Source organism: Letharia columbiana, assembly GCF_014066305.1.
Source record: "Letharia columbiana isolate WasteWater2 chromosome Unknown Sc0000001_s0, whole genome shotgun sequence".
In the NCBI taxonomy this organism is placed as follows: domain Eukaryota; kingdom Fungi; phylum Ascomycota; class Lecanoromycetes; order Lecanorales; family Parmeliaceae; genus Letharia; species Letharia columbiana.
In genome coordinates, this window is record NW_023501037.1 from 114,944 (window position 1) to 398,966 (window position 284,023).

Consider the following 284,023-nt stretch of genomic DNA (forward strand, 5'->3'; position numbering starts at 1 on the left):
TAAAATTATATTCGATATACTTAATAAGATTATCGTAGAATTTAAGAAATAATTAACTTTCTTAACTTATTTTATTATAAATATATTAATAGATTAATACTATTACTTTATAACTACTATATAATCTATACTTAATAATTTAGATTTATTCTATAGACTCTATTTAATTCTTTCTATTATGAAATCGTTCTATATAGTTTTCTTTACGATATAAAGAGACTTTATATATAGCGTATTATCCCCTCTAATCTTTAATACCTCTCTTACTATTATTACTACTAATTTCTCTATTAAAAAATCTCTTCTAAATATCGAATAATTTAGAAATAATATATAAGATACTATCGAATAGTATTTAAATCTTATTAGTTATAATTATCTTATAATAGTTTTAATAGAGTAATAATTAAGGTGGGAGGCGGCCGAGATCGAATATCTTCTCTACCTTCTTTAATTAATTCTATTACTATTAGCTCGAGAAACTTCTAATACTTTTAACGAAACGTTTCTATTAATTTATAGAGCTTAAAGGTATTCGAAAGACTTTTATTTAAATATTAATAAAGTAGAGGTATCTAATTTTATTTATAAGCTCGCTAAAAAGAATATATAGTTACTAGAGTATTAAATCGATTAATCTTCTCTATATACTTATTATAGTAGTAGAAAAGCTTAAAAACTTAAAACTTCTTCTTTTATATATTCTAATTATTCTCTTTAAAAGTAGATAGAATTATATAACTATTTATACTAGTCTTATTAAGATATTTTCTCTTTTTAAAGATAGAGTTATTAATCTCTCTTATATTATATATAGTAATTAGAGCTAGAATAAGATTATTATCTTATTAGATTACTATTAATATATTATTCTAAATTACTATAGCGAGAACTTCGTATAGAATATTCCTTATAAAGACTTATTTTATCTCTATAAGTAATTTTAAAAGATCTAATCGATTTAGCTTTATAATTTTATATATTATAATTTCTCTATCTTTTAAAATTATAGCTAGCTTAGATTCGATAAAATAGTTATTTATAAAGAGAATAGAGTTATAGAATAGTATATTAATAACTAATTTAAATATTATAACTAATATATCTTTAAGACTTTTAACTTTTAATCTATTCTTAAAACTCTATATAGAAGAATATTAGATATAATTATAGAGATAGTTCTTATCGTTAATTACGAATAGCTTATATCCCTTCTTAATTAACTTATCTAAAGCTATTATAAAATAATATATATATCCCATCTTCTTAATTATATATTTATTAATTACAATAAAAGAACTCGGGGTATAAAGCTTCTTTTAATTACTTCGTATCTTACTTATAAATAACTAAAGCTTTTTATATTATATAGACTATTTATATCTATCTATTTTAATAATTCTAAAGTTCTCTTCGATAGAGTCTAAGTAATAAATAAATTTTCGAAGAAGAATATAGCGATTTCGAGTTATATTTCTAGTAATTAATAAAGCTATTAAAGTAATTTTATTAGTCTTTTAATAATTATAAATAGTAGAAAAATAAAAGATTCTTATATAGATTATAATAGCGACGAAGATTTTTAGCTTCGAAATATCGATAGGCTTTTAGATAGAATCTAAAGTACTCTATAGAGAGATATATAAATTAATATTTTTATAAAGTATATTCTAGATAGTAGTAATCTATATAAGACTAAATATCGTATATAAAGTAATTTTTATATCGCTTAAAAGGTAATTAATAGCTATATAATACTTAATTTTTATTAACTAATACTCTAATAGTAAAGATATACTCTAAAAAAGAATATTACGCTATTTAAATCTCTTCTTTCTTATATTAATCTAGACGTCTCTTTTCTAATATTTTATAATTCGATCTAATTCTTTCTTATTAGAAGTAGATAGAGTAGTAATTTTAGTTATATTAAACTTAATATAATAAAGTTTTTATATGAGTATTATAAAGATATATACGAGTTAAGAAAAATAATAAATCTTTATATTAAAAGTTAAAGTTTAACTATAACGCTCGAGAGGTTTTATTATACTTATTTCTTAATCGATTAAGTCGTCGTAAAGACTATAAGTACTTTAAATAGTATTTTTTCGAGTGATAGAAAGTTCGCCGGAGGTGTATTAGCTAATAATAGACTTTTTTACGAGAAATAGAGCGAAGAAGGATTTTTTATATTCGATATAGAGGACTCGTTTTTTAATAAATTAGACTATCGTTAATAATAAAGACTATCTAATATAAATTCTTTCGAATAATATAGATATTTAATAATTTAAATATATAGTAGAGCTTCTATATAATAGAAATACCTAGCGTTTTCTTTATTAGACTCGATCGCTTACTTCGAGTAGAAAGTAAAAAACCCGTTAATTTTCTTCGCCGAGGGGTATATAAAGAAGCTTTATTATAATGTTAGAATTAGTATAAATACGATATTAGTATAAGTGAGGTAGATTAAGAATAATAAGGCTATCGAATTATATAGATGAAAAGAAGGCATGATATGATAGGGGATGTCTCGGCCAAGGCCCGCTAGCTATAGGGCTGAGTGGTGTGTTAAGGATACGCTCGTAATAGGACTCTACATCCACTATATATCGTGTTGCTATACAATTGGGGGTTCCTAATACTTTAGCCAGAGGCTTTAAGACAGACTTAAAGATATTCAAGCCTTAATAGCGACAGGCGAAGGCCTTAATAACTCTGGGGCAATAGCAGCAACAGCAAATGTAGTTTAGTCTTCAAAATCTCTCTGAATATCGCACTCATTAAGAGCCCTATTTAACTCTTGTTAGCAGCAGCCCCCACGGGGGCCCTGCGACGTCCCTACGAGGGCCCTACGGGGCCCTATTTAGGTCCAAATAGGGGTGTCTGGCTGTAAAGCGCAGACACCCCCGGCTTTTTTTAGCTGAGTTGCTAACAACTCCCTCATATCCGCCTCAAAGATATAGACTCCCATAGCACTATGCTTAATCGTTGCGAGGGGCATTTCGAAATAATAGAAATTGGCTAAGCGAGATATATAGAAGCTTTAAATATAATAAGGAAGGTGGTAGAATACGATATGGGAGAAGATTTATCTATTCAGTACTACTTTTGATGGTGTGTGTGTGATAATCTCAGTGCCAATTATGAATTGCAAATTAAATAAGAATGCTTGGCAAAACTGATTCAGCTCCGCCTCCGACTTTTTGTTAGTTAGCGCCATTCATAGAAAATTGTAGAGAACGTACTTGCCACTCTTGTAAAGATCATAGAGAAGGTGAAGGATTTTGATTAATATTACGTAGTATTTCATTGTAACTCTCTATTATCTCCACAGTCAAATGCTCCAAATCTCGTTCAAATATATCAACTTGGCCGTTAAATATGTAGCCTGCAGTGCTCTACTTGAAACGCTCCACCGTAAATCTATCATAGCCATCGATTGTATACTTTAGAAATCCTTCAAAATCGTTCTGAAAGACCGTCAATTCGTCTTGATACAGCCACGGCTTTTAACGCTGATAGTCAAGAAGAGCGTTTAAAGCAGCAGGTGAGAGGCTGCGGCATCGCCCTTGTGAATATATCTATTACGAGGGATCACGGTGTCACCATAGATAGCAAGGTTCCGCTTTCATCGATACGCCGTCGATACACTGGAACAGGTATCCGCAGCTACGGCTTTAGGTCGCTAATAAAATTTAAGTAAGAGTTGGGCACGCTGGCGTATAGGGGGATTTTTTTTAAAAAAAAATATCCCGCCAAAAGAAGGGGGGAAAAAAAAAAAAAAAAAACAAAAAAAAAAAAAAAAAAAAAAAAAAAAAAAAAAAAAAAAAAAACAAAAAAAAAAAAAAAAAAAAAAAAAAAAAAAAAAAAAAAAAAAAAAAAAAAAAAAAAAAAAAAAAAAAAAAATTTAAAAAAAAAAAAAAAAAAAAAAAAAAAAAAAAAAAGAGAAAAAAAAAAAAAAAAAAAAAAAAAAAAAAAAATTAAAAAAAAAAAAAAAAAAAAAAAAAAATTATAAAAAAAAAAAAAAAAAAAAAAAAAAGAAGAAAGGAGGTTTTTTTGATCTTGTCACTTCGCCCTCAATTCTCCAAGCCCTTTCACTCCGCATTTCTCCCCTTTTTCCTCACTGTTCCTGTAGCTGGACATTGATATTCACCAAATCTAGCTACTATACTTATGTCATGACCGCAAATCGAAACGGCCTATCGAATGATTGATGCATGGGCGCTGTTTGAGCAAGTTTCGCTGACAGCGTGCCGCTTGTTTTGGCGTAAGGAACAGACCGGCGAATTTTCAAGCAAACATAGATTTGCACGAGATGAAAGGTGTATCCCTGAGTTTGGCTTGTAGGATTCGCCCTCGATCCTCGTGGCTTGTCGTTGGACCACTGTCGTCCAATCGAATATGGTTGCCTAGTATCACAATCTGGAATTTTGAACTTCTCCTTTGACATTTGATGCAAAATGCTCACTATCAACAATCTTGTGGCTTCTGTCTTATCCATTCTTGGGAAACTCTCATCTCGTCCAGTGGAATCGTGCTCCCTAAACATCAATCGAAACAATCTCACACCGTCTTTGTTGACATGGGTATGCGAAAAGGAAGGTGCTAACGTCGAGAATCTCTTCCTCTGCAATTACAATCTATCGTCCAGAAAGTGCTGCCTGATTGCCATGGCAGTTCGTTCCGCAGTTCGGGCTTTTCAGACACCGACGCGAGACAGTTGGAATGCTATAAAAACCTTCATCTCCTTCAAGATCCCAAACACCATCGAGTGAGTACCTTCAAACCAACTCATCCCACAACTGTCAGGCTCAGCAATGGCTTCCAAACCCACAATTCGCATCGGTGTTCTCCTCATCGACACCGTCGAACTCCTCGACCTTTCCCCTATCGATCTCTTCGGCATGCTCTCTGAACCCTACGTCTCCACCCTCTCCTTCCTGCCCCCGCCTCTCAAAGCCGGCGCCGTCCCCATGGAAATCCTCTACATCAACCAAGCCGGCCCCAATACACTCCAAGAATGTACTGCAAATGTAGGATTGCGCGTCGATGCCTCTATCTCTGACAAGATTTGTGCTCCTGCAAAGAAAGGTGGAGAGAAGACGCTTGATATCCTATTGATTCCTGGACCTGACCCTTCCGCGTATAAGCCGACAGATGCGCTGAACGGCTTCATCGAGGGGCATTTTGACAACGGGACGGATGTACTGAGTGTTTGCACGGGGATATACCCGACTGGCTGCGCCGGAGTTTTGAAGGGGAGGAGGGTTACCGGTCCGAAGCCGTTGGTGTCGGAGCTGCAGAAGAAGTTTCCGGAGGCGATTTGGGAGACTAAGAGGTGGGTCAGTGATGGCAATCTTTGGAGTAGTGGTAAGTCTCCTGTCTTCATGCAACATGATGCTCAAGAAGCTTCAGCTGACATGAGACTTGCATGTCAAAGGCGCCTTCACCAATGGACAGGATATGGTTGCGGCGTATATCCGTGAAAAGTGGCCCGGCCCTACCGCCGAGGCCATGATGGCTCTGGCTGATGTTGGTGAGAGACCGCATGAGTATGGAGTAGCAACGTGAGTAGCAATGTCCAACGACTTTGGACAGTGGTGAGGGCGCGGGCTTGGCCTTACAAGCAGTAACGGTGGAGATGAGGCTCATGTTGATGTCTACTGCCACACATTCATTAAATCTGGAAATTATATAGACAAGTATTCAAAGGTCAAGACTCTCTTCTACAAATAATTTTTCTGTTCCAGCATGATTTCCAGAAAACCTATGATCAATTCGAGATTATGAGATGATCCGCTGAGCTGATCCACTCCCTACGTCATTCACTCTTGAAAGCTTCGACTTCCTTCTCCATTCCCGCATTCACTGCCTGTCAACGCGGCTTTCTCTCTCTCTCTCTCTCCCTCTCTCTCTCTCTCTTCACCCTCCATCAACACGATCATGAGCCCTGGTCTCCCCCAACGTGACAGCCCACTGCTATCTTGATTCGTGATTCTACATCCTACCCCTCGGTCGGCAGAGTGGCGCGGTAAACAAACTCTACTCCTCTCCAAGATCCTCTTCGTTTTCATTGCGTTGATGCCATTGCACTCCTCGCTACCTACTATTGTACCTGTGGTGTACTACGTTCATCGAACATCAAGGACTTCGCTTCTACTTGTCTCCTACTGCCGCCAGGTAAGTGAAGAGTTTTGGGGCTGCACCAAGATTTGTCTCACTGTAATCGGTCATTGGTATAGGCCAAGAAGTGATTCACACGCTCCTTGACTGTGAGAATACGAAGTGGTCGCGAATGTCCACAGAGCTGACGGTTGAAGATCTGATGTCGGCGAATCTCTGCCCATCAATACCAATTCACTACGTTCGCCAATGGTCTCCTCAACTTCGACTGCGCGAGTCAATGAAATGAACGTATACCTACATACACACATATACCAACTTTGCCCTCGCCGGCCATAGAGACTTACCATTTCGTCTACTATGGTGCTTGAGCAACACCATCTTCCGGGTTTATTTAGTGGCATCTCACCGTGAGTGAGTATCTGATCCGTGCGATGGCTAATTCATCATCCTTAATACCCACACCAAACATACCTAATGCCCCCTTTCTCGAGCTTTGAACATATCAATGTCAGGCTTCAAGTTTCTTTTGGCCAAGGGGCTCGTCCCTCAACGTCTCAACCTTTTGGGTTTGTTTTACGCAGGAAAACAGGCAGCATTGAAGTTAGCATCGAACGAGAATTCAACCCCTCATCAAATTCTCATCAGGTTCACCCTTTCTATTTCCATTTAGGAAGGCGCATTAACATTTGATAGAGTCGATGCTCACCCGTGGACTTATCGGACAAACCAGAGCGGTGTCGTTCGGGATAAGCTGCATCTCACCATGGAGCTCCAGATGGCTACCTTAGGAATTTTGCCCAATCTGAACTCTCCCACCGCTCCATCGACGTTTTCTCAAGTCAATGGCGGTGGTGTATTTATCACTGCAGCACCGCAAGGATGCTTCTTCGACACTCTATACCACGCAGTTTCGTTCGCTTCTCTTAGCTGTTTTGACGGTGTACTTGGAAAGGATGTTTTTCTTACTTTCGGTCAAATCCACGAAGACATCATTGAAGCGGTGCTTGGACTCGGACCACCCACTCGTGTGCTCTTGATGCAGTTGCAAAAAAGGGAAGGAACTCTGATCGCTAAGCGATCATTCCTGCATCAGATACGGCGTATTGCCTTCTCAGGAATAGGAGAGCTGTTGGCTCACCTTGGTTCATCCAAAGGTCTCCGATGAAGTCTCATAATGATCATCCGATTACGAAAAGAATGAGTCACACGGACTCAGTGGTCAATGCTGGAAGTACACTGCAGCGCGTCAATTCTCGCATCCAGACATCTCATGCTACTCCTGACCGCACCTACTCTTTCCCCTAAATTTCAAGGTGTTTCAAACGAGCTGAAGAGAAAGTCTTCATCGTGATGAAAGTGAGAAAAAGGTGTTATACATGAATACACTTATCATCCATCCGAACGCCCTGAGATAGGTCAAAAATGGCGACTAACGAAAGTGACTGAAGAGCTTGGTGTCATCAAAGGTATCTGACCAAAGCTCTTATCGATTGTATGTCTATCTCACTTCTTCTTTCTTCCCCAAAGACTTTACGTAAGACGACTTCCTTTTCTTCTCGAATTCTAGATCAAGACGATATCAGCATTACATCCTCACGCAAGGTGAGTTACTATGCATACGTTTAGGACATATGGTTGCAAAGCTGACTCTTGTCTATAGAAACAAAAAATACAACCCTCACATCACGATGAGTGCATCAACGCCTCATTGAAAGCATTGCAATAATCCACAGCTAGCCTAGCTCAATACGACCGTCGATTCTTTGTTGCTCTGGCTCATTTGCAGCCGGGCTCATCAGTTCCGCTGTCGTGGCCACGGCTGCAAAGGAAATCCTGGGCTCCGACCATGGATTGATTGTGGCGATTACAATTCCCTTGGGTCCTTACAGGAACCTCAGCTCGGATTGGGATCTCTTAGCCTGGAAGACGAGATCAGGTTTTTTCTATACCGATGTCACCCACTTCGAAGAAATTAACCCCTATTGATCGTCTGAGCAAATTTCTTACTATCTGCCACGATTGATATATCATCGTCAACAGCATCATTTTATAAGGTCTTATACATATATAAACCAACCTTGAAGATCACAAATACATTGTATCCCCGCCCTTCATATCTTTACCTTAGTTTATATACGATTCTTCAACCTCTATATCGGCACTGCTTGAGACCCTCAATATCGGACATTAGTTCGACGAATATCTCATTATCGTGCGGAGAATTTGGAACCCATCTTATAGCATCGTCGAACTTTACAACGCGCCTCACAAGAAGCCAAAAGTGAATAGAGCCCGTGCTTTGGCCAACGAGCTCACCAATCTTGCCGAGCTCACCATCTATCCATAAAGCTTCCCAGCATCTCATTACTTCTCTTAACTCGTCAACAGAATTTCTCCTTCTAATATCGATCCACCACCAGCGTCAATCGCGCTTGGGGAAGACTTAGTCTTCAAGATAAAAAAGAAGACGTATAAGGCATCTTTGCGGAGCTTAACAACTTTTGCCCATTGGGGTCATTATTTCCTAATGAAATACCGCTGATGTAGAAGCATTCTTCAATGAAGAAGCGTCTCTGATCGGTTGTGCGGTTCGAACACCGCTGACTCGAGATATTTTTCAGACCCTCATGGTTATGATGAGCCGGATATTCGAAAGGCAGCTCTCGCTCCGGTACAAAGCCGTCGAAACTGCCGTGCGGCTCCGCCGCACCTGCGATCATTTTAACACGGCCCTAACGGCCATCCAACGTGTGGAGAACCGCCTGGGGACGAAGAAGAAGCCAGACGGGGAAGCGGTGGAGCTTGATAAGGCGAAGACTCTTCGCAAGATTCTGGGTGTCCTCACGGGCATCTATGATGTCATGCGCTTTACCGTACATACCCATACTTTTTCAATAAGGCTACGATGACATTTCGAGTATCGACGAGTTTAACCGCTCTGCTTTCGTACACAGGCACCTTCCTCCTAGCAACCTACGCGGAGACGCCATTCTAAAATATCCATCTGCGAACAATCTAGATATCGCATACCCTGTTACATCCTTTGGTTGCTACCTGTATTTGCTTGCTTCCATTCTTTGCCACAGCCTTCTATGATACTCTTTGATGCATAGCGAGCTCGCTATGAGCTTTTCCTGTTGACGGGATGTTGTCACGGCAAGCTGTCGTGGTTGCCTAGGTATTTGCTCTTACCTATCTTTTATGTCTGCCAAGGAAGTCTACATCTGAGCAGAGAATAATCATCTTTATTACACACCACAATACCACCTACCCAGGTTGCCGCTACAACATGGTAGCAACATTTTAACATGTCTTGACTCATAAAGGGATAACAGGGATGTGGACCGTATCAGCAACAGCACATGCCTACTCTCTTCAGGCATAGACGTTGTTCTTCGAACCCTCGGGTAGGAATCTCCTCAGAATTAACAAATCCCTTTCTTCATTCCATCAGAGTTCTCCATAGGTATTCTTCAATCCTTCTACTCAGTGAGAACCGATCTTTTTGTTCCATGATTCTCATGGTGACCATGCCATGGGCTCAATGTGGCGTGGAAGTGATCGGTCTAGTCCTGAATATCCTTTTCTTTTCCAGCCGTGCTTCCCTGAAGCCTTTTGCAACGGAGACATCTCTGTCACTGGCTCCTAGGAATCTGAGTATCTCACCGAGATCTCTCCACAAAAGCCTTCCACAACTCCTCCCTCCTTCCGGATACCGAAACAGCTGTCTGCTTTCTACTCCAAAAGCCGTCTTCACAAGCCGTCCTTCGACTTCTCTTGAAGCTTTCCATCCTGTCACTGCAGTGACCGCCCCACTTGTGGAGCCTTTTCTACCACTCGATTCGAGAACCTTACTGCAGCTGGGGATCTCGACTACAGAAGCACCCACCACAGTGCCTTCCTGCCACCATGAGCCTTCCGCGTACCGTCTTTCTACTACGCCTGAAGCTTCTTTCCAACAAGCTCCTCCGATGAACTTGAGGTAGATTCAACTCTCCCTCAGACAAGACTTTACCACGCTTGATCAAGTGCAGAAAGAAGGCATCACTTGAAGAAGTCCTGCCAATCTGTACCGAAAACCGATTTTAGCCTTGGGCGACCAAGATACAGCCGAAGCTAGTTACGCTGGTCTTTGCAACAACGTTACGAAACGAGGGAAGATCAACGCTTCTCGGTTCGTTGGCGACCGCCAATTCGACTGTTGGCCGCTCCAAGGCGTGTCAGAGGGATCGTCTGAGCTGCCATGTCAGATGATAAGTTTCCAACCGAAGACAAGGGGCACTTTAGTTAGCTTCCCGACAGACAAAACATCTGCTAGGCTCTTTTGAGAGATGTGTTGACTTCCTCGTGTAAGTAGCAATTAGCGGCATCTCTACGTTGCGAATGACGCTTCAGCAGTCAAGGGTTTCGGGTCTCAATCACCGAAAATGATAACTATGAAGTACGAAAGTTGTGAATGAAGCATAGAATTCATACAGTAAACCGCAATCGATGCCGCAAGTCATTACGGACTAACATGATGTAACGCAATTAAAGGCCGCTAGCTGTTCTCATTGAGAGATTTCCTACCGGCAATCTCAATGCAGAGCTGAGGACAACACTTCGCCTCTGACTAAAGCAAAAAGAGGAATGTAGAAGCTACAAATCCTGCTCCTGAAACCTCGGGTTGAACAACGACAACAAAGACTTGCTCTCCAAAGGTGAAAGGCCCCAAGGACCCAGCTATCGCAGACAACATAGGAGAGCAGGTCGAAGTGCGGTACTGCGAGCACGAGGAACGAGGATGGAAGATTATATTTCCCATCCAAGATACCCGGCAAGAAATGTTCCCGTCGCATGTTCTCGATGTGCGGCATTTCGTCTTGGGGTAAAGCGTGTCACCGAGAATAAAGAGTTCGGATCTAGGGACCGCATCCACAACCACCGTCCGTGTTCCCCGCAAGAAGTGGAACGTTGCCATCGTGAACCCAGAAGCTGTAGCATTCATATACAGAATAGTATAACAATCCGCTATGCCAACCCTGTACTAAACCAAAAAAAAAGGCCTTCCGCAGTCCATCTTTTCCATAAAAACCAATCAAACCCCCATATGTACTAGTACGTTCCCTCCCTAACTACAAACTCAACCGATCCAAGCTCAAGCGATCCCCACTCCTCTCCTTCCTCACCGCCCCCAGCCTCAGATACCTCTCCTCCCCACCCGCCGTCTTCCCACCCACATACCACTTCTCGCCCAAATCCCTGAAGCCGCCCTCGCTGCTGGTGTCGCTGCCCCTCCTCGCGCGGCGGAAGCCGCCGCCCGGCGGGGACATGGCCTGCGGGCTCCTCGGCGGCGGGGACATGGACGCGGACGGGGAGGTCGAGGCCGGACGGGCGTGGGCGTGGGAGAGGGAGGGGTTGGCGGCGTGGACGGCGGCGGTCGTGGCGCCCGGGGAAGGGGATTTGGTCGCGATGGCGCGGGAGAGGGTCGGGGGGGCGTAGGCGGATGGGGCTGTGGGGGTGGAGGTGGAGGTGGTGGAGGAGGAGGAGGGGTTCGAGGAGGATTTCGAGATGGCGGATTGGGCGCGGAAGGCGGCGAGGAAGTTGAAGAAGAAGGGGCGGTTGGTCGGCATTGTTGTTGGTGGTGGAGGTGGTGATGGGTTGGGTGCTGGGTGTTGGGATGAGGGTGTTGGGGTGTGATTGGGAAGAGTAGAGGAGACTTCAGACGTGGTGCATTCTATTCACGTCAGCTTGGTGCTTAGATGCGAGAAAAGGGTCTCCGTACGGAGGATTTCTAGCAATGAGGCATTTGAATGACTGGCGTCAGATCTCCGGGACTGGGCTGTTTGATTGTCGTCGAAGCAGGAATCAAGAGCAATTCACACTGCTCGCGTCTTCAAAGACTCGGCAGACATTCATGATTGTGAGAAGAGTTAAGAGGGTGAAGTGTGGGGTAATTCATTCGGTCCTTCTTGTTTGCTTTTGCTACGGGCTTGTGAATTTCGTCGCTTTTTGACCGTCGGCAAATGCCGGAACCAGCTCCGACTCGCACCGGAAGATTTGGACGTGGCATTTGCCGGAAATGACGTTGCAACCCGCAACACTTTTCTTATCCTCTTCTTCTCTACCTTACATGTACGAATGTCGCGTGAAACCTCTGGCCCGTCGAGCTTCATGAGACGGCATTGTCTGTAATGGAGAGTTGGTCGGCTACCAAGCGACTAACAGGGTCGAATGAGCGACTTTCTATTCTAGCTACCTGTATCTAAAGTAGTGTCAGGACCTCCTGCTCCTTCCTGCAACCATCCACCTATCGACTCTGGAGCTGCCTTGTTCCGGTCAGAGGGGAGGCAAATATTTGCCAGGCGGTGGACATTCAGCACTCTCCCAGATATCCTCGAGTGAGCGAGGAGTCGAAGATGTATCTGAGTGCACTATACTGGCAGAGTGGAGGTTCTAGCACCTAATAGGTCAGTCTCAATCCGGCCAAAAGAAAGACAGTTGCATCCATGCAGGGACTTTGGGGAAGGAAAGGGTCGATGGCGCTCTTGCAACAATAGGATTGTGCGCTTTGGGTCAGGCTTATATGCTATCAATAGCAGAAGCTGAAGTGACGAATCTGGCTTCTACTAGTACATATGCAAGGAGAAGAGGCCCTTCCGCAATACGCGATCAACGTCCCCCAGTACTTCCATTGTCCAATATGCAGCGCTTCGGAGCGCACCCAACCCAGTCATGTGTATATCAGCTCAATGCAGACTGACGACATGCATGGCCCTTTTCAAGGTAAAAGGGTGGGTATATGGTTCAAAAGGAGAAGGTACTCCCGAACCACGTGTAGTATGCGCCAAGTCTCTTAGACTTGCACAAGCGAGAAATTGAAAGCGCTTCGAGCCCTTCTGATTCGTTGAGTTTCTTTTTCCAGAATAACTCCATACTCCATGCATATGCCATGCAGACACAGCCCCCCTTTTTCAGTCCACAAGCAGTCCACTTGATGCAAGTTGACGCCTGTCCATCCATTGCTCCATTCCATCTTTTACTGCTGCACCCAAGTCAGTCTGCTTATTTTTCTCAACTTTCCCACATGACCTGGCGATGCCAAGTCTTGCCCTTTTCCTTCAGGAGTGTTTTGAGTAGTCTCATATCTATTAATAGACATACCTCTTGGCTCGAAAACAATCTTCTACCCTCTCCTCTTCTGTAAAGGTACAGTGAGACGGACTCGACGTCTGCCCAATCCGCTTTCTGCTTTCTAATGTCCGTCTACAAGTTTCCTGCTTCTACGCAACGTTCAAGTAAGCCACAGCACAGATCACCCTTGATACTTCACCCCCACGTTCTTTCGTCCAATACATCACCTTTCCTTTCTTTGTCGCTCCAAGCTTCGAAATGCTCTACCGCGGTGGACACTTCTGCAAGTTCTATAATAAATATCATATGCTCCGTAAGCCACAGACTTCAGGTCTGCATAGCGCCCAATGACTTGATACAAGACCCTGGACGGCCTCTCTACACAATGCCCATCACCAGATTCGTAAGAGCAGAAACCCACTTTTCTCCAAAAGTACAAATCATGCCTCACCACTACAGTTCCAGTTCCAGTTCTGAAGACCTCGACGTCTATCGAGCTGTCTCCTTCACAACTTCTTCAACTCCTCAGCACCTCCATCCCCAGACCTCTCCCACTGCCCACAAGTCCAAAGTCCTCCTCGAATCATGCAAAGATCGCTTGTCAAAATGTTTCCAACGGCCCTGCTGCCCTTGTTCGCTCTGCTCGTCGAAAACCCGCCTCTTCAAAACCAGCAAGATGGCCTGAGCTTTTGCGCTTTATCAGTCGACCCTGGCCAACTGGAAACCGCTAAGACGTTCCTTCCGGCCAAATTTCCTTTGACTCGGGCCGATCGCCGCCCGAATCAACGAAGCCGAGTACGAATGATGCAGCAGGAGCGTAACCATCACCGGAGCTATGTGACATACATCGACACCAACGGGAGCGCAGGCACGCAACTTCCACAAGTGCAGTCCCGACTATCTTCGAAAGGCCGACGTACAAGTGCAACAACCATACCCAATCGTCCACGCCAACCCCTATGAGCACAATCCAGACTCGGACCAAAACGCCCACTCCGCCATTTTGCGCATCCAGCATCAAACCCGTCGCTTCCACCCTCTTCCCTAAAGATGTACCAAACCCAACATCAACACCCCTCCCCCGCCCACAACCACCCCCGAAACCAACCCACCCTCCTCGCAGCACCCCATCTCCCGCGGCTCCACCACCACCACCACCACCCTCCCAGCCCACCAGCTATATCCCAACACTATCGGCGTCTATACAGCATTTCTCCTCGGACAGTGTTCATTTATTCCATCATGGAGCCTCCGTATCACAGACGAGTTTGACTTGATCGGCAACCCCCGTGCCAAAACCCACACCGTGTGCGATCCAAAAGTCGACAATCAAATCCTCGGCGGACGAGTCCCGCCTACAAGGTTTTTCTCGTGGTCCCCCCGACCGGAACCCTGTCGATTGGAGCCTGGTGGAGTGGCGGATGACCTACGATCCAGATGGGATGTTTTGCATTGATCCGGCCTGCTTGTACTAGTACCAACGGAGACCATTTTGTCCCCGGGACCCCCCGTCTCCGGCGATTCGATCGGCGACACAAATTTGTTTCTAGGCAGTACTGTGCGCTGCATAAGATATTCCGGTGAAATAACGAGACGATTATGCATCTATGTCGAATTAGTTCGTGTGTGTCAAGGGGGGAATCCGTAGTTGCATCGCTTGCAGGTTTGTGACACGGGGGACGATACCTGTTCGAGGTCGACTACGAGAGAAATCGGCATGTGTAACGATCGGGTGTGAAGACACCAATATCAGCGCATCTTCTGCTTCAACACACTCGGTATTCCGCAGAGTCCTGAACAGCGCTAGCAGTGACCTTAACCCTCCACTGAAGTACCTTCGGAAGGCGATCGTATATATTGGTGTGAGAAAGCTCACGGCGCCCACTCCGTCGCCGCAGGCGGAAGTGGTTGCCAGCGATGGAGCTTTGGCAGGCGGGGGGGGGGGGTACTCAACGCCGGACGAGGAGGATTTTTATTATCCAGTGCGGTTTTTACGACATCGCTGCTGCTACCGCCCTGTGTCGCGAGAGTCCTGAGGCGTGTGGTGCGGAGTCTGATCCAGAGACATGGATGCGTGATGTTGAGAAAAGCGTTTGTCACGGTCGAGGGAAAGAGGATGGTGAGCTCGGTGGGACCTTGTAGGAAGAAGGTTCACTGGTGGCAATTTGCTATTTAGGTTATTTGGGCACGAATGAATGACATGATTGGGTTACAGACGGAAAGTGGCCGTTTCATCAATCCTTCGCCGTTCGTTTTTGTACGCACGCGGGCAACTTTCCGGAAACGAACGAGAGCGAAAAGGTAAAAATGCCTCACACGGTGCGGCTCAAGGGAGACAATGCCCCTTCTAATTGCTTAGGAATTGCCCACTTCCTTCGCGCGAGGACGATGTGAAGACAAAGGGAAAACCCGTCGCTTCCTCACCCCGCCCTCTCCATCCCGATCCTGCCCGTCTCCTCCTCCGCCTCCGCCGCAAGCCTCCTGACCACCCCCTCCGCCCCCTCCAACCCGCCAACCTCTCCGAACCTCTTCTTCCCAAACGCCCACCTCTCGACACCGAACCCCTCCTCGCCGCCCCACACCCACTCACCGCCATCATCACCACCGATCCCCCTCTGTACGACCCTCTCGCCGTCATTGTTCGCCCTCTGCGCGCAGAACCTCGACACGGTGGCGCCCGCCTTCAGAATCCACTGACTGGCAGCGGGGACGTACATTTCCGTCCGGTGCACCTGCTCGGCGTGATCGGTGGGGACTTCGAGGGCTTCGCAGAGGGTCCATTGCGCGTGGTTGCGCATCGCGGCGAAATCCCGGTGGGGGGTTTGGAGGTTAGAGTCGAGGGCGCGAAGGTAGAGGGCCGCGAACGTGTTGGCGTGGGTTTAAGGAACGGAACGATAGGATTCTTTTCCCCTTCTCTTGACTTACCCACAGCAACCTCGCGGAAGTAAAATGCGAAACCCGGTAGCTCTCGCCAGCAAACCTGTGAATTCATCGACGACTTGACCACTTTGCCATTCACATCGACTACATCCGGAAGCTTCGAGATGCAGATCATCATCTGCACCAGCTGTTCCAGATTGCTCGTAGAATCACCTAAGTGATTGATAGCATCATAGACGATGTTCTACAGGTCCCACATCCTCGCGTCCCCCATACCCTCCCTGATGCATTCTCCGTAGATCGAGGCGATATTCTCCGCCGCCTGTTGAGAAGAAATAAGGTTTTGAATAAGACGCTGGTCGCTTACTGTGAATACTGCACCTTCTAGTACGTGTGCTTGTAGGACCCAAGAACCACAAAAATAAAAGAGTATATACTTCGATACTGTCCCTCGAATTTTGAGTACATGGTGAATGACATGTATGAACAGTTGCTGGATAATGCCTAAAATTCAAGAAAGTATTGTCGCCACTCTTGCATGATATATTGGTCCCCTTCGACAAAAATCAAATCTACAAGTGGCAGCAATCAGACAGAGTACAGTACCAGATCGTAGACGCACACTGGCACATTTGCACTGATGAGTATAATGTACCCACTTGGTTGTTGCAGGGCATGGGAAGCCGAGGTAGAGGTGAAAGGGTACATTGACCTTGATCACCGCTCGATAGTAGCCACGGATACTGTGGTCGAAAGATTGCACGGTCCTTTGTCCAGCCAGATGTTTAAGCAACAGATCTGTAGCTCGGGGAGAAGTCTCGGTGAGCTCCTCCTTCATCCTTTCCCTAAGATCCTATCCGTAAGAAGCCAAGACGCCAAGAACTTCCTTCTTTGTGCCATCGCATCACCATCCATCCAATTCCCCATCACCTCCTTCATCATCAACCCTCCCCCCCCCCCCATAACACACGAAGCCGTCATCATGGTACCTACATCCCGCCTTCCCATCCTCCCCAGAATCCACTGACCTTTCCCCCCCCCAGGTCCAAGGCCACCACGGCATCCCCTTCGCAACCTCAAAGCCCGCCTACGGCACCTACAAATCGCCTTATGGGCCCAAGTACGCCTTCCCTCTACTCCCACGCCCTCGATACCACCGTCCACAACGGTCAAACCTTGTACTACCAATAGTCAAAACCGACATGCTAATGACACAACGACGCAGCTACAAAATCCAACCCAACCTCCGGGGCATAGGGCCAGGGCGAGCCTTGAAATTGTACGCGCGGACCGACCTTCCAATTCCCCTCTCCTCATCCCCTGCGCCTCGCCTCCCCGCGAGCGGGCCACTGAATGGTCGGGAATGGACCTGCTGATGAAAGGGAACAGTGGCATCACCTTGGGCAGCTTCGGCGTCGTGGGCGCGATATTCGCGCTGCAGTTCTTCGCCGAGGTGCCGAAGGTCAGGAAGGATATACTGCAGGTGGGTCTCTGGTCCTCGCGTTCTGTCCTGCTTTGAGAAAGGTGAAGGGGGGGGGGAAGTCGACGGCAGATGGGATTAGATGGAGGAAGGAGTGGGGAGATGTGGGGAACGATGAGAGGGCCAGGGAGCCGGCAGTGGAGGAGAGCACGAGGAGAGGGTGGACGGCAGCGCTGACGGGTTTGGCCGAGCAGAAATTCCCGGTTATCGGAGACTACTTTGTGAGGGAGATACCGCCCAGTGATAATGTGAGTCCTCCCCTCGGCGCTGACCGGAAATGGGGCTAATGTTCCCGGCTACAGCCGTTCTGAGGTCGTTTCTGCTGGAAGCGATACATGGATGGTATGAACGCTACGGGCGGAGAGCGAAGTCTTTGGGGGTGTACATAAAGTCATAGACTGTGCTTGTTGCGCCATCATTATTTGAGACCATACGTGCAATTATTCGACATATGACCTCGAGTGCTCTTAACGAGAAGGGCTGATAATCACAAAACCAACAGCGCAGACATTGCAGATGGTCAATTGTAATTGATATTGCTCTAATGTCGAAAAGTCCTACCTCTTCCAATCCTGAACGCCACACCCAAATATATGACAAGCATACCTTAGATTACAAATGACAGGCCTAGGCAATGCCCTCAGCCCTGCACAACAATGCTTTCTTTGGGTCTATTTCATACTCAGTCAGCCTTCCCATACCCACCGCCATTCAAAAATCCCTCCTTTCCATCGAGCTGGAAGAAACCCCCTGAATTCCTCTTCTTCCCGCTCTTCATCCTTCCCCTTCCCCATATAAAAGTGCCAATGACAATACCAATCAACATCCCCAGCGATACCCACGGATGGCCCGTCGCAGCTCCACGCAGGCCGAAGAAAATGCGTTGAATGACACCTGTAGAAGATTTGGCGGATATTTTGGGAGGGCTGGCGACAACTTTCGGGAGGGTTTCGAGGATGGAGGTACGAGAGGGCATGATAGGCGCGCCGGATATGGTTGTGTCCCAATATCGTCGGTTCTGAGACAAGGTTGTTAGCACCAAGTATTGAGGTAAGGTCAGGATTGTGGCTCACATCCTCGTCGTTGATGATCACCCTCTCCCCATCGTTGACATTGATACCGTAAGTCGTCCTTATCCACCGTTCCCAGAAAACACCATCCACCCACGCAAAGCCGACTTGCTTCTTGTCGTCTTCTCTGATATCGATATGGATGCTTTTAGCCGACCGTAACGCTCGTTGGTCGTTTCGGTCTTCAGCCTCCTCAAGACGTAATTGCTTCGCATCCCGAAGCTCCTGGCGCTCTAGTTGGAAAGCATGTGTCTGCTTCTCCATCCAGTCCAGCGCCGCATTCTTGATTTCGCGCTTATCGAGCACGAACTCATCTGCCCGCTCACGAGATAATATACCGAGAACGACATACTTGCCACGCATAATCTCTCGAGAATTCGATGCGGTAAGCTCGGGCACGATAGGCAGCCACACCGATTGCATCCAGCCGAGCACTTGTCGAAAGTCTCGCATGTCTTTCGGTGCCAGCACATTGTAATAACTAGGCCTTCCGTCTCTTGATACCAGCAACCGCGGCCACGTCGAAATCTTGAATCGATCGGCAAGCTCTTTGTTGTCCGTCTTGACAAGCTTTGCGTGCCCAATCAAACTCAAGGTCAATCGCTCCAAGGCTTCGAAATCCTCGACTGTCGTAGCGTGGTCGAAAAAGTACAAGAAAATGACCTCCTCGGTCTCTTCCATCTTCTTGAAAGCATCTGCATCCACGTCCGTCACTCCGCCACCAACATCCAAGGCTTTCTTTGCGTAGCTCACGAGATCTCCAAGACCTCGAAGCCCATCATACTCGACTCTTTCACCGCCCTTGAAGAAGTGAACCGTTGGGTAAGCTCTGACATGGACGTCTTTGCAAAGACGAACTTCGACATCACAGTTGACTTCTCCAACATTGAGCTTTCCTTGAAGTTCCTTGGCCATTTGCTGCCAGGTTGGTGCGAGGTCTTGGCAGTGATGACACCACGGCACGTAGAATTTAACGAACCAAGGATCCTGCGTGTTTGTGACCAGTTTTTGGAAGCTTTCTTGCGTCAAAGAGACAGAGTTGCCAAGAGGGTTTGGGGCAGCTGATGGCTTCTTGGGCTTTTTTGGAACCCCTGGAATCTTGCTCATAGCTTTAACGATCCCTGTCTCCGCAGCCGGTAGGGGTGAGTCCTCCACTACCTTATCTTTATATTTCTCCGCGGCTGCCTTTCCTGCCGCCGGGTCCTTGTCCTTCTCTGCAGGCTTCTCAGCTGGAGCGGCGGTATCGACGGACGTTGCTTCAGGCTCTGGGAGCTTCATGCCATCTTTCGGTCTCGAACCCGGGCGTGTGGATTCCAAGGTGTCCTCAATGAACGCACTGAGGCCGGCCATATCTTTTGTGCCCTCGAACTTCTTGACGAACTTGCCGTCTTTGTAGAGAGAGAATGTTGGGAAAGCACCGACTTTATGCTTTGTGCAGGCGTCGCCGTAAGCTACACAATCCAATGATCCAAAGTGAAAGTCGTAGTAGCGGGTAAAGGTATTCAGTGAATCAGACTCCGAAGGTTTCTTGCCGGCAGGGACCGGTTTGGAGGTATAGTAAAACTCGTAAAGCGTTTGCCACGTTGGTGCTATGGCTTTGCAATGGTGGCAGTAGGGCGAGTAGTGCTTCACAAACCAGTAGCCGTTCTTAATGTCTTCATCATATCCCTCCCCTGTCAGCTCCTTCATTGGCGGCACTTCCATGTCGTTGAACTTTGTCGCTGTACCCGATAGTGCTTCACTGTTGGTAGCTCCTGCTTTTGGCCCATCTTCAACTAGCTTTGCCTCTTCTATCTTTTCTTTTGGCAGATTTACCTCTGCTTGTGGCAGATCTAAAATTTTGGTTGTTGGATCTTCTGCCAGTGCCTTCGAGTCTTCCGACTGTGCCTTTGTCTCTGATAATGCATCTTCCACTGTATTGAGTTGATGTTGGGCGTCGATCACAGCAGGTTTGGCAAACACTGGAGATAGCAAGACGAGAGTAATCAAGGCCCTCGATATGAATGAGCGCATGATGTGGGGAGGCTCTTAGGAGCGGTAGGTCGCGCACGGGTTGTAGAGGTGGTATCGGGAACCTGCTGCAGAGAGAATCTGATGAGTGTCTGATGCTAGGAAGAAACGGAGTATCGCAGCGCTACTGAAAGAGCGACTTCCTCTCTCATGCGGGGGGCATCCAACTGTTCATCAGAACTTGAATACCGATGCTCAAGGGTAGTCGCAATTGTAGATGTGTGAGGAGATTAGTTCGTGTGCTGGACAGGAGACAGAGTGGTCGGGGTCAAAGATATGCGAGAGGCGTGGACCCCTGTCCCGCCGCGTCTTGGCACGCGCAACAGGACTTCTAGGCCTAGATATTCCTTCTTTGATCAACGTGCTACAGGCGTACACTCTCACTCCTCACTCTCACGCATGTACTCAAGTCTTTGTTGTCGGGTAGGGGAGGATGGTACTTGTGTGTACAGGTTTACCGTATGCACTAAGAATGCTTGAATAGGTGCAGAAAGGGCCTAAACGCAGAAATCAGCTAATCTTCTGTATGGAGACGAAGGCTGGTCTATTTGTATCTAATAAGTATTTGATTGTCAGAACATGAAAAAACCTCTCTCCTGCATCTTGCTTTTCTCCTTTTACAACACATCCCCCACAACTCCGCTAGGCGATAGGACTTCCTGGCAGCTCGATCTTTCTGGAGATCTCATGCCGAAAGTCTTTAATGCTCGACGATATAACACATTGATGCGCTAGCTACGCACGCCTCCTCGTTGTCCTACAAGACATCTTAATGCTCCATTTTCAAGCTTTGCTTCGCATATTATCGCTTTCAAAACCTCTGTGGCGACTGATGCACAAGCCCTGCTGGTAGATATGGCGGTCAGCCATAACGCAGTTCGACATAAGGTTAAGGCCTTTTCAGGAGAGAAGGCGCCCCCCACTCGGGGAATCAGGCATCGGAGGACAGCAAATCTTTTCGGGCAACACTACCTCACGTCGAGGCTCACAGCTGAAAGCAGAAGAGGCCTGCCAACAAAGATCTTGCACAATCGAAGATTGCTATCAGGCGCTGCTAAGGTATCGCTCTTCAAGAATAGACGACGACAGAACGGAGAGTCATCTAACAGAAATGGGTGGTGGTCATGCTGCAGCTACGCTGGAAGCCACTCTCGGCGACAATGACCAAGAAGTTGACACGACGCACGCAGCTAGTGACTTTGAGCACCTAGATACTAACCTTCATAGGCGAGAAAGAAAGGCCAGATCATGGACTGGATCTATCAGGACAAAGGGTAGCTCATCTCTCCGCAGAAAAGGCTAAGCAAACCTTGCATACGACCGACTTCGAAAAGGTTACAGGACTTCCTCGGCGCACCTCCGGAGACATACGATCTCGAAGACCTCCCTAGACAAGTTCTTGAGAAACTTCGAACATTCTACGCTGCCGAAATCCTGGCATCTGGTGAGCCTTTGAACAGATTGGCGGCTCTTTCCGGACCTAAAAACGCTCAGCCGGATCTTGTTATGCACTGCCAGTCGAAAGAGGGCGAAATACGCGAATCCTGGGATATCGAAAGTCGTAGCATCCAGACATTAGCTGCAAAAGGTCTTAGCATAGATTTCATGTTCGGCTTTGATTGGATGGCGAGGGGAGACTTCTGCGCGTGGAAGGGGCCCCTGCTCAGCTACGAAATAGACTAAGACTCTACAGGACCTTCATAATGCGTTGTCTTGCAATATGTTAGAAGTTCTGCCTCTTCGATTAATTATAATTGCTGGATCTTATCCGAAGGAGCAATCCCGCAAAAATATATCGAACAGGGCCAAAAAAATGAGCTTGATCTCACACCAAAATTAATCATCGAGTCCGACCTCGACTTCAGGTCAGATAGTCTGCGACGTATCACCGCATACATGGATCATCCATCAGCAAGCTTTTTCCGTCCGAACTCATCTGTACAAAGATCATTTTGCCAAGAGGCCACCCTGAATTTCTTTCTGTGGCTCACAGGCAAGACGTGCTCGCTTTTGACACCCACGACGATCCAGCGCGAGCATCGAAGGGGTGTACCTGGGTCGGCTCCTTTGAAAGAGCTATGGCGATACGTGCAAATGGAAATAGATATGAATCGAAGACTAGAGTAGCAGGAATATGAGCAAGGTTTTTTGACCTGGGCGCGCGAATTCTTGAAGACCCAGCTGAGGTCCTCAAAAGAAGGTATCCTATCGTTGGAACCATTCGTGACGACATACGCAGCCGCATCGAAGTCACCAACTCTGGGCCAGAACAATTGGCAAGACGTGCCAATCTCAACCGACAGCTCAACGAATGGCGGTATTGATACTCAGTTCGCGAATACTGGCATGGCGAAACCGTACGCATTCAAGGAACGGCGATCTTCGGATTCTGGTCTCTACCAGTCGACCAGCGCTATTAGCGAGGCTAGGCAAAATGGTCTATGGCAAGATTCAAGGATACGGAAGCTCTCCTGTCATCATATTTTCGAAGACGGGTATCGCACTGAAGTTTGGAGAGAGTATTGTGTATGAGGATTATGGGAAGATGCTGTTAGGTCTCAAGCACGGGCTAAAATGGGTTGAACAGCTGGATCGGGAGGTTACCCATCTTGGACAGCAGTGATCCACGGCTAGTTCATGACTCAATTCACGGTTCTTCGGCGATTTGAGACGGATGCGTGTATATGAGAACCGATAACGCTATGACTTTGGTCAGAGAATCACAATTTGTTGGTCGTGACTTCACTTACTTCTTTTACCATGCTGCCAACGACCAGCCAATGTCGGAGGCCTGGGGGAAGAGTAATGCGTGTAGCTTAGATGCGACAAAGATGGCAGTATCACAAAATAGCCCTGCGGTACTTTCAATCAATGGTGTTCGAGAATGGCAGCCCGAGATGTTGTTGACGTTGCATTCGTGATGGGGGAGCAGGGAATTGAAATCGTGAAGTCACGACTATGACACGTAACTAAAGATCAAGAACACAACTTTACGAAAAACTTGGCACGGTTCTTGATTCTCTTCGCTGTCTTCGGACAACAGTTTAGTCCAACTGTCCAATTGAAAGGGATCCAAAAAATGCAAACAATTGTGACAAGCAGCGATACTCTCCCAACTAATGGGACATCAACAAGGTTTCGCAAGTCACTGGACAGACTACCCAGCGAAGGTAAAGTCGCTGATCTATTAAGAAATGGGTGTTTATTTTAATTGATGTTCTGTTGTAATCTTTATCATTTTTGCCAGGCTCGCACGAGCGTAAAGCGGCGGTCACCCTAGGCCTGATAAAGGGTGAGATCGGGGTACATCTCGTATGTCTTGGCACTTTCTTCCGCCGTTCGGTGCCTTGGGTGTGGTGGGTGACAATATCGATTTCACGTCACCACCTCAGTTTCAATTTCGTCTACTCAATTGAGCGCTTGGGTGTGGTTTCGGTTGAATGGGATGATAAGACCAAACTTAACATGAGGAATACAATACGATTGCTTGCCTCCGTCAAGCCAGGCCGCTACCTCGAAGCTGGCAATCCGACAGGCCTTACAGGTCTCTTCACCCACCCGGCTCCACGATCCACCCTCCTCTACCTCTATGGCGCTACCCTCGACAAGCTCAAGGCTTTCCCAGACCACTCGGTCTACCGTCAATCCGTAGAAGCATTGACGAGACACCGCATGCAGATCATCGAGTCCATCAAACCAGAAGGCTACGATGAATGGGCAAAGAAAGCCGCTGAAAAGATCGAGAAATTTCCTGAAGCCTTCCAGCCTGGGGCAAATTATAATTACAAATCCGCTGGTGGTCAACACTTTGTGACGGTGGAAGACAAGGGATCTGAGGATCAAGAATGGACATCATTGGAGGGCACACGGACTAGTGAGGAGAAGGCAGCGGAGGTCGCGTTGTTGAGAAAGGGACGCCGACAAGACTATTCGAAAGTTGTCAACTGGGAGCCCGAGCCGCCACTGGAGGCGTCACAGTACGTCAGACATCTCGACTTCTTGAATATGATCTGCCTTTCGTAATGTGCTGATGTGCTCGTCCACAGGATAAGCGAAGCGGAAAACCAGATCGGAGGAGGACTGATTGAGGAGGTTATACAGGTGGCAGAGGGAGAGCTGAAGCTGGTGGACACCATGGCCGAGTCCAAGGTGTACGTATCCCGTCTCATGGCATTTCGATCGACAGAGGGCGTCTATCTCTTACGTAGATCAATGCTGACATCTAACATAGATGGGAGGATATCGAAGAGAAGCCGCCGCAAGGTCAATGGGATTATTTTGCTAGAGATCAACACACTTCGGGCACTCAGGAGCCCCCAAATAAGTAGATACCTACTCAACCAAGGATTCCGCAGAATATTCATGAACCCCAGACCAACGCTAATCAATGCGACTCTAAGTTGAAGCTGATTTTCCAACAGAGTGGCTCCTTTGTTTGCCGTTCTTATTCCTCTTTCCACGTCGGTACCTGCTAAATTGAAAAAAATCTTACTCCATACGAGCATAAGAATTCTGCGACAAAAGGGCATGTCATCCACAGATTTCACTCAGCATGAATGCCATCAAATCCTTCTCCGTCCTGCCTATCTTTCCTCATTCGTATCCTTGAATAAGATATCCGATGCGGTTAGTTTGGATCAGATAGAGAACCGCCATATGACCTTAGACGCGGACGAAAGCAGACCCCCGGCTTTCTGTAGCCCGACGACCATGGTTGACTGTCGGACATGGAGATCGATCAGTCAAGTATCCTCTCAGACATAGCGATTGAGATTGTTGGGTGAGGCTTTGCCCGACGACCATGGTTGACTGTCGGACATGGAGATCGATCAGTCAAGTATCCTCTCAGACATAGCGATTGAGATTGTTGGGTGAGGCTTTGCTATCTGTTTCCGTGGATCTTTTGTATCGTAGTCAGAGGTTCGAATTCGTACGCTTTTCCGCTGATACCCATTCTCACCGCAATGCGCCATCGCCTCGACTTATTGACCAGGGTGAGTTTGGAGGTGAACGCGTCTTTCTGCTCATGGAGCTCGATCTAGATACCACCGTAACTCACGAGAGGCATTCTAGCAACCAGAATCAATGATCCATAGCATATCTCAAATTGGCATCATCCATCCTGAACCACCAGCTCTCAGAGCCAGCGGGGCTCTAATCATACAACTTCCATGTATATCAACTCAGCATCCGATCCTGAATTGAGACTCCCAATCAGAGCCTCAAACTCATCTGCGAGCCTAGGCTCTCAATCGCCATTTGGGACATATCTTGTGCTACCATCTCAAAGACGCCCCTCCCGCACTCCTTCTGCACCCTCAACACCACTTTCAACTCCCGCCCTTTCCGACACCCTTCCACAGCACCAACATGGTTTTCGGCCACGCCGACGAAGGATCGGCCGGCCAGTCGACCAAAGACAACAAACCCGTATCCGCCACCGGACCGATGCTGCAAGGATCCAAATACTGGATGCCCACTCAATACGCATACCCGAAAGAGACCAAAGCGGTCATAATCCGCTGCGACAGCGAAGCCTACCCCTCAGAAGGCCGCCGCGTCTACCAAACCACCACCATCTCCTCCTTCGAGACCCAATTCCACCTCAACGACGAGCCCCTCGACATACCCACCCTGGTCGGCCTCCCGCTCTGGATGCGCCAACACCCCTGGACCGGCGCCCGCGGGGACGAGCTCAAGCCCGGCCGCGAGAGCGAGATCGAGAACCCACTCGCCCGCCCCCTCTGCCGGAACGGACGGCCCGAATCCTCACGGTTCGGCGCGCCGCCCTCGCTGAAAGGCGACAAGCTGGTCGCGCGCCTGGACGGCAAAGACCTGCTGGTGCAGCATCTGGTCTGTCTCGGCGCGTTCTGCAATTTGGTCGTGGCACGGTTTTCGAAGACGGAGGTCGGGAGGGGAACGGGAGAGGGCGGGGTGAGGAGATCGGAGAGGGGTGCGACGGGGGAGGCGGAGGAGTGCGCGAGGGAGAGGGGGGTGCGGTTTCGGGGGATGGCGAACAGGGAGAGTTTTCGGTCGTATTGGGTGTGGTGGCGCCGGCAGAAGTTCGACGAGTCGGGGTTGGAGGAATGGTTGAGGATGAGAGGGCCTTATGAGATGTGAGGGGTATGAGATGTTGTTTTAGAACTGTAGACCGGCCTCGACGGTGGTTTATAGCGAGACACTCATCTTATTATGCGATTGGAAGATCAGGTCTCAGAGGAAGAGGCAGAGAGGAGAGATGTCTGTATCAAACCAGGTTGCCGAGTTCGCACAACTCACGCTGTCCATGATAAGTGGTGATTCTGCCAAACTCTCGGCCACCACAATGTCGTAGTATTACAAGTAACCATAAAACCATTCACACCGAGAAAACACCCTCCTTATTAGGACCTGCAAGCAAACGATCCGGCCCAGTCCAGTCAAGCGACGGATCGACATGCAAACAGACCCGGTCCCGCGCGCACGAGATGTAGTGCCTATCTATCACCTCCAACCGTCCCAAATGCCAACGTCTCTGGCCGAACACGGGTGTACGCAAAGTGTCTCATGAAGGGGGCCTTAACCAGTATACATACTCTAGCTTTCATCCTCCTCGAGAAACTCCGCCGAAGCACAGCTTTTGAGTGCAATTCCTCTCGAGCGCTGCCCATGCGATAAAGACCGGATGGTGTTCGGATGCGGGAGAAGAGCCATTGAACCTCCACCTCGCGTTCCTGTTCGCGGTCTCGTTGTCGGTTTTTGATGACTCGGCCGTTGAGATGGCTTCCTGGGTGGCCTAGCACCAGGTACTCGTGCGGGCAGGCCTTGGTTCACTTTACAATGGATTGCTTCTGGCTTTCCGTAAGTGTTTGGCGAGGTTTATATTGTGATTTGAGATTTGCTATCGTATGGAGACAGTCATGTATGTAAATCAATGATACATGTGGTGTAGGGGACGGTGGGGAAATCCTACCCTACGAATATACAAATCCCGCGGTCAATACGGTGTGTGCACCAAATTTCCAGACCCACGTATTTTTGGCTGACTCGCTAAGATTAAGGCAGCTAATGTCTCGAATATCGCATCATTCGATCCCAGTAAACCCACCTCCTCTACCATAAAGACTCTCGACAACCACCTCCCTCAACAATGCTGCCAGATCACCCTCTGGTCCTCCACGGCGGCTGCAACTGTCGCGCCATCCGGTACAAAGTCCAAGTGCCCGCCCGCGCCGAACGTCCCCTGAACCCCTTCTCCGACGGCCAAGTCCCCTTCCCCATGGTCGCCACCGACCACTGCAACGACTGCCGTCGAGCCACGGGCTCCATCCTGCCGACCTGGATCTGCGTGCCCACGAGCATGATGTCGTGTCAGCTGCAGCCCGTCTCCCCCACCAACCACGAAACAGCCGTCCCCCCCGCCCCGTCCCCATGGATCCCGGCCGTCGAACTGTTCAAACCGGGCCCGAACGAGGACTCCTACCACCTGAAATTCTACCAGTCGTCCCCGGCCATCACGCGGACGTTTTGCGGGCGCTGTGGCACCAACCTGACTTATTTCATCCGCCACGGCATGGGTGAGGGATTTCCCGAGATCTTCGATGTGGTTTTGGGGACGCTCGATCGGGAGGATCTGGAGCACGAGTGGATGGCGCCGGACAGGCACTGTTGGTGGAGCTGCGGGATCAATTGGGTGCAGGAGCTGTCGAACGGGGGGAAGGTTTTGCCGGTGCATCCGAGCTTCAAGGTCAATGAACTTGTGGGGTAGGGTTAGGACAGGGTTCAATGTTGGAATTCAGCACCTCAGCCCTATGTATTGTGCTTGGCATGTACTACAAGTAGCACCCGTCCGGTCCGTAGAAAAACAACAAGCCGTCATCAATTTCAATATTCAGGGTGCCCAATGGTCCGAACCTCATATTGATTTGGGACGCCAATAAGATTACCTAGTCTGTGAGACTGAGTAAGAATGACGAAGCGTTATCATCGAAATCAAGCCGGATCATTGGGCGCCTTGGCCCTTGAGTGTCATTCGTTCGGGAGAAGAAAGTGATGGCCGTTCTTTTAGCTTGCGACTTTTAGCGTGATTCAAGCGGCCACCAGGAGAGGCTTTAATGTAAGCTTACCTTGAAGAAATGTCGGCGTTCGAAAGCCTAATTGAAGAGAGTTTGTGAAGCCGATGTCAGAGCCGACGTCAGGCCTGGACTTCGTGCATCATTGCTCCGACGAACATCATATGTACCATCATACACAAGTAGCATTGCACGCAACGACATCAAAGTGCGACTTCTGAAGCTGCGACTGGCAGGCAGTGAGCTTTAGCTGATTTCTACTTCTTGCGTGCCGGCAGCAACCACCGCTGTCATTGGTCCACCCAACCAGATGCAGTGTGATTGCTCTTGGAGCACGCGCCACCCGTCTCGGAGAATCCCCCTCTTAGGGACACGTCAAAGCGCATGGACTTGAGTCAAACCGTCAAGATGATCCATTGGTACATCCACGGAGCCGAATAGAATTCGCACGCGCAAATCTACGGTAGGCCATCGCTGATCTCACTAACGGGAAGGCGGTTGACGATGGACAGATATGGTCCGTTGTGCATTGGCAAGTGCCACGGTAGCGTAGGTGCTTGACGTCCTACTGCACGATTCAGACCACCAATCACCAATATCCCCAACGAATCAGGTTGTGTGAAGCGGGGATGGAAGATAAGGATTGTAGCTTCTCTTTCGCTTGTACCTTTCCTTGCCATCCTGTCCTACACTGGTGGCCCCCGCTCCATTGTAGGGTCAGCATTCTGTCTTCCAGTCTCGTAATTTCTAAACTGTCCATGATATCGCAAGAATAGGTCATATACAGATTTATTTTGTTTCAATTTGGCCATGAAGACGAGCTCTGAAGATTACCATCTATTGAGTGATGATGAGCTTCTTGAGGATGAACCAACCTTTCCTCTTCATCGCCGTACCTTGCAAGGTCGGCCCCGATACGTCGTACCGCTAATCCTCACATTGATCGGTTCTCTATGTTTGAACGTCTTTTTTGGTACCCGGAATCTGCAAATTCCTGATTTTACACATCTGAGCAACAGTGGCAGGAGTTATTTCGGTATTGATCACGGTATATCTATACCAACGAGAGATCCGCTAACATAGATGTCAGCTGGGCTTTCCCGTGATGTTCCAACCACTTTCGAGCGCGGGGGTGTTTATTTTGACGACAACGAGACGATCAGCAACGCAGCATGGGATGCGATTGAATACTATCACGGCACTGTAGCCCTCGACCACGATTATGCAGCGTCGAAGGGTCTACCGCGATCGCAAAACTTTCCATGGGACGACACCAAAGGCATCTACTTCCTGAACGGGTTCCACGATCTCCACTGCGTGGTCAGTACACCCACAACCCCCAGCCTTGATCAATATCATGGTTACAAATCTCCCGATCAGTCCTAATCTTCCCTATCTGCAGAAGCGCATTCGACGAACGATGCTGCAGCTCCGTGATGGCGTCCCCCTCACCTCCCCGGTCTCCCACTCCCTCCATTGCCTCAACTCGCTGCGCCAAGACATCCTCTGCGCCGCCGACGACACCCCTCTCTACACCAGTTACGACCACCCCGGCGCCGTCGGTTTCGACCAACCGCGGAAATGCCGAAGCTGGGAAGCGCTCGAGGATTGGGCCAATGAGCGCACGGCGTGCTGGCGCGATATAAATTCTGGTCAGCATATCGATACGCTGTTTAGGTACCGGTACTGTCCCGAAGGGTCACCGTATAATGAACACATCCGTGCTATCTTTGGGGAGTTTGAGAAGGGGGAGAATGCAAGTGCTTTTACCTGAGAAGATGGCAAAGGTGGAGTCTAAGGGCTGGCCTGTTCTTTCAGGACGAGAAAGTTGTGGGCTTGAGTAGGGTTCTTGCAACAACTTCTTTTTAAAGACCTTACATCGAGAAAGTTATATCTTAGGACGATGCACTCTTGAGTAAAGAAGCAGAGCAGCAACACCTGTTGCAATTGACTAGCAACGGCAAGGTGACGGTGAATCCGCACACGACTGCTGTCGCTATTTCCGTGACATATCTAACACGATAAAACAAGACCTGATCAGAGGAAAGATCCAAGATGCTTGCTCAACACACTTCCAGCTCGACCCGCAACCGAAATGTCCACCATCATCATTGACGAAAAGCCCAAACGCATCTACTTCCACAGCACCCTCTATACCGACCTCTCCTCCCAGAACCCCCCCCCAGCCATACCACCAACTCATCCTCTCACCACCCCTTCCCATCTACCTACACCACCGATCTCCCCATCCACCCGCCAATCCCCGTCAACGAAGCCCCATCCATCCATCCCCCGATCCAGCCTTTTCCAAAACCAGACCTCAACCGCGAACCCCCCCCCCCTGTCGGACTAGAACAGATCCGCCGATTTCGATAGATTGCCCGCCTGCAAGCCAAGCACGCTAAGCCGCCGGTGCGATACATACAATAACATACTCGTAGCATCGACCCAATACTGTAGTGCCCGCCCACATTCTACCGCTGCTACGTAGAGTATGTATGTATGTATGTACTCTACCGACCGACCTCACACTCGGTACATACCGTACTCAACAGGCGCGATGACGCAACGAGATAAGGTAAGGCGAGCGAGGCGGTAGCGGAATGTCGAGTCCGGCCTAGGCATGCATGCACGTACGTATGTATGTATACCGGCGAATCAAGTCCAACGCCCAGCACACGCACCCGATCGATCGATCGAGAAAGACAGACAGACAGGCCATCGATCCTGTTTTTGCATATGTAATCGGCCTCCATCCCCGCCCTTTTTTCCAACGACAGAATAAGTCATATAAACCAAACCGTCCTCCACAGCGCCTGGTCTGGACTCGGCTTGTTCGTTGAATCGTCCACCCTACATACACACAAACACCCATACATACATACACAACCCCCCACATCCACCCATCCCACATCCACCCATCCACAACCTCCCCAAACCCACCATGCATCCCCACCCAATAACCCATCTCCTCTACGCCCTCCTCGCCATGACCACCGCCCTCGCCGCCCCCACACCCGCGCCCGGTGCGTAACCCCCCCCCCTTACGCTCCACATCCACATCTCCATATCCATCCATCGAGTAACTCCATCCAACTAACACCCCCCCTCACACAGACGCCCACGCCCACGCAATCGCAGAGGTAAGCCTTACCCCCCACCCCCCCTCCCCCCCCTCCCCTCCCCCCTCCCCCCCTCCCCCTCCCCCCCTCCCCCCTCCCCCCCCCTCCCTCCCCTCCCTCCCCTCCCCTCCCCTCCCCTCCCCCCTCCCTCCTCCCTCCCCCTCCCTCCCCCTCCCCCCCCCCTCCCCCTCCCCCCCCTCCCCCCCCCCCTCCCCCTCCTCCCCCCCCTCCCCATCCCCTCCATCCATCCATCCCCCCCTCCATCCCATCCCCCCCTCTCCGCCTCCAATACAACACAACCACGTCCACAACCACGTCCACAGCTGAGAAAAACCCTCGTGCGCAGTTCGATTACGGCGCCCACGCGCCCGTGGCGAGGGACGGGTACGCGGTCCCGGCGCCGCCGGCGGACAGTATTACGTGAGTGTGGTGGTGGGGCGGGGGGGGGGGAAGGGGGAGGGAAGGGGGAGGGTTGAGGGCTTGGGTTTGGGTTGGTGTTTTTGGGTGAGGGATGGAAGGTGGAGGAGGAGGAGAGGAGAGGAGAGAGGAGGAGGAGAGGGGAAAAGATGCGGGATGCGGGGAGAGGTATATCGCTCGCTGGAAGATTGATGTCGATGCTTTTAGGAATGGAATTCGTCGCTTCACTCGCTCTGCGAAAGGGGGAGGCTGCGGACGTTTGATTTGCGTGCCAACTTTTTTTTCTTCCGAATGTATGCGCACAAGGGGTGTTGATGTGGCGAACGAACGTTGGGGAACGGGATCCTGGACAAACTTGGAATGGACGTACTCTCTCCGTATTCCATAGCGGGTAGTGCCAGACCGTACACAAACCACAACAGCAGAGCAAAACAGCACAGAAATCACCGCGGTGAACAATGACAATTATAATACAAAAGCCGCAACCCCACGCACCCACCCACCCGATCCCTCACCGAACCACCCTCAATACGTGACCAAAAGCCTCGACCGCAACCTCACGCGCTCCCCAAACCACATCAACAGAAGCGGCACGGGGACGAAAACGAGCGCGACGACCGCCAGCACCGAAGTGCCCCAGCCGACGCCGAGCCGATCATACAGGCACGGGGCGACCAAGGGGAACGCGGCGCCGGCGACGCAGCGGAGGCTGATGGTAACGGCGAGGGCGGAGGCGGAGTGGAGGCCGAAGGCGTCGACGAGGTAGCTGAAGGCCGGGAGGAGGGTGGCGGCGACGGCGAAGCCGAGGGTGGCGGTCGCGACGACGGGGGCGGGCCAGGGGGCGCGGGTCTGGACCGTCCAGCCGTACCAGAGCAGGGCGGCGGGGATGACGAGGCCGCCGGCGATCATGGGGGGGAGGCGCTGTTCGGGCTTCATGGCGCCGCCGCGGGTTTGGACGCGGGAGACGTAGCGGTCGAGGGTCGCTTGGCAGAGGAGCAGGCCTGCGGTGAGGCCGATGCCTGTGGGGTCCGTCAGCCGGGGGGTTGGGGAAGAGGATGGATGGATGGATGGACGTGCCTAATCCTAGGAAGGTGAGACTGGCCGAGCCGGTCGAGAAGCCGTATCTCTGCTCGAAGACTTCGGTCATTGTGGTCAAGAGCACGTACGTGTAGGCATAGACGAGGGCGACGTAGAGCCCCAAGAGGAAGATGACTGGGGACAGAAGAAGCATCCGCGCCGGCCGCATGACGGAGACGGTCAAAAAGCCCATGATTGTGTGCGTGACGTGGTGGACGGATTTGTAAGAATCGTCACCTGTTACTTTCCTCAGTCGGGCAGCTTTCCGCTCCAAAATCCGCACCTTGTAGGTCTCACGGAAGAAGGCGAGGAACCCGATCTCGGTGATGCCGGCGAATATAGCTGCCAACCAGAACAACCAGCGCCAACCGATCGCTTGGGATACGTAGCCTCCGATTACAGGGCCCAGGACTGGCCCGATCAGTGGAGCTATGCCCTCAATAGCCATGGCATTGCCTCGTCTCTCGGTCACGAAAAGGTCTCCAACAATGCTGGGATTGAGAACGATGGCCCCCACGGTGATGCCGTTCAAAAATCGAAATGCAATAAACATGTGCATATTAGTACTGACGGCCCCAGCGATTGAGAAGATGCAGAAAAGGATGTTGACGGCATTGTATACCGGTGCTCTGCCATAGATTTCAGATAAGGGCGCGATGAACAGGGGTCCGAATGCTTCGCCGAGCTCCCAGATGGACACGAGGAGTGTCTGATAGAGTTGATTGTTGGAAGAGAATTCCCGCAATATTAGTGGGGCCGCGGGTGCGCACATGAGAGTTGCAAGGTTCCTGGCTTTGGTGAGTTAGGGACAATGTGACGGATGGCAATGATGGCGCGTACGTGACCAGGGTCATTGCGGATATCAGGCCCACAAGGCACCATTTGCGCGTATTTGACCAATTGAGAGGGTTCTCTGGATCATCGGGGCCGTCAAAGTCGACGACATGTCTATCGACTCGGTCTTGAGTCGCGCTTTCCGCTTCCAAGGATCTAAATCCAGAATCCTTTTCAAGCTTTGCAGGATCCGATGCGATCTCAGGTGCTTCAGTTGCGTAGCTTTCCATCTCGATGGACCCGTCGAATTTGCCAGCACCTCAACACGGATGCAATTGCATGTTAATCAGCTTTTTCATGTCGGAACCATCTGTGTTCCGTGTGTTGCCAACAGAATATTACGAAAGTGGCAAAGACCGGGTAAATCAGAGAGTGTCATGATCTAGGAGATGTTGCAGACACGCTTAAGGGTAAAGGAGAAATGAAAATGTAGGAAAGGTGTCTGCGATGTATACAGCAAATGCAACTTGAACGATGGCATTTGAGAGCAGACGAGCGATCGAATAGGCGGATTAAGCAAAGAGTGGATCCGTGTGACTGGATGATGATGCGCGAAACAAGAGACATTGGCCAGCCAAAGGCCATTCGTGCGGCAATGTAGCCGCGTGCTTGCTTCCTTCGAGGCAGGAAGGTACACTTCTGTTCTGCTAGGAGACATATCGCACAGTCCTGCATTATTCTTTTTCATTGGGCGTCTGGAAAGGTCAGTGCTTCGATGGACAATTGTAATGTTTTCGGGTGGCAGCATTAGGAGGCACACGGCATAAGAATGAGCATGATGGAGCCTGGTCGAAGGATTTCATGACGCAGGAAACATTGTTAAATAGGCAGTCGAAAGCTTCAGGGGAGCTGGTAGTGCAAAGTGCGTAAGCGAATGTTGTTCACTGTCCTCTCAGTACCGGATGATCTGTCAAGCAGGGGGCTGGTTGAAGGACTGAGCACCTTCCTCCTTGGGAGTCACTCCGTCCAAGCTACTTTATTATCCGAGTTATTATCCTTAGCTATCCTACATGTAGCTACCTTATCACCTTATCCCTTGGCCGCTGTTCAAGGACGACTTAAGATAGGCGTTAGACATTCAGTTGGTATCTAGCAACTAGCTTCCCCCACCATCAAGATTAGGTAGGTAGCTAGCTTACACTAACAGTGCGAGCCAGCCGATGACGCCTTTGGTGATGAGAATTGATGATAGATCTAATATGTTGTATGATATGGGGCAGCTGGAAGGTCAAAGCAGTCAACCCTTAATACCAATGGATGGAACATGCGGGGTAGAATGGTTGTTCCGGGCCACAGGTTGTACAGCCACAACGATAAAGTACCTTAGCTCCGGATTCTGTTAACGCCGCGCCGTCGCGGACACTAAAGTAAGGTATTCTGGATGAAGTTCGGCACCGATTTAAGGCATTGGCGCGGTCCGACTACCCTACAACCGTTGGTGCAACGCGCCGGTGTGCTAGAAATGAAAGCTACTGGATGATGGCGTGCCCTTGCAAATGAACAGCAGTCCCATTCGACTGACTTGATTTGTTGTTCTTGATTCCTTATCACGCCTATGACGCAGGTGCGGGTACTCATAGTTCGGTTCACTCAATGAGTGGCCTGCGTGTATAGAGCCTTAGTGTCACCTTGTTATGTACCTTCGTGTATAGCTCCGTCTAGGGACTAGGTCCCTTCGAATCCCCCACACCACCACCCGTTCCCCGTCTTGCGATGACTAAATGATCCTGCTGTTGATTCCCGGGTTCCTGAGGCTGGGACGTGATCAGCCCCGCCAGTCACTACGCAAGCCGCTTCCTACCTAGCTATCTCATACGACAACCTACGGGTACGAGTATTCTATCGACCCCTGGTTGATGCAACCATGTGTTTGCGGCACAGGGCGAACCCTCACGACCCCGTGGGACCTCATCTCCCGCATCAAAAGGACTGGGGAACGCTTCCTTTTTGCTCTATCATGTCGCTTTTTTTTACTTTGTAGTGCTGTCTTCCCTTGATTCGATTCGCGCAACACCAAGCCCGGGCTTCTGTTGGGCATTGTTTGTCCCTCAGAATTCATTTATCGCCTTGCAGCTTCCTCAAATTCCAGGATGGCCGCTCAGAACGGGAAAGATCAGGTCTACACATTCTCTAATGCCACCCCAGGCGAAGTTTGGGCGATAGGCACCGCGCTGCCAGCGGCGTGCGGCCTTGTTGTCGCTCTACGTTTCACAACTCGAAATCTGCAAAAGGCTCGGATCGGAATCGACGATTGGCTCATTCTAGGTGGTCTTGTACGTTCAAGGCTTTGTTTCGTGCCGTCACTTTCGTCTGACAACACCATCATCTTTAGATTACCTTTGTTGGGATAGGGATATGTTTCATTATAGGTAGGCGGTCCTTTTCAATGGATCGAGAGCGCGCAATAATTTCAGGATTCAGGAGCGGCTACGCACGCCTTTGGCTATCCGACTCCTCCGTTTCCAGCAGATCTCACGACGCCAGATGAGATACTCAATTACGTTCTTCCGATCTCATCACTGGTGGGGAAGGTGCGCAGAAGAGAGATCATCATATGGACGAGTGGCTGAGATACTTGCAGCTTGAATTCGCCATCCAACTCCTGACGATGGTTTGCTATGGCTTCGTGAAGCTCAGCATCATCGCATTCTATCGTCGAATATTTGTCGTGAACAAGCGCACTCCTTTTGACGTAATAACAAGAGTCACCGGCGTAGTGATCTTCTTGTGGGTAATCACCTTCATACTTATCATCATCTTTCCCTGCGGATACCACATCTCAGACAATTGGGGTTCGGCCGCAAGTCAAGAGGCGCATTGTTTAGTCATAGGCTATACCAGCTTGGAAGGACTTGCGGCCTCAGACTTTATCCTCGATGTGGTCATCCTCGCTCTTCCAATTCCGATGGTAGGTTTGGCCCTGTCCTGTCCGAATTCATGATTTGACAAGCCATTAGATATGGAGCCTCCGCATGACACCCGTGAAGAAGGTTGCCGTTACAGGAATCATGATGCTGGGTGCTGCGTCAGTTACGACCACGGAAATTGAGGTTACACGACGCTGAATTGATATAGATCGCTTGCCGCATCCATCGCACGACTTGTCCTTTACCTCCAGACGCAGAAGGCGGCAATTGAAGAGATTCCTGTAGACTTTGACGGTCAGCGCATCCGAAACACTACTCGATAAGCCCTCAGCTCACCTCGCGTAACAGAAAGCATAACCTTGATCATGTACTGGAGCACGATAGAGTCCGGTCTCGCCCTCATTGCAGCCTGCCTGCCTACTCTCAGCTATCTCTTCAACGGCGTCTCTGTGCAATCGGCCGTAAACAGCGTGCGCAGTGCGTTCTCTCTGGGTTCCGTGCGCTCCACCCGGAAATCAGAACCGAGCCGCGCGGACGTGACCAACCCGTATATCGACATCGAAGCCAACAACTCCTCATCATCTTACGCGAAGATGTACACGCGGCCGGAGACGGCAGACACAAGCACGAACTACCCGATGCAACCCATTGCAGACTACGAAGATAAGACGATGCACGAACAGCCAACAAGCACGGTACGGAATGGCTTGGAGGCATGACTACACAAGGAGTTTAGGGATCAGAAGGACTGACTTGGAGGCATGATCGTAAAGATATTCGGGCAACCTGGCATGAGAAAATGATCGATCGAAGATGTATAGGTATATCTGGTATCTGCATCCTGTAGACCACGACTGTAAATGAAGAGTAGTATATAAGGGCGGAACCAAACCGTATGTCACCTCCTCGCGTCTTCGTAGGGCGAATGACTGGGATTAATGGTAGGATCACTCATTTACCAAACCCACCTGCTCATTTTGTAGACGCGAAAAATGAGCAGCACCCAACATGTACAACTTCATTGGAAAGCTTGCTTGCAATGAATAGGTAGATGACCACTTCCGACCCCTAACGGAGCTACGACTCCGACTCAGAGACGAAAAGAAGATTCCCGCAGAGTAGAGTGAGAGACTCCCCGTAGGTAACGCGGCACCGCGACGCCAATGACCACCGCAGCGTAGGGAAAGAAGAACGCAAATAAAATCAGAATCAAGATAAGATCCGAAATCAAGAGAACAATCAGTCACTCATCTATCCATCCATCGCATCGCATCGCCACTACACACCCGCCCCCCTCCACAACCAAGCCTCCACGACAGTACAGCCAGAGATCACGCCAATACCCTCATCATCTCATGCATATTAAAGTACACAATCCAATCCAATCCAATCCAATTCAATCCAACATCCAATCCAATCCAGTCCCCAATCTCCCACCCAGTCCACAACCCATTCAACACCAGCCCAGTCCCCAATCTCCCACCTACCCACGAGCACGAGATCAACCACCCTACCCTACCCTACCCATATCGAACGGTCGACCCAGAAGATCCCCACCCCCTCTCCACTCCAAACCCCCTCCACCACTCACTCCCACTCCCCACCACCTACCAACCCACCTCCATCTCCATCTCCTCCACACCCAAACTCCGCCCCCCTCAATACCCTCGTCCTTCTTCACGCCAATTCCGCACGGCAAGCATGCCACAACCTCGTCCTCCATCCATCCATCCATCGATGGATCGGTGCAACTTACATACTTACTTACTCACACAGCTACTACGGTTACCGAGATGCCACTCACTCATCCCCTGCCAGTGGTAGTGGTAGTGGTAGTGTGGCACTGCGCTCCATCGGTGCAACTTGCTTACTCTACTTACACAGCCACCACGTACGGTACAGTCACCTACCTTAGTAGCCCTTAGATGCCATCATCCCCCTGCCAAGACCACCCGATTAACCTTACCGAACCCGGGCACTGAGTCCGCAAAGTCTTGGCGTCCGTCGCACGATCCCCGGTTAGAGTTTGTACCCAGATCTGCGGTTTTTACTCTCTACGCCGCTCTACTCTACTTGCTGACAGGCTTATTTATATATAGCGTTCAGCCAGGTAAGTACTATGTAACCGTGATTTCCAGCCTTTTCAGGTGCTAATGAGGTTTGGCTGGGCTGCGGCCCCCTGTAAATATATAGAGCGTCTGGTCCGTTTACGATTTCAAATTTTCATCAAATTATCAACGAAGCCTGTATGACCCGAATGTATCTTTCCTTTTCCTTCACGACGGTGTTCTTGTTGTTAGCCTCCTCGATAGGCATCACTGGACTCACGAGTGACCTAGTCGGCGCGGACTCTCGCTCATCTGGTCGAAATGCAGCAGCGATAGATGCTCGTTCTATTGATGGACATCGACTGGGAAGCAAAAGAAGTCATGATGTCTCCTCAAGATCCAGCAACCATATCGCAGCCTTGATACCCCGGGAACCCCAAGAAGGTGTACCAGCACCACTACCACCAGTGGTCAAAGCACCAAAGCCCGCCACGGCGCCCGAGTCACCGACTGAACCCACCGCGCCTGAAGCGCCTCAAGCACCCAAGTCACCGACTGAACCCACCGCGCCTGAAGCGCCTCAAGCACCCGCCCAGAAGCAAGAGCCAGAGCACAAAGACGACGACGACGACGACGACGATGACGACGACGACGACCACGATGGACCCGAGAAACCCAAGGAGGGGAGCGAAAGTGGTGAGGGCGGGGACGGCGGCGGTGATACAGATACTGGTGATAGCCCGGAAGATGGAGGCAACAGTAGCACCAGCAAATGCGCAAATCCCCGTGGCACAGCTAGCGCCAGTTGTGTTTCGACCGCTACGCCGCTGCTGGGGACGATGGCATCGGCCGTCCCTACGCCCGCAATGATCTCTTCTACATCCTCTTCTCCCACCGCTACCATGACTACCTCGACGACACAAGAGATCGCGCCAGCTTCAACTGCTCCAGCGCCAACTGCAACCTCGCTCACCGCCGCAGCGGGTGGCATAGATGGTCGGAACCCGTTCGCATGGGTGAGAGGGAAGTCAAGAGGAGGCGGCGGCATCGCTATGACAGTCGGTGTTTACACTGTGGCCTATGTTGCCTGTCTGGTCTTCTTTTGGGTTTGACGACAAGGCCAGGTTGAATACTGCGGCGGTGTTGGTTGCGGCTACGGTCTGGATTTATGCTGGGACCTTTGTTGTGGGATGCAAAGCATTTGTTGTGACGTTGGTGCATCGGGTTTTAAAAGTGATGCTGCCCGGAGGCCCAAGGTGGGAATATGAGGGGAGATGAGGAAGCGGGCAAGAGGGAGGAGAAGCAGGCAACGACTCAATAGCTGGATGATCAGTAAGCTGAGGATATCCCGTTGATAGTCAGAGAAGACTTCAGATGAAAAAACATACGCTTCAGACGATGAGATGGTGGTCCGCAAGCAACGTGCATCGAAAGCTGGCGCTAGTACCGCAGACGGTTATACGAGATGCTTCGAGGGGGCGGATGGTGTGTACCAGCCGTTGGATATTCCATGGCCTGGCACTAATAAGTCTTCGCAGCTGCGGCTGCTTGATGTTGCCATGTGAACATAGAAGACGTGGCAGGAGGCCCAGTACCTTGCCTGGCCATGCTATGGGCCATGCTACGCTCAATTGATGAACCGAGAAGACATGGTCGAAAGAAGTCAGCTTTGGCGGACATGATCGGCTCGACCGGAAGAGAGTGAGGATGATGCTAGACACACGGTTGTTCGTGATGGACAGAAGAATTGAATGCCTTTGGCAGCCTATGGGAGAAGGGTTGCAAAGAGATACGATAGGTGAACAGGTGGAAATTGAAGTGTAGGAATGCCATGATGCAAGTGTAAAGAGCAAGATGCAATTGCTGGCTTACCTACTCACTAACTCTTAGCGGGCAGCGCTCCGAGGAACGGCGCGGGTGACGCTAAGGGAATTATCTCAAAGTGATGGTAGATCGAGGTACTTGATGCGTATCTTTGATCATCGGTGAAAATTCTCTCCCTCAATCGGATCATGTAAGCGGTCAACCGTGTTCACCCGCTATGGCCACCGAATGTCTCTCAATCTTTCTCCTTCCCCTCGTTCATCTTTCCTTCATCTCCAAATCTTCAAGTCACCAAGTACATGAGATTGACTTGAGGTCTATATGATTATATCTTTTGGTGCGACAAGCGGTCTACGGAGGATATAAAGCGACCCTCCGTAAGCGTGGGTTTGCAAGCACAACGGCTCGCTTTTTGACCCCACCCCACCCATCTTTCGTTTCGTTTCAACCATTTTTACTCGTCCCAAGGCCATCCCCCCGTGATCCACCTCGCGGTTATTTAGTGGGACCCGTCGATAAGATCCTTACCCAAGGCGCCCGCATCCTACGGCACACTGCAGCAAGGTCTTTAGGAATACTGTCTACCTACTCTTTTTCTTTGATTCAAGTCCTGACGTTGGAAAAAAAGAAAAGGGACGACGGTCGAAGTTCTCTCTAGGTCGCGCGGCGGTTCCATTGATCGGCAGGGGTGTCCGCAGAATTGCCACTGTCCATCGGCTTTCTGTGCCTGTCACCCTACCTAAAAAAAAAAAATCTACCCAGCTTCTTCCAGCATCTTATCTTTGGGGGGGGCACGCGTTACCACTATCAGCCATCTTTGTCTCAATCAGCAGCATCCGCACTTGGTCTGCTGTCGATTGAGGTGCCCGGAGCCCATTGGACTCCCAAACGGCCCCTCCACTCTCAACCTTGCCTTCTGCCACGCTTGCCAATGAGGGAGACGACTATTTCTGATAGACTCAGGTTCAATCCACATTCGCTTTCCTACCATGAACCAACAGTTCTCCAATGCACCAATCTACGCTCCAATCTATCCACCCACTCAACAGCAGTCAACTCCGTCATCAAGACCTCAATCCCACGGCGCTCCTCAACAAAACCTACCAGCTGCTCACACCTTACCACCTTTGACTTCCGGGAACCATGCCGCATCCGCCTTTGGCAACGATACCTACCCTACCCGAACTCAACCCCTACAGCCCTCGTTGATGACCGCTCCCCATGGACAAGATAGTCAGCCAGGATCATACCCAGTCTACGCGCCGACAGCAAATACCTTCTACAATGGACAGAGCGCAAGTTTTTCGCAGGCCTCGCAGAATCAGCATTTGCACCAGCAGTCGAGACCATCTCCAGTCACAGGGTTACACCAACCGGTATATACCTCTGCCCCGACGCAAGGTCGTTTGCCAGACCTGCGGCGTATACAACCAAGGGAAAATGGAAAACCATCGTTATCTCTTGCAAACCACATAAACCAACTAGACGCAGTGGAAGAGCCTCAGCCTACGCACGTTGTGGGCTCACAGGGTCGAAGAGGGATACTTCCAAGTGCAGCAGGGCGCCCGGCGGCTGTTGCTGGCGCGAACACAAGCGGTCAAAAGGCAGCGCCCACACCACCAAAAGACGCCGAGGGAAAATATCCTTGTCCACACTGTAACAAGAATTACCTACATGCAAAGCATCTGAAACGTCATCTTCTCCGGCGTAAGTACCCTACGTCCGGTTCACCTGCGCTCACCCTAACGGGGATCTAGACACTGGCGTGCGACCATATACTTGTGGTCTTTGTAAAGATACTTTTTCCCGTAGTGATATCTTGAAAAGACACTTCCAGAAGTGTTCCGTTAGAAGAGGCAACCCAAGCGGAGAGAGTCATCTGTCTCATTCTCGAGCAAACAAGAAGTCCAGGCAGGAGGACGCAGCGCGGATGGAAAGCAGCACACCAACTGGCGTCAGTCAAGCACAACAGATGGAAGTCTTCACCCCCACGAGTCTGGATGGATCCTTCGATATCAATACCCTAAACCTAGGCCAGTCGCAGTATGTGGAAAGCCCTGACCAGGCTTCGCGGTCCAATAGTATTAAGAAATCGAAGCGAAGCACTGGCAGTCATTCAAACCGGGCAAGTCTAGGACTGGTGAATACCTCCGGATATGATCCAACGAGCTACGGATATGTGAGCGGTCACGTTACACCTGACTCGGCGACTACAAGTGGAGCGGCAACGCCCTACACCTATCTGCACGAGTCAAGATCCAACCAAATATCTCCGAGCGGGGCCTACAGTACAGCTAACGGCAGCGACATGGTGTTCGGTGGAGTGAGCAGGGCTCCCACGTCTTCGAACTATAACAATGGTTCTCTGCCCCATATAGCCGGGCAGAGAAGTGGACACGACATCGACTGGCCTTCTTTTTCCAATTACAACTCGAACGATGATTACGGCAACACGCAATACCACTCTGGCACCAATACTCCTCTTCACCCCATCAAATCCGAGGCCGACCTCCATAACATACAGCTCGGAGATTACCCGTACCTTCAATCAAAAGCATAGACATCAAATTCTGTTTCGGAGCTATAACGAGGCTCATTGGCCGTAGACCTTTGAGTACATTGCATTATTACATTCGGTTTTCTCCAACGGTGGATTTCGTGCTCGAGCTTCTTGCAACGACACTAATGATATATGAGAAAAACAATATAGAGGCAAGAGGAGCATATACAATTACACGGATACGGGGGCAATGAGGCGACGACTCTGGGAGGTGCATATCTGCGGCGGCGCTGTCAATGGAGGTCAAATGCAAGCCGTTGGCGGGTGGTGAATTAGAGAGGATATAGACGGTTACAGCAGACATGCGAGCAAGCTAATACAGTAATTTCGAGACATCCAATAAATACCGAAGACATGGATGCGATTGTCATCAAGCACAATGGACTATTTAGACTCAATGGCGAAGGTGGAGTGAATAGTAACAAATATTGGAACATTCATTGCCAGGAACAGGTCTAGCGCGGGACTGCCGACATTAGCCGCAATGTGAGGTTTTGTTCACCTTCAACGTTGTCCCAAATCTCCACTCCACCACTGAATTTGTTAGCCTCATAACGATAATGATTAGACCTCCGCCCCTGACCTTTCTTCGCTGCCACCCACATGTCCTTTCCCGACTTCCTCCGTCCCCATACCTCGCCCGCCTTCCCCACCTCCACCACCCATCATGCCCCATCGTCAGCACGCCATTGCCACACGCCGCTCACGTCCGCCATGCCTCCACCAGTCCGCCCATCGCAGCAGACGCTTCATCCCTCGTTACCCGCTTAAAAAATCTCTTCCTCGGCACCACCATCTCCCTCGCCCTCGTCTTCGGCTACCTCTACGTAACAGACGTCCGAGCAGGCATACACCAATGGGCCGTCGTACCCTCTCTGCGCTGGATCTACGACGATGCGGAGGAGGCACATGAAGTCGGTACGGCGAGTCTAAAGGGGTTGTATAAGTGGGGGTTGCATCCGAGGGAGCGGGGGGATGTGCCTCGGAATCTGGAGGTTGAGGTGTTTGGACACACGCTGTCGAATCCAATCGGCACGAGTGCGGGCATTGATAAACACGCCGAGATCCCCGACCCTCTTTTCGCCCTCGGCCCTTCGATAATCGAGATTGGAGGAGCGACACCCTACCCTCAAGACGGCAACCCCAAACCCCGCGTCTTCCGCCTGCCTTCCCAAAAAGGGCTCATAAATCGCTACGGTCTCAACTCGGAAGGTGCAGATAACGTAGCTATGCGCCTACGGCAGCGAGTCCGGGAGTACGCCTACGCTAATGGTTTTGGGATCGACGAAGAAGCGGAGCAAAGTGTCTTAGACGGCAAGGCCGGGGTTCCGGGTGGAAGTTTGACGAGCGGGCGTTTAATGGCGGTACAGGTTGCCAAGAACAAGTTTACGCCCGATGAGGATATCGAGGCTGTGAAAGCGGATTACGTCTACTGTGTCGAGGCATTGGCGCGGTATGCGGACATCATTGTTGTGAATGTCAGCAGTCCGAATACGCCGGGGTTGAGGGGCTTGCAGAGGGTGGAGCCTCTCACGAATATCCTGACCGGCGTCGTGGAAGCTGCGAAGAAGGCTAAGAAAAGGGTCAAGCCAGCGGTCATGGTAAAGGTGTCCCCGGATGAAGACAGTGACGAGCAGGTGCGCGGGATCTGTGATGCAGTGTGGGAGAGTGGAGTTGATGGGGTTATCGTGGGCAATACCACGAAGCGAAGACATGATCTCTTGCCGGCGGATTACAATCTGCCAGCTAGGGAAGCGGCGACATTGTTGGAGCAGGGAGGGTATTCGGGGCCGCAATTGTTTGAAGGGACGGTAGCGCTCACGAAGAGATATAGGAGGCTATTAGATGAGGGGATGGACCAGACGCCGAAGGAGCCTGCATCAACGAAAGCGATTGACGACGCACCACAACAAGATCCGAACAAAGACGTCTCCTCTCGCATCAAAGAGACGGTCGAGCGTGACGCCAAGAACCTCAAACCGGACACACCAGAAGCCCACGCCGAATCGAAATCCCAACCTCTAATCCAAATCCCACCTCGCAACAACCCCTTCTCCTCCGACCGACCGTCCACCAGTGCCTCCACTTCCGCATTCTCAGCCGACACGCACATCAATCAATTACCTCCCATCACCCAATCCGAACCCTCAAAGGAGCCTCCTAAACGAAAGGTCATCTTCGCAACCGGCGGCATCCAAAACGGCAAGCAAGCGCTCGAAGTGTTGGAAGCTGGCGCTAGTGTCGCGCAGGTATATACAGCGTTGGTGTATGGGGGTGTGGGCTGCATTGCTCGAATGAAGGATGAGATGAGGGAGGAGATGAAGAGGAGGAGAAAGGAGCCCGGGATTCCGTGAGGAGGGATGGCCCCTGTTTTTCATGAATCGTGCATAATGGTTGATAAATAGTCATTCCTGTACTAGTACATACCCTCGTCCTTATCCTTAACCCTCTCACGCCGAGAAAACAATTACGGAAAGAAAAAGAATAAGCATTGCTTCACCTTCAACAGCGCCGTCCATCCCCCCTTTACCGTTTCCCACAATAAGTAGTATAAAGAGTACTCTACTCTCCCCTACCTACTCCGTCTCGTCTCGTCTCGTCTCGTCTCGTCTGAACTTTCAGAAGAAAGAAAGCGCACAAGATACCTCACAACCGCTAAACCATCCTGCAAGCAAGACCCAATACCCCATGAACCCAGCATCTAATGAAGCCACACACACCAACGACACCATCACGTAATGTACGCATCTTATCCCCCCCCCCCCCCCCGCCCCCCCTCCCCCGCCCCTTCCTCTACCGAAAAAAAAGCCCCAGCGTATACCTCCTTTCCAACCCTCCCTCCTCAATTTGCCAGCCAGATGGCCAACAACACCGCGTGCGTATCTATCCCAATACACCCTACTCACATCCACACAGACAGATAGATAGATAGGAGGAATCGATACTCGTATCCATTCATCTATACATAGCCAAATACCAACATGAATAAAAACATTACATTCCGCGTGCTGTCGATGAACGAAAGCATCACAGAATAACACAAACAAAACAAAAAACCCAACCCAACCCAACCCAATGCTAGCAACCCCAAACCCAACCCACCCAAATGCCAGCAACGAGAAACAAACCAAACCAACCAAACCCCATCCCAAACCCAAACCACCAAACCAAACCCAAACCCAAACCAACACCAACACCAGCAACGAGAAACAACCAACCACCAAAACCCCACCCCCGCAGCCAACGAATAAACCCAAACAGTACATCACCCGAACACATATCCATAACCCATCCGAACACATATCGCATCCATATCCCATCCATACCCCATCCAAACCCACCGGTGCGCTTCCGCCAACCGCGCGATCCGAACGCGACCGCTTAGAGTACACTCGAACCGTGACGGCTGTCGGGAATCCGATCCAACCCGATCCAATCCCATCCAATCCCATCCGATCCCATCCAATCCCATCCAATCCCAGAGAAGGTGGCGCATGCGAGCGCCGAAGTCTGTGGGACCATCTAGTTTTGATTTTTTTTTTGATTCTGAAGATAGATACGTACACATGTACATGTACATACTCGGAGGGAAGTGAGAAGGGAAGGTTTTCTACGAGAATCGATATTCTGCGTATGATTTCACAGTATCGATCGGATGTATGTATGCATGTCGAGTACCGCACCAGCATCTCTGCATCTCTCCATCCATCCATCATCACTGCGACTGGCTACAAACGGCCGATTTTTCATCTCAACAGTGAGAGTGAAGAAGTGAGAGAGAGACACACAGCATGCATCCACCTCTCAACCTCTCCATCCTCTCCATCCTCACCATCCTCCTCCTCTCCCGACACATCCACGCCCTAACCCTCACCCATCCACTCACACTCACACCACCACTCGCCCACCAAAACACCTGTATCCCCAAACGCACCCCTTTCACCTCCTGCCCCGACTATTACGACTGCCTGCGCGCCATCTTCGCCCTGCCGGACCTGCAAGGCGAGGGCGCCTTCCACAACGGCGCGCCCGACGACGTGTTCAGGCTGCCGGTGGAGGAGACGCGTGGGAGTTGCAGGGTGAGGGTGGAGTTGAGGCACGAGGGAAGTGCGAGGCAGGGGGGGAGTTGGCACGTGATTGTTGCCCGGGCGCTGAGGTTGGGTGAGGAGTGAGTACTTCGAATGCGTTTTTTTGGGGGATTTACGGAGTTTTTCTGAATAAGCTGCCTTATTGGTTTGGTACTTTTGGGAGACGGGATGCTGACGTAGACGCTGAGTAGCTGCATCAAGACGTCGATGCGAGAACCGCAGTATGCCGGGGGTTGGACGGAGCTGGGGAAGCAGAAGAGGCTGGTAATTGTTTTGGAGTATGGTGGGGGTAGATATGGGGTTGGAGGAGACAATGTGACAGTGTTATGAAATGAGATTGGGAAAAGTTGACCATGATACTTCCATGTCAATGTTTTGCCAGACTCGAAGGACATGAAATTGGGAGACCAGCTTGAGTGTCTTATTAGACGAGGGAAACGAGACCAACAGGCAGAGAAAGGTGATAGATGCTATAAGTGACTGACCGGGAGAAGGTCCCGCACGACCAACATCCGGAGTTGGCTGCTAGCATTTCCGCATCGCTGGTTTGCAAAGTCCGCCTCTTCGGTCAACGCCAACGTCGAATTTGCGTTACCTATATCAAAACATTATCGGTACAGCACGACCTAGTAACAGCAGAAATGGCACTTAATCCACAATAAATACACTCTCACTTACTCGCAGTTTGTAATGGCAACATTAGTCTGACGGGTTTGCAAGAGGTGGATCGGCCATGCGCTCAGCTTCGGCTTGAATCCTTGGTCTCGACATGGAGGCTTTGATCATCGCGGCATATTCTCGTTGCTTCCGGCATTCCTCTTTCCACTTCAGCTGGTCATCCGCATAGATCTCTGCCCCCTTTGGATTGAGAAGTATTTTTCGTAAACCCTCGGCAAAATCCTCTCTGTCCACCTTCGTCCATAGATCGTCTTCCGATATGAATTGTGGGTTCTTCACAACGACCTCGACTTCAGTCAAGGGCAAGTTCGAGACCTTCTGGAGACCTTCACAACAAGTCGTAGTGTAAAGAAGGTTGTTGCTTTTGATGAAATCGTACCGCGTAGCGTCTAGCTTGTGGTCAATACGCAAACGCAGCCGTCTTAATCCAGTGACGGATTTGACAAGTGCCATGTTGAGAGCTTGGTTCCACTCTTTACCATCAGAAGTGTCCCACTCCATCTGTAAGCGAAGACTCTTGATTGAGCGCTTCTGGTTGATATTCCGGGTCACTATGAAGCGTTTGAACGTCGTGGGGTCGGCAAATGAGAAAGTATTCGTCGTCCACAGTATTTTGTTGGCTTCAACGTAAATCTGTCGACATGATCGAAGAACACTAAGCCGCATCTTCTCATGACCGCAACAGTACCATTCCTTATAGATCGTGTTTGGTTCAATAGGCTCATAGTCGAGGTCTACCTCGCAAGCGAAGTGTGGCCGAATCGAAAGGAATCCATAGGAAGTTGTCCAATTTCTATCTTCCTGATTCTCTGGGCAGTCTTCCTCGCAGACCAAGTTTCTCCAGACGCTTCCATATGTCGTTCCAAGCGTACTAGACCACCTTGAACTCGCATAGAATGAATCGCTGGTCGCGAAGTCCACTGTGTGATCGTAGAGGTATCGGAGATGGATAAGACGGTCGCCAAGCACGTCACTCCATATCTTGTTGCGGATCTCGAGGGGCAATCGCAGCAGCGGGGAGGTCAGTGCATTTCCTTTGATACTACAATAGCTTGTTAGTGGGCTCAGTGCTTGTGATGTGGCTGGATTTCATACATCGCCTTGGTAGCTGCGTCCTTGGGAGCAGAGAAGGCAACCCGCTTCCTACTTTGGAAGGCCTTCTCTTCCGGGCTCTTTCGCTTGGTCATGATTCAGCCTGATAGACGATCGGTCTTGGCCGAATGATATGGAACAGACGCTCCAAGCAATCGGCGTTGCGAAACCCGTTGTGGGTAGTTGGAAGAGTAGGTCGTAGGTAGGCAATAAGAACGCGTAAGAAGAGCGCGAGTACCATGTCAGAGCGCCAAGACCAAGACTTGGCAGCTTCGCTTTCACCTTCCATCTTAAAGCCCCTGCACGGGGTTACAGCTCGGCAGGTGCTGCGGTACTCGGCAGCGGAAGAACGTATAACCGATAGGGCTAGGCTATGAAGAACATTGACGCCCATAAGAAAGCATGAAGTTGGCCATGCTCCAATTTATAAACACAAAGTTTCTCAAAGAACATTCCTAGATAGAACCAAGAAGGGCAATCAACTCATTCCCGACAGGAGGCCACTGCCAACCTTGACAAATCCCCTGAGTAGTCTTCGATAGTCTTTTCATTTCTTTTCCCACTGCGTTCTATTCCCGTAAATAAACACAAAAAGTCACACGTTTCTCCTAACTACTCTTGAAATACAATTTGCCGTCCAACTAAGTTTCGAAAATAGCGACGTCGTAATGAACCTCCGTAAAGCCCGAATTGCTGCCGTGGATCTCCCTCACGGCTTGCCCCAACCTGAAACACCGTAGTCAGACCTTCGAGAGCATACATGCATGCAGAAACCCGCGCCTCATTCCTAAAGATCCATCACATCGTCTCGAAAGCGTGCTGGCAGAGGAGCCTGCTGACGTCTTTGTCTCGTCGCTGTCGAGGCAGGCACACCTCTCCCTGCTCGGCCCCTCCCCCGAACTCGCTGTCGCTCTTCTCCCCGTGATATAGCTCTCCCACGCCCGCGCCGAGTAGATACTCCTCCTTCTATAGGCACAATTCCCCCCTCTCCGTCTGCCTCGGAGTAAGTCTCTGCTCGCTGCTCTTCCTCTTGCTCCTCTACCTCGCGAGCGGTGACCGCTGGCTGACATGGCTGACGTGCTCTCGGGGTAGCTCGTTGATTAGCTCGCTGACGGCGTTGCCGAGGGGGATGTGAATCCGCTTCGGCGTGTTCAATACCAGAGGGATCTTGTCGAGTAGAGTCTTCCTCAGCTTGCTGACGGCGATTTCCCTTCTTGTTCGTTGAGCCAGCAGATTGGCTGTTGGACTTGGAAACAGCAGGATCCGATATGCGAAGAATCTCTTGGTCTGTATTATCACCGCTAGCCTTAGGCTCATTGGATTGAGAAAGAGATGTCTCCTGTCCACGAAAAGCGCCCCACTCCTCGAACAAGGACTGAAGTCGGAGTTTTTGTTTGTCACTCTGGTTTGACATTACCGCATCCTTGACCTTTGTAGTAATCTGGGGATGGGGTTCCCGAGAAGCAGACCGCTTGCCTGGAGTTGTGTCACGAATATCTGCAGCCATATTCAAATTGGTTATCTTTCCCCTCTCGTGCAGGAGAGCGAAAATAGTGCTTCCGTCCCCCTCATTCATTGCTGCTGATATCAACCACTCTTCTCGCATCCGAATATTTGGATCATGCGCAAGCATGAGCGAAATGAACGCCGCGCCCCTACTGGCTTTGACAGCCGATTGCATCATGGAATCTGTGATTCGTGCGCCAGGATTCTGTTGGAGAATGATGTGGAGAGCATCAGGTCCTCGGTCATAATTGCTGGCTGCGGCTTCCACAATCTCCTCAGTCAGCAGGATAGGCTTGCCCTGCTGGAGGAGAAGATCCAATATGTCTACTGCATGCCAATCGGCGACTGCTACCTTGATCACTTCTCCTGACACATCGAAGGCGGGATCATTCTCTAAAAGAAGTGCGACTTTCTCATCCGGCATTAGAGAAGACCGAACCGCTGCCATGAGAAGACCTTCAGTAAGGGCAAAACTCTCACATCTCTCAAGCACGGACTTGACAACATGCGGCAATCGACGAGGTATCGCGGCAGCTAGGGCTTCCAATGGGAAAATCAAACGTCCGAAACGGTCCTCGAGGACTTTGAGGGAAGATCCATAGTGGAAACTACCGGCGACAGTGATCATTACGTCGTCCTCAACGTGATCAATATTTCGCCAGCTCAACAGAAGTCGCATCACCTCCCCATCTTCATCGTTATGCTTTGTTGCTGCTAGCAGCATTCCATCGGAGCTCCCAGCATCATCTATACGTTGAATAATGAAGGCCACGGAGTCAGCTGAGCCATTTTCCAGGGCACACAAGAGATGACGACGAGTGAATGGTGGCAAGTCGATTCTTGCCACTTCAAGTTGGCGAAATATCCGAGACGAATTCCTGATCAGGCATATAGAGTCAATCAAACTCTCATCTACCTCGATCTCGGGACGCTCAAAAAGTAAAGAAATGGCTTCATCGTCACGGTCCAATGTCTTTCTCAGGGCAGAGAGAAGTGCAGGCGTGATATTGACCCTCCCCCCACGACCAAGCAATATCTTTATCATCCTTCCTCTCGAGAAGGGGTTTTCACCGCAAGCGTGCCATAACCATTCCTTGTTCAGTACTGATCGGTCGCACCTGTCTAGAACGAAGGATAAAACTTCCGGGTCGCCCCGTTCAGCTATCCCACTGACTGCATCCATCGCTGTTTCAGGGATCCTGGTCTCTGGTAAAACTAACTCCAGACACCCGTAGAAAAGTGATGTGCTTTGATATGCCCTTTCTAAAATACGGAGTCTTACTACGATGCTCATGAGTGATAGGTTGTCTTTGAGGAGCTGTCTAAGCATAAACACGTCTCCGCGTTGTACTGCCCATTGAAATGCGGTCATGTCTTGCCCCGTGGCGTATAACTTTGGATCTGCTCCACTTTCCAGGAGAAATTGCACTGCAGCTTGGTGTCCCTCAGCAACAGCTGCAAGTAGTGCGTAGCCATATAGACCTCCAGGTACATTCTTATCACCTTCCTTCATTGCCAATTCTTGTGTTAAGAGGCCATATTGAGATAAAACATGTATTGGTTGTGCATCGAGCCCTTGTCTTCTTGGCACCCAGCGGTAGTTCATCCCCCCAACAATGGAACGATCGTCCCTCTTCATGGAAACCAAATCGAAAAGGTATCTCCAGCGCTCGAAACATCCTTGAATATTACCAGATATACATGCTCGTAGATGATCCTGCCCTAGGCCATTTTTCTCTGCGTGTGCTGAATGTATAAACAGGAAATCGACCATGTATTCAACGAACGGATAATCTTCGAAGAGAGTTGGCATCGAACGTTGGACGGCAAATTCCGTGTTCAATCTGGAATCAATTATTGGCATCACCACAAGCTCCCTGCTGTTGAGATAGTTCAAACAGATCGCTTTCATAAACTCGTGTCCCTGGGCGGTGTGATTGTGTCGTCTATCCTGAATCAAGATGTCAAAGCCACGGGCCTGGAGATAATCCTTTACGGACTCATGAATGAATTGAACGACACTCTTTGGTCTCAACAACCTTTGTAGAGGATGCCAGTTCCAAGGCCGGTATAACGGATCGTCTGGCGGTAAAGTCTTGACCTCAATTAGCCCCCTCGATCGTTCGCGGAGTCTTTTCTCCATCTGTTCATCACCATCGACGTATTCGCTCGACTGGGACCAATCCGCATACGATGTGAAGGTGCCGCAACCAAACGCTAAGGCGTATCGAAGCTCCGTCAGAGAAAGAGGTCTCTGCGAAAAGAAGACGCATTGCAGGAGTGACAGCAATTCCGCCTGGTCATCAGGCTCTATGTTTTGCAGTTGGTGTCGATAGAAGTCACCTAGATCCGAGGGTATTCTTCGAATCACCTTCTGAAGGTCGGCCAGTGTCGCACCAGCGGCGGCTTTATGTAAGAGGTCTTCAACCACCAACACAACCCATAAGAAGATTCCAGAAGCTCTATCCATGATTTGCCTAGCAGATGCCGTCAGATAGTCCGATCTGCCGCCTCGATCCTTGGCGAACACCATGTTTTGACCTATATATTCTGCAATGTCGTTCTGGTTCTGGGTTTCTACTCTAGCGTGAAAACAAATTCGGATCCTCAACTGAGGCCAGTAGCGACTGGACAAACAGATATTGAACTTAGTGCCTTCCTTTACCGCAGAATTCGCAAGATGTTCGAAGTATTGAATGACTGCCCTTGCACCGGCTAGGTCGCATTCGTCGAGCGCGTCAACGAAGAGAATAAGATTGCGGTTTCCAAGGATTGGCGCCGTCACGACGGACTTCAGGAGAGCCTTTAACTCCCCAAGGTGCCATTCCCAGCCAGAACGTAACACTCTGGTTTTCTCGGAGTAGTTTCTGACCACTAGAGTACGAAACGCAGACATTTGTGGACATAAGGTATGCAGCAGGGTACGAAAGAGCCCAACCGAGGACTTTTCGTCCTCACTACCACGAGCATTGAAGAAGAACCCCGCGATTATTGATGAGGGATCAGTCATTTCTCTCTTCATATGGGAATAAGTCTTCTTCATCAATGTCGATTTGCCTGATCCTGGGTTTCCTTTGAGCCAAAAGAAACCGTGATGCTCGTCTAGTCTTTCACGTTGGGCCCAGCTCTGGAAGTCGGCGCTCTCTAGTAGCCAATTACCAGTGTCTTCCGCCGCTGGCTCAATGTTGCTCTCGCGAGCGTGCATATGTGTAAACGATAGTGACCTAAGACAAGCTTCCTCTTCCGGATTCAATGCATTGGGCGATTCTGCCAGGCATAAATGTCAGTCATCGGTTTCTTTAAAGGCTGGACAACAGGTTGAATATGCAGCTAGTAAGAAGAGTAGGGTGCAACTAGTTCAAAGACAAAGATATGGGGTATAGTGCCATTGATATAACGCACAGACTGTGGGGCTCATACCTTGATCGTGGAATCTCGATGTCAGGAGTGTGGTGGCCTTTGACCTGATCTCGCGCAATTTGAATAGGACACGCTGGTAGTCGATATCTCCAACAGAGAATTTGACAAGATTACTGTGAGTGCGGTCAAATGGCTCATGGAACGAGTCAGAGTCCCACGGACGTGGGTATGTTGCCGAAAAGCGATCCACGAGAAGTTTCCGTGGGCCTGCCATCTTCCAAAATCCGTCGACCTTTTGAAATTAGTCGGAAAAATGATATACATTTTCCAAAGACTTACTTCCAAGGCCGTCGGCGAGCTCTGGGTCTCAAAGAAGGAGAAGATGGGACTGTCTCTGAAGGGAAAGGCAAGTGGAAAATTGACGTTCTGTTCGAGCAAAAAATCCGAGCTCTTGCCGATAGACTCCAGGAGATACCGATTGGGTCTATCGCCGACAACGGCGCGTAGCGAGTCTATATCCATACCTCGATTGGGTACGCCGAAGAACAGCATTCCGACAATCGACCGGATTTGTTCTTTTTCTGAATCTGTTCCGCGACTCAACTTGATGATGGCCTGGGAATGCGACGGTCAGTAAGGCGGGTTTGCGGGCCAAGCAAAATACTTGCAAGGTATTACCTGTTTTGTAATTAGGCCACCTAGGCTCTGGGCAATTATAATAAGTGGTTTCGAGATTGTCTTTCAAAATCAGTAAAGCGGTAATTTTGGTGGTGTCTTACTTACATTTGACTGACGACACAAAATGCTGAAATGACCGGCCAGGTTATCTGCTATTATTGACACGTTCTGATTGGAACAGCTATCTCGAAGTTCCGATTTGTAGCCGTAAAGGAGGACTCGCATGTTAGGAAGATCGCTTGGTAGGGAGTCGCGCAACCACATGTATGAGCCGCCTTTCTCTTTGAAAGTACCGAAGGCATTGGTTCCTAAACCACAGACGACGATGCAGTCTGTGGAGTCTGCCGTTGTCCCTACTGTGTTAAGTGGAGTCAAGCCGCAAAAGTGGGTATCGAAGATCAGGGCCTCAGTGCTCCCAGATTGCGAGTCGTTATCTGTGCCTGAAAGCTTTATGGGCCATTGATTTTCGTCGTTAAGGCGGAGGAGTGACTCCGGCGTCTCGGAAAAAGTCAGGGTGGCTACCTGTCTATTTGACTGGTAGCAGTCTTCCGCCAAAGAGGTGATCTGCAATCCCGATTTCTCTGACGACGTGTCAAGTGAGCGCTCCAAGAGACCAGCAACATCTTCGATGCTGCAGGCAGGTGGAAGACCGGAGACTCTATACACTGAGAATGAAAGCGCTTCTGGTCTGTTCTAGAAGAGAAGTCAGCAGACGAACGCAACACAAACATGTTTTATCGACTCACTACTCCTCGCGGTTCACGAAAAAGCCCGCCATTCAAGATGTTGTTCATCCTGTTCCAATTCCGACCAATTACACTACACCACCTTCAGCCACAAAAACAAAGAGATTGTTCAGCTCGATAGTCTGCCTGACGGAACTCCCGTAACAAAAATAGTAGTCGACATTTCATCCTACCGCGCAGGACTGAATCTGTTGCCGGAATCCGACAGACACGCTGTATGCCTGTACAGTCTCGTCGTGGATACATATTGAGTCGAAGGAAGGATCAGCAGGCAGCCTCGAAAGGCCCCACGGCCGGCATGCGACAATGATATCATCCCGCGTGTTTTGCGTATGGGAGCTTTGCCAACTTTTGTACCGTTGGAACCAAGTTGCCAATTCATCCAACTCGCCACAAATTTGGACTTACTCATATACGACGCAGACGGTTGCAGAACCTTCTAGGCGCAATTACCATGGCGCTTTACGAAGGCACGTAGCGAATGCAAGTTTAATCGACCCTCACTTGCGTCCAGGCCTGCAATGAGTACGGTGATGGCTGCAGTGTAGGACGCTATGTTTACAACAAGCTAGTGTGTGGGCCGGCTAAACAAATCGACTGTGTGTGTGGGGGAAGGTGAAGGTCCTGATGGAACGTATGAATAAGGACCCATTCATGCTTTCTCCAATTAATGCACGTGACAGGAGGTTTCCCCTCAAAGTGGAAAACCACGGTCATATGTTACTGTTAAGAGGCTGTAACAGTGCTGGTGTGCACAGTCTGTCGATAACGACAATGGTGCACCCGAGTAGGGGGATAGCCCCAGTGAGGGCCACTCCGTTAGCACGGGGCTACGCCCAACCGGAGCCATCCTTTGGCCCTGATTATGAAGACTTGTTTATAATTTGAAGGGCTGGTGGTAGGCCAATGATACATCTCGAGATCGCTTCCTTAGTCTCCTGACATCGGTCGCCAGAGATGATGCGTCTGGTGACCCTTTTAGCCCCAAACCACTTTTCTCGAAACATGAGGCGTATCGACTTTTGAGACTACACAGCGATGATTTTCTTCAAAGAAAAAATAATCTGTAGATCCATTGATTTGTTCTATACATACTCTCATCGGCCGCAGACCCTTCTGGGCCTCATCTTCTTGGTGCGCTTTCTCTCACGGGAGTGTTCTCGTGGGAGAGGTCTTCTCCCTGGGGAAACGTTTCTGTTGAAATGATGTCCAGAGAGATCAGTGCTCAGTCGCGAGAGGGGCTCCTATAAACCCTCTGGTTCTTGGAGAGGTGGGCTCCGGGAAACAAAGGCCTAGGAGGTTTCCCGCTCCTGGGCATAATGTCTTGAGGCCCACCTCTGAAAGGATCCTAGCTCTTGAGGGAAGTATATGGTTGGAAAGTAAGACTTCTCGACTGTACCAGACCACATGGAACACCCTCTGGTCTCTGAATGTGAAGCGTTCATATATACGTAGGCTTGTGGGAGGCCTTCACTTCCGGCCTCTTTCGCTTCGGCATGATGCAGCCGGATGGATCATCGACCTTGGCCTGGGGATATGGGAATATGCTCAAGGCAAATGGCGTTGAGAAACCCGTTTAGTTTAGTCGGAAGACTAGATCGTAATTAGGCAATGAGTAAATGGGGCCAGCTATTTGTCGAGCATCTTGCAAGGCCGAGAAAAACTCTTCAAGAGTGTGAGTAGGCCTAAGCGTGAGAGATGAAGTGCATTTGCAGGTAGTCAAACATTCAGATAAGAACAGCAACTCATGCTTGAAAAGGTGATCTACACAAGATGCATGCCGCCGTGGTCGCAAGAGCTGACCGGGGATCTGGGTATAGTACAAACGCCAACCCATGCTTTCGTATTTCGTAGACTCATGAGCTCTGACATGGTACCGCCTCAGAGTCATGACCTCACAGACAGGCGAAGGTGTCATGCGTAGCGCTAAACGGAAGATCGTAAGGATCTGGGCTCCGTAAATGTCGGGATCCTCCTTTTTCAAGGCTCAAGTCCTCTCGCGAATTATAATCGACAACTTGCAAGGCCCCGATATCAATATTCTCAGTTGTAACACTAGGTGTCCTCTGATCATCACTCATGCCCCTTGTTTGTAATGCCCATCCCATATGTCCACTGGAACTTGCCGCATCTGGGGCGGTGTTGCATAGCGGCTTCGTGGAATCAACGTCGTCCATTTCGAAATCTGTACCCTCTGGAACGACGGCCGCCTCCCTCGCTTTTCCTACTCTTCCATGTTGCGCCTTGAACGTTGCTGTGTGTAGTACTTTATGAAGCAGAGGCTTGTTGACACGCTGACGTTGGCCATGTACTCTGGTATGAGAATGCGATACTGCAATGATGTTGTTAGAAGCGCAACACATCAAGGGTCAAGCGTACCGACCTTTCTGCTTCGACTTTGCAGCTTCAATTCTGTTGCCGTAATCCCAGATCCACAAGATCATTGCTGGCCAATTTCGACGACATCCGATAATTTGAAACGACTGAACGCGTTTTCCGAAAGCAAAGATGTCAATGACACCGCCGCGACTCGGTCTGAGGCGAAGGCTACCGAGAAACGAGTCCTAGATGGATGATCAGCAGTCGAGCTTACTGCGCGGTGGAATTGGGGATGTACGTGGAAGTCGATCCACCAATTATTGGGTCCCCCCTTGTCGTACAAAGGATGGCATGTGCTCATAGGCTTCTTGCGATAGAATCGTGGATCGATTCTTGGCCATAATCCCAGCAATCTCAGCACGCCGTCTGACCAGTTCCGGTCCTCTGTGATTAACTCCTTGATGATGCTTATGTGACCACGAGGATCGCATTCGAGCTCCTCGTCATCGTCTTCGTCGCGTAAGAGGGCCCTCAATTTGCGCGTGTCAAGCGGTGGAAGCATGGTGGGTTGTTAATTGAGCAGATCAAGCAGATCAAGTATGATTGAGTGGGAGATGTTGTTGTCGCGGAATTATTCCGCGCTAGCGTGATGACCCGGCAACCAGGAACACTAAATGCCTGTGAGGGCAACCCTTTTGAGTGTCACGTTCACACACATATTTCAACAACACCGGGTCAAAAACTCACAGAAGGTCCTCTAGCTCTGCTTCTCGAAAGGTTTGAGCGAGAATATATTAATCGAAGTCGGCCTTGAAGCTATTCCACATCGTGTTTTCAGGCCGTAAAGTCGAAGCGTCGGAGGCGAATCTTGTTTATTCTCCATACATCTCATTGATAAGGTATTCTTCTACAGTCTTATTCGAAGTGCTCACTACGGTGATATCCTGCAGTGGAGTATTATCTTATCTTCTGCCCAGATCGCTGGCAAGTCTTCCGAAATTTAAAAAGATCTCTTAGCTCACTTCCTATTTGATGTGCCAAGCTATCTTAGCCCTTTTGAGCGTTGTCAACAGGGTGAACACTTACGCTCGTAAAACACCTCCTTGTTCCTTGTGCATGAACAGAGTTCATCCTTTTTTTACCGAATATATACATAAATCAACACGCGCTATCGGTCACAACGTTATTTCATCTTTCTTCAATCATCACCATGTCGCATCTAGGCCAGAGACAGTTCGAAGTCCTTGCAGGTGCTAAGTCCCCCTTCCTTCCGCGTGAGGATCCTAGTAAGAAGAATCTCCCGAAAGGTATTAAGAATGGTGCTAAGAAGGGCTCTGAGAAGAAAAAGAAGGTGTGTACATTTCGAGGCGATTGCTTTCTGATCGGTGTTGCGATTTCATTTGTGTGACATGCTTCGTAAACAAGAGGAATTTCTAGCACATAAATCGCTCCTGGACTTAAACCTTTAACTTGCATCCCTCTTCAAGATGAGGCATGCTAACTTTGAATACTCCAACAAGGGTCCGTCTGGCTCGACCTGGAACGAGTTGCATCTCAAATGGTTACATGTTCTCTGCGAATCTGGTTACGACCTGAAGGACATTTTTTCCCGAGAAAGCGAGCTTTCGCAATCTGGCAAGATCGCTACAAGCCTTCGAGAAAGTCTCGACGGAGAGTGGGGTTGGATTTGCGCAAATGATCACGAGTTATCAAACTCGATCTTTGCCCGTCTTCAAGCCTTAGTACTCCGAAGGGAAGAAGCCGACGCCTTCAACACGCATTCCAACACGCAGTCAAGTACTCAGCACTTTACGCCACCCTCCGCGAAAAGCCAGTCAGTAACTCCTCAGCAACACCCCCGGGGCACACAGGACTTTCTACGAGAACGTGGTTCACCAAGCCTCTTCCCGCCACACAAATGGGGTTTAGATCCCCAGCTACACATGCCTCAGTCCCAGAGTCGGAAGCGACAACGAGATGAAATAATGAGCCCTCGGCGAGAACGCGATGGGCCCATGATTCCCCCGAGACAACTCGAAAGCGCACCAACTTCTCACAATATGGGAGGGTCACCAGCTCCCCGACAACAGACAACAAGTCATCAGCAACAAATTTCACCAACAACAAGTCGCCACTTGCCCCCTCTCAGTAGCCCGTTGACTCATCGGCCACAAGATCCAAAAACACCTAGTCATGAGATACAGAGTCAAACGACACCAGGTCGCCACATGCCCCCTCTCAGTAGCCCGATAATTTATCGGCCACAAGATCCAAAAACACCTAGTCATGAGATACAGAGTCAAACGACACCAGGTCGCCACATGCCCCCTCTCAGTAGCCCGTTAACTCATCGGCAACAAGATCCAAAAACACCCAGTCGTGAGATACAGAGTCAAACGACGCCTAGTCTTTACAAGACCCCTCTGAAGCAGTCGTCAATTACTTGGCAACAAGATCCAAATACACCCTGCCGTAAGGTAGAGATTCAAACGACACGTGGTGGTCAAAAGGACCCTCCAAAAAACTGGTCTGAAACTCAAGGTCTCGGCGCATCTTCCACTATAGCGTCGCAACATCGAGGATCGCAGTCTGCGACCTATGATGAAGAAGGGGATGGCGATGAAGAGAAGGATGATGAACAGGATAGGGAAGAAGAGGGAAATGATGAAGAGGGAAATGATGAAGAGGAAAATGATGAAGAGGAAAATGATGAAGAGGATGAAGAGGATGAAGAGGATGAAGAAGATGACTTGGAGGAAGGAGAAGATGCTGGCGGAGCCTCGGAAGCGGCTTCATATGACAAGTCAGAGAAAGATGTTGAGGCTGCCGGACTGACCTTTCTGTCTCTTGTACACGACGCTATCAACAAAACCAAGAAAGGCGTGGAAGCCAAAAGAGTAGCGGAGCAGAACTTGAAGGTGACGGTGATGTCAGTTGCCTGGACGACCTTCTCAGACATCAACATTGCTGAATGAAGATACGTAGGGATCCGCGTCCGCATCGCATAAAGATTGATGGAATAGATATGTCGACACACCCTGACTTAGTTTTAGAACTTGTGTTTGGCAAAAAGAAGCAAAGAAAAAAAATCGGAGTGGTCTTAGAGGTGTGTACTATTCTAGAATTCCCAAGACTCTTCATAAACACGGTTGCTAACACTATGCTCAGTTCAAAAAGAGGGATCACAAATTGAACGACGAAGAGATATTGGCACAAGAGGTCTCGGAGTTGCTCGGCACGGTCCTGGAAAAAAAGGCAGCAAGGAAACAGAAATCATACAAGGTGGGTTCCCTACCCTGTTCTGGTGAAGTTGACTCAACAATTGCTGTAGTCATATCTTATCTCCTGGCACGGCCTGAAGGGCTATATCAGCCGTTTCTACGCAACCAGAGAGTACCTGAACCAGCTTCAAGAAAACTCACGAGGTCTTCAAGACCTAGATCCCCCTCAAGTAAGACGTTCAGAAGAATTCGATCTCACCAAGTCCGAAGAACGAATCAACTTTGCAATTGGATGTGCACGCATAGCGGTAGAGGAGCTGCTGAAGTTTGAACGCAATCAGACGTCTGGTTTATTGGAGCGCGTCCGCGCGTAGCGAAGGGCAGTTTACCACTTTTAAACTCTTTGCGTCTTTCTTCTCTACCATCGCCAACAGCAGAGCTACGTCCACCGCAGCAAGCGCGAGTACCATGGCAAACACATCATGCGATCAAAGACGGCGCCTCCTAGCAATGGGCTCAGCAGTGACGCGGCCATCATCACCCATCCGATCCATCTGATCGCCTGCCCGATTTTCTGTTGTCCAAATGTGTCCATCAGAATTGGTTGGCTGACAGTTGGGGTTTGACTGTCGTGGGGTTTGCAGCCGGGCTGCCCTAAACTCAATTCTGGGGTTTAGGAGTGAAAATAGGTCTAGGAGTCAAAAGCACTGTCGGTTGAGCTATATTCGCGCCTTCCATTAAGAAAGACGCCTTGGCAAAAGGGGGGCGCCGCCATCATTGGCCGGATATCACCCAAAGAAATCAAAATAACACATGGGGCTCCCTTGATTACATGTTATCCCATTACCACCTTTTCTCCAGCCTCGGAGTGCCCGTAATCGACCGGATCAATGTGCATATAAATCCGTCAGTTGAACATGAGATCCATTATACAAAAACAGCGCCTCCAAACTAGACGAGGCAGTGAATTCGTACGAGGTCACGTCATACACGTTCGGTGCGTCGCCCCTGACCCTGGCCCCGAATCTGTATTTGTTGCCGTCCATGGGACTGGACTTATTCTTGTGGTCCGTCCAAAATGACTCATCTGCTCGAACATATAAGCTTCGTGTATGAAAAAAATCCAGATCGAGACTTACAAGAGCCAAGAGTAGCCTTCCCTCCCACGCTACCGTTTCTCCACTCTCATCTAATACCGAGCGGATAATGTTGGCCTTCGCCTCACATTGGAGTCTGAAATAAGGGAACGATTTGACTGAGAGCGGGTCGATTGGGTCACGAGCGATGAGGTATTTCATGTTTTCGCCTTGAAAATGTCTTTCGACCTCAACGTTGGAAGAGAAAGCCGTAAGGATGGGGGATGCAAGCAGGAGGGCATGAATCGTGTAATGCATTCTTGGAGTCAGCGATGGAGTTGGCGAGATTACTTCATGACGGGAGTGCATGCGGTGCGATGAATTCGAGACAAGAGTGTGATTTGTAAAATGAATCTAGGAGGAGAGCGTGTTTGAATATCCAGGTTGGATGATCTACTCTACTCCTCAGCTCTCTCTGGGACGGTATTAGCTACAGTAGAACAGCAGGCGGCTGGTAAAAACATGTGGCCGGAATGGCCAAATATCCCAAAAAGAGAACAGCACCGCATCAGCATTACACCACAACGTGTTTCTAAAACCACACAGTCTCTCTGACGTCAAACCATCTCGTTAAAGCACCCGTCTTGGGTAACGACCTTCCTGATCGATCGTGGCGTGACAACCCTTCCTGGGCCTCGCACCGAGACATTTCGGATTTCATAGTCTGTCTCTCGATTCACGCACCCCCCTTTAATGTTTTCATTGTCCTCGCTGATCTCAATGGACCCCGGAGACGAAAGAGCGTCAGCTGATCAGCTCAGTCAGTGGTCTTGACCCTAACGCGGTCGTAGTAACCTATTTCTCTGTATCTGTATCAGTCTTCGTGATGATTTAGCCTGTATGCTTTGCAAGCTGGACTCAAACCTATTCTATTATTCAGGTTGAATGGGATCTTTACGCTTGGCCCCAAGAAGAGGGTATAATTGTCAGTGTGCCCGCCAACAAGCTCCTTACAAAAACCCCCACCCACCCTAAATGCCCCTTGCTGTGCGTCCCGGCCTGCGATAACTGCGATGGTTGTGGCATTGCAGGACACTGTGTTGACAAATAGGTGGTATGTGACCCGAGCACACAACGCGACTGTGGGCATTGGGGAAGAGGAAGGTCTTGATGGATGCTTGATATTTGAATTCAAGTGCTACTTCATCGGTCTCTGTGCGGACATATAAGAACAAATCACCTGCGCAGGATGCCATGGGCGGAGAGAAGGAAGCCATATTGTTCATAGGAGGGCATCTCAGGAAAGGAGTTATATGGGAACCAGGTATCGTTTTTCCTTCAGAGTTCCAGATCTGCTCCAATGATTGAACTATTTCTGACAGACCTCCAACGAGCATTTTCCGATCTATAATAAGGTGGTTCCCAAACTGAGTAGGCAAATCCGAGGCTTGTCAAGTAGAGCAACGGACTAGTGACTCACAGACGCCACAACTGACCTTTTCACCGCACGGTGTACCAATAATTCTGAGAAGATGGAACTGGAGAGCGAGCACTGCGTAGGTAGTTTGCATCACACGGACGCCATTTACCCTCCTAGACAAACAGCCCTTATACACCTAGTCAAAACCTTTCAACAGCCTCGCCAAGCTTTATGCAACCTCGCCGGCCACACTACACTCCCCTTCCTAGGATCGAGGGCTAACATCAAAAGGGTTATTTTCTTTCCCAATGAATAATTCCAGGCACTATGAAGACAGAGCCCAGCCTATGTTTCTGTTTGTAGCGTGTCCCCCAGATCCATCTCCTTTGAGCATTCGCTCCGACCTCCCAAGCCCTCACGATCCCTTTCCCCAGCTTCCGCATGGTTTCGGCTCCAACGTCGCCAAATTACTAATTCATACCCCAAAAGTATGGATCCTTACCGAATCATACCCCTAATTACTGAATCATACCCCTACACCAAATTTCACCCAAATATGGGGTATGATTCGGTAATTGGGCTAATTACTAATTCATACCCCGAAACTATGAATCCTTACCGAATCATACCCCTAATTACTGAATCATACCCCTAGGGGTATGATTCAGTAATTTGCCATTACTTGGGGTATGATTCGGTAATTTGCCATTCATGATAAAAATCGCAAAGGAGAAAATTCGCGACCTGGGCCATCCGACCATAGAAAAGAGGAACGTATTCAATGGGTGACCTACCAGCTTAAATACATCAGACGAAAGCCGAGTGGGTGTTAGCAGCAGCCCCCACGGGGGCCCTATTTAGGTTCAAATAGGGGTGTCTGGCTGTCAAGCGCAGACACCCCCGGGACCAGGCTTTTTTTGCGCTTGACAGCCAGACACCCCTATTTGGACCTAAATAGGGCCCCCGTGGGGGCTGCTGCTAACAGTGGGCTAAATTTGGCCCCCCAGCCTATTTACACCCAGTCTGTGACTCTCACACACTCCTAATAGTCTACACAGAGAAAATAAAAAGCACCGCAACACCATTATACCAGCGCCATTAGGAATCGAACCCAATACGAACTAAATACCTCTAACAACACACAGCAAGTTTGGTAAATTACCGAATCATACCCCAAATTTTGGTGTAGGGGTATGATTCAGTAATTAGGGGTATGATTCGGTAAGGATTTATAGTTTCGGGGTATGATTCGGTAATTAGCCCTTCGGTAATTTGCTATTGCTTGGGGTATGATTTGATAAGGATCTTAAATAAAAGCTTTTTTATATAAGGGGGTTTAAAAAAATTAAAGAGAGGGGGGGGGGGAGGGGGTGAAAAATAATAGTAAAAAATTTTTTTTTAAAAAGGGGTTTTTTTTAGGGAAGGGGGGGGGGGGGGGGGGGGGGGGGGGGGGACCAAAAAAAAAAAAAAAAAAAAAAAAATGTGGGGGGGGGGGGGGGGGGGGGGGGGAAAAGGAAAAAAAAGGAAGAGGGGGGAGGGAAGGAAGGAAAAGACACCCCCCAAAAAAAAAAAAACCCCCCCCCGGGGTGGGGTATAAAAAAAAAAAAAAAAAAAAAAAAAAAAAAAAAAAAAAAAAAAAAAAATTTAAAAAAAAAAAAAAAAAAAAAAAAATGATTATCTCCTTCGTAGTTTGAGGCCACTTTGACAACTTACCAAATAAATCATACCCCAAGCAATGGCAAATTACCGAATCATACCCCATATTTGGGTGTGATTTGGTGTAGGGGTATGATTCGGTAATTAGGGGTATGATTCGGTAAGGATTCGTACTTTCGGGGTATGATTCGGTAATTTGCCCCAACGAAGACTCTGGTGAATGCAACATCTTCGCGTCTCGCCAACCAGCGACCGCGCTGCAATTGTCAGGACCAGCATAGGTGCGATACCAGTATGGGTGAGGTAGAACGAGGATAATAAGGCTACCGAACTATGTAGGTGGGAAGGAGGCATAATATGATAGGGGATGCCTCCGCCAAGGCCCGCTAGCCATAGGGCTGAGTGGTGTGTCAAGGGTACGCTCGTAACACTACCCCCCCCTCTCAAATAGCCATGGCCCCCATGGCTGGTAGACCGGAGATGCAGGCCCATTGCTTGCCTTGTATCTCCAAACATCCATAGTCGGTGTAGGCCTTGGCTGGAGATGATTAAGATCCCGGAGATATAGCCACATCTTACCTACGTATCGGCAAGATTCTCCAAGTTCTTCTCCCGTCCAGCCTGCCTGCCGTAGGCCTTCGAAAGAAGTGAATAATTCCATCGCATGCATATGTTTTGTGCTCGCTGAAAATCCATAAAAACAAAGAACTTTTGGTGTTAGTATGCCAGGCCAAATTAGTACCTTTTCTCCGGCGGCGACTGCGACAGCAATATCGCGTCCCGGAGATTCCGCTAGTGTATCGCCGATAGCACTCCATTGTAGCGTCAAGGGGCGACCAATTTGACGAAGATTCATGAAGAATTGAATGAATAGGGATTAAAAAACGTAGTCTGGTGCCGGATAGCCACTTGATACTCATTTTGTGATCGTGAGGAAATCCATGGGGTGCTCCGATCTGATTGGCCAGTTGCCTCCCGAGCCGAGCCGAGCCGTAGGCGCTAAAACTTTAAATCAATATCAAATGAGTTTCTCCATGGGATATTATATAGCTAGTATCGATCGAGGCTACCGACGGCGACAGTGAGGTCCATAGGTGACGCACCATGGCTTCGGAAGATGCTTGGGTATCTTTCAACAAGGGGAGCCTGCTTGGTGGGCCTGACATGAGGTTATTATTGAGCAACATGGGCCTGAGGAATCGATTTTGCGAATGTGAAAAATGAGGCCATTCTGAAGACATCGGATGGTTTCAATTCGTTCAAAAACACGATGTCCGAGGATTTGCCGGTGCCCATACTACGTTTTACGATGTTCCGTGCTATTGCCGGGCCGCATGCTGATTTCGACTGCATTTGCGTGCTTGGTGGGCCTGATCCCGTGCTGATTTCGACTGCATTTGTCTGCTGCGTCCTTGGTCATAGATAGCCCTGGCAACTAAGCTCGTATGCTTCATCGAAATCCATGGGTTCGGAGTATTTGCCATGCTTTTGTGCATAAGCCCAGTTCTCATCTGCAAGGTCCTCTGCCTCAGCAAGACTTAAACCCTGTGTATTGAAAGTAGGGCGAGTCATGATCGAGTATCCCTTCTTTGCGTCAGCCTCGGCCTTTGCTTTTGCGTATTGCTCCGCGAATCTTTTGGCCTTCTTTTCGGCGAATCCCTCAGCAGATTGTTGATATTGAAGCTGCATTCTCATAACGCGTTCCTTTAATTCAGGCACAGTCCAATCCCTTGCCAATAGACCAATTGAGTCACATAAACGGAGTTCCGATTTCTTCCGTATGTCGTTTATCAGACTGTCATTCCTGAGACTATCATTCTTGAAATTATGTTCGGCATATTTGATGAGATCACCGTAGAATTTGAGAAATGGTTGACTTCCTTGGCTTATTTTGTCGTAAGCATGTTGATAGGTTTCCTTAAGAACGGATAAGGGTACCTCATACACGTTGCATAAATGATCTAGAAGATCATCGACTGTAGAGTACGAGCGATATCGTCGTCTGGTAGACACGTGCTGACTGGCTTCCCCTCCAAGTCTCGCTACAACGTAGGCAATTTTGAAAGCATCGGTGGGGAAATGATCACCATTGTGGGTAAGCTTGTCTCGGATTCTCATTTTCCAGTCATCAAATGTTATTGAATTAGTGCCTGTGAAGACAGGTGGATCTGGTAGCCTTGGGCTGAGTGGCTGTCTGATTTGCGGTTGTCGATTTGCTCTAAGTGCCTCGAAATCTCGTGGAGTGGGTGGTGGTGGGGACGGGGGCGGAACAGAGATCCCAGGCGAGTTTTGGCCCTGCGTCTCCTGTTGTTGTCCTGGTATCTCCTCTTGATTGGTGTGAAATCGCTGATAAAGATCCTCAGCAGATAGAGAGCGCTGCACACGTGGCATATGGAGTCGTGGCGAATTTGGAGGTGAGTATCTTCTATGTAGGTCGTCGTATGTGAGGTAGGGCTGGCCGCGGTATGTAGGTGATCGGCGATGTGGAGGTATGTATTTTGGTGTTGATGTAGGTGGATTTGGTACAGGCTGGAGTAAACCATGTTCCCGATCGCGAGGTGCCTTAGTCCTCTGACAGGTGTAGCAATTCTGAATGTAGGTGGCTACTGTCGTCCTCATTCCTCGCCAGTAGTATTCCCTTTTGAGTAGTTCATAGGTACGTGCTACCCCGGGATGGCCGCAGGACGGTTGATCATGCACCTCTCGGATAACATCGGTGTACATGTCATCGGATACCCACAAACTGTCCTTGTGGTAAAGCACCCCGTCTTGTACGGAGCACTTGTTGAGAGTGATCCCTCGAAACTTGTCCTTGCCTTCGGCGATAGCGTCACGGATTTCCGTACAATATTCGTCTTCCTTGTTGGCCCCTACTACTTTGTGGTAGATAGGGTCGTCGTATGTAAGGTAGGGCTGGCCGCGGTGTGTAGGTGATCGGCGATGCGGAGGGAGGTATCTTGATGTAGGTGGATTTGAGTGAGAATTTGAGGAACTCATGATGTGTTGAATGTAGGTGAAAACAGAGCGGAGAAGATAGGCGTAAAAATGGCGATTTTGACTGGGCTTCCCCGTCGCGGGATTGTAAATATCGAATAGTGTCTTTGTCGAGTGGAATGGAGAGATCTCTGGAACTCCGGTACTGTGAAGGCGTGCGCGAGTCGAGAAAGGTGGTAGATCTCTGTGTCGAGTGTTGAATTTTTGTTTCTTCGCGGGGGTCTGCAACACTCGTTTCTTGACCGATCAAGTCGCCGTAAAGACTATGAGTACTCTGAATAGTGTCTTTTCGAATGGTAGGAAGTCCGCCGGTGGTTTGTTATTCGGTTATAGACTTCTTGCGGGGAACGGAGCGGAGAAGGATTTCTTGTATTCGATGTAGGGAACTCGTTTTTTGATGGATTGGGCTACCGTTGATAATGTAGGTTGTCTGATGTAGGTTCTTTCGAATGATGTAGGTGGTTTGTGATTTGCATGTGTGGTGGGGCTTCTGTATGGTAGAAATACCCAGCGTTTTCTTTATCAGGCTCGGTCGCTTGCTCCGAGCAGAAAGTGAAAAACCCGTCAATTCTCTTCGCCGGGGGGTGTACGAAGGAGCCTTATTATAATGTCAGGACCAGCATAGGTGCGATACCAGTATGGGTGAGGTAGATCAAGGATAATAAGGCTACCGAACTATGTAGGTGGGAAGGAGGCATGTAGATAGGGGATCCTCCCCAAGGCATGCCATAGGGCTGAGTGGTGTGTCAAGGGTACGCTCGTAACAGCAATCAGCCCCAATGTCATCAGCAAGCAGTTCATGAATATAGGAGGTCTGGGCGGGACTTACGTGGTTGTATTCGATGCAATCATCGGATAAATAATTGGTTCCTTGCACGAAACGCCCGGGGAATTCAAAAAGGGCGCCCCCCAAGGTTTGGGAGACATTTCGGCGGGCGAAGACGAGGAGGGTTTTTTTTTTCTCAAAGGGGGCCCCCCTTTTTTTTTAAAAAAAGGGGAATACAAATAAGATAAAATTGAAAAAAGAAAAAAAAATTAAAAAAAAAAAAAAAATGGAGGAAAGACCGCCCCGTCCCCTGGGGGGGTTGAAAATAAAATAAAATAAAAAAAAAAAAAAAAAAAAAAAGAAAAAAAAAACGGGTGCCTTTTTCAATTTTAAAAAAAAAAAAAAAAAACAATTTTTTATGGTAGGGTATTTTAAAAAAAAAAAAAAAAAAAAACTTAATGGGAAAAATTTAAATAAAACAAAAAAAAAAAAAAAAAATAAAAAAAAAAAAAAAAACACCTAAAAAAAAAAAAAAAAAAAACCCCCACTTCCTCCCTAAAAAATAAAAAAAAAAAAAATTTACTTTCTAAAACCCCACTCTCATAAAAAAAAAAAAAAAAAAAAAAAAAAAAAAAATATTTAAAAAAAAAAAAAAAAAAAAAAAAAAAAAAAACACAAAAAAAAAAAAAAAAACCATCCATGCGGGGGGCCAAGAACCAACCCAAAAAAAAAAAAAAAAAACAACCCCCCACACTCCCTTTTTTTTTTTTAGCAAAACACTGCGATTACTGAACCATTGTCAGAAAAGGAGAAAATTTAGGGATTACGATCCCCAGACTCAACAACTAAGGCACGATTACGAAACGAAAGCACAGTCGTCAGGTTCAAAAGGTCAAGAAATTGACGTGAGCCGGGATGGGTGTGGCATGCAATGCACTATGAGCCAGCTCGATCGAGTATCACAAAAGCTTACTTTCCTTTCCACTGCAAAACTCCAGGCGCAATGGAGACAGAGCCGAGCTCATAATATGTGCTGGGGCGCGGGCTTCCCAGTAGTGAAAAGCTTGCCAAGTACTGGTTTTTGACTATTTTTGATTCTCAGGGAGATCCCCTAAAACCCCTCGGACCCTTCGGGGGGCTCTTTAAGGGCTCTCCGAGAGCTTCTGTCGAGGGGCTGTCAAAGCAAGCTCGAAATTTGATTATTTTAGTGATATTTGATTGATTTCGAGCTTGCTTTGACAGCCCCTCGACAGAAGCTCTCGGAGAGCCCTTAAAGAGCTCCGAAGGGTTTAAGGGATTTTAAGGGATCTAACCCTGAGAATCGAGAGAGACGTACCTCGGGAGGAATGGGAACGAGTCACACTTGACGAGATCCGGGCTAGAATAGCTGAAATGCCTTGGGGATGTCGAATGCTACGTGAGCTTAATCACGTCAAGCTCATTAAGTCACAGCTGTGGTAGAATTGTATATATATAGCTTCATATTTGATGGGATGCCAGCAGTAGCCGGGGAAACCTCGGTGGACCCTGACTTTTGGCCACCCCGAGTACGTTGTGATTTATTTGATATACTTAGGGGGAGACCCCCTAAAACCCCCCTGACCCTCCGGGGGCTCTCCGAGGGCTCTCCGAGGGCTCCTGCCGGAGAGGCTCTTCTCGCAAGCTGGATAGACGAATACTTTATCAAATTTCGTCTACGCTACGTTATCTGAAAGCGTATAAGTAATTCTATAACTCTACGTACTTAGTTTATTATCATATTTTTGATAAAAGAAAAGAAATCAAAAAAGGTAGATTTGAGGATTTTGAAGTTCTTTTCCAGCTTCCTCTTTTGGACGTACCCGTGTGCACCCGCTTTTAGCTTAGAAATGAAGAAATAAAGTGAGTTTTAGCTTCAAAATCACAAAATCTGAAGATCTAATTGGTCAACTTTAAATTTATGATTGTCGAACATTTCGTGATTTCAGTCTTAAGTAATGAGAAAGCAAGCTTTTCAATAATGACGGGTACTTTCTCTCTCTTCAATCTAGTTAACCGAGCTGCCTCCTATAGCCAACCCTACTCGAGTAGCCGAGAAAGAAATGAAAGTACAAAAAATCCACTACACCATTGTATCAGCGCTATTAGAAATCGACTTATTTATATAATTAATAATTAAACTATTTCATTAATATTTATCTCTACTCTTTTATTATAAATTACTTACTCTCGCTAGCTAATAATCTTCTTTACCTTTCTATTTATCTATTTATTATTATTAATATTAATATATATTAAAATTTAATATAATTCTATTACTATTTCGAGATATCTTAGCGAATTAATAATCTATACTATTTATATTATATAGATCTACTTTAAATACTTACTTAAGTCTTTAATAGTCTAAATCGATATTTAATTATTCATATTTACTATAATTCTATTAAGTTATAATCTTATTTAATATATAACTATTATAATTAAAGCTTAAAGAATATTATATAATTTTATTAAATATATTATATATTAATCGCTTAAGCTTAAATAGATATTAAAAGTAAAATTAATATCTAATAATATAGCTAATACTCTTATCTTTTTATTAATCTTACTATTATCTATATATATTATTATATATTTCTTATTAATTAATCTTTTAATTAATTTTTTTACAATTTTTTTAATCTTATAAATTATTATTTTAAGAGGCTTCTAATTAAAAGCGACGTTAAAAGAGTATAATTTCTTAATCTTATTAATATCGTTATATTATTCTTTAAATCTATTAATATATTACTTTAATAGACTTAGTTTCCTATTCTTTTTAGATTTTCTTTTAAACTTTTATCGCTCGAATCGTAACTTAATAATCTCGCTATATATTAAATTAATAGCGATTTATAAGATAGCTTTCGAGGTAATCTTATCTAGCTATTATTTAATTAATAAGAAATATACTTTTATATTAAGTATTAAAATAGATATAATCTTAAATACTTTAATTATCTTTCTTTCTATCTAAGATTAAATTCTTTATAATAATAAGAGATAAGTTTTATTATAATCGATAATATCTTTAGACTAATATTATATTAAGTAATAATATATTATTTATAAAATAATTATCATCTAATAGAGCTATCTTATACTCTTATAATTATTATCTTATATCGATTTAATAATTCTCGCTAATATATCGATACTTTTAATAGTCTTAGATTAAATCTTCTTATTATAATAACTTTATAAAAGTTTAAAGTCGATTTCGACTTCTAGATAGCGAATAAATCGTCTTATCTTAATATATCATCTATAAATCTAAAAGTGAATTTTCGTACGATTTCCGCCGGGTCCGCATTATAAGTACGATTTAGCACGATTTAGTTTATTTAGTAGACTTTATCTATATCTAAATCCTTTCCGCTAATTCTATTAGTTTAATAACTTTAAAAATTTTGCGTAATATACTTTTAATATACTTTTAAGTACTATTCTATATACATATAATATTAATATATATTATTATTAACATGCGTATTATTATACGCTATATTAGAGTATTATCTACGCGACTAATTTTATTAAATTATTTAATTCCATAGCCAAATTTGAGTTGGCGTTGATACTCGTTATTATAGAACCTTATCGTCGCAACGTCGATTATTAGAACTTTCTTTTTTATATATATTACTACTAAATTGATAGAACTAGTAAAAAAGATTAAGATAGTTACTAAATCGGCGGAATTTGAGTAGATTCTAATTAGATTTACTAATCCAGCGGATTTTGTGATTTCCGCGATAAACGCGCGATCAGCAATTTCAAATTTTGTAGAAACTTTTAGATTTGCAGATGATTACTTCTTATTAAGTTATAAAAAATAATTTAAGCTAAATCTCTATTTTCTATTAAGATATAATAGTTAATATTTACTAGAATTAAACTTTAATTTATATTATATTATTTACTTTATATAAATTTTATTATAGATTTTATAAAGAGTAATATAGTTTTTCTCGATAGAGTCTTCTACTATTAAAAGATCTATATCGTTTATAAAATCGATAACTATTATTTCTAAATCGACGCGATTATTATATTTATTAATAAGATCTAAATTATAAAAGAGATAAAGTATAGACGATAGCGATAATTCTTAAGAAATTTTAATTGCTATAAAAATCTTTAATATAAAATATTCGCTTATTTTTAGTACTGTTATTTTATTAAATAAGAACGATTCTATTTAATTAACTATTCTTATATTAATTTTTTACTTTCGAAGATTATAGAGTAATCGAGAATAAGAGACTTTATTATATACGTTTAAAACGTCTAGTAATAATATTATAATTACTTTATTAGAGTTTTAAGTCTAATATATTCTTTCTAGAAGATAATAAATATTATATTTATATAATTATAATTTACGGCCTTCTATATATATAGTTAATAAAAGTTTATATATCTTTATAAGATACGCTATTCTTTTAATAAGAATAAATTTTATTATCTTTTCTATAGTATTAAGTAGAGCTATTAATTAATATCCTTTAAAAATCGAGTAATTCTTATTTAACTTCGAAAGAATAATTATTATCGATATTCTAAAGTACTCTAAGTAGTAGCTATTCGTTATATATATATTAAATATTTTATATAAATAAGAAAGTAATAATTTTAAAATCTTTTTAAGAATTAGATTAAAGATTATATCTCTTTTTAAGACTCTTTTTAATAATACTTACGTTATAGCCTTTTTTATTTTATTTATAATAATTATATCTATTAGATAAGTTTATAAATATATTATATTAACGCTAATATTATCTAACTTCGTCTATATTAATAATAAAAAGAATATTTTTATAAAAAAAATCTACCTTTAAGTCTAATTTGTTATATTCTTATTTATCTTTATTAAATAAAAAAGAGAGATATATTAATATTATAAGTTATTTTTTAACTTACTTAATCTTTTTCTATATTATTTATAATAACTCGTATATCTCTATTATAAACTCGCTAAATATCTTTCTAATAATTCTCTTAATTAGATTATTTTTAAAGTTCTTAATAACTTTATATTTATCTTATACTTTCTTTAAGAGCGTTATTCTCTAACTTCTTTTTAGCGATTTATAATATTTTTTTATTTTTTTATATTTTAATATAAAGCTTAATCTAGATTATAGCGATAATCTAATAATTAAAGTAAACTTCTTTATAATCGCTTAGATAGAGTTAATAATAATTACTACTTAATAATTAATATCGTTATTAATAAGATTTTTACTATTTCTTAGAGAATTAGCTAGATACTCTTTCGATATTATAACTCTAGCGAGTATCTCTCTTAGAATCTTAGTATCTAGTTTATTAAAGTTTTAGCGTATTATTAATATTAACTCTATTACGGCTAGCTTAAACTTTATAAAAATTAAAAGATAATTAAATTCGCTTTCGAAATCGTTTTTAATATTATAATTAATAATATTTATTATTAGTACTAAAGTAGCGAATAATAGATCTATTATAATTTAATAGTTTTCTTTATATATTATTATTTCTACTAATAATACTTATTCTATAATAAATTCTTTCGCTATAAATATTAATTCTTCTACTCTCTTATTAATATAAGTATTTAATCTTCTCTATATTATATAATAAAGATTAAAATCGCCTAATATAATCTATTCGTTATTTTTAAACTTTATAAGTATCTTATATAATTCGTTAAATTCGTCTATTTATTAATTATCGAGATTATAGATATTATATATATATATAATTCTATTATTTTCGAATTTAATATTAAGAGTATAGAGATTTAATAAGTAATATAATAAATATTATTACTTTAATAATATTCTCTTATTAATATAAAAGTATATTTATATATTATTATAATAGAGATAAATTAAGTTAAATCTATTCTTTAAAAAATAAAATAATATATTTATATTAATATTTCTCTAGAGCTTCTAAATTACTACTATATTAATATTATAAATCTTTTTATTATTAAAAAGTTCTATTATAACTATTTTAAATTTCTTTATATTATATTATAATATTAATAGCTAATTAAGATATATTACTATTTCTTAATATTATTATTAATATTACTTACTCGCTTCGCTTAATCTATAAAATTCGTATTTTCTTTCTAAGTATTCTTCTTTTCTTAATTATCGATAAATTAAATATATCTCTTTTTATTTCTATTAACGAAGATCGTAATTCTCTTATTATTACTCTTTTAATTTAGAGACTATCTATCGTTCTCGAGATTATTAATTTCCTCTATCGCTATATTATTCTTATATTATTTAATTTTATTTATTACTTTAAAGAGTAATCTATTTCTAGATAAAGTTCTTATTAATAATATAGAAGTATATCTTCTTTTACTTAATTAAAGATTTAATATAATAGTTCTTTCAAGATTTAACGCTCTAAGTTCTTCTCTATTAATTATTCTATCTTTATCTACTAGCTTACCGCGCGTAAATATTAATCTTAAAAAAAATTTCTTATTTCGCCCTCGATTAGATATATTTTAAAAGTAGTTATTTAATTAATCGCTTATTTAATAGCTAGTCGATATCTTCTTTATTATTATAAATTATAAAGAAATCTATTATCTCACTATTCTTATTCTCGCTATCTCCCTCTTTTTTATTATATATATCTTATTCTAAGCCTTATATAATCTCTCGTAAATTAAGTATTTACGAGTATTAGCTATATATTCTTTATAATAATACTTTTCTAAGTATTTCTCGTATACTAAATAATTCTTTTTAAGATATATAATCGATAAATAACTATATTTTTAATATACGAAGTATTACTTCGATTTATACTATTTATTATAAATATAATAACTATATAATTTTAAATCGATAACTAGACCTTCTTTTAGTACTCTATTTTCTTTCTCTAAAAATACTAATTTAATAATTAATAAACTCTTATTATAATTCTTTTTATTTACGTTAAATTAGTTTAGTTATATTATATCGAGACTTAATATATTAATATTCTTATTTTAAATCCTTTTAATTATCGTAGTTATATCTTTAATATTAAATATATTAATTCTTACTTTATAGAGTAGAAGACTATATATTTTAATAATTACTCTTATACTATTACTTATCTTTAAAGTTTAATTCTTATTTTCTCTTAATTTATTCGTCTTCTTCTTATTTATAACTATAATATATATATCGCTACTCGCTAGCCTTTTAATTATTCTAATAAATTTTCTTATAATATTTATACTTTTTATATATTTATTAATTATTATAATTATCTCGCTTAATATCTTTCTCTTTAATATCTTACTTACTATTTTATCTTATAGCTTTATAATAATCTTATTTAGCTTATTATATAATACTTAATTCTATTTTAATATTACTAATAATATAATAAAGATTTCTTCGATAATAGAGAAGAATATTAAGAATCGATCTAGTACGCTAATATAGTTAATTATCGATATATTACTTCTTAAACTAGCTATCTAATACTTAATTATTAGATCTAATACGTTATAGGCCTTAACGCTACTTACGTTAAGGCGCCGACATCGCATATTCTATATTAGAGTCTCTTTTAGAGTTTAATTTTAATGACGTGTCTTATATGCTTAGAAGCTTGACGGATATAGATCTACTTCGTATACCTCGGAGTTTTAATATTTTTTAGAGATTAGTTCTACTATTAAATATACTATTAAACTCTATAACGATACTACGTCTTTTATAGTCTATATTCGCTAGCTAACTATCAATAGACTACGTTCTTATAGTTTTAATCTCTTTATCTTTTAAAGAAAAAGGCCTATTATTGTTATAATATCGAGTTTATCTCTAGATCGTATAGTGGAAAATAAAGGTAATATCGAAAGCCGCTATAGCGTCGATAATAAGTTCGAGAATTTCTTATTAGTGAAAGATTTTACTATAAAAGAATATCTTATAGTTATTAAGATCGAAAATTATTGTTTAAAATAAGAATATAAATTAGCTACGTTAAAGGCCCGTAATCGCGAGCTTTATAATATTAGCTTATTATCTATAATTAACGAAAGCTTATCTACGTTGATTACTATCGCGTCTCTAGCGGATATATTAATTAAGGTGAAAACACTTCGTTTTAAAAGAATATATTCTTATAAGGATATTAGTAAGAGAGAGTACTTACGCTAGTTTCGCGAAGTCGAAATTAAGTTTCTTATAAGTTCTAAGTATTTTATTATTAACTAATTAAGAATTATTTATTATATATAATTCTTAGAAGATAATTCTAATATCTAATAATATGAATACTATTAAACCTATAACCTAAAGAGTATAACTTTCAAATTCTTTAAATAGTTTCTACTTGATTTAGTAGCGGATTTAATAAACCGCCGTCTCTTCGTATACGAAAAGTAAGAGAAGATTAAATAACGCTTCGATTAGAAGATATCTATTTTTAAGATTTATTTAAAGGAGCTAGAGACCTATATAATTCTATTTTCTAAGAAGTATCGAGTTAATTTCTTTTTAGCTAAACTTAGATTAGAGCTTAAGAATAAGATCTTAAGTATTAATAATATATCGAAATAATAAGAAGAAATTCTTACTTAGGCTATTATATAGAAAAAGATTTTAAAACGTATACGCTTCGACGGCGATTTCTATTTAAAATCTTTAAGGAGGTTCGCTAAGAATAAGCCTCTAAAGAATTAAATTTCGAAGTCTAAATTAGTTTTAAACGACGACGCTTATATAGCGCGTACTTAAGACGATAGCGTAAAGTGTAAAGTCGAATCCTTTAATTCTAATTATAAGAAGAATAGTTATTTTTATTATAGAAAATAGGGTTATTAGATATCTAAATATCTAGATCTTAATAAATTGTCTATAGTCTATGTCGACGTAGTATTAATAAAAAAAGATTTAGCCTCGTAACCGTCTTAGAAGCGAGATAAGAATAATGATTAATAGAGATAATTTCTTTTATTCTTATAAAGGGGTAAATAAAGCTTTAGAGTAAATAGAGATAACTCGTTACTCTACTTAACACTAAAGCGTATATTAATTTAATTTCGTAAAAGTTTATAATTTAATAAAATTTGAAATCTTACGATATTATTTTATTGTAATCGAAAGCGCTAAGTAATTAAAGTATATATTACTATAGCGTATATTAGTTAAACTATTAGTTAGTAAATAACTAAGGTTAAAATAAAAAGTATAATATACTCTTTTATATCGTTAATTAAAAAAGTCTTAATATCGTATTAAATATATTCGAGTTAAATTAATTATAAGTATTATTAAATCTAGCGACGAAGTAATAGCGATTTAAGATTAACGCTAATAAATTATAGATTAAAAAACTAGCTAAATTTATTCGAATTATCGAATAGAAGTTAAATATATTTATAATCGTATACGCTATAATAATATATAGCGAATTAGAAAATAAGCGTAGTTTAAAGCTCTTTTAGAAGTTATTAGAGTTTAATAACGTTTTTTTTAATAAAAAAGTAGAAATCTTATTTACGCTTAAGTAGAGAGATTATATTATTAAGATCGAGAGCGATAAGAAGTTATTATATAGTCTTTTATATAATCTATTTTAAACGAAGTTAACGAAGCTATAACGCTATCTAAAGGATTTCCTTTAGAAAGATTAAATTTATTATTCGACTTTCTTAATCGAAGTATTAATTCTTTTTATTCTTAAAAAGAATAGAGAGCTTTATCTTTATATTAATTATCGAAGTCTAAACGCGATAACTGTTAAAAATCGATACTCGCTACCTCTAATTATTAAGACTCTAAATCGCTTATATAAGATTAAAGTCTTTATGAAGCTGAATCTTAAGAATATCTATTATTAAATTCGAATTAAAGAAGATAATGAGTGGAAAATAGTATTCCGTAGTCGCTATGGCTACTTCGAATATTTGATTATATCTTTTAGACTCGCTAATACGTTAATAACTTTTTAAGCGTATATTAATACAGCTTTTACGAATTTAATAAATATAACGTATTAATATATTTAGATGATATTCTAATTTATAATACTAACTTAGTAGAGTATTAGCGATACGTTAAGTAAGTATTTAAGCGTTTATACTAGTTTTAACTATATATTAATCTAAAGAAGTATTAATTCTATATTAAGCGAGTTAAGTTTCTAGAGTTTATTATATTTATTAAAGATATCGCGATAAATTAGAAACGTATTGCTATTATTAAGAAGTGGTTAAAACTAAAAAGTTATCGGGATATATAAGTCTTTTTAAGCTTTATTAATTTCTATTAATAATTTATCTATAGCTATTTTAGTATAATAGCGCTATTTATTAACTTACTTAAAGAAAGTAAAAATAGTAAGAAATTTAAACTACTAGAGTGAATAGATAACGCTAAGCTAGCGTTTTAGTAGCTTTAAAATACTTTTATAACCGCGCTATTTCTACGCTATTACGATCTAAATTTAAAACTATATCTTAAAACCGACGCTTTTAACTTTAATATAAAAATTATACTTTCGTAATTAAATAAGAATAGCTATTAGCGATTAATAATATTCTAATCTAGGAAAATAATTTCTATAAAGTAAAACTATAAGATTTATAATTAAGAGCTACTCGCTATTATAGCGTCTATAAAGTAATAATATTACTATCTAAAAGATAGTACGTTTTATATTAAAATTCTAACGAATTATAATAATCTTAAAGACTTTATAAAGTAGAAGAAATTAAATTTTAGATAGACCCGTTAGGCGCTAAAGTTAGCTACTTATAACTTTAAGATTTTTTATCGAATAGATAAATTAAACTCTATTAACTCGTTATCGCGACGCCTTAATTATAAGAGGATTTTATCGTTAAATATTAAACTTTTATTAATACTATAGAATAAGCTTATACTTTAAACTAGCGACGAGTAGTTATAAAGAGATAAGAAGGTTATAGCGACGATAGCGCTTATATTTCGTATTGTCGATATTTAAATAGTTATTTCTAGAAGAGAGCTTAAGATCGTATAAGAGATTACTTATAACATATTCTAAAGGCTAATAAAAATATTAATTCGAGACCTATAAGTCTATAATAATTAAATAAACTCTTTTCGAATTAATGTTAATAAGCTCGCGGTTAAGCGTTACGCACGTAGCTAAGTATAAATCTTAAACTTCGAGGGACTATTAAGATATAATAGTCGCCTTTATATCTTTAAAAATAAGATTTTAAGAGAAGAGCTTATTAGTAAATGCTATAATAATTTATTATTAAGATATTTTAACGCTATAAAAATATATAAGCTATTTATTTATAAATATTATTAAGATAAAAGTTTAAAGTAAGTTATCGATTATATTAAGATATATAACGTTTATTAGCGAATTAAAGCTTTACGATATCGCCTATATAGCGAATTAAGCTCGCTTTCTATCGCTATTAAGTTATAAAAGAAAATTTCTATAAACTTTATTATTAGCTTACTAGCGAGTAAGTATAAGAGTATTATTTATAATACTATTCTAGTTATAGTAAATCGATTTATAAAAATAATAAGATATATTTCTATATTTATTACGATTAATATTACTTAACTAGCGAAAGTATTTTATTTTAAAATAGTATATCGCTATAATATATTAAATGATATTATTAATAATAAAGGCTCTATATTTATTAATAGCTTCTAGTTCGCTATTTACTTCTATTTTAAAATTAAGCGACGTCTAAATATCGCCTTTTATTTATAAATCGACGAGTAAATTAAGCGATAAAACTAGATATTAAAATACTTTTTACGCGTATTCGCTAATAATAAGTAAAATATTTAGATGAAATAATTATTAATAGTAGAGTTCGCTTATATAAATAGTTAATATTCCTCTATCGAAACGATATCGTTCTTTCTAATATATAAATATTATTCTAAAATTCGTTAGAAGATTAAGAACGACTTCGTTAAGAGAGAGATACTCGCTATAAATAATAGAGTAAAGAAGTTATAAGTATTAAGAGATAAGATAGTAGAGCGCTTTCACAGCGCTATTACGGCTTAATCTAAATATTATAATAAAATATATTAATCTTAAAGCTATAAAATAGGCGATTTAGTAATATTAGCGATTAAGAACTTAAAGTAAAAACGTCTAAATAAGAAGTTATCTTATAAATTTATAAGATTATTTCGAATTATAGATAAGATAAGAGCGTAGATATATTATCTACTTCTATCCCCGACGTATAGAATTTATAATATCTTTTATATATTGTTATTTAAGTCTTATTATCTTCGTAATTATAATAATATAGCGAAAGCCTTTATATAGACTCTCAATCTTATCGATAATAATAAGCTTTAGAAGATTAAAGAAATTATTAATAAGGTTAAGTATAAGAAAGGCGTTTAATATAAAGTTAAATAGATTAATTAGAGCGAAGAGTATAATTAATAATTATTAGATAACGAACTTATTAATACTAGCGAGCTAATTTAAATCTATAAATAAGCGAGTAATAAGCGTAAGTATTAAATAATAAACGATAAGTCTCTTATTATTAAAGAGTTTAATTAATTATATAAATTAACGGCGAGTAAGTAAAGATAATAAAATAAGATATAATTATCGATTAGATTAGATATATTTCTAGATAATATTTATATTACACGCGTATTTCTCTATACTTACTACTATTAAGATATAAGTTAATAAAATAATTATATTATTTAGCTATCTACTAAACTCTACTATAGAGAGAGTTTATTATATTAAGATATATATTATTAATATAGATATATTTTTATCTAAGATAGCTATTAAAGAACTATTTAGAGATCTTATATTAGCGTTATTACTAAAAAAAGATTATTATTTAAGTATCCTCTATTATCTTAATATTAGATTTTAAGTTAAGTTTATTAACTTAATTCTTTAATGAGGAGATAGTTAAAGTATAGTCTTCGAGTTAATACTCGTTAACATTCGTCATATATCGACGAAGGCTCTTAAGCTTCTTCTTTAGTAACTTATTTATTCTCTTTAATTTCTCTATATATTTATATATTATTACGAGCTAATCTTAAAGATTTATAATTATAATAAGGACGGTTAAAGCTATCGCTATTATATATTTCTATAATTTATATTATTAGATAATCTTTTTATTAAGCTTAGCTTATTAATAAGATAGCTTTTAAGATTATCTAGCGCGGCGATAGCGCTATATTAATTTTCTTATCTATATCTAAAGATATAAAGAGATTTTAATATAGCGGCTAATATCGCGCTTTTCGATCTTATAGTTATTATAAAGAGAAGACTTATCTTAAATATATAAATTATTATCTCGATAAAAGTAAGTTCTATATAATAAACTAGATACTAAAATTTATTAATAGTTATATATATAAAGCGATAATAATAAAAATAGTTAAGGGTTAGTAATCGCGCCTATAAAGCGACTATATACTTACTATTAAAGTTATTATTATTATTAAAAAAGAGTATTATAAAATTATTAGTCTATATATCGACGTAATTAATAATAATAAGATATTTATAATAAAGAGAAGTAGATTACTAGTATAATAAGATATACTATACTTATATTAGTATTAATATTAATATTATAATATTAAAGTAAGTATTTATAAGAGAGGCGTTAGAAGTTATAAAGAATAAAAATAAATAATTTAAAAGAGGTTTTTATATTCTCTATTATAGCGCTATTATTAGCGGATAGTATCTAATAATATAGATAGTAGTAACGCGATAATGTTTCGCTGTTATTTATAGAATTGTATCGTCTAGCTATTATTATTATTTCTACTATTATTATTAATTAACAATTAAGAACGTTATCGCGGACGCGTCGCTCTATTAATTATTTCCTTTAAATCTCTATAATAAAAGTTATTATTACGTTACTTCGCTATAGACGTAATATACTATAAAAACGACGTTACTTATAGAGAAACTCTTCTTTCTTACTAGATTTTCGAGATTTTATTATAAGTTTCTAAATCTAATATTATTCGCTATAGAGGCTATTAACTAGCGCTACGAGAATACTAATACTAAGCGCGTTAGCTTATTATAGGTTATTATTAATTAGTATTATAGTAGTAATATTATTCTCGAAGATAGTATTAATATTATTATATAATATATTAATAATGCGCTTACAGCGTATAAGGATTAGTTCTATTACGTTATTAAAACGATATTATAATCTTAATAAATCGACTCTTTTTCCTTATTTCTCTATTAGGGTTTAAAGATTTTTTAATAAGTATTCTATTTTTACTTAGGTGTCTAAAAATTAGAGTCTAGAAGGGGAAGTAATTATTAGGCCTAATGCGTTATAGGCCTTAGCGCTACTTACGCTAAGATATCGATATTATATATTCTATATTAGAGTTTCTTTTAGAGTCTAGTTTTAATAATATATCTTATATACTTAGAGGCTTAACGGATATAGATCTACTTCGTATATCTCGAAGTTTTAATATTTCTTAGAGATTAGTTCTACTATCAAATATACTATTAAATTCTATAATAATACTACGTCTTTTATAGTCTATACCCGCTAGTTAATCGTTAGTAAACTACGCCCTTATATTAATATATATAATCTTTTTCTTTATAATACTATCTCGATTACTTAAATTAATAACTAATTTATATACTTTATTTAAGACTATTTAAATTTTAAATTTATTATTTACTCTTTTTATAAATATTACTATTACTTTAAAAATAGTAACTACTTTATTTATTAATAATTTCTAATCTTCGTCTATTATTTTTAATATAATATTCATTAATAACTTTAATATAAATACGTGTTTCTTAAAATTATAGCTATTATAATCTCATTAAGATTAGCTAATCTTATTTAATATAGTTATAAAAATATAAATATCCTCTAAAGTTAATTAAAGAGATACTAGTCTTACTAAATACTTTAAATATATATATCTACTTTCTATAGCTTAATAATATAGTATAAGCGTTATATAAAAGTTTTTATATTACTATTAAAGAAGTTATAAATAAGAGAAGCTATTAAATATACTAACCCGATCGAGTAGATTCGAGATTCTATCGTTCTAGAGCTAGTATTCTATAAGGCGAGAAAGTGTTAGAAGTAACTCTATAGAGTAGAAGTATTAGATCTAATACGTTATAGGCCTTAACGCTACTTACGCTAAAGCGTTAATATTATATATTCTATATTAAAGTCCCTTTTAGAGTCTAGTTTTAATAATATATCTTATATACTTAGAGACTTAGCGAATATAGATCTACTTCGTATATCTCGAAGTTTTAATATTTTTTAGAGATTAATTCTACTATTAAATATACTATTAAATTCTATAACGATATTATATCTTTTATAATCTATATCTACTAATTAACTATTAGTAAACTATATTCTTATAATTCTAATCTCTCTATCTTTTAAAAAGAAAAGACTTATTATTATTACGATATCGGGTTTACCTCTAAATTATATAGTAGAAAATAAAGATAATATCGAAAGCCGCTATAGCGTTAATAATAAGTTCGAGAATTTCTTATTAATAAAAGATTTTATTATAAAAAAATATCTTATAGTCGTTAAGATCGAAAATCGTTATCTAGAATAAGAATAAGAATTAGCTATATTAAAGATTTATAATCGCGAGCTTTATAACGCTAGCTTATCGTTTATAATTAATAAAAACTTATCTATATTAATTACTATCGCGTTTTTAGCGAATATATTAATTAAGATAAAAATACTTCGCTTTAAAAGAATATATTCTTATAAGAGTATTAGTAAAAGAGAGTATCTACGCTAGTTCCGCGAAGTCGAAATTAAGTTTCTTATAAGTTCTAAATATTTTATTATTAATTAATTAAGAATTATTTATTATATATAATTCTTAAAAGATAATCTTAATATTTAATAATATAGATACTATTAAATCTATAACTTAAGAAATATAACTTTTAAATTCTTTAAGTAATTTCTACTTAATTTAGTAGCGAATCTAGTAAACTATTATCTCCTTATCTATAAAAAATAAAAGAAGATTAAATAACGCTTCGATTAGAAGGTATCTATTTTTAAAATCTATTTAAAAAAGCTAAAGGCTTATATAACTTTATTTTTTAAGAAGTATTAAATTAATTTCTTCTTAGCTAAATTTAAATTAGAGTTTAAAAATAAGATTCTAAATATTAGTAATATATTAAAATAATAAAAAGAAATTCTTATTTAGGCTATTATATAGAAAAAGATTTTAAAACGCGTATACTTTAATAACGATTTCTATTTAAAGTTTTTAGAGAGGTTCGCTAAGGATAAATCTTTAAAGAATTAAATTTCGAAGTCTAAATTAGCTTTAAACGGCGGCGCTTATATAATATATACTTAAGATAATAATATAAAGTATAAAGTTAAATTCTTTAACTCTAATTATAAGAAGAATAGTTATTTTTATTATAAAAAATAGAGTTATTAGATATCTAAGTATTTAGATCTTAATAAATTATCTATAACTTATATCGACGTAATATTAATAAAAAAAGATTCGATCTTATAATTATTTTAAAAGTGAGATAAGAATAATAATTAATAAAGATAATTTCTTCTATTTTTACGAAGAAGTAAATAAAGCTTTAAAGTAAATAAAGATAACTCGTTACTCTACTTAATACTAAGACATATATTAATTTAATTTTATAAAAATTTATAATTTAATAGAACTTAAAATTTTATAACGCTATCTTATCGTAATTAAAAGCGCTAAGTAATTAAAATATATATTATTATAGCGCGTATTAGTTAAATTATTAATTAGTAGATAATTAAAATTAAGATAGAAAGTATAATATACTCTTTTATATCGTTAATTAAAAAGATCTTAATATCGTATTAAGTATATTTAAATTAAGTTAATTATAAGTATTATTAAATCTAATAATAAAGTAATAATAATTTAAGATTAACGCTAATAAATTATAGATTAAAAAATTAGCTAAGTTTATTCGAATTATTAAATAAAAGTTAAATATATTTATAATCGTATATACGCTATAATAGCGTATAGCGAATCGAAAAATAAACGTAATTTAGAGTTTTCTTAGAAGTTATTAGAGTTTAATAACGTTTTTTTTAATAAAAAAGTAGAAATCTTATTTACGCTTAAATAGAGAAATTATATTATTAAGATTAAAAGCGATAAGAAGTCGCTATATAATTTTTTATATAATTTATTTTAAACGAAGTTAACGAAGCTATAGCGCTATTTAAAGAATTTTCTCTATAAAAATTAAATTCGTTATTTAACTTTCTTAGCTAAAATATTAATTCTTTTTATTCTTAAAAAAAATAGAGAGCTTTATTTTTATATTAATTATCGAGGCTTAAACGCGATAATTATTAAAAATCGATATTTACTATCTTTAATTATTAAGACTTTAAATTACTTATATAGCGTTAAAGTCTTTATAAAGCTAAATCTTAAGAATATCTATTATTAAATTTAAATTAAAGAAGATAATAAATAGAAAATAGCGTTTCGTAGTTATTACGACTACTTTAAATATTTAATTATATCTTTTAAACTCGCTAATATACTAATAACTTTTTAAGTATATATTAATAAAGCTTTTATAAGTTTAATAAATATAATATATATAATATATTTAAATAATATTCTAATTTATAGTATTAATCTAGCGAAGTATTAATAATATATTAAATAAGTACTTAAGCGTTTATATTAGTTTTAACTATACGCTAGTCTAAAAAAATATTAATTTTATATTAAATAAATTAAGTTTCTAAAGTTTATCGTATTTATCGAAGATATTATAATAAATTAAAAATATATCGTTATTATTAAAGAGTAATTAAAACTAAAAAGTTATTAGAATATATAAGTCTTTTTAGATTTTACTAATTTCTATTAATAATTTATTTATAGCTATTTTAATATAATAACACTACTTACTAATTTACTTAAAAAGAATAAAAATAGTAAGAAATTTAAATTATTAGAGTAGATAGATAGCGCTAAGCTAATATTTTAATAGCTTTAAAACATTTTCGTAATTACGCTATTTCTACGCTACTATAATTTAAATTTAAAGTTATATTTTAAGATTAATACTTTTAACTTTAATATAAAAGTTATACTTTTATAATCGAATAAAAATAGCTATTAATAACTAGTAATATTCTAATTTAGAAAAATAATATTTATAAAGTAAAACTATAAGATCTATAATTAAAAGCTATTTATTATTATAGCGTTTATAAAGTAATAATATTACTATCTAGAAGATAGTACGTTTTATATTAAAGTTCTAATAGATTATAATAATCTTAAAGACTTTATAAAGTAGAAGAAATTAAATTCTAGATAAGCCCGTTAGGCGCTAAAGTTAGCTGCTTATAACTTTAAGATTTTTTATTAAATAAATAAACTAAATTCTATTAACCCGCCATCGCGACGTCTTAATTACGAAAGAACTTCACTATTAAATATTAAATTACTATTAATATTATAGAATAAGCTTATATTTTAAATTAGCGATAAGTAATTATAAAGAGATAAAAAGCTTATAGCGGTTATAGCGCTTATATTTCGTATTATTAATATCTAGATAATTATTTTTAAAAGAAAGTCTAAGATCGTATAAGAGACTATTTATAACGTATTTTAAAGATTAATAAAAATATTAATTCGAGATTTATAAGCTTATAATAATTAGATAAGCTCTTTTTAAACTAATATTAATAAGTTGATAATTAAATATCGCGTACGTAGTTAAGTATAAATCTTAGACTTCGAGAAACTATTAAGATATAATAATCGCCTTTATATTTTTAAAAATAAAGTCTTAAGAAAAGAGCTTATTAATAAATATTATAATAATTTATTATTAGAATATTTTAACGCTATAAAGACGTATAAGCTACTTATTTATAAATATTATTAAAATAAAAGTCTAAAGTAAATTATTAATTATATTAAGATATATAATATTTATTAGCGAATTAAAGCTTCGTAATATCGCTTATATAGTAAATTAAGCTCGCTTCTTATTATTACTAAATTATAAAAAGAAATTTCTATAAATTTTATTATTAATTTATTAGCGAGTAAGTATAAAGATATTATTTACGATATTATTCTAATTATAGTAGATTAATTTATAAAAATAATAAGATATATTTCTATATCTACTATAATCGATATTATTTAACTAGCGAAAGTATTTTATTTCGAAATAGTATATCGCTATAGTATATTAAACGGTATTATTAATAATAGAGGTTCTATATTTATTAGTAGCTTCTAGTTTATCGTTTACTTTTATTCTAAAATTAAGCGATATCTAAGTATTATCTTTTATTCGTAAATCGACGAATAGATTAAGCGATAAAGTTAGATATTAAAATACTTCTTATATATATTCGCTAACGATAAGTAAAATATTTAGATAAAATAACTATTAATAATAGAGTTCGCTTATATAAATAATTAGTATTTCTTTATTAAAACGATATCGTTTTTTCTAATATATAAATATTATCTTAAAATCCGTTAGAAAATTAAGAATAACTTCGTCAAGAGAAAAATATCCGCTATAAATAATAGAGTAAAGAAATTATAAGTATTAAGAAATAAGATAATAGAGTATTTTTATAGCGCGATTATAGCTTAATTTAAATATTATAATAAAATATATTAGTCTTAAAGTTATAAGATAGATAATTTAATAATATTAGCGATTAAGAATCTAAAGTAGAAACGCTTAAATAAGAAGTTATCTTATAAATTTATAAAATTATTTTAAATTATAGATAAGATAGAGGCGTAGATATATTATTTACTTCTATTCTCGATATATAAAATCTATAATATTTTTTATATATTATTATTTAAGTTTTATTATCTTCGCGATTATAATAACGTAGCGAAAGTCTTTATATAAATTCTCGATTTTATTAATAACAATAAGCTTTAAAAGATTAAAGAAATTATTAATAAGGTTAAATATAAGAAAGGCGTTTAATATAAAATTAAATAAATTAATTAAGATAAAGAGTATAATTAATAGTTATTAGATAATAAACTTATTAATATTAGCGAGTTAATTTAAATTTATAAATAGATAAATAGTAAGCGAAAGTATTAAATAATAAATAATAAGTCTCTTATTATTAAAGAGCTTAATTAATTATATATATCGATTGAGATTTCTATATTTATAGAATAATCCGACTAAGATATATAGAATATATTTATTTTTCTTTATTAAGAGAGAGGGAATATAAAGAGTAATCTAATATAGCTATTTATCTTCTTATTAATAGTAATAATTAGAATAATAATTAGAACTATAAGCGTCTCTATTCTTCTTCTTAAAATTATAATATAAAAGAATATTCTAAATTTTAAATCTTTAAATATTATAAGAATAAAATTCTATAATTATCTTTATTTATATATTTATCTTAACGCGTTAGATAAGCTTAATAAACTTTATATTTATTCTTCTCTTAAACTCTTCATTACTCTTCTATTCTACTCTATTATAATTCTTTTAAATACTCTAAATTTATCTTTATCTAATTAAACTTATTAACTATTTATAAATAAATTCGCTTTTTAAGTTATTTTAAATCTCTTCGTCGAGATTAAATCTATTATTATTAACTCTCTCTAACTATAAATCTATTAATTATCTCTCTATATATTATAGAGTATTAGCGATATATCTTAATAAACTTATAAATATTAAACTTATCGAAGTACTTTTTATAAGCTTATTATCTTTATTAATATAATTATTACGATTATTAACTAAATTTTTATATAAAGTACTATTAGCTCTTTTAATCTAATCTAATATATTAAGATCTTCTTTAAGATTAAGTTTAATCTATTTAAGCTTATTTTCTCGATATTTTATATAAAGAATTATTATTAGAGTATAAAATATCGCTAATAAATAATACTTCTAAGTATTATAATATCTTTTAGTTATTAAAAAATATCGCTTATATATAATAGTTCTTATAAGAGAATAAAGAATATTATAAGTTATTTAAGTAACTATAGCGTATTTAAACTTTAATTTCTTTTATTATTTTAGAATTAAAAGATTCGCTAGATTATTAAAAGAAGCTTTATAAAGATTAGAGATAAGATTATAATTAGAATAATAATTAGAAGACTTATTATTTCGTTTATATTACTAAAGCTAATTATATTTATTCTTATTATCTAAATTCTTAATTTTAAATTTTATCGCTTAATTAAGCGTATTTTTATTTAATTAATTTATTCGCTTAGCTCTTTATAATTAACTACTTATATTAATATTTTAATAATTTTAAAATATTCTTTTAAGCGCTTTTTAGTAGATCTTTATCTATAACTTCTTTTTAATATTAATCTTTTAATTTAATTTCTTTAATTTTATATTATTATAATTTAAATATAAAAGCGTAACTTATTTATATAGATAGTTTAAATCTAATTAAGTTCGATTATAATAGATAGTTAATTTCTTATAAGCCGTCTTAAAAGCTTTAAAAAGTTCTTTTTTTTAAGAAACTCTCTTTCTTCTTAATTTTCTAAGCTTTTTATCTATATAATTAAATAGATAATTATAAATATTAAAGACGTAGTAAATTATAATCTTCTTTTCTCTATTTATTAATTTTATAAATTTATAAAAAGATCTAATAAGCTAAATTAAATATTAAATCTATTAGAAATTAATTAAAAATTATTTAGATATTTAGACTATAATTTCTATTTATAATTATTTTTTATTACTTAATCTTAAATAGATAGTTAATCTATTTTTTAAAAAGTATATAATATTAATATAAAGAAGTAGAGCGCGGATTAATATCTAATAAGTTAAATTTTAGCGAGTCTTAATATTCTAAAAGAGCTTAAAAGAGCGTTTCTAATAATATTACTTTTTTTTAGAAGATTAATATTTATCTAATATTAAAATATTTTTATCTTAAAGTCGTTTAGCTTATAATATAAAAAAGATCTCTTTACGCTAGCCGCTAATATTAATATATATAATAATTTTTTAAATTTTAATATAATTAATAATATAATAATTAGAATAATAATAAGAAATATTATATTCTTTATTAGAGTTATCGATAGATTAATTATACTTATTTAAACTTAATTCTTATCTTCTTTATTATCTTAGCTTCTCTAAAATTTCTTATTTATTAAAATAACTCTAATATTATCTAGAAGTTCTTTTAAGATTAATTAAATAATATACGCTATATAGAGAATATATTATAAATAATTTAAGAACTTAAATTCTTTAATATTAAGCGAGTTCTTTATTACGAAAATAAAAAGATAAATAATTAAATCTTCGAAGAGTATATTATTATTACTAGCGTTATTAGTTATAAATTTAAATATATAAATTTAAATCTTATATTTTATAAGAATTAAATTAATAATACTTATAAGTTTCTAGCTAATATATTTATCTTCGATATATTTAAAATCTATAAGAATCTTATATTATTACTAATTAATATTAATAAAAAAGATTAGAATTATTATAAATAATTAATAATTATAAGATAATTAATAATTTAGAGCTAGAGAGACTTTAATATTATCGACTAATAAATTCTTTAATAATCTTATCTCTAGCTCTATAGCTTTTCTTATTAATTAATTCTTTATAATAAATATTAATTTTAATTATATATTAAAGTTAAGATAGCGTAAGAGTTATAATATCTTAGAATTATTAGTAATTATAAATAAAATATTAATATTTATAATTTAGCGATAAAATTATTTTAAGAAGTCTTCGCGTATAAGCTTTCGATCTTCTAGTATTATAAGAGAATTTTAATATTATTTTTTCTAGAGTAAATAGTAAGCTAGATATTCTATTTATCGTTTTATTTATTAATAATTTATATTATCTAGCTTAGAAATATATCTAATTTTTATAATTATTAATTAAATTCGTTTATTATAAACTACTTAAATTAGATTTCTTAATATATTTCTTAAACTTAATATATACTATTATATCGCTTATTTTATAATCTATAAATAAATAAATTAGAATCTTATTATAGTAATAATAAATAATATATAGCTTCTCGAAATCGACGAGCGTATATTCGTTAAATTATATTTACTTCTAGAATTTTCTAATTTCTAAGTCTTAATAAATAGATTAATAATCGCTATTAGATTTAAACTAATTCTATATAATCTATACTATCTTTATTTATTACTATATTTATTATTTTTTATTATTAATATTAAAAAGAAAGTAAGATTTATTACTATCTTTATATCGAAATATATTTATTAATATCTTATACTAAGTATCGTTAATTAAGAAAGTTAAAAGTTTACGCTAAATAAAGGTTTAATTAATATCTTAAGATTAAGATATTTAAAGAGAAATTAAAAGAGATATATAAATAAATAAAATATTAGAAATAAAATGAGATTAATATTTAATATATAAATTCTATCTTCTTATTATAATAGAAACTTATATCGCTTTAATAACTTATATCGCTTTAATAATATATTATTATATTATTTTTAATATTTTAAATTAAAGATTAATTCTTTCTAATTAGCGTTATAATTAATAGTTATATATTTAAAAGTATATAATAACGCTAATATAGAATTAATATTTAATTTAATTAATTTAAAACTCTAATTAGTTTAGCTATTAACGCTTTTCTACTTAATATAATATATACTTAATTCGCTTTAATACTAATACTTATTTATTACTATATTATTTTAAATATTAGAATTAGAAATTATATTTTTTTAATTAATATTCTAATTACTAGTTATATTAATAAAAGCGTATATTAATATCTTAAAACTATTAAATAAATTTTATTAGATATTAATATAGAATTAAAATCTAATTTAAACGCTTTAATAATTTAATTAGCTAAATTAATTATTATCTAAATCTTCTATATATAAAAATTAAATCTTTCGCTACGCTAAGATTATTTTTAAGTTTTAAAATCTTTCTTATTAATATAACTCTCTCTTATTTAAGTAATATTATAATATCTTTTACTTAAGCGTTAAAATATTAAAGTATTATATTCTTCGCTTTTAATTAAACGATCTCGTCTTTAAGTTAATATCTTTAGTTTTATAAAAATAATAACTAGTTCGTTATAGGCGAAGGCGAAAAAGAAATAGTATCTTTTTTTATCTTTAGAGTAGAAGAAGAGAAGAAAGTAAGTGAATTAATTGTAAGCTATAAACGACTCGATATTTAAGAATAGCGAATTAATAAAGTTATAATATTAAAATAAAGAGCTCTTCTTATAATTAATAAATATAAGATTAAATAGAAATTAATTAAATTAATAAGATTATCTTTAATAAGATATATCGCGTATATAAAGAATATCGAAATATACGAAATATAAGAGGGGGCGTATATATATAGCTATAGATATCTAAAGTATATTTGAAATATAGAAAGAAGCGCTTATATATAGCTCTACGATATATATTAATAAAAAAGAAATTAACCTCTTTTTCTAATTAGCTTTCTAATTAATATTTAAACTTAATCTATCTTTAAATAATATTTTATTCTAATAAGATTTTAGTTATATAATATTAATTAGCTCGATAATAAATATTTAATATTATTCTTTTCTAATTTACTCTCTTCTTTTTTAAAAATTCTTTTTATTATTATAGTAATTATATTATAATATACTCGTTTATTATAATATTATCTATATCTAAAGAAAATAAAATTATTTTCTCTATATTCTATAGTTAAATTAAATTAATAATATTATTTTTATAAAGTAAGTATATATCTAATAGCGCTATATCTCTTAATATAATAATTAATTATAATACTAAATATAATTTATTAATATATAATATTATTATTTATTAAAGTTATTAACTCGATAATCGCGAAAGCTTAGAAAATTCTTAATAATTTATTAACTACTAATTTAGACTTATTTAAATTATCGAAGTAAAGTAAAGATAAGACTTCGCGAAGGTAAAAATTAGAAGATTATACGCGAAGTTTAAGAAGTATAACTATAAATAAGAAAAGTGCGTAGTTATATTAATTATATATATCTAAATTAAATAATAAATTAATTATATATACTAATTATATTATTACTAATTAGACTTTAAAGTTTATATATTAAAGAAAATTCGCGAATTATAAAAATTAATAAATTTAATTATTTTTTAAATTATATTCGCTTAAGTAATAAAGAAGATCTTAATTTATATAACTTTAAATTCGATTAATTCGCTTCGAATTTAATTCTTTATATTAGGCGTACTTTAAGAAGCTATAAAGATAAAATTAGCGAGTAATTTTAATAATATAACTTACTCTTTAATAATTATAAATAAAGAAAATTACTAACTAATATCTAGCGGCTTAATTATATATATTTTATATAAAAAGAATTACTTTATAATTAAAAGATATATAGCTTTTTAGATAATTATAATAAGATATAAGCTTATAAATAATAATATAATATTATTAAAGTCTAGACGTAGTTTTTATAAAAAGAAAATATATAATAAATAAAAGAAAAACTATTCTAAGTTAAGAATAAGATATTTTAATTATTATTCTATTTATTACGCTTAATTAATAATATTTAGCTATTATACTTAATCTAATAACTTTATATATTTTATATTTATAAAATAAAACTTCTTAAATCGATTTAAATATAGATATATATTTATAAAAATATTACTACTTTAATAAAAGAGGCTTCTTATTCTAAAATCTATATTAAATTAAAGATTATATTCTCTATATTCGATAGCTTTAATTTCTATAGTTACTATTAATATCGCGATTAAATTTATATATTATTTATAATATATTCTTTCTTATTAGCGGTATTTCTATATTTAATAGCTTTAATTTCTATAGTTATTATTAATATCGCGATTAAATTCATATAATAATAGTACGTCTTTCTTATTAGCGAGTATTTCTATATTCGATAGCTTTAGTTTTTATAATTATTATTAATATCGTAACTAAATTCATATAGTAATAGTATATCTTTCTTATTAGCGGGTATTCTTTTTTTTTTTTTTTTTTTTATTATATCGCGATTAAATTCTATATAATTTCTTTCTTATTATATTTCTATATTTAATAACTTTAATTCTTATAATTATTATTAATATCGCGATTAAATTTATATAGTAATAGTATATCTTTTTTATTAGCGAGTATTTCTATATTCGATAGCTTTAATTTCTATAGTTATTATTAATATCGCGATTAAATTTATATAATAATAATACGTCTTTCTTATTAGCGAGTATTTCTATATTTAATAGCTTTAGTTTTAATAGTTATTATTAATATCGCGACTAAATTCATATAGTAATAGTATATCTTTCTTATTAGCGAGTATATTAATAATCGTAAATAGCTAAAATATAATAGAAAATAGTAGATAACTCTTAGTAATATTCGATTTTAAATCTATAGCTTCTTTATCTTATCTAGAAGTAAAGATATTTATATCTAAGAATTTAAAGTAAGTAAATTCTAATATATAGTTAATAAATATCTAGATATAAATCTTCTAGTACTTCTCGCTAAGCGTTTAACGCTTAAAAGAAGAATATTAATCTTTAATTACGCTTATATAAATCTTTTAAAAAAAGCTATATATTAATAGAAAGTCTTAATTTATATTAATTTTAATTATAAAGATAATTATAATTATAATCTTAAATATAATTAGATATATAAGTTATAAGACTTATTACTAGCTAGTAAATAAAAAATTAAATTCTATTAATTATTCTATTTAATATCTTATTTATTATAAGAATATAGAGTTATCTTTTAAAAGCGAAACTTTAAAGATAATAGTTAAATAATATAATATATATATAATATAAAATCTTACGAACTACGCGCTAAAAGGGAAGCTTTAAAATTATAAGATTAATTAAAATTTAATAGCGATAAATCTCGCGTAAAGCTTAAGCTATAGCTCGCGTTAATAATATATAATAAGAATAATAATAGCTAGAAGAATATATTATCTAGTTTTTATTAATACTTTAATATTATTAAAGTAAAGGCGATATCTATTAAAGCGACGACGATATCTATTATTAAAGTAATAGCGATATCTATTAAAGTAGCGGCGATATCTAATAAACGCTTTATTATAACGCTTTTAAATAGATTATTATCTCGCGTAATCTAAAATAATATTAGCTTTTTCGAGAAGCTATTAATAATAAATTAAATATATATAAATTAAGCTCTTTTACGCGATCTATCTATATATTAACTTAAAGTTATTAATAAATAAAAAATAAATATATAACTTAACGTCTATATTATACTTTAAATATTATTATAATAATATTAGATTATTTAAATAGAAGTCTAAGATATAAAGAAGATAGTCTTATAAGAAGAAGAGTTAATATAAAAAAGAAAGTCTTAGAGAGAAGAGAAAGCTTATATATCTATCGCGTATATTAAATATTTAGATTATTTTATATTATCTAGTTTATTTTAAATATTAATAGATAATACGCTTTCTCTTTAATTTTAAAGATTTAAGTTTAAGCGAATTATATTTATTAAGCGCTATTATCTAATATAATCTTATCTATTTTTATAATATTTATAATTATTATTATAGCTTATATAGATTAAAAGATAAGATATCTAAAAGAGCGAGTTAATAAATAATTATTCTTATCTAACTTAATTAAAATAAAACTATTATAACTTATTAAAATTTTCGCGTATTTCATTTTTATTTTCTTTTCTTTATATAAATAATTATTCTTTTAATTTAAACTTTATAATTAAAATAGTATATAATATATATACTCTTTATTTCTAACTTCGATACTTACTAGAATTAATACACTTTTTAATAAAATAAGTATTAATTAAAATTAAGTATAGCTTAATATTTATAGATATTTATATAAGCCCTTTAATTTCTTTATATATATCTATTAATTTATCTTTTTATAGCGATTAAAGTAGAAGATATTAAGTCTAATAATTTATTATAATAAATATTAAATATTAATAATAATAATAATATTAAAGAGTCTTAATATAGATTAATTAGACGGCGATTAAGCTCTTAGCTAAAATAAAAAGCGAAGAATAAGCTTAATAAAAATAAAAATATTAAGAGATCGCGATAGCGAATAAATATATTTATATTTAAGAAGAAACTAATTAAGAAAGTAAAGAAAGTTCAATATATTAGTTATTAATTACGCTATAGCTCTATAATAAATATAAAGCTAGATATATTAATATATCGTAATTAAAATAGAAGTAAGCTTTTAAGAAAATTAGATAAAATATAATAGATAAGTAATAAATAATTTCTAATTCTAGTTATTATTCTAGTAGACTTATATTTTAATAATATTATATAAAAAAAATACGCGAGCGTAATTTAAAGAAAGTCTAGAGTTTCGCTCTTCGCGTAAATTATTATATATATAAATAAAGATAAAAGCTCGAATTAGAAGAAAATAAATAATATCGAAGCTAAATAAGATATAAGTATTAAGAATAATTTTATTATACGCGCTAATAATTAAGTAGACTTTATCTTTTAAACTATTCGAAAGCGCGATATAGAATTTAATAATAAGCTTTATTATAGTTTAAATATAAAAGTATTAACGCGTTAGCTAATAAGTATTAAGCTATTATAAAAATCTTAAAATATTAAACGCGATTATATCTAAAAGATAAAATTATAAATCTTTATTAATATATAATTAATCTAATATATAATAATAAAAAGTTTATTATAAAAGCTACGCTATCTAAATTAATACTTTAATCTTAATTATTACTCTTACTATTATATAAATAACGCGAAGCTATCTTTTATTTAAGTATATCTAATTCTTAATTCTAATTATTATTATAGATATCGTTAATTTATTCTAGAATTATTAAATCTACTTTTATATACTTTCTATATCTTATCTTTTTTTAATTAAATAGCGATTAAATTCTAAATTAAAATAAATACTTAGAAGAGAAAAGTTTATAAGTACTTAATTATATAATTTTATTTCTTTTATACTTTTTATAATTACTTAAATAATTAATAATATATAATTATATCTTATAGTTATATTTATAATAATTAATTAATTTAATAACTAAATTATATAAAGATAAATATATTTTTATCTTTAATTTAAACGGCTTAGCTAAGATAATTATAAGATTTAGATTCTTTTTTTATAATATAACTCGCTTTTTATATATTATATAAAGATAAATATTTATTTAAATAGAAATTATTAGAGCTAATTATAAAGCGTAATAATAAAAGATTTACTCTTAAACTAACGAATTAGAAAGACTTCTATTATCTTATATAATACTTTAAAAGTAAATCTTTAAATATAATAGCGCTTTAATAGATTTTAATTAAGTATAATTCTAATACGAATTAAACGCTAAAAGAAAAGCTTTAAAATTATAAGATTAATTAATTTTTAATAATAATAAATCTCGCGTAAAGCTCGAGCTATAGCTCGCGTTAGTTATATATAATAAATATAATAATAATTAGAAGAATATATTATCTAAGTTTTTATTAACGTCTTAATACTATTAAAGTAAAGGCGATATCTATTAAAGTAGAGATAATATCTATTAAAGTAACGGCGATAGCGATTAAAGCGATAATAATATCTAATAAATTCTTTACTTTAACGCTATATCTAGTACTCTAAAATAGTATTAGCTTTTTTAAAGAGCTATTAATAATAGATTAAGCGTATATAAATTAAGCTCTTTACGCGATCTATCTATATATTAGCTTAAAGTTATTAAAAGATAAAAAATAAATATATAACTTAATAACTATATTATACTTTTAATATAATTATAATAATATTAGATTATTTAAATAGAAGTTTAATATATAAAGAAGATAATCTAATAATAAGAAGAGTTAATATAAAAAAGAAAGTCTTAGAGAGAAAGAAGAGGGGAAGAAAAGCTTAGATATCTATCGCGTATATTAAATTTTTAAATTACTTTAAATTATCTAGCTTAAATTAGATATTAATAAAATACTTTCTCTTTAATTTTAAAGATTTAAATTTAAGCGAATTACGCTTATTAAGCGCTATTATCTAATATAATCTTAGCTACTTCTATAATAATTATAATTATTATTATAATTCGTATAGATTAAAAGATAAAAGATTTAAAAGAGCGAGCTAGTAAGTAATTATTTTTATCTAATTTAACTAACATTAAACTACTATAACTTATTAAAATTTTCATATATTTTATTCTTACTTTCTTATCTTTAAGTCTTACTATCTTTATAGAAATAATTATTCTTTAAATTAAACTCTATAATAATATACTTAAAATAGCGCGTAATATATATTCTCTTTATTTCTAATATCGATACTTACTAGAATTAACGTATTTTTTAATAAAATAAGCTTTAATTAAAATTAAGAATAGCTTAATATTTATAGATATTTATATAAGCCCTTTAATTCTTTTATATATATTTATTAATTTATTTTTTTATAGTAATTAAAGTAGAAGAGATTAAGTCTAATAATTTATTATAATAAATATTAAATATTAATAATAATAGCGATATTAAAGAGTCTTAATATAGATTAATTAGACGATAATTAAGTTCTTAATTAAAATAAAAAAGCGAAGAATAAGCTTAATTAAAATAAAAATATTAAGAGATCGCGATAGCGAATAAATATATTTATATTTAAGAAGAAACTAGTTAAGAAAGTAAAGAAAGTTAATATCTTAGCTATTAATTACGCTATAATTATTAAAAAGTATAAAATTAAATATATTAATATATCGTTATTATAATAGAAGTAAGCTTTTAAATAAATTAGATAAGATATAATAGATAAGCGATAAATAATTTCTAGTTCTAATTATTATTCTAGTAAACTTATATTTTAATAATATTATATAAGAAAAGTACGCGAGCGTAATTACGAAGAAGTTTAAAGTTTCGCTTATCGCGCGAATTATTATATATATAAATAAAGATAAAAGCTCGAATTAGAAGAAAATAAATAATATCGAAGCTAAATAAGATATAAGTATTAAGAATAATTTTATTATACGCGCTAATAATTAAGTAGATTTTATTTTTTAAACTATTTAAGAGCGTAATATAGAATTTAATAATAAGCGCTATTATAGTTTAGATATAATAATATTAACGCGCTAACTAATAAGTATCGAGCTATTATAAAAATCTTAAAATATTAAATATAATTACGTCTAAAAGATAGAATTATAAATCTTTATTTATATATAATTAATCTAGCGTATAATAATAAAAAGTTTACTATAAAAGCTACGTTATCTAAGTTAATATTTTAATCTTAATTATTATTATCGCTATTATATAAGTAATATAAAGCTATCTCTTATTTAAGTATATCTAATTCTTAATTCTAATTATTATTATAGATATCGCTAATTTATTCTAGAATTATTAAATATACTTTTATATACTTTCTATATCTAATCTTTTTTTTATATATCGCGAGAAGATAGCTTAAAGAAATATAGCTTATTATATTAAGCTACGATACTTTTAAGAGAATATTAAGAAATATATTAACTTTTCTAAATTAACGATTTAATAAAAAGGCTATAATTATAATATATATAATTTTATATTAGATAGCGATATCGAAAATATATAATAGGCGTATAAAATTATCGTCGACGGCTTTAATTATAAAGTATCGGCGGATTTCGCGCGACTAATATTAGAGAAAGATAAGCTTTTCTTATTATTAATAGATATAGCTCGCTTTCTTTTATATATATAAAGTAATAAAATATAATCATATTTAATTCTATATCTTATTAATTTAGCGTAGTTATTAACTAGAATAATAATTAGAATAGCTACTTCTAAATATAGAAATCTTAATCAAAATATTTTATATATATATTATATTATAATATAATTTCATAGATATATTATATCGTAATATATATCGCTAAGATCTTATATTATATTAGATATGAAATTCTATAAATCTTAATAACTTATATTATATTAAAGCGATATTATGAAGATAGTATTAATATTATTATATAATATATTAGTAACGCGCCTACGGCGCATAATAATTAGTTCTATTATATTATTAAAACGATATCGTAATAGATTAACTCTTTTCTCTTATTTCCCTATTAGAATTTAAAGGTTTTTTAATAAATATTTTATTTTTACTTAGGCGTCTAAGAATTAAGATCTAAAAGAGAAGATAATTATTAAGTCTAATACGTTATAGGCCTTAGCGCTACTTATATTAAGACGTCGATATCGTATATTCTATATTAAGATTTCTTTTAGAGTTTAATTTTAATAATATATCTCGTATACTTAAGGGCTTAGCGAACATAGATCTACTTCGTATATCTCGAAGTTTTAATATTTCTTAGAGATTAGTTCTACTATCAAATATATTATTAAACTCTATAACGATATTATATCTTTTATAGTCTATATTCGCTAGCTAACCGCTAGTAAACTATACTCTTATAAGAAGTATTATTATCTTAGTTTCTTAGATCTATTAAGATCGCTAAGTCTCTTCGAATTAGTCTATTAACTTCGTAGCTAAACGACGATAGATTTAAGTATAAAACTTCGTAATCTTATTAAATCCGCGTTATTTTCGCGTACGCCTCATATAAATTTTTAAGTTATATTTTTTAAGTATTAATATCTACTTACGCGACGTAATTATAATTTAATTTTCTATTATAATAATTTATTTCTTAATACGAAGTAATAGTTTCATATCTTCTCTATCGAATACGCTATTTTTTAAAATTATCTCTTAAGAATCCAGCGACGTTAATATAGGTATTTAAAAAATTCGTAGAATTAATATTAAATTTCGAGTATTACGCGATAATAACTATAATTAATTAACTCGAGATTTCTTTTATTAGAAGATTCGTATATATATATAAGTCTTCGAAGTATATATTTAACGTAAAAAATCAAGTAGATTGTAGTACGCTAATACTCGAGGCTGATTTAGCTTTAAAATGCTAAGAATATTAAAGAATTTATACGTTAAGAGCCTCTTCGATAACTATATATTTTTAAAATATACTAATATATTTTTAACTTTAATTTTTAAATAGGAGTAAGATATTATACTAAGAGTACTAGTATACTTCGTAATCGCTTATAATACTTTTCTCGAGAATTATAATAATCTCTTTAAGAATCGTTAAATTCTATAATATAATAGTAGTATTACTATTAATTAATACTATTTAAAAGAGTATAATTAATAGAAATAAGTCTTCTTATTTACTTAGAGAAAAAGCGTAAAATTTAAATCGCTATTACGTTAAGATTTATTTTTATAAATTATCTATTTAGATATCGTCTTTTTTAGACTTAAATTATAAATTAACTTATAATTTAAATATTTTTAAATATTTAATTCTTAGAATTAAAATCTTAATTATTAAATTTTAATCTTAATATTAAGCTTATATAATATTTTCATATATATATTAAATAATAATTAACTAACGAAAAGTTAAATATTATATTTTAAAAATATGTAATTATCGAAGGGGCTTTAAGAATATTAAAAAATGCTAAATTACCGCAATACGCGTAAGTTTTTTTAAAAGAAATAGAGAAGAATAAATAGAGAAGAATAGAGAAAAATAGAGAGTAATGGAGAAGAATAGAGAAAAGTTAATGATTTACTTATGTGTGCGCACGCGTATATATATTTATATATGTGTGTGTGTATATGTTATAAATGCTCAGCGATACGCGTTAATTTATTAACGTATTTTAATATATTTAAAATACGTAGTTAAAATTCGTATTTAAGTTAAAAATGCGAAATTATATAAGATTCCTTATATTTTATTAGAAATAAGCCGGATCTGCGTGTAAGATTAGGATTTGCCCTTAGACGTACTTTCTTCAGATTCCGTAGTAAGCAGAAGGCGCTAACCCGAAGGGGCTTAGCGATCTTGGCAGGTCTGAGGGACTGAGGCAAGAGTATAAAGTAAGAAGAGACATGATTACTAAGTATTTTCTACTAATCAGAGCAAGTCTTGGCATCTTTGGTCAAAGATTCCAATACGGAGCTTTAAATCTACAAATTACTGAAATCACTGTGACGATGCTTGAGGTATTTTCATGAAATCTGACGTCCCTAGTGCTGCCCATTTGTAGGATCCCGGCCGGGAGATGGGGGACACCTGAGGATTTCAAGGGACCTGTCCTGTTCCTGGCAAGTGCAGCTTCTCAATACGTGTCGGGCGAGTGCCTTTGTAGTGGTTGATGGAGATTTGGCGCACTGATGGGCGAGCCAGACCCAGGAAAAGCCTAAGACGCGATTCCAACCACCAATCGGACCATTCGCTGAGGGCTGTATAACCGATGGGTGGCAATCAGCGGGAGCCTAAGACGCGATTCCAACCACCAATCGGACCATTCGCGAGGGCTGTATAACCGATGGGTGGCAATCAGCGGGAGTGATTGGTGTAGCATTCTTAGCATTCTTGTGCGAGGAAAAAGCAGGCAATAATAGGCAAAAATCCGCAATCTCCAAGAGGAGTAGCGCCTCACGGGTATTTATCTAATCAGTGAAACCCACATATGGCCAAACTAAGGTCCTTTGTATATATCTTTCAATGACGATCAGTGACGAGGTAGCAATGCAATATGAAGGAGAAATTTCGCCGACAAAAACGAAGAAACATATAAGCGGAGCATACTTTATACTAGAAATTTTCTTCCACGTCCTTTGGGAGACAAAAGCTGAGACTGGGCACGGTGGTCATGACAACCGATCTTGGTACCTGCGGGAGCGCTAAGATGGGGGACGGGAGATAGGCATGCTTGATTCGTGATTATTGTGGCAGTGGTCTTGGCAGTCTCTCTCATTCTCAAATGCAGTGATTTTCAGGAAATCGGTGGGAAGGAATTGGATCCTGGTTGCATATTGCATCTTGGTTCTATGACTTGTCTGCCATCCTACACCTCACGAACCACAGATATCGCAAGTCAAGACCACTCATATTTGATCCATTTTGCCGTGGATCAATTGCCGACGAAGTCATATCTAACATATTCATATAGTACAACTCCTGCCAGCCACCAGAATTTTTTAAAGGAACGGGCATGATGCCAGCTCTGCCGGTTCCCCAGCAATCAGACTGGAACAACAACGTCTATGTCATCGCAGTCACCCGCATATTCATCATTTTTGCATTGGGCTTCCTGATCAGAACCTTGTATAATCTGGTACCTTCAATCTGGGGCACACGCTCTGCGTCCATTGCAGCTGGTGGGCTTTCCTTCCCTTCCGACTTTTGAGCAACGCACAAGAGGTGTAAAAACCCAATAGCTGACATCTTCCTGCATAGTTGTCGCAGATGGTATTGACCTTGAAGATATCATATCAAACGCTCCGGTCATGGTGCCTGGCGCCGTGGGCTCTGACCCTGACCTTGAGGCCAACCTTACGCTTGGAGTTCGTCCTCCACAGCCCAGCTACGATCCACGGAATCATGCAGAAAGATCTCGGGTCAATTCCCGAGCACAAAATGAAGGCATGGAGGTCTCAAGGCTCTCCGCTCCCGCCTATGTGATGCCGGAACAAGACGTCGGTGTCCACAATGAAGACCCCCATACTGAAGAAGGCATGGACGCTGCTGTGGGGCTGACTGGATAGCTGGAGCTTTGGCAAGACTCTGTACATGCCTTGGGTAGAGTCAATGGCTGTCGTCGGATATGGGTTGCTGGCGCAGAAACTCGCTCTTTTTCTTAAACTATTGCTTCATGATGGCGCGATGGTGGCTGGGTGGTAAAGATGTACAGCGATATGGGCCGGACGAGGATGGACACTCTTTGTGGTTGCCTAGATAGGAGTGTCTCGCAAAAGTTTTTCCCAGTTCCCGTCACTTAATATGTGCCATAGATAGTCTTTTTGGATTCCTTTTGCAAACCGCGGCTTTTATGATGGTCCGAATATAGAATTCACACTTCTGCTGTTCTACTTTTCAATTCAAAGTGACCTTGGCATGGAATGCATCGTTGTTGGGCCTGTGAGACAAGTGCGATCAAACAGATGAGGGCTTGGCGGACATCCCGGAAGTGTTTGCAGGTTCTGATGTGCACCGTTAGCAATGATCCGATACCAACTTTTTTTGCCATGTCTTGATTGTCCAATGACGACGGGCTGTGATGCGCTGTTGCCATCAATGCAGGCGGCTCAGGCCACGGCCTGACAAACGTTTCCGGGATGTTCTTCAATCGTTGCTCTGCATCTTAAATGCCTATGACCCAGGGATAGTACAAGAAGTCCCTTCTGCTATGTTGGCTGGAGTGTTATCTGGGTGCAGATGTCTTGATGAGAAGGCTGAGAGGACCTGAGGTTTGGTAAACGGAATCTAAATTTAGCGTGAACTCTGCTGACAAATGATCTTGGCGTCTTGGTACGCTTACCTGCGGATGAATTCCTTAACTTTGTGTCTACATTTGGTTAGGGATGCGTAATGACTGACATTTGACCCCTATGACAGTCATGTGACGGTCATACGGTGACAGGCCGTCTGACCTGACAAATGACGGCGCTAACCGTATACCGTAGGTGTCTAACCGTAAAGATGATAAGGCTAACCAAAGATAGGCATAGTAGATAGAAGCTTGGCGTTATCTATTCTTAGCTCAATAAGATACCACTAGTGATACTCAGTTTCAGCCCTGAATATCTCTGAATTCCACCATACCCTTCGAATCCCACGCTTCACCTTACTACAAGCTCTTTGCAGTGCGGTCATTTGAATACATATGACTGTCATATTACCGAGAAGGTCTAAACTGACGTCACGTGTCATATGACAAATCCACATCCCTATCTACATTGGTATCCTGTTCTAGCACCTTACTAGTAGAACGCACCATCGAAATTTGTGAGCTTGTTATTCTTGAGAACATTAGACTTGAGGTACCGTGTTAGGGGCGAGTCTTGCTTATGTATCTCAAGAATGAAAGAACCTTCGATTCAAAATCCAGCCGGGCTTCGGGAACGCATATCCTTCGTCGCTCGTCTCTGCTCTCACAATTCACCAACGCTACAGCTTTGTTGGCAAGTTCTTTGGAGTCAATTGAGCAGTAGCTTCCCTGGTCAGCGGTCGACTGCAACAGCCGTTCCTGATTTAGCGAGAAGTCCTAGAGCAAGAGAATCAATCCTCGGACATGATCGTTCGTACAGTCCACCTGGGCTATAACGATTCGCTACATAACGATATTCTGATTGTAACGATTGCACAGTTATGCAATAATTATTTTTGATAGAGAATAACGATAACTTGTCTACTACGATATCGTTAGCATTTATCTAATAAATTCAGTAATATCATTATATTCAATAGCCCTAAACAATATATCCTCGCTATCGTCGTCGCTATTAAAATAGAATTCCAGTAATTTCAAGATATCTATCTTCTTTTCACCGCTTAATTCTACTTAAAAATGATATTAGATAGTTACTAACGCTAAATAACGAGATATATTAGTATATATAAAAGAATAAGGTAGGGCTGAGCTTGAAAACCTTGATTTATATGTGCAGCCAATCATAAATTCAGGGTTACTACGCTCTTTGGTTAGATTGGCTGAGTTATCGCGAGTAAATAAATTAGCGTCCGCAACCATCAAAAAAATGTAGCCGGACAGCCTGACCAAAAAACAGGTACACATTACTTGATTTTAAAATAACTTTTTTGTTTTCTATTAAAATTTTGAGATTATTTTTTTAAATTATAGAACGAATTATGGGCTTTCAGATAAAAAAATAATTTCTAAATTTAGTCTTATAATTATTAAAGCGCAAGGAATTCAAATATCGCTCACCAAAGTTCGCTCGACAGCCGGACAGCCCGCTCACCAAAGTTCGCTCACCTATTTACTCGATAGCCCTGATTAAAAAAAGATTATGAATTTAATTCATAGGCCTTTACTTATTTATATAATATAACTAGATTAGATAGTAAGCGTAAGATATAGACGCTTTAAATCTAGTTTTTAAAGAAGGATTTAGAGGCTCTAAAGCTATTAAAACGTTTATAATTATATAAGGAATAATAAAATAACGGCGATAATGTATTAATCACACGTCTGAATTGATATAAGAGAGAGATTAAGGCTCGTAAGGCTTCTGCGTAAAAGCAGGCATCGATTTAGGCGTATTTCAGTAGTAATTAGTGCAAATCTAGGCTTAACGATAATTTGGTTGTAACGATACTGTCTCCATGAAACGATATATCGTTATAGCCCAGGTAGACTGTATTTACACGGATCCATCCCAATGAATTCCCCGGAGTCCGATTTCGATGGTTGGGTGCTATGAAATTCGGTATTGGGAACATTCGCAAAAATCGTGGACACCCCAGGTCAAACCATGGCCCACCCTCCATTCTCTCTCACGTCTATGTCGTGCCGCAGGCGTACCTGACCCAAAGCAGTAATCGCCCCCTCCTCAGACTGTTGCGCAGATGCACTCGCCCTATACAGACCGCTTTGGTCCTCCTTGTCGATCAATGGATCATTATTAGTGGGTAACGTAGTATCATCGTTGCCGACGACACATTGAAACCCTCCCTTGTTCCCTTGAAGCAACGCAAAGCCCGCCAGCCCCTTTTTCGAACAGCTCCCCGTACCAGCTGGATATTCCCGACGCGTGAACAATGCTGAGACTCCGTGTTGATGCGCGCGGCGGAGTAGCTGAGTCATATTTGGGAGGCAGATGCTCACGATCGAGATGGCTAGTTCGGCCACTGTCCAATAGAAGAAGGTACTGATGTTCCCTGAATCGTGTGCCCGGTTAGCACGCACTGGTTACCAGTAACGCCTCTGCATCGCAGCGAATTCGTTTCTTTGCTCAATACGTACATAACAAGTCTCCGTCAGATTTCTTGTTGAGCTGCAAGATGGCTACCACGCGGCCGAGCGAACAAGTGATCACGCTGTGGAGTTTTATAAATCAGTAAATGCTACCGGAGTAATTTGTTATCGTTTCCACGCGAGATTACTTACCAATAAGCGCAAAAGAAGAACCCCGTCAATATCATTTTGCGCTTGCGCCCCGCGTGCAGGCTCCACAGTATTGGTAGGGGCAGAAGCATAATGTAAAAATCTACGATCACACTAACTGTTGCAAGCCCCAGAAACCAATGGGAGGTATTGATGCAGTGTCCTGGGATCAGTGGAATCCACACTTTCCGTATTGGAGTGCATTGGAAGACATCAAACAGAAGCGAGAAGAGGAACCACACGGTGACGAGGCCTACGCAGACCAATATGTTCGTCCGGAAGAGGCGCGAGTCCCATTTGATTTCGAAGACTCGGACGTAGAATAGAAGCGCCGAGTATTTGGGCATTGTGATTGCAGGTTGGTAGAGGAGTTCGTGTACGTAACTGTATTTGAGGGCTAAGGAAAGCTTCTCTGAGTCAAATTGGCTTTTATGACGGCCAAGACCGGTAGGGACTAATAAGAGTATCGTCGATAGCGTTGCAAGCACCAACGGCTCCAGATCAGTTAGTGATTTGTTTGGTTCAACAAAATGCATTGTCTAAACACATACTAAACTCATAATGGCACACCAATCATCCCACCAGAATCTCTGCTTCTTTGACGTCAATCGGGACCAAATACGAAGAATCACTGCTAAGCTAGACAATACCATCATAACAATACAGAGTGCAGCGAGCCCCGGTCCACGAGACGGTTCTGGCGATACGGCCATACTAGCACCTGGTTTGAGAAACGAAAGGAGTGGATGAGGCGAACGATGAGCTGCGAGGAAAACTCAGGGAAGGGAGGTCACCCTATTATAGATCCGGCGTTCTAAAAAACCGCACCTGATTCTTTCGTGGACACGACAAATCAGAGGGCGGAATCCTTCGCCGTAGGTTTGCATTCGACCGGACCAGAATTACGATCATGTTTTTGGTGTGCCTTTCTTAGACGCACGATACAAGGAGGATTTGTTGCGTGCAATATGGGCATTGTTGGCGTTTTGGATGAAGAACGCTGAATAAGGGGCAGGGTATTCCTGCCTCACCGCTCCTTTAATCGAATGGGCTGAGCACGCACAAACAGTGGAGTATTTACTGGCACCAGTTCTTCGATAGAAGGCGAAGCATACTGCTAAGCTTTGCTTAGGTTAACAGTCCTCGGCTTTTACAATCTTTCATGCCATTTGTGATCCATAATCATGATCCGGCTTGACATCTTTTGAGTATGGGCGTAGTCGAAAAGTCCCCATTAAGAACCCTATGCTTTTTCCGTCGAGGCACAGCGGTTTGCTGCACAATGACAAAGGCTTTTGCATAGACGGTGGGTCTGAGCGCACCAAGTGCGTCCCGTAGTTCTCTGCGAGGCTTATGTCGTCTAAAATAAGGTAGTCCCGGATGCCAAGGCTCCTGCGCCAAGATCTCGGGTAACGCCCCACCTAAAAGGGGTGCGCTTAGTAGTATTTCGGAACTGCACCCGGGCAATATGCAAAGATCCCTCAAGTCCAGTTCATGCGCTCCCAGGATATATTCTAGGGGGTCCCTTACTACCGGGCTGTCTTCCGAGAGTAGGGCTAAGGCTGGTACTAGCGTTGCCAGGACTTTTGGTGCAGACCTCCGTAAGGCTGTTGGACCACCAGCAATGCCTGGTGGCATTCGAGTTCGCTCCCAAAAACATCATCCTTGGCCCTGGAATCTTTCGAAGGACCCACTAGCTTGGGCGTCAACAAATACAAACAGCCTCCGATTCTGATGGATAGCAAGTTGAATCATGCGTCCACGGTCTCCGGATATCCCTGTTGGAGTGCTCAATGCAGCCTCTTTAACCCCTGTGCAGCGAGTTCCCAAGGCGGCTGGGGCAAGGTCGAGGAACAATTTCCCTCTCAACATCTAGGAGCTCATATGAAGGCGGGGCACAAGAGAGAATTTCAATGACTAAGTTCAGGCAGGTCCAGTGATGCATACAAATCCGATTACAATCAAAGAGTGCAAATCATGCAGGCTTTAGTTCATGGATGGCAATTGCCCACCTTGGCATGCGGGGCATGCACGGCGTCTCTGCAGCGAGACTCAAGCCGAGCTAACCCTGATTATCCCACATGTGGCTGACCTGCAGGCTGCTTACTGTTCACTTTGGTTTCTATAACATCCCTGCGGCAATTGATGCCCTCTCAGGTTTTAGATTGTGGACCAGGTCCACTTCACAGATAAGATATTGTCGTTTGTCACTAAAGACTTTCGTTGATTTGCTGATGGCTAGCGGTAAACCCACGCAGCGGTGGCTGACATGCCGGGGAAACACTTGTTAGGGTGTGGGTAAGCCCCACGGTGCCCATTCGCTTCGCACTCTCTGCTTCCGGCTGTACGAGCTTCGCATCTCAGCAGTCCATGTATGCATTCAGGGAAGCACTATCGGTGCCGCATATCGAAGTGTGCACCTGGACAAGGCGAAAGAAGCAACGGCCGTTTCCTCAGCATCATAATAGCTTTAGAGAAACATGGCTACTCATATTGACCCATTTTCTTCCCCAGCTACTCATTTCGACTACTTGATTGCCCGAGGTGGCACTGCAGGCCTCATGCGGGCAGCGCGGCTGACGGAGGATCCAGATATTACTGTCGGCGTTTTTGAGGTCGGGTTCGTATATTTAAAGAATGACCATTCATTTTTGGTCTTGAGGTTGAGTCGTAAAACATGTTTCGGGAATTAATCGAGGTGTCAACTCTCGAGACCTGTCTTGCAACTCATCTACCTACCTTGAAGAAGCTACGCTGATCTCAAAATGCGCACAGCCTCGACCGAACTGATGATCCCAATATCCTCACTCCTGGATTCACGCCCACCATGTGGGACAACCCGGAGTATAACTGGATCTTCGACACAGTGCCCCAGACTAACGGCAACAATCGCGTTATTAACCATCCGCGTCAAGAGTCAGCTTGGAGGATCTAGCGCCATCAATTTTAATTCTTGGACCCACACGTCTCAATAAGACATCGACGACTGGGGCCAACTTGGCAATCGTGGGCGGTCTTGGAAGGAACTCTTCCCATACTTCCTCAAATGGAAGAACTACAATGCTCCACCCATTAGTGTATCGGAACAGGTCGACACCACCTTCATCGGATCGTATCTGCATGGTAAAAATAGCCCGGTCCAAGACATCTTTTCACCTTTTTACGGGAATTTCTACAAAGCTTGGGAGCCCACGTATAAGAGCCTGGGCCTGGGTCCTACTCTACCGGTGATGCGAAAGAAGGAATTGCAATTGGCGCTTACACGACATTGATGACTATTGATAAAACCAATGCTACCCGAAATTGTGCCAGTAACGCATACTGCAAACCCACCGCTGCAAGACCATACCTGAAGGTACTTACCGGTGCCTTCGCCACCAAAGTCATCTTCGCTGCTTCTACAACGCCTTTGGTAGCCACCAGCGTCAATTTCACTGTTTGCGGCGACACTTCGACTGCTTCGGCACAACGCGAAATTATCCTTTTCGCGGGAACATTCCAAGCAACTCATCTCCTTGAGCTTTCTGGAGTAGGGAATGCGTCCTTGCTCGAATCATAGGGCAGTTCAAGTGTGCTATATGAGAGTCCGAAAAGGGTGAGAATTTTCAGGATCACATCCTCCTTTCCTTGGCATTCGAAGCTGCTCTAGGAGAAGTCAGGTTTGAATCGCTACCTAACGAGACCTTTGTTGCAGATGCCCGTGCGGGGTCTGCTATGAACCGAACTGGTCCCTTCGCGTCAGGTACATGCAATGCGTACGTCTCTTTCAGTCAGATTCTTGTCGCTTTGAACAAAGATCCGTCACACCATTTTCTGCCCCAACGTCAATAAACAAGCCTACAGAAATGTTCAGACAAGATGACTTATATCATCCTAAGGACCCATCCCACAGTCTCTTCTCCACGCACCATCTCGGAGCAAAATCTCAGGCCAACCAAAGAAAGATGCGCTCATCCTGCTAATGCTCCTCGACACCAACGAAGCAGGCTTGCCAGAAGTCTGTCTTCCATCCGGTACAACCCCCGAGCACGCTGACAATGCCAGTCTCCTCTTCAGCCCGGACCTTGTCCTCTATCCTGGCAACCACTTCTCCACGCTCACAGTCCTTAAAACTCCATTTCCTCGTGGTAGTGTACATATCGTATCTGCAGATCCCACCGTCTACCCGTCCATCGATCCAAACTATCCCTCCCACCCTCTCGACCTCATCGTCATCTCACAAGCTATGTTGCATTTACAGCAAGTCGCTGGCACGGCACCACTACCGACGCATCTTAAGGAAGGTGGTCATGTCGTCCAGCCAGGCTTCCATGAGCTTGACGAGCAGAATGTGGAGGCTTTTGTGAGGAACAGTTTCAGCAGTGAGTATCACCCGATCGGTACCTGCGCTATGGGACCGAGGGAGGAGGGTTCAGTGGTAAGTGAGAGGATGGCGGTGCATGGAACGAGGCGTTTGAGGGTTTTGGATGCGAGTGTCTTCCCTTTGCAGGGGATGCGCGGGTTGAAGAGGACTTTGGTGGTGCTGGGGGTTGCGAAGAGAGGGAGGAGGAGAAGGAGTGGCAGGATCATTGGGGGGTGGTTGATGTTTGGGGAGGGGGGCGGGGGGGGCTCTGATGGGGAGGTGGGATGGAGTTGGGAGACTGGGATAGGGTGGGAGTTGCGCGATAGGATCTTTCTGAACGAATTGAGCCGATCGCTCGTCGCAAAGACTGGGGTTATAGAAATGGCGCTTGTTCAGCGATGGGAGCGACATTCGGAGATTTGTCTTTCCACCATCGACGATACTCTGTGGCATTCAGACGTGTGAGTGTCAACGGGCGCGATGGTTTGAATGTCGTTGCCAAGCGGTTGAACCTCCGGATGCGGTCTATTCACACGAGGACCCTTAATGTCTAAACCCGAAAACGTCCAGGTGTAGAAAAGCCTTTGCCATTACCCTCCTCCCCACATGAAAGAAGTGTTTTGTCATAGAGAAACTAGCGGTGGGGAAACTGCTGACAGTATTGGACGGAACGTCGTCTATGACAAGCTCCCATACTGCAAACGGGAGAAGATGGCCAATACGAACGTTCCACTCAGTCGTATTCGAGCGTTGATTGCTGTCATCCTTAGTTCGACCCGCAGGAGGCCATCTGAGAAACGACCTGTAATGCGTCCTCATATATAGACAAACAGCTAACGAAATTTCTTCAGGTGCGAACAATCTATCTGTTATAATTCAGTGGCCTAAAGATTCGCGACGGAAATGCTCGCAGTAGGACATGTCATCCCTCGCTCTTCTGCGTGCGAGCTTCCCCAACCTAGGTCTATCAGACCCAGCTCGCCTCTTGAGAGCCAAGTGTACGGGGTCCCGCATTCCAAGCGGGTCACCTGCAATACTGGCAAGGTGTACGTATGAAGCCTTGCCCTTGACCGCAATAGCGACACGGTATGAATAATGCTACCAGCCGCGCTCCGCGGCACCTTGGGCACTCAATCGCCGCGTCGCTGCGGTCCTGCTGTCGGCCTTGCCCGTTACAGGAGTTGCAAACGATCATGATGTCTGCGCCGCCTTGGCCACCACACCATGTGCACTCTATCGATATCGTGCGGCTTCCGTGGCAATGATGACAAGGAGCCATTCTTGTGTTATAGAGTCAGATGAATGCTCAGCCGAATCGGAGCAACCTACTTTCTCTCATCAAATTCGCGTCGTTTATTCAGGTTTTCTTATCGACAGAAGGAGGAGAATTGCGTTGTGATTCTATGGAAAATGACTCTGAAGTCTTTCACTAATCCTTTTTGATAATTGCGGAGGAGTTAAATGGAGAGCAATGTTTCCCGTCGCTGATCTACTTATATAGCTTAGATTCGCAATATTCATGTTTATTCACCGAAAGCAAAGCGGTTCTCATACTTTTCGAGACTTTTCGTATTTATCGTTAAAACCCTTATAAGCTTCCGGTAAGCCTAACCTACCGACTCATAGACTACCACAATCTCAACGAATATAGTAGAACAGAGGCAAGCTCTTTCGAACCTGTATCCGGTCTTTTAATCCAGTATGCCAGCGGGCGTGTTGGAAAATTCATCCGCCAAAGCTAAACCGTGAAATTTACCCACCGTGCTGAGTTATCGACAAGTCATCGAAGACGATACACAAAGACAGGTATGCGAAGGATTGCGGATGCGAGAGAAACACGACTCGACGGGCTTCAGTCGGGGAAGAGATATCGTCTTCTAAGAGGACTCATGACTTCGGGATACCTAGATTGTGAGAATCCCTAAAAGTGTAGAGACGGAGTTACATCTTCGATCTCCGTGTTTTGAGTGAGTTTTATCTGGCTTCCGCGAGTGCAACTGCTGTTTGGACTTCAGACTCAACAGCTGACAGCGTTCCGGTCCTCTGGCAAGGTCTCGCTCCCAGGAAAAGGCTTTTCGCCTCTGCCTCAGCTCGTCGAGATCCTCTCAGAGCCCAGAGTGCTGCTGCTTGTACTCAGTGCCGGGAAACGTATTCCGAGTTGGCACAGGAGTATATCTTCTTGATCATTCTGACCGGATCTCAAACATCAGCTGACAGATGAGCAGAAAATGTACTACGTAAGATCACACCTGTGTGGGCAGGTATTCCAACCCTGAGATACGAACGTCGTTTCCCAAGAAGGCAAGAGCAAAGTATCGCACTATTTGGACAGCGAACGAAGCTCCCCGGCTTGGGGTATGACAGCCCCTTGTTAAAGCATCAAAGAGCTGACCAACTACCCGTGAAGTGGCAGATAAGAAAGTCATAAAGGCTGCCGCCTTTATCTCTCACTTGTTCCAATGCTTTACTTACGGTCAGGTAGCTTCGAAATTGTCGACGACTTTTGTTAATTCTCTTGCAATTATGCGTGTGTGATTCCCTATGCATTTTGAGTTCGCGCTTGAAGAGGTTGACTGAGAATGGGTTGAAGGAAGAAATGCCGATTTTTGCAGGCTCACACAATCTGGCTCAGCTTCCCCCTCACCCGGCTCGACCATCTTTTGTACGAGAGAATGTGTTGAGAAACAAGACAGAGCCCAAAGTCAGCAGTGTCGAAGTCTCCATCTTACGATCGATGTAAATTGAAGAGTAATGTGTTGAAGAAACGTTGGAGGTTTAATTGATGATCTTGCTGACATGACGCTCCGAGCAAAATGTGTTAACGCGACTTTCAAACTTTGCCATGCTGAAAACCTCAATTTGTCTTAGCGCGCACTGGAAAATGTGTTGAGAAAAATGATGCTGCTTCAAGCTCGATTTGATTTAGTGTGTAAAGAGAGGGAGATAGGTTGAAAGGTGAATACGAAGTTCGACTGATTGAATATGTTAAAGTTTGGTGTTGACTTTGTGCTTGACAAGAATTGTATCGCAGGGCAACGCCTGAGGCTGATGAGGCATTTCGACGACGAGGGGGGCAGGGTGCCGAAATGCCAAGCATTCTCGAACAAGCTAAGTAACTAGCCTTCCCGAGCGGGCCCTGGCATCAAGCCCTGGGGTTTGCTTTTCTGCCCCGCCATTATTCTCACTCTTCTTCCTGCATCTTCTCCGTACTTGCGACTTCTCCATCTGAAAGAATAGCTAGCTGCACTCAACTTCCACGCTTGTACATCTGTCACTACAAGAGAGGCCAAACAGACTCACAACATAGGCACTACTATGGACTTACCCACAACGAGTTTTTCAAACGAAGTCTACCTCGCCGCTAATTCGCAGATCCGACGACTTGGGATTTAGTCGGATCCGCGAAGATGACGGTATTGACAAGATTTGCCCTGAGTTTCGTATGATTGAGAGACCAAAAGGTCTCTGAGATTGCTGGTCAAGGCGTCAAGACTCGTCACTCAAGGAGAGCTGAATGGATCGAGTCCCTACACCAAGTCATGTTTCCGCCCAACAGGAGACTTCTCCCACTTCATTCGGAGCGAGCCATACGGAAGGGAGGGGTGGAGAAAATAAAAAGCACCGCAACACCATTGTACCAGCGCCATTAGGAATCGAACCTGATACGAACTAAATATCTCCGCCAAACAGGTGGGAGGGTTCGGCCATACTATATCCAGATCTCCGATCTGATTCCCCAATGCACACTCTGACCGTAGTGGTGGAACTCGCCGCCCAAGATACGACTTACATGCAGCTTATCAGATAGTCAGCTTTCTGATACACGATGCTAAGCGCTGTGCCTCATGCGCGCTTTCGGCGACCGTTGATCACTTTATTCCACACCTTCCTTTTGACCAATCATGGGAGAGTCTCAACACACCATCATCCCGCATTGCATATTGAAGATTCGAGAGTCAAGACCCCGTGTCTCAACGATTTATCGCAATGCGCTCTCCAAATTATGCCTATTACCTTTGCCGCTTCCGTCTTTCCTTCTTCCACCCTCCTTATATTCTTGTCTTCCGTCATGTCATGACCATCTGTCATCCGACTTCACCATTCAACGTCCGCACGCTCAATACTCGGTAAATAGAAAAGCCTTGGGTCAAGATGTCGACTGGTGCTGCTGCAGCACCGAGTGCGCCTCCAAAGATCGGCCAGACATCCTTCCAGGTGACCATGCACAGTGGCACATCTGACTATATCTGAGCTCACGCGAGCGCAGATTGCCATTGGTTTCCTGCTCGGCATAGCATTGATCGTAGCAACTGGCAGAACAGTCATCCGCGCCCGCACATACAAGTCTCGTGGCTTCACTGTCGATGATGGCTTCTTCCTGCTCGCCGTAATCACCTTCCTGGCCGGCACCGTGATGACCTACGTCGACGTACCACACTTCTACTCAGAGGAACTTGTGGAAGCCGGCTTGGAATCTGCCCCTGCAAACTTCATCTCGTCCCTCATATTGGGCGAGAAGCTGGAGGACGCTGTCACGTCGCTCCTGGGAGTTGCCATTGTCAGCGTCAAGTTCTCCTTCTTGTTCTTTTTCCGAGCCCTTCTCCGGCAGCAAAAGAAGATGATGGTCTGGTGGTGGTGCATCTTTGCCATACTCATTCCTACTGCTTTCGTCATGATCTTTGCTATCTTCATCGTGTGTGCCTACTGGAACCAGGAAATCTTCGGTCCGTCAACTCTTCTTCCTTGTCAAGATCACTATACGATCTTTACTGATGCGCTTGAAGTCAAATGCGTGACACCAGCGGCTCATCAGAGGCAGAATGGTGTGCTCAAAGCCATCACAATCCTGGACATTGTTACGGACGCTTTCCGTAAGTCTTGGCGTTTTTTGTCGAGACTAGTGGCCTCGATAATATTGACCAATGAATCAGTCATCTCAGTCCCAGTCCTCCTCCTCTGGAATGTTCGAATCAGCATCCGCCGTAAACTCGCCCTGTGCGGCATTCTCTGTCTCAGTGTCTGCACAATGATCGTCTCCATCATCAAGGTCGCTGGCGCAAACACCAGCACTGGCGGAGTCGACTCCTCATGGGTTCTACTGTGGTACGAGATAGAAGCTGCCGTTGCGATTATCGTGGTATCTTTTACAGCATTCAGAGCCCTGTTCGTCGCACACCAAGCACTGAAGTACCGGACCCCGGCTGAGGACACCTCTACGTCGTGGAACTTATGGAGAAGGAATACTAAGGGCTCGAGAAGTAAGGAGCTGCCAGAGATACCGTCGCAGGTGCTGGGGGGTGTGAGGACGCACATACGGCGATCTCGGTACGGCGAAGGAAGCTTTGATAACCGAGGGGACGATATAGAACTGCCATTGCATGGGCCGGGTATCATAGTGACGCAGAGAATCCATTCCGAGAAGGTAAAGTCACCTAGCTTGGTTACAAGTAAATGAAGCTAATGATCGGTCCAGACACCCCGCCAGCCAACCACGAGACCTTCCGCCGAGTCTTTTGTGTGAATAACGAGTGTAACGGTTTTCTTATCTGCAGTGAAAACATCTTATACACAGGCTATAGGTATCCCGCATGAGTGTAACGATTATGTCTTCTTCTTTTCTGATAGAAACACCGTATATCCAGGCCAGGCGCGTCAGTCCATTTGATTACTAAAGCGCTTCCTACAAGCCCCGGTATAGAGAAGCCGGCAATTACACTCTGGTAGCAGGACCTAGATTAGTGCTATTTTTATTGCTGGTGTTACGAAAAGTATCACACTAGCGACACGACAAGCATCTTCGGCGCATACAATATAAGAGAGCAAATCTTTTCTCGCGACGGCAGGTTATCTACGCGTTCATTGATACACTCGACCGTACTCGAGCATTCAGGAACAACTATATCATATGTACCTCAATGTATGAAAAAACGCTGCAGACCCTTCTTCGCCACGCCTTTACATCATATCATGATACTAACCTCTTTACCGCCCGCAATGTTCTCTGTTCCATTCTTCTTTACAGCTGGGGTCGCATCACTCACGTTGAATGCCGCACAGCCTCTAATTCCAAAGCCCCTAGCGACACTGAACCCCTCAAATCTATCAGCCAACGCGTCGCTACCTAACGGACAACCAGCACCCTCTTCCAACCTCTCCCACCTGATAATCCAATGCGACCCGGATGGATACGGATCCGATCTGAATTACGACAGCTGCCACGACGCCTACGACCAGATACCGCACTTTATATCCGACCTGACATGGGGCCCCCGCACACAGGGTCGCTGGTCGGTAAATCTGCCTTGGAGGGTCTACAGCTGTGAGTCTGACGCCGGAAATCAATCCCATCCATCCATACCTCGCTCCGGGTGCGAGCGCATGCGGGACAGCGCACCGTGCGCATCCACAGCCGACGGCTCTTGCGTCATCAACGTGATCTCGCGCCCCGGCATCGCCGTCTTGGACAAGGCGTCCTGGTACCGCATCGCGCAAGCGGCGTGAGAGATCCTCGAGCAATGCGTGCGGCCCCGAGACATGGGGCGGGAGTCTCAAGAACCAAGGAAAGAAAAAAAACCCCCCCTCCCCCGATCGATCGATCCGGCGCGCGGAACCCGTCCTTGTTGACTCGCCCGGCGTTCCGCCCCGTACCCGCGTAGGAGAGAAGGCGAACCTCATCGTCAGCGTCCGATCCTTCGCGCCCCAGGTGCGCTGTTCCGCGCCCGGCGCGCGCCCGCCGGACGCCGACGCCCTGCTCGACGCTCCGGAACGACATGTTCGCGGGCGAGGCGGCGCGGGTCTTCGGGCCCCGCGGGGGAGGCCGGGGCTGCTGCCGCCGCCGTCGGCGACGGGCGTGCGCGGTGGTGGGGGGTTTCCAGTGAAATTGGGGCATCCATATCCGATTGCAAGCCCTGTGGGAAGAATATGCAGCCACCAGTGCATTGAATCGATCAATCTCCCCCATATGCCTGTTGTAGTAGAAAAGATCTTCGGAACACCGAAATCCTTTTGCCAGACGTCATTCCCATCCTCTTTGAAAGCAGGTAAGACAATGCGATTATTAGTACTTGTCCTACTGGGACGCTTTCTCTTTTTGGTAATAGTGTCATCAACCTCTCTGACACCGTAGGCAGTGGTAAGGGCCAAAACAAGGTTGTTATCCTGCCAGGCTACCATGAGAATATCGTCCTGAACCACTGCAGCAAGGGTACCGTACGGGATATCCTTAGCAAATCGCTGTTTCATCTCCACAAGCAATTCTGGAAGATCCGTCCGATTTGGCTTCATAGTCCCACACACAGCAATCCTTAAGGCCTTCAGCTTGCTAGCAAGCTTTGGTTCGGTAAAATAGTTGTCCATGAAGAGGATGGAGTCAGGGGGTAGTATATCAGTGGCCAATTTGAAGACCATGGCGCTTGTGTCTCCGAGACCTTTGACTTTGGGCCTACCCTCGAGGCCTTATTCAGGCGAATACCATGCATAGTTGTAGAGATAGCCCTCATCACCAATTGCAAAAACCTTGTATCCCTCCTTAATTGGCTTGCCTGGAGCCATGGTAGAATGATGAGTGCGCCCCGTCTCCTTGATCATGCATTCATCAATTGCACAGTGGCTACTTGGGGTGCGTAATTTCTTCCAATTACTTCGTATCTCATCGGCAAATGGAAGCATCTTCTTATACCATACAGGCTTCTGATGTCTACCCTTTCCAATAGTGAAAGAATCCTCTTCGTCAGGATCTGAACAATGAATCATTCTCCGGAGAAGCACGTAGCGGTCCCGTGCCATTTCGCTAGTAAGAATCGAAGGCACCGGAGCAATACCATCAGTCCTCCAATAATCATGAATAGTAGGAAAGTATCCAAGATAAAAGAACCGAATCTTTACTATTATTCTTGCGTATCTTTTATAATCCTCATTTAGCCTATCCGACTATAATCACTCATTATTCGTTCTTCCACTAAATCCCTCACTGAAAATCTCACTACGAAAGTACTTTCTTAAGTCATTCAGTCTAGAAAGCCTCTTATATCTATTAAATCACTTCTAGAGACTTAAGAAGCCTTTAGTAAATATCTCAAGAAGTTACTATCACCCAACTCGATTTTCTAAGCTATTATCTATTACTTATTAGAACTCTCTTACTACTATAAAAGTAAGTAAGTTATAATATTATTATTCTAGCGAGTATTAGAAATCTCCTCGAAGAAATTAAGCTTATTACTATCGTCTTAACATCTTAGACTTCTTAAGAATTCCTCTTAATAATAGTTCTACGAATTTTATAGTCTCGTTATTAGAATCTTATCGAAGCACGCCTTCTTTAGATTAGTCTAAAGCTCTTATATAGTCTAATACTCTTTCTAGTAATACTATAAAAGTAATTATATCTTATTCTATATTTACTATATATAATAACTTCTCGAAGATTACTAGCATATTAATAGCAAAGTAACTTCGAAAGTTTAATTTTAATATAAAGAATTATTAAGATAAAGAAGATTATTTCTCTCTTAGTTAAGTATCTAAGATATCTTAATATACTTTTTATCGACGATACTTTCGAGTAATTAGAAAGTTATTTAGAAGCTATTTAACTTCTTATTAAAGTAGAGTATACTAGTTTTTAATAGACAATCTAGTAATTCCGAGTTATCTTCTACGAGAAGTTTCTCTCGAAAGCTATAAAAGTAAGTGCGATCTCATTTAATATCGAGATTATAGACCTATATTAACGTTCTTAAAGAATTTCTTACTTTTTATTTTAAGCGTATTATTAACTTAATATAGAGAGTTAAAATTAAGAATAAACTCGCTACTACTCTTAATACTATCTTTAATCTTCTTAAATCTATTATACTTAATATTATTCTTTATATCTTTATTAGAGAATTAAATAATTACGAGATTTAAAAGAAAGTAATAAGAGGTATAATATCGTCCGATAGATCTCTATATATAATCTATAATCTCGCAAAAGAAGTATAACGTATTAACGTCGAAATCTAGAAGCTTTTAAATAAAGAATCGAGATTCAACTAGCTATAATTCTATAAGTCTCTTATAAAACGAAACTTATCGAAGTAGTAAATAACTTTCTTACTTGCCTCTCATTAAGCTACTAAAGCCTCGAGGCCCTTATACTATTAGTCTTAATTCTTTTATACAAATTCATCGAAGTAGCTACTAGAGGCTTTTCGCGAGATCTTAATATTTTATATAATTCTTAACTCTTAGAGTATCGTTATTCTTTATATAAAGTTTTTACTTTTACTTTCTACTTCGACTTCGATCTTAATTTAAAATCCTAATAAAGAAAACGCTAATAGAAGCGAATCTCTCGAATTCTATAGCTAATAGTCGCTTTTATAATTATTAATTTATTTTAAAAGATATATCTAATTATAGTACTTCGAAGAACTCTTATATTAATAATACTATCTACTAGTCTTACGGGAAAGATAATTAGCTATATATTAAGTGTAATATTAAGAATTACATCTCTTCTAATTATAATAGTACTTTACTACCTACTTAAGAATAATTATATCTAAGAATACTTATTTTCGAGGATAACTTATAATTAAACTTTACTTTCGTTAGAGTTTCGAGGAGTTTAATAAATCTTCTAGACTCTATAAGATTATTTCTTCGCCGAAGCCTTTTATAGCTTCTTCTTCTTCTTCTTCTTCTTCTTCTACTAAATCGAGTTAAGTAATACGCCTTTAAGCTTTATAAATTCTTATATTTCATCTTATTCTAATTTAGTATAGTTCGAAGTAGTAGGGCTAAATCGATCTCGTTTCGCTAATATAAAAATCGCTAAAGCTTTCCTCGGTAAAGGATTAGACTCTAATAAGCGAGCTTATATAAAAGAAGTATTAGTATTAATATTAATATCGATATCGATATCTTAGTAATAATAAGAAAAGTAATCTAAGAGGTCTTAATTAGTATTTATTTAATTATAGTAATTTATATTATAGTAGTTTTAGATATCTTAATATTAATAAAAGTAGTTTAATATTAATCTAAATTCTCAATACTTCTTTTTACTCGTAATAAGCTTCTACTTAAATAGATTTATAATAATTCTTCGATAGCTATAGATTAAGAATCTTCTTTTTAGAACTAGTTATACTAATCTTAGATTATTTTAAAAGAAAAGTATTTTAAATATAAGAATAAGAAGCGAGTTAATAAAAAAGTAGAATCTTAATCTTTAATAGATCTATTTAATAAATTAGAATATAATTCTCTTATATCGATTCGATATATATTTAAGAATATTAAAGTTAATATAAGTATAATAAATCTTATAATATATTTATCTACTTTATATAAGTAATTAAAGCGTCTCTATACTCGAGTTATTAAGAATTAAATATTAAAGCTTATTATAAATATTATATAAGTATCTTTAATTAGCTTTTAATCTACTTTTATTTAATAAATTTTATAGATATCTATACTATCTTTAGAGTATTTATAAGTCTATTAATCTATATCGATATTTTCTTCTATATCTATATCTTAAGTATTCTATATCTTAAGTCTTCTTAATAGACTTTAGAAAACTCTACTATATTAGTATTCATATTTTAGATTAATATTTCTACTATAAAAGCTAAGAAGTATATATATTTTCTAAGCTCTCTTATAAGTATATAATAAAGCGTTTTATATTTTTATTATTATAAAGAAATTGAATAGATTTAACGTTAGCCTCGAGAAATCTTATACTTAGACGAATTAAGGTTTTGATATAAATATAATATCTTCTAAACTAATACGCCTTTTAAGTTTATATCTTTATCTATTTTCGAAGATTAAATTTAAAGATCTTTTTATATATATAGCGAATTATTATAATATTATATTAGAGTATTAAATATAACTTATAATTAATATAAAAGAAATCTAAAGAAATATTCGATACTTTATAACTTCGAAAGTTATATTTATTACGGAATTAGGGAGATCTAAGTATCTTAGTTTAATTCTCGAAATTTCGTAGCTTTAAACTATAAATACTTTTATTTTAATTTATTTTTCTATTATTTTTCTAGAAGATAGATCGAAAGGCGAGAAAGTTCGAAGAATCGTAGAGTTCGAAAATAATTTTCTATAAAGATTATAATTTATTAATATATCTTAAGTTCGCTATAACTATCTCGAAAGCTATTAAGTAAAATATATTAAAGACTTTTTTTAAAGAAAGTTAATTCTTTAGAATCTAATAGTTCTTCTAATTCTAAAAATAATTTATTAGATATTAAAGAGATTAAGCGTTAGAATTTTTAGTAAATTAAGTCTATCTTAAGTAGAATATTAAATTACTAGAGCTCATAGTAGCTTACTTTAAGAATTTAAGCCCCTTAAATACTTCTATTATTATCTTTAAGAATCTTAATTCTTTTTCTTTACTAAAGTAAGTAACTATCATAAACTTTCTCGGCTAATCTATCGAAGTCTTTAATACTTTAAAAATACTAATATTATTATTTTTATAAATATCTCTTAAACAAGTATTTTCTTCTAGAAGAATAATTCGTTCGAAGTCTTTTATAGTATTTCTTATTATTAGAATTCGAAGAATAGATTATTAAGCTAGAATTAAAATTAATTCTTAAATCGCTTATTATTATAGTAGAGTAGAGATTATAAATATTATAATTATTATATTAATATAAATATCTTAATAAAAAAGATCTAAGAGATCTATCTTATATAGAATCTTATTATATATATCAAGTATATATTATATCTAATATAAAGCCTACTTTCTCGAAATCTTAGAAGTACTAGTTTCCTTATATAGAATAATAGCTAAGAAAGCTTATTTAGAACGATCTTAAAGATAATATCTATAAACTCACTAAGCCTACAAATAAACGCCTATTTCTATAAAATACACGGGCTATTATAATAGATAAAGTCGAGGATTTAAAATCTACTAACGAGCCTCGAATAACTTTCGATTATTTATAAGTTATAAAGCTTTTTTTAGAAGCTTATCTCGAGCTAAGCTCGAAAGTTTATAATTATCTATTTAATTTATATTATAAATACTTATTCTTAACTAATTTAAAGTACACGTATCTTATAATATCTCTATATTCTAACGATAGATATTACTTTATTTTTATTATTTTAGATATTAATTAGATATAGTCTATAAGAATATAAGTAGAGATTATAATCTATAGACTTTATTATAATAAAGCTAGCTTATAAATTATTTAATTCTATTTCTTTTAAATCTTCGTTACTATATTCGTCGAATTCTAAGATTTTATTATCTCTTATATTTTATATAAACGAGTTTTTTAATAGCTTTTATAACTTTAAGAATTTATTTTCTTTTTTATAATATTACTTCTTTTCTAGAGTTAAGTAAATTAAGTTACTTTTATTCTTTAAGAAATTATAACTATCTATATTATTAATTAAGATTCTTAATATAACTTATATTATTAAAGAATATATTTATATTCTTAAAGAATAAGTTATTAAAGTAGTTAAGTAATCTATTTCTTTAGATTAATTCGAAAGTTCGAGATTTCTTAGAAACTATCGATATTACGCGTCGATAAGTAAAGAACTTCGCGGAAATCGCGAGATCTCTTTTTAGACTTATAAGAAAGATAAAATAGAGATAGACTTAAGTAGAATAGCTATTATTTAATAATTTATATATTAAATATATTATAAGAATTAACATATACGATATTAACTTAAGTCGAATCGTTTATATATATATTAATACTTTTTATTTTATAGTTAAATATACTATTATATAGTATTATATTCTTATACTATAAGAAGCTATCTCTATTAAGAAGCTTTATAATCTTAGAAGTCTATCGTAATAGAAAAGAATAAGAAAGTATTTATCTTATATAATTCGTTTATCTTTAATTCTATTTAAAAGAAGTACCCTACTTATAAGCGAGAACTCTACGCTATTATTATATTCTATAAGAAGTATAACTACTTATATAAGTACTTATATTAGTCTACTATAATATATACTAATTATAAGCCTCTTATATACTTTCTTAACTTAGATCTTTATAAGAAAATCTATAAATATTAGAGCTAATAAACTTTATCGCTTAAATCTTACTATTTAGTATATATCTAAACCTCGAAATAAAGCTATTAACGACTTATCGAGAATCTTATTCGATATTAAATACTTAGAGAATATTATAATTATACGAGTATAATAGAAATTAAAGAATTATAGCTCAAAATAAATCTAAAAGAATAATAAGAATAAATTTAATTCGTTTTTAATAGTACTTATTAAATCGAAGTAACTTAAAATCGTTAATAGGGGCACGCTATATAATATTTCTTCTTTCTCGCTAAAAGCTATTTCTACTACGGAAGCTATAAAATCATCTACGAAAGACTTCGATAAGATCGATAAGAACGTTAAGATTTAGATTAAAGCTTATCATAATAGTATCTAATTTAATAAAATCTACGAATTTCTTATTATAGAATCTTCGACTCTTACTACTACGCTACTTCGAAAAGCTTTTAAATATCGAATAATATAATATATTCTATAGATCTTTCGAGAAGACATATATTTATCTTATATATCGAAAGAAAAGATATTTATAATACTTTCGAAAAGTTTATAATAAAAGCGAATATTAGACTAAGATTAATATTCTAATAAGACTACGTAACTACTATTAGTCTAGAAAAGTATAAGATATTAAGAAGTATATTATTAGAGTATCTTAAGTATACTAAGTATAAACCTACTATTAGATCTTAGCCTTTATATTCTATTAAAGTTATATACTCTTTTTAACTTATAAAAATAAATTTTATAGACTTACTTAAAACTATTAAAGTAGAATCTACTTTTATACTTATAAAAGTCTACTATATAAGTAGATTTACGATTTTCTTTATTACTATCTCTACTAATATAAAGAATATTATCTAATATCTTAAGTTATTCTTTACTATATATAGAAAGTCTTATATCTACTATCTTAATCGCGATTAATATTTCTATAATAATAAGTTAAAAGAATTCTTGAGATTCGAAGATATTATCGTTATATATAGCCCTTCTAATACTTTTAAGAGTATAAGAATAATCGAAATCTATAATAAACTACTAAAAGCGATACTTTATAAGAATTCCCTTTATACTAAATTAAAATAAGATCAGCGTCTACTAAAGACTAGAAGTTTAATTAATATACGAGTTATTAAATACTTAAAAATCTCTTCTATTAGTATCCTCTTCGGACTACTATAAGAAGCTTCTACTAGTATATCTACCTTACGTATACTTTTTAAATATAATATTCCTACTTAGATAACTTAGCTAAAGAATTCTATTAGCTATACTTAAATTATATATTAATATCTTATTTATTAAGCGAATCTTTATAATATGATTAGATAACGTTTAAATTAGTAGAAGAAAGATATAACTTTCCGATATAATAAAGAGATTAAGCAAGTTACGCATTATATTAACGATCTAATTATATTATACTAGAAAAATATAGAAAAGCTAAAAGCCCGCTAGAGAGGTCTATTTCGAATAAGTAAGATATAGTAAATCTTATAAAAGATCTTTTATACTTATATAACTTAATAGTTAAAAAATTAGATATATATTTTACGAAGATTATCTCAAGAAATTCGTTACTCGTATAGACTACCTCCTAGATCTTATTACCCCCTTATTATCATAACAGCAAACTACTCTAATATCCCCGCTAGAAGCTTTTCTAAAGGTTTATACTTCTTATAGAAAGCTTTAGACTTATCTTTTTCGCGAAGTTTATGCTTTCTCGAGAAGTTTATACTTTTTTAAGGAGATTTATACTTACTTAGAAGAAGACTTTAGCGTCCTTACTTTTTATAGTATTATATGAAAATGATTATAAGAATAATAATAATTTTATTTTCTTGCTTTAGGTGCTATGCTATATCTATAGCTTTATTTCTTTTATCTATATTTATATATAGGATAGTCTCATCGCCGGATTGTCCTCTTCCAGTGATGTCGTTGATTTACAGCCTTTCTTATTCCGCTTCACGTTGGCCACGACTACCGCACTCATCTTCGGTCAATCCGTCGATGGCCTCGAAGAAGCCCAGCAGGATTTTGCCAAAGACTTTGACTACGCGTCCATGATAAGCTCGCTTCGTACGCGGCTGCAGGATTTCTATTGGGCGTACAGCCCATCGAGATATAAAGCCGCCTGTAGAGGAGTCAAAGACTTTGCCAACGTCTTTGTCAAGCAAGCTTTACAAGAAAAGAATAAGACGGGACCAGATTCGGATCGCTACGCTTTTATCCAAGATCTATACGACGAGATGCAGGATCCAGTGCTCGTTCGTGATCAGCTCGTGAATGTCTTGTTGGCTGGAAGAGATACCACTGCGTGCCTATTGTCTTGGACCTTGTAAGCCTCTGTACCTCTCGACTACTCTTCTTGCTCTGCGCCACGGGAAGTGGTTGCTAAACGCCATGCTGAGAGTTCGGTCCTAGCTTCCTCCTCGTCCGCCATACTTCCGCTCTAGATCGTCTTCGCAACGAGATTCGATCCGTCATGGGAGACGACCAAGAATTGACCAGGAATCATGTCCAAAAGATGTCCTATCTCAAATGTGTACTGAATGAGAGTACGTGAGAATCTCGCTCGTTCCCTGCACCCCGCTGACCAAAGTTTGCTCACCCCCACAGCCCTCCGACTCTATCCCTCCGTCCCCATAAACGTCCGCATAGCCCAAAAAACCACCTGGCTGCCCCGCGGTGGTGGTCCAGATGGCGATGCTCCACTGCTCGTACGCCGTGGAGTGGGTGTAGGATTTCTAGCCTACTACCTGCACCGACGAAAAGACTTGTACGGTGATGACGCCGATGAGTTCCGACCAGAGCGATGGGAAGGTCCTGAACTCGCGAACATTGGCTGGGGCTATATACCCTTTCACGGCGGACCCCGGCTTTGTCTCGGCAGTGAGTTCCACTTCCAAGCTATCATTGTGAGGAGGAGGAGCCTGCGGGTCTGACAATCTCCCAGAGGACTTCGCATTGATGGAAGCGTCTTGCGCCATCGTTCGAATCATACAAACCTTCCCGGATATCAGATTGCCACCAGGGTATCCCGTTGTACCGACAGGGCAAGAAAAGCAAGCGCTGACCGTCTTCCTCTCCAGCGCCGACGGCTGCAAGGTATTGTTGGACTAGCACGAGACGAAAATGAATCAGACCTTCTCGGAACAAATCTTAAACCCCCATCCGGTCCCATGTCACGCAGTCATAATCTTATGCACATCCGATCCACCCCACCTCCAATTCAGAACATCTCGTCCACCTCAACCCTCCTCATAAACCCCCCCCCCTCCCCGTCCCCCAAACCCCCCATCCGTCCCATCAAGAAAAACTTCCACAACGACCGCCCCAGCATACGCAATCCGGACCGAATAACCCCCCAACCCGCCCCCCCCCCCCACCAGCCCCCAATTTCCCCATCCCCAACAACCATATCCTCGACCGAGAGTTTATCGCCCACGCGTCATCGCGGAACACGAAAACAACCTGCAGAGCTCTACACACGTCCTCGTCCTCGGGCACCATGCGGGGCTGAAATGGCATGGCTGGGGAAGCTTAGGTAGGTAGGTAGGTAGGTAGGTGGTGAAAGAAAGGCTTTGAAGGCAAGGAGGGAGGGAGGGGGTCGGAGGAAGTCAGAACACAGCACCGGGGGCCCGATACTTTCGGAGCCAGGAGCGGCTCGCCGGCTGCGGTCTGCGTCGTGCGTGGGGAAGGCGGATGCGGGTAGGGAGCTGTTGCGTTGGAGTTGCAAATATAAGTCTCCCCCCTTCCTCCTTTTTGCCTTTGGATGACGAATTTACGCAGCCGTGATCTGACGACGTTCATGGGAAGCTCAAGCGCAAATGACGAGAGGGGGAGGTCTGGCTGAATTTGCGTCTAAGTGTTCACGACGACGTTATGACTAGCTGCCCGATAATATTACGTTACGAACCGCCGAACCTGAAGCACCGACCGAACGCCCGCCCGCGCGCGAGTTGTAAAAACATGGTTAAGGGCAATTGGTTAAGGGGATGATTTGAAGATCTTAAAGCTGTCGACGATATCTGTCCCGTCGGTCAGCCGGTTGGGAAAAGGACGGAGGGAGGGCATGAATGAAATGAATGAACTGACCTTCCCTACGGCACCCGTGTGACGTGCCTGTGATATCGAAGGCTCGTCGTCGCGCTATCAGTATCCAAAGATCGATCCATTCCTGAGCCTTCTGGGAGCAGGGACATGGAAAGAAGTGGGTGGCTGAGGATCAGATGGCGGGGGGGAAAGCGAGTCGCCGGAATTACCGTCCGTTCCTCCGTCTGGTGCGCCACCTGGCAGGCCACCCTTTAGTCCTTTTATACCTCCGCCTTCTTTTCCTGCAACACCGTTACCGTCACCGCCCTTTTTGCCTCCGGCCTCGGGACCATCGTCAAAACGTGGGAACACGACCGGCCAGGCATGATCGGGAAACTTCACCTCTTCAGGCTTCGATGGGCTGATCGCTTTGTAAGGTTCCCATTCGCCTGTAGGCATGTTGTTGATTTCGTTCCGGGCGTAGTAAAGAAGACTGTCGGATTCGTATCTTGCCCGCCAATCGTTGCTTGATTGTCTGTATTCTCTGATGATGCGATCATGATATGACTTGATGCGGGCTCGGAGGTCTTCGAGCTTTATCCGTTCCAAAGGTTTGGGTTCGATGCAAGCTTTGATCAGGTCTCTTAGATCTTGACTGTACTCTGGCTCCTTGTTGGTTTCGATGACTCTAATCCTGCCAGCGTCATTATATTCGGGGTCGTTGATATAATCCAAGTGTGCGTACAAGGTCAGCAGTTCGAGCATTGTTGCGCCGATGGCCCAGACGTTGGTATATGAGGACAATTTGCCCTGCTCTTCCTTGGGGGTGTCGTCATTCACCTGCTCCTACGGAAGAGATAAGCCACGTGTGTATCTGCAGAATATATTGTACTCACTGGCGCAAGGTAGCCTTGAGTTCCGGGGCCTCGATACCTGCTCGGGTTCGAAGGATCTTTGGCGCTGGTCATTACAGCTAAGCCAAAGTCACCTGTCTTGGCGACCGGGTAAAAAGGGAAACCTTTATCCTCATTCACTTCTCCTAGAAAGACTAATTCTCATTGAGTAGTTGAGTAATTGTACCAGCAATCAAATGATTCAATGTGGATGGTCTTACCGTTACCGGGTTTTAGGTCTCGGTGCACAATCTCAAAATCCCCTATGCCACATTTTGATCCCTTTCTCATCGCTGTAGCCGCCTCTACCAAATGGTAGAATGTATCCCACAGAAATGGTTCTGGCAAGTGTTGCCTATTGACACCGTTGAGTAATGGATCCTACGATGGGCATATCGGGGGTGACGAACCTGAATCTACCGTACCTCTTGCAAAGCACCGACAAGTCCTTGTAAGGACAGTATTCCATATACATTCGGTGTTTAAAAACGTGCGGGTATCGTTTGTAATTGAAAAGACGCGGTATAGCATGACAGTGTGTCTTATTCAGTTTGCTCATGACTTTTACCTCTTGCGGTACTTTTCTTATGGATGTGCGTTTCTTCCAGTTATTTTTCGTGTGTGTTTCCTGTTTGATTACCATTTGCTTGTGTGATCATCAGTATCATGGCGACTGGTCGACGAGTGCGGACCCTTACGTTAATTACCTGGCCGTCATCGCCCCGAAGCTCCCAGAGACCAGCGATGCCACAACCTCCCTTACCCAGAGGCCGGATGCCGACCCAACTCGTTTCGAGACCAGACTGTGACCGGATGAACTCAGCAGCCCCTTTCTGCTTTCCCCAATATTCAATGTCTCCGGCTTGTGGAGTTCCGGCGGCTTCGACACCTCGATCCACGTCGTAATTTGTAACGTCCTGGGAATAGCAAGTCGAGGTCTCGCTGTGGCTTGACCCTGGATCAGTAGACTCCGCTCCGCTCGGGCCCGTTTGGTTTTGGAGTCTTGGAGGAATGAGCCGTAGGCGTCGTGGTTTACCTCGCTGTTTGGATTGCTCTGATGGTAGCTGGACGTTGGGAGGATTGGGCTTTGGCCGTGAGCGTAGTCTACCTTGGGCTCCCCAGTCTGATTGTTCAGGCTCCCTTCCACGTTTACGTATTACCATTCTTACCCAATTCTCGCTCGTGCGCAGTGTGTCTCAATTGAGATCCTGCAAGGTGTTTGGCTCGATCGTAGACGCGGGAACACCGTGCATCTCAAGTACTTGCGAGACTATGGAAAGACGACAAGGCTGACCTACAATTCTATTTTTGGTCGTTGTTATTGATACTTATCTTTAGAATGACAAAGAAATGCGTTAATGGCAGAGTGCTGCACAATGATCGGTCAATCGGGAAGACTGAGCCTTTCAGACGGGAACAAAGGGGATGGAACGTGCACCTTCCACTGGCGTAATGTGGGCAGCATCTAGTGCTTCGTTCGATCGCTCCGTCCTCCCTGAGTATATGACAAGCAGAACTCCGTGTTTCGCACAGTCTTTGGTGTTTGAAAAGCGAGAATTGGGTAGAATTTTTAGAAAATGAAATGCCAGGAGTCGCCCAATAAGGATTAGTGCTTCGAGTGCGTAAGAAAGAACCCCGAGGAGCGAAGTGGGAGGTAGTATCGGAGACTTTCATTGATATGATCCCTGTCTAACGGTAGACAAGGAAGTGGTATCCTGTTTCTTGCTGTTGGACCACGTTCACGCTAGTATGATTGAAGATTGGAGCATTAAAGTAGGCTTATTGAATTTACCAGCAAGTCTGAGCTCGGTGGGATGCAGCACCTCCAAGCATATAGAGAGGCTGCGTCAAATGTCCTGTGACTGATTCAGACGGCTCCTTGTGTGGTCGACTTCCGTACACAGACTTCCAAAACTTTTGACAACTCATATGTAAATTGAGCAGCACAATAAAATGAAAGGATGCCATAACGCCGAGATACATTTAATTGCCCGAGCCCGCTGCCTGTTATTTGTTGGGACGTTGATGCCTAGATCGAATTACCGAGGCAGAGTACTCCGCGATGTCTTTCAAGGACTATACTTTATTCAGGGTGTTACTTGGCAGGCTGACAGCGGCTTGCTAAGACAAGAAAGAGTGTTACAAGGTTCTGCAGACCGAGGGAGGGACGTAACAAGACATACTTGGACATCAATGCTCATGGTTGGGAGCTGGTTACATGATGCCCCCACCTCTGTATAACTCAGCAATACATGTTCGGAGTCCAACGGTGGTTGAGCTTCTTGTTATTGGTTCTTGGATTATTCCTATAGGCGGATTGTGGATTTGTTGCTCCTTTCCACCAGAATTTCGTGTACAACTCTTATCGCCTTATGGAAGCGGGCGATTGGTGGGGCGGCTAAATGACATCAGCGATGAACCCTATCTCAATGCAAGGCCAAGCGCGCTGTCCCTGACTTTAGCGCAGTCCCCAAGATTCCCAACAGCTTCAGCCCTACAATATCCCAACCGATCTAAAGAAAATCGTTGAAAAGCCTCATGATTGGGTGGAGCATTCGATCCTGACACCCTTTTTCCCTACCATGATCCATTATGTCCCACTCATCGGACACCACCAACAATTTAATTAAGCCTCCAGCTGAGGTAAACATTAGGACTGACCACTCACATCATCGCTGAACTCTCCGGCGATTATCGGCAAATTAATCATACCATGCCCGTTGGGTTTCGCCGCAAAATTCTATTAGCTCACCACATTTAATCCTCAACTCACCACTCTCTTCTCCCAACTTTGTCTTCGCCCACATCACTCTTCATAAACAACACTTTGCCCTCACTTCACATTTGTTCGAAGCCTACGAAAGACCCCGTTTCTACACATATCCTCCTACATACCTCGAGGACTGCACACACTATGCCGTCTTCCCAGCCGGCCGCAGGCCACTTAGCCGTAAAGCCTGAATACTTGTCATCCCAGCCATCATCAGCAGCGAAGAAATCGGAGCCAAATCGGTCACAGTCATATCGACCGAACAAGTCTCACATCACAGACAGTCCCATCACGAAAGGTTAGTCTTCTCATATTCACGGTCTTTGCTGCCGCAAGCTGACAATCAAACTCAGCCAACTGGTATAAGCATGTCAACTGGCTCAATGTATACTTGATCATTGGGATCCCGCTCATCGGCTGCATCACCGCCTTCTGGACACCTTTACATTGGCAAACCGCCATCTGGAGTGTCATCTACTACTTCGCCACGGGACTGGGAATCACTGCTGGCTACCATAGGCTATGTGCGTGTAGACTCATTGACAATGTACTGGCCATATTACTGACCTGTTTCAGGGGCCCATACTTCGTACTCGGCCACTCTGCCGCTGAGAATATTCCTTGCTGCTGTTGGCGGAGGAGCTGTGGAGGGATCGGTACGCTGGTGTCAGTAAACTCCATGCAGCATTCATATTTCAACGAGCAGCAGGACGCTGACGAAATTTTAGGGGCCCGTGACCACCGCGCACATCACCGCTACACCGACACTGACAAAGACCCTTATTCCGTGAGGAAGGGACTGCTCTACAGCCACTTCGGCTGGATGCTGATGAAGCAAAACCCAAAGCGAATTGGCCGCACCGACATCAGCGATCTGAACGAAGACCCAGTCGTCGTCTGGCAACACAAGAACTATCTCAAGGTTGTCCTCTTTATGGGTCTCGTCTTCCCCATGATCGTGGCAGGCCTAGGCTGGGGTGACTGGTTCGGTGGCTTCATCTACGCAGGCATTCTGCGCATCTTTTTCGTCCAGCAAGCCACATTCTGCGTCAATTCTCTAGCTCATTGGCTTGGTGACCAACCTTTTGATGACCGTAACTCGCCTCGCGACCACGTCATCACAGCTCTTGTAACTCTCGGTGAAGGTTACCACAACTTCCACCACGAATTTCCTTCCGACTACCGCAATGCCATCGAGACCTTCCAGTATGACCCTACCAAATGGAGCATCTGGATTTGGAAGCAAATGGGCTTGGCATACGATCTCAAACAATTCAAGCAGAATGAAATCGAGAAGGGCCGAGTTCAACAACAGCAGAAGAAGCTCGACCAGAAGCGTAGTAAGTTGGACTGGGGTGTACCTCTCGATGCTTTGCCAGTCATGGAATGGGACGACTTCCAAGACCAGGCAAAGAATGGTCGCGGTCTCATCGCTGTCGCCGGAGTGGTACACGACGTCACAGAATTCATCAAGGTTCACCCAGGAGGCAAGGCCATGATCAACAGCGGCATTGGCAAGGATGCCACCGCTATGTTTAACGGAGGTGTCTATATGCACTCTAACGCTGCCCACAACCTCCTCTCCACAATGAGAGTCGGTGTCATCCGTGGTGGCTGCGAAGTTGAGATCTGGAAGCGAGCGCAAAGAGAGAACAAGGACGTTCAATTCGACAAGGACGGTCAGGGTCAGAAAATCATTCGTGCCGGCAGCCAGGTCACCAAGATCGCGGAGCCCGTCGCCACAGCAGGAGCCGCGTAAGTTGCTTGACGCCTGCCCTACCAAAGACATGCGCCCTACGAAAAATTTCGACCTACACATTACTTTTTGCAAGGCGTTTGGAGCTAGCTCGGCTTGAAATGAGACGATACGACATAGATAGGTACTCGATTCAGTTCGAAGCGGAGGATGCTTATCCTGAGACGGATGTCTCTGTAGATGAGATGGTTTTTCTTGTACATAGAAGCCAACTCCAGTGGCCTTGCTCCTGCGAGTTAGCGACATAGACTACTGGCTTTGAACCGAAATACTTAATAACATGACCACACCGCGAAATGTCCATGCTGCATGTGTCATACATCTAGAGTTGTGGGGCGAGTTTATTGAACCGTTTCTCTTCATCCCTCATCTGTATATGAAATGTATGTGTACTCTGTATCGCGCCACTAGTCTCGTGACTCCAAAATTAGCCACACGACTGGACACAACAACGTCATGCATGAGAGTTGGCTAATCTATCTACCTCCCACACCTTCAAGCAGCTCCCAAACGGGCTCGCAAGCTCCTCCCGAACGCATCCTCATCCAAGCCCCTCCCAATAAGTACCAACTTCCCCTCCTCCTTACTCTCCATACCCTTACCATCACTCCTGCCTCGGTCCAGATCCACAATCTCAAATACCTCCCTCACGCCCTGTATCATCTTGACGGTGTCGGTGGTGGTGAAGATGCGGCCTTTGAGTCTGTGGATCGCGAATGCGGATTCTGATTCGGAATCGTGACCAGGTATCGGGACAACCGGGAGGATGGATTCCCAGAGGACGGAGCGGAGCCAGGACTCGAGCGATGAGAGCTGGCGGGGCGTGAGAGGGGGAAGGGGGAGGGCTATTGTTGAGATTGTCTGCGTGCACGGGGCTTTTTAGTACAGAGATCGGGATGCCTCAAATTCAGAAGTCTTAGAAGAGAGGGGGGTGATTTACAGGATCCAGATGGCTGTGTCCCTTGCTCATTGCATCTAGAGACTCCACCCCATCATACGCATGCAAGTCGAGCAGAAAGCTTTCGAGCTTCGGCACCTGGCTATACTGCGTCCTATGGATCTTTGCCAGCCCGTTGATCCCTGCTATCCTTTTTTCGATCGTCCCCAATTGTTCAGGCGTCACGCTATCGCATTTGTTGATAACGATCACATCAGCGTGGGAGATCTGCAGGTGTGCAGTGGTCATATGCATCCCTTCATGCTCTGCATCGCCCTTTCCTTCCACCGGCATCTCGTCCAGGCTCAGGAGTATGTTCTTTGCATCAACAAGCGTGACGATACCATCCAGGTATATCGTGCTACCCAGGCCATCATCAACCCAAAAGAGGGGAGCAAGATTGCCAGGGTCAGCGAGACCAGACGTTTCGAGGAGGATGTAGTCAAAGGTGCCTCTGCGAGACATTAGGGACTCGATTGCGTTGACACCGGAGTCTTTGATAGAGCAGCAGATGCAGCCATTGGCCAATTCGAGCCATTCTTGCGTTTCTTGGCCGTCTTGGGTGACTGTGAGGGCTTTCTCGACATCGGCGGCTGTACGGAGATTATATTAGGAGAAACCGATAACTTTACTCATTAAGGGAAGCTTACAATCACCGAACTCTACTCAGCATTAGCAATGCAATGGCACTGAGCAAGGGCCTCGAGGTGTATACAAGCCGTTCAAGATGACTGCAATCTTCTTCCCGTGTTGCTCCTTAAGGATGTAGTTGACCAGTGTAGTCTTGCCTGCCCCAAGGTAACCAGTAACGATAGTCAAAGGGACCTTAGCCAGAGAGATGTCCTGCAGTCGTGAAGTTATGGGGTTTGCCACCGCCGAGGCACTAGGATGAGTCACATCCACCAAATTTGGTGGTTCTTCTTCATCTACAAACATCATTCCACAACAAAATTGATTGCTTTTCTCGCTTGCAGACCGTGCACTATCATCCTACAAGACATTTGCTCACTCCAAAAAATGGCGTCTGATGCCAAGCCGGCAGGTGCCGCACCTGAGAGCCCACCGATTGGACAAACAAACGACCCTGTCGATCATCACGGATCGGATGAACCTGCCTCCGGAACTTCAAACCAAGCAACACCAGTTCAGCGTTCCCTTCAAGACACCCCAAAATGCGTTTGGTGCAGCAAGCCAGCAACTGATTGCTCAGGAGAGTGTCTACATACACTATCAACCTCACCAGTCACTACTCCGCGCAAGCACTATCAAAAACATATAAAAAAAAGAATCTTCGAGAGAGACACCGGCAGAATGGTCACCTCCCCATCACCTTCGAGCTCACCACGAGCTTACAGCCCTCCACCTGCTCCTGAAGTTCAGATCGCTGGACCGCAATCACCTGCAATGATCGGTGAACCCGGACCTACGATCCCAGAACCTGAAGACACGGCAAAGCTCGATCAAGGAGCAACGAGGAGGATCCGCCCTGGCACAAAGGCAGCCGATATGGCATCCGGTCCACCTTTGGTCCCCCTGAATCAAGTAAGCCCATGTACTGCGATCTTGTTAGACGTGACTCCGTCCAGAATTACGCGTCTAATCAGTACACAGCTCGATTCGCCCTTTCAGCTGCAGGAGCACCTCAAAGCACTTCACTACGAGTACACCCGCTCCAAAACTGATCCCACAGCAACCGTGTCCCTCACCCACGAAACAGCCTTGCTCATAGCCACCCCACCTCCCAACATCGACCGCTCGCTCTGGCTCTACGAACTCACTCGCTTCCTTACCCAGCACGCCAACGATCTCCTCGTCGCACTCCTGACCAAGATCGACCCAGCCTGCTCAGCAGCCTCATGTCCCGAGATGCGTGCATCAGAGTGGCAATACCTGTGCGCTGTACATGATACACCCAAAGCCTGCTGCGCGGTCGACTACTGCATCCACACTCTCGACTGGGCAGGTGACATACTCACCTCCGTCAAGCTTTTTCCAAGTCGTATGACGCTTGGCCCGCCAGACAGTCCTAGCCATCAGACCGCCGTACGCAACATCACGAACATCATGAGGCGCGTCTACCGCATCTTTGCCCATGCATGGTTCCAGCATCGTGAGGGCGTGTTCTGGCCCGTTGAGGCAAGTGGAGGGATCTACACGCTATTCAAGACCGTCTGCGATGTTTACGGGCTCATCCAAGAGGACAATTACACCATCCCGCCTGAGGCCGAGGGGTTGCCATCCAAAGAGGAGATAGAGCACGATCGTCAAGAGAAGGCTGGGATGAAGAAGACAGGCGATGAGGAGGGTGAGGAGGATGCTACCGCTCTTCAGATCGCGGGCGCGACTACGAGACGTCATAAGAACACACCTTCTGTTGGTTCGGCTGTCGGTACTATTGCCGAAGGCGAGGAAGATGAGTCGGAGTCGCCTGTCAAAGAGAAGGCTGGGCCACTGGCTCAAATTTCTAATGCGGCGGAGAAGAAGGATGGTGTGCCAGGATCTGCGGGGAGCGGAACGGCTGTCGGGGATGCAATGAAGGAGGAGAACATTGCGGGGATGGTGAAGGAAGGTGAGGATAGCGGAGATACGCCTGAAGATGACGGGGATGATACCGCTTCAGTGGTCACCGCTATCCACGACGATACGGAGGAGAAGGCAGAGAAGGAGTGATAGTTGGCAGTATGTTTCTTCATCAGCACGGGCAGCAGCCCTTCCATTTTCCGAAAGCATAGCGTCGAGATACCCCACAAAGCGGGCGTTTACAGCGGCATTGTACCATAGTCATTCGTCTTTACAAGCAGAGGTCTCTCTTCTCAAACAACTCAATCAAGCATTTTCTCGATATCCAAGACTCACTTCGGATGTCCTACCCATCACGGGGAACAACCGAGCTATATGAACTTCGAGAAGCAATCGTACGTACACTGGTGCCTTGATTGACTATACAATAGACAATCCGAGCACCGCCCTTATGAACACGTACTCCCTCCCACACAGTCAACCACTCTCCCCCATTGACGCCCAGGACCGACCCTTCAGTAAAAGTGGGCAAGACCCCGATCCCAACAGCTTTCCCATATCCAAGAATAACGTCCAGACGAACGAACGATGAAAGGAGAACCCGTCACCGCGCAAAGGCTTTTCCATCGTGGACCGGGTGACGAGCAAGCGCGTCCATCCAAGAGGGACTGATTTCCTTTCCAACACGTCCGCTCTATAACCACCCTCTACCCACCCGTTCTATCCCGAGGCCACATACCTACGCACAGATCACCATGGAAATCAAACACCTGAAACCAGAGACGACGTAGTCTACCACTGCAACCGGTACCGGTATTACCGCAGCGAAACGATCGAAGTCGAACGACGGGGATGATCTTAACATCCGTACCCAAAAAAAAAACACAAGCCTTCCTTCCCACTCCACGGAGTCACGGAACGGGGAGAATCACGCGGTCTGTGTGTGCGATTCGGAAACCCCTTTCTCACGCGCTATCGCGTATCGACATCAATGGTCCCGGAGCAGGAATCGGACCACTGGGACTCGTTCTTGCGAGATGAGACGCCCCCCCCCGGCCATTCGAGTGCTTCATGAGGAGTAATGGCTGCATTCGGCATCACAGGGAGGAAGGGATGGGTAAGCTGCCATCTGACTGACGCATGAGGAGGGTTGTTGGTTAGGAAATGTCCCTTCATTCATTCATTCATTCATTCATACACAGGCCTGTGCCGAAGCAAAAGATGCGGGTGTCGGGGAAGCTGTCTGCGTTTGAGTTGGTTACAAGGGTGGAAGAGGAAGTTAACCCTGTGAGTGTGGATGGATTCCAAGTAGGGGTGTTGGCGGACGAAGGTTCATATCGTTCAAGCTCTATGGCAAAAGGAAGGATGCAGAACTTAGGACGTGTTGACTCGATTTGACATGTCTGGCAGAAGAGGGTAGTGCTGTAATATGGATAGGGCTCCGTCTGGACGAGATTCACTCATAGGATGTTCATCCGTGTAGACGAGCTCTGTGTCAAGCTTGCGAAATGTGCCGGGGTGTGCAATCTGCCTTACCTACCGTCTGCACTCCATTAGATCTGTTGCGGACGAGATTGGCAGAGTATCAGGGGTTCAACAATACTAGAAGTTTGTGGATGAGGACAGTTTTTTCGCTGATTGATTAGGCATATAGGCTATCATCCCTCTTGGAACCAACCATGAGAAGACAAGATCTCATCGGGTGTCTGAGCTGATAGGCATCCTCCTTTCAAGAGGTCAAAGCGTGACCTTTGCTCCGATCTCAGACCACCTTTCCAGAGCGAAGTGCCTTCCTTGAATGCCTGAACTCCTGGTGTGCATGCGCAATTGGCACCGTCGCTTGAGACCCTCCGTTGAAGTGATTGCCATTGCGCCCCAAGCGTCCCCTTTGCTCGCTCATCTCCGGCACTTCTTCCCCCCCTTGTGCGCGTGATAGACGCAGCCGGTCCTGCGATCCGGATCTCGAATCTTAGACTTCGCGCAGAGCTGAAACAATGCTTCGTAGCAATCGAGCACGAATTCCTGATTCCCGGCGTCCAGTTGGAATCTGAGCGCACTCTTGCGGGTCAGGAAGAAATTTTCATCGATCGGGCCTTCAATCTCTGCATCTTCATCCCATTGAATGCCCTTGTAGATGAAGCTGTCGACAATGTAAGAACGCAGAGGTGATAGGGGTTCTGTGCTCTTGTAGATTGTCTTTATGAGCTTTCGTGGGAAAAATCCATATTCACAAGTTGTTCGAATTCTCATCCGGTCTATGAGCGCGTTTTGCAGTTCCGGCATGTCCCATTCGCATGCTCGGAGGTACAGGTCGACGCTAAGTGCCACCTCTTCCTTAGCGACCTCCTCGTCGGTGGTAGAGATCGCATTCAGATTATTGCGGTAGAGCCAGCCGATCAGAAGCTCGAAAACTTTGGGGTCCTCGGCGAGAAGATCGATGGAATCTAGGGAGATAAGGCTGTCGTCAGAATAGAGGATTTTGTTGCGGAACCATTCATACTGGGTCAGAAGGGCTTTGTGGACGCTGTAGCGTTTTCTTTTTGGCCCAACATAGACCTTGATCACGTCGCCACTCAGATAGCTTTTCAGATTTGTTAGCCGATATAGGAATGGAAAGCGCAGGGTGACAGTACCCTGAAAGATCATCGTTTGAAGTGCCTGCCATCTTTGCTGGCGCCGCGGAGCTCTGGCGCGTTGAATTCGAGATGGAGTTCTAGAAGGAATGGAGGAAAGGCTGCGACCAATAAGGACGCTGGGTCAAGTGATGAGACTGAGAAGCTGCGGTGAGGGACTCAATTTAGCTTCAGCCGTCAGTATAGGGAATTTCTGGTGGACTGAGATCACTGACACAAGATGTTTTGATTCCTGAATCCTTCAACGAGCTTGGAAAAACATGAAACGCTGGCCGAGGATTCCGAAGACTGGCCTGAGCTTTTGAGCTCATGGATCAGACTGTAAAATACGGAAGTGAGGTGGACCTATTGTAAGGGAAATGGGTGAACCGGATCGACAATGAGCGATGTGAGGTGACAATGAGATTTGTATAATGGAATCACGGGCTGATAACTGGATTGAGGCCAAAGACAATGGCCGGTCAGCGTAAACTCGTGAGAAATAGATTAAAAGCCCTAATCCGATGAGGTTAGGACACGCGGTTGATGGTCGAAGATTGAAAACTAGGAGCAAAAGTAGGTGAATGCAGGTGGATTGGCCTCAACCATATGAGCCGAGTGGGAAAGTCCCAATCTGCCAATCAGTCTGGCATGCTAGTAGAGGAGGTTTCAAGATTGAAACCAAGACCAACGCCCCAATGCCGATCTGCAAGTGCATCTGTGTTTCCGGAACAGGGCGGATGCAGACATTACATTCTGCGAAACCTATCGTTCCCTACTCCTGTCCAACAAGATTGTCGCCTTCCCGCAAGCCTTCTACGACCAGTTCCTCTTGCTCTGCCCGCCTGTAAATATCTCTCACGTCGTCTGCCAGACAGTCAGTATGCGCGTACCCACGTGGAAACGGGATTCATATACCTGTAGTCGTCTCGAAATGGCTAGTGGCGTCGTAGCTCTTCGAAATGAATATGTTATCGTTCCTTCCGCTCTCCAAAGGCTCGTAGAGCGGTATCGGTGCGCCCATGAACTTCTCCTCAATTTTTCCTAACCTGTCAAACCCAGGTTGCAACTCAAGGTGGTGGTTGCTTGAACCCTCTGCGATGGTGGAGACGATAGCGATGTAGTAGCCTTTAGGACAGACATTGTGCGCTGAAGAGACAATGGCGATGTATATATCTGTAACCGTCAGAGCAGTGCAAGGTGTGTAAGATTATTGGAAGTAAGCCTACCGTTCCTTCGGCCGACCTGCGATTGTGGAATGATAAGCTGTGCGGAGTCACTGTTCTCTGTGTTTGCTACCGGATGCGTGAGGATGCAGATAGCCTTCAGCAGATGTGCTACGACCTGGACCTTGCCGGGAAAGTATGATGGGTCTGCGATGATTTTCGTGGTTTTTGTCGAGAACTTCATGCCTTCGCTATCTTCGCTTCTTTCTCGCATCGTCGCTTTGATGCCTGACACCTTCCCACCCTCGTATTCGACCTCATCGATGTTCGTATTAAGCATGTAAGTTCCACCGTAGATGGCTGACAGACGTGCGAAGCCTTGCGGCAGCTCGCCGAGACCGTAGAGAGGGTAAATGTAAGGAGACTTCCCATACCGGGCCATCGAGTTCGCATAAAGCCGTATTCTAACAACCGTGTCTTTGGCAGCGCCTTTCTGGTTGATGTATTCATCTGTCTGGTACAGAGCCATTGAGTGGCCGATAAAGTCGCGCGTGGTTGCTTCGAGGCCAAATTTGTCGTAGACCTCCTTCATCGTACACCGATTCAGGTCGAGGCCTGCAGATCCAGTCAACAGCATGCCCTACTCATTAAGCGACAGCATTCCTCCCTACCTCCGTACGTCGACGGATCGTCCTCCTTGAAGGCTCCAACCCACTCGAGAAATCTTTTTGCCCTCCTCTTCTCGAAGAGGCCCATCAAGGGTGACCGCAGGGCTTCGCCTGCATCTGATGGAACCTTCGCCACCGTTGCCCTTGTCCCACTCCCTTGTTGAACATAGCTCCCCGCAATCTGCTTGAATTCGAGGTATCTCGTGACGTCCGTCGACACCAAGATGTTCGTCAATTCACCATTCGACATGAGGAGTTTCGGTACCAAATCCACGTTCCAGTCGTTTACTCGGCCATATTTCTTCCATGGCTCCTCGCCTTGGTTGTAATTGCCGTATCTTTTGAAAAGCTGTTGTGTCTCAGAAAGGGGTAAATGCAGTCCGCTGTCGTACGTACAGCTTCGATATTCAAGGAGGCAGATTCTCTAGTTTTCGTCAGCAGTCGCCTCCGAAGCAACAGAAACTAACGAACCCGCCATAGTGGTCATTCCTATCAATGTGTAGCACTTTCTTGCCCTTCACGCTCATAACACTGCGATGATAGTCAGCAGCAGCTATGAACTACATACAAGGCCGCTGGCGTACCCTGAAAGCACACATTCTGTCAAACCTGGTATTCTGTCAGTACCCTGCGTCCGCTGCTAAAGTGGGGCGCCCTTGACCTGTTCCAAGCACAACCACGTCATATTCTGGAGCAACCTCATCCATCTTTGCATTCAAAGATTTATAGAGAACGAAAAGTCAATCGAACTGTCTCTGAAAAATAGGAAACTTGAGTAGACGTCGTAGCACTAAGGGCAAGCTGGATGACGCCTCCCTCAAGCGGTAGGCGGAACGCGGAACACATGCGTCGGAGTCTGTGAGCGCCAAGCCTGGATCTTGGCGGCCATCGGACCACGGCGCTCCCCCTCCGCACGCACTATCTACCTTACCGATGATTCGGTAATACGTTCAGTGACTACAAGAATAACGAAAAACGCTTACAGGGTATTAGCAGTCTCTCTGTCTGTTGTGACCCACTTCTTCCAAGCATGTACGATTTCCGATCGAATTGAAAAGGTGTCCTTTCCCACTCCTCGAAGAGCGATTGACCTCTGTCTAGCTGGATTTTCAGGATACCTATTATAACACCGAACATCGATTTTGACAATCCTGACGAAGACCTGAAACCTAGATTCTGTGGTCTGAAATGTCCTTGCAGATGGTTAAATGGCGGCTGAGAAGTACTTGAAGGCTACCGTCTAGGAAGCTTCCAGCGGATTCCGCTCGCCGATGGTAATGAAGGCGGCTGCTACTTATCAGATCACGAGGTGGTGGCAGGAGGGCAATCCTCAGTGCCCGACTAGAGATAACAGGGCTCATACGAGGTTGCAGATAACAAAGGACGGCTTAGGTCGCTGACGGAGCACACATTGGTGTCGACCGCGGTATTCTCAAGGGGATGCAAGTAGGCAGCGAATTGAAGGTATTTCGCCGGCCAAGGTGGCTGCTAGTTCTTTTTGGTTTGGGTCGCTGCTAATTGAGCAAGTAGGACAGGGGACCTGTCGCATTCCTTTGTCCGCCTGATCCCAGCAACGAAACTATTGTAAATCAGGCTTCGTAGTACCCTTGACCTCACCGTGTGTATAGTGCCAAAGGGTCCTTTCAGAAGATATGATAGGGGACGGTTGTTCTTCTGCCTTTGAGATTCGTAGTTTTAATTACTCCACATACACGGTACAGGTCATCGAGGGCAAGTGCAATGGATGAGGTAAGCTTTCAAGGGCAACATCAGACCTCTGATGGAAGGTTGACCAACGATGCATCGACAGCGGACAGAGGTTTTACCTTTGATGAAAATGACATTGTACATCTCGTAGAATTAAATCGACCAGCGGACTGGCACTTGGCATTGCCAACGCAACACCATGAGCTGACTCAAACCGAGAGGCTCATGTTCATTGACGGGACGAGGAGCCTATTACATATTGCGGTGCATGTCATGGCGATGTTGCGCATCTTTCTCAACGGTAAGAGATTGAGCTCGACATGCTAGCGCTCAAAGCTCTCGCCATCATGCCATTTCACAATGCGGTTGATAATGTACATCCACTATGCGGGTCCAGCTGCAGCTGCAGCTCGAGGCTGTTCGTCAACCTCCTCTTCATCCTGAGCTCAGTCAGCATGTGTGGTTCGTAGAAACACCACAGCAATTGCGTACCTCGAAAGATCTTGGCCGATATGCTGGAGTGTCTAGATCAGCTTTAAGGTTGACTTCAGGGTCGTCCTCGGCCACCTTCCGCGCCTCCTCCCACGCATACCAGCGTTCGGTAAGCGTGTGCTTTATCTTGGCTTGTGTTTGCCGAATCTGACCGAATCACGGAGGTCAGCCTTGACATCAAGACAAGCTTTGAATCTTACGCGTGGATCGAAGGCAGTCTGTGTCGCTGGAGACCCTTACCGTCATATCACGCTTTCTTGCCCCCTTTAGTTGGGGTACGAATTGCAGTCGTTTTCGTTCCTTAAATTCTGTGGCAAGTCTGTTTCGTTCCTTACAGCATATGTACCATAGCGAATGTAGATCTTCCCAGGACTTATGCCGTAGTTCTTCAACAGTCCAGGGGCGACCTGCACCAATTAGTCGGTTAGATTGAACTTGGGGACCTAGCATACCAGTCCCAATTACATCTTCTGGTGTACTCAATGCCTTTCGGTTCTTATTGAAGAAACCCCAGAGCCCGTGGTCCGAATCGACTGGGATCTTTGATCTCTTCGTCGGATCCAGCACAGGTTGTGGGAGCGGCTGCTTCGACATGCCGTTTGGATACCTGAGGCCGGTTCTTCGTAGCGCTGATTCACCTCTATGCGGATTGCCATCACGTTTCTTGTTCGCGCGCACAGAGAGAGTCGCTGTTGTTGAGAATGAGGATCGTTGATGTAAAGGTTGGGGGATCGAATCTAGCAACGGCGCAAGGAAAATGGGAGGGTGCAATTCTCGTGAGAGGCCAGAGACTTTTCGTAAGATTGGAAGCTGACGTGTCAATGAACGGCCTGACATCCTGTTTCTCAACGGATACGATGCTGGCTATGAGCAAAAAGTGAATTGAAGCTTTGGAAGCCAGCCACGGTTCGGAACATCAAAAATCCGATAGACGCGGCAAGCGCGCCTGAACATGGCAACCCGAGCTCTCTTTTTGGCGAGGCAGGAACATTCAAGAAAAGTGATAGAAAAGATCTTTGGCAGCCATGAATCGACAAGGTAAGACACCATCTCTATACCTACTGTATCTTTCCTGGCCACCGGAGCAGTACCTACAACAGCTTTTATCCCACACGGATCTTGGGCAGCGGTCTGAAAATGCCTGGATACTCTGTGGACGAAGGGTACCCTTCGCCCAAAAAGAAAATTGGGAGCGCCAGAACGTCAAAGAAGTCCAAGAGGAGGAACGCTATCCGCTATGTGGAGTGGTCGGGGGAGCAGGAATCCGTTAAATCAAGTCCTACGGAGGTCCAGCAGCAGGCTCAAGACGTTGCGGGTGAAGATGAGGCCAGTCCTGAATTTGCTGGAGAGGGAATGATTCCTGTAGCCTTTGAAAATGCTTTGGAAACTCCCACCTCTCTGGACCACCAAATGACGGACGCATCCCCTGACAGCCCTGCAACCGCTCCCCAAACCCCCTCCCCTCCTGAGGATCAACACGAGGATGCTGCCCCTCCGCAGTTACATTCACCTACGACTAGCGAACACACGGAAGAAATCTATGAAATTCAACGGGCCCAAGAAGAGCAAAAGGCTGACGAATGGCCATCAGAGAACATGCGTCCAAATGCGCAGAACCTGCGATATGGGGGCTACCCCGCGCAACCAGCACCCCAGAATCGAAACACGCCATTAGGCTCGGGAAGATTGCAAAATACTACAAAACTAGGTGCATTTGAAATCCTTGCACCTCGCGCTGTACAACGGAACGCTGACGCTTTTCGAGCTTGTTAGGTAATGGCACGAACTGGGGTTTTGGAGCACCTGCAAATGGCGCGCCAGGACTACCCAGCGTCCAACCGAGCCAGACAGGCGTAGCCACATCAAGCTTTGCGCAGAGAATCGGTGGTTCTCAACCCGCGGCACCTCTAGACTTATCGTAAGTATATGGTTCTACCTACACTGCTTGCTATGTTCTAGAGACTAGTGGACTTGGACGCAGTCTGAATCGTGCTGATTTAGCTATGTCGTCTTAATAGCGAATTTCCTTCTTTATCTGGCACATCTCAACCTCAATACCAAAACACAAGCCAAGCTATATGGGCAAATCAACGAGTCGCTCAACAGACTCCTGTCCAGCGTCCGCAACAATCACATCCAGTAAGCTCGCAAGCACAGCAACAGCATCAGCCAAATCAGCAAAGTCAGGATCAGTCTCAGAGAGGGAATGATGACATGTACTCTGCGTCATCCAATTTGCAAAATTCGCTGGATGATCATCGCTACGGTGGCCAGAGTGGAATTGGTCAAATGCCGGTATCTCGCCAGCCTCAGCCAACTAGTGTCGATGACTTTCCGCCTCTGGGTAGAAATGGTACCGATGAAAGCGATAGCGATCGAAGGAACCTGATGCAGAATGCAGGTTTCGGCGGATTCTCAAACGCCAACACTTTCTCATTGCCGCAAGATCAGATACAAACACGCCACGGCTTACCAAGCGCCTCAAGCAGTCAAGCGAACAACACACGATCTTCCTCGATGGTGGAAAGACTTACGTCCCCCAATGGCGTGGGGTTTGGAGGTAATGATGACGAGACATCCAGGCAGTCTACACAAATCCCATTGACTATTAATTAGCATCTTCCACTGGACGGTCACCGATCGAGTCGAATCGTCAAGGCCAAGCTGGGATGCAGGACCATGACAGAAATGTAAGCAAATTTGTTGATGCTTTAAGCTGCATCGTATCGTCTGACCAGCCAGATAGATTATATCGACAACGCAGGGCAATACTCGGAACGAGCACGCTTTGAATGCGTTACTAACCAGTTTCAACGATTCACAATTCCCACCTCAACGGCAGACAAGCCAGCCGCAGCAGCCCCCGCAGGGCCGGCAAGATTATGGGGCTAGGACAGGCGACTCATCTCGATCGAACCATACGCCAGATCGAACACCATTATCACAGATGAGTGCAATTGATGAATTTGGCCTACCAGGGTTTCTGAGCACAATCAGCAATGATCATCCAGAGGTCTCTTATCTCGCGAGAGGTCAGGACTTGACCACTCTTGGCCTCAATCTTAATTCTGCAGAGTGTGTCATCACCACCAGCTAGACAGGTATTTTCGCGAAGCTGATGAGGCTATGCAGACCTCTTTATCCCACTTTCGCCGGACCTTTCGCGGATCCAGGCTCAAGACCGATGCAGCCAGACTTCCGATTACCCGAATGTTACACTGTCGACAACATCCACCATGTGAGGGAGAAAATACCACACTTTTCCGATGAGACACTCTTTTGGATTTTCTACACCCAACCGCGAGACATCATACAGGAATTTGCTGCCACTGAACTGTATGTTTAATACGCGTGACCAAGAATTTCTCACTGACCCGATTTCAAGAACGAACCGCAATTGGAGGTTCCATACCGACCTCAAAATGTGGCTCACGAAAGACATCACTCTACCTGAGCCGATACAGATGAGTGTCGAGAAGGAGCAAGGGAGCTACGTGTTCTTCAATCAAATGGCGTGGGAGAAGGTCAGGGTGCGTAACCGGACTGCTCCCCCGAGTTATTTGATAGACGCTGATAATGGGTAAAGGTATCAAACTTTGAGCTACAGTATAAGCAACTGGCACCTAGCTTGTCGCGTCCGAATGGTCCATGATCGTTTCAGCGAAGGCGTTGGATGGTTGAAGATGGTAACGGTATCCTTGATGTCGCAGGCCTTTAGAAGCCGTCATGGCTGGGGCTTAGAGCTTCATGCTCTTATGGCTCATCGATGCTTGGCTTACCATTAGGAATGAGGTGACAGGCAAACGAAATGGTATCTTCGTCATAGCACTGAGGTGCTAGGCAAAAGAATTGGTATCTTCATCATAGCACTGAGGTGCTACCCTCCTTGTCAAACATCTACCTTTCTACATTGCTGCAGTTTCGTGATGTTGGTTACCTCTAGAAGTGCTAATCACGCAGCTTACCATACCTTACCCAGCTTTAATCCTTTACTCTGAATCGATAGGCATCCTTCCGGTCCAGGTAAACCACCTTATCTCCCAGCCCCGCTTCCTCCATCGCCTTCTTGAAATCCGACAGCGGCGAGAGGAAGACATCGTAGTCACTACGTTACTCTCAGCAAGCTGTTCACCCACAAGCCAAACAAATCACGGAGTTACGATCCGTCAACTTCCTCTACCTAACTCAACTGGCCAAGACCTCATTCCCTCCCTCAACCAGACATGAAAACGCTGACAGCGCAAAGGAAAGGGGAATGAAACTCCCAACTCACTCATAATGAATCGGAATCGTCAGATCCGGCCCGATCATCTGCACCAACTTGACGCCTTGCTCGGCGTCCATGGTGACCATGAGCAAGGGCACGCTCGGGGAAGGGATGGTGGTGCCGCCGAGGTGGACGAGCATGAGGTCGACGTGGGGGTAGCGGGTCGGGATCTCGGCGAGCTCGGGGACGAGGAGGGTGTCGCCGGAGACGTAGATGCGGTAGCCGGGGCGGAAGGCGGACGCCGGGGAGCCGCGGCCGAGTTCGAGCATCCAGCCGTTCGTGGGGGGCACCTGGACCCGCCTCCGTCAACCAACGCTCCTCATCCGAATCCGCACACCGGGAGGAAGGGAATCGGAAACGGTGGCGGTCGCACTCACCGCGCCCAACAGATCGTTCATCTTCCCGGCCACGCCCCCCGGACCGGGCGGGACGTGTTTGCCCGGCATCCCCGTCACTTTGATCGCGGCCTCCTTGCCGGCGATGCCGACGAGGCATTCGTCGAAGAAGTCGAGGTCGTGCACGGCGGTGAAGGCTTCGCCGGGGTCCTTGGAGGCGGAAGCGAGGTGCGATTTGGCGTGCGGGGTCGTGATGATGGGAAGGTCTGGGGGGGGTCGCGGGGAGGGTGGGTCAGTGTGGGTGTTGCGATGGAGGTTGAATGGATCGAGTGAGTGGGGGGACGGAATCGGTGATGTGGTGCATCTCGAGGAAAGACAGACAGACTCTAGGAGACAAGCTTACCGCGACGGAGGGATGCTTCGACGTGCTGGTCGAAATGGTCGCTGTTTCACCTCCCGGAATGAGCGTCGGTTATATCTATCCATTTCTTGCGGAATGGGGATTGTGACTGGACCGATGATGATGGAAATGGGGTCTCGGGCATTGGGAAGATGGAAGTTAAGGTGGGCATGTTTGGGGGGAAGAAGGGGGAAGGAAGACGCACGCGTGATAATGGGACAGACAGATCAGATCGATCCGCGGCAGGTCATGCAGGTCGACCGCCGGGTTGGTACGACGGGTGCCCGTGACCCCGGGCCCGAGATGGACGTGATCGCCCGCGTGGAGGAAATTCTGTACGTGTGCTCAGAATTTGTGTGTCTCTCTCTCTCTCCCGTCTAGGGGAAAGAAAAACCCCCCCCTCAAAAATCGTAGTAAGGGATAGGGATAGGGATGGGGATACCGGATCCGTCATCAACCGAACCCCCTCCCATTCTCTGCCCCAAACGTCAGTCAACAAAACATATCACACCCCATCTCTCCCTCTACTTCTTCCGCTATTCTTTTCTCCCTCCCTCCCTCCCCCCCAACACCACCCACACCTCCACAAACAAGACGTACAAAATCGTAGTCGCCGTCCCCACAAACAACAACCTCGCGTTCTCGCCCCCAGCGACGCTCGGATGCACTTTCGTTTCCCCGGCGTCCGGGAGGGCGTCCGGCACCGTAGCGGCGGTGGGGAAGTCTCTCGTCGCCGGCTGCGTGTGGTCGGGGTCGAGGGTGAGGTGTTTCATTGTTGTTGTTGTTGTTGTTGTTGTTGTTGTTATTGTTATTATTATTGCGGTTTTTGTTCGAGGGGGGAGGTAATAGAGTAAGTGGTAGAGAGTATGCGGTCATAGCTCCAGAAACTATCTGACCTACCTATGACGACAGCGACTGCGGGACTAATACAGTCTCTGCAGCGCGAAACGAAACTGCTATCCTCGCCGGCTGTTGCGACGTTGTTGTTTAATTTGTTCTGGTCCACGGAGCGCAGTGGGTATGAGCAAGGAAATGGCGAGATACGGGACACCCTACGTGCGAGCTTCCAGAGGGAGAGGGTGGAATATGTTCTCCGTCATCCAAACACCGTGATTGGTAGGTATATAATACACACTTCAAGGTCATTAAACCAGCTACGGGAAGAATGGAAAGTCACAGGTCGGAAGAATAGGAAGTCGTAATCGTGCCACATCAGCGAGACGCTCGTCCTGGAGACTATGAAAATCATCCACCTTTGAAATGCGACCTACCGTATGCTGAGGAATGCTGATATAATGAAATGCCTCGAGATACGCTCCGCTTGTCCGCTCGAAATAATCAAGACACGCTCTTTTTCAAGGTTGAACGTAAGAAAGAAGGACCGCTGTTAAAGTAAGGCCACAATGCTCAATGCATATTACAAGTCATCGCATCGTAGTCCCATTGCTGTCGTTGTCCTCTATGCGTCGTGCCGTATATCTCAGGTCATCTGTTCTACCCTGGGCCGTTTCGTCCTTCGCTTGGTGTTGCTGATTGCTCAACTCTGGGGTCGTTGTACTCTATTCCGAGGTCGTGTGTCATGTCCCCGTGCTTTCCTCCCCCTATTCCCGGCTTGTCAATAGTCAGACTCTCATGCCCACCCACCCCGGCCAACTCCATGCGAGCCCGCTCCCTAGGCCCCGTGTCCGTCAAATCCATATCCGCAAGTCCCGAATCCACATGCTCAATATCGCGTCTCCACCTCTCCACATTTTTCCCCCTTCGAGCGTTATCTAAATTCGCAAAGTCGATCTCGTCGTCGAAATCGTCAAGCGTGTCGCGATGGATTAGGTAAGGTGTACCGTCCATGTTGATCTCTTCCCACTCGCGATCGCCCGTTGGGGAGATGGGGATGACTTGTGCTTCACCACTTTCGCTTTGGCCAGGAGATATGTTGTCGGATGCATACGAGGGTTGGAGTAGGCTTCTCTTCAAAGGCTGAAGAGGTGTGTGACTGATGCTCAGGGAGGGCGATCCATCGAGGGGGATACCGGCACGGTCAATTCGAGCAGGAGAGTATCGTCTACCACGGAAAATTTTGCTCTCGTCGATCTCTTGATCTCGGGAGCGATTTCTGGAGGAGCGTTCCAACCGCGATGCGCCAGATGTTAGTTCCCGGTCCTCCTGTTGATATCGACTCTGCCTTTCTCGGAAACTCTCCCCTATGACGTCGGCACCCTCAGCTTGTACGGTGGACGAGCCGTCCCAGTGTTCAGAGTTTGGGACCAGCGCATGAGTTTCCTTTGACGAAATTGGCAAGTACTCTTCGACCATCCCCGGAGCGTCGAAAAGAGCAAGAAGGTCCCTGGCTGCCAGCCTCTGCTTTGATTTCGCCGCGAGACATGTTAATGCCAGATCTCGGAAGTGATTGGGGACATTAGGTTCGGCATCGTCCAGGGTCAAAGGTCGGGGCTGTCGCTCCGGCTCATCTTTTTCCATTGCCAAGGCCCACAGCACCATGCCCAGCTGATAGAGATCGGACTTCACCCCAATGTACATTGACAGCCTTTGTCCGCTCTCCACAAGTGGTACCATCTCCGGAGACTCCCAGCCCACAGGACATCCTCGACGGTTGATGTCGATTATCTGAGCTTCATCGTTCTCGTCGATTACGATGTTCGAAAGTGTGAAATCTCCCTGCACGAAGCCAGCTTCGTGGATGTTGGAGAGTCCCTGAACAATCTGCTTTGCCCATAATTCTCGCCTTTCCCATGGGATGCGAGGGATGTGGCCTTCCTTGCTATCGTAGAGAATGTCAATGAGGGCACCTCGGTCGGCATAGCTAAGCAACAGCCCCTTGATCAGGCTCTTGTCCTCATTGACCACCAGTCCTTTGAGCTGTATGACATTCTTCGCATCCACAAGCTCGCTCAGAGCATTGACCTCGTACAAGAACTCGTCCACACTGTCTGGACCCGGTATCTCTTTCTTGATCCATGTATGCTCGCCCGCATTGACTCTGTAGACGAAACCGGACATGTGTTCATCGAAATGCAGCTCGCTTTCTCTGTATTGACGGCATGAGAGATGCTTCACCAGATGTACGGCCGGATACGGGATGATTTCGTTAACATCTTCGGTGACATGTACATGTAGCCTTTCATCCTTCGTTTCAAGCTTGAGGTTTGTGACAGTTTCGTAGAATTGGATATCTGGCAGTGACATACGTATCGACTCGTAGACCCGGGCACTCTTGTCCTTCTGGTAATGGAGACTCTGGAGATCTGCCTCGAGAGAGTCCGGCGGCGCGTCTCGATAGTCGCACGAAACCGTCACTCGTCTCCATCGATCAGGTGTTTCGGCGTATGTGATGAAGAATTTCTCTCGTGGTGTTTTATCCCGGAAATGCATGCTCAGGTTGAGGATCCATTTCTTCTTCAGCTCCTCGGCGAGTTCTTCGTCGACCGCGTCGTCGTAGGATACTTCTGACATGGGGGCTTCGTCTTCCTGGAAGTCAGGTGGAGACTGCGGCGGAGGTGGTGGTGGTGGTGGTGGTGGAGGAGGGACCTGCTCCCCCGGTTGTTGTGAGAGTTGAATTGATGTGTTTAGACCAAGGCGTTCGTCAATCGATGCGAAGGCATCGCGAAGATCTGGGGGCACTGATCGCTCCCTTCTTGCCTGACGTGGCGGATCAGGAACCGCACTCAGAGCTCTCTGACGGACCTTTGAAACATCACGGCGTTCCTTAATGGTCGGTTGGACGGGCGTCAGATTTTTTCGCTGTTCTTCCTCCTGCCTCTTGAAGGTTGTTGAGCGCGGCAAGCCCACAAAGCCTTTACGGGAAAAGCGTCGCCCAACTCCTGGTCTCGCAGGCGTTTGAGGTGGTGTATCCTGTTTGGGATCCGGACACGGCGTTTCCTCCGACTTGGACCATTTCCGAAAATTGAGAAAGTCTCTTAACCGCCGCCTCTGCTCGACCTTGTCCGTCTGATTTTCAGGCTCGGCGTCGAATTGCTCGGGATGAGTGGGCAGCTCTGTCATTGCTACCGCCATTGGCATGAATGAAGTAGCACAAGGGGGGGCTGTGTATGGAGTCACCAATCATCTGTGATCGTGATACTGCAGGCTTGTCGTGGGTCCATGCAAGATAAATGCGAGGATATCCGGGCAGTCATTTAAGCATATGGGAAAAGCAAGTAGGAAGAGATCAAGAGGTATAAATCAAATGTGTAGTCGGTATATGATTCAAGGATTTTTCTTATTCGTCGCCCTGAGCTTGGAAGGAATAGGGATGTATGAATGATATGATAGGGTCGCGTTGTTACTTGTAGGCTCTGTGCAGGGAGAGCAATACGAATTAGCTGCCCGAGGGGGGTTGAAGCTAGTGGATTTCGTACTTAGAGCTTGAACCTTAAGTTAGAGCCTTAGAGGTACCTTTTAGGCTGGTGGGCTTTGCATGAGATTGACTCCTGCGCCCTGTGGCCCTGGCGCTTTGAAACTTAGGCAGTCACAGTTTGTTTTGCAATTATGATTCTTGACACTCATTCATTCATTCATGAAAAACTACATTTATAGTCTGCCTGGGCGCACTCCTAACTCACCGCCTCACATCGTCACTCGATCCTGTCAGCTTCGTGTTGGTCTTGCGCCGTTATAACCCAAAACATCACTACCACTCAAAATCAACTCCGCGAACCCCCTCGAAGTATCTCGTAGAAACGGCCGTCCTGATTTCCTTCCCCTTTGCCGCTTTCAATGATGATATTCACGTCATAGTCCGCAATCGCTCTGTTGCATGGATACTAACCTGGTCCATTGGTTGGATAGTCAGGCCTCACTTTGCTGCGCAATTAATATTGGGCAATGGGCATTCATTGTTCTGTGAGCCCATCTCGCCCCGTCACTTCCGCGGCATCGTGCAGTAGCTAGCCTCAGCGTACAGTAGTAGCTTCCCAGCGAATTGACTTTGCTTTGTGACGTGGCAGTACATAATCCACAACAGCCCCAATTGAATTGTTGACTCTTCCGCGAGCTCTTCGTCTATCCTTTCTCCTGTCTCCTGCTGCCCTCACTGCTCGTGCCTAGGGCAATTTGAGTTCAGGGACATCACAAGAGACGAAAAGCTCAACCATGGTCCCATGTGCCTTCCGCCTTTCCTCACTGGCGGGCCGTCGCTTAGGCTGCATAAGTCGTCTATGTCGAATTATGAGACACTGTTGGTCCTAGCTTCTTAAGTGTGTAGGGATTCGCAAAAGCGATGGGAGGGGACCGAGCGGTCATTTCTGCTGCTGGTTTAGAGGCGAATGTACTGCAGGAGGACGGAAAACATGGTGAAGCGAACTCGACAGGGTCTGAGTACCTATCGGATGCACACAATACTTGGGCAAACGGTCGCTACCTTCCAGTGCTTCCGCTGCACAAGCTTACATGAAAGTAGGCGAGCACGAGCTAGCGTCTAGAAGATTAGATGGTAGGATTCCTGGGAGTTCGAGGTATAATGCAATGCTCGCATAGCTATGAATCTCTCCAATTATGTACATCTATACAGGAGCGGAGTCATTACGTATCTACGCTAAACAATCATGGCACCATGATCCTCTTTCGAACTCATCCTCCCACTACCCAATGCCAATGCAGTAGCTGTAGAGCTGCCCAACGCCATGGAATGCTACAATGCTGTGCCCAAGCTAACCATTCAGACCGGACTCCGAGATCGATACTCGAAAAAGGCTTCCCCTTTTACTCATCCTCCTCTGGCTTCTTGCTCTCCTTTTGCGGCTTGGCTAATTGCTCTTTCCAAATGTCGTTGGCTCTCTTGGAGTCGAGATTGGGGAAGACAAGGTCAAAAACGTCGGCGTACCAACTAGCGGCGTGGCCTTCGATACCTTCTTTGATGTTCTAGTCAAAGGATGTCAGCACTTGCCCACGCGGAGTGATACTTGTTAGCTTTGTACTCACCTGAGGCAACTCCAGCCAGTCGGACGTATTGTCGGCGGGGAAGATGATCGTCTTCGCCCCAGCGCGTCGAGCGGCCACTGTTTTCTCTCGCAACCCTCCAATACGCAAAACCTTGCCTGTAACGGTCAATTCGCCGGTCATTGCTATCGTAGGGTCCAGCGGCTTGTCCAATGCGAGCGATAGCAGCGATGTCGCCATCGTGATACCAGCAGACGGCCCGTCTTTCTGGACAGCGCCTTCGGGGCAGTGTAAATGAACTTTGGCTTTCTCGAAGAATTTGTTCTCTGGAAACAGCCTCGCCAGCACAGATTTGGCGAACGAGTAGGCAATGACCGTAGACTCCTTCATGACGTTCTTCAGATTTCCCGTTCGCTCTAGACCCGGTCGTGACGCAGCATTTAGGGCATTCTCCAGGATTGATTCAACGTACAAGGCGGCACCGCCCATACTAGTCCAAGCGAGCCCCATTGCCACACCTGACGGCGTTGTTTCGTAGAGCCGATCGGATGTGAAGACAGGAGGACCAACGTAGTCCTTGAGATTCTGGCGGTCAATGCTCACGTGGACACCGTCTGGTACCTTCATCTGCTTCCGAGGTGTAGGAGTTGTCTCTTTCTCGATGGCCCCCGGGGTCTCTTTGACGTCAGATTCATCCTTCTTCGACTCTGCTTGGGCAGCTTTGCCTTCTTCTGTCAATCCCTTGTCTTCTGAGAAGACATCCTCACCAAGGTCTTGGATGATGTTTAGCGCTGACTTGCGATAGACCTTCTCAATCTGCTTCTTCAGATTGCGTACTCCACTTTCGCGGCAATACTTGTTGATAAGCTCCTCGATGGCGTCTTTGTTCAACGCTACATCCACGTCCTTGAGACCGCTCAAGTCTTTGGCAGCTGGAGCCAAGAACCTTTCTGCGATCGCCATCTTCTCGTCAGCGACGTACCCGGACAATTCGATCAGCTCCATCCTGTCGAGCAGCGGTCGTGGTATCGTGTCCGTCATATTAGCAGTACACACAAAGAGGACTTTGGAGAGATCGACAGGGACGTCCATGTAGTGGTCGAGGAAAGAGTTGTTCTGCTCTGGATCCAGTAGCTCAAGTAGAGCAGAAGAAGGATCGCCTCGATGATCTCTGCCAATCTTATCAACCTCGTCAATAAGAATCAGAGGGTTTTCTGTTTGACATTTCTTGAGTGCTTGAATGATGCGACCTGGGAGCGCGCCGACATATGTCCGTCGATGACCCTTGATTTCAGCGACGTCTGTGAGACCTCCAACACTGAATCGGTAGTATTGCCGATTCAGCGCTCGAGCAATTGACTTTCCCACACTGGTTTTCCCAACTCCCGGAGGCCCAACGAGGCATAAAATCTTGCCTTCGACGGTACCTTTGAGCTTGCCTACGGCAATGAATTCGAGAATACGGTCCTTTACGTCCTTTAATCCATGATGATCCTCATCCAGTACCGTCATCGCGTTCTTGATACCAAAGTTTTCGGCGCTCTGTTGGCCCCAAGGTATCTGGGTCAGCCAGTCCAGATAGTTTCTAGTGACATTAAACTCTGATGCCGCGGGTTCAAGATGAGCCAGCTTGCTCAACTCTTCATCAAAAACTTTCTTGACTGCTTCTGGCATTGCCAGCTTACTGCCCTTCTCTCTGAATTTCTCGACCATTTTCTCTTTGCCATCTGATTCGATGCCCAGCTCTCGACGAATTCCTTTCATTTGCTCCATAAGCCAATACTCTCTTTGCCGCTTCTGTATCTTGTTCTCTACATCTTTCGAGATCTTGCTTTGGAGTTGCGCGTTCATCAACTCCTTTTTCAATACCATCAAAGCTTTCTGCAGCCGCTCCTCAATATTCATGGTCTCCAGCACGTCTTGTAGTTCTCGGACTTCGCCCGTCGACACCGCTCCAGCAAAGTCCGCCAACTTCGCTGGATCCTCGTGAACGTTCCCGGCAGATTGAGTCAAGGCAAATGTGGAGATCTGATCCCTGAAGAGGTGGTTGAGTTGCGCCACCTCCCTAAACACACTGACAATCTCGCTGGTCACAGCTCTCAATACAGGGCTTTTCGCATCATACTTCTGTTCCGGTATGTTATCAACATCGACCATGCTGACGCGATAATCACGGAGGAAAGACGTCGGCTCATATGGCTGGACTTCTTTAGACTGTGGAGGTGTACTCGATTCCTCAAAACTCGCAACCACATCGCCTGATTTCTCCGACGAGCCTTGCTCCTTCGACGATGGGTGCTTGACTTCCTTTAGGTCTATGGCCACAGGACCAGCCGGCACGCTCGCAGGCCTTGGGGGAATCAACTTTGACATCCTGATTCTCCGGTGAGGATAGAGGACGACCGTAAGACTGTCGGTCTCTCCATTAACAGGGAACGCACTGGTAATTTGTGCAAAGACTCCGATGTCGTGTACATCTTCCCTATTCTCTATTATGTCCTTGTCTGCAGTCTCGTCCTTGGACAAAAAAACACCAACGTATGGCTGCCCCCGCCGAAATGCCTCTTGGATAGCAGCTGCAACATTCCGGTCTCGGACAGTAAGAGCTTTGTAGAATCCTGGAAACAATGGCCTTTGGGCTATGGGTATAGCCATCACTTGGGGATAAATATCTGGAACGCTGGGTTTCTGGATTGCTCGCTCTGTAGATGTCTTCTTTCCACCTGGTTTGCTACCATCTCCGCCCCCAGAGCCAGATTCACCACCACTCCCCGCACCGCCGCTGCCTTTTGCATCACTAAGAGTCGTGCTAGACGTGCCGGAAGATTCTTGTCCTTTCCTTGCTTCCGACGATTCTTCAACATTGCCCTCTGCCTGATCTGTTCCCTTCTGTTCTTCTGGCTGGTTCTTGTCCTCTTTTCTGACAGGTATAGGATCGGGCCCATCGTCAGGTGCACGATCTTTTCTTCTTGGTATTGAAGTTGTGAGGCGGCGAACGTGGGTTGAAGGGAGAGATGTTACTAGACGATTCGTATGAAAGCTGGAAATTTGACGTGATAGAAGAGAATATGATATGTATGTGGAAGGTTGTCGTGCTATTATATGGTACCTAAGGGCACTATTGCGAGTACTGCGTAGAGTGGTCCTCCACGGCAACATTTGGCCACAAACCATACTGCGAGGGTTTCAGACGCAGCAAATTCGTTGAGAGTACAAAAGCTGTCTAGGGATTGATTGACGGGCCTGATCAAACATCTAAGGAGTCTGTCAGCTTCAAGCCCTCTGCATAAGTATGTGGCGATTCAAATGGTGATCTGAAATGTCGAAATGATGATATGCTCTGCCCCGGAGGTTAGGAGAAAGGTTTGGCCGTTGCCACTCAAATCCCGACATTCCGTGCGAGGGTGGTCAATCTTTGCACTTCCTAAGACCTCAAAACTACCTACCTTATACACTGTAGACATCTAAAACAACCTACCGCATACGTGGACCAGCTTCCTTTCGAGAGCAGATTTCCAGGGTTCACCCAGTGGCTGTCCACCTTTCTGCTGCTCAGATGAACTATGCCTCACAAGCGGCTAATATCACGCTGTTGGAGAAGCACAGTGCTCAGTGGTAGCAGCAGTGGATGGCCCCTTAGGAAACGTATTCAATTGGATCTGGGAGCCAAAGGGTTGTCAAGAACATGAGTGCCCAGGTAATCGGCAATTGAACAAGCCGTATAGGCATCAAATGGACGTCTCTGTTCTGTAGCTGAGCTCGATGTTGTCACACTCCTATGCTTCTTGATCTCAATATATTCTTGTTGAGCGTGTTTGTTATGACGAGAAAAAATTCGGCGACTGTACCAATTGTATGGGCGTCGAAAGGGCGTATCAATTGTGTAGGTAAGCTTGAAACTGCTGTTGCTCTGCTCCTCAAAATGTGCTTGTTGAGCGCTTTCATTGCAGGGAACAGAATATTCTGCCCTCCTTGACACGCCTGTCTTCCAATCACGGAATACTTAGCGTGGATCAGAGCCGACGGCACAAGAGCTCCGCTTTCGACTTCTGCACATCAACAAAGTTTCTTCTGCTCTCTCAATTGCCAAAGCAATCATCGAACATACGTCTCACCGTTCAACAGTTTACTTCGTCTTACATATTCTACGATTGCAGCCATGCCAAAGAAGGAGTATTCCCTCTTATTCGATGAAGCTGTGTATGCAGACATGGTCCAGTATCATTACGATTCTTCCCGATGGATGGACATGCAGCACGTCCCGGCGGAAGCAGCCAGGATCCCGCGTAGCAGCAAGAAACTGGAGGAGTTGTGCAGAAAGGGAGCAATTGAAGTCGGCGACACATGGACGATGAGGAAGACCGACAGGGATGGCAATGTAATCGCCTTCAGTGCTACGGTGAGTAAACAGTGCTTAGTGTTGCCATCAATAGCTAATACAGGCTATTGGTCTTTCACAGATCGAAGCACTTGACATATACTCGATCCCCACGATGAGGACAAACGGGCAGCTAAATGGCAACACATGGCCTTGCATAGGACCCAGTGATTTCGATCAAATGATGGTTCGAGCCCACTCCGGAGTTAATAGATCCTTCCGCAACACGTGGGATATCATTTCAGTGACAAGGAATAACCAGGAGCTTGGTAGCCTTCACTTGTGTCGTCAGTGTCTCCAGCTCTGGGAGGACGAGATGGAGAAGTGGGGATGCAATGGTTTGGGCGAGAGTGTGGGCGACCGATGGTAAGTGTCCGCACAGACGCCTTATTCCTCTATAAAGCTCACCGAAGTTAGCTGAACTACGAGCCTAAAAGATCACCGCAACGTACAATCCAAGGAAGCGGATTCGAGCTGGCCTGATGCACTGAATAGCAGACTGTGATTCCCATCTGAGAGACTGCCTTTTCAACAGTACTGCGGATATTGGAGTCTCTATGTCAACACGTCTTCATCCGCTCGGGGCTTTCCTCTGCACTTGGAGCTGTCAATGCTACAGATTGATTTGGTTGTAACGACCTAACCACCAGGCGAATTCCATTAGTAGTACGCGTTGGTCGCGCCTGCTAGATCAGGAACTTTACGGAGATCAGAGGGCCCTATGGCTCTTCTTTCTAATGGATAACTACTATCCTTTGAGTCCCCTTAGTCTTACAGCCTTCAACACCTTTACGCATTTTTCCTAACTCCACTATCACAGGCTCTCATTATGTAACTTTACTTTAATGTCCCAAGCGCGTGAATTATATTAATCATGCCATCCCTCAATCGCCCAAATGCTCCAGACCGTCTTCCAAGCTCTGATTTCGGCAACCTTTTTGGTAGACCTCGCGCGGTTCGCGGCTCAGATTTTGCTAGCCCGACCAGTACTCCTTCCCCATTGACCACTCCAAGCAACTACATTGCTGCGCAGCGTCGAGCGCTCCGAAGCTCCGAAAGTGCAAATTCGAATCCGACCTCAAACACACCATTGGCGTCTCCGTCTCCTTTTGTTGCGCGCCAACAGCCGAAACAAGCAGAGAGGCGAAGCTACCATTCGGATGTCAGTGCCACATCGCCTCGAGAAACCAGCAACGTTTCTTCGCCCTCTAGCGAAGTCCCCCTCATCATCGAAGAAGGGCCTGCCCCACCAAGAAATAGAACTGCCTCTGAATTATCATCAATTAGCTTGCGAACGCGAAGGCTTCTGGGCTTACCCGATACTCGCATCACTCCCGGTGCTGGAAGCGAGCAGCCCCCAAGCAAAGCAAGAAGTGGCTTCAAATGGAAGCGCGAGTTCTCAGGCCGTTGGCTTGAGATTCGAATCGGGCGCCGGGAACAGTCCGCTGAGTATTCAGTGCAAGCCTCTGGGGAAGCAACTCCTGTTCCCTTAGGCCAGCGCTCAGCAATCACTCTTCCTCTCAGCCGAGGTTCGACAAGTACAGGTCTTGATGGCCGTGATCGGTCATTCAATGCAGCAAGCGAGCAACGCCTGCTACCTGAAAGCCGGGATTCCTTGCATTATGCTACCCTCACACCCAAAGAAGGTCTCTACTGCCGGACAAAGCGCGCCTTGGGCCTCAAGCACGGCCCTACAGACCCTGACATCTCTGAATCCCAAGCGAGAAGCTCTACAGACAATCTACTCGACCGAGTCTCAAGTACACTGCGGTTTTTGCCGGATAGAAGGACGCCCTCGCCAGGCTCAACAAACAGCGTCAGTAACCTGTCCATCGCCGCTCCACGCTGGCAACGCATCGTGAGCCGCCACGGCAAAGTAGGACTTTCCACTTCCAGTTCCATTCGCGGAATGCTGATGGGGAGACCACCAATCCACACCCCAGAACCCGAAGCGATGTACACAGGCTCCGACTCCAACAAATACGTCGCCGTAGACCTGACGGAAGAGGGCGTGGCCTTCCTACCCTCCGAAGCCCACAGGATCCACACACCGCCACTGCCGACCGACGCAAGGAGTGCCGGCATCGGAAAAGCGAGAGGCTTCTTCTTCGACTACAACGCACCACCCACCCCAGGCTTCCCCGATCCACCGGCGGAGGCAAACGCACGAGTGGGCGGGCCGCGCAGGGATAGCGATTGGTACAGGGTCAAGATGCATGCCATCGAAGCGGACTCGATAACTCGGGAGCAGCTTGCAGTCAGCGTGCCGGAGCATTTGCCAAACAGTCCGTTGTGTCCGAGGCATCCGAAGCACAAATCTGGTGGGACAGGCGAGTGTCCATACCATGGGCGGAACCCGTCTTTGCCAAAAGAAACCGATGCATCAATTCCAAAACTCTCACCGTCTGAGCATTGGTGGTAGGCAAGTTAGACGAGTGATGTGCTACGATCTGCTTCGTGGGATGGTTTACCTTATGCTTTGGGATGGATTCAAGGCGCTTGAGCTTCTGTAAATGTAGTATTCTATTCTATTGGGCGAGATCATCTTCATTCGAAAGTGAGTCATTGCTCGCGATTACAAAGAAGACACAAAGGCTCCATCCTTTTTGCTAGCCATCCGTCATCTAATTTGTAATCTACATTCTTCTTCTCCAAAAGCTCTACAACTTGCTCTTCCCATTCAGTCCACCGACTACCATCGACCCACCCTTCCCCAACCATCCCACCGCGTCCGTAACCATCTCATCCACAATAGCCTTTGCGCTCTTCTTTTCATTGACCACAGCGGCCGCCTTGCCCATCAAGAACGGCCGAGCATTATCCATCGTATCGTCGTCGATGTCATCCCCGAGGGTTTCGAAATCATGCTCCACGGGAATGGTGCCCTTGGACGTAAGTTCCTTGATCTCGGAGGCGCGGTTCTCCTCCCAGTTCTGGATGTAGGGGTTCATGCGGACGCGCAGGGGTCGACCGGTGAAGATGATGGTCCTCACATTGTCGTCAAAGCCGGATGTCTGAACAGCTTCTTGATGTGCCTTGGGCGCACCGGCTTCTTCCGACAGAACAAACCTGGTGCCGATCCAGACAGCACTCGCCCCTAACATCAGTGCCGCTGCGAGACTCTGTCCGTTAAAGAGGCCTCCGGCCGCGACAACCTGCACCTGATCCCCCGTCATCGGGCTCTTCTTCCCTTTCACCATCTGCGCCACCGTCGGGATCAAAATCGAAGTAGGCACGTCACCCGTGTGTCCGCCTCCCTCACCGCCCTGGGCGCAGATCATATCGACGCCTACATCGAGGCATTTCCGCACGTGCTTTGGGTGCCCGATCATGTTCATGTAGAGAATTCCGGCTTTATGCAGGCGTTGGACAACGTGGACTGGGGGCACGCCGACGGCGGAGACGAAGAGTTTAGCGCCGGAATCGATTATGATGGTTACTAATTCTTCCAGTTTCCCTTTGGTGTAGTCGTAACTTCAAATACGATAGAATCAGCATTGCTGGTAGAAGGCGAGGCTGGGATTCTGTTGGCAAAGAGAACGGGGCAGGATTCAAACGTACTTGGTCTTCCTGGCACTACCACCAACCTGCGGGATCAAAAGGTCCACACCAAATGGTGCATTCTTGTCTTTCAAGAAACCCTTCAGCTCGGCAATCTGCTCCCGCAGCATATCTGGCGTGTAGCCGAGGCCTCCAATGACGCCGAGACCGCCAGCGTTGGTGACTGCAGCTGCGAGTTTTGGACCTGCGGCTACGTTCATGCCGGCAAGCATGACAGGGTGGTTGATTTTGAGGAGGTCGGTGACCGTTGTTCGGAGTTGCTCTGGGAGGAGTGTCAGTCTTCGAGTTGGGGGGGAGAACGGGGGTGGGGGGACACCAAAGGCTTGACCTACGTGGAGACGCCATGTTGAGTGAGTGGTATTCTACTGATGGGCGTATGTATTTTGTTATAGGTAGTGGAGATCAGGATGTGTTGGGAGAGGAAGAAAGAAGGGAGCGAGATGATGAAGCAGTGGACAATGCTCTGAGTAATCCCATGTAAAGTAAGTAAGATCTGGTAGATGCCGAGGTATGTTTTTGCGGGGCCGGCGCTACTTTATTGGCGCTGGAACTGCAATACTGTACAATCCAGAAGTGAGTTCTTGATAGAGTGAGGACACCAATAGATTACCGGAATTCGTGGGGATTTACTGGTGTCCTCGCTCTATCAAAGAACTCACTTCATTGTACGAGTAGGAATTCGTGACGATGCTGAGTTGGGGACCGATCTGGTGACACTATCAACATATCAACTTTCCCATTATCAACTTTCCCATGATGCATCATGCATCATGCATCATGGTCTACTTCTTTCCACATGTGCTTCATCTCTCCCTGTACTTAGACGGTTACAATTCGGCCGTTGTCTGCTGAGTTATGTTCCTATCCAACGTGCCAAGACATACGATTGGAGGTTTTCGCTGAGAAATATTCGTTTAGATTCGAGGTATGCATGGATGGCATTGGCGTGTGAATTTTCCAGAGGAGATCTGATTTTGGTCCAATAGCCGCTTTGGCCCTCGAGCCAATCCCAATTTCTACAGAACAGATGTTTATGTGCCTTCACCCCCAGGCTGCTACTACGTTTCGGACTTCCGTAAAAGGACTGCGGAAGTGCTCAATGTCGTGTCATTGGTGCGAACGCATGCCACGCCTGTCTGCTCGATCCATGACATCACAGAGAGCCTTGCTTCCGATCTCCTAGCCACGTATCCTGCAGCTCTGGAGACCCTTATCGTCTTCCAACCAGATATCCGAAACAAATTCAAAGTTGAAAACCTCATTAGAGCAGATTGCAGTTTTTCCAAAGTCAATCCTCGCAGCAAACGTCTTACTGCTGAGCAGAACAGCATATACCGAGTCACCACCGAATGGCACTTGCCGAGTCCACCGCAATCGGGATATGTGATCTCGCTAGTATTACAGACCGTAGAGCGCAGTGTATCGACAGTCTACGGTCACTTGGAATTTACCAGCTCTCGTTCGAGTCTCGCTTATGTACATCCAACGTTCGGCCTTCATGAGGAGGTAGCAAGATTTGCCGAACAGCTTCAAAGTGACAGAGCAGAAGGTGCGGCACTTTTGCTTGCGCAGTGTTTATTCCACCTGGCCGATAAACAATCTCCATGCAAACGCCTTCAAGATGTTCGTGTGGTGATGAGAGAAGTATCGCCGCTGATGGAGGGATTCCGGACCAAAAGAGAAGCAATGGTCGAAAGGTTGAAAAAAAAAATCGACAACGATTATGCTACCGGTTGTAGCGTACACCTTGTACGTCATGAATACGAGCGATCTCAGCGTAGCTTGCTCAGCAGCGATGTTCAAAATGGACGGCACCGAGCGTATCTCGCGCTTGGAAGCAATCTAGGCAATCGCGTCGAGATGATCGAGTCGGCCGTCCGACAGATGAGTGATCGAGGGATCACTGTACTTCGAACGAGTGCTCTATATGAAACCAAACCAATGTATTTAGAGAACCAGCAATCATTCATCAACGGTGCTTGCGAGGTATGTAGCACTGATGCGAAATTCCGTCCAAGGTAGTGTTGACATGACTAGATTGAAACATCGCTAAGCCCGTTGGGGTTATTAGACCAACTAAAGCTGATCGAACATGATCTTGGAAGAGTGAAAACTGTAGAGAATGGACCTCGGACCATCGACTTGGATATTTTGCTGTACGATGAAGAGCGGGTGGAGAACTTACGTCTCTCTATACCCCATAAGAGAATGCTTGAACGTGAATTTGTTCTTCGGCCTCTATGCGAGTAAGTCAAGATGCCATGCATCGAAATGTTGGAAAATTGACTGTATCCTTAGTCTCATACCCGATTCCATTCCACCTACGCCTGATTCGATCGCTACATATCAAGATATCCTCGAACAACTGCCCGAATCTACAGATCCGCTATCAGCTTTGACCCCACTGTCAGATTATCTCCCTCCGATACGAAATCAATCCCCGACACGGCCCACCCATCTTATGGCCATATTGAATCTGACCCCTGACTCCTTCTCTGATGGCGGTCTCCACTCAACCGCAGATCCTATACCACTCTTGGATACTCTGCGTTCCTACACAAACCAACGGCATCCTGTCACCATCCTCGATGTTGGTGGTCAGTCGACTCGCCCCCATGCCCCTCAAATATCCCCGGACGAAGAACTCTCCCGGATCCTGCCCACCATCGAAGCAATTCGCTCCGACCCTTCCTTCCAAACGATGGCAATCTCCATAGACACCTACCGCGCGTCCGTGGCGGCTGAAGCAATCAAGGCAGGTGCGGATATCATCAATGACGTCTCATCTGGCCAGCTAGACCCAGAAATGCTGCCTACAATAGCAAAGCTTGGCTGCACATGCATCTTAATGCACATGCGCGGCACCCCTGAGACAATGAAGACCTTAATTTCTTACCCGGACGGCGTGATTAACGGAGTCGGTAACGAACTTCTGGAGCGTGTCCGCGACGCCGAGAAAGCGGGTATCCGCCGATGGCGCATAATGCTTGATCCTGGAATAGGCTTCGCGAAGACGCAAGCCCAGAGTTTGGAGCTGCTCCGCAGATTTTCAGAACTGAGAGACTTTGAAGGCCTCAGGGGCTTCCCTTGGGTTGTTGGTGCCAGCAGGAAAGGGTTTATTGGGAAGATCACTGGGGTGCAGGATGCAAGGGAGAGAAAATGGGGCACCGCAACGACTGTCGCCGCGGCGATACAAGGAGGAGCTGACATCGTGCGGGTACACGATGTGAGTGAGATGGGGCAGGTGGTGGCGATGGCGGATGCCATTTGGAGGGTCTGATCACGACTTGGACGGCATTTGCAAAACGGGACGGCTGCGTTCAGAGTGTTTGGCGAATGATCTGGGGTAAAATAATGGCTGTATGAGTGATGAGATTTTCGGTTTTCAGCCAGCGCTGGCTACATCGTTGAGGTGTCTGGGCGTTTTATCTGTAATGAGTACTCAACATAATACTGCATACTCAAGAAAGCATTCTAAGCTCTTGGTATCAGACATCCTCCAAGGAAATAACGAACACTACAATTGCCCTTTCTCCCATCAGCGAGCCTGACTACATTAGCACAGCAAAATCGGAAATCGTGAACTTTTTCAAGTCACCGTCTACATGAATCTGCGTGAAAACAAACCACAATAGTAAAAGCAGACGCAATTCCCCAGTATCTCTCACCTTTACAAAACCATCGCTCCCTCGAGTCCCCCGGAGCTCAGACCGAGAGCAAGCTCTTCACTGTCGGCACGCTCGATGATTCCAGATCTCCTCATGCAAGGAGAGCGGCTTCCGTCTCCCCAAACGCGACTCGAGAAGATGATCTTCTGTACGTATACGGATAGAATTATAATAATGAATAGTGATTATTAGTACGATTGGTGATCGATGAGCAACACAAGCACGGCTCCGTCGTTTTCCCTACCACCCTCTATCCTATCCCAGAAAAAACACCTAGACTCGTATGCAGCACTATCTCTTTGCTTCGAAGTGTGATACAGAGCCGGCCTGCAAACGTGAAAGAACCAATCGTACGCACCCCTTTATATCGTAAAAAAGAAAACTCACGTTCAAAATGCGAAGCCATTGATAAGCCAACTGGTCCTTCTCATCCCCAAAGAAGTCATCCAATCCATCAACACCACCCCGATCGGACTCCACATCAGAATCCGAGTCACCTCCGAGAGCACTACTGAAGTCGCCGATACCTCCATCTCCCGAGTTCTGGAATCGAATCGGAGCCGTCTTGCGGAGCTGGAAGGGCGGTGGCGGGGGTGAAAAGGCCTGCGCAGAGGGCTAGGAGAACGGTGGAGTGAGCAAGCATGGCGGGGTTAGGGTTGGGGTTTTCGGTTGAGGGGCTTTTGGAGGATAGGGTTTGCTTGGGAAGAAGGGCGGAATGAGAGACAGTTGGCAGAGTACAGGTTGTGGGGACGCTGATTGATGTGTTATGGAGACTTTGCAAGATGCTGGGAAAGTACAAAAAAACGGAATTGGAGAAGAAAAGCTTTTACGATGCTTTCTATACTTTTGGGGGGGAAATGTGAGCTTGGTCACAGCTCCTGGCTTACCTTCGGCCTACCTTCGAAAACCCCAGCAGATCTGAAGCACGGCGACGCAAGTCAAAACATAGATTCTCGACACTAAAGACGACTCTTACGAAATGAAAGAGCGAAAACATGGTACGGGGACTGTGCATTGCGCGAGGAAAGAAAGTGATTGGGCCACCTGGGAGACGGGAAGTCTGAGGCTAGGGGTACATGATGATCAGTTTTAACAGTATGTTGTACCACGGGTGGAACTCAAATTGGTCAATGATTGTGACGAGCAGTTGAGATGTTGAAGTCCATCGATCTTTAGATTGCCCGTTTGAGGTAATAGAATATAACAGTAGCCAATATTTTTGCGGAATACAGGTCGAGGCCTGACTATAGCGAATGGGGCCCCACACTCGTGCTTTCATGGGGACGCGCGGGAAACTGAACCTTGGGCTCGTACATAGAAACGGCAGAGATAAGTTACACGATATCAGTGGCGCGTCCAGAAAAGGTGCTGCGAGCATTGCAGTGAGTGCTAATGAACCGAAACCCCGGGTAGAAGGGGGCAGCAATTACGCTCATTTGGTCCTTCTGCGTTTTCAGTATTAGCTGAGTGCTCACGTCTTGATCTTTCTCCAACCAAAAGGCTTAAAGGTATTACTTGGCAATACCCTCGCCAGATCAGAAAACATCTTTCTGCTTCTTATATGTCGCGGCCAGGCATAGCAGATGTCCACGAATAATGAGAGAGAAATCCGGTTTGGATACACGGATATGGTCTAGGCGCAAGCCTCTCACTGGAGCGCCTTGAATAACCTCCGACAGCACGTGGAACAAATCACTCCTGAGTTCTGATGTATGTATACAGATTGATATCGTCACTGCGACTGAATCCCCTTTCGTGGTTAATTTCCTTTCCGAAGTGGTGCATTCGCCAGATAAAGAGCGTCGCACTACGAGTAGCGAAGATGGCAAATCTCGAATGTGGTACTTCCATGATGGATCGATAAATTAAGATTCTTTGAAGAATGAGCTGCTTTCTTTGTTCGCAAAGAAACTGCGCTTTTTTTAGTCAATCGAAAAGATTCACATAACTGGGCACGGAGGTATGGCTTCCAAAGGACGGTCCCAAGAATCAAGGCTGCTTGCAGTCCATACGTCGTGATACAGTCTTCGAGACAGTCATAGAGCAGATGGAGAACTTGCAATGGAGGAACTAGTCTCAGTGGTAGTCTCAGAATTCAGACTCTAATTTTTGGGGGGGGGGGGGCGGAACATTATATTGCCGAGCCGATTCCGTCATACCCGCAAAGGCATTACGAGATTTCGGCCGGAAAAAGGGTTTTCCGACCCACCACTACCACCAATAGCGATGCGCGATGACCGTCAGAATGCATTCGTGACAGTAATGACAGTAATTACCACATTTTGGCCGTTAGCACTGTAATCTCTGTAATCTCCGGATAGAAGTTCCTCCGAGCGTGACTAAGCCATTTGATTGGCTGAAAATACTCTAAAGTGAGGTCTTGGCGGTCTGCGGGCAGAGATCCTGTAGAGAAACAATTCAAACCCCTGGAATCTCGAAAAAACCCTGAAAAGTCGCCTCAAAACATCAGACGAAAGGTAGTACACTAGTGTAAGCTACTACCTAATCGGGTTAGCTGTCAGGCCTCCTATTCGTGACCGTAATGACCGTCCGCAGACATGTCTGCAGCAGACAAAAGTCTTGGCGGTCGCATCGCTAACCACCAACCCTTCCGAATAGAACTGATGGGCTTAGCCGAGATCCGGGTAGTGGCCGTGAATAAGATACCCGAAAAGACTAACTCGTGCCGATCCGCAGCTCTCTGCAAATTTCAACGTCACCAACGTCCCCTTAGCAAACAAACTCTCAATCAGCCTATTCTGCCCCACGGATAAATAAGAAATTACTATGGCTTCAAAAACACCTCGGAGCCTAGTTTTGGGGACCAGCAGCTCATTGCGAGACTCGAATAATTTGATGCAGCAACACATCGATAGCAGCCATTCGCTTCGCTTGCATCCATCATGGTCACAATCACATGCTTCGCCTCGAAGGACGTCAGGTTTCCAGTGAGTCTCACCACCAATGAGAAAATCAGTCAATGGCTGAATAAAATAGACCTCCCTGGACAAGACGGGCTCGGACGCCATGAACCCAGCAGGTGATTACTCGTCAGCCTACTGCATCCTACAAACAGACTCCCCACATACCGGACATGGCATGGTCCTTCTACCGACTCGCAACGCCCAATTCTAGCTGAATGTTTCCAATACAGACATTCACCATTGGCCGCGGTAACGACATTGTCTGCCTCGCCATTGAGAATCTCGCTGCCCGCCTGATAGGTCGTACTCTAGAATCATTGACGGCGAACTGGGGTCAAACATGGCGCTACCTCGTCTCGGATTCCCAGCTACGCTGGATCGGCCCCGAGAAAGGTGTCATTCATCTCGCCCTCGGCGCCGTCGTCAACGCTCTCTGGGACCTCTGGGCTAAAGTGCTGCAAAAACCCGTCTGGCGAATCGTAGCCGAGATGAGCCCGCAAGAGTTCGTACGCTGTGTAGACTTCCGCTACATCACCGACGCCATCACACCTGAAGAAGCCATTGAGATGTTGTGCAAAGAGGAATCAGGTAAAGCCCAACGACTTCAAGAAGCAGAAAATAACCACGCAGTGCCCGCCTACACCACCTCCGCTGGCTGGCTCGGTTACGGTGAGGACAAAATGGAACGTCTGTTGCAAGAAACACTCGAAGAAGGCTACAAACACTTCAAATTCAAAGTCGGCACCTCCATTTCCTCCGACATCCGCCGCCTCACCATCGCCCGCAATGTTATCGGCTACGACCGCGGCAATATCCTAATGATTGACGCCAATCAAGTCTGGTCCGTACCCGAAGCCATCGCATACATGAAAGAGCTTGCGCCCTTCAAGCCGTGGTTTATCGAAGAGCCTACGAGTCCGGATGATGTCTTGGGGCACAAGGCGATCAGGGAAGCGTTGAAGGAGTATGGGATTGGGGTTGCGACAGGGGAGATGTGTCAGAATCGGGTGGTGTTCAAGCAGTTGTTGATGGGCGGGGCGATTGATATTTGTCAGATTGATGCGTGTAGAATGGGTGGGGTCAATGAGGTTTTGGCTGTTATGCTGATGGCGAAGAAGTATACATTGTCCCTTTCCCCCCTCATTCTGGACGTGTGTAACGCTTTGAAACCGAAGCGCTGATTGACACATGTGCCAGATTCGACATCCCAATCGTCCCCCACTCCGGCGGCGTGGGTCTACCGTACGTTATGATTTCCGAGGCAATTCTACCCCAAACACGCTATCAGTCGTCAAAGATGTCTCCAGAGTTCTCTGCTCCCAAACATGCCTCGCGATTCCAGAATCCCTCCCGAAAGAGTAATGCTGACTCCCGAAATCATCAAGTGAATACACTCAGCACCTCAGCACCATCGATTACGTATGTGTTTCCGGCAAGCTCTCGGTACTGGAATACGTAGACCATCTGCATGAGCATTTCAACCATCCTGCCGTTATCAAGAACGGGTACTACCAGACTCCTACAGAGCCCGGGTATAGCGTCGAGATGAAGGAGGAGAGTATGGAGAAGTACGGCTTTCCGGGGGAAGAAGGGGGGTTTTGGAGGAGTGAGGAGGCAAGAGCTATCTTGGAAGGTGTGAAGATTTAGCATACATCGTATCTTACTGAGAGCACAGAGATGTGTACTTTTAGCTCCATCTGTACAGAGACTCTGAGAGGCTGAGAAACTTGCGGCTAGTGTGTTCAAACATATCGAGAAAGATGTCATCGTGTTCAGAGTCAACGGTCGTTGTGGCGTCAATATTGCATTCTCGGCCCGTTCCACACACACGCATACAATTTGTTCTAATGATCTACGCCCTATCTACATCAATTCCTCTTCCCAAGCTCCAGCCACTGACTCAAGCTGGACTCCCGACCAATCTCGCGGACCTATTCGCGCGAGCTCGCAGTCTCCGAGAAGTAACCGTCGAGTTCGCCGTGGCATTCCGACGCTGGACCAAGGGCTCCAAAAGCTTCCTCGTTTTCTCGCTGCCCGGGTTCGGCGCATCGTAGTCGACTGTGAACACACTGACAGAGCTGAAGCATCCACTGTTGACGATGGTCGTCTCACCAGGCAGGGCGCAGTCGCCATTGATACACGTGTTGGCTCCAGCGGGGTGAACCTCGCCATAGCTGAAAAGGCCAGTGGTAGAATCGTAAACGGCGGTGTCGACCTCAGCGCCGCCAGTTATGCGCGTTTGGACGAAAGGCGGGTCAACGCAATCGTCATTCGTGAGGGAGGTGATTTCGGGGTAGTTAACGCTGATGCCGTAGCCGAGAGGTAGCAATTGAGACTTGTTTAATCCATTCTTAGCGAGTTGGTTTACGAGTGCGACTGAAAGCTGGGCGTCGACGGTAGCGGGGTCGGGGAAGCCAGAGGGAGTGGTTTTGTTAATCTCTTTGTAGGAGCGCTGGCCGTTGTTGCCACCTGAGAACGCGATGGCTGGGAGGGAACGCTCGACGGCTGCGTAGGTGGCGCCCATTGTGCCGGAGAGGGTGTACAGGAAGGGACCTAGGTTTTGGCCGAAATTGGGCCCAGCCACCAGGAGGTCCGGCTTAGTGCCGTTCCAGTAGTTGGGCACAACATAGTCCAGAGCGAAGAAGGTACAGGCAGTAGGCGTACCGTTGTAGTACCAGATGTGCGAGTCGTTAGGATCGGTGCCGAAGCTAGGGGCGCCTTTAGGAACGAGGTCGAACTCAGAAGGTGCGGTCAAATTTGCTTCGGTGGTAAAGACTTCGGTGCCTCCTTTTCCGGATTCGTTCGAGACGGGTGCGACGATCCAGGCGTTGTGGCCGGCGACATTGAGAAAGCGGTAAAGTTCGCGAATGTTAGCGGAGCCAAAACCATCATCGTTGTTTACGATGATGTTAAGGGCGATGGAAGTGAGAGGAAGGAGGGCAAGGAGCAAGGTCAGGGTGTGGGTGGTTGGGAAACGCATGTTGAGGGAAATTAGATGCCACAGTGTTTTTCAACAAAATGTTGGGGAGTGGAATGTGATCTGAATAATTTGTGAGGTGTATTCGCAATATGAATAGAATACTGGAAATGAAGAGGTCTATATACCGTGTGAAGCCCGTGTATGTAGGTAGCGCCAAGTCACACTGAGCCTAATCGGGCTGCGCAGTGTTTCAAAGGAGCTGGAACCGTGACACAAGGCGACCGTCTTGAAGAATCAGGGAGAAACGAGACATTTGAGCAAGTGGGGATAGCTCCATCTTATGGACTTCCACGTAGGGGGGAAAAAGGACCTAGCCGAGCTACCGTGTCGAGCTTCAAGATCGCTTCTGCCTGCACGTTGATCTCATCAACGTCCACAACTGCCGGGTTCATCTCTTCATGAAACCCACAAAGGAAGGTCGCGTGGGTTGCCAGCGGAGGGATTGGTCCAAAAGAGCAGGCGAAAAGCAGGTACCGGGAGGAAATCCTTCAGCTCCTGGTTACGCAAGTTCTGAAGCCCAATGAGGCAGGTGGAAAGAGATTGTGTAGCTAATGAGTCCATGTGTTTTGCCAGAATCTCCCTTATTCCGAATGGAATGTTCGCAGGAATATGGCATTCTATATCATGGTGTCCGAGATCCCATCTGTTTATTGGCGATGGAGAAGAAGATGGCGTTTAGCGCCACCGCGGCAGTCAAAAAACGTGCCGCTGGCGTCTTCGGTATCAGTTGCCAGTATGGCAATGATGCTTTGTATATTTGCGTTCTTTCCATAAAGGCAAACAATTAAGCCAACAACCAGCCAGACAACAATGATTTCGCACAGTAGATGTATCTCACTGAATCCTGTAAAGTGCCCCTCACGTGATATGCTTCGAACGGAGGCAATGCTCAGAACGCGCACTCAATGCTGTCCGTCGTCGTCTCTCTCTGCGCTGGCCATGCACAAATGCCACTCTTCTATGATGCTATCTCCCCTCTACCACCCTTTCCTCCTCATCTCCCTCACCCTCATTACTGTAGCCCTAAAGCTCGCCTTAAACAACTTTCTCCACCTCTCACTCTTTAATCTCTTCCTCTTCAAGCCCGGTCTTTCATGAAATCGTTGGCGTGACAAGTCCTGCTTGACCTTGTTGACGGCACAAGAAATTTCCAAACCTCTCAAGGCACGCCCGAAATCCACTCCTCTTTCAGGAACCACCTCGATTGTACGTCCAATTGCTGGGCGTGATCGGACTGTGCGAGTGGCCCGCTTAGGCGTCTTCTGAGTATTCTCCAAAGTTCGGTTTGCATCACGGGAGACAATTCTGGGGGTGCCCGCGCTTGTCAGCTCCTGGGAAGGAGGAAACTGCATTTTTCGAAATATTTCTTGATAATGTTTGTCGGGGGCGCGTGTACGGTTGGAGTTTTGGAAAGCGGTTTCGATCATTGCGGCGGAGGATTCATCAGCTGGTTCCGAGGATTTTCTTTTGGCTGGAGTAGGAGTGTGGAAAGTCGAATCCAGAAGGCTGTCGAGCTGACTCCCAAGTATGTCATCTATAGGCCTTCTTTGCGAGGCTGGAGACCGAGAAATTTGCTCAGGCTTTGGCTGAGGCTTATCTTCGAGAAAGTCGAGGTCGGCCGCCGTGGACGATGCATTATCCCGCTGGCGACGAGTTGTGGTATGAAAATTCGAGCTTGTACATCTTGGCGACTTAGGCATGAGCAGTCGCAGCTGTCGAGAAGCCGCGGTCGATCGCCATAGTGGAGGAGTTGAATGTGTGAGGAAAGAGAGTAGTGGTGGCATTCGAGATCTCAGCAGAGGATTGCTCACCAGTCTAAGTTCCATGACTGAAAAGGGATTGAATTGACATACAGAATAATATCTCCGAGAGTGCACCACTCGGATCACGAATGTCAATGGATGCTTGTGGCTAATGCCATTGGTTCGGGAATACGTTTTCCCGTGCCGGTGTGTTTTTGGCTCAAACTTCAAGGCGAGCTTCATGTTTCAAGATTTTCTCCGTTGTGTACTTACACCAAGGGTAACGACGTGTCAAGAGAGCCGCATACTTTGGTACTGATGGCAAATCACTGACTCGACTATCTGAAGCCTTCACTGTTCTTTCCACATCTTCTAATGTACAACTATCAAGGTATAATGACCCTTTCGAGCATCCTTATAAGCTCCATGGCCTGAGCTCCACAGGTGATCCTGCTCAGATAACCCTCGAATTGCTGACATGGCTTTCAGGTGCTCCTGGCTATGGCCGTTCCCCAGCCTTTGGGGGCTTCCCCGGGGGCAGCGCTCCGCCCGGGATGGGAGCTCCACCCGGAACAGGTAGGCCGCAATCACTGCGTTTCGACAGCTTGTGCTGACAGCTTGTAGCTGCACCAGGTACAGCTCCTCCTCCAGGCATGCAGGCAAATAATCAGCAACCAGGCCGACCCGGTGGCTTCCCTTCGAGCTTCCAACCACCGGCCAATATGCCCAACATCAACTTCAACGCACCTGTCATACGCCTCGGCACTACTGGCCCATCGAAGCCAGCCATGTCGTTAGGGAACGAACCGCGGCGTGAGTCAGAGGCCAGATCAGCTCGCCCAGGTTTAGGGGCTGGCCAGGGCATGGACGCACAACGACAAGCTGTTCGCGAGAGCATGATGCAGCTGGTGCCACCTACGAAAGAAGAAATTGTAAGGACAATTTTCGTCGGAGGTATAACAGAAGGTGTGGGTGGAGATGAAGGGATAGAACGTATCTTACGGTGTACCGGAAATCTGAGGCGCTGGATCAGGGCAACGGATGCAGACAATAAAGCATGCAGATTTGGCTTTGCAGAGTACGAAGATCCCGAAAGTCTTGCTACGGCCGTAGAGGTGCTGAAAGAAGTCGAAGTACCCGTCAAGCCACAAGCTGTCAATGGTACCAAGAAGGAAAGAGACAGCGATGATGTAAAGGTCGAGAAGAGCAAAATATTGGTAGAGTTTTTCAAGCGACTGGTGCCTGCGGCCCTTGCTAACATCATATCTTAGGTCAACATTGACGACGCTTCATACAATTATCTTGAGCAATGGGAGGCATCACGAGGTGACCAAGACCCAATCCAAGCTCAATTACGTCTAGATGCGGCCAAAAGCGCTCTTGCAGGAGTTCTTGCAGATCTCGCCCATCCTTCAGCACCTATACAAACGAACGACATGTCGAATGTGGATCGCGACGGTGACTACTCGATGCAGAATGATGACGAAAAGCCAGATGCCGAAGTTGTGACCATACCCCTCTCAGCTGATGATGAACTATCTGATATCCCAGCCGAGATGCGGGAAACCGTCGCCAAGGAGATCCAAGCCTTCCGCGATCGCAGCACGCGTCGAGACATGGAGCGTCTGAGACGAGAGGAAGAGCTAGAGGCAATGGAGAGGCGCAGAAACATGAATCAGTCCAGACCTAGTCGTCTTGCGTCTCCCCCTCTGTCAGCACCAAGCGGCCCTGCTGGTGGCGCCAATGGTATTCCAGTCGGCCCCAGAGATAGAGGTGTACCTAATGCTCCTGCTGGGCCAAAAGGCTACACAGAATCGCAGATGCCGCGGGATTACCAAAAAGGAGTTACGTTTGTGAATGGAAGTGGTATCAATGGCGCAGGCGCCGCCGGCCTGATCGATCGAGAGGACGCGGATAGTGATGCTAGCGATGAAGAGATCGAAAGACGGAAACAGGAGAAGAAGGAAGCGGAGCTAGAAAAGATGTATCAAGATCAGCGGCGAAGATGGTTGAACCGCGAGCGAAGTCGGACGGCCGCCGTGGAAAGAGAGAAGGCCAGAGACAAGGAAGAGCAAGCGCAAAAAGAAGCTGAGAAGGAGGCTGTGGCCAAGCGCTTGAGAGAATGGAACGATGATGCTGAAGCGAGTCGCAAGGTCGAGGAATATTACGTGGATCGGAGCATGTGGATTCGAAATCGCGCTACGTTCAGGAATAGAGAGTCAAACATTGATGATGTGGATCGAAACGCAGAGGAGAAGGAGAATGCTAGAGATGCCCAGCAGAGAGAACAAGCGAGAGGCATGGCTGATGATTTCCTAAACCGACAAGCGATGGAGCTGGATATCAAGGCACCTCGTGAACCACAGCGCTTCAAGCTTTCATTGGGTGCAGCAGCTCAAAAGGCTCAAGCAGCTGCTACAGGCCGACGAACGGTTGCTGAAGTTGAAGGCTTACTTGAAGACGAAGAGGAGGCAGACAGCTCTGCGAAGAGGATACTTATTCCCATCAAATTCGATAACGCAGCTGATGCTATGGGTCTGACCGAAGAAGAGAGAGCACAAGCTGCACGACAACTGGCCGCAGATATACCTTCAGATAAGGATGGATTATGGAAGTGGCCGGTCAAATGGGAATTTGTTGACGAGACTGTTCTTGGCGAACAACTCAAACCTTTTGTGGAGAAGAAGATCGTCGAATATCTTGGGGTGCAGGAGCAGATGCTGGTTGAGGTTGTTGAGGATCATATTCGAAAAAGAGGTGAACCTCAAGCTCTTGTGGGAGAATTGGAAGGGGTAAGCCATACTAGACTCGATTGCAGGAGACATGCTAACAGACACCTATAGGCTTTGGATGAAGAAGCGGAAGTACTCGTGAAGAAGCTCTGGCGAATGATCATATTCTTCAGCGAGTCCGAAAAACGAGGCTTGTCAGCATAGATAGCTCATCATTATGCAATGCAGCACGTATGCGGAAACCTTTTCTGCCAAAAACTTTATCCTCACAGTCCGTTAAGCGAAATAACACGCGAGAAGCCTGCGTTCAGCTTACAGATCTTGTGTGTTAGTCTTCGGTCGATGCTGAAATCGGTGTTCCTCCCCTATGCGCCTGCTATAATGGGTGGTGCACGACAAGACAGTGAGGTAGGAACGGGCAACCCTTTTCATCTCACACTTCGGACGCCTGCTCCCGTGGTCAACCACATCCCATCCCCCTTCAGATCCATTCATTCGTGACAGATTTTACAGCATACCATTGCAGCATCCTCTACGAAAGTCCTGATCCACGCATCTCGCAATTGGCATCGACAGAGCCATAACCCACGGTTTCTTGCGCTCCTTGTCACACTCGTTCATCATGTTCTTCTCCATGGTGCGCCTTTCCCTGATGGCAGCAGGTTTCCTCTTACCTATCCATGTCCAAGCCGTGGCGTTCAGCGTCGACAGCTTCGAAGGCATCGCCGTTGGCAAACCCATGAGCCTCAGCTGGTGGGGTGATAAGACCGTACGATCCACCACCTTCATCCATCCCAACGTATTGAACTGACGCCCGTCACGCTCTCAGCCAGTCACCATCAAGTTACTCCAAGGACCCCCAGAGGCACTCGAGGCAGTGGTGACCATCGCACGTGAGTCGATCACCGCCCTAGATGCTCATTTCAAAGACTGACCGCCAAAAAGCCAACCTAGCGGGAGACTCGTACACCTGGACGCCGACGACCATTCCAGCCGGCACGTACGTTCTCTCCATCACACAAGGAACGTGAGTCGCCTACCTCCCGGCGCGTAAACCACCCCTAGCGGCTGACGACCGCAACAGCGAAACGAACTACTCCCCCCAATTCCCTGTCGCCGGCACCCCCGCCCCTGCCTCCGCCGGCGCAAAGCCTGTGACCAAAGCTGTACCCCCAGTGGCCACCGGTCATGTCCTCCCGCCCGCTTTGATCGCCGCTCATTACCCCCCCGCCGGTTACGACAATGGCAGCAGGGGCATCTGCGCGCCTGACGCGTCCGGAAATGGCACCTCTGCCGCTTTCCCATGCGATTCGAGCGTCGAGCGGACTTTGGGCCATTTTCCGCGCTCCGTGGCTGGGATCGTCAGGACCGGTGGGGCTATTGGTGCTGCGGTGGTGGGAATGGCTTTTGCGTGTATGTTGGTGCTTTAGATCCTGGATGGATGGTGCAATGGCTGAGGACTGGTGACTGCGGGCGGGATCTGGAACAGTGGACCAGGTGGACAAGGTTCTCGGTGCACGCTCGCAGGGTCTCTACATGCACCGTGTTGCTTGACGTAGGTTTGCTCTTGTTGTTCGTTAGCAACACATCATCCTATAATCCAAATGGAATGAGCTCTGCAAGCAGTCTTTGAATGCTCCCGGTCTATGCTTCTAGGGTATCCGCAGGCGTGAGCCAAATCATCTCTATCATGCACGGCGGTCCGTTGCAACTATGCATCCTCCTTTGTGGTCATGTCCAGCATCGACGCCGTCTTCCCCAACCCCTTCCAAAACTCGACCCTCTCCCTCAATATCTCCCGGCACCATTCTTTCATTCCGTCCAACTTCACCTTCTGAGCGACCCACGAGAACTCCCCCAGATCCAGTTCCCCCTCCCCTCGGTGCTCGTACTCCACCATCTGCAGCAACAACTCCACCTTATCGACGTCGTGCACGAACAGACTCTCCAGCGTCTTGCTCTCCTCATACTCTTCGAAGATGGCCCGTATGCCCTTCCCTTGCTCCCCCCGCCCCCACTGCCCCAACAGCCCCTCCTCGCCGCAAAGGTACTCCATCGTCTCCGCCTCCCTCCTCGCCTTCTCCTCCTTCGGCACCTGATCCCTGGGCGTGATGTCCCCGACGAGCAACTCCGCCATGTCGTGCACCAAAGCCATCTTCGTACAGTGGGGCACGTCTAGCCGGGAGCTGAGGGACGGCGGGGCAAGCATGGTGATGATGGACATGCGGTACATGTGGTCGGAGATGGATTCGCCGGACGTGATGCCGAAGCGGCGCCAGCCTTCGCGTTTGGTGGTTTTGAGGCGCTCGAGGAGGTGGAGGAAGGGGAGGGGTGAGGTGGATTGGGAGGTGGGTCGTGCGGTGGGGAGGTTTGCGAGGGCTGTTGGGCTGTCAGTGTTTGGGTTTTTTGACTGTTGAATGAGGTAGAGAAGAGGCAAGGCGAAGGAGGTGGAGGAGCGGTTATTGTTTACCTGATCGGACGGACCATGGCTCTTCTGGGGCGGCTGCTGCAGGCGGGGCGCTGGAGACAGCATCTGATGTATCATTGAGTTCGGAGTGGACGGTTGAGTTTGCATTGTCTGATGGTGAGAGTGGAGCGGACATGATTATTGATTGACTTTTGGTCTAAGCTCGATGATTCTGGTTGAGAAAGGGCGGGTCGGTGGTTGAAGGGTAAAGAAGGAAGGCAATTCTAAGAAATTGTAGGGAGAGAAAAGAAGGGAGGGGCACGCTTGCTCATATATACATGTTCTTCGTCTTTAAAAATGTTTGGACGACGATTGTCTGGGTCATGAGAACAAAGACGAGAGCATTGATGCAGCCCGGAAGCGCTTGTTTTAAGGCTTGTCCTTAGTGGGGCATACCTAACCGCTGTTTCTACCCTGCTTCTAGGCCCTCAAATGGGCTTCTAGGCCCTTTCCAGCGGATCTTCAGGCACCGTCTCGGGTCATTGTGTTTACTTCGCGTCAACTGTCCCTGGCCTACCAAAGTACCATTTCGGACCACGGTCCTGTCTGACAGTCAACTCCATTCTCTTTGATCTACCGAATTGTTTCACTATCCCAATCATTCTGTTTTCCGCTTTTCACTCTATGATGACTCAAGATACGAGACATCGAAATGAGCAAACATTCAGCTGCCTCAGCTCCAACGCATGCGGCTCCAAGCATCTCGCTACTGCTCACCAACCTCCACCTTCTTGACCTCGATAGCCGCGATGACTGGCCTTCAATCACCGCCCAAACATTTACGAGCAAGAATACTCTGCAAAACGAGAAGGCCCGAATTCAATGCGTTGAGTGGGCCTTCTACCGCTTGTTTGAGATTTGGGACCCTGTGGAGACCAAAGACGTCAGACCATGCTCGTACATGTTGAAGTCGCTTCTTGCTAATAGGGAATAGAAGCTCGGACCGTTCTTTCCTGCCTTCGTGCCGCTGCAATCCCTGAATCTACGTGCCGCCCTCTTCAGATGTCTGAATGAACTCAAGAAGAACGCAATACTGGGAAAAGATGTGATAGTCAGAAAGACCTTTTTTGACGACTGTAAGGGTGAAAGGATCCAGGAGTTGCTAGTCTCGTTTTCGACGCTTGTTCTACGAAAGGTTCTGGCCGCCGGACTCGGTGGGAAAGCATGTATTGCTGCACGGCTTGCTACAGCCAAAGCTCTCACGGCGAAAGACCAGAGGTCTTTCTTACCTTTAGCTGTTGCCCACCGAGCATCTTTGACGGCTCTCCTACACAAGAAGAAGGACTTGAGAGAAAAGTACAAGGACTTCGGCCGCACTCTGGATGCGAAGGAGCGAGAGCTAAATCAGAGATTCGAAGCTGCTGTCTCAACTCAGGATCTTCTTGACAAGAACCCCATGCCTGATCACAAGGTCGCGCGTGTATCGAAGCTATTCGAGAAGAATTGGCAGGGAGACCGTAGGCCTCTGGAGGTCATTGCACAGGGCGAAGAACAGGGAGTGGAGGACTCTTTACTGGACAGACCATTTTCGGAAACTTGGCTGCAAATATCTGCTGGCACTTTCGATGGGGCAACCGGAACCAGCTGGCAGGGTCTCCTACAGGACTTGGACAAGAGGGTAGCAACCCAGGAGGCAAGGCTCACTGACTGGAAGAACTTCAGGGAGGCAATGAAGAGAGATGACAAGGCTATATCGGCTGCCCGTGACACAAGCTCAACGTTGATACAAATCCGAGATAAGAATTCGCATGACCAGAGACAAAGAGACTTCGTCTTTAGCCCGAGAAAAAGCCCGAGGAAGAGCGATTGGGAGGTGGGGGAAAGAAAGAACGAAACATCGCCGACCCACCCGATGCGATTGAGAAAGGAGAATACTCAAGACGAGCTCAAGGAGCGGGACCCTGTTTTTAGCCCAAGGAAAAGCCCTCTGAAGAGTATGCTACCAGTCGAGGATCCAGGAGCCGACACATCTCCCGCTTACTCGCGAGCAGCTTCGAAGCAGAAGGAGACAGAGAGTGTGGCCACTCGGAATGGAGACCTAGGTGGTATTACAAAAAGCCCAGTACGAGGTAATCTGCGGGACTATCAAGAAGGAGACACCGCCAACTCCTCTTCTCATGTGTCTAGTATGGACAATACGGATGAGTCTGGCTTCTCCGAAATCTCTGACGGACAGCTCCAATTAAGCGAACCATCAGACCACACGGTACGCATTGATCACTTAGACTCAACGCAACATTTAGATCAGAATGGAGCGTCATCAACCCCCAACAATAAAAAGGACGAACCGCAAAAGCTTGAAAATAGATTCAGCGACATTCCCAGGCCATCAGACCATCCACATACGCTTTCCACCAAAAACAGCGATCCAGCCACGTTGGACGATGATGACTCTTGGATTTCTTCTCTACCAGTGGAAGACAAGCAGGAAGACATAATTGAATCTGAGTCGCCAAATGAAGACGACATACTCGCGGAGCAGATCGTCTCAATGACCATCAACGCCGTTCCAACGCCCGCAAAGTCCAAAGTGTCCCTGATAGAAAGGACCCGTCAATCGATGGCTTTGGCCAGCCCTGTCGGGCTGCAGAGTTTGCTACCAGAAGGACCTCCCTCAACGCCATTGCCTCCTATAGCCTCCAAGACATCACATCCAACTACCGATCCTAGCGGTCCAACGACCCTCCTCGAGCGCACGAGACAATCAATCTCACTGGTACCCTCAATTCCCAAAGGATCTCGCAAATCCATGCTTGACCGCCGCACTTCCAAACCTTATCCAACAAATCAGTTTGAAACACCCAAGAGACAGCTGGAGAGGGTGACTGAATTGACTCCGCCGGAAGAGCTATTCAGCCCTGGAGCAGGGTATGATAGCGTCTTCAAGAGTAGGCCGAAAATTGCGTACAGTCCGAATCCCTCGCCTAAGCCTGGTGATGATCCCGAGACGGATGCTGCTGAAGGCGAGAGGAATGGCAATGGCAGGGTTAGGAAGGGGCAGAGGGATGCATCGCCACTAGCAAGAATGACGACCAAGGTCTAGGGTTTTCGCTTGCGGAGAAAGTAGCTTCAATGAGAAAATTGAAGACCTTGAGTGCTATCTGTCATAGTCTTCGCTGATATACATTATTATGTTCGCACTGCTGATATCCCGCAGCTTTGAATACAGTAGCACGTCTCCTTCCTCACACGTGATAGATCTGCTTGACCGCCAGGATGTGCCCGGCATGACGAAGAGACTACTACGTGCCCTGATTCTTAGATACTCTCAAAAGCAATGTCAGAATAGCCTGTCTGAGACCGGGCGTGCTTCCCTACACAACCCAGGCGAATTCCAAAGACAGCGACCTTTTGCCGCACAATGCAGTGCCACGGTCTGAACCAGTAGCACAGATTCCGGAGGCCCGCAACCGGTGTCTCTTTCGAGGTCCATCGAGAGGCGGGAGTGACGACGACGCCATTCACGATTTGCAGACTTGATCGAACCTCTTGACGAGCTCCTGTGACCACGTATCGTTAGCGTCGAAACCCCGAGACCAAGTCTCCGTGACGATGGACCGGAACACTGGTCGTACCTCGAAGTCGCAATCGTCCATGCTTCCAAACACCGCGTGCTTCCCCAGCTTCTCCACGGTAACCCTCGGGCTCGATATGCCAAAGGCAACCCTGGCCAAGAATCGCGCGTCGTCCCGGACCGTGGTAGCGGCCAGAATCGCCTTGATCTTCCGCTCGTCAATACGGCCTTTGCGAGACTGGTTGTGCGCTTGGATGAATTTGACTTGGGTTTTCGTAAGACAGAAGTTGCAGTGTCCACAACCTCCTTTGGGCACAGTACCATCGTCCGCGAAATGTCTGGCCAGTTCCCGACTCAGGCAGCCCTTGGTGGTGACGAGGTCGATAACTTGCTGGACTCGTTCCATGTCGCTCTTTTCTCTGGCCTCAATCTGCGCGTAGATAGATGTGGTTATCTGACGCTTCGCCTCTTCCCCTTGCGGGAAGTCCTTGAGAACGCGGAAGCGGTTCACCACACCACTTGGCTGTAGTTCAATAGCTCCAGAGTCGTTCCATTCTTGCAGTTTCTTCACCGCGTCCGCTCGCTGGAAGCCTCCGCTACCAGCAGCTGCGTCGACGTCGATTCGCGTCCACTTGTGGGCAGTCTTGCTCATCTTTTTGAGTGCCTTGGTAACCGGAGAGCCATCCGCAGTGCGGCTCTCGAAAGCTTGAGACTTGATGTATTTATACTCGGAATACTTGGGCTTGATTGCCCTGATGAGCTCAAAACGAAGCTCGAGCTGCGCGTTCAAGAGATCCAGTGCATTTTTCTAGGGGAAGGTAAGGGGTTGTTTCCTCGTAATTTAGGAGTAGGGAGGCTTACACGGATGTCCCACTCCCTAGACTCCTCATTCAGATTCCGTTCAATGACATCCCCTGCCTTAGCATATCGGTGAAGTTCCAAGAACTCCCCTACCAAACCTTTGACACTCCTCAGGCTTGGCACGTCGGCCCTAGACCATTCCTCCATGATCTTGATGTCCTCGGCGCAAAGATAGATCATGCAGGTACTCTCCAGGCCATCACGTCCAGCGCGTCCGATTTCTTGGCTGTAACCTTCAAGGCTCTTGGGGACGGCGTAATGGACAACGTTGCGGATGTTCGATTTGTCTATACCCATACCGAAGGCGATCGTAGCGACGATGATGATGTTATCTGAGGCCATAAACTTGTCTTGAATCGTGGTTCTAGCGTCATTTGCCATTCCAGCATGATATCCATGGGCATTGAATCCGTCTCGTTTTAGACTTGCAGTTATAATGTCCGTTTGCTGTGTGAGGATTAGAATCTGTGCACTTGCAATGGAGGTCTCATACGTACATCATGTGTTTGAACGTAGACTATGGAAGGTCCTTTATGCTTTTTTAAGAATGTTTTCACAGCTTCCTCCTTGTCCTTAGCAGACTCGAATAATAGATAAAGACTAGAAACTATTAATAGACGAAGTAGCTATTACTTTTAGAGCGGCGATAGTATTTATAGAAAGGGCGAATAATAAATTTAAAATTTAGATAGTCTTAGACGAAGTATATAAACTAGTTATTAACTTAAGTAATCGAGATAGTAATATAAAGAAAAAGATTATATATATTAAGTATTAGATAGCTAGTCTAAAAAGTAATATATCGATAACTAGCTACGTTAGCGTACTAAAGGCCGATTCTTAATATTCTTCTTTACTATTAAAGAAATTCTCTATTATATTATTAGTAATATCAAAATAAGATTAAGTATTATATAATAAGCTAAATGAGATTATTATAAAGTTATAAGATAAGATAATAAGTAAAGTATTAAAGAGGAAGATATCGAGCGAGATAATTACGATAATTAATAAATATATAAAGAGTATAAATATTATAAGAAAATCTATTAGAACGACTAGAAGGCTAGCGAGTAGCGATATATATATTATAGCTATAAATAAGAAGAAGGCGAATAGATTAAGAAAAAGTAAGGATTAGACTTTAAAGATAAGTAATAACACGAGAGTAATTACTAAAATATATAGTCTTCTACTTTATAAAGTAAGAATTAATATATTTAATATTAAAGATATAACTACGATAATTAAAAGAGTTTAGAATAAGAATATTAATACGCTAAGTCTCGATATAGTATAACTAGACTAATTTAACGCGAATAAAGAGAATTATAATAAGAGTTTATTAATTATCGAATTAGTATCTCTAGAGAAAGAAAATAGAGTACTAAAAGAAGGTCTAGTTATCGATTCGAAACTATATAGCTATTACGTCTATAATAAGTAGTATAGATTAAAGTAATACTTCGTATATTGGAAATACGATTATCTATCGACTATATATTCTAAAAAGAATTACTTAGTATACGGGAAATACTTAGAAAAGTATTATTATAAAGAATATACGGCCGATACTCGTAAATATTCGATTTGCGAGGGATTATATAAGGCTTAAAATAAGATATATTTAGTAAAGAAGAGGGAGATAGCGAGAATAAGAATAGCGAGATAATAAACTTCTTTACGATTTATAATAACGAAGGAAGTATCGATTAGCTATTAAATAAGCGATTAATTAAATAATTACTTTTAGAATACGTTTAATCGTAGGCGAAATAAGGAATTTTTTTTAAGGCTAGTATTTACGCGTAATAAGTTAATAGATAGAGATAGAATAGTTAATAAGAGAGGAATTAGAGGGCCGAACCTCGAAAGAACTACTATATCGAATCTTTAGTCGAGTAAAAGAAGATATACTTTTATATTATTAATAAGGGTCTTATCTAGAAATAGATCGCTCTTTAAAGTAGTAAATGAAGTTAAATAATATAAGAACGATATAGCGATAGAGGAAATTAATAATCTCGAAAATGATAGATAGCCTCTAAGTTAAAAGAGTAATAATAAGAGAATTACGATTCTCGTTAATAAGAATAAAAAGAGATATATTCGATTTATCGACGATTAAGAAAAGAAGAATACTTAGAAAGAGAATATAAACTCTATAAACTAGGCGAAGCGAGTAAGTAATATTAATAATAATATCGAGAAATAATAGTATATCTTAGTTAGCTATTAATACTATAATATAATATAAGAAAATTTAAAATAATTATAATAGAACTCTTCGATAATAAAAAGATCTATAATATCGATATAGTAGTAATTTAGAAGCTCTTAGAGAAATACTAATATAAATATATCGTATTATTCTCTAAAGAATAGATTTAACTTAATCTATCTCTATTATAATAATATATAAGTATACTTCTATATTAATAAGAGAATATTATTAAAGTAATAATATTTATTATATTACTTATTAAACCTCTATACTCTTAATATTAAATTCGAAAATAATAGAATTATATATATATATAATATTTATAACCTCGACGACTAATAAATAGATAAACTTAACGAATTATATAAGACGCTTATAAAGTCTAAGAATAACGAATAGATTATACTAGGCGACTTTAATCTATACTATATAATATAAGAGAAATTAAATACTTATATCGATAAGAGAGTAAAAGAACTAATACTTATAGCGAAAGAATTCGCTATAAAATAAGTATTATTAGTAGAAATAATAATATATAAAGAAAACTATTAAATAATAATAAATCTACTATTCGCTACTTTAGTATTAATAATAAATATTATTAACTATAATATCGAAAATAATTTCGAAAGCGAATCTAATTATCTTTTAATTTTTATAAAGCTTAAGCTAGTCGTAATAGAGTTAGTATTAATAATACATCGAAACTTTAATAAATTAGATATCGAGGTTTTAAGAGAGATACTCGCTAGAGCTATAATATCGAAAGAGTATTTAATTAATTCTCTAGAGAAATAATAAAAATCTTATTAATAATAATATCGATTATTAAGTAGCGATTATTATTAACTCTATTTAAGCGGCTATAGAGAAGTTTACTTTCGATTATTAAATTATCGCTATAATCTAGATTAAGATTTATATTAGAATATAAGAAAGTATAAAGGCGTTATAAATCGCTAAAAAGAAGTTGAAGAATAACGCTCTTAAAGAAAGTATAAGATAAGTATAAAGTCGCTAAGAACTTTAAAAATAATCTAATTAAGAGAACTATTAGAAAGGCGTTTAGAGAGTTCGTAGTAGAGGCGTATAAGTCGTTATAAATAATATAAAAAAAGATTAAGTAGATTAGAAAATAACTTATAATATAGATATATCTCTCTTCGCTATTTAATAAAGATAAATAAGAATATAACGAATTAGATTTAAAGATAGATCTTCTTATAAGAATATTCTTTTTATTATTAATATAGACGAAGTTAGATAATATTAGCGTCGATATAACGTACTTATAAGTTTATCTAATAAGTATAATTATTATAAATAAGATAAGAAAGACTATAACGTAAGATATCGTTAAAGAGAGTATCGAGAGAAAACGCGATCTCTAATCTAATTCTTAAGAAGATTCTAAAGTCGTTACTTTCTTATCTATATAGAATATTTAATATATATATAACGAACGACTACTATCTAGAGCACTTTAGAATATTAATAATAATTATTCTTTTAAAATCGGGTAAAGATTATTTAATTTCTAAAGAATATCGATTAATAGCTCTACTTAATACTATAGAAAAGATAATAAAGTTTATTCTTACTAGAAGAATAGCATATCTTACGAAGATATATAGACTTCTACTAGTTATATATATAAGAGGCCGTAGATTGCGGTTATATAAATATAATATTTACTATCTTCTAGAAAGAATATATTAAATCTAAAACTCTAATAAAGTAGCTACGATATTACTACTAGACGTTTTAGATATATATAATAAAGTCTCTTATTCTCGACTACTTTATAATCTTTAAAAGCGAAAAATCGATATAAGAGTAGTTAACTAAATAGAATCGTTCTTATTTAATAGAATAATAATATTAAAAATAAGCGAATACTTTATATTAAAGACTCTTATAGTAATCGAAATTTCTTAAGAATTACCGCTATCGCCTATACTTTATCTCTTCTATAACTTAAATCTTATCGATAAATATAATAATCGCGTCGACTTAGAAATAATAGCTATCGACTTTATAAACGATATAGACCTTCTAATAGTAAGAAGACTTTATCGAGAAAAATTATAACGCTTTTTATAAAATCTACGATAAAGTTTATATAAAGTAGACGTTATAATATAAATCGAAGTTTAATTCTAATAAATATTAACTATTATATCTTAGTAGAAAATAGAGATTTAGCTTAAATTATTCTCTATAACTTAATAAGAGATAATATATTAAGGCGAGACGCTTTATTCGCTATCTAGAAGTCGAAATTAACTTTAAACTTCTATAGAGCTATTATAATAAGAAGATTCGATTTAAGACTATTAAAAGTATCGATATATTAGCGAGAATTATCGAATCGATATAGGGTAATAATTATAAGAGTATAAGATAGCTCTATTAGGCGATAATTATTTTATAAATAATATATTACTACTTAGTATAATATTAGCTCAAAGATACTATCAACTATAATAAAACTTATCTCTTATTACTATAAAGAATTTAATCTTAGATAGAGAGAAAGATAATTAAAGTATTTAAGATTATATTTATTTTAGTACTTAATATAGAAGTATATCTTCTATTTTAGTTAAATAATAGCTAGATAAGATTATCTTAAAAGCTATCTTATAAATCGCTATTAGTTTAATATATAGCGAGATTATTAAATTATAATTTAAGCGATAAAAATCTAAAAGAAAATCTAAGAAGAATAGAAAACTAAGTTTACTAAAGCGATATATTAATAGATTTAAAGAACAATATAGCGATATTAATAAGATTAAGAAACTACGCTTTTTTAGCGTCGCCTTCGACTAAGAGTCTTTTAAAATAATAATTTATAAGATTAAGAAAGCCGCTAAAGAACTAGCTAAAAGATCGATTAATAAGAGATATATAATAATATATATAGACGATAGCGGGATTAATAAAAAGATAAGAGTATTAGCTATATCGTTAGATATTAATTCTACTTTTAATATCTATTTAAGCTTAAGCGACTAATATACGATATATTCGACGAAGTTATATAATATTCTTTAAGCTCTAACTATAATAGTTATATACTAAATAAAATTATAACTTAGTAGAGTTATAGTAAATATAAATAATTAAATATTAATTTAGACTATCAAAGATTCGAATAAGTATTTAAAATAGATCTATATAATATAGATAGTATAGATTATTAATTCGCTAAGATATCTCGAGATAGTAATAGAATTATACTAAATTTCGATATATATTAATATTAATAATAATAAATAAGCGAATAAAGAGGTGAAGAAGGCTATTAGCTAGCGAGAGCGAGTAATTTATAATAAAAGAGTAAAGATAAATACTAACGAAATAGTCTAATTATTAATTATATAGATAAGAATAATATCGATAATTAAGATAGCTATTAAAGACTACGCGATAAAATAATAAACTATTAAATAGATTAATAAGAAGCGAGGCGATATTCTTAGAAGAATTTAATTAATATCGTCGAAATAAATATAACTTCTATATTCGAGAGTTAAGCGCGCTAAGACGTCGCTAATAACATAAATAAAAATCGAGAAAATAGATCTTAAGGCCTTTCTTTATAATCGATGAATATCGAATATAGAGAATAAAGAATATAAGTATAAAGCGAAGTAGACGACTCGATATATTCTTTATAAATATAAGCTATTTAATAAGAAGCGAGGAATATAATAGATCGAAGAAGAAAGAAGAAAGATAAAAGAGAGGTTATTACTTATAAGGATATGCTAATAAAGCAATAAACTACGCTACGCCTCTATAGCGGCGGACTTTATAAGAAGTATTAGGCTTATTAGATAATATTAAGCCCTTAATAAGAACTAATAATAAGAATTTACTAGAGTAGGCGGTTAAAAAGAAGAATACGATTAAGACGGAGAGGGCCTTAGCGATATAGAGTATACCCCTTCCTAAGAATCAAGTATAATAAGACGTAGAACCATGACGGTGACTTATATAGCCTCATTTATTTGAGACTATATAATTGGCCGAAAGGATCAGATAGATTACGTAACTCGCAGCATGTTAATGATGCGCTCTTCAACCTCCGACAGTTGCACTTCGGCATCTTCGATATGACAATCCACGAGCCAAAAAGCCACGAAGAGGCAGAAGCCTTCAAACTGAGCGAAATGTACAACAAGCTCGGCTACGAAATCACCCAGCTCGACTCGCCAGCCCAGCTAGGCGGAGGCTATGACTGGGGTAAGTGCTTCATCCCCCCTTTCCCGATCCCTTTCCCCCTTGTCTGAAGTCCATACTAACCACACGATCCCTCATCCAGGCCACGGCGAAACAACCTTCGGCCACCTCCTCGGCGGCTACGACGCCGGCTACTACGGTTACCTCTCCAGCCAAGTCTACAGCGCCGACATGTTCCACACCGTCTTCGCCAAAGATCCCATGAACCGGGAAGAGGGCAGGCGGTACAGACACATGGTGCTCGAGAAGGGAGGGAGCCAGGATGAGATGGAGACGTTGAAGGGGTTTTTGGGAAGGGAACCGAACGGGGATGCGTTTTACCGGGAGCTGGGGCTGGCGTGAGGATGGCGGTGGTGATGGGGGGGGGGGAGGGGAAGAGAAGAGGGGCTCGTAAGGGGATTGGCTTGGCGAGAAACGGCGTGTATGATATCCGTGACTTTGGGTGGCCTTTGAGTATGATCCGTTGCGGCTTGGCTTCAGTACTTGGTATATCTCATTCTTCTATGACAACAAACGGAAAACTTCTGACCCTCGAAGGAATCTGTGTCCCAGAGCATAAATGACTCTTCTATCCTGCTTCCTAAACAGCGGAGAGTCTAGCCTTTCATTAAGCCATACACCGACCTCTAAGCCTCAGCTTCAACCTCCTCTGTCCCATCCTCCTGCGCCTGCCCCTCCGCATCACCATTCACACCATCCTCCGCAGGAACCTCCTCACTCACATCCACCAACGTCTTCGTCTTCCCTTCCCTCTCCATCGTCAGATACTCATCCCATTCAGGGAACAAATCCGCATCTCCCTCCCCATCGGCTGGCGGTACGCCCAGCATCCTGCTCACTTTACCCTTGGAGCTCTTCTCCAGCCCCTCCTTCCACCGCGCAACGACTTCCTTACATCGACTTGGCTTGTAAGTCTGCGTAAAAAGCACAGCCTCGGCGGTTCGGTTGGTGCGAACAAGGAGGTCAATGCAGCCATCGATATCGCCCAGGTGCCAGAAGCAAGAAAACGAGATGTTGTGAGATCCCGCAAGATCTGCTTGAGCGGTCAATTGCCGCAGTCCATCGATATTGTTAGTTGCCGTGTGCAACAGCAACAACGACCCCATATCCTTAGCGTTGGAAAAACACTCTTCGGCCAGCGCAAGGTCCCAAGCCGTAAGCGCAGCATCGCCAACGGTTTTCCATCTATGCTCGACATCAGCTTCGCGAGCGATTTCAAGAGCGATGGGAAGATTGTTGAGGGCGAGAGCGAGATCGAAGCGATGTTCCGGGTCCGTCGCGACCTCGAGGGCCATTTCTTTATAGCCTTGCCCCTCAAGGAAACGGGCGATTTTATTCTTCTGGTCATCCGCAACGTCTTCGAGAATTTGAGCAGCTGAGTCCATGTCGCCGCGGAGGACGAGGGTCTGGTATTCGACGACAGAGAGGGAGAGAGCGTAGGAGATGACATTGACGTCTTTGTCGGCCACGTACGCCTTGCCATCGCGAGGAAGGTAGCCGAGGAGGTACATGGGCTGGTCGAAATGGGAAACAGTATAGGTTTGGTCGCCCACGAGGTAATTGAGGCGGTTGGTGCTGTTGGTGTAGATGAAGCAGTCGCCGACCCATTGGCCTGTGCGAACGGACTCGTTGATGTCGGTCACCACTTCGAAGGCGGCTTCAACGCCATCTTCGTCGCCGAGACCCTGTTGGAGGGCTTCAACGTAGTTTTCGCGTGAGAAGCGGAGGACGTAGAAGGTCTCTTCACAGGCAAGCGTAACAAGTTCACCAGATTCGGACCAGTACACCTGAGTACACGTTAGCGTTGTTCCTATGCAAATAACGAGGCCAGCTCACATTCTTAGGATCAACTTCTATCCTCCGCACCAGAGCACCCGTCTCCCAGTCAAAGAGCCCAATCCCACCTTGACCCCGTACGCCTAATAATACACCGCCGCTCAAACCTTCCGCTTGAAAGCCCACATCAATGCCATTGCCTTTCTCTTTGAAGTTGCTGAAGATCTTGACACTCAAAGCCGATTCTCGTATCGCATAATCATTCGTCTTGGTATTAACGCCCCACGCAAAATCCTGAGCAGACCCGAATGCTTTGTTACGCCAAGCAAGAGCAGTGTAAATAATGTACTCACCATCTCCGCAGACAGAGACGAAACGACCATTGGGAGAATGAGTAAGGGTCTGGGGGTAGATCTCACAGTTGCCGAGCTCCTTTGATGGCAGGCTTATTGGAGAGCCATCTTTGATAGTTGCATCACCACCTTTGATCATGGCGGATAGTATCTCGCTGTGCCGAGCCCATATGAGTTTCCCTGAATTGTCCATTGACACAGCTGGCTCTTCACGTCCCATCTTCACTACCACAGCACCATCATCAAATCCCACGGCAACGCCCTGCTTCCCACGCTGGTAGCTGACACACCAAGCTCGTTCCAAGCCATATGTCAGAGACTGCTCTAGTCGGTAGGTATTAGCATGCCATATTTTGACGGTACCGTCTTCCGATCCAGAGATGATAATTGGTAGTTCGGGATGATAGCAGGCGAAAGAGACATTGCTGGTATGGCCTTCGAGAGTAGCGATGAGTGACTTTGTAGTGTAATCCCAAATCTTCACAGTCTGGTCATCCGATGTGGTAAGAAGGTATGGTTTGTCAGCCTGTGGGTAGTAGTCGACGTGATTCACTCCTTTGGTTTCATGCGCTTCTAGGGTGTAGTTTGCATGCCCTGAGCCAAAGCTCCATATCTTGACCGTTCTGTCTAGACAAGCCGATGCAAAAGTGTTTGTGTCCTTGGGGTTTATTGCCATGCCCATAACGTAGTGACTGTGACCCTCATACACCTGCACACATTTCCAACCCTTGTCCCAATCCCATAGCTTTATTGTCATGTCATCTGAGGCGGTAAGAACGAAAGGCTGTGTAGGGTGAACAATAATAGCGCGGATGTAGTCAGGGTGAGCTTCGAAGGAGGTGATTTTCTCGGAGGTATTGTAGTTGTAGACACGGACTTGGAAGTCATCTGAGCCGCACACAATCCAATTCTTGCGGGCGATGAAGCGCCCTGCTCGTACGGGAACATCGGTGAGCTCGAAAGTTTTGACAATCGCCTATGACATCTCAGCGCACCACCTTGCTATAAGTAATGCTGGGGCCTACCTGTGTTTCGTATGACCATATATAAACATGCCCTTCAATCAATTAGCTCTGCTAGCGTCTTGAGCCATCTTTTGGGTGCGAGTGATTGATTCGTACCGCTGTATAGTGTGGTGAGTATCTAGGAGCTGTTAACCTATGCCTGCAATACATGTGTAGCGTGGGGAAGATACCCATGGCTCTGTGGGGTGAAAATCGATGCCCTTGACTCTCTCGGACCTAGCAAAAAGCTGCCTCTGGAGATTCGCGTTGAAGTTAACCATCTTGATCATGGGAGTAATGGTATGTAGCAGCTCTGGAGCTCAGCCAAGCTTACCTTGACGTCTAGACGCATCTTTGCGCCTTGTGCTCAATGCAGGGGAAGGTGCATACGGAGTGCCTCGGGGCGGTTCAGGAACACTTTTGCGAGGGAAGTTGTGATCATCCACAAGTCAACGTTTGAGTTACGGCTAGGGTTCAAGTAGGCATCTGGAATAGCAAAAGCTCAACTGTAGGGCGTTGAATTGAACAGCTGGCAGCGGACACATCGGACTTTCTTTCGCAGTCAAAATGCCAAGACTTTGGTCGCTTACACTCAGCCCTATGGCGCTGGATCATCAGGGATATCATCTTGTGCCGCTCGCCTCGTCCGTTGGGATAATACCAAAATCATCGAGTTCTCCAGAAGTGTGTCACAGGACCTCTAAAAGTGCATAACATTTGCTACTGAATTGACATACTCGGAAATGGCAGACTACTCCCTCTATCTGAATGTGGGCTGTCATGCAAAAAAGGTCCATCTGTGCCCAAAACATCATCTGCCCGGGTCTACTCGTAAACTCGAAGAAAATGAATATGCAGGGTAGACACCATACTCTAGAGAGGGACTAAGGATTCACTGTCAGATATGGACCAAGACTAGTAGATCTAGAGGAAAAGATGATGAGATTCCATACTATCTATGCACGTTCTAATCCAAACTATCAGTACAAACTATCAATAACCAATAACGTGATTTCCCAGTCAGCAGAAGTGTCCTCCTTGGTACCCATATCAAATCCTTCGTCCCAAAATTTCACAAGTCACTTTAGCGAGGGGCTGACGGCTCGAAAAGATAAGCAGGCAGCTCCGCAGGTAATTCTGGCAGCATGCCAACAGGTCCAGCATCATGCTTGACACTTCCCCCAAAATTTGCTCGTGCGGCACGGTGAGATGCGTTCCTCCAAGCCACCGATTCGTATTGTTCTGTGCTGAGCTCCTCATCCAAATGTCGGTCTTCCTCATGTGCTTTGCGAATTTTCTCCCTCAGCTTCGCTTCGGATCGGTTAGTTGATATCCTCAAAGCTTGTGGCTTCAGTTTGGCTTCGGTGCTCTTAGTTGACACCTTCGAAAGGCGTGGCCAAGTAGCAGTCCCATGTTCTTCGTCGAGTCGACGAGTTTTGTGCTTGCGGAGTTTTATCCAAGCCAAGCCGATCATGGAGAATAGTATGAAAAATGCAAGGACGAACCACCCGTCGAACTTCCCGCAGGCAAGGCGCTCGTCGAAGCCGGTTGGTGCTTCGCACATAGCAGTGTCGCGTATTGCTAAGATATGCGACTTGGAGACGTCCGCAAGATGGAGTTGGCGGCTTGCGAGGTTATGTGTGGGGTTGATGGTGCGTTTTGTGACGGGACAGACGGCGAAAGTGACGTTGTTGACATCGGTATTGGTAGCATAGAGCTGGCATTGAGGTGGAATCTCGCCAGGGATGTACAACTTCATGCCGCTAGGGCCGTTGCTCTGGTGAATAGGTATAGGTCCGGTTCGTCTTGATATGGGCTTTCCTGGCGGTGCTTGGGTGGAGCCGATGGAAGGCTCTGGAGGTGGAAAGTCCCCGTGATGTTGTTCAAGGGCCTCGAGCTTGATGCCAGTGGGAGTATTAGCTGCCTCGTCCTCAAGGATAGGGCCGGTGCCGGCGCTCATAGGAGGATCTGGTGGTGGAAAATCCCGTGATGTTGTTCAAGGGCCTCGAGCTTGATGCCAGTGGGAGTATTAGCTGCCTCGTCCTCAAGGATAGGGCCGGTGCCGGCGCTCATAGGAGGATCTGGTGGTGGAAAATGCCCGTGATGTTGTTCCAGGGCCTCGAGCTTGACGCCAGCGGGAGTATTAGCTGCCTCGTCCTCAAGGATAGGGCCGGTGCCGGTGCTCATAGGAGGATCTGGTGGCGGAAAGTGCCCGTGATGTCGTTTTAAAGCCTCGAGAGTGGCACCGGTGGGAGAATCAGCTAAAGTCGAGAGGTTAGCTGCTGCCGCTGAAGCATATTCCTCAACGAAGGGCCACGTACCTGTGCTCAAGGAACGGCTGGGTGATGGGTAGCGGTCTCGGGGGTGGACGAAGCCCGGTTTGGTGGTGTTCGAGGCGAAGTCGGCAGAAGAAGTCTCGTTGAGAATTTGGACCGGCTCGCGTCCTCCAGGGGTGGGTGAGGGTGGAGGGGGGAAGTTTGGATGATGGCGCCCCCAAGAATCGGCATACACGGCAGCCTCTTCACCGTCGACACCAGCCTTTTGAGCATCCATGCTATTGCGAACGGAGGAAGCGAGGCGAATAGCGGCCAGATAGGCACTGACGTCCTCTTGGGGGGATGGGTAGATGGTTATCACGGGACGGGTTTGCGTTGGTGTAGACATGATGGATGTGGGCTTTGGTCTCTGAGATGGTCGATGGTCGAGTTGGTGTAGTGTAAGATGGAGAGTTTAATTCGAGTATCAAGGGGATTAAGTACCCTGAGCATGAAAAATGAGTATTAAAAAAAATTGGAAAAAGGGCTTTTTTTTTCAAATTCTGCCTGTATTGCTTGGCTTCTTGCCCTATTCCGGACTTTGAGAGAGATATCTCCTCTTGGCTCTAATCCACAGAACTCTACCATGAGTCAAAGGATAATGGTACTATAATAATGCAATTTTTGAATGATGCTGAGGGAACGATACAAAAGTACTGTTTGGCGGACAATGGAATCTGACTTCTCTGAAAGTACAATTTGGAGCACAGCGGGTTAACACATTCAACAACACGCAATTGAGAAATGAGCCAGTGCCGTAATATCACAAGTCACGGTCGCGTCAAACACTTCCTACAAAGCAGTCGAAAGTTGTCACACATCTCTGTTTTCGATATCAGCCCCATCGATTTTGACACCTGCTCGGGCACGCCCACACTCGCCATCTTTACTCTGATAGTCACTGTGATTGTTATTATCTTCATCGTCAACTGTTTCCTCATAGGCAAACATCAAACCGGGGACAAACATGAGCTCACAATGCCTGAAAAAGGTCAAGAGCCAAGGTATGGAGGAGAAAATGTCTGAAGCAATTGACGGGACAATGAATACTTCGGAGGATAATCTCAACGATAGCCTCAACGATGTGTTAGACCCTGACCATACATCAACCAACGGTGAGATAACGGACTTAGATCACTTACGTAAGAAGGCAAAATTGGCGCACGCTCCATCCTCATCTTTTGAAGCATCTTCGAACAACACCGACAGCGCGGACTCAAATACATTGAACAGCAGCATCTATTCAAATGATTATAATGCAGCCAATATCTTGCAGTCCTCAAAATCACGCATATGCCCGGAGAAACTCTCATCCGGACGTCAAAGCACCACTGCACCAGAGGAGTATCTTGCGAAAACGGTCCACAGCATCTCAGAATATGGGGCCTCTAGCGATGAACTACTAAGCCCTCCTGCATCAGAAACCTTTCACGCCAAATATCGCAAATCCAGTCCGGACCTCATGACCCTCCATATGTTCACTGGAAAGATGAATGGGAAGACCCCAATCTATGTGCCTGTGTACAAGCGGAACAATTTCGGCAAGCTATTGAAGCTGATGGAGAATTGGTCCGGGCATTGGGTGTATATGGAGCTGAAGAAGTTGACGGAGGAGGAGCTTGACGCAGGATTGAAGATCTTGGAGAAGCCTAAGGCCGAGGTGGTCTTGCAGAGTTCAGAGCCTAAGAAAGCAGTGGGCCGTCGCAAGCTGGCAGATTTTGGCCTTCGAGAGACGAAATCGAATGGCGGCCGGGATTGGCTTTGAGGTAGTCGGAAGAGAGATGTATTGCTGGTGGACAAAGGAATAGTGATGATCTGAGGACTACTGCTAAACGGAAGAGTGTCGTTGAGCAGACAAGGCTTGCTGCTAGACTCGAGGATTAGACGTCAATAGATGTGAATGCACTGACTCAACCCCAATCTTGCATATTTTAAAGCAGGCAACGGTAGATCTTCATCACGCCAGATTGCAATGCAATTGAAATGTCTTTTTGCAAAAACAAGGGGTTACGAAGCCCACTTGATCTGCTTTCACAGTACAGAAGCCCCGTATCAGAAAAGCGGCTTCAGTGCTTCGGCTGCTTTGACTCTGGCATGTACTTGTAGGCATTGAGGTAAGAAGCCGCCACACAGGAACAAAACTTGCCTTCGAGATGATGGTTGTAATGTTCGAAATCCGGTAATCCTGCCAATCTTGAGATAGAGATTGTCAATTGACATAGGTGCACGGCCAATAGGGCGATCGAACCTTAACTTCAGAATAGCGAAGAGAGCCCGGTGTCGACAGCAACTTACCCTGCACTTTACGCCTGCGCTCCCAAGGAAGGACTTGCTGACAGACTGAATCTTCCGTCACTAAACGCTTGAGATAGTGGTGAATTTCTTTTCTGGGAGATGCCCAAAGCTAAACCTGACCGCACCTCATAAGTGTTCTCGAATTCTGTGAGCCCTTGACATAGAGAGGCACCCAGACGGAAGATTGCTCTCGTCCCTAGGTATTCGCCTACCCGTTCACGTGAGCAGGAGGGCAGCCTCCAGGCATATATTGCTCTTATCCCTTGACCTCTCAAAGTGCGTCTAACATGTCGGTGGCCCAGCTGCAAAGGTCTCCCATGGTATTAGAGGATGATGAACAGCCAAGGCTCCTTTCTCCAGGGAAGACTGGCTCACAGGGAAGACATGAAAGTTGTAGATGTTCCGGTCAACTATACGACTCTCTCCATGTTTGAAGCACAGAGAACCTTTTGGATAGTGTCCCAAAGGAAAGGCGAACAGACTGGCGTGTGAAAGGCATGGCTATGCCACCAATGCAATGCTAGGTACAATGCGAGGCATCATGATCCGGGTTCAGGTATACAAGGCAACGGAGCTAGATGAGTATCCTGCACACACGGACTACCGCGGACAGATTGAAATACAGAGCGTCGACGTAGCACGAGATGGAGAGGCAGAGTGGAGAGCTCAAGATGTGCGTTTGGCAGCAGTGTCGAAGGCCTGCTGTCTCGCCTGCTTGCTTAGTCATGCCATCGATCGAGTAAAGTAGTTATGCATTGAGGAATGATGGATCTTAGATCTGTCGATTTGCTTACCATCGTTACTTTACTCCTTCCTCCACACATCACGGAGTGCAGAACTGTAGCGCGATAAGTGGGACTTTTACTGCACATTTTGATCTACTGGTGAAATACCGCACATTTCTTGGGCCGGGATCAGGTCAGGTTTGCACAAGGGTATTGATCATGGGCAAAGTTTGGGATTCGTGGGGCAGCAGTCAAAGTAGCAGGAAAGCGGCTTTCCTCAATCCTTTGAAATCTGACGCTTTAAACATCAAATAATTTGCGGCTTTTTTTCGTAGAACATGCGTACAAGGTCCTTGGCCAATAGTATTTTGTTGGAGAGGCTGGAGAGGCTGGAGAGGCTGCCGGAGAGCTTTGGTTATGCTGCTAATGAGATGCACTAGAAATTAGAGTAGCCAGGAATGGTCAGAAGTCAGGGAAAAAGACAGAGGCGGTTATTTTGGCGCAAGACACTGACGTATCTCCTGCGATCCCGGAGCAACTTCCGGTAGCGCATTGTTTACAGTCTCTCCACTCTCCATTCTCCATTCTCCACCCTCCACCAAGGCACCAACGGCTCGCCTGCAAAGCCAAACACGGCTCGACCAAACGTCGATACATACATGTAGGTAAAGCACTCGATGAAAAAGAACATGTGGGTTTCCAGGCTATTCTTCATTCAATTTTACTACTTGGCCGGCCACTCAGTTCTCGCATTCTCCTTCTTCTTTTGCTGCCTTCTTCCTCCTCCCCTTCTTCATCATCCTATTCTTCCATCTCGACTTCAATAACTACATCCACCCCGTGGTCGTAAAGGAACGAGGTCTGGTAGGAGTTCTGGCAGCTATGAGGGAGTAGGGTGATGGTGTGGCTTCTCCCCCTGGCAGCTGAGACTGTCGCGATGCTGGTTTCTTCTGCTCTCACGCTCAATTTCTCTTTCTGCTTCGTCAATCATCGCGACCAAGCCGTCAACTAGGGCTCGGCATTCAGTATTACACCTGGACAGTATCACTGCAAGTCTCACGCGAGATAAATAAGGTCAGCACTGCGCCGCATGCCATCAATTTTGGTAAACCACCTGCATCACCTTGACCAACCCTAGGGTATCTGCCAGTGCGCTCAGCGGCCCTCCTACGCTATGCCCGCAAGATCTTAAAAATGCCGAAATGTTGCCCGCCCTGCTGTCTTCTACCCCGTTCATTTCGCCGTCTCTGTTCCTCATCATCATCAAATTCCTTCACGTGAATTTCCGACACCTGCGCACTGCCGTCGCCACTGCTTCGATCCCACCACCAATGCTTCACGACCCCAGGCGATCTTTGTCCGCCAGGCTTCTGCCTGTGCATCAGTCGTTCAATAGGCTTCCAATTTGCATATACCTTCCACTGGAACTCGAACCCCGCCGACCCTGTGCAAACGCGGCCACCACCTGTCGCTGCCACTCTCCAGGCCAGTCTTTGGCAATTTCCGGGTCGATTCGAGGAAGAATCTGATCGAGCGGCTGTGTGTAGGATAAGCGGGTACATGTATCCAGGATGTCATCCATAACATAGTGGTCGAATGAACCCATGATAGCTCTCATTTCGTCTGAGAGTTGTACGTCACATTCCTCAGCCGTCTGGCAGAAGAGTGACTGAAGTGGGCCGCACAACGCAAATCCGGCACTAGTCTGCTGCAATACCTCCAGGCAGAACGCCACCGTATCTGAAGCTGGAGGCTCCTGTGGTGAAAAGCGCACAAGACCATCACAAACATGGACAAGGCAAAAAGTCAACAGAGGCATGGAAAAGCGTGCCGAGTAAAGGCGTCTCGCATGTGCAAGGAGTTCAACGCTGCTTCGAGCGTGGAATACAACGATACGAACCAACTCAGCATGATCGTCGGGAGAAAACAAGCCGCAGTGGAGAAGCGGGCTGACATGCTGCACCAAAGCAGTGTGATATTGAACGCTAGAGACAGTCAGCGCATACTCCAAGCATTCGAAAGTAGAGACCTACTGAAGATACAGTATATGCGGCAAGGGCTGATCCGCCACGTCGACGTTCGCGATCACGGACGGCAGGTCCGTCTTCCAGTCCATGTACCTTCTGTATACTTCAAGAAACTTTTCGGCTGATATATTACCTCGAGCACCGCAGTACAGGTTGAGACTTTCATCGATAATCCGGAACAGCCCCGCTTGATAGCAAGCTGCCACGATCGCACAGCTTGGTCGAGTCGGAAGTTCACGCTCATCACCTGGATGTCGGTAGAAACGCCACAGAGCGTGATCTCTATCCATATTGACGTGTCGGAAAATAGCCTCTCGAGGCCTCGGCGGAGCGTAAAGCTTCTGATATGTGATACTAGCACAAGCCCTGGGCCCGTTAGCTGAGCTCGCCTAGTCGACTGTGAGTTGCCCTTGACATACGTATTGAGCGTATGGAGACCCCAGACTGTGATTTCGTGCGCTTCTTCCGAGAGCTGAGGTCCATTGCTAGTCTTCAGGTTGTCAACTGCAGATCTCAGATATCCGATGGCTTTTCTCGCCTTGCCGGAACTCAATTCGACTAGGAACATGATTGCCAACGTCTGTACGGAGGTCATGTAACTATAGGAGGAAGGATCCAGGGTTGCTCGAGCTTCGTCCATGAAGCCATTTCGCAGTGTTGCTGCATCTATGCGGTTACGTCTGTCCCCAACGTCCTCACTTTCGAGCAGGTTACACCCCATCGCACAAATGGCATTGACTAAGGATGCTGAACAGTTGGTGTGCATGTTTTCCCTGAAGTCATGTTTGAAATCTATTTCGCTGAAAAGCATGTGGACCGGGTGCACCCAAGTGAAGTAGAGATCGAACAGGTGCCCGATGAGCTTGTGACTTATGGTGACCTTGGTCCATGGGATCTCTGCTGCTGATGGACTGGAGCTTTGGCGACTCAGACCGTCATCCTGCTGGCATTGCGCTTCGTAAAGCTTGACTACATCGATCAACCTACGGTGAGTGGTTGGCGCTTCAAGGCCGTGTGCGAAGTCTGGATTTTCTCGATGGAGCCACTCAGCGATGGACTGGTGCGAGTCGCCCCTACGAAGTTTGCTGATGATCTCCCGGTCGTGGCCATTGCTCCCGATGGTCTCCAGTATCGTCTTTTGCCAGGCACCTTCTTCCCGTAAGTTTCTGTTGTCTGCGTCCAAAGTATGGACGTCGTCTCTTATTTCACGGTTGTGATCCTGAAGGTTGGCATTATTCTGTCGCAGATTCTCGATTTCCTTGATGAGGTCGTCTTTATGCGTTTTGGTATGAGGCTCGTAGACGCATCTCAGTTTGCGTGCTGCACATCTACCGCAAACATTTGGTCTGGTCCCGTCACACTAGAGAAGCACAAGCAAGCCCGCAAATTAGCTTTCACTGAAATGAGGACGTATACATGATGTGCATGCTCTGTGGCGAAGGCATCATCGGGTGGCATGCACGCTTCATACCTTCTGCCTGGCCGTCCTGCAAGGAGTACAGGCCATAGTGGACACGCTACCGGCAGTGCGCCGTTTGCGTTGAGGTACATCCCCACCACTGCCAGAGCCACCACCACCACCTCCAGCTGCTCCGCTGGTGCCCCCACTGGTAGCAGGAGTAGCTCCGCCGGTGCTCGAATCGTTGATGACTTTTGCAGAAGAGGAAGAAGATGATTCTGCTTGCTGATTCGAGGGAGCCAAAGATCGAAACGCAGACATGTTGTGTGCAGTGATCAAACCGTTGGAGACGTATACTTGTTATGTCGTTTATCTGTATTGTGGCGAATGGGAATCGTGCTGGAGTGTCAAGGCTGAAAAGGAAGCGGTTTGGTTCCACTGAAGAGCACAAAATTCGAGCATCGAGCATGCAAGATTGTATCATGATCGATTTTGACACGGCCGACCGTTTAATCCTTGAGCTGAAATTTGAGACCCCATAAGGTACAGTCTTGAGCCTTGAGATGGCGGGAGAAGAGCTCGTGCTAAAATATTTTCGGTTTAACGTGGGAAGGCAAACGGAAAAGAGCCCCACGTCGAATTTATCGAATACGATTATTGAAATCCCCATCGGCCCTACTACTACTACTACTACTACTAATACTACTACTGCTCCTATTGCTACTACTGTGCCTGATTGCGTTGTCTTCGTGGCAACAAGTAATACATCTCTCTAGCCTCTACCAAACTACCATATACTTAGGTCATTCCTACCTACCGTTCAAGAAGCCTGCCTCCGATCGTTTTTACAATGTCATCATTATGGTACCTGGAAGTTCGCAGGTGTCATACGAGTACGCGTGCGAAGCCAATGACGTAGCTCCAGAGTTCATCGGTTTTCATCTTTTCCCGGTCCTGCCAACATTGACAAAATACACTTGTCCCTTGCATGTATTCCATGACTATGTAGGTAGGTAGAGCAGCTACCACGCGATCACGATCTCTCCACTTCTGGACCTTCAATCTCATCGCACAAGACAACCGATACTCTGCATTTTCCACGGTATACACAGAAGACACCTATGACCCTCTGCTACGCCATTTGGGGGTTCGATACACCGACAAAAGTCTTCTCGCTGAGCATCGGGTAACTTTCTATTAGGGTCCAGACTGGCCCTGACCCAGGAATCAGCTGCGCCAATCCCCAGACCCTGCGTCTCTAGCTAGAGAAGCCGAATAACTGCATTTTCCGAGGTTGGATGGAGGCATGCAGAAAGCCGCCCTACCGCTATGCCACATGTCGAGCTGGCTTCTCTCCGTGTCCGAAAGGAACAATTTGACCCATGCTCTAGCAATGGTGTACTAACGTACAGACCGCAGAGAAACGCTCAAATGCCAGTGCATTTCACGAGTCATTGCGAATCGGACTCACTGTCTCAGCGCCCAGGATCCGACCCTCCACGACTCTCATGCATCGGAAATGCTTGTTTGTTCTTTAGTGCTACCTTTGTATCGAGGCGGAACGGCTGTGCACTTCGTTCGATGCTGGGAAAAACGGACAGTCGCAAATCGGTGCCTTCAGCAAACAAACCTTAGTGTTATAATGTCACCTGCGGACTTGGTTTGCTTCGCTGTAGTCTTAGGAAACTTCTTCTCCATATATCTGATCATCATGCATCCCTGCCCGACTCTTCCCGACACCTCCAATATTCCACTGTCGTAATCTTGCTTGAAGATGTTTGGCTCGTCCCCACAATACCGGATTCATTCTCAAAAGGCCGTGGCGGGAGTGAGGACTGGCACTTGAAAGTGAGAAACCATTTGTGGCGACAAACATGCCGATGAGTGGGTGGGGGGTTGATATGCAGGATGCAGAATATGGAGATGTGCCGCGGAATAACATCTGCCATGCATGTAGAATCGAATTTTACAACATCTCGATGACCTTCCGGGTCCCGTCTCGGAATCTGGCATCCGGTTGTTTTTTGCGATTTATGAATTACGATTACGCATGCCTGGATAGCTGCACAAAAATCTCCAGCGGCGCCCTGTGGAAATAGTGACACGAGACATAGACATCCCAACACAAGAAGCCCAAGTAATGATCGTAGCCGAGAAATCCTGAAGTCCCGACTCCCCACCTCCCAACCCCCATTTCCTCCCCCAGCCAACACTCACACGACAACAACAATGTCGAACCCACCCCGAATCCACACCTACCACTGCCTCTGCTCCACCCTCCTCCTCGCAACACCCTACCCACTCTCCGCGCTGCCCCGCCGCGCCCCTCCCTCCCTCGACCGCGCCCACATCCTCCCTCTGCCCCCGTTGTCACGACCCCAGACCGAGACCGGCAATGCGGACATGAGCTCCCTCCACATCGACGGCCGCGCGGGGGCAGGAACGGTAGAGGGTGGGCCGCTGCCGAGTCTGCTGACGCCCAGTCTCCGGCCGGGGCGGAAGGTGCTGGTTGTGAGGCGGGAGGATGGGTTTGAGAAGAGGAGGTTGTATAGGTGTGGGAGATGCGGGGTCGGTGTGGGGTATGAGATTGTGAGGGAGGGAGGTGGGGAGGGGGGTGGGAAGGAGGGGGGGAGGGTGATTTATTTGATGGAGGGGGGGTTGGTGGAGACGGGGGAGATGGGGAGGGAGGGTGGGGTATGAGTGATTGGGTCAAGAGAGTCTGAGGAGGTAAAGTGGTTGAGGAACGGGGCTTGGTGGATATTGCTGAGCACCTGGGTCATGGAGGCGGACTACGATTAAGCGCACAAGACGTGTGTGACAGGGCTCCTATGTTCTCGATCCTATCTCCAGCCCTCGAAACAAAGTACAGAAATGTCCATCCCCGGCTATCCCGGGCCTCGATCTATGCACCGAAAGGGATAACGCCTAGAGTATGTGGATGGTCGATGGTAGGAAACAACAGAGAAGTGATCGAGACAGTGGTATCAATTGGCGAGGATGGTCCGGACGAGGTCTAGGGGGCCTCACGTCAGCTAGATGCTCTCAGAAGAATGCGCAGACCAGAGGTACCAGTGTAGTTGATTTCCCCACTACTCGTGTCCACCGCCTTCAATAGCTCATCCACCTCATCGTCACTCATCTTCTCTCCAAGGTTCGTCAAGACTGCGAGCCTCTGTCAGCACTCCAAAAAGTTCCATAGCCACACACGCAACACGACATACTGTATCTAAGCTGGCCCACGCCAATGAAGCCCGTCATGTCTTTGTCAAACACCTGGAAGCCCCGGCAATACTCTTCTGGCTCGCCCGGGTCTCGGAATCCACCCGGTCGGTTCAGGACTTTTTGGAAAGAGTCGAAGTCGACTATGATTGCGCAAATACAACACATTAGCCATATATCCCTCGGCTCCAAAGATTGTGTTATTGCTGCAACTTACAGTCACCGCCAACACCCTTCTCCAAGTCATGTATTTCCGCCAACGTTGGGTTCTGTCCGCATGCTCGAAGGAGGTCCCCTAACGATTCAAGGGCAACGCGGCCATTGCCGCGCTTGTCGAAGAGGGCGAAGGCTTCTTTGTAGTTTGTGGATGCCTGTAGATGTTGTCAGTAGATGATAGCAGGAGAAAGCATGATGGGCAGCCTGTGCTTACCATCGCTGCAGTCGCGAGGAGTCGAAGTCTTGTTTCTTGTGAGCAGACAGATAGAAGATTCGTGACAAGCTAGCTCTTAGTATTTTGAAGCTATTTGTATGCAGTGCAAGTAGAATGGATGATCGCAGATGCGGTTTAAAGGTTTGTTTACATTTGATCTTGGTGTGGGGTTTCCTTGGCGGCTGACTAAGCGCCGCCAAAAGATATTTGGTCCTTCACGACGACCATCTGTCCGTACCTTGTAACCTACATCTCGTAAAATCCTTTACGAGGGAATTTCAATCTCAAACATAATGTTGCTTCTAACATCTGTGATTCCTGCGTGGTGATCTCGCTTTAATACTCTCTACAGGATGCGATTTCATGGCATTCACCCATTGATCATGCCCCCGTATTTATGTAGTCCCAATGCACGGGCCCCAAGCATCTGGGTACAATCCCAAAAAAACAATTCTATTCGTATCGAAGACTCTCCGCCGATGAGCTCAATTGGCGTTCTTGAAGCATTCTCAAGTCGCACGTCTCTGATTTATTTCCAACGTTTCCGGAGCGCAGTAACTATGTTGCTTGCCTGCTTCCCCAGGCAATAATGATGCGCAATTCCTCAGCTGCCCATTATTGATATCAACCTGATCCACAATGGCCGCTGAGAGAAACGCGATCTATGTTGACCGAGAAGTACCGGAGATTCTGACAATTGCTACTCGTGTTTCATGCGAGGAAAATTGCTATTCAAGGCTAATAGTCTATATCGAAAGGTCATCATCCGAAACTACCTCTTACTTCTCCCGAGACTCGTGCTGCGAGTCTGCGTTCTGCCTTTGAAAAGCAACGCTGACTCCAAAATCCGCGCAGATGGCATTAACCCTATTGTTTGAAGGACCATCATGCCTAACGTCAAGCCGAACCACCGACCTTGAATTGTGCGTACCGAACCATTGTCCCATACGACCAAATCCGCAAGGACGCAATTGCAAAGGATCTGATTGACAAGCTCACAATGGAGGTGTGGATGTCGGACAAAAGCTACATAATTTCATACCCAATTTCTCCAGCCAAAGACTTAGATATGGCTCTTTCGCATTACCGTTTGAACTTGTTCAATGACGTCGAACTAGTCGATATTCAAGGTTTGAGATACACATATACAGACTACGATCCTGGAATTTAGCGCATCGTGGACATGATCTCGGAAGCTCAGAGGTGGCCTTTGATGGCCACAGGCCCTTCGAATAGGTGGTCAACACCTTCTCGGAACATTGTCCTGATAGGCGACGCGGCTTACTCCATGCTGATCCATTTGACGCAAGGAACGGCGACTTCAATATGGAAGACGGAATATTTCTTGCGAAGACCATTGGTGAAGCGGTGAACGGCAACATGACCATTGCAGAAGCAGTCGAGCTGTACGAACGAGAGCCGATGCGGAAAGCATACGCTAAGTAGCGCGAAATGGCATCTTTCAGACAGACAAGAGCAATGAGCCCGTGACAACGCCTTGTCGCCCGAGCTCACAGGAGAAACAGTACGTGCGATCTCCCAACCTTTATGGTGATACCGCAGCCGTTCTAGAAGTCTATGGGTTCGAAGCCGAGGAGCATGTCCGGATAGCAATAGCCAAATTTCTCCAGCAGCGTGAGCCAGCTGATCCCCAAACAGGGGTCACGAAGCCACTTGAAGATAAGTACATGAACTGGTTTCGGCCAACGCGGGAGAAGGCGCGATTGTAGATAGTCCTATGCAAAACACAATATCTCATTGATCATGCCGTCCGTCAGAGCGTCATATCTCCATATCATCCTCATCATCCTCGCCCCCTCCAATCCCATTCTCCCTCTCCTCGGCCTCCCTCTCGCGCCTGCTCATCTCCTTGCTCGCTCCAATTTTCCTCAACCCATCCACAACACCCCCAATAAAAGCCCTCCCCTCAGCCACCTCCATCCCGCCTACTCCGTTCATGTTGACCTCCCTTCCTCCCTCCAACACCCCCACTCCAGCCCTCATCTTCGCCATTCGTACCTCACGCAGATCCCGCATCAATCTCCTTACATTGTCAGGTTCGGGGATATCATCACTTGCGGCTTCCAGTAGCATCTCGCCTAATTCGAGCCAGTGATAGGGTAGTGCGTCTGGTGGGGCGTTGGCTGTGGCGCTGGGCAGGAAGGGCGGGGAGGTGGTTGTATGAGGTGGTAAAGGCAGTGGGGGGGAGAAAGACGGTGTTGACTTTTCAAAGTCGAGGATCGAGTGGAGTGATGGAGGAGAGAGCCATGGTGGAGGCAGGACGTTGGCCCGACGTTGGCGTTTAAGGAGAAGGGCGAGCCAGAGGGGAAGTGGAGTGCGGTAGGGAGGGTTGAGGGGTGGAATGGGTCCCTGTATGGGGAAAGGCGGTTAGCAATTGTCTAAACAGCTTCATAGCAAGGATACGTGGTAGTAGATATCTTACAATCCATTTAAGAGACGACAACTGACTGTGGGCTCAACTCACCCCAAGTAGTTCGAGCCCCTCGAGCCGTTGGCGGGGAATAACCGTTACCATCTCCATTTCGCACAGAAATGCGGTCTCAGGAGGTGTCAAGCCTGGCGGCAATGGTAAGGCCATTGTGTGAAGTACCCAAAATCAAGAGAGTCACGAAGGAGATTGAAGTTTGAAGACCTGTGAGTTAGTCATAGAGACAATCGCGCTACGCGTGAAGTTTGCTGAATCTGGAAGCCACAACTCGTCTACAGCGTCTACAAAGATTACAATATCCTTTCTTTCTTCTCCTTCTTTACTTCTTCGTCTGCTTCTTCTTCTTCTTCTTAGTATGTCAGATAAACCAACTTCACCCGACACATGGCGCGTTCTATTGGATCGCTGACCTCCTGGAGCTCTGCCATTGCGCTTGTGTCTCTTACAGCTGCGCTCTGGTCATGCCTGATCGATGCCATCGTGCCTGACCCATATCTTGTAAGCCTGGCTCTTAAGCCCTCAAACAATACTCATGCAAGCAGGATGAGGTTTTTCATGTTGGGCAAGCACACGCCTATCTCCGTGGTCAATGGGAAATCTGGGACCCAAAGCTTACGACTCCTCCTGGCCTGTGAGCTCCATTGAGTGCTTGTGTGGCACTCCCGAGGACTAATCTTGTCCAAAAGGTATCTTGCCTCATGGATCTTATGGAAACCACCCCTAGCCTTGGGTCTCCGACATGTCTTTACTGATATCTTGACTGATGCATCGGCCTTGCGCTTTACCAACATCATCGGTAGTGTATTACTTGCGTGGCTAGTACGCTCGCTTCTGCTTCTCAACATCGAAGTACGTGATGGGAATTGTGGAAGGAAGCATGAGTCGAACGTACGATGCAAGCGCTGTCCCAATTGGTCTGGCTGGGAGTTGATTCATACTACCATCAACGTCTATCTGTTTCCACCCTTATTCTTCTTTTATGGACTCTATTACACAGATGTCTTATCAGCACTCTCTGTGCTCTATGCATATCGATGCTACCTTGCAAAACAACAGACCAGGGTCCTTTTTGCGGGCCTCCTGTCTTTACTGTTTCGGCAGACCAACATCTTCTGGGTGTCTTTCTTCCTGGGAGGTCTTGAATTATGCAGGACGATCCCCAAAGGTCGACCCGAGATCGAATTTCCAAGCCAGCCTACTTTCTACGATGTTATTGAGGGAAGCTGGCAACATGCTTCAGCGTATGATCCACTCATCAGCCAGGCGTGCTTTGAAGGTCATAATGGCACGGCGGTGATGCAAAATTCCTACTGACCTTTTCTGTAGACTACATCAAGACCGGCATCTCCTACGCTATTGCTGGGCTGACTAATTTCTCAACTGTCATGTGGTCAATGAGTTCGTACCTCGTCATACTCTGCGCTTTTGCGGAATTTGTATTTTGGAACGGCGGTGTCGTGCTAGGTACGCGAAACCTTCTATCTCTTCTTTTCCGGATCCTCACATCTTTCAGGGGACAAGGAGAACCATGTTGCATCACTCCATCTTACGCAGATGATCTACATCTGGCCGTACTTTGCCTTCTTCTCCTGGCCTCTTCTCTATCCTCAATACCTCCTCGCATTAGCACAGCCCATCTTTCCTGTCCGTATCACAAAAGGGAAAATAAGCGCTACCACAATGGCAGTCATGTTGGTGGTAATCCGCTACAACACCATCGTTCATCCTTTCACGCTTGCCGATAACCGCCATTACATGTTCTACGTCTTCCGCATTCTTCTCCGCCATCCATCGATAAAGTATCTTGCTGTGTTGATCTACATCGACTGCGCTTGGGATACGCTGTCTGGTCTTAGTTGGCTGCCAACCGCAAGATTGGTATCTCAACAAGAACCTAGCCCCAGGAAGAGAAAGTTTCCACAGGAGGAACCATTTCCACCTTCACCCCAATTAAATCCTAGCCCAATGAAGAGGTCAAAATCTCAGGAGAGCATTTTGCCACCTTCACTGCGGCCAAGTCTCAGCTCCAGAATGACAGAAATGCCGAAGTTTGCCATTCCTCCACCGCCTCCAAAGAAGCAAAAGAAGCAAAAGAAGAAAAAGAAACAAGTCTCGGGCCATCGAGCCAGCTTCACCCTCATCTGGCTTCTCGCAACTGCACTCTCTATCATTACAACGCCCCTCGTCGAACCAAGGTATCTGATTGTGCCGTGGCTGATATGGCGACTTCATATGGCGATTCCGCGCCCCGGAAGACCCTCTGTACCCGCGACAAGGCCAGATACTATGGAAAAGAGGTTCTTCGAGGCACTCAAAGCAGCACTCTACGAGCGGCACGATCACCGTCTTTGGCTCGAGACAATGTGGTTTCTTGCCATTAACCTGGCCACTGGATACATTTTTCTGTACTGGGGGTTTGAATGGCCGCAGGAACCGGGCAAGGTGCAGAGATTCATGTGGTGAAAACGATGTATGAGTAAGGACAACCGAAGGCGCACCGGCGGAGATTCGAGCAGAGTCTGAGCATAGATCGTGCACTTTTACAGCGTATCATGGTTTATGCTGCTGTGATCAAGGGCTCATACCCTTGTACTGGTAAAGGAATAGAGTACTACATCCCGTATCTAATAGTATGAACACAGCTGATCACTCCAAACGCTTAGACTCAAACGCAGTTTTTAAGTCTAACAATAGTGGTAAGCAATCTACTCTTGCCTTAAAACCCGCTCATCCTTCCATCAATAGACGCGAGGTCCGGGTCCAACAGATAAATATTACCCCCATTGGAAAGCGATTTCGAGTAGTAAAAACGAGCGGAAGTCTTCTCCTTCTTGGCACCAGAACACATTGAATGATTACTATCCTTCTCCTCCTCCTCCTCATCCTCCTCCTCCCCTTCCTCCGTCCCCTTCAACCAACCAAAAGCAAAACTTTTAAAACCCCCCCAAAAAAAAAAATAAAAAATTAAAAAAAAAAAGATTTCCCCCCCCTTCCTCCGTCCCCTTCAACCAACCAAAAGCGTAGCTTCTAAACGCCGCCGCAAATCAAAATGTGAACACTCGAGAAAATACGTGGAAGATGAGAGACGGGTAAAAATTCGACGACGTCTGTGGCCCCCCCGAACCGACTTGATTTCTCACGTGTGGCACCCAGCCGCCGGTTTCGACGCACAGTGTTGCTGTAGAGTGAGGAATTAAAACACTGAGGCGTTGCTTTTTCCAAAGGGATGGCCATGATCCATTCCTTGCACAAAAGTGGCATCGGCCGCCTTTTGTGGGACACGCAGTGCTCACGGTTGAGTGGAGACAGGAGCCCCTTGTGTAGTCTTCCGAGGCGGAGGGTTGTCCACTGGATCGCATGACAGGTGCCGCTGGGCAGCTGGCTCCTGATCGCTTGTGCTTTTGTTTGATAGGACGGGTAGAGACGTCGGGGATGAGATTGTTAGATATGGCCGGTGCTGATTCTGCTCTTGCGAAGAGAGAGAGAAAGAGAGGGCGAACGGAAGACAGGCCGAGGGCCAAAGTTGTCGTCCGACTTTAGCGACAGCACAGGCTCCGTGCGTCCTCCTGTCCCGCAAAGGTTTTCCGGGGTAACGTTAGTCGAGAAGAGCGGTGAGCGCTCCGCACGAAAACCTGACCGGGTGGTGAACCAGTCGATTCATCTCGAGATTTGCTACTAGAGGCCTCGTCTGACATCGTACTCGTACTCTAGGAGAGACTGCAGTCATCATCCCATGGTGCATTCGGCCAATTGGCGGTTATCATGGCGGTGGTCACTTTGGGGGTAGGACTTGACATGGGTGATTGGTTGAGGGCGTAAGCGAATAAGATGCTGACTCGGAGCAGAGAGCAATGTCGGCGATGGAGTAGATAGTATTGTGGTCGAAGGATATAGAGTATATTTTGCCTGTGTTCCGAGGTCAGGAAATATAGCGGCGATGGAGAGGCCTTTTGAGCCGTGGCCTGGATCGTCTGTAACGTGCAGGTAAGGTAGGGCCCAATCATATGGCTTGATGGGTGTCTTGGTCTTGGCAGCCACAAATTCAATCTCCACGCTAACCTCCCCTAGTCAGGCTGTCGGAATACCTCCGTCCTCCACGTGCTCGAGCCCACTTGGGTAGTAAAACACAGTACGCCTCAAGCCACCCGATTCCAGCGCAGCCTACTTAAAAGTACTTTAACATTACGGAAATGTGAGTCGGGCTAAAAACTCGTCGGAACCAAAAGAAGAATGAGGTAATACTGTAGCAAGTCGGATGAATTTGTTTACTATGACATTGGTCATTGTATTATCACCATTCGTAAAGTAGCATACCAGACATGCTATGTCTCGTCATGCCTGCAAAGTCCACTCGAGAGTATACCTTATATTTGGTAAGGGTGCCAAGGTCCAAGATTCAAGGCCGGGTTTAACACATCTGCGCCCTAGATCGTAAGATGTCGTCGATCTTTTCACTCCTCGGAAGTTGTAGAGCTGGTGGAGCGTCCCATTGGTCGGTCACATCATGAGCATTACTGAATTATGTCAATGAGTGGAGGGGAAAAGCACAACCCTGGATCACCTACCTGAGTCATTTTCCCTTTTCACCCTTCACATACTGCTAGTCAGAGTTCTCTTAGCGCTCTCCGCTGCGGTATTCGGCGAACCGAGGGCTCGCCACTTTGGACTGGACATGATAAGGTAATAATCATCACCGAGTCTTTTCAATTTTTGTGAATTAATTTTTTTAAGAAAGCAACGTGGTGATCTGCCGGCAGCTAGAGAGAAGGCAAAGGTTTGCTCCAAATGGTCTAAATATCAATAACATGGGTTGTTGGCGCCGAGGAGGCATCTGAAACCCCCGTGCCAACAGCACTGGAAACGTCTGAGAGATTGAAACTCGGAGATTCCAAACAGCCGAGATTGCCCAATTGAGCCTTGACCCTAGAGTTGTTGATATGGCGTTGCTTGTTTCATTAGTCGCTTCTCCAGCGTCAGATGTGACGAGCGGGTCCGTGCCATCATGTGGCTTGTTCATTTTTCGGGACCATGTATATACGTACCGATTGTGAGCCATGTGCGCATACCTAGGTATCTATCCAAGAGAAAATGCGTCTGCACCTGTGAGACCTCCTGTTGTCGAGCAGAGCGAGTCGGCACACTTCCGCGCTGGTGCAGCTAAAATTAGTCTCCTGCCGAGAGTTCATTATTGCTCTGAATGCAGCGAGTCCCGGGAATAATTTAGTATATGTAATCTGGGCTCGTGTACATACTGCGGGGGCAAATTTCGCCGTTTGCAACTGCCAACAATGCTCAGGGACGTTGCATTGCATATGCGTGCATATACATAAACACGAGGCTGCACATGGGCATTGAAGGTACAAGGTACAAAACACGCGAAACCTGCAGGTAACCCGACACCCTTGCTTGAAACGTGTTCTTGTTCTCAAAGACCAGGGTCTGCGGGGCAGCATGCAGTCTGGGATTGCCAAAATAGGGTAATTGAAAAAAAAAAAAAAAGTAAAAAAAAAAAAAAAAAAATTTAAGGGAAAAAAAAAAAAAAAAAAAGGGGAAGAAAAAAAAAAAAAAGGGGGAAAAAAAAAAGAAAAAAAAAAAAAGAAGAGAAAAAAAAATAAATATATGTCTGCACCCGGGCAAGCTCAGCAGGTGAGAAGGTGGCAAAGAGAAGAGCTATCATGGTGTTGTTAATTTACCTAAGGTAAGTAGAATCACGTAAGATACCATCGCTGTCCGAGGAGCCTTTTGACGGTGGAGCCACGGATGGCTCAAACCATGGGAGATCTTGGCATGCGCGCTAGTAACTTTAGCCTTTCTTCTGGAAGACAAAATTGGGCAGAGTGAATAAATGTGGTGAAAGAACCCCACGATCCGAACTCCCTTGCAGCTGTATAATGGAATCCGCTTTTCCTTAGTAGTATCTTACATTTATACCCAAATCCAATAGAACGATATCTTCGTAAGACAATCCAATCCATCAGACTCCCAAGCATCATAGAGTACAAGAATAATCTCATTACAAGATATCAGTGGGGCTTATCATCTACGAGATCACGAATCCTTCTCAGCAGCAGCAGCAGCAGCAGCAGCAGTCTCATTGCCGCTTCAGCTGGGGAGGAGGCAAGGAGGCAGCGAGGCAGTCTAAGCAGAGCAGGCTAAGCAGCAAAGCCCATGCTTACTATGTTAGCAGTTAGCACACACGGTGATGCTATGCTTATTGCTTACAGGGATCTCACATGCTCCTTCTTTCTTTAGCCTTTAGCGTCATCCTTCTTCCCTGCGCCCTCGTGTCTTTGTCGATCAATGATCTGACACACCCAAACTCTTTTCTTTTGCCGGTCGTAGCGGACCCTTAGCTTTGGCACTGTTCTTCCTCCGACATCTCCCACCACCGCTTCCCAGGCTCCCCAGGATCAAACTATTACCACTACCACTACCACTACCACTACCATTAACCACTACCATTAACCACTACCAACATGTCATCACAGCACATCTACCAACCCCAGACTCCATAATAATAATAATTTTACCTTTTCCATTCCCTCCGTCCACTGGTTTCTGGCTTGTCAATCTAAGGGGTAACTGCCGAACAGCCCTAGCCTTGAATCGTCTTACAGCGGTTTTTTTTCCCCAATTCCTCCCTCCCCTGCTGGACCTGCTCGTTTGCTTCAATAATCGCAGCTTACATGACGGGTCTGTCCTCGCTCCTGCTTGCTCCACTCTATCGTGGAAACACCCTTGCTGCTTTCCAGCCGCTATCCGGACACTATCTTCGTCAACGAGAGCCATGATTAACACTGCTCAGAACACATAGATAATCCTTCTCAGCCGTACCCTCCGACAACTCAACGCCATCCTCCCCCATCTTTCACACCAACATCGTCCCGCGATCCTGACAGCAATACCTCCGCCACCGGCCATCAGGCCAGGCACAACAGACTCTCAATAGCCGCTATCGCCCGTGAGAAAACAACCGCTGCTCTGGCCAACCTCTCCGTCCGGACCAAGACATCGACACAGTCTCTGCACTCATCGTCATCATCGTCTGCGGAACTACCCAAGCAGGCACCAACCGTTGCACCGTCTGCCGACAACAACTCCAGGCAGCACAAGGGCTATTTCAATATCTCGCCTGGTCGCCCTGACGTTAGCAAGGAGCCTGAATCGGCCATCTCACCTGGCTCAGTCCACAGCCCAGGAGCCGAGGGCTTAGCCCCATCAGCTGGTTTGTCTTCTCTTACCCAAGACCGGCGACGACTCCTAAATAGGACTCCCTCCCCTTCGATCCGTAACATCCCATCCCCATCAACGGAAACCCCTCAACAGGCCGCACAAAACAAGATGCATCAAACGTCTTCGAGGCTTCTCCGGATGACAGATGAAGAACGACCATTCACCAGAGACTTCGAAGATTTGTTCTCGACGCTGATGGTCAGCCTGCCGCTGTCAGCTCATCGTGTGCGTTTCCAAAAGATCGATCATACATTTACTTCGGAAGAAGCCATCAACAATCTTGGCTCTCTCAAATTCTCCCAATCCAACCGGATGCCCGATCCGAAAGATCCGTCACGCATCGTGACCACCACGACCACCACGACGTTCTCGATGGCGAAGGAAATGGCGCGATCGGTTTGTCAGCGCTTTATGGACGCTCGCTTCGTCGAGCACGCAGACATGAGAACCGTGCCTGTCTTTCCCCTCAAGAATGCCGTTTGGCAGCTTACACCAAAAGGTATGCATGTACTGACCCGATTCTGCCAGCGCAATGGCATCAACCAAAGACATGTGCTTGATCTTTTGGATAGCGCCCGCAATACCATGCAATTGGTCATCTTGGAAAGAGACGGTACCTCGGATAAGCTATCGCATGATCGCGCGACGATAGAAGTCATCTTCCGACGATTCGCTGGTCAGGACGGTCCTAACATCAAGCTCAGCACATCAGCCTCTGATAATGACTCACTGAGCGATTACTACAATGGAATGATAGGTGTGAAGATGGCAAAAGAAAGAAAGATCCTAGACCGTGTTGTTCCAAATACTTTTACTGGCAAGACAGCTGTCGACTGGCTGATGGATTGCTGTACCACTGTGGACCGCAGAGAAGTGTATGAGATTGCTGAACTTTTCGTATCTCACGGACTCATCTGGGCCGTCGTAGAAGACAAAGTCTATGCTCATCAGAACCCCGGTGCATCAAGATTCCAGCCCACTAAGAATGCCATTTACGGTCTCACAGACAAGGGCCAACGCATTGCAGGATGGCTAGGGAGAGAGGATAGCCCAAGTGGTGATGATAGCAGAGGAGAGTCGTCAAAGAACGCCAGGAACAACGCTAAGAATCAACCAAGAGACTCAAACAACAACCGACTCAACATCATCGTCAATGATCCAGCTCTGCGTCTCCTATTCAGGGAGTTTTTGCGAGACACCCATTGCGAAGAAAACTTGGCATTCTACCTTGAGGTTCGAGAGTTCACAAGGAGCTACGACGCTGCTGAAAGAGCAAAGGCCTTCTCGAGGCTAGACACGATTAGGGAGAATCTGGCGGCTGCATATGGTAAGTCTGCAGCTCCACGTCGAGTGTTCAAGGCTAAATGTCTCCAGGTCTCTACAACGCCTTTTTGGCACCTGGCTCTCCATGTGAGCTCAACATTGACCACAACCTGCGCAACAGCCTAGCAGGGCGCATGACGAGGGCTGTTGGTGATGACGACTCACTGCTAAAGAGCTTGCAAGAAGTCGTTGGATTATTCAAGGATGCTCAAACATCCGTTTTCAAATTGATGTCAAGCGTAAGCACCGCAGCCATATTTCGTTCAATTTGATCATCTTTGCTGACGATGTATCCAGGATTCCGTTCCCAAATTTCTCAAAGAACCCAAATATGCCGCTGTGCTGGCCCAGCACAACTTTGATCATGCGGTGGCACAAGCAAACCATTACGGATCGTCACAGATGGTCCTGCCGGAGCGATCAAGAAGTAAAGCTGTTCGAGACCGGGATCATCGGGCGTCGTAATCAAAATGACCTCTGACTTGCATAATTTTTTTGGTGATGTGTGACTCCGGAAATGATGGGAAGCCGAACGTGATTGGAAATCATTTTCACCGCCCTGCCGTGCATGAAATCATGCATGGTGCTCCACTCTTCCGTCTTTGGATCACACCGATGATTGCGTGGCCTGCAAAAACAATTCATCCGGCCGCTACGCTGGATTAGGATATAATGGTTCTTTCTTGGTCTGAGTGGAACAGGCTCGCCTACTCGGTGTGCAAGAGCAATCATGTCTCATGGGCCGGCATCTCAAAATGCCTCGTTACGAATTGTTATGGTTCCTGCATATGGCGTGGATGACACTCGGAAGTTTCTAGACACAACATGTTGTGATTGCGTGCAGCGGAGATCCTCGGCTGGGCAGCATGCAGCATCTTCTATTTCCGCGTTACGCATCTGGGAGGGCAACTGTATTCTTGACGAACGCCCTTGTTTAGTTTGTTTTCATCGTTAGCGGGTTGATTTGGAAAGAGAGCTTGGCTCTCTGTTTCGAGGGTGCGAGGACGCGAAAGCAGGCATGGCCACACTCAGGGTTACATATTTTGGTAGCTGGACATAGAAAGAGCATAGAAATAAGTAAACCACCTGAACAGAAGGCCAGAGTGCGATGATGGCGATTCCTCGAAAATCACCACCCAATTACATTCCGTGCCCAGCTTCACATTGGGACCAATGATAAGGGGCTGTCTAAATACTCGTGCAAGAAGTGCCTGCTGTCATTTTGTATTCTGATGGTCTCAGAGACTTGATATTCGCTTAGCGGCATCACGTAGCAGGTTATTCACTTTCCCCTTTACGATACTTTTATAACCCCCTCCTTAACATAATACCTAACAGATAAGTATACGTGTGACTGCCTTTCAGGCTCTCTCCGACATAGCCCGTCATGCCAAGCTTCGATCCCTCTCCCCGAGCTGCCAAACGGCAGAAGACTACTTCAGACGACTCAAGTTTACTCTTTACCTCTCGAGTCTTACGGACAGTGAAGCAAGCTGTCTCCGGAAAAGCTTCGGGTCCCAAGATCAACGATGTCTTCAACGAGACAAAGTTGATGGAGAGCGGTGAGGATACCCCAGGGACAGCTGTCAAGAATACCCGTGGACAGAAGTCGAATGGCAAAGACGCACTACAACAAAAATCTGGTGGGAAGAAAGCAGTATCGGCCCCAGTGATAGGTCATATGCTACTTGAGCATGCGAAGGATGAAATAGATGAGCTGGATGGGGAGGTGGAGGGCACCCCGAGTAGGGGGGGCCGACGAAAGGTCAATGAGAGAAGCCAGGAGCAATCGAAGACCACGGAGCTTTCAGAGACATCTACGAAGAAGAAGAGAATGAAGTATAAAGGCTGGGTAGAGATCGAAGAACCGGATGAGCTGCAGGGAGAAACTGGGCCCGGTGATGCTAGGGACTCGGACAATGCTTTGGGAGCCGACCATCTCGATTCCGGGAAACGCCTGTCTGAAGCTGTCCGGAAGGCCACCAGGGCTATAAAGCGAGCCAAAGAGCTGGAGATAGACATGCGTGACCAACCAGGCACCGGGACTCCAAGTGGCAGGTTACATCGGAAGTTAGGGCGGCTCTCTGATGGGGACGACAACGCTGCGAAAGCAGCGTCTGTTACTACAACGAGCTTGCGCCGGAACCAGGGTCAGCGAAAGCAGCCCCTGAAAACGGCTACCGTCTTGGAGGATAATAAGGGTGAGGTGGAAGACCCAGGCTTTGGGAAGATGCCTACGAGGAAGGCGTCTGTTGATGACCTCGCTCAAGGGCATCGAACGGATGAGCTTGATCATACGCAACCACTAGATACCCCCTCTAGAAAGTCAAGAAAGAAGCGCAAGGATCCGGCGCCCGCGATGGCAAATGGAGAGTCGTCACTCTCAAGAATATCGCCAGTGTCGGCGTTAGATGGCTCGACTAAGGACGATGGGACCAAAGTCCTGAGTGACGATGCGAAAGCACTCCAGAAATTGCTACAAGATGAACCTGAACTGCTCACCATGCTCCAAACCCGGATACTTGAGAGCCTGACAGGCAAGCGACGTCTGCCGTTAGTGAACTTGGAAAACGAATACCGGAAGGTCCATCAATTGGTCGAGCAGACAGTCCTAGCCGGCGAAGGGAACTCAATGCTTATTACCGGATCTCGGGGAAGTGGCAAGACGACTTTAGTCGAGACTGCCATCTCAGAGGTCGCTTCTGATCATCGTGACGAATTCCACGTGGTACGACTAAACGGTTTCATTCATACAGACGATAAGCTCGCTCTTCGCGAAATCTGGCGCCAGCTTGGCCGAGAAATGGAGGTGGAAGACGATGTCTTGGGTGGTAGAAGTAATTACGCAGATACACTGGCTTCGTTACTGGCATTACTTTCTCATCCTGCCCAACAAATGGAAGATGATGATGCTGCTACTGCCAGATCTGTCGTCTTCATCCTTGATGAGTTTGATCTCTTCGCCTCTCACCCACGCCAAACCCTTCTTTACAACCTTTTTGATGTCGCCCAATCACGCAACGCTCCAATTGCCGTTCTGGGCTTGACAACAAAAGTCAACGTCGTTGATAGTCTTGAGAAACGAGTAAAAAGTCGTTTCGGACAACGCTACGTCCACCTCTTACTCCCACGAAGCTTTACCGCCTTTCAAGAGATCTGTATCTCAGCCTTGTACTACCAGTCTTCCGCCCAGCATCGACTCCTGGGCAGCAACGCGGCTCTCCAAAATCTCTCCATGGCCTGGAATGCCTACCTCGTGCACCTCTTTGCTACCCCCCAGGTCGATCAATTTCTGCAGACACTCTATACGTCCAGCAAGTCTGTCGCTGCCTTTCTCTCTGCCTCTCTCCTTCCAATCGCCACCATGTCAGCCGTCAACATACCTACAGCTTCATCCTTCATCTTTCATTCTCTCCAACCTCCTGACAGCAAACTCGTCCTCTTTTCCTCCCTCTCTACGCTTGAGCTCTCTCTTCTCATTGCCGCAGCCCGTCTAGACATCATCCTCGACACCGATGTGTGCACTTTCAGCATGGTGTATGAAGAATATGTCGCTCTAGCCAGCAAATCAAAACTGCAATCTAGCGCTGCAGGGCAGATGGCTGTGGGTGGAGGAGCGAGAGTGTGGAGCAAGGATGTTTCCAAAGGAGCATGGGAGCATTTGTCGAGTTTGGAGCTTGTGCTGCCTGCTGTGGGTGCAGGAAGGGGAGGAGGAAGGGGGGAGATGTGGAGGGTTGATGTTGGGTTGGAGGAAATCGGTGTGGGGTTGGAGGGAGTCGATGTGCCTGGGAAGGCAGGGCTAGGCAAGTGGTGTAAAGAGATTTGAATTGTATAGTACTTACCTGCGAGCATCGAACGTCGACTCGTAACTATGCAGTGGTTGAGGCGCCTAAGGCGCCAACCCTTTGGTCCATGGAGACAATAGCTCTCACCACATCATTTGGAAAGGCCGCCTAGCCTGTGAAGGGCAGGAACGCAGAAGACAAGTACTCCCATCCTTCCTGAGACAACTTTACGGGCAGTCCGAAGATTTTTCCAAGGAGAGCGCCGCAATCCTGGGGCTGTCTTCTCATTCCAGGCCACCAAGCCCGGTTCCACCTCTGCGCCATCCATACGAAGCCTTCACCAATCTCACGGAGAGCTTCGAACGGAAAACCCTGCGTGAGCGCATTTCGCCACTCCTCGCGGCCTCGGTCCCGACTCCGCGGACAGAAAAGGGCACTCATGTCCAACCAACCAACCACCCTCTGTCATGCTTCTGAATACATCCAAGAGCAGCGGCCGTACAGTGATGCACCCCCCGACCTCTACACTTCTACAGTGCAGCGGAGAATCCAGATCAACCGTTTCCCGCAGCGTTCACCGGGTCTCTCGCGGACTCTGGACTTCAAGATCGTTTGCTGCAATGCGAGCTGATCACATCGTACGCGCTGACTCAATCCGTGGTGCGTGACAGGGGCAGGCGCTACGGGCGGAGGAATCGGTGAACCACGAGCTCTACAAGGCGCCCGAACGATGTGACTGCTATACGGGTCGCTTTGATTGAGTGGTTCGTTGGGTGCTACTGTCGAGATATTGGCTGCTGGGATCAGTGAATGGGGCTTAGGATGGGCTCGTGGAGCATTGTGGGGAAGGAAGGGTCGTGTATGCTCGAAAGTATGGAAGATGACGGAGTGAGTGTGTTTTGCTTGAATCATCGGATCATCCGCCGTTCTTGACGGTGGTGCAGCGACGGTGAGCTTTTTCGTCTACGGCTCCATGCTCAATGATGCCTTTACCAACTTTGACACGCGAAGTCGCTGCATCCCTGTCACAGAAAATATACTCATTATAGCATCCCGTAGCTCTGTGTCGCTGACTCTAATCGGACACGAATTTGAGTCCCTCGATCTCATTTGTCTTCTTCGGTCGTGATTTGCGATTCGGCGTGCGGGCGATCCCTCCCACGCGCTGAGCGGCGTCTTCTCTCCATCATGCTACGGGTCGCTGCTGTAACCACCCCCGAAGCCGGTGAAAAGTCTGATGGATCTCGCACTCGGCCGTGAATCATACGATATGGACTGATGAGCATGAGACACCTTGTTGCTTCTCCAGTAGGGGTCAGAGAGAAGTGGCAACGCGCAAAACGGCTGAATATCATCCATCACTCATGAAAGAAGAAAAAAGTGTCGGTCATTGCTCGGGCCTTTCGTTGAGTAGGAAGTAGCACTGCACAATATAAACTCAAATGGATATCACTAAATTCAACGTCAAGTCATAAACTCGCCTTTCCCCTCGGCTCGAAAGGTAGTAGGACCGTGAGTAGTCCAGCAGCGATAAACAGCGCCCCCGAAACATAGACAGGCGCACTGGTTTCAAGGTTGGCATAGATCGCGATGATCGGAGCCATGATTCCGAACACTCTGTTCGCAGTCGCCGTCGAAGCATTCCCAGTCCCTCGGTCTTTGGTTGCGAAGATTTCCGGGGTATACGCATAAAGTACGGCATACATGATGTTACTCATGAAGTTGTAGGCACAGTTCCAGCCCAACAAGGCGTTGGAGGTTACAGCAGTGGTGGAGCAGTACAGGAATACGCCTGTCAACGCTGTCGACATGGCCAAGGCACCTTTTCGACCGAATCGAGGAATTTCGACCAGCGCACCGCCGATCAGAGCCCCTGGGATACCAAGAACGGCGATGATAGTGGAGTTGCGGTAGGTGATGTACGTGGAACCATCGCCGAATTTTGCTCCACGCGTTGCCTGAATATCTACACAGTTTCGGGGTCAGCGTTTCTATTCCTTGACGAAATGTGATTTGCAAGACTTGTCTGAGAAGGATTTCAGGCAGGAGACTTGATTTGCGGCTCCCACAACCTGCCTTGAGATTCAAGTCAAGCTACTGAAAGGGAAGGATTCGCTCCGAAAGGGTACTTACAGGGAAGGAAAGCGTTGTAGAGCGGGAACCCAAGACCAATGAAAGCCCAAATAAGTATGATCAATGATGTCGACCATGCTAATTTTGGGCTTGCGAACAGCGCGCGTAGGTGTGTGAAATTGACCTTTTCAAGCTTACGCTTCAAGGCAGCGCTTGCGTCTACTCCTTGTTGGCCTGTCTGATTGAACACCTCCAGATCCGCCAACGTCAGGTTCGTCGTCTTGCCGTTAATCCTTGCCACCTCGTGCACAACACGGACGGCTTCCTCATCCTTCCCGCGGCCCATCAGGTACTTTGGCGATTCGTAAAGCGTAAAGAGAAAGAACCGACAGCAGAACATGATCATGGCGAGAAGCCCCATTGCAATCATAAACCATCTCCATCCGAAATTCTCAGATCTCGTGCACGTTGTCGCCTTCTCTTGACAGGTATGATATCCAAGCAAAGGCCATGCGATAAGATTCGCCAAGAGCTGGGCAAAAGCCCAGAAGACCGAGAGAACTGTAAGAAGATACTGATGGGACCCTGGTAGAAATTCGAGAAAGATGGCAGAGTCAACCGGCAGGTTACCGCCGACGCCGACACTCCATAGAGCCGCAAAGCAGCCAATTGCAGCAAAATTGGGCGATCCGGCTGCGATGAGGCCGAAGACAGAGGTAATGCCGATTGTAAGGTTGAATGCCCATCGGCGGCCGAAGAGGTCGCCTGCAGACGTCAGTCTTATCTTGGTCACGCTGTGGTACTCCACCACATACATCCGAAGCCCCAAAATATAGCACCCACCAGCAGCCCAATATTCTGTGACAACGAGAGGAGCGGCGGTTCCGAGGGCGAGAACTCGCTTTTTATCGCAGGGAGGATCAGGGATGTGACAATGGGCCAGAGATTATCACTCGCCCAACCGAACCCTGGTCAGCGGATCAGCATCGTGTCCGGTCAAAGGCTGGAAGTGAGTCGAGAGTCAAGACGGCTCTTTGTTCCCGAAACCTGTACAAACCTCCGACGACGACGAACAGCTGCCACTGATACCGTCCCATACCAATGTCCTGGATCGCGCTGTTCAATACCTGCGCCTTGCCCTCGTACACCGGGTCGATAGAGCCTTTGAGCAGCGTGGGCACGAGCTCTTCTTCATTTGGAAGACCATTGTTGAAACTCGGCGTCGAATGCACACTCGCCGCGCCTTTGGACTTGGAGTCGGGCTCCACCTTATCCATGTCTCTTTGTGAAGAAGAAGAGACTGATATTCAAAGGGTTGATCCTGACATACATCCGCCAGACAAACATGAGATGGCTTGATTGTGGAAGAGATAAAAGAGACTCCCGCTCGATGAGTTGAGATATTGACCTGCATCCGTTTGACAGCCATAACCAATTATGTAAAAGCACGAGATCAAGCCACGGGCTGGTGTGACGATTGCACCATTCAGCGCCTATAGTCGTTATCTTCTCCGACCATGTGTAAAGTAGTATGTAGCACTACTGCATGATGCGCCGTTTTGGCAGTTGGATATTCGGAAAAGCTCTGCATAATTGGACAATCGAGGGGAGGATTTTAAGCTGCATGCAATACGTAAGCAGTAACTTGGAGAGGATAAGTGTACTGGGTGACTGGGAAAGAAATAGACGAGGCTTTTTCGGGCTCAGGAAGAACAATGATCCGTCCTTATCGATAAGATGAACCGAGGCAAGACGAAATTCATCAACTCTTGGGTCAACAGTCTCTTAGACCATCAATCAATACCGGCGATGCTTTATAGCATAGCCACTAAAAGTCTTTGGTCAACGCTCCAGAGTGATACTACTCCTTGACCTTCTCCTCCCCAACCCCACCGTTTTGAAACACTAAAACACCTCACGATGGCAGAGTCAAAGCCCACCGCCCTCACCCTCGCCAAAGATTTCGTCGAGGCACTGCTCGCAGGCAGTCACGATCATGGCTTCGACTACGAGCTCTGCAAAGCTATGACTGTGGTCTCAGCATCACTGGACCCCAACCCTCGGGCCGCGACTCGCCTGACCGTCACTCTTGCTATGTGCAATCTTTCCGGCACTTTGCATGGAGGTGCGATCAGCACTTTATTCGACGTATGCACCACGGTGGCTTTGGCAACAGCGAGGAGGGAAGGGTTCTGGGAGATGGCTGGTGTGACGAGAACACTCAGCACTACATGCCTCCTACCAGTGTTCCCGGGGGAGGAAATCGAGATTGTAGGAGAGGTCGTGCAGATTGGCAAGAAGCTTGGTAAGCGAGAGCGAAAAGCTGAGGCCTCTTTAGATGGATTTTTGCTAATCAATCCTTGGCAACAGCCCACATTCTCGCCAAGATGACGCTGGTCAGGAACGGCAAACTGTTAGCGACGGGGGTACACGACAAGGCTAATATTGACCCTCCAGCGGCGATTTTCGGTCTGACTTCGAAATTGTGAGAGAAGAGATATCACGTGTACAAACATGTAACACGGGTTGAGGGCTAGTGTATGCGCGAATACAAAATGCCCAATGCTCAAAATCAAACCCGTGAACAAAGGGAGAAGGCAGATGTTGCAGTTGCCATTGGGTGTCAGGCTACCCACCGCGGATATCTGTTCTTTGCGCTACGACGTTTCAGACACTGCTCTCCAGGAGCGCGAGTGAGGTTAGGAAAGGATATTTCATGATGGGCTGGCATGGATCTACCGCTTTAAACGTCATAACTTGCAGCAAATTGAAATATCAATCAGGACTTGGAGATATATGTGCGAGCTTGCTGCTTGGTAATAGACGAGGATACGTGTCTTTCCGGTGAGGCTGGCTCCAACTCGAAAATGATGAGATGTGGGATGAGAGAGTGCTGTTATATAGACAAAACGCCAACCGTGAAAGGGAAGAGGATCAACGATCCAGCCGCAGCGAAGCCCCAGGCCAGGCCATCAATGCCTACAACTCCCCCAAACTGTGCAATCACGTGCAAAGATATTGGCCATGAATGGATTTTGCGTCACTGCAGCCGAGTCACGCGACACCGATTCAAGTGACACGAGTCTCGTTTTGACTGGTGAAGCAACGGCTCACCAACGGACTGAATAGATGCCGACGCGAGTCGTCTGCCGTGTTGGAGCAGATCAGACTGTGAGACAATATGAGAAAAGAATTTCTCTAGATTTGGGTTCAAGATTTGGCTCTCCTCTCTGCGTTTCGAAAGGATGTGACGGGTGGACGACTTCCCGTGAGCCCTCCCTGGACCAATTATAAGCGACCAATTGGGCCCGCCCCCCAAGCAACATATCCGCGAAGCAGCGTTGCGCTCGAAACCAGAAGCTCGATGTGAAGCAGTGAAAGGTTCCTCTCTAGGCAAGGTGGAGACGTGGTACGGTCGGGTGTCGTTTTGAACCCACACAAATTGTCCGAAGATAACTGAGAAAGGAAATGTGGATGTATGTGGCACGTGTTGCAGGCCCGGAGGAGTGTTTTGCCTCGTGAGCTTCATTGCATGCGCTCAAGAATAGCCAGTCTCTAAGAAACGCCAGGATGCTGTCAGAGTACCATGCCGCTTCGATATTCAATTTGGGTGCCGTAAATCCTGGGAGGTTGAGAAGCTGTATGATGAGTTCCTCGTAATACATCTAAGACCCCGATACCATCAAACGCAGGCCACGTAAGACTGCTCGCCGTTTCATCCCTCTTGCTGTGGTCGTTCCCTCTCCTTCTCCTGGAGTTTCCTCCTAGCAGTGAGTATCATCTCTTCCCTCCGTCTCTTCAGTAGGGCCTGCCTCTCGTTCTTGTTGTTACTCCAAGATTGCGGCTGTGGGCTTCCACTTGGTCCACTGCCTTCCGAAGGTGATGAAGACTGCGACGATACTCTCGATCCGAGATTATACCGCGTTATGAGATCGATGTGTTCTGACTTCGTTTGTGCTGGCGTCGTATTGGCAGTACTAGGTGTTGCGCCAGCTGGTATGACGGGCTGAAAAGATGGTGGTGGCTAGAAATCAACCGTAGAGTCAGCACGTGCTAGGCCCTAGAAAGCCCATCGCTTTTTCAAACACGGGGTCGCTCGAACACACCGGATCAAGCCTTCCTCTCCCTAGTATTCTCTCTGTGGTTGCATTCACACTCCCTCCATTCCGCTGTAAATCCCATATAATCTCCCTCCGCCCTATCTGGGGGAACATCGTAGCTATCTGTTCAACATCCGCAGGGTTGACGGCTCGTGGGTTCGCGCGCGGCGATGAGGTAGACGGCTTTGCGAAGAAGAAGTAGCGAATTGTGAGAGCGGCGAAGGCGGCGAGGAGGAGTAGGGAGGGAACGGAGAGCGTCTGTTGTTGATCTGGCATTTGGGGGGGTGGGATGAAAAGTCCGGAAACGGTGGTACGACAGACGCGACGATAGATAGAAGCTTCACTGAGAGTTGCTTGCTTCGATTGATATCCCGGTGTTATTCTCTAAGCTAGAGTTGGTATAAAGTGTAGTTGGTAACCGGGAATGATCTATTGCAGGACTTCATGAGGTAGGTACTTACGTAGGATCAAAGGTTGTACTCTAGAGTGACGCCACTTGCGGGCCTCTCTTTATGATCCATCCGGACAATATCAATTAGGACATGTCACCTCGCAAGCAGTATGCACAGACAACCACATGCACAGTCGGAGCTGACCGGCTCGAGACCATTTCATGTATCAAGACTTCTGTCACCATGCCTTTGTGTCTACAAATTGTTGGCAACTGCTGCAGCATCTGCGTTGTTGTGTTGTAGCTACGCCGCTTGGTGGCAAATAGGGGTATATAAGTAGCCTTCTCATCACTCCCATAGCTACTCAATCAACCAATCCTTCATCTATTCCAACAGGTTATAATGCCCTCGCGCAACTACTGCGCAGGCTCTCTTGGGCCTGGAAGACTTTTTTCTGTTCAGCTTTCTTGCCTCAAGTCCGGAAACTTTGCAAAAGTTTTAGATCTCCAGGGGTGAGGTGGACTTTTTTATCATCCTCATTATGGTGATGAGTATAAGTGAGATGATTGTAATCGCTCATAGCGGTGGAAGTAGTGGGTTCTTCTTGGTATAAAAGAGTAGACTTGATGCAATTGGGTGTAGTTTTTATAAAGGAAAGATCAGCTACTTTCAACCCCTGTTTGCACGCTATAAAATCCGATAAGTCCGACGTAATATTAAAACGCCTATATTATAGTTCTAAGTCGCCTTTAATATATATACGTCTCGATTAAATCTAATATAACTTAACGTTATTTATATAAACGATCTTTATAATACTCTTAGATCTTTATAACTATTAAAATCGATATAGATATATTAAATAAGATAATTAAGATATCTAATTATATAGATAAAAGAAAGATATTAAATAATAGATAAATATCTCTATTAAGATACGCTAAGCTCGAATAAATAAGAGAGCTATATAATATATTAAGAATATAAAATATACTCGTAATAATAATAATTATTTTTATTATACTATAGATTACGAGTAAAGATCTATAAATTAAATTTATAATTTTTTTTTTTTTAATTAGAGCTATCGAGTAAATTTTAATAAGCGATCTTTAATAAGTAATATCTAAATTCGTTGCTTTTAAATATCTATAAGACTAAATTTAAAAATTCTTTTTTTTCTAAAAGCCTATAATTCGTTCTAAAATTTAAAGAAAAAATTATAAAATCTTAATAGAAAATAAAAAAGTTATTCTAAAATTAAATAATATATATCTAATTAGAACTATCCGACTGTCGAGCGAACTTTAATAAGCGATATTTGAATTTCTTATACTTTGATAATTATAAGACTAAATTTAGAAATTCTATTTTTATCTAAAAGCCTATATTTTATTCTATAGTTTAAAAAAATCTTATTATTTTAATAGAAAATAAAAAAGTTATTTTATATATTAATAACATATATCTAATTTTTAATAAGAAGAATAAGATTTTAATAATTACGAACGCTAATTTATTTATTCGCGATATCTAATTAAAAAGCGTAGATCTATCGAATTAATAATTAACTATATATATAAATTTAAGATTTTTAAGCTTAGCTCTATCTTATTCTATTATATATATTAATATTATTTAAACTTTATTTTAATCTCTATAATCTTAGAGTTTAATTAGATTTACTAAGCTATTTATCACGGGATTTTCCGAAACTAGAAATTTTCTTTTTTATTTATTTTTTTTTTTATTATCTCGAATATAATAATATAGATTATTTAATTTAAAAAAAATTTGAACTCGATATTATTTATATTCTTAAGAATTTTTAAATTTAATTTAAACTTAATTAGATTAATATTAAACTTAATTATTTTACGAGTAAAGTTATTTATTAAACTCGATTTCTTTAAACTTTCTAGACTCTATATTAGAGATTTCTTTATTTTAAAAATATTAATTTTATATTAATAATAGTTTTTTTTTAGAAAAAATCGAGCTAGATATAAGAGTAAAAGTACTTAAAGCGAATTAATAGACTCGCTTATATCGCTTATTAGACTATAAGCTATATAGCTAAAACGAGTATTTAATATACTTAATAAAGTCTTAAATACTTACGAGTTTTCTTTTCTCTTCTTTTTTCTTTAGTTATTAGTTTATCTAATAATTAATTTATTTATTCTATTAATTATATATCTAAATCTCGTAATTATATAGCTACTACGTAGTTCTATTAAAAAAAATCTTATTATTTTATAATTCTAATAACTCTATTTATATAAAGCTATTTAATTTAATTATAGTAAGTAACTCGCGAGTTAATTCTATTAACTTATAAAGTAAAAACGTCTTATTATAATTTATTAACGACGTTTTTAATTTAATAAATAACTCTTATTAGAATATATCTATTATATAATTAAGCGATTATAATATTAATTCTAATATTAATAGAAATTCTAATAATATTATCGATGAAAATAATAATCGTTAAAGCGTTATATCTAATAACCCTTTATTTATAAATAAAGACTCTTATTTTATAAACTTAACTTAAGTTTAACGCTATTAACTTTTAGAGCTTAATATTAAAAAGTAATTAATTATTAAAAAAATTTAAGTTAATTAAAATATAGAATATATAAGAATATCGTTATAAGTATAGTAATAATTATTATCGTAATTCGAGTTATAAAAAGATAAATATTATTAAGATACTTAATACGTAATATCTTAATAACTATAACTTAATAATTATATTTCTTTAAGATTATAACGATTTTATCGCCTTAACGCTTTATATTAATTTTTATATAAATAAAGAAAAGACTCGCTAATCTTCTATTCTCTTAATAAATACTAAGAAATAGATTTAAAGAAATATTAAAAATACGATATTATATAATATTAAGAAATTTATCTAGAAGAAATATAAGAAATAATACTTAAATTAAGTTTATAATTTAGTCGTTAAGTTTTATAACATAAATCGCTAATTAATTAAAATAATAATAAGAGATATATAATTAATAGCTAGCTTTAATAACTATCTTACTATACTTTAATTATAGCGAGATCGCTATATAATTAATTTAAAATATATAAAATCTTTATAAGATAGAGTAATAGAGAAAATTTCTCTAAAAGCTATAAAGAAGATTATTTAATTTATTATTTATACTATACTATTATAATAGTATTAAAGTATAAAATAAAGACTATAAAAAATAAAAGAGCTCTCTACTTTAGATAAGACTCGCTTTAGCGATAAGATAAGTAATTAGAGAAGTAGTAATTAACGAGTAAAGGCCTATAAATTAAATTCATAATTATTTTTTTAATTAAGGCTATCGAGTAAGTAGATAAGCGATCTTTAATAAGCGATCTTTGATGAGCGAACTTTAGTGAGCGATATTTGAATTCCTTGCGCTTTAATAATTATAAGACTAAATTTTATAATTCTAAGAAATTCGGAAAGTATAAATAGCGCTTTAAAAATTAAAAAAAAAATATCAAAATTTTAATAGAAAACAAAAAAGTTATTCTATATATTAATAATATATATCTATTTTTTTAATAAGAGAGACGTAGGAGAGCGAGATTTTAATAGTTATAAACGCTAATTTATTTATCCGCGATAACTTAGTCGATTTAATTAAAGAGCGTAGCGAACTTAAATTAATAATTAGCTATATATATAAATTTAAGATTTTTAAGCTTAACTCTATCTTATTCTTTTATATATATTAATAATATATAAAGTTTAAGAGATAGTATATAAAGAATTAATAAGATTAAAAGAAGAGTTTATTCTCGTTAACGCTATAAGATTAAAAATTATACGAATTAAATTTAGAAGATAACGACTCTTATATTAAGTCTAAGACGCTTTTTATTAAAATATAATATTATAATTACGAGTAATTAGAATATTATAAAAATTCTCTTAAATATCTAAATTATATTATAAATAATAAAGTATATAATTATAGATTAAGTAAGAAAAAAGATAAAGTTTAATACTTATTATTATAGTATTAAATACGCTATTAATTAAGCGATAACCTCGCTCTTTATTATTAAGAGATAAAATTATTATATTAAATAAAAAGTATAAGATAATAGCTCTAGTAGATATCGATAACGAGAAATTTTTTATATTATAATCTTTTATTAAAGAAATATAGATTTCTAAATTTAAATATATATTAATAATAATATATACTATTAATAGTTATTAAATACTCTTATATAGAAAGTATAATCTAGTCTTTAGTCTTATAGATAGTTAAGAAAGAAAGTAAGAGTAAATCTTAAAGATATATACTATAAATATATAAGAATATAATCTTATTTTTAATTTTTCTTAGATTTATAATATTAATTCGAATATTTATTAGCGTAAGTAGTTTTAAATCTATCGCGATTTTTTTATAAGCGATAAGATATAAGTAGATATCGTAATAGTAAATATAAAATAGTTTATATTATTAGTTAATATAGTAATTACGTATAGTCTAAGATAAGTATTTATTATCTTTTTATATTAGATTCTATTTAAAAGTAATAGTAATAATTAGAATAAAGTTATATAATTAGTATATATAATAGAATAAGATAGAGCTAAGCTTAAAAATCTTAAATTTATATATATAGTTAATTATAAATTTAAGTTCGTTACGCTCTTTAATTAGATCGACTAAGTTAGCTCGATAGCTCTTTCGCGCTTTCTTATTAAAAATTTATATATAGAAGTTTTATACTTTAAAGTACTCAGCTTACGATATATATAGTTAATTTATAATTTCTTAAATTATAAAGCTCGCTTTACGCTTTCTAACGCTATAAAAATTATAAAGTTTAATCTACTATTAATAGATTAAATAAATATTTAAATATAATAGTTATAATAGTTATATTAGACGCGTTCGAGATCGAATAATAATTCTTTTATCTATTTATATAATTATTATTCTTTTATTACTCTATTAATTCTATTAATTTTATTAAACGCGTTAAAAGACCCTTAAAAAGAGCTTAAACGAATATATTCTTCTTTATATACTCCTCTTAAGTTAGCGATAGATGAGTTAAACTAATATTTAAATATTATAGTTATACTAAACGCGTCTAATTTAGATACATATATTTCTTTTACTCGCCTCTTAAAGTCTCTACTAACGCTCTTAAACTATCTCTTAGCGAATTTATTACTATTAATAATCGAGGCCGTAAGCGAGCTTAATAGCTATCTACTACTACTTATAAACGCGTTAAAAGACTCTTAAAAAGAGCTTAAACGAATATATTTTTCTTTATATACTCCTCTTAAGCTAGCGATAGATAAGTTAAATTAATATTTAAATATTATAGTTATATTAAACGCGTCTAGAATTAAATAATAATCCTTTTATTTATTTATATAATTATTCTTCTTTTACTATTCTATTAATTCTATTAATTCTATTAATATAAATATATTTACTCTCGATACTCTCGCACTTAGTTAAATAAGAGAAGAATCTATAATAAATAAATACGAAGAATACTACGGAGAATATTACGAAGATAGTCATTAGCAGTAGTAATATAATAGGCCTACTCTCCACGGTCTTATATTAATCTACTTAGTTAGTGTAAGAGAAGTTAATATAGTAGGCGAATACGGAGAATATTATAGAGAACATTGCGGAGACAATCATCAGCAGCAGTAACACAATAGGCCTACTCTCCACGATCTTACACCAATCCACTCAGCCAATATAAAAGAAGTCAATACAGTAGGCGAATACGGAGAACACTACGGAGAAACCAAGCGATAATAAAGCCCCCAGCACTAAGAACACGGCTCAGCTCTCCAAGATCCCACATTATATACTCTCCACGGTTCCACATTAAATCATCACTTAGTAAGCGGAGAATACTACTATAACTTAGCCTATTATTCCCACTATATTAAGAAGTAAGAGGAGGAACTATAACAGGCAAATATAAAGAACACTACAAAGAACACTGCGAAGAACACTGCGGAGAACACTGCGAAGAACACTACGGAGAACACTACAAAGAACACTACGGAGAACACTGCGGAGAACACTGCGGAGAACACTGCGGAGAACACTGCGGAGAACACTGTGGAGAATATTATGAAGAACACTACGGAGAAACCAAGCGGTAATAAGACCACCATCGTCAAGAACACGGCTCAGCTCTCCAAGATCCCACGTTATATTAATCATCCACTCAGTTAGCTACTTAGCTAGCCACTTAGTCTGATACTCTACAAGAGAAGGAGTAAGAGGAGGAACTATAACAGGCAAATGCGGAGAACACTGCGGAGAAACCAAGCGGCAATAAGGCCACCATCGTCAAGAACACGGCTCAGCTCTCCAAGATCCCACGTCATATGCTCTCCACGGTTCTACATCAAATCATCACTTAGTAAGCGGAGAACACCACTGCAATATAGTCTGTTATCCCCACTACATTGATATAGTATATCACTGCGGTCTCTATAGGAGGAATATCGGACGATATATATTTGAACGAATTAAAACCGTTCGATGTCTATAGCTATCACTACGGTAGGAGATATTGTGGGATTTATACCACTAACTAACACGTTATCTTCATTTCTTTCCGATATTTCGATACTTCTTACTATAAGAATATGACCTTTCTCTGTTTTTTATGGGCAATTATTACAAATTAATCCTCTACACTTAATACACCTTCCTAATTAGGCCTTAGCGCACCTCTCTCCGCACATATATACCTATATATCATATAGATTAAATTAATTTTATAGTGGTGGAAGTAGGTTAAAAACGCATAGTAAGCGATTAGAGTTCGATTTAACTTAGGGCTAGGGCTAAAATTCGATTTAACTTAGAAAAATCCAACTTCATTTGACTTAGAAAAATGAAAAATCTAACTTTATAAATTTAATTTATAGATCTTTACTTATATAATATTATATAGCTAGATAACTCTAATATATTTAAATAACTTAAAAATTTATTAAAAGTCTTTTTAAAAGAGCTATTTAATAGTTTTAATATATATAATTAAATTAAATACTTAATTAATCTACTATTTAAAAAACTATCTAGAAATAATTTAATTTATAATATATTATATAATAAATTTATAGCGATTAAGAATTATCTAAATACTACGCTTAAGAGAAAATAAATTTAATTTTTAATTAATTAGATTAGCTCGTTAATACTATTTATTAAAAAATTAAATAACTTATTATAATTTTACGAGTAAAGGTCTATAAATTAAATTTATAATTTTTTTTTTAATTAAGACTATCGAGTAAATAGATAAGCGATCTTTAATTAATAAGCGATATTTGAATTTCTTACGCTTTAATAATTATAAGACTAAATTTAGAATTTTTTTTATCTAAAAGCTCGTATTTCGTTCTATAATTAAAAAAAAAAAAAAAATTTAATAAAAAATAAAAAAGTTATTCTAAAATTAAATATTATATATCTATTTTTTAATTAGAGCTATTCGGCTATATTTTTTTAATAGTTATAAATACTAATTTATTTACTCGCGATAACTTAGTCGATCTAATTAAAGAGCGTAATAACTCTAAATTTATAATTAGCTATATATATAAATTTAAGATTTTTAAGCTTAGCTCTATCTTATTCTTTTATATATATTAATATTAACTATTAAGAGCTTAATAAGATAACTATTAAAAATAATTACTCGTTATCGCTATTTTTAGAAACTCTAAAAAGATTTATATATATAAAGTACTTTATTAAAATTAATATTTATAATATATATTATAGAATATAAGTATAAAAGAAAGATAAGTAAAAAATTATCTTTTAAACTTACTATAACTAATTCGAGTATTAAATAATATCTTTTAATCTTATAAATATTTTTATAATCTTTTAAACTTATATAAATAAAGTATTTAAATTATATATTAATATCTTCTATATAATATACTTAGATAATATACTAATTTATTCAAAAAAAAAAGTTATATTAGAAGTATATATATAAAATACTACGCGTATTATTAAAGTATTAACTCTATATAAAGTTATCGAAATATACTTTTAATCGTAATAAGATTATCTTTTTAAAGTTCTTAATAAACTAGCGTAATATCTAAATAAAGTTATCGCGTATTAAGATTATTACTAAATAATTAGAATCGAAGTCTATTAAGAATATCTTAATCTTTCTAAGATTTATAAACTTCTATTAATAATTTATATAAGACTTTTTATAGATAACTATATCTTTAATAAATTTAATTTAAAAAATAAAGAAAGATAAGATTAGATTATTCTTTATATTTAATAAGAAAGTATATAAAGCTTTTAAAATACTTAAGCGAGTATTTATTATTATATTTATACTAAAATATTATAATTAAAAAGTATTATTTATTATAAAGATTAATATTTTTAATATAAATATAAATAATATATTTAATTAACTAAGCGAGAATAAGTAATAATATTCTATTACTTTTTTTAACTATAAATTTAAAGATATTAAATCTTATTAAAATATATATAATAAGAAGCTCTATATAATTATATTAGACTTTAAGAATTAAAGATATTATTTATAAGATAATAAGTACTCTATTTATATAATCTTAGATTATAATAATTTATATTATTTTATAATAATAAAAGAGTTTAATATAAAGTAGATTCGCTAGATTAAGAAATTAGTTATATTTAACTTTATAATTAAATATTATAAGAGAAAATTTAACTCTATAAATATATCGTTAAGAAGATTTAATATTATTAAATTAAATAATAGCGAGAATAATAATAATAATTTTCTCTTTATCTTATAAAATAAACTTTATAATTAGAAATATTAATTTAATCTATAAAAATATAATAGTATATTTATTATAGTTAAACTTATAGCGTTAATAAAGTAATTAAATATTATTATTATTATAGATATCTAAATTATTAATTTAAATAAGAGAGTATTTAATAGATAAATATATATTCTAGATATTACGATATCGTTTTAACTTCTAATTTATTAAACTTTAAAATTAAAGAGATTCTATTTAAAGTTATAAAAATTAATAATAATATAATTACTTAAATTATAATATAAGAATACTTTTATTATAAATAAGAAGTAATATTAAAGATACGCTATTAAATAAAATAAGCTTTTAAAATAGAGAGTTAATAAGAATAGATTATTATATTATAATCTCGCAGTCTATATATCTAATAACTCTACTATAAAGAAAAATATTCTTTATATAAATTATAATAATTTTAATATTAGATATTTTACTTATAAATATACTAAAGAGAGTATTAGATTTAAGTATTATTAAATAAATATAATAAGCGATATAATAGAATATATTTATATTTATCTCGATTATTAAAGAATATAAGTTTATTATTATAAGTTATATAGCGAGCTAATATCGATTCTTTTAAATAATATAAATCTATTTTATATTATAATACTAGATTTTATTATAGACTTATTATCTATAAGGAATTCGTATATTAATAAAATTTATAATATTATCTTAGTCTTAATAGATAAGCTAATTAAATATAAATTATATATTATAATTATAAAGAATTTAAAGATTAATAACTTTATTAATATCTTATAATAGAAGTTTATATTATTATATAATATAATATATAACTTAATTTTAAATCGAGATTTTCTATTTATAAGTAAGTTTTAAATAACGCTATATTAATATTTAAATACGAAGTATAAATTAAATATTATATTTTATTCTTAGACTAATAATTAAATTAAGAGATAAAATTAAGTTTTTAAATATTACTTATAAGTATATTATAATTATAAATAAAATAACTAGTTTAAAATCTTATTAATAGCTACGTTTATATATAAAAATAGTATATATATAAGTATTAATAAGATTTTATAAGAGCTATTTATAAAATATATAATAGATTTAAGAAATATTCTTAAAAGTAAAATCTTAAGAAGAGAAGTATTACTTATTATAGAGTAAGTAAAATAATTATAAGAGATAAGATTATATTTAAAAGAATTATAAAAGTAAATATTAAAATAGTAAGTAAAATACTATAATAGTAATTATAAGACTATAATCTTTAAAAAAAAATTATTATAAAGCTTAAATATATATATCTTATAATTAAAAAAGAAATTTAATTATAAATAGCTTAAATCTTTTAAAGTATTAAAGAAAATAAATATATAGATTTATAAACTAGATCTCTCTACTAGATATAAAAGAATTTATCTTATATTTTATATATTACTATTAGAGTTATAATACTCGCGTAATAATAATTTAAAATTATAAGTAATTTTAATTAATAAAGAAGAAGAGTAGAAGATTAATAAGATATTAAATAAAAGAGTTTATAAAAGTAAGACTAAGTATCCTATTAATTAAAAAGACTCTTTATCTTATAAAGCTTCGTAGAAATTAATAGAGTATCTGTTAAGGAATCATTATGGTTTGAATCATATATGTGTGTGTTGTAAAAGATGTTGATTGTTCTGTGCCTGCAGGTAGATATGTGCGGTGCCAAGCCTACGCTAGTGGCCCTATGAGTATCCCTGAGGCATCTCATGACAATTGCCCACAAAAAACAGAGAAATGCCATGTCCTCATGGCAAGAAGTATGCATGCATGAATGAGTTTTCGAAATGCTGGAAAGGAATGGAGATGCCGGGCCAATTAGTAGTGTGAATCCCACGAGTTCTCCTGCCGCAGTGAAACCTTTTGAATGGCATCGAAGCAAGATATCGGACGGTTTCAATTCGTCCAAATATGCACTGTCCGATCTTCCTCCTGATCTTCCTCCTGCAGTGGTCTAATTGGCTGTGATCGACGCAGTAGATCCTCCTCTTGTGACGTCATTCCAGTGATGTACCATATCAATGTGATATGGCTGAGGCACGCAGAGATAGCAGGCCAAATTGTAGTGTCGTTCTCCGCTTGCTGAGTGGCGATTTGACGGGGAATTGTGGAGAGGTGAGCCGTGTTCTTGGTGCTGGGGGGCCTTGCCGTCGCTTGGTTTTTCCGTAACGTTCTCCGCATTTGCCTGTTGTAGTTCCTCCTCTTGTTTCGTCATTGGCTGAGTAGATGCAGTGGCTTGTTGGACGGCTTGTAGATACCTTCTCTTATGTTGCTGGCGAGTCTTCTGATTCCGGTTCTTCTTTTTCTGCTGTGTTGCACGTACAAATGGACACTCCGGTGATCGAGTAGCGTGAAAATCGAATGGACTACCGTCACTATACCAGTCACAAGGATCAAGACCGCATAGTGAGCACACCGTTAGATCCGGAGATGGAAAAGTAGGGTCGTATTCTCGATGAAAGCCAGCACGGGCTACGGTAGAGGCACTTGGACACACATGTGGCCATGACGTGAATGAGGCGAGTCTCTCAGCGTATGAGTTCATGATGATATCGATAGGCCTATTGAAAGGATCGATTTGGGCGGGTTTTGTCAAAAGGTACTCGATGACGCGAGTGTATTGGAGGTCCGGCTTGGAGCGTCACACTATTAGGTGTTGATGTGGGCTTTGCGTAAACGTATGGTGTAGACGTGAAGACGTCTACTACATCGTAGGATCAAGTGGAATTAGATCTTAAGGTGTTGCTACCAATTGTTAAGGAATCATTATGGTTTGAATCATATATGTGTGTGTTGTAAAAGATGTTGATTGTTCTGTGCCTGCAGGGCAAATATGTGCGGTGCCAAGCCTACGCTAGTGGCCCTATGAGTATCCCTAAGGCATCTCATGACAGTATCTTAAAAATATTAAAAATATAATTAAGAACTTTAAATAAGTAAAGAAGTTATATAAATTAGTATTTAAGATAAAATCGAAAATATAATTATTAAAAGAAATTAAAAAGTAAGATAGATTAAGAAAATAATAGTAATAGAGAGTTTAAATAGATAAATAAAATTATAATTAAAAGGTTTAGCGAATATAATTAAAAAGTTTATAGACTTATTCTAAAGCGTTAAAGCGTTATATATTATAAAAAAAAGTAGCTATTAAAGCTATATATATAATTATTACTATTTAATATTAATTTATTTATTCTTTTTATATTAGAAAGTAATTTTTTATCTAGAAGATTTATTAAATAATAGAAAGATTTAATATAAAAATAGCGAAAGAAGTAATCGAAGAGAAAGTAAAGATTATAATATTATATTAAAGTTTTTTAATATAGTAAACCGCTACGTATATTAGCTATATATTCTAATATATATTAATTAAAATTTATATTATTCTATACTCGAAGAATAGAATAAATATTTCTATTAAAGTAAGTTATAGCGAAGATAATAGTCTAATAATAGAAAGATATCGAGTTTACTCTATATATATAACTCTTATAAAAGTATTATTTATACTTATATTAATATAAGCTAATAGAAAATATAATATAAATTATATAAGAATTATATATAAGTATATATATATAATAAAAATAGAAGAATTCTTAATATATATTAGCGTAATCTCTTAATTATTTAATATCTCTTTTATTTATAAAAGAAGATAAAAATAATAGCGAGAGAAGCTATTAAATCTTTTTAGTTAAATATATATTTAAAATAGATATAAATATCTATTAGCTATAGTAGATATAATAGAAATTATAATAGCTATAAGAACTTAATAGTCTATAGAGCTATAAGAGCGAAGACTACTTACTACTACTAATATATTAATATACTTCTTATATTATCTAAAAAGTATTATAAAGTATTTTTTAAAATATTTATTATATATAAAGTTAATCTAAATAACTTTAATCTTATAATTATTACTTTAATTAATATATATATTATATTATTATAATAATATATAGCTCGCTATTATAATATTATAATAAGAATAAATAAAGATAAGATAATAGATATAAAGAAGAATTAAATACTTACTAGTATTAGTATTAATATTATTATTAAAAAAAATAAAAAGTTAAATTAGAAGTAAGAATTTTATATTTATTAACGCGATTTTTATAATTATAATAATAGAATTACTATAATAATAGAATTACTATAATAATAGAATTACTATAATTATTAAAGTAATAATAATTATAATAGTATATAATAATAGCGATAATAATATATTATAATAAGATAGTATTATATCTATATTCTATTAATTAAAATAATAATATATATAGCGATACTATCGCGAGTTAGTATATAAATATATTAATATATTTAAGAAGATCTTAGAATAAGTAATTTAAATACGCTATTATAGTATATATTAGTTTAGATTATATTTAAACTAATAATAAATAATATATATTAAATTAATAAATTTATAATATTTAATTATAAGACGTAATAATAATAAGATTTAAAGATTATATCTTCTAAAATAGAATATAGTTATAAGAGTAAAAGTACTTAAAGTAAATTAATAAACTTACTTATATTACTTATTAGATTATAAGCTATATAGCTAAAGCGAATATTTAATATACTTAATAAAGTCTTAAATACTTACGAGTCTTCTTTCTCTTTCTTCTTTCTTTAATTATTAGTTTAACTAATTACTAATCTATTTATTCTATTAACTACGTATCTAAATCTCGTAATTATTACGAGCGTATTCTATATTCTTAATATATTACTTAGCCCTCTTACTTATTCGAGCCTAGCGTATCTTAATAGAGATATTTATCTATTATTTAATATCTCTCTTTTATCTATATAATTCGATATCTTAGTTATCTTATTTAATATATTTATATTTATATTATATTTATATTAATATTATATTTATATCGATTCTAATATTATAACTAAGATTAACTTACTTATTTTATTCGTATAATAAATGAATTTAAAGAAATACGCTAATAGAGACTTTAATAAGAAATTAAATTAAGCTATCGTATTTCTAAGTAAGTTTATTTAATAGATAATTCGATTTTATAGCGAATTAAACTCGATAAATAGTAGTCGAGAGATAAATAAGATATTGAATTATTTATACGACTAGCGAATTAAAAGAAATAGTTAATACCACTTTATAAATATATATAAGCTTTCTTATATATAACTTCTCTACGAGATAAGAGACCCTCTAGACGAAGTAACTATACTCGAAAGAGTACTATTTAAAGTATCTATAGTCTTCTTAATACTTTAAATAATTAAGAGATAAGTATATTAAACCCTCGTAAAGAAATACTCCTTAGACTTTATAGTAAAAAAAATTTATTCTTAATATCGAATAATTTCGACGCGTCTTAAAGAAACTTTACTATTCTCTAATATATTTAGTATTTCTAACACCTATTCTTTTAAAGCATTTAAACTTCTCTCTACTTTATTTTAATTCTTCTTTTCTATAGTAAAGTCTAATATTAAAAGAATAAATTAAATTAAGATCTTATTAGAGTAAATTAAGTTTTAACGAGTATTAATTTTATTAGATAATATAGTTAACGAGATAGACTTAATAGATATATCTTAAAATATCGCTAGTATCTAATAACTATAATATTAAACTAAGTATTAATTCGACGAATTTATAATTATATTAAATAAGATTTATTAGAAGCGAGACGATTTTTAAGAGAATATTATTCGATATTATATCTTTATAATAGAAAAGAATCTAGTTATAAATAATCTATTTTAGACTTATAAAATAATTAAAAAAATAAATTAATTAGCTTAAGACTTTTAGAGAAATATAATTTCTCTATAGCGAAAAGTTAATAATCTTAATTTATAGTCGATAAAGAACTTATAACTACTCTCAATCGAGGAAGAATATATATCTAGATATTTAAAAGAGAAATTAGTTAAGGTTTTAGATCTATCTCTATTTATCGACGATAGCGATCTTATCTAGAACGACTAATTCTTTAGAATAAAATAGAAATTTAAGATTAATAGCGATTATTATCTTATTAAAGACTTTAAAATAGTTTATATAATTTTATAACTCGGCGATAAGATTATATAGTATATTATATATAAAAGACTTTAAAACTTTATTAACTTATATTAATCTATTAATAAGATTATAAACGAGTTAATCGATATCTATAAGAACTTAGATTGATATAATAATATATAATATAATATATATACTTTATAGTAAGAAATTCAACCCTTTATTAACTTCTATTTAGACTTTATTCGACTAGCTATCGTTCTTAATATTAAAAAAATCCTTTTATTAAAGAATTATCTTTTAAAAAAATTAAGATTTAACTTAAGGGAGTTATAAAATATTATAGGGGGTTTTATTACCTTAAAGGCTATAAAGAAATATCTTCGAAAATTAAATAACTTATATTATACTAGATATAAAGATATAGAGTTTATAAAGACTACTATTAAGTTAACTATAATACGAACTACGATTAATATATATCTTATATCTATTACTAGAGCTATAATCGCTATATCTCTAAATATTAAAATTAATTTAAAATTAAGAAAATTAATATACTATAATTACGATAAGAAAGATTACTATCGAAGTATTTATATAATAACTATCTAGATTAAGATCGATAAAAAGGCCTTCGAGAAAGTACGACTTTACGCGATAGAAATAGATAAAGAATTTAAAATTAATAACGTCGATATTATAGATAGTAACGGTATTTTATTAAATTCGAAAAACGAATAGTCTCTTCTAAAGTTACGATAAGAGGTATTTATAAAGTATACTTAATAGATATTCTTAATAACGCTCTAGCACGTTATTCTTTCTATATATAAATTACGCTTTTCTTATAAGAGAGAACTTATCTACTTTAGAACTTTCTTATAAATAATAAATATATTAATACTTATATAGTTATAAATAAGTTCTTAATCTTAGTAATATATAAGATCTTATATTTAAAATTACTTTTATTATTATAATCTAAACTATTAAGAGATTATAACGATTAGATCGTAAATAATTAATTATATATTACTTATTTTCTACGATAATAATAAAAGACTATTAAAAAGGAATATATCTAATATTAATTATATTATTAAAATACGATATAATAATTAGAAAATCTTAGATAAATAAATACGAGGTAGTTTTTAATATATTATAAGATAAGATACTCTTTCTACTTAATCGATATAATTATAATAATAATTAGATATTAATAATAAACGAACTTTTCTTTCTATTAACTTCGAAGCTTCGATTATTTATACTATTTATCTTCTTATCTATTATATTAAAATAATAAAGCTCTTCTTTATCTATCTACGATAATAAGACTAATTTAAATATCTTTTTATTAAATAAGAACGAGAATAATAAGGAGTCTAAGTTTATTAATATCGCTAAGATTAATATAGCGGCTTACTATTAACTAGTCTATAAAAAAGATAATAAACTATTTATATTAATAATAAATAAGATCTATAATAACTCGTTAATATTATATATATCTCTTATTATTCGAATATCTCCCGATTTCTATAACTTAGAAAAGAAATATAAAAGATATTATAGTTTTAATTATTCTATTTAGATTAATAGTATTAAAGAGGTTACTTTTAAGAAGGTAAAATATAAGTTATCTACGAAGTATTACGACTATCTCGATGTTTTTAATAGAACTAAGACGAATATACTTTCCCTATATCGTTCTTATAATTATAAACTCGAATTTAACGATAGCTTCGATAAAATGAAATTTCTAAAAAGTAGAATCTATTTAATATCGAGATATAAATTAGAATAGATAAAGAAGTATCTAGACGAATATTTAAAGAAGAGATTTATAATATTAAGCTATATATTATTCGTTTTATCTATTTTATTCGCGAAAAAGTCGAATAAAGAATTATATTTTTATATAAACTATCGAAAACTAAACGCTATTATTAAAAGAAATCGATACTTAATTTTATTAATAGATAAGATTTTAATAAGAATCTAAAGATATAAATATCTTACTCGATTAGATATTATAGCCGCGTTTAATAAACTATATATATACTTCGATAGCGAGAATTTTACTACTTTTATTATCTCTCTTAAAATATATAAATATTAAGTTCTCTTCTTCGATCTAATTAATAATCTAATTATATATTAATAATATATAAATAATATTCTATTTAAATATCTAAACGACTTCTACTAAATCTATCTCGATAATATACTTATTTATAATAAGATAAAAAAGAAATATATTTAACACGTTAGATAAATCCTTTAGAAATTAAGAGATATCGATCTTTAGATAAATATTCTTAAGTGCGAATTCTATATCTAGAAAATTAAATTTCTAGGCTTATTAATATCTATAGACGGGTTATAAATAGACTCTATTAAAATCTAGACTATTATCGAGTAAACTATATCTATTAATCTTAAAGAGATATAAATCTTTATTAGATTTTATAATTTTTACTAGCGATTTATTAGAGATTTCTCTAAAATAGTTAAATTTATAATAAAATTTATAATAAAAGAGACTATATTTAATTGATCCCCAGTATATTAAAAGATCTTTTATTTTCTTAAAGTCGTTATTATTAAAGTTTTAATTCTACGTTATTTCGATAGAATAAAGAAAATCGTTTTAAAGACTAACTCTTTCGACTACGTTAATAAAGATATTCTTTTCTAATATAATAATAAGAGAGTATTTCACCCGATAGTCTTCTATAGTAAAAACCTTATTTTAATTAAAATAACTATTAAATCTATAATAAGAAGTTATTAGCTATTATTCGCTATCTTAAATACTAGCGTTCTAAATAAAATATATTAATATTTCTATTAAGATCTTTACGAATTATAAGAGCTTAATATACTTTATCGAAGAAAGAGACCTTAGCTATCGCTAGACTCGCTATTTAAATATACTATTAGAATTTAATATAAAGATTATTTATTAATTTAGATCTTAGAATATTAAGATAAATATATTTATATAAATAGCTAAGTATAAACTAATTAATCTCGAGAATAAATAATTATATTAATAGTATTAAATAATTTTTATCTCTAATTAATTAGAGTTAAATAGCGAAAGTATCGATATATATATAATTAATAACTCTATCTACTATAAGATAGTAGAGACTAATAAAAAAATAACTATTATATAAAATTTTATAACGCTATCGCCGAAGATAAGAATAAATTTTAAGAAATTACTTTTAATAAATACTTCGTATAAGATAGATTACTTTATTATAAGAATTATTTATAGATATTTAATAATATATATATCGATATTATTTAAGAGATATATAATTAATCGTTCTATAACTATTTCGAAGTAATATATATTTATAAACTACTTAAAAGGAAGTATTACTAGCGAGAAATAAGAGCGATAATAATTACTTATATTTAAAATTACTATATCTATTAGAGAGCTAAGATACTCTATAATCGAGAATATAATTTACTCTAATCTCTATTAATTTTATAAAAACGATAATAAGATATATCGATCGACTTCGTTATAGGCTTATCTATATTCGATAGCTATAACGCTATTTAAATAGCGATCGATTAATTTACTAAGGAATATTACTACGTAATCTATTTTAATATTAATAAAAGTATTATCGCTAAGAAGATAATTAACTTACTATTTAAAAAAGTATTTCGTTTATATAATCTATTAATCTTAATAATATTAAATCGAGATCTTTAATTTATAGCTATTATATAAAAATCTTTTTATAAAAGATTAAATATTATAGCTAAGCTATTAATAGTCTTTTACTCTAAAATCGATAAATAAATTAAGCGAGTAAATTAGAATATAAAGCGTTATCTTCGAATATATTATAACTATATATAGAATAATTAGATAAGATAATTACTTATTATTAAGTTCGTCGATAATAATACTATCTTATCGATTATTAATATTTTATCTTTTCTTATAAATAAGAAATTTCACTCTTAAATAAGTTTTAATTCGAATATTATCGATTATAAGATTACTTATAAGCGTCTTAATACTACTTAAATAGAGAATATTATAAATTATATAAAATAGATTCTTAAGTATATTAAAAGTAATATAAATTATATTTAGAAGACTATAGTTATATAAATTAATAAGTATTAATAAAAGATTATCTTTTAGATAAACGATAAGATCTTTTTAAGTAATAAGAATATTATCTTCGATCGTCTTTCTCGTAAATTAAACTATAAGAGACTTAATCTATTTAAGATTATAGATCTTATAAAAACTTTATATTATCTAAAACTTCTATTAAGTATACTAGCCGAAAAGGTATAATATATTCCATGAAATATTTCATATTAAGTGATATTATATCGTACCCGGATATAGTATAAGTAGAGTCGAATATCATATCATTTTTCTAATATGGGTTTAGGATCTTAGCGGGATATTCCACGATATAATATATCTATGAGATTATACTATGGAATAATATATATATAAGATATCTTAATTAAGATTTCTATATTTATAGAATAATTCGATTAAGATATATAGAATATATTTATTCTTCTTTATTAAGAGAGAGAAAATATAAAGAGTAATTTAATATAGCTATTTATCTTTTTATTAATAATAATAATTAGAATAATAATTAGAACTATAAGCGTCTCTATTCTTCTTTTTAAAATTATAATATAAAAGAATATTCTAAATTTTAAATCTTTAAATATTATAAGAATAAAATTCTATAATTATCTCTATTTATATATTTATCTTAACGCGTTAAATAAGCTTAATAAACTTTATATTTATTCTTCTCTCGAACTCTAACTTACTCTTCTATTCTACTTTATCTTAATTCTATTAAATATCTTAAGTCTACCTCTATCTAATTAAACTTATTAATTATTTATAAATAGATTTACTTTTCGAGTTATCTTAGATCTCTTCTTTAAGATTAAATCTATTATTATTAACTCTCTCTAATTATAAGCTTATCGATTATTTCTTTATAATATTATAAAGTATTAATAATATATCTTTATAAACTTATAAACGTTAGATTTATTAAAATACTTTTTATAAGCTCTTTATTTTCATTAATATAATTATTAAAAATATTAACTAAGTTTTTATGTAAAGTACTATTAACTCTTTTAGTCTAATTTAATATATTAAGATCTTCTTTAAGATTAAGTCTAATCTATTTAAACTTATTTTTTTAATACTTTATATAAAGAATTATTATTAAAATATAGAATATTACTAATAAATAATATTTCTAAATACTATAATATCTTTTAGTTATTAAGAAGTATTATTTATATATAATAGCTTTCGCGAGAGAATAAAGAATATTATAAGCTATTCGAGCGATTATAATATATTTAAACTTTAATTTCTTTTATTATTCTAAAATTAAAAAATTCGCTAGATTATTAAAAGAAGCTTTATAAAGACTGAAAGTAAAATTATAATTAAAAAAATAATTAAAAAACTTATTATTTCTTTTATATTACTAAAATTAATTATATCTATTCTTATTATCTAAATTCTTAATCTTAGATTTTATCGCTTAATTAAATATATTTTTATTTAATCGATTTATTCGCTTAGCTCTTTATAATTAACTACTTATATTAATATTTTAATAATTTTAAAATATTCTTTTAAGCGCTTTTTAATAAATCTTTATTTATAGCTTCTTTTTAATATTAATCTTTTAATTTAATTTCTTTAATTTATATTATTATAATTTAAATATAAAAGTATAACTTATTTATATAAATAGTTTAAATTTAATTAAGTTCGATTATAATAGATAGCTAATTTCTCGCGAGTCGTTTTAAAAGCTTTAAAAAATTCTTTTTTTTAAAAAACTCTCTTTCTTCTTAATTTTCCGAGCTTTTTATCTATATAATTAAATAAATAATTATAAATATTAAAGACGTAATAAATTATAATCTTCTTTTCTCTATTTATTAATTTTATAAATTTATAAAAAGATCTAATAAATTAAATTAAATATTAAACTTATTAGAAATTAATTAAAAATTATTTAAACGTCTAGACTATAATTTCTATTTATAATTATTTTTTATTATTTAATTTTAAATAAATAGTTAATCTATTTTTTAAAAAGTATATAATATTAATATAAAGAAGTAAAGCGTAAATTAATATCTAATAAATTAAATTCTAATAAGTCTTAATATTTTAAAAAAATTTAAGAGGGCGTCTCTAATAATATTACTTTTTTTTAAAAGATTAATATTTATCTAATATTAAAATATTCTTATCTTAAAGTTATTTAAGCTTATAATATAAAAAAAATCTTTTTATACTAATCGCTAGTATTAATATATATAATAATTTTTTAAATTTTAATATAATTAATAATATAATAACTAGAATAATAATAAGAAATATTATATCTTTATTAGAGTTATCGATAGATTAATTATACTTACTTAAATTTAATTCTTATCTTCTTTATTATCTTAGCTTCTCTAAAATTTCTTATTTATTAAAATAACTCTAATATTATCTAGAAGTTCTTTTAAAATTAATTAAATAATATATATTATATAGAAAATATATTATAAATAATTTAGAAACTTAAATTCTTTAATATTAAGCGAGTTTTTTATTATAAAAATAGAAAGATAAGTAATTAAATCTTCGAAGAGTATATTATTATTACTAACGTTATTAATTATAAGTTTAAATATATAATTTTAAATCTTATATTCTATAAGAATTAGATTAATAATATTTATAAATTTTTAATTAATATATTTATCTTCGATATACTTAAAGTCTATAAAAATCTTATATTATTATTAATTAATATTAATAAAAAAGATTAGAATTATTATAAATAATTAGCGATTATAAGATAACTAATAATTTAAAGTTAAAGAGACTTTAATATTATTAACTAATAAATTCTTTAATAATCTTATCTCTAGCTCTATAGCTTTTCTTATTAATTAATTCTTTATAATAAATATTAATTTTAATTATATATTAAGATCGAGATAGTATAAGAGTTATAATATTTTAGAATTATTAGCGATTATAAATAGAATATTAATATTTATAATTTAGCGATAAAATTATTTTAGAAAGTCTTCGCGTATAAACTTTCGATCTTCTAATATTATAAGAGAATTTTAATATTATTTTTTCTAGAGTAAATAGTAAGCTAGATATTTTATTTATTATTTTTTTTTTTAATAATTTTTTTTATTTATTTTAAAAAAATATTAAATTTTTATATTTTTTAAAAAAATTTTTTTTTTAAAAAAAAAAAAAAAAAAATTTTTTAAAATTTTTTAAAAAAAAAAAAAAAATTTTTTAAATAATTTTTTTTAAAAAAAAAAAAAAAAAAAAAAAAAATTTTAAAAAAAAAAAAAAAAAAAAAAAATTTTTTAAAAAAAAAAAATAAATTTTTTTATTTTAATTTTTTTTTATTTTTTTTTTTTTTTTTTTTTTTTTTTTTTTTTAGTCGAAAAGATATAATATAATATAGAGATATTAATCTATTATATTATACTCTAATATAATATAAATTATTAAGATTTATATAATTCTATATCTAATATAATATAAAATCTTAGCGATATATACTACGATATAATATATCTATAGTATTATATTATAATATAATATATATATAAGATATTTTAATTAGAATTTCTATATTTAGAAGTAGTTATTCTAATTATTATTCTAGTTAATAATTACGCTAAATTAATAAGATATAAAATTAAATATAATTATATTTTATTACTTTATATATATAAAAGAAAGCGAGCTATATCTACTAATAATAAGAAAAGCTTATCTTTCTCTAATATTAGTCGCGCGAAATCCGCCGGCACTTTATAATTAAAGTCGTCGACGATAATTTTATATATCTATTATATATTTTCGATATCGCTATCTAATATAAAATTATATATATTATAATTATAGTCTTTTTATTAAATCGCCGATTTAGAAAAGTTAATATATTTCTTAATATTCTCTTAAAAGTATCGTAGCTTAATATAATAAGTTATATTTCTTTAAGCTATCTTCTCGCGATATAAAAAAAAGATTAAATATAGAAAGTATATAAAAGTATATTTAATAATTCTAGAATAAATTAACGATATCTATAATAATAATTAGAATTAAGAATTAGATATATTTAAATAAGAGATAGCTTTATATTACTTATATAATAGCGATAATAATAATTAAGATTAAAATATTAACTTAAATAGCGTAGCTTTTATAGTAAGCTTTTTATTATTATATATTAGATTAATTATATATAAATAAAGATTTATAATTTTATCTTTTAGATATAATTATATTTAATATTTTAAGATTTTTATAATAGCTTAATACTTATTAATTAGCGCGTTAATATTATTATATCTAAGCTATAATAGCGCTTATTATTAAATTTTATATTACGCTCTTAAATAGCTTAAAAAATAAAATCTACTTAATTATTAGCGCGTATAATAAAATTATTTTTAATACTTATATCTTATTTAGCTTCGATATTATTTATTTTCTTTTAATTCGAGCTTTTATCTTTATTTATATATATAATAATTTACGCGATAAATAAAACTCTAAACTTCTTCGTAATTACGCTCGCGTATTTTTTTTTATAATACTATTAAAATATAAGTTTATTAGAATAATAATTAGAATTAGAATTTACTTATTACTTATCTATTATATCTTATCTAATTTATTTAAAAGCTTATTTTTATTATAATAATAATATATTAATATATTTAATTTTATACTTTTTAATAATTATAGCGTAATTAATAATTAAGATATCGACTTTCTTTATTTTCTTAATTAGTTTCTTCTTAAATATAAATATATTTATTCGCTATCGCGATCTCTTAATATTTTTATTTTAATTAAGCTTATTCTCTATTTTTTATTTTAATTAAAAGTTTAATTATTATTTAATTAATCTATATTAAGACTCTTTAATATCGCTATTATTATTAATATTTAATATTTATTATAATAAATTATTAGACTTAATCTCTTCTACTTTAATTATTATAAAAAAATAAATTAATAGATATATATAAAAGAATTAAAGGGCTTATATAAATATCTATAAATATTAAGCTATTCTTAATTTTAATTAAAGCTTATTTTATTAAAAAGTGCGTTAATTCTAATAAGTATCGATATTAGAAATAAAGAGAATATATATTATACGCTATTTTAAGTATATTATTATAGAGTTTAATTTAAAGAATAATTATTTCTATAAAGATAGTAAAATTTAAAAATAAGAAAGTAAGAATAAAATATACGAAAATTTTAATAAGTTATAATAGTTTAATATTAGCTAAATTAGATAAAAATAATTACTTACTAGCTCGCTCTTTTAAATCTTTTATCTTTTAATTTATATAAATTATAATAATAATTATAATTATTATAAAAGTAGTTAAGATTATATTAGATAATAATACTTAATAAGCGTAATTCGCTTAAATTTAAATCTTTAAAATTAAAGAGAAAGTATTTTATTAATATATAAATTAAGCTAGATAATATAAAGTAATTTAAAAATTTAATATACGCGATAGATATCTAAGCTTTTCTTTCCCTCTTCTTTTTCTCTAATACTTTCTTTTTTATATTAATTCTTCTTATTATTAGATTATCTTCTTTATATATTAGACTTCTATTTAAATAATCTAATATTATTATAGCGATATTAAAAGTATAATATAGTTATTAAATTATATATTTATTCTTTATCTTTTAATAACTTTAAGTTAATATATAAATAGATCGCGTAAAGAGCTTAATTTATATATACTTAATCTATTATTAATAGCTCTTTAAAAAAGTTAATATTATTTTAGAGTATTAGATATAATATTAAAGTAAAGACTTTATTAAATATTATTATCGCTTTTATTATTATCGTTATCGCTTTAATAGATATAATCTTTACTTTAATAAATATTATCTTTATTTTAATAATATTAAAACGTTAATAAAAATTAGATAATATATTCTTTTAATTATTATTATATTTATTATATATAACTAACGCGAGCTATAGCTTAAGCTTTACGCGAGATTTATTATTATTAAAAATTAATTAATCTTATAATTTTAAAGCTTTTCTTTTAGTATCTAATTCGTTAGATTATATTTAATTAAAATCTATTAAAGCGCTATTATATTTAAAGATTCGCTTTTAAAGTATTATATAAGATAATAGAAGTCTTTCTAATTCGTTAATTTAAGAGTAAATCTTTTATTATTACGCTTTATAATTAGCTCTAATAATTTCTATTTAAATAAATATTTATCTTTATATAATATATAAAAAGCGAGTTATATTATAGAAAAAGAATCTAGATCTTATAATTATCTTAGCTAAGTCGTTTAAATTAAAGATAAAAATATATTTATCTTTATATAATTTAGTTATTAAATTAATTAATTATTATAAATATAATTATAAGATATAATTATATATTATTAATTATCTTAGTAATTATAAAAAGCGTAAGAGAAATAAAATTATATAATTAAGTACTTATAAACTTTTCTCTTCTAAATATTTATTTTAATTTAGAGTTTAATCGCTATCTAATTAAAAAAAAGATAAGATATAGAAAGTATATAAAAGTAGATTTAATAATTCTAGAATAAATTAACGATATCTATAATAATAATTAGAATTAAAAATTAGATATATTTAAATAAAAGATAGCTTTATATTACTTATATAATAGTAAGAGTAATAATTAAGATTAAAGTATTAATTTAGATAGCGTAGCTTTTATAATAAACTTTTTATTACTATATATTAAATTAATTATATATTAATAAAGATTTATAATTTTATCTTTTAGATATAATTATATTTAATATTTTAAGATTTTTATAATAGCTTAATACTTATTAGTTAACGCGTTAATACTTTTATATTTAAACTATAATAAAGCTTATTATTAAATTCTATATCGCGCTTTTAAGTAGCTTAAAAGATAAAGTCTACTTAATTATTAGCGCGTATAATAGAATTATTCTTAATACTTATATCTTATTTAGCTTCGATATTATTTATTTTCTTTTAATTCGAGCTTTTATCTTTATTTATATATATAATAATTTACGCGATAAGCGAAACTCTAGACTTTCTTTAAATTACGCTCGCGTATTTTTTTTATATAATACTATTAAAATATAAGTCTACTAGAATAATAACTAGAATTAGAAATTACTTATTATTTATCTATTATATTTTATCTAATTTTCTTAAAAGCTTACTTCTATTTTAATTACGATATATTAATATATCTAGCTTTATACTTATTACGGGCTATAGCGTAGTTAATAACTAAAATATTAACTTTCTTTATTTTCTTAACTAGTTTCTTCTTAAATATAAATATATTTATTCGCTATCGCGATCTCTTAATATTTTTATTTTTATTAAGCTTATTCTTCGCTTTTTATTTTAGTTAAAGATCTAATTGTCGTCTAATTAATTTATATTAAAACTCTTTAATATCGTTATTATTATTAATATTTAATATTTATTATAATAAATTATTAGACTTAATATCTTCTACTTTAATCGCTATAAAAAGATAAATTAATAGATATATATAAAGAAATTAAAGAGTTTATATAAATATTTATAAATACTAAACTATACTTAATTTTAATTAATACTTATTTTATTAAAAAGTATATTAATTCTAGTAAGTATCGAAGTTAGAAATAAAGAGAATATATATTATATACTATTTTAATTATAATTTTTAAGTTAAAAGAATAATTATTTATATAAAGAAAAGAAAATAAAAAACGAAATACGCGAAAATTTTAATAAGTTATAATAGTTTTATTTTAATTAAGTTAGATAAGAATAATTATTTATTAACTCGCTCTTTTAGATATCTTATCTTTTAATCTATATAAGCTATAATAATAATTATAAATATTATAGAAGTAGATAAGATTATATTAGATAATAACACTTAATAAATATAATTCGCTTAAACTTAAATCTTTAAAATTAAAGAGAAAGTACATTATCTATTAATACTTAAAATAAATTAGATAATTTAAAATAATCTAAATATTTAGTATACGCGATAGATATCTAAGCTTTCTCTTCTCTCTAAGACTTTTTTTTTATATTAACTCTTCTTCTTATAAGACTATCTTCTTTATATCTTAGACTTCTATTTAAATAATCTAATATTATTATAATAATATCTAAAGTATAATATAGACGTTAAGTTATATATTTATTTTTTATCTATTAATAACTTTAAGTTAATATATAGATAGGTCGCGTAAAGAGCTTAACTTATATATATTTAATTTATTATTAATAGCTTCTTAAAAAAGCTAATATTATTTTAAATTATACGAGGTAATAATCTATTTAAAAGCGTTATAATAAAGCGTTTATTAGATATCGCCGTTATTTTAATAAATATCGCTATCACTTTAATAGATATCGTTGTCGCTTTAATAGATATCGCCTTTACTTTAGTAATATTAAAATATTAATAGAAACTAGATAATATATTCTTCTAGCTATTATTATTCTTATTATATATTATTAACACGAGCTATAGCTTAAACTTTACACGAGATTTATCGCTATTAAATTTTAATTAATCTTATAATTTTAAAGCTTTCCTTTTAACGCGTAGTTCGTAAGATTTTATATTATATATATATTATATTATTTAATTATTATCTTTAAAGTTTCGCTTTTAAAAGATAACTCTATATTCTTATAATAAATAAGATATTAAATAAAATAATTAATAGAATCTAATCTTTTATTTACTAGCTAGTAATAAGTCTTATAACTTAAATATCTAATTACGTTTAAGATTATAATTATAATTATCTTTATAATTATAATTAATATAAATTAAAACTTTCTATTAATATATAGCTTTTTTCGAAAGATTTATATAAGTGTAATTAAAGGTTAATATTCTTTTTTTAAGCGTTAAACGCTTAGCGAGAAATATTAGAAGATTTATATCTAGATATTTATTAACTATATATTAGAATTTACTTATTTTAAATTCTAGATATAAATATCTTTACTTCTAAATAAGATAAAGAATTTATAAATTTAGGATCGGATATTACTAAGGGTTATCTACTATTTTCTATCGTATTTTAGCTATTTATAATTATTAATATACTTATTAATAAGAAAGATATACTATTACTATATAAATTTAATCGCGATATTAATAATAATTATAGAAATTAAAGCTATTAAATATAGAAATACCCGCTAATAAGAAAGGCGTGCTATTACTATACGAATTTAATCGCGATATTAATAATAACTATAAGAACTAAAGCTATTAGACGTAGGGATACCCGCTAATAAAAAAAATATACTATTATTATACGAATTTAGTCGCGGTATTAATAATAACTATAAGAATTAAAGTTATTAAACGTAGGGATACTCGCTAATAAGAAAGATATATTATTATTATACGAATTTAGTCGCGATACTAGTAATAACTATAGAAACTAAAGCTATCGAATATAGGGATATTTATTAATAAGAAAGGCGTATTATTATTATACGAATTTAATCGCGATATTAATAATAATTATAAAAATTAAAGCTATCGAATATAGGAATACGACCTTTAATTTAGTATAGATTTTAGAATAAAAAGCCTCTTTTATTAAAGTAGTGATATTTTTATAAATATATATCTATATTTAAATCGATTTAAGAAGTTTTATTCTATAAATATAAAATATATAAAGTTATTAGATTAAGTATAATAGCTAAATATTATTAATTAAGCGTAATAAATAGAAAGATAATTAGAATATCTTATTCTTAACTTAGAATAGTTTTTCTTTTATTTATTATATATTTTCTTTTTATAAAAACTACATCTAGACTTTAATAATACTATATTATTACTTATAAACTTATATCTTATCGTAATTATCTGAAAAGCTATATATCTTTTAATTATAAAGTAATTCTTTTTATATAAAATATATATAATTAAGCCGCTAGATATTAATTAGTAATTTTCTTTATTTATAATTACTAAAGAGTAAGTTATATTATTAAAATTACTCGCTAATTTTATCTCTATAGCTTCTTAAAGTACGCCTAATATAGAGAATTAAATTCGAAGCGAATTAACCGAATTTAAAGTTATATAAATCAAGATCTCCTTTATTATCTAAGCGAATATAATTTAAGAAATAATTAAGTTTATTAATTTTTATAATTCGCGGATTTTCTTTAATATATAAACTTTAAAGTCTAATTAGTAATAATATAATTAGCGTATATAATTAATTTACTATCTAGTTTAGATATATATAATCGATATAATTACGCACTTTTCTTATTTATAGTTATACTTTTTAAACTTCGCGTATAATCTTCTAATTTTTACCTTCGCGAAGTCTTATCTTTATTTCGCTTTGATAATTTAAACGAGCTTAGATTAGTAGTTAATAAATTATTAAGAATTTTCTAAGCTTTCGCGATTATTAAGTTAATAGCTTTAATAGATAATAATATTATATATTAACGAATTATATTTAATATTATAATTAATTATCGTATTAAGAGATATAGCGCTATTAAGCGTATACTTACTTTATAAAAATAATACTATTAATTTAATTTAATTATAGAATATAGAGAAAATAATTTTATTTTCTTTAGATATAGATAATATTATAATAAATAAGCGTATTATAATATAATTATTATAATAATAAAAAGAATTTTTAAAAAAGAAGAGAGTGAATTAGAAAAGAATAATATTAAGTATTTCGTTATCGAGCTAATTAATATTATATAATTAAAATCTTATTAGAATAAAATACTATTTAAAGATAGATTAAGTTTAAATATTAATTAGAAAGCTAATTAGAAAAAGAAGTTAACTTCTTTTTTATTAATACGTATCGTAAAGCTATATATAAGCGCTTCTTTTTATATTTCAAATATACTTTAGATATCCATAACTATATATATATACCCCCTCTTATATTTTATATATATTTCGTATATTTCGATATTCTTTATATATATAATATATCTACTAAAGATAATCTTATTAATCTAATTAATTTCTATTTAATTTCATATTTATTAGTTATAAGAAGAGCTCTTTATTTCAATATTATAACTTTATTAATTCGTTATTCTTAGATATTAAGCCGTTTATAGCTTATAATTAATCTACTTACTTTCTTCTCTCCTTCTATTTTAAAAATAAAAGAAGATATTATTATTTTTTTCGCCTTCGCCTATAATAAACTAGTTACTATTTTTATAAGATTAAAAATATCGACTTAAAGACGATATCGTCTAATTAAAAGCGGAGAACGCGGTACTTTAATATTTTAACGCTCGAGTAAAAGATATTATAATATTACTCGAATAAGAGAGAGTCGTATTAATAAGAAAGATTTTAAAATTTAAAAATAATCTCAGTATAGTAAAAGGTTTAATTTTTATATATAGAAGATTTAGATAGTAATTAGTCTAATTAATTAAATTATTAAAGCGCTTAAGTTAGATTTTAATTCTATATTAATATCTAATAAAATAAATTTAATAGTTTTAAGATATTAATATACGCTTTTATTAATATAGCTAGCGATTAGAATATTAATTAAATAGATATAATCTCTAATTCTAATAGTTAAAATAATATAGTAATAAATAAGTATTAGTATTAAAGCGAATTAAGTATATATTATATTAAGTAGAGAAGTGTTAATAGCTAAACTAATTAGAGTTTTAAATTAATTAAATTAAATATTAATTCTATATTAGCGTTATTATATACTCTTAAATATATAATTACTAATTATAACGTTAATTAGAAAGAATTAATCTTTAATTTAAAATATCGAAAATAATATAGCGATATATTATTAAAGCGATATAAGTTATTAAAACGATATAAGTTTCTATTATAGCGAGAAGATAAGATTTATATATTAAATATTAATCCTATTTTATTTCTAATATTTTATTTATTTATATATCTCTTTTAATTTCTCTTTAAACGTCTTAATCTTATAATATTAATTAGATCTTTATTTAGCGTAAACTTAACTTTCTTAATTAACGATACTTAATATAAAATATTAATAAGTATATTTCGATATAAAGATAGTAATAAATCTTACTTTCTTTTTAATATTAATAATAAGAAATAATAAATATAGTAATAAATAAAGATAGTATAAATTATATAGAATTAATCTAAATCTAATAGCGATCATTAGCCTATTCATTAAGGCTTAGAAATTAGAAAATTCTAGAAATAAATATAATTTAACGAATATGCGCTTATCAATTCTGGGAAGCCATATATTATTTATTATTACTGCGATAAGATTCTAATTTATTTATTTATAGATTACGAAATAAGCGATATAATAGTATATATTAAGTTTAAGAAATATATTAAGAAATCTAATTTAAGTAGTTTATAATAAACGAATTTAATTAATAATTATAAAAATTAAATATATTTCTAAGCTAGATAATATAAATTATTAATAAATAAAACGATAAATAAAATATCTAGCTTACTATTTACTCTAGAAAAGATAATATTAAGATTCTCTTATAATACTAGAAGGTCGAAAGCTTATATACGAAGACTTCTTAAAATAATTTCGTCGTTAAATTATAAATATTAGTATTCTATTTATAATCGCTAATAATTCTAAAATACTATAACTTTTACGTTACCTCGACTTTAATATATAATTAAAATTAATATCTACTATAAAGAATTAACTAATAAGAAAAATTATAGAGCTAGAAATAAGATTATTAAAGGATTTATTAATCGATAATATTAAAGTCTCTCTAGCTCTAGATTATTAATTACTTTATAACTATTAATTATTTATAATAATTCTAATCTTTTTTATTAATATTAATTAATAATAGTATAAGATTTTTATAAATTTTAAATATATCGAAGATAAATATATTAGCTAAAAACTTATAAATATTATTAATCTAATTCTTATAGAATATAAGATTTAAAATTATATACTTAAATTTATAATTAATAACGCTAATAATAATAATATACTCTTCGAAGATTTAATTATTTATCTTTCTATTTTTATAATAAATAACTTACTTAATATTAAAGAATTTAAGTTCTTAGATTATTTATAATATATTTCTTATATAGCGTATATTATTTAACTAGTCTTAAAAGAATTTCTAGATAATATTAGAATTACTTTAATAAATAAGAAATTCTAGAGAAGCTAAGATAATAAAGAAGATAAGAATTAAGTTTAAATAAGTATAATTAATCTATCGATAATTCTAATAAAAATATAATATTTCTTATTATTATTCTAATTATTATATTATTAATTATATTAAAATTCGAAAAATTATTATATATATTAATATTAGCGGCTAGTATAAAGAGATCTTTTTTATATTATAAGCTAAACGATTTTAAGATAAAAATATTTTAATATTAGATAAATATTAATTTTCTAAAAAAAAGTAATATTATTAGAGACGCTTTTTTAAGCTCTTTTAGAATATTAAAACTCGCTAAAATTTAACTTATTAGATATTAATCCGCGCTCTACTTCTTTATATTAATATTATATACTTTTTAAAAAATAGATTAACTATCTACTTAAGATTAAATAATAAAAAATAATTATAAATAAAAATTATAGTTTAGACGTCTAAATAATTTTCGATTAATTTCTAATAGATTTAATATTTAATTTAGCTTATTAGATTTTTTTATAAATTTATAAAGTTAATAAGTAGAGAAAAGAAGATTATAATTTACTACGTCTTTAATATTTATAATTATCTATTTAATTATATAAATAAAAAGCTCGAAAAATTAAGAAGAAAGAGAATTTCTTAGAAAAAAGAACTTCTTAAAGCTTTTAAAATAGTTTATAAAAAATTAGCTATCTACTATAATCGAACTTAATTAGATTTAGACTATCTATATAAATAAATTATACTTTTATATTTAAATTATAATAATATAAAGTTAAAGAAATTAAATTAAAAGATTAATACTAAAAAGAAGCTATAGACGAAGATCTATTAAAAAGCGCTTAAAAGAATATTCTAAAATTATTAAAATATTAATATAAGTAGTTAATTATAAAGAGCTAAGCGAATAAATTAATTAAATAAAAATATATTTAATTAAGCGATAAAATCTAAGATTAAGAATTTAGATAATAAGAATAAATATAATTAACTTTAGTAGTATAAATAAAATAATAAGTTTTCTAATTATTATTCTAATTATAATCTTATTTCTAATCTTTATAAAGCTTCTTTTAATAATCTAGCGAATCTTTCGATTTTAGAGTAATAAAAGAAATTAAAGCCTAAATACGCTATAATTACTTAAATAGCTTATAATATTCTTTATTCTTTCGCGAGGATTATTACGTATAAGCGATATTTCTTAATAACTAAAAGATATTATAATACTTAAAAGTATTATTTATTAGCGATATTCTATACTCTAATAATAATTCTTTATATAAAGTATTAAGAAAATAAGCTTAAATAGACTAGACTTAATTTTAAAGAAGATCTTAATATATTAGATTAGATTAAAAGAGTTAATAGTACTTTATATAAAAATTTAGTTAATAATCGTAATAATTATATTAATAAAGATAATAAGCTTATAAAAAGTATTTCGATAAATTTAATATTTATAAATTTATTAAGATATATCGCTAATACTCTATAATATATAGAGAGATAATCGATAAATTTATAATTAAAGAGAGTTAGTAATAATAGATTTAGTTTTAATAAAGAGGTTTAAGATAACTTAAAAAGCGAATTTATTTATAAATAGTTAATAAGTTTAATTAGATAAAGATAAATTTAGAATATTTAAAAGAATCGCGATAGAGTAGAATAGAAGAGTAGCGAAGGATTCGAGAGAAGAATAAATATAAAGTTTATTAAGCTTATTTAACGCGTTAAGGCGAATATATAAATAAAGATAATTATAGAATTTTATTCTTATAATATTTAAAGATTTAAAATTTAGAATATTCTTTTATATTATAATTTTAAGAAGAAGAATAAAGACGCTTATAGTTCTAATTATTATTCTAATTATTACTATTAATAAGAAGATAAATAGCTATATTAGATTACTCTTTATATTCCCTCTCTCTTAATAAAGAAGAATAAATATATTCTATATATCTTAGTTAAATTATTCTATAAATATAGAAATTTCAATTAAGATATTTTATATATATATTATTTCCATAATATAATATCACAAATATATCATACCGTGAAATATCCCGCCAAGATCCCGAATTCATATTAGAAAAATAGAATGATATCCGACCCTATTTATACTATACCCGGGTACGATATAATATTACTTGATATGAAATATTTCATAAGATATATTATACCTTTTCGGCTAGTAGCCTTAATAGATAAGTTAATAATTACTATTAAATTTAAACTAATTCTATATAATTTATATTATCTTTATTTATTACTACGTTTATTATTTTTTATTATTAATATTAAAAAAAAAGTAAGATTTATTATTATCTTTATATTAAAATATATTTATCGATATCTTATATTAAGTATTATCGATTAAGAAAGCTAAGCTTACGCTAAATAAAGATTTAATTAATATCTTAAAATTAAGACGTTTAAAGAGAAATTAAAAGAGATATATAAATGAATAAAATATTAGAAATAAAATAAGATTAATATTTAATATATAAATTCTATCTTCTTATTATAATAGAAACTTATATCGCTTTAATAACTTATATCGCTTTAATAATATATCGCTATATTATTTTTAATATTTTAAATTAAAAACTAACTCTTTCTAATTAGCGTTATAATTAATAATTATATATTTAAAAGTATATAATAATACTAATATAGAATTAATATTTAATTTAATTAATTTAAAACTCTAATTAGTCTAGCTATTAACGCTTCTCTACTTAATATAATATATACTTTATTTATTTTAATATTAATACTTATTTATCGCTATACTATTCTAATTATTAAAATTAGAGATTATATCTATTTAATTAATATTCTAATCGCTAATTATATTAATAAGAGCGTATATTAATATTTTAAAACTATTAAATAAATTTTATTAGATATTAATATAAAATTAAAATCTAACTTAAGCGCTTTAATAATTTAATTAATTTAATTAATTATTATTTAAATCTTTTATATATAGAAATTAAACCTTTTTTACCGCGCTAAGATTATTTTTAAATTTTAAAACTTTTCTTATTAATACGACTCTCTCTTATTTAAGTAATATTATAATATCTTTTACTTAGACGTTAAAATATTAAAGTATTATATTCTTCGCTTTTAATTAGATAATTTTATCTTTAAATTAATATCTTTAATCTTATAAAAATAGTAATTAATTCGTTATAGATAAAGGCGAAAAAGAAATAATATCTTCTTTTATCTTTAGAATAGAAGAAGGAAAAAAAGTAAATAAATTAATTATAAGCTATACGCGGCTCGATATCTAAGAATAACGAATTAATAAAGTTATAATATTAGAATAAAGAGCTCTTCTTATAACTAATAAATGTGAAATTAAATAAAAATTAATTAAATTAATAAAATTATCTTTAGTAAATATACCGCGTATATAAAGAATATCGAAATATATAAAATATATACGAAATATAAGAGAGGGCGTATATATATAGCTATAAATATCTAAAGTATATTTAAAATATAGAAAAAAGCGCTTATATATAACTCTATAATATATATTAATAAAAAAGAAATTAACTTCTTTTTCTAATTAGCTTTCTAATTAATATTTAAACTTAATCTATCTTTAAATAATATTTTATTCTAATAAGATTTTAGTTATATAATATTAATTAATTCGATAATAAATATTTAATATTATTCTTTTCTAATTTACCCTCTTCTTTTTTTAAAAATTCTTTTTATTATTATAATATTTATATTATAGTATACTCGTTTATCATAATACTATCTATATTTAAAAAAAATAAAATTATTTTTCTTATACTCTATAGTTAAATTAAATTAACGATATTATTTTTATAAAGTAAATATATATTTAATAGCGCTATATCTCTTAATATAATAATTAATTATAATATTAAATATAATTCGTTAATATATAATATTATTATCTATTAAAGTTATTAACTCGATAATCGCGAAAATTTAAGAAATTATTAATAATTTATTAACTATTAATTTAGACTTATCTAAATTATCGAAGTAAAATAAAAATAAGACTTCGCGAAGGCGAAGATTAAGAAGATTATACGCGAAGTTTAAAAAGTATAGCTATAAATAAGAAAAGTGCGTAATTATATTAATTATATATATCTAAATTAAGTAATAAATTAATTATACGCGCTAATTAAATTATTACTAATTAAATTTTAAAGCCTATACGTTAAAAGAAATCCGCGGACTATAAAAATTAACGAACTTAATTATTTCTTAAATTATATTTATTTAAATAAAAAAGAAGATCTTAATTTATATAACTCTAAAATCGATTAATTCGCTTCGAATTTAAACCTCTATATTATAAATACTTTAAGAAGCTATAAAGATAAAATTAGCGAGTAATTTTAATAATATAACTTACTCTCTAATAATTATAAATAAAAAAAATTACTAATTAATATCTAGCGGCTTAATTATATATATTTTATATAAAAAGAATTACTTTATAATTAAAAGATATATAACTTCTTAAATAATTATAATAAGATATAAGTTTATAAATAATAATATAATATTATTAAAGTCTAGACGTAATTTTTATAAAAAGAAAATATATAATAAATAAAAGAAAAACTATTCTAAGTTAAGAATAAGATATTCTAATTATTATTCTACTTATTACGCTTAATTAATAATATTTAATTATTATACTTAATCTAATAACTTTATATATTTTATATTTATAAAATAAAACTTTTTAAATTAATTTAAATATAGATATATATTCGTAAAAATACTACTACTTTAATAAAAGAGGCTTCTTATTCTAAAATCTATACTAAATTAAAGATTATATTTCTATATTTAATAGCTTTAATTTCTATAATTATTATTAATATCGCGATTAAATTTATATAATAATAGTATATCTTTCTTATTAGCGGGTATTTCTATATTCGATAACTTTAATTCTTATAATTACTATTAATATCGCGATTAAATTTATATAATAATAGCACGCCTTTCTTATTAACGGGTATTTCTATATTTAATAGCTTTAGTTTTTATAATTACTATTAATATCGCGACTAAATTTATATAGTAATAATATATCTTTCTTATTAGCGAGTATCTCTATATTTAATAGCTTTAATTTTTATAGTTATTATTAATATCGCGATTAAATTCGTATAATAATAATATATCTTTCTTATTAGCGGGTATTTCTATATTTAATAACTTTAATTTTTATAATTACTATTAATATCGCGATTAAATTTATATAGTAATAATACGCCTTTCTTATTAACGAGTATCTCTATATTCGATAACTTTAATTCTTATAATTACTATTAATATCGCGACTAAATTCGTATAGTAATAGTATATCTTTTTTATTAGCGAGTATATTAATAATCGTAAATAGTTGAAATACGATAGAAAATAGTAGATAACTCTTAATAATATCTAATTCTAAATCTATAGCTTCTTTATCTTATCTAAGAGTAAAGATATTTATATCTAGAATTTAAAATAAGTATATTCTAATATATAGTTATTAAATATCTAGATATAAATCTTCTAGCTAAAAAATTAGTTTCTTTAAAGTTAATTAATATAATTATAATAATAATTAAAAATATAATTATTATATTATATAATATTATTTAATAGATTAAATTTAATAGGCTTCGCTAATATAACGCTAGATAGATTTTAAAATATTAAAACTATAAATAGAAATTCTCTCTTTCTTTCTTTTTTAGCATCTTAAATATTTTTTCTTATTAATATTTTATATTATAATTATTTTATCTTATTTATCTTAATCTAACTTAATAATAATATATTATTAATAATTATTAATTTCGATAGCGATTCTATTATATTATTATTATATAGAGATAATAACGTCGATCTACGTACTTCGTTAACTTATTCGAAAAATAATATAAATCTTAATAATCTTTTTAACGATATAAATAATTAATTAAATAATTACCCATTTAATCTTTATATTAAGACTTTAAATTAAAAGAAAATCTTAAAATCTTCTAGCCGTAAAAAGATAATCGCGAAAAAAATCGAATAAGATAAGTCTTTAGTTATTCGCGCTTTCGATATAAAGATCGCTAGAAAAAATATTTCGAGATCTTTACTTATAAAGACTAAAAATCGATATTGGAAATAAGAAAGTAAGTATAATAATATAATATTTTACTAAGTAATATATATATATAATTAATAATAATTTAGCTATTACTTTACGAAAGATTAAAAAATATTAAAAATTAACTAATTTACTTCTTTTAAAAAGACCTTTTATTTATATAATATAAGAGATTATTAATATAATATTACTATCTTATCGTATTATATAAATTTAAGCTTTTATATTAAATACGTTATAAGAAGCTATTAAAGCGGCTTTAATATCGAAATTTTATTATATATTAGCTTTCTATTAAGTTATTATTCTATTAATAAATTATATAATTAATAATCTCTACGCTATTTATAATAAAAGAGTTATATTAATAATTAAAGATATAGAGCTTATACGAATAATACGTTAATATATAATAAGAGAAAGTATATAAAAAATAAGAATAAGATAATTAAAAGTATTTTATTTAGATAGAAGAGAGTTAAAATACTCGATATAGAATAGAATTCTAATTATCTTTCTAATTATCGAAAAATATATAAATTTATTATTCTAATAATAATCTCTTTATATTCTCTTTATTAGCGAGAACTTCTTATTCGAAGAGATATATAGCTAATAATTTTAATACGGAAAATAAAATCTTAAATTCTCGAATTTTAAAGTATTATAAGTTAAATAATAGTTGTAAACGATCTTAGTATAAATTAAATTAGAAGTAAGAATTTAAATACGATCTTTATTATTAATAAGAAGATCGCTAAGAAAGAGATATTATTTAGCGTTAATCTATATAAATAGAATATAATTAAACTATAAAACGCGCTTATAAACTAAATAAGAATTCGAATAATTTATAAATATAGATTTTTTTTACGAAAGCTTATTAAGATAATCTATAAGAGTATAGAATTTCTATTATCTCTATATTCTTATATCGTCGATAGCTTTATCTATAAAAATATTTAATAAAATAAAAATATTAATTCGATTAAAGACTTAATCGATAAAAATTTCTTTCTAACTTATAAAAGTACGCTTAAAATCTAACTAAATATCGAAAATTAGAAATTTATACTTAATTATTACGAAGTATTATTTTAACTTTACGCGAAGTCTAAGATTTAAGATTTAAATTATAAAATTAATTATATTTATTACGCGTATAAGAGGAAAAAGAAGTATTAAATATAAGTAAATAAAGGGACGCTTAAGGCGTAATAATAATTACTTTAACGAAGAGTCTTAAGCGATAATACTAATTACGTATATATATTAAGAATATAAAATAAGATCTCGAATTCTTAGATTTCATAATATTATAAGCTAAATAATAGCTATAAACGAATTTAATATAAATTAGATTAGAAGTAAGAATTTAATATAATAATAAAAGTTTAAGATATTATTTATAAGATTAAAGAAGAAAAAGTTAAAAAGTTAAGAAAGAAAGATAAAGATAAATCTAATAGAAATATTAAAGTTAATAAAAAGAAAGATTTAAAGAAAAACGCACGCTTAACGAATATAAATACCTAAGATATAAACCTTAATCGAGAAGTACTATTTATTTCTAAATACACCTATAAGTAGAAAGTACTTATTATATAAAAAAGATACTATAATCGAAAAGAATTATATCTTAAAATCGATTATAACTTTTAATAAAAATATTAAAGAGGCTTATAAGATAGATAACGTAAACGATTAAAAACTTAAAAATATAAAGTTATTACTTCGTTATCACTAAATATAAGAAGTAGCTTTTATAAAGAATTAAGAGATTAACGATAAAGAGCTATTAGATAATATATTAGTAAGTTTACTACCTCTTAATTATCTTAAAAAGATTTATAGACTCTAAGAATTAGTATTCGATATAAGAGAAAAGAATTTATAATATAAAATTCTAAATATCTTTCTAATTAATAAATAGCGAAATCTATTATAATCTCTTCTTTTAAGCTCTTATACTTAAGTATTTATATTTTAATAATAAAAATAAAAAGCGATTTAAAATTTTATTATTATAGTTATTAATTATTATTCGAAAGACCTCTTTTACTTTATTATCGTTTTTATTTAGCTTTTATCTATTTAGCGTATAATTATAATTCTTTAACTACTATTTAGTCGAGTCTAATAAATTTAAAAAATTATTATTATTTATATTAAATTATTATACTATTAAATTCCTCTATACTACGTATTTAATCTTATTAAAATAAATATATAAAGATAATAAATCGAATTTTAATTAATTAATCTAGATAATTTTTAATATACTTTTATTAAAGAGAGAGTAATAAATAAAAAGAATATTTACTATAGAATTCGTTTATATATAATTATATATTTTTTTAATCTAAAAATTATAAGTTAATAATTTTATATACGCGAGAAATAATAATAGTATATCTTATAATCGATCTTAGAAGAATAGTCCTATACTATAAAATCTCTATATTTATATATTTTAATTATATAATAAAATTTATAATTATAAGAGCTAATATATATTATTTTCGCTTATAAAAATTAATAAACTCTCTATTAAAACTTTTAAGTTATTATAAAGATAAGAAGTAATCTCTATTTATAAGATTACTTAATTATATTAAATAATCTAACTAATAACTTCGAGTTATTATCTAATAATATACTTATCTCTTATTTTTCCTCTTTTTTTATTTATCTTAGAGTTACAAGATAAATAAAATTATTTAATATTTCCTTCTCTATTAAATCTTTTTATTATAGATTTATACTCTTATTATTATTAATAGTACTTTTCTATTTTTAATTATTTAGACTTAATTATATAGCTAATATAGATATATACTTTCCCTTTAAAATACTAAATAAAAAAATTATATATATTAATATCTAAGAATACTATAATATAATTAATCTTATTATTTATAGAAGTATATATTTTTAACCTCTTATAATATCTTTTTCTACTTCTCTAAACTTACGCTTTTAAATCTATTTATATTTTTAACTTTATCTCTTATAATTAATATTATATTAAGATTAATATTATATACTTTTTATAATCGAGCTTTAAATAAATTATATACTTTAAAAGCTATTATATATTAATAAGATTTAATAATATAAAAATTCTAAGAAAACTCTTCTATCGCTTTATGCTTACGATTTTTAATATTAATTAAATAATTATAAGATCTTAATAGCGATAGAAATAAGAAGAATTTAATTAAAAGATTATTATTATAAAGTATTCGCTAAAAATCGTCTATATTATCTACTTCTATATATATAATTAGAATTATAAATTTAATTTTACTTTATAATAATAAAGAATCTTATCTTTTATTTTTAATAATAGATTATTTATAATTCTATTATTATTTATCTTCTCGCTATATAAAATTACTATTACGTTAATTTTATAATATATATATTTACTAGATCTATAAACGATAGTATTTAAAAGATACTCTATAAGAAGAAAATAAAATATAACTTCTAAGTATTTTTCTAATTATCTTTCTAATTATTATAATATTATAATAAAAAAAAAAAAAAAAAAAAAAAGAAAGAAGTAGTATATAAAAAGCTTATTATTCTTATTTTAATTTATAGCGCTCGCGTAAAATTTAAGATAATAATTAATATTATAAAATTATAAAGTTTTTAGATAAAGAAAAATAATATAGATATAATAAAAAACTTAAAAAAGAATTTAAATTTAAATTTAAAGAAAAGTTTATAAATTTAATTATACGCTAATAAGTTAGTTAGTAATTAATAATTAATTATATTAATATATATAATAAAATAAGATAAAACTAAGTTAAAAAATCTTTAATTTATATATATAATTAATTATTAATTTAGAGTTACTACGCTCTTTAATTAAATCGATTAAATTATTATAAATAAATAAATTAGTATTTATAATTATAAAAAAAATATAGCTAAATAGCTCTAATTAAAAAATAGATATATATTATTTAATTTTAGAATAACTTTTTTATTTTCTATTAAAATTTTAAGATTTCTTTCTAAAATTATAGAATAAAATAAGAACTTTTAGATAAAAAAAGAATTTCTAAATTTAGTCTAATAATTAATAAAGTGTAAGAAATTTAAATATTACTTATTAAAGTTCGCTCGATAGTCGGATAGCCCGCTCATTAAAGTTCGCTTATTAAAGATTACTTATCTATTTACTCGATAGCCCTAATTAAAAAAATAATTATAAATTTAATTTATAAGCCTTTACTCGTAAAAAATATAATATCTTATAGATTTTAATAGAATCTTTTATTTTTTAAGATAATAATAGAAATCTATTATTAAATATAATACTTATTAATTAAATAAGAAAATAAGATATTTAAACTATATTTATAATACTTATAATTTTATAATAATAGATTTTTTTTATAATTTAATAGAATATAATTTTTAATATAATATAATTTTCTAAAAGTATAAATTAAATACTTTATATAGTATTAATTATAAAGATAATTAGAATTCTAAGTCGAGGATTAATATAATAATTAAATATATATAGACTTTAATAAAATCTTTTATTTTTTAAGATAATAATAAAAATCTATAAAAATATATAATTATTAATAATTAGATAAGAAAATATAATATATATTTATATTAAAACTATAATTATAATATAAATAATTTTATAATAATAAAAAATATTAATTCTTTAATATAATATAAATCTTTTAAATTATAAATTAAATATATTATATAATATTAATTTTAAAGATAACTAGAATTTAAAATAGAATATAATTTTATAAATAATATTATAATTAAAAATTATATTATAAATTAAGAAAGTTAATAATTTAATTATAAAGTTTTTTATTCTATTACTTATAATAGTTTAATAATCTATTTAAATTAAACTATAAGCTCTTAATCTATCTTTATATTTATATATAATTTAATATTATATAATTTTAGAAGTCTATATAAAAGTAATATATTCTTAATCTATAATATTACGCGTTTACTATAAATTACTAATAGTTAAGTATCTATATTCTATTATTAACGATTTTTATATAAGAATAATAAAAAATCTTATTTAAAAGATTATTAGATAAAAAAGATTCTATTATCTTCTATATCGCTTCGATAATAAAACTTTACTAATAATATTTAATATTATTTCTTATATCTAATAAAATTTCTTAAATAAGTTTTAAAAATAAAGCTTTCGAAATTAATAGATTAATTAATTTTTAAAAGTATTTAATTTCGCGAAGGGCGATAGCTAGTAAGCTATAATTAGAAAAATAATTAGAAATATATATAAAATTAAACTTACTATCTAAGTGAAATCTATATAATTTCTTTACTTTAGATATATAATTAGCGGCGCTTTTTCTCTTATTTATACTTTTTTTATTTATAATAAATTTTTTAAAAATCTTATTACTTAACTTTCTAGCTACTTTTATTATTAATAATATTTAAAATATTTTCTTATTTATTATAGCCGCCGCGGAAAATATACTAAATCTTCTCTTTTTAAGTTTTTTATTATATTTTTTTTTTTTTTAATAATTTACGCGTAAGTAGATATTCTTTAACTATTATAATTTTTATATTTTTACTTTAGATATTATTAAAATTTCTATTTTTATAAATAATATCTTAAGCTTAAGAGATAATCTAATCTTAAAATAAAGTATTATTATTATCGCTAGATATATTATTATTAAATATATATATTAATTTTTTATTCTTTTTAACGTATTCTTAAATCTATCTAATTTAAAAAGTTAAATAATTAGAATAATAATTAAAAAAGAGAAGATTATATTTAAACTCTTTCTTATTATAATAATTAAAATTATAAAAATTATTTCTTCTTCTTCTAATTATATTAATTATTTATATATTAAAATTAATAAATTTATATAAATTTATTATAAAACTTATCGCTAAGTCGTAATATTACTATTTTTATTATATATTAGAAATTTCTAATCTTAAGCTTCTTTTATAATAAAGTCTATCTCTTCTTTTTCTAATATAATTAAATTTATTAATAAATTACTATCTAAATCTACTAGTTAATTACTTTTAAAACTTTATAACTTATTACTTTTAAAACTTTTTAATTAATTATCTCTAGAACTTTCTAATTAATTACTTCTAGAACTTTTTAATTAAATATCTCTAAAACTTTTTAATTAATTATTTCAAGAATTTTCTAATTAAATATCTTTAAAACTTTCTAATTAATTATCTTTAGAACTTTTTAATTTATCGCTTTTAAAACCTTCTAGCTAATTCGATATTTTTTTATTATTAAAAAATTAGATAGCTAGTTAAAAATTTATTAATAAAGATTTTTAATTAAAAGTATTTATATTTATTATTATATCTTTTTAAATATAAATATAAAATAAATAATATTCTAAAAGTAAGCGACTTAATTAATATTTTAATTATCTTTCTAATTATTCTTTAAAAGAGAAAATACGTATAATAAATTAAATACGTAAAATAAAACCTAAAAAAAGATAAATTTATCTTATAAGATTCTTAGATCTAAATTCTTAAAAGCTTAAAATAGATATCTATTATTATATAAAAATTAAGAAAAATTTATTATTAATAATAATTCTTAAAGACTTTAATTAGATTATTAAATTTAAAAAAAGTTAATTAAAATCTAACTTTATAATATTAAAAATTAGCGTTAAATTTCTTTATAAATAAAAATTTAAAAAAACGCGAAAACGCGTTAATAAACTAGCCTATTTTTTAATTAGCGTATTCTTATATTTTTTTATATTCTAGTTTTTTCTAATACTCTTTCTAATTATATTATCTTTTATAATAATATAATTCTACTTAAATTTTCTTATCGTTTCTATTATAATATTAATATACTCTTTATAATATATTCTTTAATATCTTATAATAAGCTTTTTATACGAAAATTATCGTTATAATTATCTTAAATAAGAATTTAATTAAATAAATAAATTTATATATTTTTTATTATTTCTTAATATTATAAAAGTTAATATTATTAATAAAGATAATAGCTTTAATTCGCTCTATTATACTATTTTTAAAAAAATAAAAATATTCTAAAAGCTTAAATAATAATAAGATATAAAAAATAGTAGATAAATATTTTAAAAATAAGAATATAGTAAAGTTATATTAGTATTTAGTAAGTCTAAATATATATAAATTATTAAGAATAATCTTAAGAAAATAAAATAATATAAATATAATAGCGAAATCTATAGCTAAGAAAAATTTTTTAGCTTTCTTAAAATATTAAAAAGCTATTTCTAAAAAAAAGAAGAAAATAAAAAAGAGAATTATCGAATATATTATATATAATTAATATATTTATTATAAATTCTAATTATTATTATAATTATTCTAATATCTTTTTAATATTATAATTAATATTTACGCGTAATATTTTATATATTATATTAAAGATAATAAACTTTATAAATAATTAAATTTATTAGATATAATTTCGATTTTAGATTTTATTAAGAATATTAATATAAAGCGCGATAAGTAATTTAATATAAAAAAAGAAGATAAAGATATAATTATCGATATATAGTTAAATATTATTAATTAAAAGATTAAGTAATTTAAAAATTCTTAATTTTTTTTTAAAGAATATAAATTCTATAATAATGTTAATAGATAAGATATAAGTATAAAGAGATTAAATATTTATCGATATCTTCTTACTATAATAACGAGTATAATAAATTATAATTAAATCTATTAGAAAGAAGATTAAATATTTAGAAATTTTCGAAGATATAGTAGATTCTTAAAAAAACATTTATCTTTATTATATAAGAGTCTTATATAATTTATAAAAATTTTCTTAGAAAAGAATTATTAAAATAATATTTATTAATATAAATTTTTCTCTATATTAATTTTAATTTTAATATTCTAATTTATATTTAAATAGACTTATTATTTATATATTAATCTTATTTATATTAAACTTATTTATTAATTATCTTTAATTATAAAATCTAAGAAAATTTACTATCTTTCTCTCTTATATATATTTTTTATTAAAATAAAATACGTAATTTTTAGAAATTATATAGTATAAGCGCTTAAGAATAAAAAAGAATAAATATCGCTATTAAAATCGACTAGATAATAATCTAAAAATTATAATATAATAAGATATAAATTTATATTTAATAAGATAAATAAAAAGATATAAAAGACTTTTAAGCTTATTAATATTAAATTAATATATAAAAATATCGCTAATATATTTAAGCGATCTAAGCGCTTCTATAAGAGTATAAATTATTTAAATCTAAAATCTTAATAAGTTAATTATATAATTCTAATTCTAGATTAGAGATAAAAATATAAATATTTTTCGCTATTATAATTATTTTTAAATAACGATAATTATAAAGATAATTAGAATTCTCTATCGCTATAAAAATATATATCGCGATTTATAATTCTTTATATAATAGATTCTTTTCTTAATTAAATTATATTTAAAAGTTTTAAATAATAAGATATTATTTAATACGCGATTAGATATTTATATAAAAATAATATATAAATTCTAATTTAATTAATAAACTTAATAAAAAAATAGAAGTAAGCTCTTAAGTAGATTAGATAAAATATAATAAATAAGTAATAAATAACTTCTAAATCTAATTATTATTCTAATAAATAAATTTATATTTTAATAATATTATATAAAAAAAGTACGCGAGCGTAATTTAGAGAAAGTCTAGAGTTTTACTCTTTATACGAATTATTATATATATAAATAAAGATAAAAACTTAGATTATAAAAGTATAAATAATATTAAAGCTAAATAAAATATAAATATTAAGAATAATCTTATAATCTTATTATACGCGCTAATAATTAAATAGACTTTATTTTTTAAACTATATAAAAGCGCGATATAAAATTTAATAATAAACTTTATTATAATTTAAATATAATAGTATTAATATATTAACTAATTAATATCGAGCTATTATAGAAATCTTAAAATATTAAATATAATTATATTTAGAAGATAAAATTATAAATCTTTATTAATACGTAATTAATTTAATATATAATAATAAAAAGTTTACTACGAAAGCTATACTATCTAGATTAATATTTTAATCTTAATTACTACTTTTATTATTATATAAATAATATAAAATTATCTTTTATTTAAATATATCTAATTTTTAATTTTAATTATTATTATAGATATCGTTAATTTATTCTAGAATTATTAAATATACTTTTATATACTTTCTATATCTCATCTTTTTTTAATTAAATAGCGATTAAACTCTAAATTAAAATAAATATTTAGAAGAGAAAAGTTTATAAATACTTAATTATATAATTTTATTTCTTTTATACTTTTTATAATTATTAAAATAATTAATAATATATAATTATATCTTATAGTTATATTTATAATAATTAATTAATTTAATAATTAAAGATAAATATATTTTTTTCTTTATTTTAAATAACTTAGCTAAAGTAATTATAAGATTTAGATTCTTTTTCTATAATATAACTCGCTTTTTATATATTATATAAAGATAAATATCTATTTAAATAGAAATTATTAGAGCTAATTATAAAGTATAATAATAAAAAGTTTACTCTTAAATTAATAAATTATAAAAACTTTTATTATCTTATATAATATTTTAAAAGTAAATATTTAAATATAATAGCGCTTTAATAGATTTTAATTAAATATAATTTAATAAATTAAATGTTAAAAGAGGAGCTTTAAGATTATAAGATTAGTTAATTTTTAATAATAATAAATCTTATATAAAGCTTAAGCTATAGCTCGCGTTAATTATATATAATAAATATAATAATAACTAAAAAAATATATTATCTAATTTTTATTAATATTTTAATACTATTAAAATAAAGATAATATTTATTAAAATAGAAATAACGGCGATAGAAGCGGCGATAATATCTAATAAAGACTTTATTTTAACGCTACGCTTAGTACTCTAGAATAATATTAATTTTTTCGAAGATCTATTAATAATAGATTAAGTATATATAAATTAAGCTCTTTACGCGATCTATCTATATATTAATTTAAAGTTATTAAAAGATAAAAAATAAATATATAACTTAATAGCTATATTATACTTTTAATATTATTATAATAATATTAAATTATTTAAATAGAAATTTAATATATAAAGAAGATAATCTAATAATAAAAAGAATTAATATAAAAAAGAAAGTCTTAGAGAGAAAAAGGGGAAAGAAAAGCTTAGATATCTATCGCGCGTATTAAATTTTTAGATTACTTTATATTATCTAGCTTAAATTAAATATTAATAAAACGCTTTCTCTTTAATTTTAAAGATTTAAATTTAAGCGAATTATATTTATTAAGTATTATTATCTAATATAATCTTAGCTACTTCTATAATAATTATAATTATTATTATAATCTATATAGATTAAAAGATAAAAGATTTAAAAGAGTAAATTAATAAGTAATTATTTTTATCTAATTTAGCTAGCGTTAAACTATTATAACTTATTAAAATTTTCGCGTATTTTATTCTTACTTTCTTATTTTTAAATCTTATTATCTTTATAAAAATAATTATTCTTTAAATTAAACTTTATAATAATATACTTAAAATAACGTATAATATATATTCTCTTTATTTCTAATATCGATACTTATTAGAATTAACGCACTTTTTAATAAAACGAGCTTTAATTAAAATTAAGAATAGTTTAATATTTATAAATATTTATATAAGCCCTTTAATTCTTTTATATATATTTATTAATTTATCTTTTTATAATAATTAAAGTAGAAAAAATTAAATTTAATAATTTATTATAATAAATATTAAATATTAATAATAATAGCGATATTAAAGAGTTTTAATATAGATTAATTAAGCGATAATTAGATTCTTAATTAAAATAAAAAGCGAAGAATAAGCTTAGTTAAAATAAAAATATTAAGAGATTATAATAGCGAATAAATATATTTACGTCTAAGAAGAAACTAGTTAAAAAATAAAAAAAGTTAATATTTTAGCTATTAATTATATTATAATTATTAAAAAGTATAAAGTTAAATATATTAATATATCGTTATTATAATAGAAGTAAGCTCTTAAATAGATTAGATAAGATATAATAAATAAGCGATAAGTAATTTTTAATTCTAATTATTATTCTAGTAGACTTATATTTTAATAATATTATATAAGAAAAGTATATAAGCGTAATTACGAAGAAGTCTAAAGTTTCGCTTATCGCGCGAATTATTATATATATAAATAAAGACGAAAGCTCGAATTAAGAGGAAATAAATAATATCGAAGTTAAATAAAATATAAGTATTAAAAATAATCTTACTATACGCGCTAATAATTAAATAGATTTTATCTTTTAAACTATTTAAGAGTATAATATAGAACTTAATAATAAGCGCTATTATAGTTTAGATATAATAATATTAACGCGTTAGCTAATAAGTATTAAGCTATTATAGAAATCTTAAAATATTAAATATAATTATATTTAAAAGATAAAATTATAGATCTTTATTTATATATAATTAATTTAATATATAATAATAAAAAGCTTACTACGAAAGCTACGCTATCTAAATTAATATTTTAATCTTAATTATTATTATCGCTATTATACGAGTAATATAAAGCTATCTCTTATTTAAATATATCTAATTCTTAATTTTAATTATTATTATAAGTAATATTAATTCGTTCTAGAATTATTAAATATACTTTTATATACTTTTTATATTTAATCTTTTTTTTATATATCGCGAGAAGATAGCTTAAAGAAATATAGCTTATTATATTAAGCTACGATACTTTTAAGAAGATACTAAGAGATATATTAACTTTTCTAAATTGACGATTTAATAAAAAGGCTATAATTATAATATATATAATTTTATATTAGATAGCGATATCGAAAATACGTAATAGGCGTATAAAATCATCGTTAACGATTTTAATTATAAAGTGTCGACGGATTTCGCGTAGCTGATATTAGGGGAAAATAAGCTTTTCTTATTACTAATAGATATAACTCGCTTTCTTTTATATATATAAAGTAATAAAATATAATTATATTTAATTCTATATCTTATTAATTTAGCGTAGTTATTAATTAGAATAATAATTAGAATAGCTACTTCTAAATATAGAAATCTTAATTAAGATATTTTATATATATATTATTTTATAATATAATACTATAGATATATTATATCGTGAAATATCCTACTAAGATCTTATACTATATTAGATATAAAATTATATAAATCTTAATAACTTATATTATACTAGAGTATAGTATAATAGATTAATATTTTATATTATACTATATCTTTTCGACTAGTAATTAAGTATAAGAATTTATAACGTCTTTTATTTTAATCTCTTAAGTTTTATAATAAATAACCTCTTACTAGAATAGATAAATCTTTTATTAAAATATATTATTATCAACGATCGAACTAAATAAATTATTAAAGAAATATTTATTTTTAAGTTAATTAATAGCCGTCTTAAGTATAAAGTTAAGTAGAAAAACCTCGATAATAATTCTATCTAATATAATACGAATAGCGATAAGTTTAAGAATTATTAAGATCTGGCGAATAACTTTTATAAGAGATATTTCGAAATATCTTATTTATAAGAAATTAATTAAATGGAATAGAGGTCTTTAATAGTAAAGAAAAATTCCCTAGACCGGAACTATCTCGAATACCCCGTTTTTAGTCGAATTGAAATCGTTCGATATCTTCGCTATAGCCTCATTTTTTCACATTCGCGAAGACTTATATTACTTAATAATAACTTTATATTAAATCTATTAAGTAGGCTTTACTTATTAACGAATACTTAAGCGGCTTTCGAAGCTATAGTACGTTATCTATAGACCTTACTATCGTCGTCGATAGCCTTTATCGATATCGATTATATAATATTTTATAAAGAAACTTACTTAATATCGAATTAGAGTTTTTAGCGTCTACGGCTCGATTCGGTTCGATTTAATTCGAGAGCCCTCGACTAATCACATCGCGTTATTTTATAAACCTTTTATCCGCTTAAATATGAATTCGAAAATTACTATTATTTACCTCTACGCTTATAAATATGATTTTTATTATATTATATCGATTTCCTCTTAGCTAGGCTTTCTATATACGCTTATATCTCGATTAATAATATCGCTATAGTATAAGTATAAAGAGCTACTATTATTTCTAATATCTCTTATAAAGAAAGATATAATACTAGAATTTCCGAATACGATTATTTCTTTACTACTTTTATTATTTTTTAGACGTTAAGCGTATATATATATTCATTTTTCTATCTTTCTACTTATTAATTATAGAATATAATTTTATAAAGAAGAGGAATAATATTATAAGCGTATTCTATATCCTTAATATACTACTTAGCTCTCTTATTTATTTAGATCTAGCGTGTCTTAATAGAGACATTTATCTACTATTTAATATCTCTCTTCTATTTATATAATTCGATATCTTAATTATCTTATTTAAAATACCTATATTAATATTATATCTATATCGATTCTAATAGTAATTATATAACTATTACGTAGTTTTATTAAAAGAAATCTTACTATCTTATACTAGATTTAAATTTTTTAATATTATCTTAAATTATTTTATATTTAAATTTAATTCTTATTTATAATTACTTTTAATTCTCTAAACTCTATATTATAGATTTTCTAGATTTTAAAAAATCTTTAAAAAAAGATATAATTCTATTATTATTATTATAAGTTAAGGTTTATAAATTAAATTATAAAAAGTAAATAATTTTTAAATCTAATTTCGAGATTGAATTTAACTCTCGAAGATTAAAAATACTTTAATTTAAGATTTACTTAGAATTATAAGATCGAGTTTTATAACTCTTAGATTATTTAAAAGCGTAGATTATTAATATATATAAAAGAATAAGATAGAATTAAGCTTAAAAATCTTAAATTTATATATATAGTTAATTATAAATTCGAGTTCTCTACGCTTTTTAACTAGATCGACTAAGTTATCGCGAATAAATAAATTAACGTTCGTAATTATTAACTATTAAAAAATAGATATATATTATTAATATATAAAATAACTTTTTTATTTTCTATTAAAATCTGTAAATCTAAAAAGTTTCTTTTCGCACGATTTCCGCCGAGTTCGTATTATAAGTACGATTTAGTACGATTTAGTCTATTAAGTAAACTTTACTTATATCTAATTCTTTTTATTAATTCTATTAATTTAGTAACTTTAAAAAAATTTAATAACTTTAAAAATTTTACGTAATATACTCTAATATACTCTAAGTACTATTCTATATATATATAATATTAATATATATTATTATCAATATACGTATTATTATATATATATATTATTATACGCTATATTAGAGTATTATCCACGCGATTAATTTTATTAAATCGTTTAATTCCGTAGCTAAATTTAAGTTAACGTTAATACTTATTATTATAGAATCTTACTATTATAACGTCGATTATTAGAACTTTTCTTTTTTTATATATATTACTATTAAACTAATAGAACTAACGAAAAAGGTTAAGATAGTTACTAAATCGATGGAATTTAGACGGATTCTAATTAGATTTGCTAATCCGACGGATTTTGTGATTTCCGCGACAAACGCGCGATCAGCAATTTCAAATTTTGCAGGAACTTTTCAGATTTGCAGATGAATTTTCTAGAATTTTTTTTTAATTATAGAACGAGATATAGGTTTTTAGATAAAAAAGAGAGATATTAAATTTAGTCTTATAAATATTAAAGCGTAAGAAATTCAAATATCGCTTACTAAAATTCGCTCGATAGTCGAAGTATCGAATAGTCTTAATTAGATATATATTATTTAATTTAAAATAACTCTTTTATTTTCTATTAAATTTTTAAAATTTTTTTTCTAAATTATAGAATAAAATCTAGGCTTTTAAATAAAAAACGAATTTCTAAATTTAATTTTATAATTATTAAAGCGTAAGTAATTCAAATATCTCTTATTAAAAACTTATTTACTTTATTAAGAATATATTTTTATATAAGCTTAAATAGTCGAGTAATAATAATTTTAATAAATTTCGAAACTATTTCGCTCCGTCCTCGGTTCGAATCTATAAATCTCCCTCGCTAAAAATTCGTAAAATCGTAAAATTATAAAAATCGTAAATTCGTAAAAATCGTAAAAATTATAAAATCGTAAAATTAATAAAAATTATAAAAATAAAAGTAAGAATTATTAATAGAAATAAATAATAATAAATATTAAATTAAACTTCTTATTAATTAAATTTAAATTAATTTAAAGTTAATTAACTCTCTTTAAACTTATTATTAATATAACTTCTCTTTTTCCTATTAAAATCTTTTAATTTCTTTTTTAGATTATAAAACGTAAATTACGCTTTTAAATAATTTTAGAATTATAAAATTTAATCTTATAGTTCTAAGTAAATCTTAAATTAAAATATTTTTACTCTTCGAGAGTTAAATCTAATCTCGAAATTAGATTTAAAAATTAATTACTTTCTATAAAATTATTTTATAGATCTAAAATTATATTCTATAATTTAAAAAAATTAAAAGATTTTAATAGAAAAAAGAGAAGTTATATAAAGATTAAGTTTTTAAAAATTAATTAACTTTATATTAATTTAAATTTAATTAATAAGAAGTTAATTTTAATATTAATAATAGTTCTTTTATATAAATTATTTTTAATTTTAATTTTATAATTTATAGAATTTTTATTAATATTACGAATTTTACGAATTTTACGAATTTATAATTTTTTAACGAGAGAGATTCATGGATTCGAACCGGGAACGGAGCGAAATAGTTTCGAATTTTATTAAAATTATTATTACTCGACTATTTAAGCTTATATAAAAGAATATTCTTAATAGAGTAAATAAATTTTTTAATAAGCGATATTTAAATTCTTTATCTTAAATTCTTTATAAGATTAAATTTAATAATTTCTCTTTTATCTAAAAGTCTATATTACGTTCTATAATTTAAAAAAGATTTTAAAATTTTAATAGAAAATAAAAAAGTTATTCTAAAATTAAATAATATATATCTATTTTTTAATTAGAGCTACGGGCTATCGACTATCGAGTAAATTTAATAAGCGAACTTTTAATAGACGATATTTAAATTTCTTATCTTTAAATATTTATAAGACTAAATTTAATAATTCTTTTTTTATCTAAAAGCGTAAATTACGTTCTATAATTTAAAAAAAAAATTAAAATTTTAATAGAAAATAAAAAGATTATTTTAAAATTAAATAATATGCATCTGATTTTTAATTAGAGCTGTCGAGAGCGAACTTTAATAAGCGATATTTAAATTCCTTACGCTTTAATAATTAAATATTAAATTTTATTATTCTTTTTTTATTTAAAAGCGTATATTACGTTCTATAATTTAAAAAAAATCTTAAAATTTTAATAGAAAATAAAAAAGTTATTCTATTTATAAATAACGTATATCTATTTTTTTAATAAGAGATCTCGAGAGAGCTAGCGAGCTAACTTAGTCGATTTAATTAAAGAATATAATAAATTTAAATTTATAATTAACTATATTAAGATTTTATAATTTAATCTTATTTTATTAATATATACGAGTAAAGATATATAAATTAAATTTATACTTATTTTTTTAATTAAATCTATCGAGTAAATTTAATAAGCGATCTTTAAGAAGTAATCTTTTATTTCGTTACGTAGCGTAAATAAAATAACTTTTTTTTTCTATTAGAATTTTAAGATTTTTTTTTAATTATAGAGCGTAGTTTATACTTTTTAATATTAAAAAAATTTTAAAATTTAATCTTATAATTATTAAAAAGTAAGAAGCTTAAATATCGCTTATTAAAGTTCGCTTATTAAATTTATCGATAGCTCTAATTAAAAAATA

At 39.2% G+C, this 284,023-nt stretch overlaps 70 protein-coding genes across 70 annotated transcripts; 38 read left to right on the forward strand and 32 right to left on the reverse strand.

The window, feature by feature from the left end:
- Window positions 1-4,826: 4,826 nt before the first annotated feature.
- On the forward strand, window positions 4,827-5,580 carry HO173_000664 (uncharacterized protein; the record flags this gene model as incomplete). Its single annotated transcript, XM_037302613.1, has 2 exons — window positions 4,827-5,379; window positions 5,450-5,580. 2 exons carry the CDS (start codon window positions 4,827-4,829, stop codon window positions 5,578-5,580), a joined length of 684 nt encoding a protein of 227 aa, XP_037170120.1.
- Window positions 5,581-11,249: 5,669 nt separating this feature from the next.
- HO173_000665 (uncharacterized protein) lies at window positions 11,250-12,033 on the reverse strand (the record flags this gene model as incomplete). Its single annotated transcript, XM_037302614.1, has 2 exons — window positions 11,250-11,851; window positions 12,000-12,033. 2 exons carry the CDS (start codon window positions 12,031-12,033, stop codon window positions 11,250-11,252), a joined length of 636 nt encoding a protein of 211 aa, XP_037170121.1.
- Window positions 12,034-15,668: 3,635 nt separating this feature from the next.
- HO173_000666 (uncharacterized protein) lies at window positions 15,669-15,965 on the reverse strand (the record flags this gene model as incomplete). The annotated part of the gene is given in 2 exon segments (XM_037302615.1): window positions 15,669-15,941; window positions 15,960-15,965. 2 exon segments carry the CDS (start codon window positions 15,963-15,965, stop codon window positions 15,669-15,671), a joined length of 279 nt encoding a protein of 92 aa, XP_037170122.1.
- Window positions 15,966-16,768: 803 nt separating this feature from the next.
- Window positions 16,769-17,919, forward strand: HO173_000667 (uncharacterized protein; the record flags this gene model as incomplete). The annotated part of the gene is made up of 4 exons (XM_037302616.1): window positions 16,769-16,949; window positions 17,172-17,611; window positions 17,803-17,856; window positions 17,911-17,919. 4 exons carry the CDS (start codon window positions 16,769-16,771, stop codon window positions 17,917-17,919), a joined length of 684 nt encoding a protein of 227 aa, XP_037170123.1.
- A 371-nt stretch (window positions 17,920-18,290) lies between these two features.
- Window positions 18,291-20,691, reverse strand: HO173_000668 (uncharacterized protein; the record flags this gene model as incomplete). The annotated part of the gene is made up of 2 exons (XM_037302617.1): window positions 18,291-18,626; window positions 18,682-20,691. The coding sequence occupies 2 exons, from the start codon at window positions 20,689-20,691 to the stop codon at window positions 18,291-18,293; spliced, it is 2,346 nt and encodes a 781-aa protein (XP_037170124.1).
- Window positions 20,692-21,799: 1,108 nt separating this feature from the next.
- HO173_000669 (uncharacterized protein) lies at window positions 21,800-22,371 on the forward strand (the record flags this gene model as incomplete). The annotated part of the gene is made up of 3 exons (XM_037302618.1): window positions 21,800-21,859; window positions 21,916-21,962; window positions 22,023-22,371. The coding sequence occupies 3 exons, from the start codon at window positions 21,800-21,802 to the stop codon at window positions 22,369-22,371; spliced, it is 456 nt and encodes a 151-aa protein (XP_037170125.1).
- A 751-nt stretch (window positions 22,372-23,122) lies between these two features.
- HO173_000670 (uncharacterized protein) lies at window positions 23,123-23,311 on the forward strand (the record flags this gene model as incomplete). Its single annotated transcript, XM_037302619.1, has 1 exon — window positions 23,123-23,311. The coding sequence occupies one exon, from the start codon at window positions 23,123-23,125 to the stop codon at window positions 23,309-23,311; it is 189 nt and encodes a 62-aa protein (XP_037170126.1).
- Window positions 23,312-24,153: 842 nt separating this feature from the next.
- On the forward strand, window positions 24,154-25,016 carry HO173_000671 (uncharacterized protein; the record flags this gene model as incomplete). The annotated part of the gene is made up of 3 exons (XM_037302620.1): window positions 24,154-24,665; window positions 24,735-24,839; window positions 24,920-25,016. The coding sequence occupies 3 exons, from the start codon at window positions 24,154-24,156 to the stop codon at window positions 25,014-25,016; spliced, it is 714 nt and encodes a 237-aa protein (XP_037170127.1).
- Window positions 25,017-26,058: 1,042 nt separating this feature from the next.
- On the forward strand, window positions 26,059-26,808 carry HO173_000672 (uncharacterized protein; the record flags this gene model as incomplete). Its single annotated transcript, XM_037302621.1, has 1 exon — window positions 26,059-26,808. The coding sequence occupies one exon, from the start codon at window positions 26,059-26,061 to the stop codon at window positions 26,806-26,808; it is 750 nt and encodes a 249-aa protein (XP_037170128.1).
- Window positions 26,809-26,880: 72 nt separating this feature from the next.
- On the forward strand, window positions 26,881-27,345 carry HO173_000673 (uncharacterized protein; the record flags this gene model as incomplete). The annotated part of the gene is made up of 2 exons (XM_037302622.1): window positions 26,881-26,928; window positions 27,076-27,345. The coding sequence occupies 2 exons, from the start codon at window positions 26,881-26,883 to the stop codon at window positions 27,343-27,345; spliced, it is 318 nt and encodes a 105-aa protein (XP_037170129.1).
- Window positions 27,346-27,817: 472 nt separating this feature from the next.
- Window positions 27,818-28,435, forward strand: HO173_000674 (uncharacterized protein; the record flags this gene model as incomplete). The annotated part of the gene is made up of 1 exon (XM_037302623.1): window positions 27,818-28,435. One exon carries the CDS (start codon window positions 27,818-27,820, stop codon window positions 28,433-28,435), a length of 618 nt encoding a protein of 205 aa, XP_037170130.1.
- A 1,114-nt stretch (window positions 28,436-29,549) lies between these two features.
- On the forward strand, window positions 29,550-30,513 carry HO173_000675 (uncharacterized protein; the record flags this gene model as incomplete). Its single annotated transcript, XM_037302624.1, has 3 exons — window positions 29,550-29,775; window positions 29,830-30,059; window positions 30,142-30,513. The coding sequence occupies 3 exons, from the start codon at window positions 29,550-29,552 to the stop codon at window positions 30,511-30,513; spliced, it is 828 nt and encodes a 275-aa protein (XP_037170131.1).
- A 1,170-nt stretch (window positions 30,514-31,683) lies between these two features.
- HO173_000676 (uncharacterized protein) lies at window positions 31,684-32,285 on the forward strand (the record flags this gene model as incomplete). Its single annotated transcript, XM_037302625.1, has 3 exons — window positions 31,684-31,765; window positions 31,857-31,882; window positions 32,208-32,285. 3 exons carry the CDS (start codon window positions 31,684-31,686, stop codon window positions 32,283-32,285), a joined length of 186 nt encoding a protein of 61 aa, XP_037170132.1.
- Window positions 32,286-32,803: 518 nt separating this feature from the next.
- HO173_000677 (uncharacterized protein) lies at window positions 32,804-34,419 on the reverse strand (the record flags this gene model as incomplete). The annotated part of the gene is made up of 3 exons (XM_037302626.1): window positions 32,804-33,297; window positions 33,356-34,143; window positions 34,196-34,419. The coding sequence occupies 3 exons, from the start codon at window positions 34,417-34,419 to the stop codon at window positions 32,804-32,806; spliced, it is 1,506 nt and encodes a 501-aa protein (XP_037170133.1).
- A 1,860-nt stretch (window positions 34,420-36,279) lies between these two features.
- HO173_000678 (uncharacterized protein) lies at window positions 36,280-37,775 on the forward strand (the record flags this gene model as incomplete). The annotated part of the gene is made up of 7 exons (XM_037302627.1): window positions 36,280-36,462; window positions 36,522-36,558; window positions 36,611-36,720; window positions 36,771-37,097; window positions 37,147-37,214; window positions 37,265-37,350; window positions 37,405-37,775. The coding sequence occupies 7 exons, from the start codon at window positions 36,280-36,282 to the stop codon at window positions 37,773-37,775; spliced, it is 1,182 nt and encodes a 393-aa protein (XP_037170134.1).
- Window positions 37,776-39,304: 1,529 nt separating this feature from the next.
- HO173_000679 (uncharacterized protein) lies at window positions 39,305-40,216 on the forward strand (the record flags this gene model as incomplete). Its single annotated transcript, XM_037302628.1, has 1 exon — window positions 39,305-40,216. One exon carries the CDS (start codon window positions 39,305-39,307, stop codon window positions 40,214-40,216), a length of 912 nt encoding a protein of 303 aa, XP_037170135.1.
- Window positions 40,217-41,917: 1,701 nt separating this feature from the next.
- Window positions 41,918-43,488, forward strand: HO173_000680 (uncharacterized protein; the record flags this gene model as incomplete). Its single annotated transcript, XM_037302629.1, has 2 exons — window positions 41,918-42,635; window positions 42,686-43,488. 2 exons carry the CDS (start codon window positions 41,918-41,920, stop codon window positions 43,486-43,488), a joined length of 1,521 nt encoding a protein of 506 aa, XP_037170136.1.
- Window positions 43,489-44,048: 560 nt separating this feature from the next.
- On the forward strand, window positions 44,049-45,842 carry HO173_000681 (uncharacterized protein; the record flags this gene model as incomplete). The annotated part of the gene is made up of 1 exon (XM_037302630.1): window positions 44,049-45,842. The coding sequence occupies one exon, from the start codon at window positions 44,049-44,051 to the stop codon at window positions 45,840-45,842; it is 1,794 nt and encodes a 597-aa protein (XP_037170137.1).
- Window positions 45,843-48,275: 2,433 nt separating this feature from the next.
- HO173_000682 (uncharacterized protein) lies at window positions 48,276-49,441 on the reverse strand (the record flags this gene model as incomplete). Its single annotated transcript, XM_037302631.1, has 2 exons — window positions 48,276-49,296; window positions 49,350-49,441. The coding sequence occupies 2 exons, from the start codon at window positions 49,439-49,441 to the stop codon at window positions 48,276-48,278; spliced, it is 1,113 nt and encodes a 370-aa protein (XP_037170138.1).
- Window positions 49,442-50,133: 692 nt separating this feature from the next.
- HO173_000683 (uncharacterized protein) lies at window positions 50,134-55,684 on the reverse strand (the record flags this gene model as incomplete). The annotated part of the gene is made up of 6 exons (XM_037302632.1): window positions 50,134-54,119; window positions 54,273-54,504; window positions 54,552-54,827; window positions 54,891-54,950; window positions 54,996-55,583; window positions 55,637-55,684. The coding sequence occupies 6 exons, from the start codon at window positions 55,682-55,684 to the stop codon at window positions 50,134-50,136; spliced, it is 5,190 nt and encodes a 1,729-aa protein (XP_037170139.1).
- Window positions 55,685-57,531: 1,847 nt separating this feature from the next.
- HO173_000684 (uncharacterized protein) lies at window positions 57,532-58,517 on the reverse strand (the record flags this gene model as incomplete). The annotated part of the gene is made up of 3 exons (XM_037302633.1): window positions 57,532-57,968; window positions 58,020-58,200; window positions 58,254-58,517. The coding sequence occupies 3 exons, from the start codon at window positions 58,515-58,517 to the stop codon at window positions 57,532-57,534; spliced, it is 882 nt and encodes a 293-aa protein (XP_037170140.1).
- A 648-nt stretch (window positions 58,518-59,165) lies between these two features.
- Window positions 59,166-61,550, forward strand: HO173_000685 (uncharacterized protein; the record flags this gene model as incomplete). The annotated part of the gene is made up of 5 exons (XM_037302634.1): window positions 59,166-59,306; window positions 59,476-60,884; window positions 60,941-61,061; window positions 61,124-61,237; window positions 61,287-61,550. 5 exons carry the CDS (start codon window positions 59,166-59,168, stop codon window positions 61,548-61,550), a joined length of 2,049 nt encoding a protein of 682 aa, XP_037170141.1.
- Window positions 61,551-104,432: 42,882 nt separating this feature from the next.
- On the forward strand, window positions 104,433-104,985 carry HO173_000686 (uncharacterized protein; the record flags this gene model as incomplete). Its single annotated transcript, XM_037302635.1, has 2 exons — window positions 104,433-104,598; window positions 104,678-104,985. The coding sequence occupies 2 exons, from the start codon at window positions 104,433-104,435 to the stop codon at window positions 104,983-104,985; spliced, it is 474 nt and encodes a 157-aa protein (XP_037170142.1).
- A 2,723-nt stretch (window positions 104,986-107,708) lies between these two features.
- HO173_000687 (uncharacterized protein) lies at window positions 107,709-108,694 on the reverse strand (the record flags this gene model as incomplete). Its single annotated transcript, XM_037302636.1, has 3 exons — window positions 107,709-108,121; window positions 108,207-108,280; window positions 108,351-108,694. 3 exons carry the CDS (start codon window positions 108,692-108,694, stop codon window positions 107,709-107,711), a joined length of 831 nt encoding a protein of 276 aa, XP_037170143.1.
- Window positions 108,695-108,908: 214 nt separating this feature from the next.
- Window positions 108,909-109,097, forward strand: HO173_000688 (uncharacterized protein; the record flags this gene model as incomplete). The annotated part of the gene is made up of 1 exon (XM_037302637.1): window positions 108,909-109,097. The coding sequence occupies one exon, from the start codon at window positions 108,909-108,911 to the stop codon at window positions 109,095-109,097; it is 189 nt and encodes a 62-aa protein (XP_037170144.1).
- A 1,730-nt stretch (window positions 109,098-110,827) lies between these two features.
- On the forward strand, window positions 110,828-111,282 carry HO173_000689 (uncharacterized protein; the record flags this gene model as incomplete). Its single annotated transcript, XM_037302638.1, has 2 exons — window positions 110,828-110,967; window positions 111,123-111,282. 2 exons carry the CDS (start codon window positions 110,828-110,830, stop codon window positions 111,280-111,282), a joined length of 300 nt encoding a protein of 99 aa, XP_037170145.1.
- A 336-nt stretch (window positions 111,283-111,618) lies between these two features.
- Window positions 111,619-111,906, forward strand: HO173_000690 (uncharacterized protein; the record flags this gene model as incomplete). Its single annotated transcript, XM_037302639.1, has 1 exon — window positions 111,619-111,906. One exon carries the CDS (start codon window positions 111,619-111,621, stop codon window positions 111,904-111,906), a length of 288 nt encoding a protein of 95 aa, XP_037170146.1.
- Window positions 111,907-112,061: 155 nt separating this feature from the next.
- HO173_000691 (uncharacterized protein) lies at window positions 112,062-113,154 on the forward strand (the record flags this gene model as incomplete). The annotated part of the gene is made up of 2 exons (XM_037302640.1): window positions 112,062-112,102; window positions 112,392-113,154. 2 exons carry the CDS (start codon window positions 112,062-112,064, stop codon window positions 113,152-113,154), a joined length of 804 nt encoding a protein of 267 aa, XP_037170147.1.
- A 3,687-nt stretch (window positions 113,155-116,841) lies between these two features.
- HO173_000692 (uncharacterized protein) lies at window positions 116,842-118,210 on the forward strand (the record flags this gene model as incomplete). Its single annotated transcript, XM_037302641.1, has 5 exons — window positions 116,842-116,904; window positions 116,957-117,413; window positions 117,474-117,560; window positions 117,621-118,111; window positions 118,163-118,210. The coding sequence occupies 5 exons, from the start codon at window positions 116,842-116,844 to the stop codon at window positions 118,208-118,210; spliced, it is 1,146 nt and encodes a 381-aa protein (XP_037170148.1).
- Window positions 118,211-118,806: 596 nt separating this feature from the next.
- Window positions 118,807-120,096, reverse strand: HO173_000693 (uncharacterized protein; the record flags this gene model as incomplete). Its single annotated transcript, XM_037302642.1, has 1 exon — window positions 118,807-120,096. One exon carries the CDS (start codon window positions 120,094-120,096, stop codon window positions 118,807-118,809), a length of 1,290 nt encoding a protein of 429 aa, XP_037170149.1.
- A 48-nt stretch (window positions 120,097-120,144) lies between these two features.
- Window positions 120,145-120,474, reverse strand: HO173_000694 (uncharacterized protein; the record flags this gene model as incomplete). The annotated part of the gene is made up of 1 exon (XM_037302643.1): window positions 120,145-120,474. The coding sequence occupies one exon, from the start codon at window positions 120,472-120,474 to the stop codon at window positions 120,145-120,147; it is 330 nt and encodes a 109-aa protein (XP_037170150.1).
- Window positions 120,475-127,866: 7,392 nt separating this feature from the next.
- Window positions 127,867-128,926, forward strand: HO173_000695 (uncharacterized protein; the record flags this gene model as incomplete). Its single annotated transcript, XM_037302644.1, has 4 exons — window positions 127,867-128,141; window positions 128,228-128,361; window positions 128,423-128,695; window positions 128,760-128,926. The coding sequence occupies 4 exons, from the start codon at window positions 127,867-127,869 to the stop codon at window positions 128,924-128,926; spliced, it is 849 nt and encodes a 282-aa protein (XP_037170151.1).
- A 1,032-nt stretch (window positions 128,927-129,958) lies between these two features.
- On the reverse strand, window positions 129,959-131,894 carry HO173_000696 (uncharacterized protein; the record flags this gene model as incomplete). Its single annotated transcript, XM_037302645.1, has 5 exons — window positions 129,959-130,684; window positions 130,735-130,886; window positions 130,953-131,086; window positions 131,142-131,377; window positions 131,430-131,894. The coding sequence occupies 5 exons, from the start codon at window positions 131,892-131,894 to the stop codon at window positions 129,959-129,961; spliced, it is 1,713 nt and encodes a 570-aa protein (XP_037170152.1).
- A 1,751-nt stretch (window positions 131,895-133,645) lies between these two features.
- HO173_000697 (uncharacterized protein) lies at window positions 133,646-135,260 on the forward strand (the record flags this gene model as incomplete). Its single annotated transcript, XM_037302646.1, has 4 exons — window positions 133,646-133,799; window positions 133,855-134,025; window positions 134,078-134,167; window positions 134,230-135,260. The coding sequence occupies 4 exons, from the start codon at window positions 133,646-133,648 to the stop codon at window positions 135,258-135,260; spliced, it is 1,446 nt and encodes a 481-aa protein (XP_037170153.1).
- Window positions 135,261-135,752: 492 nt separating this feature from the next.
- HO173_000698 (uncharacterized protein) lies at window positions 135,753-137,133 on the reverse strand (the record flags this gene model as incomplete). Its single annotated transcript, XM_037302647.1, has 4 exons — window positions 135,753-136,118; window positions 136,198-136,787; window positions 136,845-136,856; window positions 136,914-137,133. 4 exons carry the CDS (start codon window positions 137,131-137,133, stop codon window positions 135,753-135,755), a joined length of 1,188 nt encoding a protein of 395 aa, XP_037170154.1.
- A 372-nt stretch (window positions 137,134-137,505) lies between these two features.
- On the forward strand, window positions 137,506-138,864 carry HO173_000699 (uncharacterized protein; the record flags this gene model as incomplete). The annotated part of the gene is made up of 2 exons (XM_037302648.1): window positions 137,506-137,736; window positions 137,806-138,864. 2 exons carry the CDS (start codon window positions 137,506-137,508, stop codon window positions 138,862-138,864), a joined length of 1,290 nt encoding a protein of 429 aa, XP_037170155.1.
- Window positions 138,865-140,610: 1,746 nt separating this feature from the next.
- On the reverse strand, window positions 140,611-141,379 carry HO173_000700 (uncharacterized protein; the record flags this gene model as incomplete). The annotated part of the gene is made up of 2 exons (XM_037302649.1): window positions 140,611-141,295; window positions 141,348-141,379. 2 exons carry the CDS (start codon window positions 141,377-141,379, stop codon window positions 140,611-140,613), a joined length of 717 nt encoding a protein of 238 aa, XP_037170156.1.
- A 722-nt stretch (window positions 141,380-142,101) lies between these two features.
- On the reverse strand, window positions 142,102-143,867 carry HO173_000701 (uncharacterized protein; the record flags this gene model as incomplete). Its single annotated transcript, XM_037302650.1, has 8 exons — window positions 142,102-142,193; window positions 142,245-142,502; window positions 142,556-143,107; window positions 143,164-143,509; window positions 143,557-143,584; window positions 143,632-143,691; window positions 143,745-143,769; window positions 143,822-143,867. The coding sequence occupies 8 exons, from the start codon at window positions 143,865-143,867 to the stop codon at window positions 142,102-142,104; spliced, it is 1,407 nt and encodes a 468-aa protein (XP_037170157.1).
- Window positions 143,868-145,250: 1,383 nt separating this feature from the next.
- Window positions 145,251-146,196, reverse strand: HO173_000702 (uncharacterized protein; the record flags this gene model as incomplete). Its single annotated transcript, XM_037302651.1, has 4 exons — window positions 145,251-145,307; window positions 145,360-145,506; window positions 145,600-145,766; window positions 145,812-146,196. 4 exons carry the CDS (start codon window positions 146,194-146,196, stop codon window positions 145,251-145,253), a joined length of 756 nt encoding a protein of 251 aa, XP_037170158.1.
- Window positions 146,197-146,496: 300 nt separating this feature from the next.
- On the forward strand, window positions 146,497-149,011 carry HO173_000703 (uncharacterized protein; the record flags this gene model as incomplete). The annotated part of the gene is made up of 8 exons (XM_037302652.1): window positions 146,497-147,067; window positions 147,133-147,277; window positions 147,378-147,919; window positions 147,976-148,049; window positions 148,106-148,434; window positions 148,492-148,695; window positions 148,745-148,889; window positions 148,946-149,011. 8 exons carry the CDS (start codon window positions 146,497-146,499, stop codon window positions 149,009-149,011), a joined length of 2,076 nt encoding a protein of 691 aa, XP_037170159.1.
- Window positions 149,012-149,340: 329 nt separating this feature from the next.
- Window positions 149,341-151,134, reverse strand: HO173_000704 (uncharacterized protein; the record flags this gene model as incomplete). Its single annotated transcript, XM_037302653.1, has 7 exons — window positions 149,341-149,464; window positions 149,633-149,916; window positions 150,004-150,227; window positions 150,365-150,405; window positions 150,567-150,694; window positions 150,804-150,837; window positions 150,962-151,134. 7 exons carry the CDS (start codon window positions 151,132-151,134, stop codon window positions 149,341-149,343), a joined length of 1,008 nt encoding a protein of 335 aa, XP_037170160.1.
- Window positions 151,135-151,855: 721 nt separating this feature from the next.
- HO173_000705 (uncharacterized protein) lies at window positions 151,856-154,399 on the reverse strand (the record flags this gene model as incomplete). Its single annotated transcript, XM_037302654.1, has 1 exon — window positions 151,856-154,399. The coding sequence occupies one exon, from the start codon at window positions 154,397-154,399 to the stop codon at window positions 151,856-151,858; it is 2,544 nt and encodes an 847-aa protein (XP_037170161.1).
- A 1,680-nt stretch (window positions 154,400-156,079) lies between these two features.
- Window positions 156,080-160,201, reverse strand: HO173_000706 (uncharacterized protein; the record flags this gene model as incomplete). Its single annotated transcript, XM_037302655.1, has 3 exons — window positions 156,080-156,238; window positions 156,299-159,276; window positions 160,105-160,201. 3 exons carry the CDS (start codon window positions 160,199-160,201, stop codon window positions 156,080-156,082), a joined length of 3,234 nt encoding a protein of 1,077 aa, XP_037170162.1.
- A 214-nt stretch (window positions 160,202-160,415) lies between these two features.
- HO173_000707 (uncharacterized protein) lies at window positions 160,416-161,055 on the forward strand (the record flags this gene model as incomplete). Its single annotated transcript, XM_037302656.1, has 3 exons — window positions 160,416-160,655; window positions 160,717-161,000; window positions 161,052-161,055. The coding sequence occupies 3 exons, from the start codon at window positions 160,416-160,418 to the stop codon at window positions 161,053-161,055; spliced, it is 528 nt and encodes a 175-aa protein (XP_037170163.1).
- A 453-nt stretch (window positions 161,056-161,508) lies between these two features.
- On the forward strand, window positions 161,509-163,056 carry HO173_000708 (uncharacterized protein; the record flags this gene model as incomplete). The annotated part of the gene is made up of 1 exon (XM_037302657.1): window positions 161,509-163,056. One exon carries the CDS (start codon window positions 161,509-161,511, stop codon window positions 163,054-163,056), a length of 1,548 nt encoding a protein of 515 aa, XP_037170164.1.
- Window positions 163,057-163,294: 238 nt separating this feature from the next.
- Window positions 163,295-164,540, reverse strand: HO173_000709 (uncharacterized protein; the record flags this gene model as incomplete). Its single annotated transcript, XM_037302658.1, has 3 exons — window positions 163,295-164,108; window positions 164,196-164,457; window positions 164,528-164,540. The coding sequence occupies 3 exons, from the start codon at window positions 164,538-164,540 to the stop codon at window positions 163,295-163,297; spliced, it is 1,089 nt and encodes a 362-aa protein (XP_037170165.1).
- Window positions 164,541-164,965: 425 nt separating this feature from the next.
- On the forward strand, window positions 164,966-167,475 carry HO173_000710 (uncharacterized protein; the record flags this gene model as incomplete). The annotated part of the gene is made up of 4 exons (XM_037302659.1): window positions 164,966-165,120; window positions 165,182-166,181; window positions 166,233-166,441; window positions 166,494-167,475. 4 exons carry the CDS (start codon window positions 164,966-164,968, stop codon window positions 167,473-167,475), a joined length of 2,346 nt encoding a protein of 781 aa, XP_037170166.1.
- A 3,291-nt stretch (window positions 167,476-170,766) lies between these two features.
- HO173_000711 (uncharacterized protein) lies at window positions 170,767-172,434 on the forward strand (the record flags this gene model as incomplete). Its single annotated transcript, XM_037302660.1, has 5 exons — window positions 170,767-170,811; window positions 170,861-170,965; window positions 171,018-171,904; window positions 171,985-172,029; window positions 172,173-172,434. 5 exons carry the CDS (start codon window positions 170,767-170,769, stop codon window positions 172,432-172,434), a joined length of 1,344 nt encoding a protein of 447 aa, XP_037170167.1.
- A 253-nt stretch (window positions 172,435-172,687) lies between these two features.
- On the reverse strand, window positions 172,688-173,767 carry HO173_000712 (uncharacterized protein; the record flags this gene model as incomplete). Its single annotated transcript, XM_037302661.1, has 1 exon — window positions 172,688-173,767. One exon carries the CDS (start codon window positions 173,765-173,767, stop codon window positions 172,688-172,690), a length of 1,080 nt encoding a protein of 359 aa, XP_037170168.1.
- A 977-nt stretch (window positions 173,768-174,744) lies between these two features.
- Window positions 174,745-175,593, reverse strand: HO173_000713 (uncharacterized protein; the record flags this gene model as incomplete). Its single annotated transcript, XM_037302662.1, has 1 exon — window positions 174,745-175,593. The coding sequence occupies one exon, from the start codon at window positions 175,591-175,593 to the stop codon at window positions 174,745-174,747; it is 849 nt and encodes a 282-aa protein (XP_037170169.1).
- A 291-nt stretch (window positions 175,594-175,884) lies between these two features.
- Window positions 175,885-178,445, forward strand: HO173_000714 (uncharacterized protein; the record flags this gene model as incomplete). Its single annotated transcript, XM_037302663.1, has 5 exons — window positions 175,885-175,900; window positions 175,999-176,085; window positions 176,134-176,726; window positions 176,781-178,301; window positions 178,353-178,445. 5 exons carry the CDS (start codon window positions 175,885-175,887, stop codon window positions 178,443-178,445), a joined length of 2,310 nt encoding a protein of 769 aa, XP_037170170.1.
- Window positions 178,446-178,863: 418 nt separating this feature from the next.
- Window positions 178,864-179,671, forward strand: HO173_000715 (uncharacterized protein; the record flags this gene model as incomplete). Its single annotated transcript, XM_037302664.1, has 4 exons — window positions 178,864-179,010; window positions 179,071-179,134; window positions 179,187-179,268; window positions 179,326-179,671. The coding sequence occupies 4 exons, from the start codon at window positions 178,864-178,866 to the stop codon at window positions 179,669-179,671; spliced, it is 639 nt and encodes a 212-aa protein (XP_037170171.1).
- A 281-nt stretch (window positions 179,672-179,952) lies between these two features.
- On the reverse strand, window positions 179,953-180,844 carry HO173_000716 (uncharacterized protein; the record flags this gene model as incomplete). Its single annotated transcript, XM_037302665.1, has 2 exons — window positions 179,953-180,620; window positions 180,712-180,844. 2 exons carry the CDS (start codon window positions 180,842-180,844, stop codon window positions 179,953-179,955), a joined length of 801 nt encoding a protein of 266 aa, XP_037170172.1.
- Window positions 180,845-181,360: 516 nt separating this feature from the next.
- HO173_000717 (uncharacterized protein) lies at window positions 181,361-183,751 on the forward strand (the record flags this gene model as incomplete). Its single annotated transcript, XM_037302666.1, has 2 exons — window positions 181,361-181,591; window positions 181,643-183,751. The coding sequence occupies 2 exons, from the start codon at window positions 181,361-181,363 to the stop codon at window positions 183,749-183,751; spliced, it is 2,340 nt and encodes a 779-aa protein (XP_037170173.1).
- A 418-nt stretch (window positions 183,752-184,169) lies between these two features.
- Window positions 184,170-185,464, reverse strand: HO173_000718 (uncharacterized protein; the record flags this gene model as incomplete). Its single annotated transcript, XM_037302667.1, has 3 exons — window positions 184,170-184,208; window positions 184,284-185,030; window positions 185,084-185,464. 3 exons carry the CDS (start codon window positions 185,462-185,464, stop codon window positions 184,170-184,172), a joined length of 1,167 nt encoding a protein of 388 aa, XP_037170174.1.
- A 5,970-nt stretch (window positions 185,465-191,434) lies between these two features.
- HO173_000719 (uncharacterized protein) lies at window positions 191,435-191,903 on the forward strand (the record flags this gene model as incomplete). The annotated part of the gene is made up of 2 exons (XM_037302668.1): window positions 191,435-191,564; window positions 191,644-191,903. 2 exons carry the CDS (start codon window positions 191,435-191,437, stop codon window positions 191,901-191,903), a joined length of 390 nt encoding a protein of 129 aa, XP_037170175.1.
- A 284-nt stretch (window positions 191,904-192,187) lies between these two features.
- HO173_000720 (uncharacterized protein) lies at window positions 192,188-195,046 on the reverse strand (the record flags this gene model as incomplete). The annotated part of the gene is made up of 6 exons (XM_037302669.1): window positions 192,188-193,348; window positions 193,398-194,666; window positions 194,716-194,747; window positions 194,812-194,833; window positions 194,886-194,948; window positions 195,029-195,046. 6 exons carry the CDS (start codon window positions 195,044-195,046, stop codon window positions 192,188-192,190), a joined length of 2,565 nt encoding a protein of 854 aa, XP_037170176.1.
- Window positions 195,047-195,778: 732 nt separating this feature from the next.
- On the reverse strand, window positions 195,779-196,453 carry HO173_000721 (uncharacterized protein; the record flags this gene model as incomplete). The annotated part of the gene is made up of 1 exon (XM_037302670.1): window positions 195,779-196,453. The coding sequence occupies one exon, from the start codon at window positions 196,451-196,453 to the stop codon at window positions 195,779-195,781; it is 675 nt and encodes a 224-aa protein (XP_037170177.1).
- Window positions 196,454-196,650: 197 nt separating this feature from the next.
- Window positions 196,651-197,358, reverse strand: HO173_000722 (uncharacterized protein; the record flags this gene model as incomplete). The annotated part of the gene is made up of 2 exons (XM_037302671.1): window positions 196,651-196,955; window positions 197,016-197,358. The coding sequence occupies 2 exons, from the start codon at window positions 197,356-197,358 to the stop codon at window positions 196,651-196,653; spliced, it is 648 nt and encodes a 215-aa protein (XP_037170178.1).
- A 618-nt stretch (window positions 197,359-197,976) lies between these two features.
- HO173_000723 (uncharacterized protein) lies at window positions 197,977-198,774 on the forward strand (the record flags this gene model as incomplete). The annotated part of the gene is made up of 1 exon (XM_037302672.1): window positions 197,977-198,774. The coding sequence occupies one exon, from the start codon at window positions 197,977-197,979 to the stop codon at window positions 198,772-198,774; it is 798 nt and encodes a 265-aa protein (XP_037170179.1).
- Window positions 198,775-201,410: 2,636 nt separating this feature from the next.
- Window positions 201,411-203,776, reverse strand: HO173_000724 (uncharacterized protein; the record flags this gene model as incomplete). The annotated part of the gene is made up of 4 exons (XM_037302673.1): window positions 201,411-202,014; window positions 202,063-202,422; window positions 202,476-203,416; window positions 203,528-203,776. The coding sequence occupies 4 exons, from the start codon at window positions 203,774-203,776 to the stop codon at window positions 201,411-201,413; spliced, it is 2,154 nt and encodes a 717-aa protein (XP_037170180.1).
- A 2,663-nt stretch (window positions 203,777-206,439) lies between these two features.
- HO173_000725 (uncharacterized protein) lies at window positions 206,440-207,107 on the reverse strand (the record flags this gene model as incomplete). The annotated part of the gene is made up of 5 exons (XM_037302674.1): window positions 206,440-206,468; window positions 206,525-206,617; window positions 206,677-206,817; window positions 206,892-207,045; window positions 207,105-207,107. 5 exons carry the CDS (start codon window positions 207,105-207,107, stop codon window positions 206,440-206,442), a joined length of 420 nt encoding a protein of 139 aa, XP_037170181.1.
- A 1,779-nt stretch (window positions 207,108-208,886) lies between these two features.
- Window positions 208,887-209,703, reverse strand: HO173_000726 (uncharacterized protein; the record flags this gene model as incomplete). Its single annotated transcript, XM_037302675.1, has 2 exons — window positions 208,887-209,474; window positions 209,590-209,703. 2 exons carry the CDS (start codon window positions 209,701-209,703, stop codon window positions 208,887-208,889), a joined length of 702 nt encoding a protein of 233 aa, XP_037170182.1.
- Window positions 209,704-209,937: 234 nt separating this feature from the next.
- HO173_000727 (uncharacterized protein) lies at window positions 209,938-212,016 on the forward strand (the record flags this gene model as incomplete). The annotated part of the gene is made up of 5 exons (XM_037302676.1): window positions 209,938-210,051; window positions 210,096-210,184; window positions 210,240-210,829; window positions 210,880-211,017; window positions 211,067-212,016. The coding sequence occupies 5 exons, from the start codon at window positions 209,938-209,940 to the stop codon at window positions 212,014-212,016; spliced, it is 1,881 nt and encodes a 626-aa protein (XP_037170183.1).
- A 4,223-nt stretch (window positions 212,017-216,239) lies between these two features.
- HO173_000728 (uncharacterized protein) lies at window positions 216,240-218,574 on the forward strand (the record flags this gene model as incomplete). Its single annotated transcript, XM_037302677.1, has 4 exons — window positions 216,240-216,246; window positions 216,359-218,113; window positions 218,161-218,348; window positions 218,407-218,574. 4 exons carry the CDS (start codon window positions 216,240-216,242, stop codon window positions 218,572-218,574), a joined length of 2,118 nt encoding a protein of 705 aa, XP_037170184.1.
- A 922-nt stretch (window positions 218,575-219,496) lies between these two features.
- On the forward strand, window positions 219,497-221,935 carry HO173_000729 (uncharacterized protein; the record flags this gene model as incomplete). The annotated part of the gene is made up of 1 exon (XM_037302678.1): window positions 219,497-221,935. One exon carries the CDS (start codon window positions 219,497-219,499, stop codon window positions 221,933-221,935), a length of 2,439 nt encoding a protein of 812 aa, XP_037170185.1.
- Window positions 221,936-223,363: 1,428 nt separating this feature from the next.
- On the reverse strand, window positions 223,364-225,244 carry HO173_000730 (uncharacterized protein; the record flags this gene model as incomplete). Its single annotated transcript, XM_037302679.1, has 4 exons — window positions 223,364-223,860; window positions 224,028-224,732; window positions 224,783-224,935; window positions 225,025-225,244. 4 exons carry the CDS (start codon window positions 225,242-225,244, stop codon window positions 223,364-223,366), a joined length of 1,575 nt encoding a protein of 524 aa, XP_037170186.1.
- A 643-nt stretch (window positions 225,245-225,887) lies between these two features.
- On the forward strand, window positions 225,888-226,456 carry HO173_000731 (uncharacterized protein; the record flags this gene model as incomplete). The annotated part of the gene is made up of 2 exons (XM_037302680.1): window positions 225,888-226,272; window positions 226,338-226,456. The coding sequence occupies 2 exons, from the start codon at window positions 225,888-225,890 to the stop codon at window positions 226,454-226,456; spliced, it is 504 nt and encodes a 167-aa protein (XP_037170187.1).
- Window positions 226,457-227,682: 1,226 nt separating this feature from the next.
- On the reverse strand, window positions 227,683-228,343 carry HO173_000732 (uncharacterized protein; the record flags this gene model as incomplete). Its single annotated transcript, XM_037302681.1, has 2 exons — window positions 227,683-227,991; window positions 228,074-228,343. The coding sequence occupies 2 exons, from the start codon at window positions 228,341-228,343 to the stop codon at window positions 227,683-227,685; spliced, it is 579 nt and encodes a 192-aa protein (XP_037170188.1).
- Window positions 228,344-239,336: 10,993 nt separating this feature from the next.
- Window positions 239,337-239,927, reverse strand: HO173_000733 (uncharacterized protein; the record flags this gene model as incomplete). Its single annotated transcript, XM_037302682.1, has 1 exon — window positions 239,337-239,927. One exon carries the CDS (start codon window positions 239,925-239,927, stop codon window positions 239,337-239,339), a length of 591 nt encoding a protein of 196 aa, XP_037170189.1.
- Between the last annotated feature and the right edge of the window lie 44,096 nt (window positions 239,928-284,023).